This window comes from Sturnira hondurensis, unplaced genomic scaffold (genome assembly GCF_014824575.4).
Source record: "Sturnira hondurensis isolate 20B ecotype Veracruz unplaced genomic scaffold, ASM1482457v3 Scaffold0022908, whole genome shotgun sequence".
Taxonomy (NCBI): Eukaryota; Metazoa; Chordata; class Mammalia; order Chiroptera; family Phyllostomidae; genus Sturnira; species Sturnira hondurensis.
In genome coordinates this window covers 8,573,806-8,846,070 of record NW_028095539.1, presented here as the reverse complement: position 1 = coordinate 8,846,070, position 272,265 = coordinate 8,573,806, and the positions used below count along the sequence as shown (strand labels likewise).

Below are 272,265 nucleotides of genomic sequence, written 5' to 3'. Positions count from 1 at the left end.
GGCAGCGCACTGCTGGGTGGGGAGGCGGTGGGACGCCTTTGCCCTCCGAGGGGCCGTCTCAGCTCCAGGACCAGCTCGCTGTCTCCTGTGGAATTGTGTAGCGTAGGAGAATGAGCCAGGGCCAGTCACTCACACTTTAGTGCAAACAAGCCTAGTGCTGGCCCTGGAAAGGCCCCATGGGAACGGGGAGGAAGGGAAGCTTCCTCTGATTGTGCAGATGAGGAAATGGAGGCCTGAGCTGCGTGGCAAGCGGGGCCCGGCTCGGTCTCCGAGTCTTAGGGTGGGGGGGTGCTCTTCTCCCAGACTACCCCGCCTGGAGTGGGCAAGCACAGGGGTAGGCCGGGGAGGGGAAGCGGGCAGAGAACCGGGTGGCAGGCGCCACTCAGGGCATCCTGCCGTGATGGGCGGGGGCGGCCAGGGGTCAGTCGCACCCTGTGGCCAATGAGGAAGCCCCAGCCCAGGGAGTGGGGTCAGCTCCTTGCCCGAGGTCACAGGGCTGGTGGTGGGTGCGGCTGGGTCGAACCCAGTCCTTGGATGCCTCTTCGAGGTACCTGCTGCCCTGGGCCCCAGGTGCGAGGTTGAGACCCTGGTGGCAGCTGGCATTGGGGGGGGGGGCGTTCCTTATCTGGGAGGGGCTGGAGATGCCTTGTTTCTACACAAACAACCGGGGGCTGGAGCAACTGTGTTTTTGTTTCCTATTTTGACTTCCTCGTTGGCTCTTTTTAGTAACTGTGGGCTAGATGGGCCCCCACCTGGCGATCTCCACCGGGCTTCCTGGCCTGGCCCTGGGCCTTTGGAGAACGCGCCCGCGTGGGCGTGCGTGTCTGTGTGTGAGACCCCCCTGGTGGGGGAGGGCCCAGCAGCTTGCCTTGCCTACACCTAGTGACGGGGAGCTCCCTCCCTCCCTCCCTCGATAGTTCTGCAGGGTGGCCCTTTCTCGAGGACGAGTTCTGGGGAGTGGGGGGGGGGCCTTAGTGGGTGACTCGGTTGCCTCACACCCTGGTCCTCGGCTGAGGGTGTAGGTCTGGGGTGGCCACAATGGAAGAGATAGGGTGACTGGTGGGGGGTGTGTGGTGGGGGGTGCTGCAGACACACAGGAGAATCAATACAGTGTCCCTGCCTCAGACATGGCTGGGCAGGGTATGGGGAAGGCTGGGCTCGGCTGCCCTCAGACTGTGTCCACCGTGGGCCCTGGTCTGACCCCCGGAGGGACTGGCCCCACTGTGGGGTCTGGGAAAACTGCTCGTCTGGCAAGCTGGGGCTGGGAGTGTGGAGACCCTAGTTTGGAGGGGCGTCTTCCCGAGGTCGCACGGCCCTGCCTTGGTGGGGGGACCCTCACCTGCCTGCATGAACCCCGGGGGGCCTCGCACCAGCATTGGGCAGATGGGGGTCCTGAACTGTGGGGGCTGCTGGGGGAGGTGCTGGCTATGGTGGTGCCCAGGCTTGAGTGGGGGGCCAGTCTGCGCCTGGCCCGCTACGTTCCCTTTATGGAGGCGGACCATCCTCCGAGAGGCCGGTCACGTCCTCGGGACCACACAGCCTGTGGGTGTGGGGTGGTGGGCGCCGTGCCCTTTCCCTGTGTTTCACAGACAAGGAGAGGGAGGCGCGGAGCTGGGGCGCCGCTGCCAGGCCCCCCAGGTGGCTGGGCCCCAGAGCCCAAGCCTGGGGCGCAGCATGGGGCTGCCGTTCCAGATTCCAGGGGGCCCAGGGGAGATGCCAAGCAGCCAGCGGCTCCTAAACCAGCTCCCACGCTCTGCCACCCCACAGGTGCCATGCGGGCTTCCGGGCACAGCCCATGGCCCCCCACTTCCGCAGGGCGCCAGGTTGGCCTCCAAGGCTGATGTGCTGTACCCAGCCCGCGTGGTGGGCTTGGGGGATTCTGGCCCACGGGGCAGCCTGCCTGGCTCCCTCCTGTCCCTTCTTTTCCTGGCGGCTCAGCCTGGAAGCGGGGCCTCGACCTGCCACCATGGCCTGTCTTCGGGCGTGAGCAGCGCGGGTGGCCAGGGCCTGGCACTGCCCGAGGGGGTGGCGCTGGGATGGCCGGTAATCCCTCGGCTAGAGGCCAGGACACCAGGTCCCACAGCCAGGCTGGGGCGGAGGCCCCCCTTGGAGAGGCCCAGAGATTATGGGCTTTGCTCCCCCACCCTTGGGAGGCAGCCCAGGCAGAGGGCATCGGGCTGCTGAGGCTGCCTGGTCACGGCCACAGCGGGGTTTCTCTGCAGAGCCCAGGAGGCTGGGGCGGCAGGACTCCTGGCCAGTGTGTGTCATCAGGCGGTGGCGAACCTCCTCCTCCCGGCCAGGACTTGGTCGTCTGTGAATTGGGGCGATGGCACTCGTTTCTGGGGTGGCCGTGAGGGAGGACGTAAGCAGGGCTGAACCTTCAGTGGGAGCTGGGTTGGCGGGGAGCCGTCGCTGGGCGCCCCTCGGGCCTCGGCGCCCGGCTCCGTTGCTGGGCCAGGAAGGACCTCCTGCCCGCACGTCGTGGGCATTGGCTGTGGGGAGCACTCTCCGGAGAACTCGGGGAGCCTGTGAGGCCCGGCCCCTGCTCCCCCGGGAGGGGGGGCACCCTGGGAGGCCGGCTTCGGGGCAGCTGGTGGCAGAACCATCCTGGGATGCAGGCATTTCCCCGGCGAGGAAGTGACACCTGCCACCAGGAGGGCCTTGGCGCCGTCCGGAGGGGTGGGCCGCTGTTCGGGTCCCCTCCTCTGACCGTTCGCTGCTTAGTTTCCCAGGCGGCCGCGCTCAGGGCCTCCCCGGTGGGGGGGCCTGTTGTGGACCCCAGGCCTCGGGGGCCTGTCTCCCGACCCCAGCGCGCGCGGCAGTGGGCCACGGGGCCGGGCCACTCTGGGTTCGCCTTCTTCCTTAGAGCGAAGAGGATCTTGCGTAACTGTGGGAAGCAGCAGTTCCTCCCAGAGTGGGTGGGGCCGGGGGCCCGGTCAGCACATGTGACACCCTGGCGCCCTCTTGCCCTCCTGCCCTCCTGCCGGCGACGCTCACGGGCCCGTGGCCAAGGCGGTGGGCATGCGGGGGCCGTCTCCTGTGGGGCCCCACTGGTCGTGTGGAGCCTGGGGTGGTGCTGGGGGCCCCTGTGCCCCTCTCCTCTTGGCCCGTGCAGCCTGACTCCAGGGCCAACGTCCCCTGGAGGCCGAGGGCCTGCATCCCTTCCCTCCAAGGCTCGCCGCCCTCCCACGTCCGCCCTGTGGCCCAGGACATGGACAAGCATGGACAAGTGCACCGTGTCCTTGCCTGGGCCTCTGTTTCCCCACCCCTGCGGCTGACGAGGGAGGACACTGTGGCGTCTGGGCCTGGGGAGGGGGTGCTGGGCGGGGAGCTGGTGCACTCAGCTCGGGTCTAGGCTGGCGTCGCATGGGGCTCGGCGGGGCCCCGGGGGCCAGCGGGCTGGGCTCTGGGCCTGCGCTGCAGGGAGGGGCTGAGATTCGGGTCCCCCATCCCCGGTGCTCCTGACTCAGCAGCCACAGGGTGGGGAAGCCAGAGGGTTCTTGACGGAAGCCGCAGCCAGGGGCGCCTGCCGCGTGGCCTGGGTTTTTCTCGTGAAGTTCCCGGGAAGTGGAGCTCTCAGTTCCTGCCTCTGGGTTCCCCACAGGAGTGTGGGGTGGTGGGCCCCCCTTTCCGGGCTGTGCTGTTGGACTGCGTGCTCCCCAGTGCCCTTGGGGTGCCATGTTCCCTGCTCCCGGGGCCGAGCTGCACCTGCCACCATGCTGGTGCCCCTCAGTCCTCCTGCCTCTGGGTCTCTCAACCGCCAGCCCTGCTCTGTCAGGTGTCCCCTATAAGCAACCTCCTCCAGGCAGCCCCCCTGGGTGAGGCCCTTCCGCCCCATGACTAATACTTTCTTTCCCATTTCTCTGGTGGCAGCAATGGGACAGGACTCAGAGTCCTCATTGGCCTCAGGTTTGGGCCTGACAGTCCAGTGGACGTGGAGCTGCAGGGACAGGAGTGGTGACAGCCACCCAGCTGGGGCCCGTCTCCTGGGGCTCTGGGCCTAGGTGTTTGGTAGAGAGTTGGGGTCGGCATTCAGGGGCTCATTGCTGGAGCTGCTTGAACAGGTGCCCTGGGGCCTCCCGGGCTCCAGCTGTCCCTGTGCACCTCGAGGCGTGGCCCCCGGCCCGGCCCTGGGACGGTGGATGGCATGGAGGTGGGTGTGCCCAGAGGCTGCCCACGAGCACCTGCGTCTTGGGCCAGGGCCTCAGCCTCCCCCCTGCCAAGCGGGGATGAGGGAGCTGAGGTTTGCATAGCCCGAGGCTGGGCCTGGGGAGGGCAGTGTGAGTTCGGGCTGAGTCAGGCGCCGAGCCTGGTGGCGGTCGGCAGCGGGGGTGCCCCGTTGGCCCCCAGCCCCTCCAGCCCGTCCTGGGGCCGGCACTGAGGCAGCTGACCTGCCAGGGCTTTGGAGGCTGGGCTGAGAAGCGTGGCCTTGGTGGCCTTTGGCAAGCAGGGCCTGTGGCGGAGGGCTGCGCTCTGGCCGAGTGCCCCCCAGCCCACAGTGCCACCGGTGTCTGCCACCGTCTGCCACATGCTTGATTCCCTCAAAGCGTTCCTGGAGCGCGGAGCTAAAAAAGGCTCTTCCCCGGTGGGACGCCGGGCGGGAGCGACAGTCGAGGCCGAAATTAATTGAGCTCCACGCTCTCCTCCCCGACTGGCGTGGGTGCGTGATGCTCGAGGAGGTGAGAAGTAATTAGAATCCCGCCTCTCAGCCGGGTGCATTCACGAGTGGATCTGGGTCAACAGATACGCACAAGTGGGCACCACCTGGTGGGGCCGGGCCAGGCTGCTGTGCCTGGACGCCCCCCTCCTACGGGAAGCCCTCCTTGATGCTCCCACTTGGGAGGACCTTGCCCGCGCCCTGTCCCCAGTGCCTTTTGCATCTGATGACGTCTTTCCCTTGTTTCCCTACAGGGACTGTGCTGGAGTAGGGGTGGCAGCATGTGGGGTTTGGGCACATGAGGGGTGACAGCTGGAGCCATGTGCTCTCAAGGACCACCAGGGCCGCCTCCCAGCGAGTGCTCCCATGTTCTAGCTTGCTCCCCTCCCACGCCGCCATGGCCCTGGCCCTCGGCCCGCAGCCCCACTCGTGGGGACCGGCTGTGCTGGTCTGCTTCCTGTTGCTGGAATGTCCCCAGCTCTCGCCCTGCTCGGGGCCTTTGCACGTGCGCTTCCTGCCTGCGTGCCCCCTTCCTGTGGCTCCCGTGGCTCCTGCACCTCTCCTTCCGGGCTCTTTGGGTGTCGCCCCCAGGGACCCCTGGGCATTGTGGCATCGCCCGACCACCGCCCTGGGCCACCTCAGCCTGGCCGCTTCCTTCTGAGGCCCTGCACATCCTGCCAGTGGTGGTTGGCAGGGCTCCCGTCTGGCTCCTGCTGACTGGGCACGTGCTCCGGACCGAGGGCTTGCAGGTCCCCCCCACTACTTGTCAACACAGCGGGTGTAGGAAGGGCACAGCTGGGAGCCAGTGTGGGGCTCCCCGGGGGCGTCCATCCCCTCCCTGGGCCCACTGCTGCCTTCTCCCAGCCTGTAGGAGGGGTGACGGGTCCCCCTCCCGGGGCACAGTCCCTGCTCAGCGTTGCTGGCTTCTGGGTAGCGAGGGCTCTCAGGGCCTCAGGGGGCTGTGCAGAGGCCGAGCTGGGATGGTGACAGGTGGAGTGGTGACAGCTGGGGCCAAGCTGAGATCCTGCCAGTCACTGACTATTTCCATTTTGTAGAAGGGGAAACTGAGGCCCAGAGGAAGGAGCTTTCCCTGACTGGAGGCCACAGGGGGGTCTTGGGGGGCCGCTGCCAGACCCGGGGCTGTGGGCGGGGGGCAGCCTGTGGGGGGGACCCCGGTGGTCATGGTGGCGGTGACGTGCAGGCAGCTGTGGGGGGAGTCTGGACGTTGTCCCTGGGTGGATGGCTTGGACGGCTGCGTGCAGGGCAGGGGAAGGGTTAAAAACAGGGAAGCAGTAAGGTTTCTAATTTTCCTGTGTGATTTAATAAAAATGTAGATCGCAGGGCGGGGGACGACCCGCCCTGCCGTGGTGTTGACCGAGATGAGCCGCGGGCGCCCGGTGGTCAGCCTGCCTTTGTCTCCACGCCCCCAGCAGAGGCTGGCACGGGGCCCGGGCAGCGAGGGTCAGACACTGCGTCCCCCGCCAGTGAACGGGCAGCCGGGTGCTGGGGTACCTGCTGAGGAGGGGTCCCTGGTGAGGCCTTCCGTAGCCTGGCCATTTGGGGCCAGCACCCCTCGGAGCCCCGCGCACCCAGCTCCAGGGATCGTAGGGGACTGGGGCTTGCCGTGACCATGGGCGTGTGCCAGGTGTGTGGGGGTGACGCTTGAGGGGAGGTACTGGGTGAGGAGAGGCAGCCAGGTGGAGGCCTGGAGGAGCGTGTGGGAAGGCCCTAGGTGGGCCAGCCCTGGGGGTCTGTGTGGAGGTGGGTGCTGTTCCCAGCAGTGGGGGGGTCTGGTAGCCCTGGCCGCTGGTGAGGATGGGCCTGGGTGCGGGTGCATGGCGAGGCCGTGCGGCCGTGCAGGGAGACAGGAGGATCGGGGCGCCAATCTTGGTCTTGGAGGGAGATGTGGAGCTCAGGCGTCTGGGCGGGCCCTGCAGAACCCTCTAAGGTGCCGCGTTGTCAGCAGGGCCGGTTGGAGGGTGATGATGGGGCAGCGGGCTTGGAGTGGCCTTGGCAGGGGCGGGCGCCCGGCAGCTGGCTCCTGGGGCCTCTCAGCCCCAGGCTGTCGTCGCAGGCGGGTCCCACTCAGGTCAGGGAGGTCCTGACTGGGGAAGCCGCGTGCCCTTGAGCTGACCTTGGGGACTGTTTGGATGGATCCTGGCTGCGTTTAGCAGCTCTGGGGCCCTTCCTGGGGAGTCACTGCCTTCCCGGAGGGGCCACTCTTCCTGGTCCTGGGGTCCTGGGGCTTCATCATGTTGGCCGATTCACCCAGTGTCTGGGCCCCGGGAGCCCACCAGGGTGCCTCCGGGGATGCTGGACACTGAGGTGAAGGTCGCTGGGCCTTGGAGGGGGGCCCCCTCGTCCCCAAGCAAGAGTAGATTTCTGAGTGGGGTGACAAGTTCCTGGCCCTGGCGTTGGGCAGCACAGAGCGGCCTGCCTGTGGTGCCCCAACCTCGGAGGTACCTGTCTCCCACTCGGGCTCTGCCCGGCATAGGGGGGTCTCTGGTGCGGCGCCGGTGGGCAGAGGGGTGCTGGGGCAGGGGCAGGTGTGCTGAGACCAGCTGTGCCACGAGGAGTGAAGGGAGTGTTCTCACCAAGGAAGTGGGTGAAGCCAGGCAGGGCGCTACCTGGGCAGGGACCTGCACTGCTCTTGGACTCCCAAGGGCGCGGGCCCCTGAGCACTGCCCCCACCTCTAGGGTGCCCCCAGGCCTGCAGACCCAAGTTCCCTGCCCCAGCTGGGCCCAGAGCTACGGCCTCCTCTGGGCAAGGACATGAGGGGTCCCTCTCCCCCAGACTGTGCCTGGACCCCTGCTTAGGGCAGCCCTGGGGGGCGGGCACTGGGCCTGGGCACGAGTGGGCAGCAAGAGGGAGCATCTTGAGATGGCAGGAGGGAGGGGACAGGGGACAAGCCTCTGGGCGCTCTGAACGAGAGGCTGGCACCTGGGAGTGGGTGGTGCCTGGTGCGGGCTGTACGTGTGGGGGCCCCGGTGGGCAACCTGGAGCTGCCCTGGAGCTGCGGGGGCACCAGCGGGCCCGAGAAGGTGCCGTCTCAGTGTCTCCAGGAGACCCACAGGGTCAGCCCTCGGGGCAGAGCCGCCGCGCCCAGAAGTGGCAACCACAGGGGCTGGGGTGTCTGAGTCCCTGGGTCCCCGAAGCTCCTGTGTGCAGGGCCAGTGCCAGCAGGGGACCCGGTGTGGGCAGAGTCCCTGTGAACCTGTCACGTGTTTTCTGGGGCTGCCTGGGGCAGGAGCCCCAGATTCATGGCTCCGTGCCTGCAGGCCCGGCCCCTCTGGAAGGCCGCTCAGAGGGGGCTGGCTTGTGAGACAGAGCGGCAGCCAGCACACGCCACCCTTTCTGCCTTTCACAGCGTCCCCTTCTCCCGGCTGGGTCAGCTCCTACTGCCTGAAGTCCCTGGCACTGCCCAGCCCCTCCCCCATGGCTGGACCCCTGACCAGCCAGAGCACGCACAGGCCCAGGGTCAGAAGAGCAGGCCCACCAGATGGCCAGGCGGGCACATCTGCCCTGCGTTTCGTGTGCCGTGATTAAACGGCCTGTCCGGGCTGACCAGGCAGCTGGTCAGCGTCAGGCTCTTGGCAGGATTCGCAGAGGTCGCCTGGAAGCCGACTAGTGTGGTGGGGGGTGGGGGGCTGGTGCTGCAGGGTGCACTGGCGTCAGAGACACGTGGCCCTGCCCTGGTCCCCGCCCCCCCCCCCCCCCGCCGGCCGGGCCCCGCTGAGCCTTAGTTTCTCATCTGTGAGGAAGGAGGCCTGTCCCTGGGTCAGGGCTGGTGGTGCAGAGCCAGGGGACCCGTGTTCTGTGCGCACACATGTGTGCATGTGCATGCCTGTGTGTGCATGTGGCGTGGTATGTGTATGCATGTGTGTGAGATGTGAGGGTGCGTGTGCAGATGCCCATGTGTTGCATGTGTATGTGCTGGGGCGAGGCCCTTGGTTCCCTTCACGCCCCCTCCTCGGTGGGCACCTGGCTGAGGCGGCGGGGAGGCCTGGGCCAGACCCGCAGCCATGCTCTCCGGCTCCTGCTCTCTGGCTCCTGCTCACCGAGTGTGCTGGCCTGGGAAGTCGAAGGCACCTCCACGCGGGTCCCCGCCTGCGGTGCCTGGCCCGGTGCTGGGGCAGCTGACTCAGCCTTCCCAGGGAGCGTCTGCAGTCTTGGGGTGTGGCCGCCTGATGGGGCGTGGGGCATCGGGCCTAGAGGACGTCACTGGTGACCTCGGGCCACAGCGACCGCCTCCAGGGGATCCGCCTGCAGTGAGGTTCTCGGTGTGTCCGGCGCAGCGGTGTGCCCGGCACAGCGGTGGGGCAGTGTGCTGGCCGCGGGGCAGCCGGGTTCTGAGCAACCTCATCACCTTGTCACCTGGGAGGTGTCCCCGGCTCGGGAACCCCTGGAGTGGTGGGGACGTGCACCAGGGAAATGCGATCCCCTCGCTGGCCCCTGAATATTTCATCAGCAGATTAAATATTGACGCCGTGCCGTCCCCGTCCCCTGCTCCGGGAGGGTGAGGGGGGGCCAGGGTCGTTCAGGCGCGGTGGGGTGTTGTTCCTGACCGCGGAGCCCTGTCCTTGGAAATGACACCTTGTTTAAGACGCCGTCCCCTGGCCCTCCTTCCTGAAGGCGTGAGGGCACAGCCAGTCTGTCGCCGTGAATGGACCTTTAATGGTCAAACAGGAGAGGTGGATGGTGCGGGGCAGGGCTTGGTGGTGGGCGTGTGGGGCCCCAGGGAGGTGGGAGGGGCCCTGGCCCCGTGCGGGGTGCTTGTGGCTGGCATGGGTTGGGGGGGTCATCTTGGTCCATGTGTCTGGGGGCTGGGGCAGAGTCTGGTTGCCGAGTGCACGTGAGTGTGCAGGTCGGGTGGGGACAGCCCTGGAGGCCAAGGTCAGCTTCCTGCAGGTGAGGCCGGCCGCTACGTTTGCACAGCCCGGCAGGGGGCTCGAGGGTCCTGATTCCTGACTGTCTCCCACTCGAGGGAGTGGGGGGCCCGGCACTGATGTGTGGAGGGGAAGCAGAGCTTGGGTGCAGCCAGGGGACGGTGTTCTGGGTGTGAGGGCTGAGGGGGGCCGGCCTGGTCCAAGGGCAGCTGTGGACTTCTGGTCTGCCCAGGTGGGTGATGGGCGCCTGGTGAGATGAGGGGGCTTGGCCAGGTGGGCGTGTGGGAGACCCTGGGCGGGTGCGCTGGGCCCGGTGGGGACAGGAAGTGGTGGCATCCAGCGGACTCTGGTGGCTGCTTACCAGGGCCCTCAGGATCTTAAGGGTTAGATCAGGGTCCCTGGGTGTGTCTTGGGCATGAGGCGGGGGTGCCAGGTCCCCATTCAGGCCCCAGACGATGGCACTGCCCTGCCCCTCCCTGCCTCACCCCTGCCCAGCGGCGGGCAGAAGTCGGCCAGGCAGCCGACCGTGGGAGACTCAGTGTCTGGACCACCCAGCTTCCAGCCACTCTCTCCCCCAGCCTCTTGTTTTCCCTTTTTGGCGGAGCCCATCCCCAGCTGCCTACGGTGCAGGGCACAGCTCTCCCTGGCCGCGTCCTGCGCCTCCCTGAAGTGCGGGACGGACTGGTGTCCATTTCTCCAGAGGAGCACAGCCGCGGCCTGTCCGTGCCGTGGGGCTCTTGGAGGGGCGGGCCGTGAGCAGGGACGGCTCTGGCAGCCACCCCATGCCAGCACCTCCCGTCTGGTGTGGGTCCTGTTGGGGTTGCCGGAGAGTCCTGCCCGCCGTCTGCGCCATCAGCCGGGGGCCGTCCGCCGGGGGAGCAGGGATGCCCGGTCGCTTTGGGGACGGCTCCCCTGGCCTCCCCTGGGGGAGGGGGCATGGGAGCTGAAGCGTCCAGGCTGCTGGCTCTCCAGGCCCCCACGAGCCCTCCCTCTGGTCCTCCCTGTCCACTCTTTCCAAGGGGACTTGGCAGCCTTCCTGGTGGGCAGTGGTGCCTGTTCGGAAAGGTGGGAGGGCGCCGCACTCCTGGTCGCTGTCTGTGGCCTGGCCTGTTGGGCACCAGTCCTGGCCCCGTCCACCGGGGCCGGCCCCTGGGCTGTGGGCTGGGAGGTCGAGCCGCCCAGGGCTCTCTCCGTGCCTGCTGAGCTGAGGTGCAGGGGCCCGCTGTGGCACGGGCTAGGTTCTGGGGGCTGAGCAAGTGAGAGCCCACGCTGGTCTTGAGGTGGCCCTGTTGAGCAGGAGGCATTTACTTTCTGGAATGGATTCGAAGGGCTGCCGGAGTCTCGCTTGCAAACATCCTTTGGTGGCTGATGGCCCTCAGTTGTGAGAGGCCTGGGCCGGCGTGGAGGAGGCAGAGGGGGCCACCCCAGGTGGCTTGGGCTCCGAGTGCAGCTGTGGGCACAGGCATGCAGGTGGGCTGCTATCCCCTCACGTGGCCTCGCCATGGGCCCTCCTTGCTTGAAGCAAACCTTCACCGGCCTCCAGAGGAGCCTCAGGTTGATGGGAAGACTCACCGAGCCCCTCTCGGGACCTGCGTGTCCCCAGTGTCTGCAGCTGGGCTCTCCTGTCCTTCGCTGGCCACCGGCCCAGAACCCTGCTCCCTCCTCCCTCCTGAGTGGTAGTGGTCCAGCGTGGGGAGGCTGCGCGTCTGCCAGGTGCTGGGGGGGGGGGCAGCCCGCCTGGGCTGGCAGTGGCTCTGGGCTGATGCAGTTGGCAGCCTTGTGCACTGCAGGTGCCCAGGCAGCAGCGTCCCCGGGGTTCTGCCCACCATGCTGTCCGTTCCCCTGAGGCCACGGTCGTCTGAGTCCCCGATCTGTGGTCTCTGTCCCCCACGGCCCTGTGCTCTGGCGTCTGGGCCGGTGTCCGCGGGTCTTCCAGGTGACATAGGGGCCGAAGGGCTGCCAGGAAGTCTGGGTTGGGGGTTGGGTGGCTTGCCCCAGAGTTCTGGGGTGTTTGGGCCAAAGGGACCCCCCAAGACAGTCTCCTCTCTTAGGAGGCTGCCTGGGACCCATGATTCCAGGAAGGACGTGTGTCCCTCTGTCCCCTGCTGGTCTGGGCCTTTGGCTTGCGGGCTGACGCTGGGGCCCGGCCATCCCACCCTGCGGGCAGGAGCCAGGCCTCCCTGAGGCCTCCTCTGCCTGGCGCCCCTCTGCCTTCCCTGCCCTTGGCCCTCCGCACCTGGGCACGAGGGGCACGGGGCTTGTGGGGGAGGCTGTGCTGTGGCCTCCTCCTCCCTGGGCCCTGTCCTCGAGCTGGGGAAGTGCAGGCGGAGTGTCTTCCAGGGTCGCTGTGGGCAGTGCCCAGCGGGCCAGCGTGTCTGAGCCCCCCAGCCAGGCCTGCAGCCTCGTGGGATGTGGAGGGACAGGGAGCTCTGAGAACCGAGTGGCCTCGCTGGGGGTCAGGGCGGTGTCGGGCAACATCCCCATCCCACCCTGGCCTCAGTTTCTTGCTCTGCCCTTGGTGGGGGCGGGAGGGGGAGCTGCCACCTGGTGGTGGTCCCCGTGCACTCTCGAGGCTTTGGCTGTGCCTCACACATGGGTCGGCGCCAGTTGAGGTCACAGGCCCAGAAGGAGGATCGCGGACCCCGAGAGAAGGGCTGGGGGGTGGCAGAAGGGTTTTCAACATGCCTGAGAGCCCAGAGGCTGGGGAGCCCAGACCCCTGCCCCCCACCCCACAGTGTTCTCCTTCCTGGAAGCTGGGCTCTTGCAACACCTGGGAGGCAGGTAGGGACCTGGCCAGTTGTGCAAGCCCCACAGCTGCTGTGCAGGGGAATTCCTCCTGGGCTCCGGGCCAGGCCCCGCCCCGGAGCCCGCACTGTCGGGAAAGCTCTGCGCCCCGAGGCCCCCGGGGGTGGGGTCAGAGGCTTTGAGGCTGGTCTGCTCCCAGGGGAACAGCCTGGGGGAGTGGAGCTGGTGGGTGCCGCCCGCCCTCCGGGATGGCTGCTGGGCCTGGTTGCCCTTCACCCCCAACCCCCAGAGAGGCGGGGCTGTGCCCCCCCAGGACCCAGTGAGGCCCACCCTGAGGTCGCCTGCACCCCTACCGGGAAGGTGTGGCCCCTGCTGGTTTTCGCTCCTCCTCCTGCCGCCGGTGTCTGGCCGGAGCAGGTCAGGGCCTCCTTGGGAAACCACCTCACCTTTGCCCGGCTCCCCACCCCCCACCTGGTGGGGCAGGGCAGACTGCTAGAGGGGTGGCCCCTGGCTTTTGTGGGTGACCCCAATGCAAAGCAGGGCCTGTGGGCAAGTCACTTAACCACCCAGGGCCCTGATTTCCTCAGCCCGCCTCGTGGGCCTCGTGCTGTGGGAGAGAGCTGGCTGGCTCGAGCAAGACCCCAGGCTCGCCCGCCTCCCGGGCATCGTGTTCCGAGTGCCCCGTGTGTTGTGTGCGTGGGAGAAGGCCCCATCTGGCAGCTCCGGGAATAGACACGGGGGCCTTGGGTTGGGAAGGGTGGGTTTCCTCTTAAGGCCCTTCTGCTAGGGATGGTCACAGCCTGGCTGGTGGCACGAGCACTTTTTCGATCCGGACAGGGTGGCTTTCTCGGGTGGGGAGGGGTGAAGAGCATGCCCCACAATCCTTGCCCTGCCTGCGGGCCTGCTCTCCCCCACCCTGTGGCCGAGGGTCCCTCCCTGCCTCCCTCCCGCCAGAGCCCCAGCGCCCAGCCCCCTGCACGGCGCCCCCGGAAGCCTCTAGCCCAGCAGGGCCGGGAGCGGAGGCCTGGTGGGGGCGGAAACAAAACAAAACAAAGACACAAAGATCCCCCCCACAGCCGCACCCGGCCCACACCCGAGCTTCCTTATCGCTCTCTCGGGCTGTTGCAATGGCTGCTGGCTGCTGGGTTGAGAAACTCGATGGGCAGATAGTCTCCAGGCGCTGAGGTCTGGGCAGTTGGACAGGTTCAGTTCCCGGGTGGAGGGCCGGCTCCGGAGGAGAAACCTGGCCGGAGTTCACGCCGCGAGGCAGGGCCGCAGTGTCCTGCCACTCCCAGGCTCTGCTCGGGTTCCTGGGCGGGGGGTGGGGGGGGTGGGGGGGGCGTGCAGGCCCGGCAGGGGCTGGGGACAGAGTGGGGCCAGCCGAGGTCCCTCTCCGGTATCCTGGGTTTCCTCGCCTGCCCTGGGGGTGAAAGGTCTGCCTCCAGAAATGTCCACACCGGTTACCGACAGGCTCCCTCGGCTGTGTCAGCGGGGAGGAGGGAGCCCCTGAGCCCACCCCCTGGCCTGGCCTGGGTGCGAGGCCCTGCGAGCCCCCGGGGACCGGCTGTGGCAGACGCTGTCCCCAGCAGATTTTAGGTGGGGAATGCCCCGCCCGGCCCGACCAGAAGCGCGGTGCCTGGTAACCAGCACTTTCCGCAGCACAGACGCCCCAGAAGTTGGCACAGAGGATGGTCTCTGGTCAGAGCCGCTGTTCTTAGGAAGCTGTAAATTGGGGCTTTTTTGTAGCTTCGCTGTTGGTTTTGCCTGGCGACCTCTGGCCTGCTTCGTTGTAGGCCGGGACCCTGGGGGCGGTTTGCAGTGGAGCCAGAGTGGCCTGGCCACTCAGCAGAGGCCCAGGGACCCCGCAGTTGTCCATGGTGCCTGGGGACACTGCCATGGGCGGGGATGTGGACCCTGGTTGCCGGGGCTCCTTTGGACATGTTGAGGTGTGGCTGGTGGGGGAGTGGCATGCAGGTATTTTCATGGACAGAACCTAGTGACCTGGGCACCCAGGGCCCTCATTCACAGAGGGTGCTGTGGGAGGCTGTGTTCCCGTTTTAAGAGGGCCACCCCCAGGTACACTGGCCCTGGCCCCCAGCCAAGGAGGGCGCCATGGGGAGCGCCTCGCCCAGGTCAGAGTGGAACAGCCAAGTTCTGCCCAGCCAGCCTGGTCTGCGTGCGAGTGTGGCCTGAGGAGCTGTGAGCGGGGCTCGAGTCCGGGCAGGCTGTCTGCGGTCAGTTTCAGGCCGGGTGTCGGTGAGGGTGCAGGGTAGGGTCTAGGGGAGGGGCAGGGCACAGGCAGTGACGGTCCAGGCCGAAAGGGCCTCCATTAACCTGCGCTGTGGTGGAGCTTGAGGGAAGGCTTCCTGGAGGAGGTGACAACCTACAGGTCTGGATAAAGGAATGGATGGGGGAACAGCAGATGCAAAGGCTCAGAGGTAAGAGGGGAGTTCTGGGTTCGCAGCAGGAGGTCAAGAGCTGAGGTGGGGCAGGCCTCGGAGGCGCTGTATGTGGTCTGGACTTGACCCTGTGGGGCTTGGAAGCATTGTGTGTGGGAAGCAACAAGTCCCAGTTCCAGAAAGTTCTCCAGGAATCCGGCTTTCCAGGCTTCTGTTGGGTGCTGTCCTGGCAGAGCCACTCTGCCCCGGGTTCCCCCTCGCCCGCCTTCCTGGCCCTGGCTGGGGCGGGACCGGGCAGGGCCGCTCAGCCTGCGGGAGACCAGCTGTGCCCAGGGCAGGCCCGGGCCATGGCTGGGTCTTGGCGAGCCTGTGGTGGCGGCCGTGGGAATGTTGGCAGGTCTGAGCCCGGCTGCGTGCAGAAGCGTGCTGTGTGTGCGGGCAGAGGGCTGGGGGAGGGGGAGGAGCCAGGAAGAGGGAAAGAGGAGGCTTAGTGGCGAGTTTAAGTGAACCTGGGGCCCCCCTCACCCCTGGCCCTGGCACAGGGGCCCAGGCAGGTCAGGGAGCACGTATTAAGCGCCTCTTGGGTACAGAAGTCTAGGCTGAGGCCGGGAGGAGGCACGGGTCTGCAGCCAGAGGCAGGGGGCTGGGGGAAGCCTGCATAGCGTGGGGTGCAGGCGTGGCTGTGGGCAGCACTCTCAGGCCACCTGTGGGTGACAGCCAGGAAGGCGAGGGGTTCCTGGTGGCCTGGGGCCTGGGGCATCCCCATGATCGTCACAGGGTGCTCCAGGCTATTTGAAAGCCACCGGCCCCACGGTGCCACTGGGAAGACTGAGGCCCGGCAGATGAGGCTGAGAGCCCCAGGCCCCTGGCACGTTGGAGCAGCTTGTAGTGGTTATGGGGCGGGAACAAGCTGATTGGTCACTGGGGGTGTGCCCCCCTGCTTCTTCACTCTCTGGCCCTTCTGCCTGCCCGCCCTGCCTGGGTCCTCTCCCCGCTCTCGGGCCCTCGGGCCCTGTGGAAAATGAATACCGTGAATCCCCCCTCGCTCTCCCCTGGCCCCAGCCCTCTCCCTGGACGTGCAGTCCGGCTTCAAGTGCAGCTTTCTCCAGGGGGGTGCTGGGCTTCAGAGGGCGGGACCCGGGGGGGTAACCCTGCTCCCCACCGTCAGTGGGTCTGCATCCAATTTTCCAGAAGAGTGGTAATGAAAGGCCCCTTACTCATTCTGCTGAGTGAAGAAGGAAGACCCGGTCTATGGTCATCTGTGGCCCTGGGGTCCTGACCGGCTGTGGTCAGCCTTGGTCTGGGCGGGTGACAGGCCTGTGTGCCCCAGCCCCGGCCCCAGGTGGTTTGCTGGCTGTGTTCCCGGTGGGCTGGCCCAGGTCGTGTGTCCAGTGGGCAGGGCAGCCTGGGGCGGGGCCCTGCATGGGTGTGTCCATGAGGGGACAGGGCTGCTAGAGCCCGGGGTCCTCATCCCCCAGAGGGGCAGGTGGAAGGAGCCGGCAGCCAGGCCGGGTGCTGGGGCAGAGACGCAGTCGGCCGTGCCAAGTGTTGCTGTGTCTGTCTGCCCCACGGTCCAGGCTGGGTTCCTCACGGCCACTTTGCCCTGGAGGTGGGTGACCCCCCGGGCCCTCACCTACAGCTGCCCCTCGGCCTTGGCTGGGGCCCTGGGGCACTGGGGTGGCGTCTGGCCTCCCCTGGTCCCCCAAGAGGCTGCCGTTCTGCTTGTCCTCTGGGGTGGGGCCAGGGTTTCAGGAAGCGGCTGCTCCTTCCCACTCTGACCCCTGGTCACAGGGTCACGCAGTGACAAGGGGCCTGGGTTTGCCCGTGTGTAGTGGGAGTTGGTGATCCAGGGTGCGAGACGGCCTCCCCGAGCCATTTCCTGTTCCCGGGGATGGGGGTGGGCTCCCTTGTCCGAATGCCAGGGCTGCCCGCTCTCAGGTCGGCGAGGGTCTCTTCCGGAGAGGAGAAGGAGCTGCCCCAGACCTCCAGGACCACGGGCCTGCCCGGTGTGGTGGCTGAGCCCAGTATACACGGCTGCCATGGGAGGCACCCAGGTCCAGATCTCCTGGGGGGAATAGGCCACCTGAGTCCTGGGGTCCTTGTGAGTGGAGGGCCGCGGTCCGGGAGCTCCACCTGGGCTGATGGGTGGGCGTGCGGGACCAGGAAGTCAGGGTGCCCAGGGCTGCCTGCCTGCGGAGAGAAAGCTGTGGGTCCGTGCCTGTCAGGACCCAGGTGAGCCCTGTCTTCCCTCCGGTCTGGGTGGTCGGGGCCCAGGAGGCCTGGCAGGGTTTGTGCAGGGCCCCTGCGGAGGGCTGGCCTCTGGGGTCAGACTGGACTTTTCCATGTGCCCTGCTGTCTGACCCACAAATTAATGCAGTGACTATTTTGCTAATTGATTCATCAAGGAATTGATTCTGGAACTTTCTCTTGGTCAGGCACCTGGTCTCGGAGCAGAAGGGCACTTGGAGAGCCCGTTCCCATTTCCCAGGTGGGGAGACTGAACCTCCCTCAGGGTGGCTGCGGCCACGCGGGCCTGCCCCCACTGGTGTGGGCCAGAGTGCTCCTGTGTGCAGAGACCGGCCGAGAACCCCGCTGTCCCCTCCCTGCTCGATTTAGTGGGGCCCGGGCCAGCAGGGGTGGCCAGCGGGGGCGTGGCAGTGGGAGCCGGCAGGTGCAGGTGGCCCCTGAGGTGCTGTGGCTCCGGCAGACTGACCCCCCGCCCAGGCTCACGCTGTGTTGGGCCCAAGTGCCGTCACCTGTCCTTAATGAGGTTTTCTGTTCCGTAGTCTGTGTCCTAATTGCCACGCAAGCGGGTGACGGCTCTGATTAAAAGCAGGGGGACTCAAGGGGACTCTGGGGGGAACTCGTTTGGGAGCAGGTCTGTGGCTCTGGGGGCTGCCCACTGCCTGCCCGAGTGACCTGGTGGCGGCTGGAGGTTCTGGAGCGACCTGGGGCCTCCCCACGACCGACCCGGTCCCGGACCCCCCGCCAGTCTGCAGCCTGGGGCCAGCGGTCGGCCCCCCTGCAGCCGGCCCCGCAGCCTCAGCCCCCGGGGACCCCCCTGCGGGGTATTGACTGGCTTGGCAGCCCCCACCCCCAGTGGCAGGAGGAGCCCCCGCCCCGGGAGGGGCTGCTGCTCACCCAACGAGTCTCCGGTCGCAGGTCTCCGCCCGCGGTGGGGCCTCGCCGGTGTCCCTTGTGTGAGCTGGGGTCTCCCGTGGGGGGTCCTGGGCCCCCGGCATTTCTCTCTCCTGCCATAGCTCTGTGCGTCAGTGGCTTGTCCCAGGCCTGCCTCTTCCAGCACCGCCGGAATGTGGGTCAGAGGGCTGGAGCTGGGCGGGCTCAGGTCCCTGCTGCGACCCAGCGCCCAGACGGGGATGACAGGGGCATGGAGTGAGTCCCCGGTGGCATGTGTGGAGGAGAGTCACCTCCAGCAGTGGGGCGCCCTCTCTCCCCTCGGTGGGCCTGTGGCTTCCCAAGCATTTCTGCCAAGCCAGGCGCCGGGCCGGCGAGGGGGGCTCACACAGTCATTTCCTCTGAGCGGAGAGAGACAGACAGGCCCTGCTGGGGTGGGCCTCGGGTCTGCGCTCAAGCTGAGCCCATTGCCACAGTCCCATTGGCTGGGCCGGGAGGGGACTTGTCCTTGGTCAGGGCCCCACCTGCTCACCTCACCCCTCAGCCTGCCCCCGCCTGGCTCCCAGGCCACTGTCCTCCCAACCCAAAGCGTCCACTGTCCGGACCACCCGCCCCCGCCGCCCCCAGCCCCGCCCTGGGGTGCGCGTCCTTGCTGGCATGAATTAGAGTGAGGCTGGCACGCCTGCCTCCCCTGTCCCAGGGGGCCGGGTGCTCGTCTCTGCAGACAGGGACCTTCTGGGGTCATCGTGTCTGCTGCTGGACGGAACCTGCGTGATGGCCAGGCGAGTGGCTGCGGCCCCCTTGCCCTGTCTCTGCACGGCCCGCGGTGGTGGCAGGCTGCCCTGGGGATTCTCCCTGGGGAGCCAGAGGTGCAGCCCCCACCCACCCCCTTCTTGACCCTGTGGAGTGGTGGAGACGCCCATGGAGAGAACTGGCCAGTGTCATGGCTGCCTGGGTCCCAGGGAAGTGCCCGGCCCTGGCTGCTCGCTCTGCACCCCGCCTTGCCCCCTGCAGGGAGGCCCACCTCCGTGGTTTGGTTTCGGTGACCGGGTCCTCCTGGGAGGCCCGGAACGGTGGGCGTGGGCTGACGCCTTGGGCGCACCGTCCCCACCTGAACACACGGATGGCGGGCTGGGAGAGGAGCCGGTCTGGGCGGCCGAGAGGTAGGGGTCAGGGGTCAGCGGAGCAACTGCCAGGAGTGTCCTTCTGTTTTGGTCTAAGCCTTAAGACTGGCGCTTTGGTGCCTGCCTGCCACGGTCCTGGGGTGGGTCGGTCCTGCTTCAACCCCTCTCAGGCCCTACCCGTGTGGTGGCGGCAGCAGCAGCCCCGAGAGAGGTGTGGGCAAGTCACGGGGCGACGAGGCTCGCTGACGCCAGGGCCTGGCGGGGAGGGACGGGGGAGGGACTGCGGTCCTGGGGTGTCGCGGCGTCGGTGCTGCCTGGGTGGTCCCCATGCACGCAGGGGTGGGGGAGCGGCCCGTGCTCCCGGGCCCATGGGCCTTGGCACAGGCTCAGGAATTCCACATTATCTCCAGCCCTTCCAGCTTCCCCAGCAGGGCACAGGGCCTCTCTGGTTGCCCACCGGCCACATCTGGAACCAGTTACTCTGGGGTGTCAGTGGCAGACGCTTGGGGAGTGGAGGAAGCGGCTCTTGCCCCGCCCCCCCCCCCCGCCACCTCCAGCTGCCCCTCCAGCCCCCTTGGGCAGGGTGAGGCCGGCCTGGGGCTGGTGTGGCTGAGCCTGGTGGTGGGAGGGTAGAGAGCAGAGCTGACGGGAGCTGTGGGATCCATCTCTGGCCGGTCTAGTCTTCCTGTCTCCAGAAACTGCCCCTGAAAACAAGGTGTCAGGGTGTGGAGGGCCAGAGCGACTGTCTGTCCACACAACCCTGAGAGGTGTCTGTGGCCAGAGGCCATGCAGTGCTGTGGGGCCCAGGACTGACCTTCGTCTCCCGTGGGGCGGCCTCTCCCTGGAGGGGCACAGAGCGCCTGGCTAGGCCGGGAGGTCCACCCCCAGCCCTCCCTCGGCCTGGCTGTGGGGAGGCCATGCAGGCTCCCGTGGTCCTCGTGGCCTCTGACCTCCACCCAGGTTGTTGGTTTGCCAGGAGTGCCGCCTCCTGGGCCTCAACTTACGTGCCTGTGCATCGGGCAGGTGGGAGCAGAGGCCCCTCGGGGACCTGAGCCGTCCTTCCTGCCCGCTGCTGGAGAGCTGTGAGGGGTCACGCCCAGGCGGTCTCGGGCCCCTCGCTCGCACCTCCAGGTTCCTGACCCTCCCCAGCCAGTCCCCCGGGACCCGCTCTGCTGTCTCCTGTGGCCCCGCTGCCTCCGGGCCCCTCACCCTGCAGCCCTTGCTGACCCTGCAGCCCTTGCTGACCCTGCGGGAACTGCTCACTAAGCTGAGAGTCCCCAGAGCTCCTTGCTGTCGGCCGGGGGTCTCGGCGTTGCCAGAGCGTCCTCGTTGATAGCACGCTGCCCGCCGGCCTGGGTGACTCCTTATTAAACAGGTTCGCTGCAGAGCCGCTCCCGACGCGTCGCGGGCGCCGGCCTGTGCGGCCCTTTCCCACCATCAGAGAGGCCCTGGCCCTCAGCGGGGACAGCAGCCCACTGGCCACTTCTTTCTTGCTGTGGAGTTTTGGGACGCTTGTCCCCTCCCTGGTCCCCTGCATGAGACCACAGCACAGGGCTGGTGGCCGCAAAACGCAGTCTCCTCCTGGGCCCTGTCTGCGTGAGCTCCTGTTCCCCTGGAGGTCTCCCTGGGCCCCCGAAGGGGGACACGGCCAGTGTTGGGCCCTGCCCGCTCCTGGCCTTGTGCCCTGCCCCCTGCCCCCCAGACCCCGGCCCTGGTTCCCTGGGCTTAGCAGACTCCTCCCCTTTCCTGGCCACAGTGTCCAGACTGGCTTTCCTGCTTGGCGACCTCCAGTCCCCTGCCTCGTTTCTGTCCCAGTTCACTCTCCGTCCACCTGGTCCCCAGGCCTGGACCCTCGCCTGGTGCACTGAGACCGCCGGTCCTTCTCTGACAAAGGCCAGGCGGTGGGCCTCCTGTGGGCATTCCAGGTGGTTGCAGGTGGGGCCTGGCTGCAGAGGATGTGTTGGGATGTTGCGCCCACTGTGCTGCGATGGTCCTAGTCCCCCTTCTCTGTCCCCCCGAGCTGCTGTCCCCCAGGGTCAGCTGGGCCTTGTGCTGGGCCATAGGGGTGGGGGCCCTGGGTAGGAACGTCAGCCCCCCGGGGAGCCTGTGGTGGGCTGGAGCGCCCGAGAGTCCTCGGGCCCATCCCTCTGGGGTGCGGGGCCCTGGGTGGTGGCCGCTGCCCACCCCATGTTCGTTTTCACTTGGGATCCTGCACAGATGTTCAGGCCTTAGGCCTGGCTGGACGTGTGGGCCCCCCTCGCAGGGACAGCGAGCCCGGGAGGGGCCACCAGGGCCTGGGCTGGCAGGGCAGCCGGGTACCCTTGCTGACGTGGCCACACCCCCCAGGGCTGGTGATGAGGCGGCTTCAGATGCCCCTGCTGGTCCGAAGAGAACTCTCGTTCCTGTTCACTGCTCTGAGGCTCTGAGCAGAGCCTGGGGACCTGTTTCCAGCCTGGAACCCCAGGCTCGCTGCCTGTAGCGGGTCCGTGGGGCCCGGGAAGCAGGCTGTGGGGGGCCCTCGCACCCTTGAAGTGGCCCCACCCTTGTCCTGTGTGTCCCTGCGGGTGAGGGCCATCCCCTGAGCTGGGGGTGGCTCCGGGAGCTGGGAGCAGGGCGGGTGGACGGACAAGACTGCAGCGACCCTGTCCTGGGCCGCCGCGTGTGGAAAGCCGTCGGCGAACGTGGGTGGCGGTGTTGAAACGAGTGCTCGTGGGTTTCCCAACTTCCTGCCAGCCTGTCACGGGACCGGGTGGGGGCCCTGGCTGCGGGGCCTGGCCCAGCCATCCTCTCGGGGTGCCTGGCTCCCCGTTTCCTGCCCACTGCCACCCAGGGCAGTGGCAAGGGTGTGACGTGAGGGCAGGATGGCATTACTCAGACCCACGGAACCCTTGTGACCTGCTGTTTTTAGGCAGGTCAGGTGGCTGTGCAGTGGAGGGTGGAATTTGAATCCAGGCCTTGGAGCCTGGAACGTTGTGGCCCTGAAACCAAGGACTGCCCACCAGCCCGGCAGGCAGAGACCAGTCCGGTGGCAGAGGGTGGCAGTCAGGCGTGCCGGCCCCCCGTGCCCTCTGAGGGGCCACTCTAGACGGGGGGTGTGGGCCTCTTCCCGGGCCAACTCCCCATCCAGAAAATGGTGGGAAGTGGGGAGCCTTGGGCAACACGTGGGGGCTAAGGCGGGGCCCGTCCTGGCCGGCAGTGGGCAGAGGTGCTCACCCTCCGTGTCGGGGCACGCGCCTTCTGGGGAGCGCAGCCACTCTCTGTGGCCTCCTGGGTGGGTGCTCTCATGCCGAGGGTTTAGAGGGGGGGGGACCCTGAGAGGCAGAGCGGGGCACGCAGCCAGGGGGCGGGGGGACCAGCATCCGGGCTGCTGGGTGGCGAGGGCCACTCTCTAGGCTCCGGCTGGGTGCCCCCGGAGGAGACGGACAGCGGGGAAGTGCGCTCTGGGCGTGTGTCTGGCAGGTCTGAGCTCTGGGACTCTAGGCCAGCAGCCGAGGGGACCCAGGCAGCCGGGAGCGGGGCCAGCGGAGGGCGCTTCTGGACTCAGGCTGTGTGGGCGAGCGGAGGAACGGGGTGCTGCTGCAGACCCCAGCCTGGTCCCCGGCTGGGTGGGGCCTGGGGTTCTCGGAACTTGTGGTCATGCCTGCCTAAGGCGCCTGTCTGTCGCTTGTCAGCAGGGGAGGGGCCTGGAGCTGAGTCTGATGGATGAGGAAGCAGGAGCCCAGAAAGGGTGAGGGGCTGGGCCAGGGTGACAGCGGGGCGGCTGTGCCAGAGGTGGTGGCGAGGGGCGTCGGGAAGAGGTGCTCTGGTGAGGCGGAGGTCCTGCGGTTGGGCGGGAAGGACATGGTGGGCTCCAGCTGGTGTCCCCCATCGCCTTCCCTGGGACTGGGGGTGGCCGTCAAGGGAGGAGCAGTGACCCCCAACGTGGTGCTCGGTCACCCCACACTCCCTGCACCATTGTGGTTGTGGCCAGCCTCCGCGGCAGCTGTGCACCTTCTGTGTGCCAGGCGCAGTGTGGCCTACGCCGTGATGTCCTCATGCGCCGTCCAGGCGAGAGCGCTGCAGCCCAGACAGCCCTCAGTGTTTGCTGTGGCTCCTGGCCAGGCGGAGGCGGGACTGGGCCCCAGTGCCTCCTGCCCCCTGGGGTGCCCGTGTCCGCAGACCCCCCCTCCCTGGGGCTGGGCCGGGGCGGCTGTGCTCACGGTAGACGTGTTGTAGGTGTGACCGGTCCATCCCCCAGCTGTGTACGGAGACCCCAGGACTGGCTTCGGGGGGTGCAGGAGTCCGGTGTGTTATAGCTGGAGGGGGGCAAGTGCTGCCTCCTGGGGAAGCCCTCCTCGATATCTGCGCCTAGACAGGCTGCTGCTTGCTCCGCCTTCTTTTGCTGCATCCGTAACTGGGCCCTTCGGGTTCCTGGGGAAGGCTGGCTGTCTGCCTGCCTCTGGACTGGGTGTCCCTGGGCAGGGCCAGGCCTTGTTTACCTGCCGGTCCCTGGTGGAGAGGGCACTGGGGGTATAGGTGCCCCGCCAACAAGCACTCGGTGACGCGGGAGGGGAGCTCAAGCTGAGGCAGTGCCCGTTCCTGGGGACGAGGACGAAGGCCCAGTGGGGTTGAGTTGGGTGCCGGCGGCCCCACCTGGCTGTGAGTCACAGCCAGGACTCACACCCAGGTCTGCTGGCCAAGGGCCACCCTGTGCTCCTCACCGTGGGGACAGAGAAGGAAAAGCCAGCCTCGTGGTCACTTGTGCACTGCCTCCCAGTCACTTCCTTCGCACATGACATCCTCTAGAAGAGGAAATGCTGGCTCAGAGAGGTCGTTCGACCTGCTGGGGTTGCACAGCCTGTCTGTGCCATGGGGTCTCTTTGGGGCCTGGTGCTTGTTCTGCCGGTTCCTAAGGACTGTGGTGAACCCGCAGCCTGTACGGGGCCATTCCCAGCTCTCCTGCCCCCACCCCATCCACCCATCCATCGATAAGATTTGGTTTGGCCCCTGTGGTGCGCCAGGCCCCAGGGATGCCGAGGACCCAGTGTGACCCCTCCCCCTGGGACGTCAGGCCTTGGTGGCCTCAGACAGGGAGACTGGAGGCTCTCAGAGGGTGTGTGGCAGAAGAAGTCTCTGTCCTGGCTGGGAGGGTCCGGAGGGCTTCCAGGAGGAGGTGTTGTTTAAACTGGGTTGGAAGGAGCCAGGAAACGCGTGGGGAGTTTCTGGCCCAGAGAACAGCCTGTTGAAGCCTTGAGGCGCGATAGCCGGTATGTTTCTGGAGACGACCTGGTTCCCAGGGCTGGTGTTGGAGACCAGGCACCGTGGGCGGGCGGGTGAGGTGGTGGGCGGGCAGTGGCCTGGCCACTGCAGGAGACCTTCCTGCCTACAGAGTTGCAGCAGCTTCTGGGTGTGGGGTGGGGGCCGTCGGGGTCTGGGGGGCAGGTGAGCTCCCTCAGGAGGTGGAGGGGTCCCCGCTGGGCCTTGGTCTCCCTGGAGTCCGGGGTGGGGCTGCTGCGGGAAGCTGGTCCTGGGCGCTGGCAGAGGCTGCGGGCAGGCCCTGGCCCAGAGCAAACCCAGTTCACAGTGGGGTCAGCCCAGGACCCTGTGGATGGGCTGTTGGGTCAGCCGGCTCATCTTACAGCCGGGAGGACACAGGCTGCTGCCCCCCCCCCCCCACCTGCCGGGGCTCCTTCCCACTCATGTTTGGGGAGGATGCGAAGGGCTCGGGGGCAGGTGGGGTTTTAGAGAGAATCAAGTCTGCCTTTGACTTGGCTCGAGCTGTCAATGGGGGCGGCTGTGCACGTGGCTGAGCTTCTGAAAACACCCGCCCAGCGGAGAAACCAGAAGGCCAGTCACCCACAGCTCGGTTCCCAGAGCCCTGCGCCCCACCCCCAGCCCTGGTTATGGAGCTGGGCTCCCGCAGCGCCGGCCTCTGCCCTCCCGTAGCTCGGGCGCTCTGCAAACCCGGGGTATGGACTTCCCGTTTCCGTGGGGTTGGCATCTCCAGTAGGAAGGACGCCCCCCCCCCCCCGGGTGTGGGAAGGATCAGGTTGGCCCCTGGGTGGGACTAGGACGCAGGTCCCATGTGCGTCACAGCTCACCCCTCCAGCAGCGCTCGCCACCCCGGGAGTGTTTCGGCCTTGGGCTTCTTGGGGCTGGTGTGTGTGCCGATGTCCATCTGTCTGCAGGGCCCTGAGCGGTCCTCATCCCCCTGAGGGGGCAGAGGCCTCAGCAGTATCATGCACTGCACCGTTCCCTCACTCCCCTTGCACCGTGCCAGGCAGCCGTGGCCGCAGTCTGGCCCAGCCCTGACCTGCGGTGTGGCCTTTTGCATACTGGACTTGGTGTCTCAGCCCCATCCCCATGAGGGGACAGCAGTGCTTGTGGAGGTTTTGGAAGAGCTGGTCAAGGTGCGTGTTCCCAAAGGCCCTGCCCCGGGGACAGTCCCTCCAGGGGGCCCAGCATCCCTGGCTGGGGAGGGGAGCCAGTGAGGGGCTACCCTGGGAGCAGGGACCCTAGTCTGGGGCAGACCCCCAGCCCTATGCTCCTGAGCTGTGGGACCGAGGGAGCCTGCCATCTGTCCGTCCGTCCTGGGGGCCCCAGGCCGAGCTGCCCTCAACCAGACTGGCTGGCCCTGGGTTGCTGGTGGGCTGAGCTGGCTGCCGTCCCACGCTGCCCTGTGCTGACCCCCAGTGCCAGGGGTCATGGCTTGTCCACATGCGCACCTGACTGAGGGGCAAGGGGATGGGGGCTCTGCCTGGGGCACCCCAGCTGGGCCTCCACTCAGTCCAGGGCGGTGGGCTGAGGTCTGGAGGGGGCGTGTTCAGAGATGCTGCCCCAGGGTGCGCTGCACGCCCAGCAAATGCCCCCCTGCCCGCACCCCTGCCTGGGTTCTGTCATGTGGGTTGGCACGGGCTTGCGGAGTTTGCCCTCAAGCATCTGGGGCTCACGCAGCCCACCTGCAGGTCGTCTGTGTTGTCGTTTCCTCCTGTAAGGAGGCAGGACCCCACTCATTGTCAAGGCCACCGCAAACGGGCCTCATTAACCTGTCGTGCGGGTCGCTGGCCTTGGCAGCCGGACGCGGCCACGGCTGCTCTAGCCACAGGTGTGGGGCCACCACGCTGTGGGGCATGTTTGGGGATGACGGCTGTTCCTGGGGTGTCCGGGCTTCACCCCCAAGCACGGCCCTTCACAGCTGCTTGTTAAATGTGTGGGGAGCAGGCCCCCCATTGGGGACAGCGGGCAGCCTGGGTCTCGGCCGCCGTCCACTCGGGCCATGTCCCCTGTGTCGGATTTCCGGGCAGCAGGAGCACCTGTTCCTCTGGAGACGTGAGATTTCACTTTGGGATTCGGTTTCTTTTCTTTTCGATTCCGTGTCTGTGTTTTCGAGGGTCAAGGCCGCTGCTGTCCAGACAGACTTGGGTCCTGCTGCCCTCGGGCCTGGGAGGCGACTGGGTGCCGAGTGAGGCCCTGCTGGTCCCTGCTGAGGGCTGAGCAGACTCGGGGGGGGTGGGGCAGTGTGGGGCTGGGGGGCCCTGCGGCCCTGCCAGTGCGAGGCCCTCCTGGATGGCTGGCCAATGGCCGTATCCGAGGGCGGTCTGTGGGCTGGACCCGGCTGCCCTGGGGTCAGGAGCGCGCTCTGCAGGGGGCTGGCGGCCGCTGCTCCTCCAGGCAAGGGGGGGGCAGAGAGTGCCGGCGTGGCCTGGAGCTCGGGGTGCCCCTGGTGCCAGGCCCTTTGCGAGTATCGCTGTGCGATGCTTGGGTGTGGGCCTGGGAGGCTGCAGCACTCGCCTCCTGAGCCCGAGACAGAAGCAGTGGCCACCCCCTGGGGGATGCATGCAGCCTGGCGGAAGGGGGTACCTGCCAGTTCATGTGGGCTCCAGGGTGCCCGGGCAGCAGGCCGTCATCTCCATCCCTGGGGAGCTGTCCTCTCGGGGGACAGTGCGGGGCAGGCACTGGGTGGGGCTCTCTTCCCCCCGCCCCCCCAGCTCAGGGCCACGGTTCTCTGGGGAAGGTGCAGGGCACACTCCGGCGAGGTTAGGGGTGGGTGCCACTGACCCTGCCCGGCCACTCTGCTCCTGAGCAAGTTCGGTTCCCTGTTCGCCGAGGGCACTGGGTCCCGGAGGTGTCTGTCCTCTTGCCTCCAGGAGTCCAGCGGGGGTCCTGCTGGCAGGTACCCCCCAGCCCCCGCCGCACAGTGCTTGTGTGAGTCCCTCAAGCTGAGCGCAGGGCGAAAGCCAGGCCGCCCTTGGCTGTGACTCTGTTGTGTTTCCTCGAGTCGGATTGTCCTGCTCCATCCTGTGCCCGGAAGGGTGGCCTGCCTCTGTCCTCGGGAGGGGCCCTGCGCCCCTCGTCTTCCTGCTGGAGGGGCGGTGGTGGGGGCGGGGCCTGTGCTGAGTCTCTGTCGGTCAGCAGATGCTGTCCCTGCAGGTCCCTGCTGACACAGCTCCTGGGATGGGGCCAGGCTCCGGGCCGTTCCCCCACGTCACTGCTGTTCCCTGTCCTGCCTGCTTGTCCTCGCAGTGTTCTTCCCAGTCTCGTCCCTGGCCCTGGGGGGACGCTGCTTTCCAGGCCCTCCCATTCCCTGGACACCTGTGGGGACCATGCCTGGGCCCGTGGCCGGAGGTCCCTGCCCCCAGGGTGGTGAGCTGGGAAGTGGCTATCGCTGCCCAGTGGCCAGGTGGCCCTCCTGTGTCCCAGGCCTGCTCTGGCATCTTGGGGTGAGGTGGGGCTGCTCCTCGGAGGCATCTGCCACACTCTTCTGACCGGTGGCAGGGCCCCTCCCTCCTGTCCGCGCCCTCTGGGCCGCCTCGTTCCTCAGAGTCGACAGGCCTGACTGACAGCTAGGACCTGGGGCCGGCCCTGAGAGAGGCCTTGGCCGAGCCCCTCCTTGGGGTGGGCGTCTCCAGGTGGCCCTGGCCACAGCCTGAGACCCAGATGCCTGCAGCCTGTAGGGGACTGGGGCCCATGGACCTCTGCGGCACGCCGTGGGGTGAAGCTCAGCCTCGTGGGAGCGGGCAGCGGCCCAGCGTGGATTTGGAGGGCCCAGCGCCCTCCTCGGTCCACCAGGGGCCAATCTCTGGGTCGGGCGACTCCAGGAGGGGCATCCCTGCTGGCCCAGCCCTGCAGGGACCACGTGTCCTTGGCCACTTGCCAAGCACGCCCTTTCTGCCCCCCCCCCCCCCCGACCCTGAGCCACTCTGTGGTGCTGGGCCAGCTCCCCACGGCCCCACAGGGCCGGGGACGTACAGTTCCCAGGCCTGTCCTGCCGTCCACTGGTGTCAAGTCTGGACAGGTGTGTGTGTTTGGGGCAGCATGCCGGCCCCGTGAGTCACCCCAATCCTGGCAGCGGGGGTGGCAGGGCTTGCCTGCAGCTGACATGCCAAGGCGTGCTGCTGGCCTGGCGAGGGGACCAGCTGTGGCAAGGGAGAGTGGTCCGAGGGGCGTGTGTGAGCCGCCTGGAGAAGCTGGGGTGGGGACAGCCCCCCGAGACCCCACCCCCCACCATCTGTGCAATGGGGACAGGCCGGGGCCTGGCCGTGAGGAGCTGGAGCCTCCCAGGCCAGAGCTGCCCAAGGAGGGGATGCCACCCTAGCGCCCAGCCCACTGAGAGGGGAAGGTGGGCAGGCGGCTGGAGTCAGGGTCCAGGCGCCTGAGGGTTGATGTGCCTAGGTTCCCAGAGCAGATATGGCCCTGCAGGGGGCGGCCTGGTGCGGCTGCCCCAGTGCCTGTTGTCCCCAGGCCTCCTGGGACCGACCGGCCTCTGGGGGCCCACTCCTGACCTCGGAGGGCCGGTGTGGACACCGCTCTGAGGAAGGCCAGGCATGTGGGCTGGCTGGACTCAGAGAGTGCTGGAGGAGGTGGGGGCTGCTGGGAGTCACTGGGACAGTCAGAGGCTGAGAGGGTTTGGAGAGGGCTGGGGCTGGGGGCTCCTGTTTCCTTGCTTGTCTGCTGGGATGGTGGGCTCAGACTTACATCAGCGCCTACAGGGTCTCGGTCTTGTGCTCTGAGGGGGTTTGGGGGACTGTATCTGGTCTGGATTCTTCTATTCTGTCAGGCAGGGGCAGGGAAGGCTCCCTGGAGGAGGTGTCTCTTGCAGGAAGACACAGAGGCAAGGACTGTGCCTGCTGTGAGGGCCAGGGCTGGGGCCAAGAGCCCTGGGAAACCAGGGGCAGGGCAGGGTGGGGCACCAAGGTGTTTGCATGGGGCAGCATGGCCCCTTGGGCACCCTGTGGCCACAGGGTCCATCGGGGAGAGGGAGGCAGGGCTGGCCCTGGGGAGTGACCGAAGGAGACACCTGGGCTTCTTCTGGGTTTTTCCAAACTGATGGTCAGTAGTCTGGGGGCTGGGGCCCTCTGCCTCCGCCCACCCGCACGTCCCTCAGCAGGAGCTCCCGGGCGGCTTCAGCTGGGGTTAGCTCTGGCCTGCCTGGGGCTCTCTGTCTGTCCAGTGATGAGCAGCAGGGGCTCGGCGGGCTTGGCGCACAGTAGGTGCTCTTGAAGAGGCTAGTCCTGTGTCCATGGGTGCCCTGGGGAGCAGGGTCCTGGCCCTCGAGTGTCCCTCCCGGTGGGAGTTGCTGAGGTGGACCCGAAACGTCCCTAGTGCCGGCTGCCAGGTGTCAATGTCGGGGACCTCCTCACCCCACCCCCGTCCCCAGACCAGGCGTGTGTGGCACGCCTGCTGGTGTCTGGTGTCGGTGAGAGCCCTTGGTCTCTGTCTCCACCAGGCTGGGGACAGAGGGGAGGGCAGCTGGCCAGCATACCCCTCCCCCCACGTGGCACCCGCACCTCCCACCCGCCCCCTCTCCCCCTGAGGCTGCTCACTTGCTGCTGGCCGGCTTTCGGAGGAAGGAAGCTGAGGTTTGGGGCGGGGGGTGTATGTGTTTGCTTTTGACTGGGCTCCAGGGGCACTGGCCAGGGCCAGGGCACCAGCCTCTACACCTTTGTGGAGTGGAGGGGGCCTCGGCAGGGCCCGAGGCTTCCTGGGGTCCAGAAGCTGGGTGCTGGGGCAGGCAGGTCCCAGATAGCGGGCGGGAGTGACAGGGAGGCCCAAGGGCCGCCCGTGCCCCAGACGTCACTGGACGGGTGAGGTGGGTGGTGTCAGAGGGCGCAGGAAGGGCCCCTTGCGCTTGGAAGGAGCAGCAGGTCTGCGGGGTGCAGGGTGCAGTGGGGGAGGGGAGGGGCCCTTTGGGTCCCCGAGCAGCCGCTATGGGGTGTGGGGAAGCTGAGCCTGGGAGTGTGCGTCCAGGCAGCCGGCGCAGGGCTCTGCCTCTGGCCTGCACTGCTCTCAGTCTTCCGCGGTGAGAGCCCCTGCCACAGCCCCCTCAGCCCTGACTCCAGGCTGCGTGACCGACAGGTGTGTGGCATCTGTGTGGGCACAGGTGGGCATGGCCGTCTGAGCCCGAGGCCTTGTAGCAGCCTCCCAGGTGCCAGCATGCAGGTGGACTGTGGCGGGGACGTGTGTCTAGGCTTCGCCACCCAGACAGTGGGACAGCCCTGTGGCTGGTCTCCTAGACCGGTTCTGCAGCCCTTCTGGTCTCTGGCAGGCAAGTGGGGGGTGGCGAGAGGGCCCAGAGAGGGGGTCTTCCCGTCAGTGACCAGCCATGGTGAGGTGGGACAGCGTGGTGTGGGACCTTTGGGGTCAGGATGGTGTTTGGGGACCCCGGAAGTGTTGTGAGCTGAGAGCTGGGCAGCTGGTTGGGATGAGCCCCGTGTTGGCAGATGGTGGCCCCTCAATTCTGGACCTGGCTGCCGCCTGCGTGGCCCAGGACACACACCCTCCTCTTGGACGGCTGCTGATGGCAGGAGTCGGCCTCCATTAGACGGCCCTGATCCCGGGGTGAGGGCCTCAAGAGTCCCGCAGGAAGCTCCCCTCCCAGGGTGCGCTGGGCCTGGGGGAAGCTGAGGGTGGCCTGGGGGTCATGTTGACCACCAGCCACAGCTGAGTCGGCGTGGCCTGCCTCTTGGGAGCAAAGCTGGGACCTGATCCCGGTGAGGGTACAGTGGGCTCCCCTCCAGGTGGGACCTGAGTGAGGGGCGGTGGTAGCCCCAGGGACTGCCTGGCCAGAGTCTGGCTAAAATGAGGCCACCATGGGGTGGGGGTGGGGTAGGTGTCGTCACAGAAACAGTACCTGCCCAAGGCACGAACCCCACCAGATAACTCAGGAGGTGGCGTACCACCTGCCCCCGAGCTCTGGGCGAGTCCCAATCTCTTCAGCACAGCGTCGCCCGGAGTCTCTCTGAATCCTCCTCGAACCATACACTCACCCACTCTCCAGAGAGTAGGGGCCTTCACGGGTGCGGGGGGGTGCTGCGGGGCAGGGGACCCTGCAGAAGAGGGGTTCCAGGTGTCAGTGTGAGCAGACGGGGGTCTGCTACGCCCTGGGGTGGCCTGGGGCTGGGGCCGTTGCCAGGGAGGCCGGGGCAGGGCTGCCGCTGGGCTATCAGCGTGGTCAGCCCTGGCGTGAAGTCGCTGGACCTGGTCTTGGGGTCCTGCAGGAGGAGCCCCCACCTCCCAGCCTCGCTGGTGCCCGTGGCTGGCGCCAGGGCTGTCGTGGGCAGCAGGGTTTCCAGGTGCTGGGGTGGCCGTCCCGGCATCAGCTGTGTGTGGTAGGTGTCTGTATGCGGCCTCAGCCTTTGGGGCCGGGGCAGGGAGCCCGGGGATGGGGACAGAGGGGGCCCCACGGGCCTGCCTGGGGCAGGCAGGGCTGAAGGCTGCGTGCGCAGCCCTGGCGCCTGCTCCCTGGGAGCAGCCATTGGCTGACGGGCCACAAAAAGCATCGGTGCCCCCGAAGAATGACCCCATTGTGTGGCTGGAGGGCGGCCAGGAGCCAGGACGGCCCCCTCTCTCCACGCTTCCTGCAGAGCCCATCCGAGGCACAGGCCCGCCCTGGGGACCCGTCTCCCGTCCCCGGGGTCCCAGCCGCCCAGCCTGCACCTTGGCAGTCTCCCCTGCGGGTGCTGGCCGCTGTGCTGGGGCTCTATGCAAGGAGGGGACCTGTGGGTGGGTGACGGCAACTGAGCCCCCGCCAGTGCTGCTTGGGCTCCTCCCAGGGCCACCACCCGCCCCCCGGCCAGGCTGAGCTGAGCACAGTGTGTCTCGTGACTGAGTGGTCCCGGGGCGCCAGTCAGCAGGCACTGTTGGGGCTGGGGGTGAGCCCGCCACCCCACCTTCACCCCAGCACAAAGAGAGGCCGAGGGCCCAGCCAGGCAGCTGTCCGGTGGTGGAGAGAATTTGGACACAGGTCTGCCCGCTGTCCCGGCCTCGCCCTTCCCACCTGCCCCAGGCCCCGGCGGGTGGCGCTGCACCATCTGTAGGCCAGGGCTGTTGTGCACAGATTGAGGAAACGAGCCGGGGTCCCTGTCCTCTTCCAAGAAGCTCTTGGCTTTGGCCAATGGGAGCTGCCCGTGGTCACAGGTGTCTGGGTGAGGGTGGCGGGCCGGGCGGACCCTGGGAAAGGGGAACTCAGCCGCCGGGCCAGCCAGAGCGCCACTCGTGCCCAGCGGGCTCCCAGCCGCCTCCAGGAGACACCCGCCCTCCTGGGCCTCCTTCCTCCCAGCCGGCTCTTGCCGCTCACCCGGCCACCATGCTGCATCGCCGGAGGCTGAGGGACCCCGAGCCTGGGGGCCGGGGACTGGTGGCACCATCGCCGTGGTGGGACCTCTCTCCTGCCCTGGCCATGAGGCTGCACCTCCTGGCCTCTCTTTCAGGAGGTGGCCTGGGCTGGCGGGCGGCAGACCGTAGGTGGCTGGCAGGTGAGGGCCAGGTTTGCTGGGCACCGGGAGCAGCGTGGCCTGGGAGGGAGCCCAAGACTGGCCCATGGGGTGTGGAGCTCACGGCGGGTGCTGGGCGCTGGACGTCTCCATGGAGTGCGCCCTCCTGACGCCCCATCACTGCTGCCAAGCGCGCTGGGCGCCCGGCTGTGCGTCCCCTGTGTACACTAATGGAGGCGGAGGCCGGAACTGCGGGGCTCTGGGCTGCCTTGGGCACCCAGGGGGAGGGGCAGCAGCTGGCTCTCCTCTTTTCGCCTTGATGCTCTGCTGGGCCCCTCTGGGTCCGGCTCATTCCCGTTTGCAGAGGTGGACACTGAGGCTGGGGCAGTGGGCCGAGTCTAGCCGGAGGGGTGGCGGATGGGCCACCCTGGGGGCCGGCGCCTGTAGCCTCTGTGAGGGAGCCGCAGGGGGGCCTGGACTTCCTAGGGGTGGCCTGGGCCAGGGGGACGGGTGGCCAGCTCGGAGCCAGTGGCAGGGCGGGAGTGTGTGGGAGAGGCACCCTCCCAGGTGGCCCTGGGGAGGACATGCTCTTATCAGCCCAGGGCCTGGGGCGCACGGGGCTCAGAGGTGTGAAGTGGCTTCCCCAGGGCCACACCGCCACTCGGAGGGAGTCACACAAGGCCTGGCCGGCCGGGTGGCAGCTCGAGCCCCCTTGCTATTCCAGGGCCTGCATAGCTCCTTCGCAGGTTGCGAGTGGTTGGCCCTTCACATCCAGGGCTCCTGGCTGGGGTCTCTGTGGAGGGGGGCCGTGGCCGGCCTCCTGTGTGCTGCGTGGACCGTGGTGGACAGGGCAGCCTCTGGGACGCCAGGTTTGGGCTGAAATAAGAGAGCAGCTGCTGGTCACCATGCTGTCTCGATGGCCGTGACGTGCCCTTCCTGCCGGGCCGGAGTTCAGGGGACAGGCGCCCAGGGTGTGTGGCTCTGCACACTGTCTCTCGGCCAGCCCTGGTGGGCAGTGACCTGGAGCCCATGCTGGGCTTCTTGGGGGGGCTCCGCTGTCCTTCCTACGTGCTTGGGAGGCCGGCCACCCGCCCCTGCAGCAGGGAACTCAGACCTAGGTTGGGACGGGGCCTCGTCCTGTTGTGGAGGTGTCGGCGGGGGGCTCGGTCCCTGCGGCGTCCCTGTCTCCCCACCACGAGACCCTGACGGGCCTCTTCAGCTCCCCCTCGGATTTCTTTTCCTGTGAAATGGGTGGGGAAGGGAAGTTTCCAGACCAGATTCTCGATGTGACCGAAGGTCATGGTCCCGTGTGACTCCTTGTACACAGAGTGAGCCCTGGGCTGCAGGCCCCACCGAGTGCCCTGCGGGGGTCGTCGCGGGCTGTGCGGGGCTGGGCTGAGTGCGCTCATGCCCTGCAGGTGTGCCGAGCGCTGCCCAGCGGGTGGCCAGGGAGCGCTGCCCCGGCTGCATGCAGGGCGTGAGTGCCGGCCTTTGGTCCTCTTGCCTGGAGCGTGCACGTGGCTGCTGGCCGTTGGACTCCGGTCTGTTCCCGGCGGTCGCCCAGGGCAGCACGCTAGCTCTGCGTGGGTGCTCCCTTCACGGGCCGTGAGCGGGACGTCCGGAGGGTCCTGCCTGTGAGGCTGGGTGCCCGGCGCTCCTACCACCTGCCAGGGCCTCCCCGAGCTCCAGCTCGCCTCTGTCCTGGGTCCCGGTCGGCGAGGGCATTGTGCTCCGTGGAGTGAGGCTGTTGGTCCGTCCTTTTATGTGTCCCCAAGCTGACAACTGAGTGCCCCTGGGGTGTCCAGTGGGACCATGTATCCCTACTCGGGGGGCTGCTGCTCCTCAGAAGGTGTGGGTGCTGGGGACTGGGTGGATTTGACGCTGTGGAGGCAGGTTTCTGGGTCCCCCCGCCCTGCTGTCCCATGCCAGAGGGCCTCCCTATTCTGTCTGGAGGGCGAGAGAGCTGGAGACTGTGGCCTGCCTGGCTTGTTCCCTGGGCTTCTGTGCTGCCCCCCTCCCTAGCCTAGGAGGTGGCCTTGTCACGGGGGGGCATTGGTCACTTGACTGGCTTGTGGTGGGCACCCAGCTCCCCCAACCCACGCCCTGGATGTTGAAATAGGCCCACTGCACACCCCTCATGGAAGCAATCCGCACCCAACCCTGAGGCCGGCAGTGGAGACATGCTTCTCCCCTCCCACGTTGACCCTGGCCTCGGCCACCCCGGGGGGTGCTCTGGGACCCACAGACGTGGACAGTGGCAGGGCCGAGAGGGCCAGGAAGGGGCGCTGTGGGCGCAGGGCCCGGTGTGCGGGCGTGGGGCCGATGCTTTGGAGTTGGTGGTGCAGTGGGAGGTTCTGGCAGCGGACAGTGGCCATCCTGCCAAGTGACCAGTGGAGGGGATGGCCGTGGGCAGGGTGTGCTGAGCTGGCTGTGGCCATTTGAGGTGTTCCGGGTGGCAGTGCCGCGTGGATCTCTGGGGATCTCCAGCAGCTTGACTGCCCCCTTCTGCCTGGAGGCCCTGCAGGCTGAGTGGTCGGCCTGGGCTGCTGTGGTGCTCGCCGCAGCCCTTCCCAGGCTCTCGGGCACCTGTCAGGGCACCTGTCAGGGCCCTCGTGTCCGCAGGGTCGGCAGTGGGTCCCATGGCAGCCTGGCTGCCGCCTCCAGCTGTGTTAGGACTGCGGTCTTGGGCCGGAGACTCGGGGACACGGCTCGATGCTGCGTGAGGCCGGAGTGGAGCCTCTGGGTCTGCACACGCACCCCGGACCCGGGGCCTCCCTCTGCCTGTCCTTGCCCTCACCGGCCACCTGGAGGGGGAAGTGGAGGGCAGAGCCTGGCCCGTCACGGGTCCCCAGGGTTTCCCGAGGGCTCAGAAACTGCCCTGTGGGGGTGGGGGTCTCCCCGGAGCACCAAGAGCGGGCAGGGCCTTCAGCAGGGTGGGGCGGTGTGTGGGGTTGAGCTGGGAGAAGGCAGGTCTGGGTGTAGTGGGGCTGGCTGGCTGGGAGGGGGCTTGGCTGCCGGCTGGTCTGGATGTGCACCACTGGGGCCAGGCCCTGTGAGGGGTGGTGCCCACGCCAGGTGGTGGCGGGCGGATGTCCCGTTCTCAGTCTGTCTCACAGGTGAGGCCCTGTCTCCGGTCTGCAGAGGCCCTGCCAGCCCGGCCCCCACACACGACAGGCACCAGGCTGGTGCTGCGGCTGAGTCAGAGCGTGTGGGCGAGCCCGTCTCTGCCAAGGGGCGGTCCAGGCTCATGCGCCCGGCGGCAGCGGGGCGTCCAGAAAGCCCCCCCCCGTGCACCCCCGGGAGCCCAGCAGAGGTTCTGTCCCACCCCCTGTGAGGCCCGTGGCGACCACACCTGGAGGCTCTGCGCATCCACGCTCCTGCTTGGGATGGCCATGCTCAGCGGGCAGTGGGAGGACTCAGGGACGTCTCCAGAAGTCCACCCGTGGGGGCCCCTCTCCCTCATCTGTCTGAGTGCTCCGCCTGGCCGGCCGCCTGGCACAGAGCCCCCTGCCCCACTGCAGCGGGGTCGCCGCTGAACCTCGGCCTCCCAGTCTGCAAGGTCGCACCCGGAGCCCGGGGGGGGGACGCACTGAGAACCACAGAGAGAAACAGCTGGAGGGGCGGAGGGCACTGGCGTTCCGCGACAGAGTGGCGGGTGGCGGCGCGCCTCCCCGCCCGCGAGAGCTGCACAGCTCAGAGTGAAAGGAGAATCGCTTCCTTTCCTGTTGGGGAGCAGCGCCTGAGCCGGCCTGCAGGCTTCTGCGACAGGTCGGGGTTTCACCGGGAATTCCCCGCCCCGCCCCCGCTCCCGCGCTGTCTGGGCGGGCACCCAGGAGGCGCCGGGGCCGTTTGGGGGGCTGCCTGCAGGGGAGGCTGCTGTGCCTGGGAGCCCCTGCCTGGCCTCGGAGAGGTGAGCGTGCTCTCGGCCCCTGCACCCCCGTCGTCCCGTGGTGGTCACTGCTGCTGGGCCCTGGGTGTCCGTGCCTGGCCACTCTGGCTGGCCGTAGTGGGGATTCTTTGTCGGGGTGAAGCGTGGGGTGGCAAAGGGGCAGGAAGCCAGGCTGGGGAATCGCCCTCCCTCCCCGAGCCCCTGTCTTTACTCTTGGGCCCTACCTACAGGGACGATGGGACAGAGCTCCTGTGACACATGCCAGCAGGGTGTGCAGGGTGCATACGTGTCCCCGGTGCCACCACACCTTCGTGTGTGGCACCTGTGTCCTGGGGAGCCCTCCTACCCACCGCGGCTGAGGTGCGGGGCGGCCCCGCCTACTAGGACCCACGGGCAGAGTGGAGGCCGCGCTGTGCGCAGGTTGATGTCAGCTGGGGCCCTTCCCTTTTGTTGCCTCCTCCCCAGGGACCCGCGCAGGCAGGGGAGGTGGGATTGGCAATTGTCCCCCACCCCACTGCAGCTCCTGTTAGGCCACTGAGCAGGGGGTGTGGCCTGGCTGTCCAGCAGCAGTGGGGGTGGTCTGCCTGCTGCCCCCGGTGGACAGGACGGCTGTGTGGGGCCTCTCCCAGGCCCCTTGGCATCTTTCTGGGTGGGTGTCCCTCTGCCTTGCTCCCCCCACCTGGCGGCACCCCCGTTGGGGGCTCCTTTCTGGAAACCAGCTACGTGGGCGCACTGCTGGATGGGGAAACCAGCAGCTGGGCACTGCCGGTCACTGTGCTCCCCTGGTGCTGGCCCTGTGGCTCATCGTCACCTCCAGGTCCCCGGGATGGGTGGATGGCCCCTCAACGAGGCCACATGAACGCTCGTTTCCCCCCGGCTATCTCTGGGGTGGGGGCCTGCCTTGGAGCCATCCTGAAAGGTCTGGCCTCAGGTTTGGGGGCCCCAGGCGAGGGCCATGACCCCTGCCTGTGCCCCGAGGACAGGCCTCCCGGGAGGTTTCTGCCCCCCCGGGTGGATGGAGAAGTGACACGCAGAGTGGGAGCTGGGCCTCGGGCCAAGCTCTGGAGATGAGCCTGAGTCCCGTGGACCCGGCCCAGTCACTGGGGGTTCCGCCCGCCCCCTCTCTCCTGCCAAGGCCTCTGGGGACAGGCCAGCCTGCTGGTCCTCGTCAGGGGGCTCTGCCTGTGGTCACCTGGCTTCTCCTGACAGATAGGCCCTGCCCTGAGGTCTGGGAATCCCTGGAGTCACAGGGGAGAGGGCGGGGAGGGAGGGGTCTGGTGCTTCCCGGGCGGCACGCAGGACGGGGCTGGGGGCGGCATCTGTGGCAGGCTGTGGGGGCCGTGCTCCTGCATCCAGGAGAGCCGAGTGTGCCCCCCTGGCAGCACAGGGCGCCTGGGGAAGGGGCGTGACACAGCCAGGGGGCTGGGCCGGGGCCCGGGGAGCAGGTCTCTGGTGGGAGCCCGGCCCCAGCCTCCATGGTGGCTGGTCGGTGTGCATCCTCGCCCCGCGCCTCTGTCCCCCAGCACGGCTCTCTGAGCTGTGGAGAGCTTCAGGACCTGCCCCGGGTCTGTCCCGTGGTGGCTGGAGCATGCCCCCAGGTTAAGTGTGCAGCTCAGCCCCCAGGTGCCCCAGGGGTAGTGCAGACAGTTGGGTGTCCTGACAGCGCCCACTGCAGGCCGTGGAGGGGAAGGCAGTGCAGCTGCATTCGGTAGACTGTGGTTCCAGCCCTCAAGGCCTGGGGGGTTGGGGGGAGGGTGGGCCTGGCGTGGGACTGCCTCCTGCAGAGGCGCCGGCCACAGCCCTCTGTGAGTCGGTGCCAGGCCTCCCAACTCTTTCCTGAACAGCTCTCGGGCCCCAGCCTGACTGGTGATAGGGAGCTGCTGCCAGCCACCCCTGCCTCCCAGCTGCGCCCCAACTTCCCCCACCATGGCTGGGCTCCAGCCCCACCTGCCGCTGCTGGGCTCGACCACAGGGCCCCTGGGTTGTGTGAGTGGGCTGGGCGAGGGTAGCTGTCGTCCTGGGCAGTGCTTTCTCTTCCTCCCCTGGTGCCTCACAGCCCTGGCCTGCGCGCGGTTTGGCCAGCAGGTCCCAGAGCTGTTCCTGTGCCACTGTGGCCGAAACCCGCTTCGTGTTGCCATCGGTCCCCCTGGGCCTCGGTGTTTGGTCCGTGCTGTGGGGGCAGGGTGAGGGTTGCCAGGCGGTGGTGATGATGGTGGTGATGGTGGTGACCACAGTGCAGGTGTGTTTGTCACTGAAGGCTCACACGGGTGCCGGTGCAGACACCTGCCTCCCCTGACTTCCGTGGAGAGCCGTTTCCCTGGTTAGACCCTTGGGTGCTGCCGGGCGGGCCCATCTCCGTGAGAGGCATTGGTGAAGGGCTCGCCCTCTGCCCTGGAGAGTTTGAGGTGGGTCAGGACTGAAGGCCTTTGGGTTGGTGTCTTGGGCTGGCACCAGGAGGTCCAGCTGTGTGGGTCCCTGTGTCCCCCACACACACAGGTCACGGGGGTCCTCAGATGAGGGCCCGGGCAGGAGCCCCGAGGATCTGGGTTGGAGACCCTGTTCCTTTGCCTTTTTGTCTGTTTTCCTCGTGGGCGGGGGAGGGCCAGCTCCTGGTCCGTCCTCTCTGCTGTGTGCCCTCCAGTGTCGGGGGCCACAGGCCTCAGGTAGCACCCCAGCCCCTCGCCTCCCTCCGTTTCCCAGGTTCCTGCTCTGAGCCGCCCCTGGTCCTTCATTAGGGGATGTGGGGGTTTCCAGGGGGAGCTGGACGGGTCCCCGCCATTGAGTCCTCCTGGTTTGGTGGGGCAGGGCCGAGGGGCGAGTTCAGGGGAGCGTTCCTGATGCCGGCCGTCCTTGAGTTGGCTGGGGATTGGTGAGGGGGGCGGGGGCCTTGGCATTCCCCGAGGTCTTGTGCTTGGAATGACCCCGGGGCCCTGGGCTTACAGGATGGTGGCCATGGGGGAGGGCAGGGCCTGAACTGGTCCCACTCGCCTGGAGTCCCTCAGAAGCCCGGACACCAGGGGCTCTCCGGGGGTCACCTGACCCTTCTCAAGCCCTGGGCAGAGCCTCGGTCTGCCTGCGTCTGCAGCCCCTGGTCATTCCAGGCCCCCGTGTGACCTCGGAGCTGGCCTGGGAGTGGCAACTGTACCTCACTCAGCAAAGCACCCTGCATGTCCTTTGGCCTTAGGTGGCTGGGCCCCTGGCCATCCCTGTCTGGGTCCCAGGACCCAGGTGGGCGGTGGTAGAGAGTGGCCCTTGGAGAGGCCAGCCAGTGGTCTCTGTGGGGCTGGTGGCAGGGGGGGCCCGTGGGGCGTCTGGGGGCTGAAATTCCTTAGAGCCACTTCCCGTGGGCACGCGGGGGCGGGGAGGAAAGAGGGGTGGGTCTTGGTTCACCGTACCCCCCCAAGTCTCTCCGCTGGGACCAGAGTGGGTCTGGGCCACCCTGGACTCCCATGGGGCCCTGGCTCTGCCGACTGCCTGACTGCCCCCAGCTGACCTTGCTTGAGGGCCCCGGGCTCTTGGGGGCAGGCCAGGGCCATCGATGGGGCAAAGGGCAGGGTGACCCCAGAGGAGCTGAAATTTCAGCTGAGCCACCTGAGCCGCAGCCTGACACTGGGCTGGAGGCAGTGGGTGAGCCGGGCTTCGGGGCTGGAGAGGACCGGCCCCGGGCTGGCCTCCCTTCGTGGGCATTTGGAGGCAGGTACATGGCACAGGTGGAAGTTCACCTGCTGGGTGGGGGGGGGCGGGGGGGGCTCCTGGGCCAGTACATGGCTCGGGGACCAGGGCCGGCATGGTGCATCGGGGCACGTCGGCCCCCACCCCAGTTCTGAAGGCGCCTTGGGGCGGTGGGGCTGCGGGGCCCCCCTCTGCTCCAACCGCCCTCAGCTTCCCCCGAACCCTGACGTGCTGTGGTCCCGCCGCAGTCCCCGCCGGCTGCCACTTCTCCCTCCTCTGGGCGGCAGGGGAAGCAGTCCTTCCGGAAGGTGGGGGCTGCGGTGGGGTCCTGGGAAGTGCCTCACAGCAGGGTTTCCGTGCGGGGGGGGGGGGGCAGGGGGTGGCACCGGGAGGGTGCCGCGTGCAGGGGTGCGGGGACGGGCCTTGTGTTCGGGGTCTGCCCTCGTCTCTTGGGTGCCGGCTCACTGAGGGGGTCTCCTGACCCCCGTGTGCCCATCCCTGCCTGGGCACCCCTTTCCACCTCTGTGCCCTCCCTCATGCCCTCTTCGAAGGCTCACGGGAGCCCCACCCTGCTCCTGGATTTGGACCCCCATCCCGCCCTTGTGCCGGGGCCCCTGCTCTGAGGCCCCGTGCCCTCTTCTGCCCCGCCGTGACTGTTTGGACCCCACTGCCCTCCCGCTCCTGCCCAACGAGAAGGGCCTGGGGGAGTGCTGAGAGCCCCTTTCCAAGAACGGGGGTTCCCTGCCTGCCGGGAGGGGCTGAGTCTGGGGCTTGCCCCCACCGCCTTGGGCTGCGTGAGGCTGGCATTTCCTGCCACTCCTCCCCCGCTTGCCAGGCAGAGGCCGGAAGGGAGCGGGTGGGGGTTCCCCGGCTTCCTGCCATGGGGTCTGGGAGGGTCTGGGGGCCCGGGGGGGGGGCATTCTGGAGGGAGCCACATGGCTCAGGCGATCCGGTCAGTGGGCACATCCCTTCCTTTTCAAAGGAACCTCGGGGGCCACCTGCTCCGCCGGTCCGGAGAGGCGGCTGTAGTTGCTGCGTGCATGCCCCTGCCACGGGGAACTCACCACCTGGAAAACGGCCGTGCCGTTCTCTGGCCAGGAGAGCGTTCTGCGCTTCAGCTCCAGTGAGGGCAGGGCTTGCCCTCCAGCTGGGGAGTGCCCCCGCCCCTGCTCAGGGCGCTGAGCGTTCCAGGCCTTTCTGTCTTTGCCTCATGGCTTCCGTTTCCGGCCTCCAGGTATTTTGCATCTTAGAAGCAATTTCATGGTCTGAGATACTTTTAGTGCCAAGAGAGACTGGCCTGCCGCCTCTTCCATGTTGCCTTCGTGGAACGAGTCCGGCAGCTCAGGGAGGCCCTGTTGCCATGTTGGGGTGGCCAGGGCCCTCCTCTGCCTGGACAGGGCCCATCTCGGGCCTCCCAGCCCCAAGTCCCACCAATGGCCGACAGTCTCGAGGGTGTGGCGGGTGTGCAGGGTGTGAGGTGCTGGGGCTCCGGGCCCAGTGAGGCCCAGGCTCTGAGGGGCCTGGGTTTGGCAGGTGAGTCGTGCCCCTGCCCAGAGGTCCTTCTGCCCATCCTGGGTGGGGAGGGCTGGGTGTCAGCTGGTCCTGGCGTTGGGTCTGGGGCCCTGCAGCCTCACCAAGCCGAGGGGCAGACGAGTGTGTGGTGAGCAGCCCCACGCCAGGCCCCGTATGACTGGTCCCATGTGGCTGGCCTTCCTGCCAGGCCTGCTTGTCCACAGCAGGGTGAGGGGAGGGCGGGGCGGGGTCTGGGGCGCGTGGACACTGGACCTGGCTGTCCAGGCACTTCCGCTTTTCCAACATTCCCTCCTGAGCTCAAGTGTCTCGCTCCAGAAGACTCCAGAAAACACATCCTGCCTATTGTCACCCAGGCTGGGGAGAATGTCTGTGTGACCCGTCTGCATAAACAGGAAGCCCCCGGGCGGGACTGGGGGCAGCAGGGCCCTGCAGGGCAGGCCCTGGGGGGTCGGCTGTCCAGTCCGGACTCCAGGGCCCCCAGGGGCTCACAGGCGGCCTGTTTGGAGCAATTTCTGCACCCTTGACCCTGGGATGTGAAGGGTGGGGGTGCACCCGAAGAGCTGGTCCCCTGTGCAGGGGATGGGCAGCCCCCGAGTCCCCTCTTCCTCCCAGAGCCCCTCCCTGAGCTGGCTCTCCTCCCCTGCCCAGCCTCCCCTCCGTCTCATCCGCTCTCCCCTCATGTCTGAGACTTGAATTGGGCGTGGACTGTGCCTTGGAGGGTGCTGGGGGAGACTTGGGGTGCAGCCTGGCCGCTGGCAGTCGCATCCCTCTGTGCCTCCCTTCCTCCTTCCTTCTGGCCAAGCTTTCTCCTGCTCCCCCGCCCCTTCCTGCCCTGGAGCAGCAAACAGGCCACCGGGCAGCTCAGGCCCCTGCACTGTGTCTGGAAGTCCCCTTCCCCGGTGGACACTCCCTGTCAGGTGTGTCTGGCCAGCAGCAGAGGCCCCCCCCTGTGGCTGGGCCCTCCTGGGGGCACTGCAGCCCTGAGCTCTGCTGCAGACCCACCCGCCCTGACCCGGGTTCCCCCCTCAGAGGGTGGAGAGAGGTGGGCAGCTGTGAGAACTGGGACTGACTGCTCCCTCTTGGCCTGTCTCAATCCCACAGGCTGGGAAGGGGCCCACGGGGGCAGCCAGGCCCTCGGGCTTCCAGATGTGCTCCTGGGGTGGGGGCACCATCCTCACTTTGCAACACCCACTTTGCCAGGTCCAGCCTCTTCCCAGAAACCCCTGCGGTTGCCTCCGCCGCTCTCAGCTTGGGATCTGCTGACGTCTGCAGAGTGGGTGTTTTGCCAAGTCCATCTTGTCGCCCCCTCTTGCCCCCCGACATATGCAGGGCGCTCTGGAGCCCGTGGTAGGGAGGGTCAGCCCTGGCCAGCCCGGCCTGTGCCTGCAGAGCGGGCCTGCCTGTCTGTGCAGGCAGGAAGCGGGCACTCGGCAGGGACGGGGCTGGCTCGGGGGCTTCAGGCCCTCGGGGGTGAGGTGGGCACTCCAGGTGTCCGGTGGCACGGGCCTGGGACAAGGCAGTGGTGGCCTGACCTGGAGGCAGCTGCAGGTTTCTAGGTGCGAGCCTTTCCCTGCCTGTCACGGTGAGATATGCGGGCGCTTCACAGACCCCTTCGGCAGCCGTCCTGGGTGCCGGTCCCTGCCTGTCCCTGCCTGTCCCGGGTGCTCCGTGACTAACGGGGCTGATCCATGCTGCCTGCCGGTCTTTGCCGCCAAGTGCTGCTGATGCCCGGCTCCAGAGCTCCTTCAGCTTCTGTTTCCCAGGTCCATGACTCGGTTTACAGGCAGTTTTGTGGATGGCGAGGGTTTTGGACAGATTGGATGAGGCTTGTGTGCTGGTGGGTCAGTCGGGCACCGTGGCAGGCAGGCCCCAGCCCTGGCCTGAAGGTGGCGTTCCGGGGGGCTGCTGCAGGCTGGGGTGTGGCCAGGGTGGCAGAGCCTCGTGTGTTCCTGGGGGGCCGCCCCACGGAGAGGGGTCCCCTGGAGGAGAGCTGGGGCTTTGGCTGGAGGGGGACCCGCTGGTCGGGAGTGGGGTCTGGAAGCGGGATGCTGTGTGTCCCCCGCGCCTCGGTGTGCACAGGTGCCCGGTGCCAAGGAGACAGCGTGGGGATGAGGCTGGAGGAGGGTCCTTCCTGCTCTGGGCCTGGAGCTCAGGCCTCGCCCGCACGGCTGCTCTGAGGTTTGGGGAGTTGCGTCAGCATCTTCCCAGGGCCGCCCGCCGACTGGCTGTGTGCCTGTGAGGGGGCAGCAGGGGGTGTGTGCCCTGACCCGGAGTGTCTGTGTGTCCCCCACCTGGGGTACGTGTGGGCTGGGGCCCCACTAGAAGCCTCAGAATCAGGTGTGGCCGCTACAGGCCCAGCTGAGGGGCCGGAGAGACCCTCCGAGGGTGGGAAGGCTGAGGCCTGGGGAGGACGCGCTTGTCCAGAGTGCCCCCCCAGGCTCCCGCCCAGCGGCCTGCATGGGCCCACAGGCCACCGGTTCACTGGTTGAGGGCGCTCTGCTGGGGGAGCTCTGCCTGCTGAGCCCTCAGGGGTGCAGGGGAAGGCTAACGGTTGCTGTCTGGCTTGTGGGGGCTTTGAAATCCCGAAGATGAAAGGCTGGGGTGGGGGAGGACCCAGCCCCTCCCCACAGCCTCTGCAGGCTGCCTGGCACAGCTGGGTGGGCCCCTCCACGAGGCCCACCCGGAAGCCCCCTACCCCCGGCTGTAGGCCTCCCGGCCTGGACACACCAGAAGCACGCGCCTCTCCTGGGCTCGAGAGTCCGAGGGTCTGGGGGTCCGAAGGCTCGAACAGTGTGCCCGATGGTCTAGGCCACAGACCTGGGAGAGGGAATGCCCACCTCCCTGCGGTGCTGACCACGCCCTGCCAGGGCAGGTGTGGGAGAGAACACGGGTCCTCAGTCCCCTTGCTGTGAATTGCGGTGACAGCCGCCCTCCACGTCTCTCCAGCGTCCCCGCGTCTGCGCTGGGAACAGGGACTCAGTTGTGCTCTGGAAACATCGGCCTGCCTTCATTTGTGACGTCCCCACTCCTTCACTTCGAGCCCCTGAGTCCATAGGCAGAGGGGCCGGGACTCTGGGCTGCTGGGCTTCCTGGGCGGCCAGGCCTGGGGCCTCGGAGGGGGCTGGGGCCGCTGCCGGCCTGGCCTGCGTCACAGGAGCCACCGGGGCTGCTGGCCCCATTCTGTGGCCTCCTGAGGTTTCTGGCCCTGGGGCGGGGGTGTGGCAGGCGGGCCTTGGTGCGGGCTCCTGACCGCCCCTCCCTGCTTTCTTGTCTTGCAGACTTCTCCACCCAGGTGAACTCCTCGTCCCTCAGCCCCCCCACGGGACGTGGGTCCATGGCCGCCCCGTCACTGCACCCCTCCCTGGGGCCCAGCATCGGCTCCTCGCTTGGCTCCCCGGGGCAGCTGCACTCTCCCATCGGCACCCTGAGCTCCCCCATCAACGGCATGGGCCCCCCCTTCTCAGTCATCAGCTCCCCCATGGGCCCCCACTCCATGTCTGTGCCCACCACACCCGCCCTGGGCTTTGGCACCAGCAGCCCCCAGGTAAGTAGGGGCCGGGGCGGGGCCTTGGCGTCATCTGCAGGGTGTCTGTGTCGCCACGAGGACCCCCGGAGGCAGGCGTTGTCATGTCCTCCCCTTGTCTCTGGAAGCAGAGCCTCGAGAGGTGGCTGTGGCTTGAGTGTGAGCCGGGCTCTGGCTGAGTCTGCGCTCGGCGGCCGGGAGACCACTGGCCTTCTCCCCGGCAGGCACGCCCTCTTGGGGGGCCTGTTGTCCTTCCTGACGGGGGTGGCACCCCAGTCCCGGTTCAGCCTTCAGACCCCCATAGGGGACGATCCAGTGGTGGAGTTTCAGTGCCCGGCCACCATGGGGCCTCTGGGCCAGCTTGCCAGGGGTGGGCACAGAGTGTGGCTCCCCTGCGCAGCGGTGCTGGCTGTGCCGCCCTGTGGACCCGTCACTTCCAGGGTGGTCACCTCCATCCTGGCCCAGGAGGGCGGGGGCACCGTTGGGCTGTGGAGCCAGCCCACTGCCCGTCTGCAGGTCCTCTGTAGGCCGGGTGGAGAGTCTCACCGGCTCTTCCAGGGTGACCTTGTCGGGGCCCCTGCCCCTGGCAGTGGGGTGCCGAGGGCTCCGGCATCAGTGCAGGCCTCCGGGCCCCTCTCGTCCCCTGGCCTTTCAGCAGTAGGCAGAGGGCCCAAGGTGCTGGCGTGAGGGAGGCCCGGCCACCTCCCGGGCCTGGCTATTTTTAGCGTGGCCGCCCCACCCCCTCCTGCTGGCTGCACAGTGTGTGCAGCGAAAGGGCAGATGAAGACCGGGACCCGGGCAGAGGTGGGCACCTGCCGGCTCTCCGAGCCCTGTGAGCTTCTCGCTGGTCCCAGATTGCCATCTGCACTGGGTGGCCTGAGCAGAGACCACAGCGGGGCTGCAGGGGAACTGGGCCCTAGGGTGCCTGCCTGAGGGTGGTAGGGATGTCCTCGGACCCTGGGTGCCTGGTGCCCTGGCATTGGTAGGTCACCTAAGGTCAGGGGCAGGTCAGGGGCAGGGGTGGGGTGGCGCCAGGTCGGGGAGACTCAGGCCCGGCCGCTCCCCGCTGCTCTCTGCACCCGGCGGGGCCCTGGCTCGTGTGCTGAGTGCAGGCGGCCGGAGTGCGGAGGGCCAGGGCCCCTTCAGCTGGGCACTGGGTGGGGTTGGGCTGGAGGCGGTGGGGCGGGGCCTCGCGGCTGTGCCCGGATGCTCACTGCGGCTGAGCCGCCGGGCCGTCGTGCCCTGGGGCCGCACTCAGTCTGTGTGGTCTGCGCCTGTGCTCGCCCTCTGCCCTCTGGCCTGTGCCAGCCCCCTGCCCCCATTGCCCCTTCCCTGCCAGCGGAGTTTGACTTCCTGGCTTTTGCAGCCCGCAGCCCGTCTTGGAAACCTGGGGTTCCCCATCTTCACGGGGGTGGGGGAGGAGATCCAGGAGGGCGTGTTTCCCCCCACCCCCGACCCCACCCCTGGCTGCAAAGCCACCACCTTGAAGTCAGAGCTGCTGTCAGAGCCGCGAAGTCCCCCGTCTTCTGCTGTTGTCGGGAGGGTCTGGTGCCCTGCGGAGCTCTGCTGTGCCAGGAGGGCCACCCCGCCTCTGTGTCCGACCTGCGGGACCCTGCCTTGCAGGGTGGGTGGCGTGGGGGCATCTGGGCAGATCCAGACCCTGCCTCCGGCACTGTGGCTGCCCCACACCTCTCCCTTGGTCTGGGAACCTTACCCATGCAGGGCCCAGGGAGTGTCCCCGCCAAACCGCGGAGCTCGCCCTCGCCCTGGGCCTGCTTGCGCGCCTCAGTGTCCAGACTGGTCAGCCAGCAGAGCCTCCCTGGTGCTGGGCCCGCGCAGGCCCAGCGGGGCGGCCGGACCTGCCTGCTCCCTGCTCTGGGCACCGTTGCCGCGAGGCCGCAGCGACTTGGCGTCCACAGGTGGCCGAGTGTGCCTCACAGCAGCCCATGGCCTGCCTGCTCTCGGGGCCTGGAGCCTCCCCGTCCAGTTGGCCACGGGTGAGGCCCACTTCCACGTGGGCTGGCGGTGGGGCCTGCCGTGCCCTTGGAAGGAAGGGTGTGGTGGGTGTGGACGAGAGGCTGAGAGAGACGGGCAGGGGACTGGGGTGGGGGCGCTGGGCGGAGGGTGGTGGTTTTAGTAAGTGCCCTAGGCTCTGGCGGGAACCGAAATCAGTGCCAAGGATATGAAAGGGGAAACGGAGCGGGCCACCCTGGGTCTCCCAGGAGACGGGGTGCAGGGCCGCATCCCTGTAGGTGGTCGGGCCCGCCCTGCTCTATTCCAGGGGTCGTGGACAGGCACAAGGTCAGCAGCTGAGGAGGGGGTTAGGGTGGCCAGCTGGCCCAGGTAGCCTTGCCCTGCTGGCCGTGTGGGGACTTGAGCAGTTGAGAAGCAGAGTGGCCCAGCTCTCGTCTCCCACAAGGCACAGGCAGCCGGGAGGGCGGCGTCGGCCTGGGAGTCAGCGAGGCCCTGGGGCTGACGGGGCTGAGGGGGCTGACCTTCCTCTTTGTCCTTCTTGCTGCAGCTCTGCCTCAGTTTACCTGGAGCAGGCTCCAGTCCCCAGGCCTGTGCCTGGGAGCCCGGGAGACAGGGTGGGCTTCCCACCCGGCACGGTTTGGGCAGACAAAGAGGGAACGCTCCTGTTCTGGCCTGTGGAGCCGCCAGGCTGATGCAGCCTTGCCAGGTGGCAGCAGGTCCCACCCAACACCCAGATTTGCACACCAGGGACCTCAGGCTCAGAACGATGGCTCCCCTAGGTCACACAGGGGATGGAGGCGGCAGGTCCAGAGGCTGCGCTGTGCCCCTGCCCTCCCGTCTCTGCACCTGGTGGCCAGCTGTGCAGATGTGTGGGCGGGCTCCCAGGGGCTCCCAGCTCTCTCAGGGCCTCCGTTTCCCTTCTGCAGCGAACTGGCCACCACCCACTGGCTCTGAGGCCGCAGCTCCTGCCCCGCCCTGCTGCTGGGCGCTGTATGCCCGCGGCAACCCCGGCCTCCCCGAGTCTCCATGTCCATGTCTAGGGCACGGCGGAGGGTTTCCCCCGCCCATGCGCCAAAGGCTGGAGCATGCAGCCCGGATGCAGGAGCAGTGGGCGGGCAGTGGGTGCCTTCCCTCAGCTGTACCCCCTTCTTAGTCCCCTGTCCCCTGGGACTCACCCTTGCCCCCTGCAGACAGTGCTCAGTGGGGCCTCAGATCACACGAGGCTGACCTGCTCTGCAGGGGGTCCCGGGACACCTCGCCCCCACTGGTCTCCCTGCAGCCCACCCGAGTCCCGCAGGGGTTAGGCATCCTCACAGAGCCACCAGCCCCCCAGGGAGCGGACGGGCCTGGAGCGGCTGGGGCTGGCAGAAGGGCTCCAGGTGGGAGGCCTATGCAAGGCTGTTGGTGGGGTGGGGGGTTTCTGCTGCTCGTGCGTGGCGCTCTGGGCTCCAAGCTGGTCCTGTCCCGTGAGAAAGGGGCTGGGAGTGAGGCCGAGGGGCAGGAAGGGGGCAGGTTCCTGTGTGCGGGGGGGGGGGGGGGCAGGGCTACCAGGGGGCAGCAGCTGCAGCCTGTCCCCAGAGACATCTGCACCATCCGGCTTCCGCCTTTGCTGGGGGTTTGCAGAAGTGGGGTTGCTGGGGGAGCCACGAGTCGCCTGGCCGGGCTCCCAGCCCCAGGGAGACAGGCTGGCCGGCGGGGAGCAGTGGGAAGCCACCTCTGGCCCTTGGCGCTGACGGCAGAGCTGGGGGCGGACACAGCGGAACCAGAACTGCTGTGTCATTGCAGCCTCGCAGCTGTTGCCAGGGTGACCGGTGAGTTTCCCACGCTGCCTCTGGTGCGGCATCAGGCCGCCGTGTGGCCAGGGGATGGTGTCCCTCTCAGCGGATGCCCGAGGGGCATCTCTGGGTCCCTCTCCCTGGAGACACATGATCGGAGATCGTGCCTGGCCCGCACCCCGAGGCTCGGGCAGTGTGGCCTCTGCGTGGGCCCAGCCCTCCTCTCTCCACGCTGTGACCAGGCCTTCATGTCCCTCGGCGTGCCGGGGGTCCCCAAGGCACCTGCTCGCTGGGCGGACCATGGGGCTCGCACGGTCCTGTGGAAGGGGCGCCCGGTGAGGGAAGGCGGCTCTTCTGGGGGTGGGCGAGGGCAGGCCTTCGTGGGCCCCTCCCAAAGCCTGGGCTGGCTGTGGGATGGCGGGGTCCTGAGGGCAAGGCAGCTCTCGCCAGCCAGGTCCAGCATGGGGGCGGGGGCTCCCAGCCGCACCGCACGGGGGTGGGCCCTGCTCTTCCCCGGCCTGACCTGGGGCAGGCAGGCCTCAGTTTCCGTCTCTGCCAAGCGGGGGCATGGGCGTGGCAGTGCCTTCCTCGCCCGGGGCTGTGGGGGGTGCTGGCACGTGCTCCTGGGTCCGTAGCACCTGCTGGGGCTGAGCCCGCTGTCCCCTCTGTAGCTCAACTCGCCCATGAACCCCGTCAGCAGCAGCGAGGACATCAAGCCCCCGCTGGGCATCAATGGCGTCCTCAAAGTCCCCGCCCACCCCTCGGGGAACATGGCGTCCTTCACCAAGCACATCTGTGCCATCTGTGGGGACCGCTCCTCAGGTAGGCCGCGGGGGGCAGGCCTTCCCACGTTCTCGCATGGGGCCCCCACGGGGTGGGGTGGGCCGGTGCCTGTCTGCGGGTTGGGCGGTGGGCGAGGGGCCCGGCGGGGGGGTGGGGCCCGGAGCTCACGGCCCCGCCCCCGCCCCGCCCCCGCAGGCAAGCACTACGGCGTGTACAGCTGCGAGGGCTGCAAGGGCTTCTTCAAGCGGACGGTGCGCAAGGACCTGACCTACACCTGCCGCGACAACAAGGACTGCCTCATCGACAAGCGCCAGCGCAACCGCTGCCAGTACTGCCGCTACCAGAAGTGCCTGGCCATGGGCATGAAGCGCGAAGGTGGGCGCGGGGGCGCGGCCCTCGGGTACCTCTGGCGACCGGCGCTCGCTCCCCGGTGCTGCGCTGTGGGCCGGCGATCTCACTGGGGCAGCCCTTCCCTGAGGGCCTGCCGCACACCAGGCCCTGGGACCCGGCACGGCACAGCCTTGGCCCTGCGCACCGGCAGCCGCCAGCCCCAGGGGACAGGTGTTTTTCCAACCCTCCTCCTGGTCCTAGCAACTGGGTCCAGCTCGCGGCTCCAGGGAGCCAGGCAGAGGCAGGAGGCGAGGGCTGGAGGTCGGTGGTGGGGGCGGGGGGCCATGTTCCCGCCATCCTGTAAGGGCACAGCCGAGGAGGCCCGAGTGCAGATGGCGCTGACCAGGGGGCAGGGGACTGCAGAGCCATCCGATGTCCCCAGGCCTGCTGGACAACCGGGGTCCAGCTGCACTCCGATCCCCCTGCACAGCCAGGCCCCCGGGAGCAGTGGGACCCCCACCGCGGGGCTCCGGCCTGGGCCCGTCTCATGACGGCGTTCGTCAGGGGTGGGTGGGGGCCAGGCAGCGCGAAGGCCTCTCCCTGGAGGGCACGGAGTTGTCCAGTGGTGCAGCCAGACCCGGGTCCCAGCTCTCACTCCTGGCTTGCCGGGGGGCCTCCTCCCAGCTCTCTCCTGCCCTGGCCTCAGTTTCCCCGTCTGTAGGTTTGGCGACCCCAGCACTCCGAGTGGACTCTTTCCGGGGTGTCAGCATGCGTGCTGGCGTGGGGGGTGGGCCCGGGCAGTAGGGGTCTCGTGGTCTGTTCCCTTCACCATGGCTGCTCTGGTGGCCCATGCCTGGCTGGCCTGTGTCCCATCTCCTCCCCAGCGGCTCCTGACTGCCCTCTAGTGGTGGCTGCAGTTATTACCCAAGTTCATTTTCTTTTCTTTTCTTTTTTTGCTCCTTCTCCACCCCAGTTGTTTCTTGTTTAGAAACTGAAACCTCTGCAGGGCTTCCTCCCCGAGGCTGCAGGGAGAGGGTGACGCCGGTGGAGGCTCCGCTCCCAGCGAGGGACAGTGGGTGCGCACACCCCTTGGAGCTCGGGGGCCCGAGCCAGGGGCTGGCCGGGACCATGCAGTGTGTGCCCGAGGGCTTCCCGATGGGGTGCGAGTTCCATGTCACGTTCAGCTCCCCTTTCTCACGCAGTAGAGGGCCTCAGGCCCGGGTTTCCAGGGCTCGTCGGGTCTCATGCGGGGCCGAGCCTGGGCCTCAGGCTTCCATTGCTGAGCTCGTTTCTTAAAGCCACTGAGGAGTGCATGCCTGACCCCCATTCCCCTGCGTGGCCCGTGCAGTCAGGGAGGGCTTTCTGGAGGTGGTGAACACAGTATTGTTCTGAAGGCTAGAACCTTGGGCGAGGTGCAGGCGAGTAGTGGGCAGTGTGTCTGGTTGGAGCCTCGCCAGAGGGCTGGGCGCCAGCGGGCCGCCCCAGGCTTGAGGCTCCCACACTGCAGCCCAGAGCAGGCTTGGGTCATGGGCTCGCTGAGCTCAGCTGTCCGGCGCTGGGCGCCTGGCAAGTTGTGGGCATCCCCCCACTGAACATGAACACTGCATAACCAGGCAGGGCTGCCCTGTGGGGCCTGGAGGTGCTGGGCCCCCTGCCTGGCCTCGGGCCCCAGGTGGCCAGCCGACACCTGAGGAACAGGGAGGGGTCAGGCAGGGGCTTGGCCGGCAGCGGGTGGCATGTGCAGAGGACGAGGGCATCAGTGACGTAGCCTGCTTCAGAGACAGCTGCTGTCCTGCGCCGCAGGGGCGACCCTACCCTGGTCCCCGGCTTGTCCAGCAAGCACTGACCCCTTCCTGAGGTCCCCTCAGCCTGATTACCTGAGAACCTGGCTGTCATTGACTCCAGCTTCCTGTCCCCTGAAGCCCGGGGGGAGAGTGGAGGATGCCCCATTTCATCTCAGGGGCTGTGGAGGGGTCAGGGAGACCTGCCCTGGATGGAACCCCCCTGACGCCCATCAGTGAGGGAGTCTGGTCACAAGCAGCTGTTAGGAGTGCCTTCTGAGGACAGAATCTTGTGGGGCCCAACCCCCTCTGCACACACACTGTCCTGCTCACCGCGGTGCTATGCCATGGCGGGAGGGCTTGGGGACACTGTGGCCAGCGCCAGGGGCGGCGTCCCTCCAGCCTCTGCCCACAGGTCTGATGGATGAGGCTGATGCTGCGAGCACGTTTGCAGGCGCAGCGTGGGCCCTGGGGACCTAGGAAAATCCCCCGATCCCGCAGGACCTGGCCTCCACCTGGGTTTGTGCCGCACGCGTGCAGGAAAGCTCTCTCGTGCATGGCTCCCGTGTGGCCTTGGGAGCCATGCTGACTCTGTCCCTGGGTATGCGGCTCCCGGCAAGGTGGTGGCTTTTCATGTCTCTTGGAGCCTGAGAGGCAGAGTCCATGGCCGTCCTTCGGAGGCACAGCCCGTGGCCCCGGGGAGGCCTGAGCACTGTGCCTGCAGGGAGCTGCACGGCCTCCAGAGCCGGTGGCCCAGCGGGGCCGGGAGGCATGGGTCCCCTGCTCCCACACCGAACGTGCCGCCCATAGCTGGGTGCTAGGCACCCAGCCCCGGAAAGGAGACAGCTCCTCTGGTCTCTGTTGCTCTGGGTGAACCTGGCCGTGGTGGTGCTGTTAGCCCCGACTGGGGCGGCGTAGCGGCCCAGGAGAGTGGGGGCCAGCTGTGCCCACCCATAGTACCCTGGGCCAGGAGCATGCGGGATGTGAGCGAAGGCTCCCAGGGCCGGTCCTGGGCAGGACACTGCTGACTGGTCTTGATGCTCATGACTCCTCGGCGCGGCAGGCGGTCACACCCCTGTTGCAGGTGGGGAAACTAAGGCTCACACGCAGGCACAGAGCCCAGTGAATGGTGGGAGGGGTAGCTGGGGGCTGGCACTGGGTTGGCCAAGCACAGGGGAGCCTGGGGGTTCTGGCTGGGGCTGACGGGATGCCCCCCCTCCTTGGGCTAACGGCAGGCTGACGGCCGCAGGCTGACGGCCCTTCTGCTGGGCAGCGGCAGGGCCTGCGGGTGCAGACCGCCACCAGAGACTCGCTGCACAGCATTCTGGAGGGAGGTGGGAGACCAAGGCCCAGCTAGGAAGTGTCACTAGGCCAGCCGTGCGCCAGGCTGAGCCCAGGCCTGTCGGCTGGAGCTCAAGACCCCCAGTGCTTGGGGGCCTCCCGGGCCAAAGGGGAGACAGGCCCTGGCTGGGGGTTCCTGGCCCCCAACTGGGGTGCCCCTGGCCCTGCAGCTGCCCCGCCTCTCTGCTTCCTCCCCCAGGAAGGCCCCTCCCCGTTTCCTCCCTCCCTCCCTCCCTCCCTCTGCTTCCTGTGCCCTGGCTCCAGACTCGGAGGGACTGGGGTGCAGGAGTGGCAGCGTCTGGCGAGGACGTGCATGTGGGTGTGCGAGCCTGACCTCAGGGCCCAGCCTCAGGGCCATTGCTCTCAGCTGAGGACGCTGGGGACCAGAGAGGCTAGGGACCTGCAGGGACCACCTTGCGGTTAGAGGCAGAGCAGGGTGTGGGGCCCTGTCGGACCAGAGCCTGCCGCCCAGAGCTGTCCACAGTCGAGAGAGCTCAGCCACGCCCTGTTGGCTGGCTGAGCCTCAGTTTCCCCACCTGGTGAAATGAAGTGGTCAGGCTAAGCCGCATGCGTCTTAGCTGTGTACTGCCTCTGGGGGTTGAGGATTCTGTCCAGGGGACAGACCTTGGGGACCTCCTCCTCAGGGTCTCCAGGACACGGCCTGCCTGGGTTCTGGGTCCCTGTCACCCTGGACACTGGCCCAATTAGTTAATGTAGCTGCCTCCTACCTGGTTGGCTCTGCTGGCTTGTGACCTGTTTGTTGTGGCTGAGAGGGTGACCTGGCACCCTCCACGTCCCCAGCTTCTTGCCACCTGCCTGCCAGGGTGAGCTCCCCGCCCAGCCCGCCTGCTGTCAGATTTTCTGAAAGAGCCAGGCTCGCAAACACTCGGATGTGAGGCTGGCTCCTCAGCCCAGTGGCGTCCAGCCGGTCTTTGAGTCTCCCCCGGCCTGGGGGCAGCTCTGCACATCCGTGTGTCGGTGCCAGGAGGACCCAGGGCCTGGCCTCGGAGCCCCATGGCCCCGGAGAGGGGCACAGATGGGTCCCAGCTGTCGCTGGGGGACGGGTGGGAAGCCCTCGGCTCTGGGTGGTGGGGACGTGTTAACGGGCCTATAACAGCCCTGGGCTCTGTGGCGGGACCCCCACCAGGCCTGGGGGACCCACAGCAGGAGCAGGGAACCCTCTTGCCCCAGAGCAGAGGGGTGGGCAAGCGTCCTGTCCCCAAGGGCAGCAGCGACAGCACTCCCCCTACCCCCAGCCCTGGCATTTCCTGCCGGGGTGAACTGCCCTGATTGCTGCTGGGCTGCCGTGGGGGGCCCTGCAGCTCAGGAATCTCCCCCTCTCCTACCAGGAGCCCCGTCAGTGGGGGCGTGGCCCCCAGGAGCAACACGGGGGCCTATGCAAAGAAGTTTCGCCCAGCGCTCTGCAAGTTGCCTTGCCCAAGCTGCCACAGCGGGGTTCGGGCTGAGGAGCCCCGGAGCCTGGGGGGTGGAGCTCTTGCTCAGCAGGACCAGACCACAGGAGGGAGGGCTCGGGTGGGCCCTGGGGGGACCCCCATCCAGGTGCCTCGCCTGCCTTACACGGTATCTGGGGCGCCCTGGAAGCCTCCGCCGGCCCCACAGGTGGCTCCCGATATCACTGTTCCCTGTGCGGAGCCCCTCCCACCCTGTATCAGTCTTCTCCTCTGCCTGCTCCTCTCCTGGCCATTTCAGATCCTTGGGGTCCCACTCCAGAGAGGAGTGGGGAAGTGTGGGAGCCAGCCCAGGCGGCCGTGGGAATCCCGGGAGCCCCCTGGGGGCTCTCGGTGGAGTGGACGGCCCGGCTCTGGGTCCTTGTGCTTGTTTGGGGCCTGCAGGTGACTTTCGGGGAGTCTTGGCCCCTCTTGGGCAGCTTGAGTTGCACGTGCTCGCAGGCTGAGGTCTTCGCACCCCCAGTGCGGCTTCTCTGTGTGTGGGTCTTTGGGGCAACAGAGTTGGAGTGAACCCCTATTCTCTGCCTCTTCCAATTGGTTTCTCTTTCTGGGCCCCGGGCCCCTGGCCACCTGCGGGCTCCCCGCCTGTCCAGTCCCTGCTCTGGCCTCAGTGCGTGATGCTTCTGTCTGATCCCATGTCCCTGGTTTTCCCACTCCTCCGGTCTCATTGCCCCTTCCTCCGGGAAGCCTTCCTGGCTTTGCCCGTGTCCATGGCCCATCCCATCCCTTCTCAGTCCATGTCGGGATCCCTGCTGAGCCGCCCACTTCATGAGAGCTGGGGCCCGGTCTGCCCTGGGTGTACCCGGCCTGGGGGGTTGCTGGCATGCACACCTGTTGACCAGGTCGGTGAGCGGCGGTCGCCCTCTGTGTCTCAGCTGTGCAGGAGGAGCGTCAGCGGGGCAAGGACCGGAGCGAGAACGAGGTGGAGTCCACGAGCAGCGCCAGCGAGGACATGCCGGTGGAGAAGATCCTGGAGGCCGAGCTGGCCGTCGAGCCCAAGACGGAGACGTACGTGGAGGCCAACGTGGGGCTAAACCCCAACTCGGTGAGTGCCGCCCGCCCACTCGGCCCCCAGTGGTGGCAGGACCCGTGCGGCTTTGGGGAGTGTGGGCCCCATGAGCCCCTGGGCCCGCCGAAGAGGTGCATGGCTCTCGGATCCCTGGGGTCAAAGGCAGGACTTGCCACTTCATGCCTCGAGTTGTCTCCTGCCCACTGTCGGGGGTGGTGGTGCCGGGGTCTCACGCCTGCTGCAGGTTTGGGGACAGCTTCGTGTCTAGGCTTCCTCTTGTCTCCCACGTGGGTCCGGGGCTGGGACCACAGCTCTGCACCACCCTGAGGTCTGCCCTGAACTCACCCTGCCTGGCTCCGTGGCCCAGCACAGCCTGCACCTCCCCTGCCCCCGCCCCAAGCCCCGGGGCTTTGCATGCACTGTCCCTGCCGACTCCTCAGGCTTCCAGGGAGCCCCTTTTTTGGGGGGGTCCCCTCAGGCCCCTGACAAGGTGGGCCTGGCCCTGTGAAGTGGGCTCGGCCCTTATTGCCCCCTTCACAGCCCCGAGCACGTGGCCAGTGGGTCCTCCCCCGCCGACGGACCTGCCGGCCTTGAGTCAGGGGCAGCGACCCCTCCCTGTGGGCAGGTGCTCGCACGTGGCCCTCACCCCCGTCTGAGAGTGGGGTTCCCCTCCCATCTGCTCATGAGGCTCTGGCAGGCTGGGGCTCCCACCTCCTGCGCTCTGGGATGGGGCACCGGCTGTGACCCCGTGACCCTGGGCCCCCCTCTCCAGTCCTGGTGGTGGGTGGGGGGCCAGCTGTGAGGATTTCATGATCGAGCAGAATCTAAAAAAAAAGGGAGACAGAGAGAGGGCTGCCAGCCTGTAGTTTTGCCAAGGAAGGACGTCACGAGGAAAACCATCTGGCCCCTGCCCTCCCGGGGGCTTCAGCGGAAGGTGGTGGAGGCGCAGGGAGGTGGGGGGGCCGGGCCTGGCGTGTGGGGGAGCTCCTGGGCTCCCACTGTCTCCGTCTGACCTGGCGCTGCAGCCCCCGGTGGGTCCCCCTGCCAGGCGCTCACTGGGCCCCTTCCCTCGGGCAGCAGCCTCCGGCCTCTGCCTCGGGTCCTGCTATCCACCCCCCGGGCAGGGATGGTCCTTTGCGTTTGGGCACTGGGAGGCCCGTTTGTTCGAGTGACAGTGGAGGCTCAGAGGAGTTTGGCGCGTGCTGGAGGCCACACAGCCCATGAAGCTGGAACCCCTCCTGGCCCTTCCCCCACGGGAGCCCCACCAGGCCCAGCCTGTTCTCGCGCCCCCGCCGCCCGTCCTCACCCGCCCTCACCCGCCCCAGGTGCACAGGCACCTGTGCACCCACCTGTGAGGCCCAGCCTGCTCCCTGGGGCTGGGCCTGTCTGGGCCACTCGAGGGCCCTGGGAGGGGGGCTGTTGGCTGGAGCCCTCTGGCAGGGCCTCTCCTTCCATCTCTCTGTGCCACCTCTGAGCCTGGGAGGAAGGGACGGGGCTGGGGGAGCCAGAAGCGCCCTCGGCCCATACACAGCACCTCGGAGTCCTGCCCCCACCCCGCTCCCGGCCGTGACACAGGTTTTACTGTCTCACCTTCCCGAGGCCAGTGTCTGAACGCAGCCCCACGGAGTCGAGCGGGTCTGTCAGCCGGCCTGGTTCCTGCTGGGGGCTGGTTCCCACCGGGGCATTGCCCGCCCCCCGCCTTCCCCAGGACTATAGGCCTCACACTCCGCCTCGGCCCCTCCTCCAGCTTCGCCAAAAGCCCCGACTTCTCCCCTCCGACCTCTGCTCCATCCCCACATGTCCTCCTGCCTCCCTCTCTGAGGACCCTGTGATGACACAGGGCCCCCCATCATGCAGGGTCACCTGCCACCTCAACCCCTTGACCTCGATCACGTCCCCCGTGTCCCCTTGGCCCCCTGGTCATGGGCCCGGAGACCGGGACGTGGGCGTCTGCGGGGTCACACTCGGCCCACACGGCAGAGCGGGGCCTGGTCTGGGCAGAGTGTGTCCTCACCCAGCCCCCCCCCCCCGCTCCCCCAGCCCAATGACCCTGTCACCAACATCTGCCACGCGGCAGACAAGCAGCTCTTCACGCTGGTGGAGTGGGCCAAGCGCATCCCGCGCTTCTCGGAGCTGCCGCTGGACGACCAGGTCATCCTGCTGCGGGCGGGTGAGTGGCCGGCCTCCCCAGGGCCCCGTCTACCCCTCTGCGGAACGGGGTGCGTTCCTGCTCAGTGGGCCGGCGGTCAGGGTCGCGTGGGGTCATCCGTGAGATGGCCTGCCAGGAGCCTTCTGAATGCCTGTGACGGGGTGGCCGGGGCACATACTGTGACTGCGGTGGCTCCGTGTCACCCGGTGACAGGAGTGTGGAAACAGCAGGCTCGGAGCTGCCTTGTCTTTCTGAAGCCCGCTCCGGCTTCTCGGCTCGCCTGACCCGGGGGCCGAGGTGGCCTGGGTCTCTCGCTGCCTTGTTCCCGACCAGAGGCTTGTTTACTGGTGTGGGGTTTCCACGCGGCACACACCGACCTCGAGAGTTTGCCGTTGGGCCCAGACTGGCGGCCGCTGTCACAGCTGCCCCAGAGCAGGGGAGCTGTCCCAGGGCCCCGAGGCACCAGGAGGCAGCTCTGGGAGGGAGACTCCCCTGGGCTGCTGAGTCTGGGAGCGCCGGGTGCTCGGCCACAGCAGGCAGTTGGTGCGGGGCCTTCACTGTACTGTGTGCACGGTGGAAGCACCGTCCCCAGGTGTGGGGGCCCAGGAGCCTCCCTTCTGGGGCACGTTCGTGGGGTCAGGGTTCCACGGAGTCCACTTCCAGGGTCCTGGCTTGAGTCCCCACGGGGTGGCTCTGTGCTGACGTGTGCTGACTTTTCAGGGGTGATGGGGGGCGTGCTGGGGGGGCCGGCCGTGGGCCTGTGGGGCCGGGGGGCAGCCACTGAGCGCCTGTGCCCCTCCAGGCTGGAACGAGCTGCTCATCGCCTCCTTCTCCCACCGGTCCATCGCCGTGAAGGACGGGATCCTGCTGGCCACCGGGCTGCACGTGCACCGGAACAGCGCCCACAGCGCAGGGGTGGGCGCCATCTTCGACAGGTGGGGTGGCCGCTCAGCCCGGGCACCCACCCGCACGGCGTGGGCCGCAGGGGGCAGCACCAGGCGGAGTGAAGCCCCCCTGAGCCTGGCTCCTGGGGTCCTCGCAGCCACCGCTGCGCTGCGGTTCCTTTTGGAGCCCGGTGCGAGGGAGGGAAAGCAGAGGCGGCTCGCCCTGTAGACTTGGCCGCACCGCGCCTGCGGGGTTGGGCGCGTCCTCATCCTCTCAGCCTGGGCCCCAATGCCTCCCGCCGCCTGTGTGGGCCACACCTGCATCCACCTGCTGGAGTGGGCGGGGCTGGGAGGGCGCCTACAGGGCCCCCTCTTGCTCGGGGTCCGCGTCCCCGGCTCTCCTTGGCTGTCACAAGCTGCCTTAGTCGGCAGGTTTCGGGATGAAGTCCCAGGTGCAGAGGAGAGCGCCGCCTGGGGGCCCTGTCGGGGTGGTTCTGTGGGTCGGCCTGGCCCTTCTCAGCTGCCCTCCGGGGCCACGCCGGCTTCCCTGAGTTCTGCACGGATTTCCGGGGGCCCAGCGAGGGGCGCAGCCTGGCATGGCCCTGAGTGTTCACCCGCTCCCTCCACAGGGTCCTGACGGAGCTTGTGTCCAAGATGCGGGACATGCACATGGACAAGACAGAGCTGGGCTGCCTGCGGGCGATCGTCCTCTTCAACCCGGGTACGGCCCGCCTGCTTACTCGCTGCCCTGGGGGGGCCCTGCCGTCTCCTCCCTTGCGAGGGTCCCCTATGAGTGGGGCTCCACGAGCCACCCTCGCCCTCAGTGGTCTGGCGAGGCCTCCACTGGCACCTCTTTGCCCCGGAATCCTGGGCTCCAGGGGGGCCGGCTTCCTGGGAGCTTGCAGTGCCGAGGGCCCGGAATCCAGACAGTCCCCACTGGGTCACTGACGGCTGGACCTGCCCTCCATCCCGTGGGACCAGCCTGTCCCCAGCGTAGGTGCTGCGTGGAGGGGCACTTCTCAGGGCCACACAGGTCCCCGCAGCTTCCCGGGGGCGGGGCACTGACCTTCGGCCCTTCTTCCTTGCAGACTCCAAGGGGCTCTCGAACCCCGCTGAGGTGGAGGCCTTGCGGGAGAAGGTCTACGCGTCCCTGGAGGCGTACTGCAAACACAAATACCCGGAGCAGCCGGGGAGGTGAGCTGGGCCGCCCTCCTGCCTGGCCTGGGCCTCACGATCTCGTGTGCAGCGCCCCCGCCCTGGGCCAGCAGGCCACCGGCCCGCCCTTCAGACCCTTCTGTGTGCTGAGAAGGTGGTGCCCCCCTGGCGTGCCCAAGCGAGGATGGGCGCTCTCCCGGCCCCAGTGCGAACACACTTGTGCGCTTTCCTGTTGCCCCACTGGAAAGAAGGGCCCCTGTTGGCACACAGTAGGTGCTTGTCTTTGTAGAGGAGGCAGAGAAGGTCGTGCTCCCCCCACCCCTGAGGGGACCACTGGAGGCAGGGCCTTGATGCTCACGCCCAGCAGGGATGGGCGCAGTGCATAGTAGGTACTTTGTAAGCACATGCAGAGCAGAGAGACAGGCGGGCCCAGAGCAGGGCTTGCCTCTCCCCGCCTGACTGGACCGGGCCCCGTGCGTGTCAGGAGAAGGGAGTCGGCTCAATGACTGCACCCCGTCCCTGGAAAGGGCACCTCCTGGCGGGGGTCCAGGTCAGCAGCCTCCCCTGCCGGCCCGCCGGCTGGCGTGCACAGAGCGGCGCACACACGGTTAACGGTGGCCAGCTGCTGGGCGCTCATCTGGTTTGGTTTACAGGGAAACTTCCCGGATGGAGCGCGGCGCTGGGCTGGAGTGGCAGGCCGGCTTGTTTTTCCTGGCTCCCCGCCGCAGCCCGCTCAGCAGAAACGGCTCACGCTCTGGCCCCCGTCCAGGCTGGCGGCTGCGTCTTGGCTTAGCAAATGCGGGTTGCGTGGCAGCCAACCACCAGGCTTCCGCCCCCCAAGTGCAGGCATTGTTAGCAAACTGTGAGGCCCCACAGCCCCTCGAGAGTCCCAGTGGAGTGGTCAGGACAGCACGTGGAGGGTCCTGGGGCAACGGGGTGTCCCTAGAAGGGACGTTGGCCAGCTGGTAGAGCCAACATCTGCCCCTCTCGGGCAGGGCCTGAGGGGCGTCAGGATGCGGGCCCGGCTCCGGCAGAGCTGTCCCGGGGGCAGGGCTGGCCTGGCGTGGGGGCACGGGGTGGGGCTTGCCTGGGCCCAGGCCCTCCCCAGCTCTCGGCCAGCTCCGCCTTCGGTCTCCCCGCTGCAGCCAGTGGTCCCGCTGACCGCCAGCTCTCTCCCACGCCTGCAGCCCTGCTGTGGCTCCCTGTCATCCATGGAGACGGCCCATGCATGTCAGCTTCCCCACGGAGCCCTTGGCAGTCTGCCCCTGCCTGGCCACCGCCTCACCACCGGCCCTTCGTGCCAGAGGGCCACCCTTGGGCCTTCTCTCCGGGTCTCCGTGCCCACCCTGGGCCCGTCTCCAGGCCCTGCCCTGCTCTGATTCTGCTGCCTGAGGGGCCCTCCTTTCTCTTCTAAGGCTCGGCACAGGCAGGGCTGGTACAGGTGTGGGGGGTCGGGGGAGACTCGGTCTGGTGTCCAGGAGGCAGCTGGGCCGGGGGAAGGGCCAGGGGAGGGCCGCTGCCCCGCTCATGTCTGGCGCCCCCCGCAGGTTCGCCAAGCTGCTGCTGCGTCTGCCCGCCCTGCGCTCCATCGGCCTCAAGTGCCTGGAGCATCTGTTCTTCTTCAAGCTCATCGGGGACACGCCCATCGACACCTTCCTCATGGAGATGCTGGAGGCCCCGCACCAAATGACTTAGGCCCTCGGCGCCCGGCCGCCAGCTGCTCTCCTCCGCGAGCCCGTCCCTGCCCCTCCTCTGCCTGGCCTGTTTGGACTTGGGGCGCAGCCTGTCACTGCTAAGCCTAAGAGATGTGTTGCCACCCTCGTTATTTTCAATACTGCTTGTCTTTGGACCCAGCAGGGAGTGGCTTCCCAGGGCAGCAGCCCGAGTAGCAAGGACTGGTGTGACCCCAGCCAGGCCTGTCCGGTCCCCGGGCCTCGCGGGGTGGCCCACGGGGCCGCAGGCCCCGTCCCCGGAGCTGCAGTGGGGGCATCTAGCTCCCAGGGCTTTGGAGCCGCAGGCAGATGGGTGGCTTCGTGTGGGTCACTTAGGTCCCTGGTTTCCCATCCTTTCATCAGGGGCGATACCCCACCCCCCGCCAGCTCGGCCCCATCCACGATCGGGGTTTGCGGGATGGGTGAGGGGTTGGTGTTTTGTCCCAGAGGACCACCCCCCCACTCCCTGGGAAGCCGAGGGGCTCCGGGGCCAGCAGGCTTCCCTTCCCTCAGCGGGGGGCCAGGAGCCCACTTCTGTGTGGGGTTCGGGGGTCCCCCCGAGGCTACAGGGACGATGATCGCCCCCCACCTCAGTGTCTTTGTTTCCGCTTCTCCTGACACCCCTGCCTTCCCCTCCCCGGGGTTCCATCCGACCGAGGGGGACTGCCCCACTGCGCTGGCCTGGCCTCTGCTGGCCTCGGATCCTCCCTCCCAGGCCCCGGGCACCCAGGCTAGCCCCTGCCCCGGAAGCCCTGACCCGGAGGCTCTGCTGCCCTCTCCTGGCAGAGACGGCCCCCGGGAGGCCCACAGGCACCAGGGGAGGTGGACTGCTTTCCCAGACTGGGTCCCACCTGCTGTGCCCACTTGCAGAGGCCCTGCTGGGCCACAGCCTGGGGCTCTTGGGGGGCTGCTCTGTCTACCAGGCTCTGGGAACCAGGAACTGCTGAGTGCCACCCTCCTGTGCCCGGGCTCGATGCCCCTCAGAAACAGCCAGCTGGCTGTGGTCGGGGTGGAGCCTTTGGCAGGAGCCCCATCGCATGCCCGCTCTGGTTGGAGGTGCCCTGTTCAACCCAGCACCCCCTCTGCGGGTGAAACTGGCCTCTGGCACCGCAGTCCCCGTCCCTCCCTTTGGTCTGTCTCCTCGACTCACACCCACTAGCCCAGTGGGGGCCTGAACAGGGGGCAGGATGTGGGGGGCGGTGTCCTGTCTTCTGAGTCCCAGAGGCATGCTCCGTACTGGTGGCTTCCCCCTGCCACCCCCACCAGCAGCTCTGGACGGGGGTGTTGCGGGGTTGCTACTCCCAAAGTCTGTCTCCAGAGGGCACGGGGTGCCCCTGGCAGGAAAGAGGTGGGCCTCCACAGGGGAGGCGGCCCCTTCTCGGGCATGCTCCTCTGCGCACTGTCTGAGGTGCGACAGGGCCTGCCCTGCCGCCCTCCCACACTGTCCCCGAAGTCTTGGCAGCCTCTGGGGTGTGGTGGTGACAGGCAGTGATGCAGGCATTCTCGAGCTGTTCCCTTCGAGGCCCCCCGGCAGAGGGGATGTTGAACTACCCCCCCAACAACCCCCCCTCCCCTGGGCCTTTGGGTGGCTCCAGAGAAAACCCAGATGGGGGTCCTTGGTTGGGGGTCGGCTTCTCGGGAACATCACCGTCACCCACCCTGCTGGCAGTCCACAAAGGAGGGGGGCCCCCATCTGCTTCTGCCCCTCCCCCACCGGCGTCCGGGCTCCTGGGAGCTGTCCTTCCCTGCCCACCGGCTGTCACCAGCCCCCCCCACCCTCCGCAGTCCCGTTTGGACTAATGAGACCTGGGAAGCGGCACGTGACTCAGTTCCGACTTCACCAGAACTTCTGCAGTGTCACCAATCTGGTTCTGTTGAGGCGATTTTTTGTAACTATTGTTGTATCAGTGGGACAATCTTTAATTTTCTAAAGATAGCACCAACATCAGCTCGTTAGCCACCCTGTGCCAGTCCCACCCTGGCCTGGCTGGACAGATCCTGGGCCTTGCTGACCCCGGACGGGGTTTCCGTGGCTGTGGCTGGGGATCAGTGGCTGAGTCCTGTGTTTGGAAGGTGTTGGCAAAGCCAGCTTGCCTCACCCCTCACCCCTTGGAAGCGGCCTGCTGGGACATTCACCAGCGTGGCCCCATGTCAGCCCTTAGTCACCTGCAACAGGCATCTCCGCGAAAACCCAGCCCCTGGGTTTCCCAAGTCATGGCACACCCTCCGGATTTGGGCTGGTGCGGGGGCCGTGTCGGGCTGCTCCTGTGCGGTGCCCGTGGGTAGCCCACTGATGACCCCACCGTGGAGCTCGGGCTCGGGGCCTGGGCCCTGCCCACACGGGAGTGCGGTGCAGGGAGTGCGGTGCAAGGCGTGCGTGCCGCACGGAGGGTCTGCACGGGGCCGCGCACCGCCCGCAGGCCACACGTGCGGCTCCCGGCGTGTCCTGCTCATTTTTAGTCGAGACTCCCCCGTTTTCCTATAAATTTGCTTCACGTGAGCAAGTGCGTAAGGCCCTCCTCTGGTGAGTCGGGTTGGAAGGACTGATCCGAGGTGAGGGGCTGCATCTATTCTCAGATGTTTTGGAGCGAACAGCCTCAGGCGGTCCCCACCCTCAGCCTTGGCAGGGATGCGTAGCTGGCGCCCCAGAGGTGACAAATACAGAGAGTAAAGATAAGAGAAATGTCTAAAGCATCGGGAAAGGTAAAAAAAAAAATCTATTTTTGTACAAATGTAATTTTATCCGTCATGTATACTTGGATGAGACGGTGGGGTGGGGGGGTGCTCCTTCTGTTTCTGCTTCAGCACGAGGCGAGTGTTTTCTGACCTGCTGGGACTGGAGACGGAGCAGGGCCCAGGCTCCCCAACACGGCACAGGCCTGGTGGCGCTGCTGCGAGCACAGGGAGCTCGCCTTCGGGCCGCGTCCCTGCCGCCGCCACCTCCCGAAACGCCCACTGTAAATGCCACCCCAGTGTGACTGGTCCAGGGCGCTGGCTACGGGCCGGGGTGGTGAGCAGCAGTCTGGGAGTCGGGGACAGGAAACGGAAAACCGTGAAAGGAGAAACAAAATACGAGCGTTTAAAAATACAGCATCACCTTTCAGGCCTCGTTTGTTCTGCTGACGTTTCGTGTTCAGGTGTGGAAGTTGACAGCGCAAGGGGGCTCGGGGGGCTGCTTGCTGTCCCCAGCCCCACAATGGGCCACCTGGGGCTGCTTCCGGTCTGCTCCGCTGTGGCCCGCAGCTCTCCGGCCAGCCCCTCTCTGAGCTCCAGGGCCGATGCAGCGGCCTCTGGAGAGGGCCCCCGGGCATCTGCCGGCCCTGGCACAGCCCTCACGTGGCTGCCTGCCTGGCCTCGGCGTCCACGCTGGCCAGATGGGTGGGCAGCTCCCAGTGGCACAAAGTGAGCAGTGTCCCCTAACTGCCCCACAGGTAACCTGCGCGGCGCCCATCTGTACCCACACTGTCCCCACCCACGGGGAAGGCCCCGAGCAGCTGGGGTGGGGTGGTTGAGGGTGGGGGTCTCAGACGGCACTGAGTGTGAAGGCCACTCCCAGCTGGGGGCGGGTAACAGCCCATCAGGCAGGCCGCTCCCACGCACCTCCCTGCCCCGGTTCCCAGCCGGAGCTGGGTTTGGGAGTGGTGGGGACAGAGGGGCCCTCGGGCCTCCTGTGGTAGAGCTGGACACCCACGGCCTCCCCACCCCGGGTGGTGGCTGCTCTTTGAGCCCCAACAGCTGGGTGACAAGTGCCAGCAGGGCTCTGGAGCCGCAGGAGCGACTGCTGCCACTGTAGGACCCGCAGCTGAGCCCAGTGCTGATGGCTGGGCCTCGGAGGCCTGGTGTCCCCCCGTCCCCCATCCGGGCTCTGCACCCACCCAGCAGGACCCAGCCGGGACCTCCTGGACCAGGCTGGCCATGGGAGCCACGGGGGCCAGGAGGGAGCCTTCCAGGGTGCCAGCCCTGCTCCCCCCACGGGCCTCTGGGCCTTGCTGGGCATTCTTGTCATAGGGTCTCACACATACCAGCCCTGGGTACCTTCCCGGGGGTCCTGGAGGATTGGGGGTTGCCTCCTGGTCGAGGGGCTTCATTCTACCTCCCACATGCTTGAGCCCTCTGCGGGGCGCACCGCACGGGACCCTGGACCCCTGGTGGCCCTGCTTCCTGAGCAGGCCCCCACCAGCACTGGGCGTGGCTGCCACGGAGTGAGCCGGCGAGCCCAGTGGGGAGACAGCGGGCAGGGCTGGGGGGGCCAGGGACAGGAGGGCACTTGAGCCCTCTGCACCCCCTACACACCCGTGCGGGGAAGACGGGGTCCTGACCTCCTGACAAGTCCTGTGGAGAGCCCTGGACGAGTGACGCCTGACCATTAGGGACGGCGCACTGACCCAGACCCCCAGGGAGCACACCTGGGTGGTGCACTTGCCCAGGGAGGTCAGGGAAAGGGAGGGCTGTGCTGAGCTTCCCCAGGGTAGCAAAGGCTCTGCCGCCTCCAGTTGCCATGGCGACGCCCACCCAGGACAGCCTCCCTGGACTGGAGGTGCTGAGCTTGGCGAGTTTCTCAGCAGCAGGAGCAGAGGCTGATGGCGGAGTCAGTGGGGCGTGAGGTCCATAACCTTCGAGCAGGGGTGGGAGGGGGCTTCCAGTGGGAGGCTGCTGAGCGCCCACCCGGACCAGGCCCTGCGCCGGGGCCAGGCGCCTGGTGCTGGGGAAGGGCCTGCCCTGCCGTCCAGCAGGCGGGAGGGGTGTGTGTGGCCCGTGGGGGCATCTTGGGGAGAGGCCCTGGGACCGGGCAGCGGACGAAAAGGTCAGAGGAGGGGACGCCACTGCTGGGCCCAAGGGGCAGTAGCACCTACAGGGACAGAGACCCTGTGGAAGTAGGGGATTCGTGGGGACCTCAGGTGGGAGGGGCCCCTAATGCCCAAACGGTCCCATCTGCCCCCAAACTCGGGGCTCCCCAGTGGCGTTAAGGACTGACCCTGGCTAGGACACGGGCGAGGCCAGTGTGGCACACTACCGGGGGCCCAAGACAGAGCCCAAGGATAGTGGCCGGGACTGTGTCCCTAGGGGGCGTCCAGCCGCTGGTGACCTCTCAGACTTCGTCCAATGTCAGAGTGGAGCGTCCGTTTAACATCTCCATCCACCCTGCCTCCGCAGAACCTTGTGTGAAGGTGCCCAGAGGAGGCTGGGAGCGGCCACAGCCCCAGGACTCCTCCTGGGGCCCAAGGTGGGGCCCAGGGGCAGGACCAGCCCGGCCCCCGACCCCTTGGCTTTGACAGACACCCATGGGAACCCCAGGCCGTCGAGGCTGCCCTGGGTCCCTCAGCACGGAAGCCCTGGCCCCAGGTGCCCCAGGTGCTAGGCGGCACTGCCCCCTTCTGGTGCCGCTGAGGCAAAGCCCACCCAGATCCTGTCCAGTCCCTTCCCACCTGTGCTGTTTCCTGCAGCAGGGGCACCAACTCCCTGGATGTGAGACTCCCCTGCAGCTTTAGGGGACCCTGACCCCCGGGCCGCCCCCTGGCCCATTAAGTCAGAAGGTGTGAGAAGGGATGGCCGGACCCAGGCTTTATGAAAACGCCGGGAGTGGGCCTTGCAGTCCTACTGTGGGCTTGGCCTTTCGTCTTGGTACGAGTTCTGTTCTTGCTGGGCCTGTTTCCCCGTCCCCACAAGGACAGAAATCGCATGTCCCAGGGCCCTTCTGAGGAAGGCGTACAAGGCTTTGATCAACCAGAAAATGCTCTGCAGTCACCACTTCCTGGGTCATTCTGGCCTGAAGGGGCTTCACGCAGGGACGTGGGCCAGGGGTGGGTCCAGGGCGTGGGGCCCCGGGGCGGGGGCGGGAAGGTGGTTGTGCCCTCGAAGGTGCAAACCCAAGGGCAGGTCGGAGCTGCCCACGGGGCGAACGGGAATCATGGAGAGGAGACTTAGTCCGTTTACTCCTTCATTCATTCACTGGACAAACTTACCAGGCCCAGCCCCCACCGAGGGACTGGCTACCCCACTAGGGCAGGAAGGCGGGGGACAGCTGTCCCTGACCCTGAGCCTCAGGCCCAGTCTCACTCCCTGGTGGCCCTGACCTAACTCGAGGGGCTGGCTCTGGAGGCTGTGACCCAAGGCCTGCGCAGTGTGGCACTTGCACACAGTGGGGCCGAAAACGCCTTCCACCCATGGGGCCAGTGTTCACAAGGCTGGACATTGTCCAGCGACCGGGGATGGAGAGCGGGCGACGGGATGCGCTGCGCGACCCGGGGGAAGCAGCTGCTGAGCCACAGACGGAGGCGGATGAGCCGTAAAGGCCCGTGGCTGGGTGAGAGAGGCTCGCTCAGGAAGAGGGAAGGCCTCGAACCGCCACGTCCATTGCGGGTCGTTCTAGAAGAGGCAGAGCACAGTGGCGGTGGCGTGGGTTCCTGTTTGGAAGCCCGAGTGGCAAAGCCAGTCGCTGTGTGTGCGACACCATCCTGGCGGATCAGAACACCGTGCACACGCCAGAAGCCTCCGCACCCTCCAGCACGAAGCGCGCTTCGTGTGTGCCCATGTGACGGTGACTCAGGAGGCAGCAGAACCCCAGGACAGAGTGTGGGCTGTGGAACGAAACGGCCTGCCTGTGGCACAGAGGGATGGAGGGGATGGGCGCTGGCCCGGTGGCTTTGGGGTCCGTGCGCCGGGACGGGGCAGACCTTCTGTATGCGGTGGGTGTGGCTGTTTCCCAGGGCAGAAGGTTCATGGCTGAGATGCTGCTGTCCCGGGGCCCTGGAAAGGTGACCATGGAGGCAGCCAAGCTTGTTGGAGTGTGAGTGACAAGATGATTGGGGGGCGGAGACGGGGGCAGCTAGAATAATTTGGGTGGTGAAGGGTCCGAGCTGCAGACACTGTGTTAAGTGTCACACAGGAGGCTGCAAATAGAAATCTCTGTCTGTCCTCAAATGTCATGTGGGTTAGGGTGCACACGCCTCCTCATGCCGTAGCCCAGGGCCTGGACGTGGCGCCCCCAGGGCCTTGCCCGCTACCGCCACCTGCCATCGGAGGCCCAGGGCTCCTGGGGACACGGCCACTCTGGCACCAGGCAGGCAAAGCTCCTTGCAGGACCAGACGGTGAAGGGAAACGCAGGAGCACGACAGTGGGGACGTGGAAGGGACACGGGGCGCAGCCAGCCCAAGCTGGAACAAAGGAAATGAAGGCGCTTTGGATTGTAACTCGAAGCACAGCGTGAATGCTCACGAGTCCTCACTTGTGGAAATGGGCGGCTGGACACGTGAGCGGTGGTGGGGAGAGCAGGTCCCCTCGCTGTAGGGAGGTGCTCCACGCTCTGGGGCCCCTGACACCCCACTCCTCCCGGCCCAGGGCGTGGTGACGTCCCTGTAAAGTGAACAGTGTCGGGAGGGACAGGACACCTGGCTAACATGCCTCAGAAAGTGACCGAGGTCAACACCACCGTGACGAGGCACGTGACAGCACAGGCCCCTGACTGGAGGCGGTGACTGGGTCCCCATTCTCTGTGATCTTGCCCCCAACCCCCCCCACCCCGTGTAACCACACGAAACACACCAGGCCAGTCCCCACTGAGGGCCTTCTACAAGGACTTGACCGTGACTGTGACCGGTCCCTCTCAAAGCTGTCAGGAACATGGCAAGTCTGAGCCGGGGGCCCATCCAGAGAAGCCCGAGGAGAGGGCGCATCCGGGGGCCCTGGGAGGGGCCCTGGGAGGGGCCCCGGGACAGGAAAACCCCAAGGGGGCTGGCGCAGGAGTCACGACGCCCAGTGGGTTCATCAGCTCCTGGTTGAGCTAACCTAGGACGTGGGCACCGGAGGGTGGGAGGGGAGAAGGGGGTGGAGCCTATGGGGTTGGGGGCGGGGCGGGATGGGGACTCACCTCCCTTATGATTCTGAAATGAAAAGTTTCCTTAGAAAACAAAAGCAGTGTGTGTACATTTAACAAAAAAGCCCCATACTGTTGCCTACGTACGTGTGGAGACCGACTGTTTACCGAGGACCGGGTGAGAGAGAGCAGCTGTTGAGAGTGCGGACTTGGCTTTCGCAGAGGGAGCCGCGTACGGCCTTTATCTCCATCCCGTGTCCTGGAGAGCTGGGGGAAGCAGGAGAGGGAGGGCACGAGGCGGTGCTGGGCGGGACTGGGGTCCCGTGGGTGCTGGGCGGGGACTGACGGGCCCCCCTGCTAGGCTCTCCTCCATCCCTACCTCTTCTCCGCGCAACGCCGGCCCCCCCCCCCCCGCAAGGTTGGAATCCCTAGCTAGGTCCTCGTGGCCTGTGTGGAGCCTCAGTTTCCCCAGCAATGAGAGCCGTTCCGGGATGGAGACGATCCCAGTGGAGGGACCGCCTCTGTCAAGGTTGCACGCGGTAGCTCATGCTGCAAGGCCCCAAGGTTCCCTGGGCGGGCGGGCGAGCGGGCGGGAGCAGCTTGGAGAGGCAGGCGCGAGTAGGATGGCAGCCTAGCTCGGCGGGTGGCACCCAATCCCGCCACCAGGGGGCAGCATCGCCTCGCGCAACGCGCCCTGCGAAGAGCTGGGTGGTACCTGCTGATTGGCTAAGTCCTGCTCGTCTCTCGGGCAACCGCCCGCCTCTCTCCCAGTGCCCCGCCCTCCGCCTGATGGGCGGAACCCAGTGAGGGCCCTGGGCCCTGGACCCAGGACCTCGAACCGTGCAGCGGGGCTACGGCAGCCAGGGGCCCCCTGCCAGCATCTCTAGTTTCACCTTGGCTGAGGGGTCCCCCTTGTCCTCCAGCTTCCGTCTTTCCCACATCCTGCTCTGGAAACAGCGGAAAGAGAGGGAGCTCTCAGAGCCCTGGGGGAAGGCTCAGGAGCCTGGTCCTGAAAACTCCAGGTCCCCGGCCCCAGGGCCCCTGTGTTTCCCTCCTAGCTGGTGTCTCACACCCAGAGGTGGGGAGTGGGCAGGCGGGTGCACCTGCTGCCGGAGGCCGAGGAGGTGCGGAACGCAGGGAGGCGGGGTGGGGAAATGGACTGCCTGGGACACCCCCACCCCCCATGCTGGTCCTGGGCAAGGTTCTTTGGGAGGCCCCTCCAAGGCCAGACCTTCTCAGGGGTGAAGAAGAGATGATGCATTTTGGCCACTTTGGACCCCAGTGTGACACCCCAGCTGTCCGCAATCCCTGAGGGGGCCCCCTCCCTGTTCTGAGAGAAAGGCAGCTGGGGATTCGGGGGAAGCCTGCGCCTGGGGGTGCAGGTGGGGAGTGAGAGGAGGGGGCTGGGCGACCAAGTGCACAGTGTGGTCAGGGCGGCCTCCCCAGGGCCCAGCCAGGCCAGGAAGTAGGGAAGGACATCCCAGCAGGAACAGCGCATGCAAAGGCTCAGAGGAGGGAGGAGGGGCCCACGGGGCAGGTGAAGTAAGGGCGGGAAGGCCCACACCACGTAGCATCTCCAGCCCTTGGAGCGAGCTGGTCACCGCCGCTCAACCCCACTTGCCATGTACACCTGGCGCGCGCTCCCGCCTGCCCTCAGTCTAGAGCCCGCCGCCAACTCTGCGGCTGCTCGCCAGGCGCTGGGGCCTGCGCCGCCCACCCACTCACTCATTCACTCATTCATTCATTCGTCCATCAAACACTGCCTGGAAACTGCATAGGCCAGGCCCTGGGCCGGCTCTGGAGAGAGCAGAGTCAGCGCAGAGTCGGCCCCGTGAAAATAGAATCCGGAATAGAAATAGCCCTCCGTGTGACTAAAATTTTCCTGGTAGCCATGTTAACAGCCATGTGAATTTTAATAATCTGTTTTATTTAACCCAATATATCAGACCATGCTTGTTTCACCACGCAGGCAATACTGGCATGACCACCAAGCTGTTTTACATTCCCGCTGTGGGTGCCGTGTCTACGAGATCGGGTATATTTCACACCAACGGCCCCTCTCCACTCCTGCTCGCCACGTCTCAAGGTCTCAAAAGCCACCTATGGCTTGTGGCTGGTGTTTTGTGCAGTGAAAGTCTAGAACATTCTCATGGAGCTGCTTGCAGGCTGATCTGTACCAGGGGGAGGCCATGTTCAAGGTGCTGTGGGAGCACAGAGGAGAAGCGGCCAGTGGGGAGGGAGTCTGGAAGGCTTCCTGGAAGAGGCGGGACTTGAACTGGGCACTGAAGGATGAATAGGAGTTCTTTGGGTACAAACCAGGGAAAGGAAAATCTTCCCATTTTATTTCCAGAACCTTGAGGAGGACTCATGAGGACCAAGGACCTTCAGGGGCCTCCCCCAGGGCCTCCTGAGGACCCGCTGGCTTAAATCTCATTCTTCCCGCCCCGGGCCAGTGTGGTGGGCATTTTCCATCTCTGAGTTACACGCCCTCGGGGCTAGACGTTGGGCCACTAACAAGCAGGCCACAAATCGTGCACTGCACCATCCAGGCCGCTGGGTGGTGTTTCCTGGCCCTGCCGCAGTTTCCTGAGGCCACTGTGCACCCCTGTGACCCTTCCAGAACCATCGAGTATGTGTTACAGGGAGAAGGTGCAGGCGTGGTCTCCGGGCTCCTTCTGTGCGGTCTTCCTCCTCTAACTGAGATCTCTCTTGCTGCTGCTAGGACCGCAGGCAAGGCTGCTTCACGGGGCAGCTCAAAAGCCTCCTGCACAGGGGCCGTCCCCAGGGCGGAGCCTGGAAAGCTGCTCGGTTCCCCAAACCTTAGGCACGAATGCTCCAGAACATTTCCACAAAGACTCAAAGCTTAAACCCACATCAGGAGCGTCTCAAGGGAGGCACCAGTGGGGGGTGGCCGAGGGCGGGCACCGCTCTGAGTGAAGAGGCTCCCGCCCACCCTCTGGGGGTGCTGGCCGCCCCTTCTGTAGAAAGAGGGGGTTGTCCTGTGTCTCCGGGTGAGGAGGCAGCAAGGCCCCCCATGCAAATCTCCCTCCTCTGCTGTCCGGAATCCAAGTGTCAGGCCCTAGCTGGAGGCTCGGTGCCGCCCATTCCACGGACAGACACGTGCTGCCCACGGTCCCGCCTCGTCTGTCTCGGGGTCCTGGGGGTGGGAGCAGGGCCCAGCAGTGGGGCCACCAGGAAGGGTGCTCTGCCTAAAGCTGAGGGGAGAAAGCCCATAGTGACTGGGGGTGCTGGGCTGCAGTGCCATGCCCGCCCCCCCCCCCATGTCAGAGTGGTGCAGGCCCCTGGGCGCTCCGTGACCAGGGTGTGGGCTGCAGCAAGGGGTGGGGTTTGGATTCAGGCTCTGTGACCCCCACTCAGCCTCCACCCATCACCTGTAAGGTGGAGGGGACAGCAGTGCCATCCTTGCCTGACACTTTGGTCCCCTCCCTCTCCCACCTGGGCTCATCTGGGCCGACTGCCTCCCAGTGTGGTGCCTGGCGGGTGTAAAGGGTTAACTCAGCAGATCTGGGATGTCCACGCCCCACAGGCGCGTCCAAGAAAGGTCGGGGCCCAGCCCAGATCCCAGGAGGGAGCATTCCTCTGGGCCCTGGGGACATCCTGCCCGATAGAGTCTGTGTCACTGGGGCCTCGGGCCCAGCCGGAGGGTCTCTGCTAGAGAAGCATTCGGGGCCCTGGGCCACACGGAACAGCCCCCGCTCTGGAGGGGCCAGAGACCAAGGTCAACCATGTGGGGGGTCCAGTGGTATCCCTGGGATAGACTCTCTGTGAGAACTGGACGCCAAAACTTGGGGGACAGGGCTCCCCTGGTTGGCAACACGCCACTCAGGTTGTCACACACTGGCTGGGAGGACTGTCACCCCCATGGCCCCACTGGGAAGGGAGAGCCAGGGGCTGGAGCCCGGCCTCCCCAGTCCCTACCCCCCCTCACCGAAATGAGCCGTGACAGTGACAGTGAGGACTGCGGCCTCCTGGCTGTGTGTCCTTCCTGCAGACACAGAGCTGAGGGGGGTCTTGGGTGACCTAGACCCTCAGGGTCAGAGTCAGGCAAGGGGAGCGGTGCCAGTTGGGCCTGACAGCACCGATCCCACAGCCCCCTTCCAGGAGCCCTACGGTGCATTTTGGACCCTTTGGCCGTTGGGCCAACGGCCTCTGACACCCTTCTGCACCTGTCTTCCTTCCCGGGTCTGCCCGCCCAGGTATCTGCTGGCACTCCAGAGGCCCCAGGGACAGCCGAACCATGGGAGGTGGGGGACCTGCTGGCTAAGGTGGGGGACATGGGAGGTATGGGGGGCATGGGCTGCCCCTCCTGCCAGGCACAGGGAGGCAGACAGGCTGTGTGGTCTCAGAGGCCGGGCGCTGGGGCCCGGGGGCCATGTTGCCCTCACCGAGGCATTGCTGGCTTCCTGGAGAGCCTGCACGGCCAGGGCCCCCCTTGCCGCCTCCCCAAGGCCCCACGCCAACCTCCTGGCAGGAAGGGCCTCTGGGCCCAGCGGTGGGTCTGTCTGCCCCAGGCCTTTGCTCGAAGTACCTCCCCTGCCTGGCAGGCCTCTGCCTGGGGAAGCCGGGCCTCCTGCGGGGCACAGGTGCCCATTCCGCCAGGAGCCCAGGGGAACCTGCCCTCCGTGCTCAGACCACACCTGCGTCCAGGTGAGCAGGTCTCGGCGAGGCACTCCCCGCCACCTGCCCCAGGTGGGGCTGCTTTAACGAAAGCTCGTGTGGAGACGTGGCTTCCCCACGGCCACAGTGTGAGCAGGCAGCCGGGAGCCACACAGGGCTCGGTCCGAACCCTGGGGCCGACCTCGGGGCCACGGCCTCTGCTCGGCCTGCAGCTCGGGCCTGGGTGTCCAGGGCGACAGCCCACGGCCACGTGGCCGCGTCCTCTGGCACCCAGACCAGGGCATGGGGGTGGCCGAGCACTGGGAGCTGGCTGCAGCCGGACGCCGCCCCGGCCTGCAGACGTGGCCGGCCGCCCCCACCCTGCCACGTGGCAAGCTCCAGGCCGGCAGGCAGGAAGCTGGGAGCGCTCGCTCTCTACTGGGGAAGTTTTGGAGGATTGTGAGGAGGAAACATCTGGCCGTGGTCCAAGGAACATAATAGAAAAAAGAGAGCGAGCGAGGGGGTGGGAGGGAGGCGGGCGGGCGGTTCGGAAAAGCCATCTGATTCCACTTTGCGGAGACGAGGGCGCTGGGGCCGCAGAGACCCTCCTGCTGACTTCAGATTCCAGCGGCGCGGTGACGTCAGTGGGAAACTATGGAGCTTGGGCTGCTTCTGCGGCGCACGGAGAGCGAAGGGCCGCAGGCCGGCTCGGCCGGGGCGGGACAGCCCAGGAACTGTGTGGTCTTCCAGAGGGGGGCTCGATTCGCACTTACGGGGTTGTTGGGTCTCCAAGGCCAGGCCCGGCCCCACCCCTGGTGGGAGGGAAGCCCTCTGACTCCCCCCAAAGGTTCAGTGTTTCTCAGCCCCTCCCTGGGCCCCAGTGCTGGGAACGGGGGAGCCCCCGGCTTCCCCGAGCCTGTTCTGCTTTGCAAGCCTTGGGCGTGGGTGGGGCTCCCAGGCCTGGGAAGGTCCCCGGGGCTTGCTCAGACCTCAGGGCTCTCTGCTGTCTGCGGGCCCCAGTGCCGGTGGTTCCTCGATTTGCCCTCACCGGGTCCCCGGGTCCCCGGGTCCCCGGCTCCTGGCTCCCGCGGGGGTGAGGATGGAGGCCTGTGTCAGTCCCTGCTGCCCCGGAAAGGTTCTGGTCCCTGGGTCAAGACCTGGCCCGTCCCAGCACCTCCTGCCAGAGTCCCCAGTGTGTGTGTCCCCGAGCCAGGGTCCTGGAACATGACAGGAGCTGCCCAGGGAAGAGTGCCCTTTCCTGTCCCCAAGATTCCGGGACTTTCTACCCCGATGGCACCAGCCTCACCTGTGGACGCCCCTCCTCAGACCCTGCCTGCTCTTACCACCCGGGGCCACCAAGGCAGGAAGGGCCTCGAGCAGACCCTGCCTGCTCACACTGTGGCCTTGGAAAGCTGTCACAGCCTGCCGTCTCCGGGATGTCTCAGCCAGGGGGCGAGCAAGGATGGCCTAGCTGAGTGTCACCTCGGTGGTTCACCTTGGAAGTCATCTGAGTCCCATAGGACGTGTGACAGGCGGCAGGCTGGTGCCTGCGGGACCGGGAGTGGGGGCCTGGTGGCAGGGGCCAGGCAGGAGCGGGCTCTGGCTGTGCCAGGCCCCGAAGGCAAGGCCGCAGCCGGCTGAGGACCCAGGCTTTCCATCCAGGAAGCTTCAGCGTCGGCAGCAGAACCTGGAGTCATGGGCTGGGGCCTCTTGGCCCTGGGGGTCTGAAGACATTTTTTCTGTGGAAAGCAGACTCTGGCTGTCTGCTAGCAGGAGCTCGGGGCCCTGGCCGCCGCGGGGCCCTCGCTGTGACTGTCCTCTGCCGGTTCTCTTCGCCTGACTTTCTGCGGCCGAGGAGGGGCAGGGGTGGTGGGCCAGGGTCAGCCTCCAGCCAGTGCCTGTCCTCGGAGCCTGTGGTTTGCTTTCTGTCTGCATCTGACTTCGGAGCGAGATGGGACAGGGAGCAGCAAGGCCCTGGCTGTAAGGAGACAGACCTGACTCCCTCGTTAACTCTCCAAGGGGAAGCTGGGGGGTGGTTCAGGGAGTTCGGTGTGGGGGTGGGGGTCACGCTCCTGGGCACTGCGGAGCGGAGGGCCGGGAGAGGAGGTCTTTGGGAGCGGCTGCCGGAGCCCTGCTGGGAGGCACCAACCAGCCTCGTGTGGCACCCCTGGGGGTCCGTTCCCTGAGGGGGTCCCTGGCTGTGAGCACGTTGGTCAGAAGTCTGCCCTGGAGCCCCTTGAAAGCCTCATCCCCGACGGACACCCCAGGGACCCAGGGTGTGCGTGACACCGGGCCTGGAGCAGTGGGGCAGCGAGTCTCCGTGTCACCCAAAAGAGCTGCAGCACCCGCGTGGGAGGGGCAGGGAGGGCCGGCCGACCTCAGGCAGTGGCCTGGGTCCCAGCCGGGGGGGGCCTCCTGGCTGGGTGTGGGCCGGGAAAGAACCATGTGCATTCTCCCCAGGTGGTCTTGGCAACACGGTCCTGGGGCTCCTAAAGGGGGAGCTCTGGGACCATCCCAGACCCTGCCCCCTCCTCCAGGAAGCCCTCCTGAGCCACCCCTGCCTGCCTGAGCTTGTTTCTCCTTTGGATTCTGCTGGGTTCTGCGCGTGGATCACACGGTCCGACCTTCGGGTCTTCTCCCCAGAGAGCACAGGCAGCGCCAGGCCCCAGACTCGGCTCAGCGAGGGCTCCCCGCAAACACCGGCGGTGCTTCCCGATGGGAGAGCGGCACCAGGCACGTGGCGCCAGGCGTCCCAGGCAGACAGGCCTGCGTGCGACCCCCAGCTCTGCCACCCACCATCCGCATGGCCTTGGGCAAGGTGTCCCTTGCTCTGAGCCTCAGTTTCCTCTTCTGTGCAATGGGCTCATAGTGGACTGGTAGGGTTTCAGGGGATGACGGGCGCTAACCCCAGGCCCAGCGGGGGAAGGCGGGGTTTCAGAGGTGCGGCCGCCGAGCCAGGCAGCATGGATCTCCGCCCCTTGGTGTTCGCAGGGACCCTGAAGGGTGTTTCAGTCGCCTGAAGAGCTGCGTCCGGGGAGATGTGACCCATTCACCGGAGGTGGCGTTGGTGAGTTGGGCCAGGGGGCTGTAGGGAAGGGCTTCGGGGGAGCCAGGGGGGCCCGGCGCCTCCTCACGTGCAGACCCGCTGCCTCTGCCAGACCTGCGTCATTTTCTGCCTCGGGGTGGATGATGGCAGCCCGAGGAGCGAGGGCATCGGTTTCGCTGGAGCGAGGGAGAAAGTAAACCCGAAAACAGCCGGGCCGTCGAGCCCCAGGCCGGCCAACGCCCAGCCTGGCAGATGTGTCCCTGCAGGAGCAGGAGGCGCTGGTGGCTGTGGCAGGACAGCCTCTGGTCATCCTGGGCTGTCCGTCTGGCTTCCATCCACGGGTGTGTCTCCCCGGCCTGCCCCATGTTCCAGAAGGTTCCATGTTTGTGCAGGTCACTGGTCTGGAGTCGGTCCCACGTGTCACCGCAGCGACAGCCTCCTTCCTGGTTCCTCCATGCTTCTCGTTATTAAAAACGAATAGAAAGTCGTAGAAGGACAGCAGGCGCCCCCCAGCCCCTGCGACTGCTGACCCCCGCAGTGGAAGGCCCGTTCTGTGGGGGAAACTGGGGTCCTGGTAGAGGGTGTCGGGTGAGACAGGGGGGCCCCTGACGCTCGGCATCCCCCGCCAGAGGCAGAGGACGCAGGTGGGGAACTTGCGAGGCCACGTTTTGCGCTGGTGAGGCCCTGCCACCCCTGGGCCGGCCCGTGGGGCAGACGCTGGGGCCTGAGGCCTGGGGCCCCACAGGCCACCTTGGAGCTTCGTGGGCAGGAAGGGAGCCCAGTGGTCTCTTGGGGGTGGAGCTGGGCAGCCAGAGCTGTGGCCAGTCTTGAGACCCCTCTGCTTGTCCTGCCACTCCGCTGCGTCCCACCCCTGGTCTCCATTCCCACCCCTGACCTGTGACTCTGGCTTCAGTCCCAGTGAGCCCGCTGGCCTCGGCTCATGGGCCTCTTTCAGGTGAGATGGTGGGAGAGGTCACCTGAGGCCAGATGGCAGCCGGGACCCTGCAAAGGAGCTGAGCTGGGTGGGGGTGGGTGGGGAGCGGAGCTGAGGGCAGGGGCCTTGCTGCCTTGCTGGGTCGGGCTGCCTGCCACACATCAGGCTGAGGGCTAGGCAGTCCAGGTACAAGGAGGCCCTGGTGTTTAGGGTTCCCTAAACAGCGGGCGAGGAAGGGGGGCTCAGAGGGCCCCTCGGGCTGAGGCCTGAGCTGTGCTGCCCAGGCCACCTTTGGAGACAACACCTGGGACCCGCCCGGCTTGGTCACATGCTCTGAGGTCCAGGCACAGCTCCGCCGCCTCTCTGGGCCCCGCCCTGCCCCGGGCACCACGGGCTTCACACGGTCAGCCTGAGAAGTCGGAGTGGGGTCTGAGCCCGTCCGCGCCGACGGGGCGGTGCTGTCGAGCAGAAGCCAGTCATCAAGAAGCAGGTTTTGGCCCTAAAAAGAGGCCATTTGAAGAGGGCAGGCGTCCCCCCAGCCACCCCCCGCCCAGTGTGTCCGGCGGCCAGGAACCCAGGCAGGCTGAAGAGGGCCGGGCCAGACACTGGCCAAGCTTGTTCCATGTCAGGGTGACTCTGGCTGAGGAGGAGCCGCGATGCTGCCAAAACAATGTTTAAAACATCTCGGAAAATGTGCGGCCACTTCTTTCCACGGGATTTGCGCCGAGTCCCCCTGCTCCTTGGGTGAGGGTGGGGCCCTGGGCCAGGAGGAAGGAAAGGAGGGTGGACGCCCCCTCAAAAGAGGGGGAGCCTGCGGACCCAGCTGGGCCCACCTGCCCTGCACCTGCTCTCCCTGGCCCACCCCACCCCCTCCCCCTCCCCCCTGCCCTCCCTCCCTGCTCTGTTTTCTGCCCCTCCCCATGCTGCCCTGGGAACTGGGCATCGACCCGCTTCTCGGAGGGATGGCAGCCAGGGCCCGGTGGGGCCTGGCTGACTGCAACCTGCAGCGTGAGAGCCGGGAGCTGGGCCGGCTCCTCGCTGAGAGGGAGTGAGGGTTCGAGGGCAGCAGCCGCAGAGCAGTGCCCGCGTGCAGGTCCGAGGGGCCGTGGGGCCGCGGCTGGGACGCACGCAGTGGGGCGAGCCTTCCACCCCACTCCCATGTGGCTGCTCAGAGCGCGGGCCTGAGGGGCTCACAAGGAGCCCTCTCACAAGCCCAGACCTTCTGCTGCCTGGCTGACCCCGTGGATGGGGGGCAAGTGCCTGTGACCCCTGCTAACTGCCCGGGTCCCCAACACTACAGGGTAGAAGAGGCCACCCAAGCAGCGGCCTGGCCACAGGCAGCCCAGGGGGTTGGGGGGCCCGGGCTGGGTTGGGGATCCTTTTTCTGATAGGGCCGGGGCCATGGATTTGGAGGGGCTGCCTGGAGGTTCCTGGAAATGGGGGTCCGGCCTGGCCCTGTATCGTTGGAGGAAGGTGCTTGGGCAGATTAGTCAGCCCCTCCCCAGACACCAGAGGCCCAGGCAGGGTCGCAGCCATACCACTGCTCCTGAGTGTCCGTCTCGTCGCAGACCCACCATCCCACCTGCCGCCTGCCAGGCCCTGTGCCCCCGAGGCCGAGCGGCTGGAATAGGGTCTGGATGGGCCCCTCCCCAGTGGGGCCATAGGGCAGCCATGTGGTGTGGCCAAGGACCTTGGGGCCCTCTCAGACCCCTGAATCCACCAGGCTGGGGAGGGGCCTTGGGCCCCCACCAGGGTCCACTTGGGAGACGTTCCTATGGACGTAGAAGAGGCCAGGGTGGGAGTGAGGGAAACCCCTCAGGTTTCCTTCCCTGTCCACTCCTCCTCCTCTTGCAGCTGGGTACCTCACACCTCCTCGAGGGAGCCTGCCCTGATAACCCCATGGTGAGTCTCTGTGTTCCACGATAGGTCTCAGTGAGGCCGGGGGGCGCTGGGGCGGGGCTACCTTTGAGGAGAAGCTCTGAGGTGCCCTGACGTGGGCTGACTTGCTGTGGCCTTGGTACCATCAGGTGCTGACGCGGCTCACTCTCCACCGGGCTCACAGCACTGGCTGAGCCGGGTGGTGCTGTGTGACCGAGGAGGGTCACTCCCCACAGAGTGGCTGTGTCCCTGGCTTTGGGTTGTTGTTAGGTCTCATGCATTTGGTGCCTGGGAACTGGAGCCAGCTGCCGCCAAAGCCGCCGTATGACTTTGGTACCTCCTTTGGCCCGTCCTTGCGGAAGCTGGGGCTGAAACCTGGGCTGGGGGGGAGCAGTGAGTGGGGTAAGCCTGCCCACCAGTGAGAGCCCCCGCACTGGGCCTTGCAGACCCCTCGGGCCTCTCCAGGTCCCCTCGTGGCTCTGTCCTCGCGGGACCCCAGAGCGGCTCAGGTCTGAGGTGGGGGAGCAGCAGCACCTGGAGGGGGCCCCTGCAGGTGCCTGGCTGAGACCCTGAGCTGCTGAAGGAGAGCCCCCCGCAGGGCCAGGCACCCCGCCAGCCAGCACTCCATGTGTGTGCAGGAGAGGGCGTGCGAGAGCGAGGAGCCTGGAGGGGGCAGCCCTCCCTCCTCCCTCCCTCCATCCCTCCCACGGGCCTCCTGCCCCAGGGCCCATGCACCTGCCCGGGCTCCGCCCCGAGCACTTCCGCAGGCCTCCACACCCTGCTCTGGTGGCCAAGTCGGGGCAGGGCCTCGTCCTGGGGTCCTCAGCACGCCTGCTCTCCTGTCCCCTCCGGGGGCTCCCTTGCTCAGGCTGGGGGGCACTGGGTCAGTCACTGTCTTCACCGGACCCCAAAGCCGAGACGCATGCTTTGCTCTCAGGCTGTGTCCCGTGGGCGCTGGGCGGGCCTAGCGTGGAGCCGTGGGTTCGGGCCCCAGGGCCGGGCCTCAGGATGTTGCTGCTGCTGCTCACTCAGCCATGGGCGGGCCCCCCACCCAGACCCACACGGGGTCTGGGTCCCTGCTGGCCACGTCTCAGCTGCAGCCCCAAGCCTCCGTGTCCCTGCCTGTGACACAGGCGCCCAGCAAGGGCTTCATCACAGGGAGGACTTGCAGCTTGGAGCCTGCTGGCTGGGCCCTGCGGGGAAGGAGCTGGCGTCAGGCCGAGGGAACCAGTGGGCGCCCAGTGCGGCCAGAACCCTGGAAGGAGGAGGCGTGGGGGGCACTGCGTCCCCACCGCTGCCCGCCCCACTTCTTGGGAGTCAACCCCGAGATGAGCTGTGCTCAGCAAGTCTAGGAGGAGCGGTGGCCAGGAAGCCACCCCTCCTCCTGCGCGGAGTGACTCAGCCTGGGGGCCTGAGGGCTGGGGCAGCCGGGCAGACTGTGGGCTGGGCTTCGGGCCGGGCAGCCGGGAGCTGGGAGCCGGGGCCCGATGGAGTCAGATCGGAGTGTGGGCCACTGTCCTGTCCGACTCTTGGAGCTGGACGCACGTCCCCATTGTCTCTGCCCACTCTCCCCGCCCCATTCCCCACTGGCACCCTGGGATTCCCCCCACCTGCCCACCCCGCTCTTGCACTCGGGCTCTGGAGCACGCTTTGGGACAGGACAACATGTTAGGTCTTTGTGAAGCTTTGTTTAGGAAAGACAGAAACCAGGTGGACAGAATCAGCCGCCTTTTGGCCTCAGAGCCCCTGTGACCGAGGTGAAGAAGGCTGTGAGGGCAGTTTTTGGAAGTCCCTTTGGGGGAGACAGGAGCACCCTTTTCTCTTCAGTATTTGGGGACAGTCCAAGCTGGTCCCCGAGGCCTGGTCCCCTGCGCTCTCATGCTTTCCTAGGTCAGTGAAGGAGGTGTGGGGGCCGCCTCACCGGGTGGGGCCAGCCAGGAGGGGCAAGGCTTCCTGCTGTCCCCGAGGCCAGGCCTGCCGAGGCTGAGGTGGACTCGCTGTCCCTCCTACCGAGCTGACTCACTCTGCACCCAGCCGGCAGTGGGGGAGGGGCCGCGCCACTGCGGAGGGGGCCGGGGGCCAGGCACGCACCACTCAGGCCAGCTCGCTCAGGTCCGGGGTGCTGCTCCCCAGTGTTGCCTCAGGCTCGCGGTCCGGCCCTCAGCCTGTGCCAGGCCCTGGTGTGCGAGGCGACCTTTCGGAGGGCGCTAGGTCCTCCCTGCGGGTGGCCCGTGCAGCCTGGGGCACTCCTTTGCTTGTCCCTCTCGCCAGCATCGGCCCTGCCCTCCCCAGGGTCCGCCTGTTCCCTGGACAGTGCTGTGACCCAGCCCCCTCGCACTCAGATCCACACGGGCCCGTCCCTCCTGGCACCTGCCGCCGGTCTCTCCGCCCCTGGGCACTGTCCCCTTTTCCAAATCAGGCCGTGATGTGACTTAACTTGGGTAGAGGCCCCACATCCAGTGGGGAGGGGGCACAGCTTGTCCTGTCTCTCGCCGGGGTGGTCTCAGGGCTGGGTGGGCTCCGACCCAGGGGTGGGTTGGAGTGGGCCAGGGTGGGCAGCCTGTGGGGTCCAGTGCTCTGACCAGCCCCCACCCCTACCACCCTGAGGGCCCCGACGCGACTGCCTGTCCCTCGTCTTTCTCTAGATGGCCAGCGTGCTTCATGGTCACTGTCCAGCCACTTGGCCCTCTCGGTGTACCCTTCACCTCTTCCTGGTGAGGGCGCCTCGCCAGCGGGTGTAGCACTCCCACACCCCACCGAGGGGCTGGCTGCCTTCCTCGGCACTGGGTACCACGGTGTCAGATGCAGAGCCGAACTTGGGGGACAGGCGTGTGTGTGGGGGGCCACACTGCAGGGTGGGGGTGGGGAAGGGGGCTGCAGGCGCAGCGAGAGACTTCCTGGCCCTGTGGGTGCTGGCTGCCCGTCACAGTGCTCGGGTTCATGACACTCACTGGCTGTTCCTGGGCGCCCTCCAAGTTTGGGCAGAGCTGACCTCGTAGCTGACGAGGGTGCCGGCTGGAGGCTGAGCACCGCCACTGGCCAGGACCCTGAGGGAGGACCTGTCCCGTCCACCCACCTCCCGCCCCTACAGAGACCACTTGTTCCGTCCAGCTCCCGCAGGCCTGCTGCCCCCACCCACAGGCACTGAAACCCGGTGCATGGGTGATGAGTGTGTCCGCAGGCCGGCTGGTGGATGGAGAGCGGAGTTCATGGTCCCTCCTCCCGGTGGCTGGCGTCTCCGGGCGGCAGGGGCGGCCTCTGTGGTTGGCTGCTGTCTGGGTGTCGCCGGGCTGTCTCTGTGTGGAGGGCCGACTGTGTGCTGGGTTCTGATCACTTCCCCAAAGATGCTGAGTGAGCTGCCTCGTGGCTGCCATGCCTCCTGCTGGGTCCCCCACACCGGCAGGGCTCCTCCGAGCCCCTAGGGCAAGGGGGTGAGGAGGGGCCATGTCTGACCCTGGGGGTGAGGGCTGCTCCTTGGGCTCCACCCACGAGCCCAGTGCCGGGAGGGCAGGGCCTGAGTGGGGAGCTGCAGCAGGAACAGGCCTGTGGGCCGTTTTTCAAATATGGGAGGGGGGGAAGCTTCGGGTTTTAGTTGGCTCATGGGTCGTTAGGACAAGTGGCCTTTCAGACTGCAGACCCGGGATGGGAATGGCTTCAGGAAGTGCTGAGATGTGGTGCCTGACCTGGACGGGCTCCCGGGGCTCCCCTGTCTGCTGGAGTCCGTGGGACTCTGCCCCACACGCTGACTCCCTCAGGGGACGGTGTGGCCCAGTTCGGTGTTGGGGGCCAGAGGACCTTCCGGAAGCCACTCCTCCAAGGTGCCTCTGCCCACCAGCCAGGTGCTCCGCTCACACCTGACAAAGCCCTGGAGAGGACATTCCCCACCCCGTTGTAACCCCCGCCCCCAAACCTGCTTCCCTGTGCGGTCCTTTCCTGTTCAGGTGCCTGTGATCCCGTGTGACCTGCGGTTTGATCCGGCAGCGGTCTTTACTGTCCACGGAAATAGAGGAAGTCCGGAGTGGACGTGGCGGGAGAGACATCCGACCCCCCAGTTCCCACGCGGATGCCTGGACCCCATGCCTGTTAGGAGGAAGAGCACCTCGGGGCTGGGGATTGCAGCACAGTCCCTGTACAGACCCCCGCCCCCCGCCCACTCTATAGATGAGCAGACTGAGGCTCGGGAAGTCAGGGCCCACGCTCCCAGCATGGGATTGGGACCCGGGAGGTCCCGGCGCTGGGCCCTGCTCTGGCCTCGCCTGCGGGGCTCCCTGCTCCGAGGGGCCCCAGACTCATAGCCGCGCCTCCAGCTCCAGCAATCACGGCGGGGCTGGCCGGGGCCTGGGCTCCTTCCACGTGAGAGGCGCGCCGTGGCTTCAGGCACAGAGTGACTGGCCTGAGACTTCATCAAACTCCACTCAGACACAGGGCCCAGAGCCTAATGTGTCCCAGATGCCCGGGAGCTCTGGATGGGATTTTCTGTGTCAGGCCCCGGGGTTTCGGTGCCGTGCCAAAGGGGGGCTGGCACAGTGGGTGTGAGGTCACGTCCCCCACGGCTCCTCGGCTCTGCAAAGAAGCCTCCACGCATGGGACTGTGGGCTGCAGAGTTTATTCCAGGATTGTGGCCATGGACTCATGAAATCACAGGGTTCTGGGGGCCGGGCAAGGCCTCGGGCCCACCGCTCCGTCTCCTCGTTGGACACACGGAGCACGGGGCCCCGGGAAGGCAGGGCATGCTCAGTCTTGGAGTGACTTTGGGGTGGGGTTGAGACTTATTCCAACAGGTGCCCTGTCCAGAGCCTCTCCCCCAGCCGGGTCACACTGGGGACAGTGTGGCCCCAAGTCTGGCCACCAGGCAGCCCCACAGGGACCCCAGTCCCAGAGCCAGCTGGGCAGGTGGCCTCCCCGGGGCTGGGCGGGCAGGCAGAGCCCGGCGTTCCTGCCAGGCCGTCCTCCCCGGTGTCCCCGGGGCCAGTGCCTCTGCTTCTGCTCACCTTCCCGAGCTGAGAACAAGTCACGTGGTCCTGCCAGCTGCAAGGGAGGCTGGGGAGTGTCCTTGGGGGGCAGCAGCTTCCCGGCAATGACACCACACCTTGGAAAGGGCTTCAGACCCTGCCTGGCCGGCCGGCCGCTGTGGCCTCGGGCTCAGCCCTCTGCCTCTTGGCCGGCAGCCCTTCCTCGGAGGGACTCGAACCATCCATGATCTCATCCATGTTGTGTCGATTTAGGGTCCAGCGATCGTACTGTGGGGACATCTGTGGTCTGCCTTCCGAACTTCTGGGTCTCACGTTTCACTCCGTGGCAGCGGGAGGGGGGGTGGTGGGAAATCAGCCAAGTGCCGGGCTGCGCTCCGAGCCCCACCGTGTGGGTGAGCCAGCTCTCCCGTCTCCCCCACGCCCGCCCGGCCTCCTGCCTGCAGTTCCACCCGCATGGGGCCCAGTGAGCAGGAGGGCCCGTCTTCCTGGCTGAGGCTGGGGGCCCACGGGCTAAGGGGGATGGGTTCCGAGCGTCTCTGCCCCTCCTCCAGGCAGCGGCTTTGGCTCGAGTTGCTCATGGACCCCTGAGTGCGGAAGCAGCCTCGACTCTCTGTTCACAGAGCACACTGGGCAAGACCGCGCAGGAGCCCAGCCCAGGGAGCAAAGCGAAGTCTGCTCCTTCAGCGCTGGCTCCAGCCGGAGACGTAGGTGTCGCGACTGTCACTTAGGAAGGGACGCAGAGGCAGGCAGAGGGGCAGGCAAGCACGAGAGCAGGAGACAGGGAGACTTTCGGGGTGGGGGGGGAGGCTGTGGAAGCGGCAGACGGGCTAGCTAGGGGAGGGGTGTCTGGTGTGAGGGTGGGGGCGCGTGGGGTCTGCTCTGGTGTGTCCCCGATGAGGCAGGCCCGTTAGGAGCTGACGGTCACAGGGGTGTTGATGGGTTTCCTGGGCTGCTGTCCTGCGTGTCTGTCTGTGGCCCGCTGCCGCCTGGGCTCATTCCCGGGGACAGCGGGGGGGTCTTCCCAGCTGGGTGCGGCAGGCCGGGGGTCTGCGGGGCCCTCTCGCCCTCTGCCTGTGCGCGTAGGGGACGCAACATCCAAGCTGTTTGCCATCCCTCCTGCATGAGGCTGCCCACGCCTCCGGTCCCCCCAACCCCGCCACGAGGCCCCCCCACCCAACCCCACCCGACCACTGTGGAGTGTGGTCCTCGCCAGCCTCGGGGCGTCTCCAGGGCTGCGGTGGGTCTAGGGACAAAGCTGACACAAGGCCGAGGTCTTGCTTTGGACGAGCTCGCCGTCCGGCAGACAGAGGGGGCTGACGCAGACCCACGCCCTCCTGGGCGGCCCTCCCACGAGGGAATGCGCTATGGATGTGACACCCCAAGGTGACGGGGGAACACAAAGAGCAGACTGCAGTCTTTGGAGGCCCCCGCCTGGGTTTGCACCTGAGTTGTGCTGCCCGAAGTCAGGTCCCTGCTTGCAGCCTGTGTCCCTGCGCCAGGGACGTAAGACGGGGCACGGCCCCCAGCTCACAGTGTCCAGGGTGAAAGGGAATCCGCCACTCAAATGAGCAGGCCCGTGGAAGGTGCTGGGTCAGTTCCTTCCCTTTGGCGACTGGTTCCCTCTCCACCCCTGATCTGGGCAGTCGCGGTGAAGGAGGCTGCTCGCTGTGCACCCGAGACCTGGGCCCTTGCCCAGCAGTGAAGGGGTCCCTCGCTTGGGACCTCAGGGGGCCATGGACTCGCAAATGGCTGAGCCCACACTTCAGTGAGAACACTATGGGGAAGACACTCTGGAGTCCACACAGACACGTCACCGAGGCACCAGAAGGGACAGGCCACGGGCACCTTGCTGGTGGTTGCTGGTCCTTGCCCAGAGATGGGCCTGCAGACAGGTCACGGTGAACCGGGGCAGAACCCTGTCCTGGCCCCACAGTCGGGGCCGTGGGTGTCCCGGGGGGCCTGGCCCCATCGGAGGTGCTCCTGGCTCCGGAGGCCGGCAGCCTAGGGGAGGGGTGGACCCCTGCCGAAGCCCCAGGTGGCCAGAGGAACGGGGCGGGCCCCAGCCCTCCGGTGGGGCCTGTGCCGCCAGCGAGCCCAGAGCAGCTCCTGCGGGACATCAGCACCGGCCTGGGGAGGCAGTCCCTGCGTTCCAGGGCGGCCGCCAGCACCCGCCCCGCATCTGCTGCGGATTAGGGATCAGGGAGTTTGCCCCGAGGCCCGGCGGTGCCGGTTCGCCTGCTGTCCAGACGGCCAGTCGGGATGAAAGCGAGTTCCAGGGCCCTGGGCCGTCCTCTCAGAGAAGACGTCCGGTCGGGCTTGCAGCGGGACTCTCGGGGCCGCCAGGGCATTCCTGAGGGCCGAGGGCCAGGGGACCGCGCTGCCGCCGCCCGCGGCCCATGGGGAGCCGACGGAGGGCTCGGAGCCCACCTGGGGGGCAGCTTGCCCACCCCTCGTTCACTCAACCACTTCTTCACTCATTCATTCAGACACTCATTCACTCCCTCACCTACTCACCTACTCACTCACTCGTCCATTCACATATTCACTCACTCATTTACGCACTCACCCATTCAATCATCCATTCCCTCCCCCATTCATCCACTCATGCCTTCATTCTCACATTCACCACTCACTGCATCTGGTGGACGGCCACGTCCAGCGGCCACCATCATCTCTGGGCTGTGGTGCCCGAGGCAAAAATGCAGCGGTCGGGTCGCCACTCCGCCGTGGGGCTGACACCGAGAGCTGAGCCGTGGGGACCCGGCGGCCTTCCCTCTCCCTTTGAGACGTAGTGGACAACTTCCTGCCCTGAGCAGCCTGCAGGGTCCTCGGTCTGGTGTAGGAGGGCTTTTCCCCGGAGAAGACCCGAAACGGAGACTCAGGGACAGGGCCTGACCCTACGGACGTAGGCTTTAGCGTGAAGGAGCCTTTTCATGTTCCAGCTGGTAGGTTCTGGGTCAGGAGGTGTAAGACAGGTCCTGGGGTCCTGGTCCCTTTGGGGGGTCCCTTGGTCCGAGACTGCATCGCCCCCTGATCCTGTGTCGGTCAGTGAGATGCCACGGGAGTGCTTGGCGGGGCCGTTGGCAGAGACCACGTGGATGGGAAAGGCCAGCCCACGCCTGGGACCCCAGTCGATGCGGAGGGCAGAGTGCCTCCAGGGTGGGAGGTCTGACTGGTTCCGACGTGCTCCCCTTGTCACGGGGCGGGGGAGCTGCGTGGGTGGGGGGAGGAATGACAGCTCATCTGATCTCTGCTGCTCATGGCGACACACTCCACCGCAGTGTTGGAAGCTACGGTGGCTTTGGTGGGAGGGACCCCAGGTGGTGAATGAACCCCAAGGTCACTGTGCAGACCCCAAGGTCACTGAGTCTGCATGCACGGAACCTCGGGCTCCACCAGCCTTCATGCAGAGCGGAGGGCTCGGGCCCCAGGTGGGGAGAGAGGCCGGCTGGCCGCTGCCAGGCCTGCGCCTTGTCCTGGCTGCACTCACACCACTGCCCCCCCAGGGCCCACCGCCTGAGGAGGAGCCCATGAACTTGGCCTGCGCCTGGGGAGCCCACCTGCCCCAAGCCCCTGGTCTCCCACCCCTGACCCTGCCCGTCCCAGGATGACTTAATCCCCATCTGCTGCCACCTCTCCCTCCACACAGAGTTGGGGACAAGTGTCCTGCTGGAAGCTCCTCCTCTCAGGGCTGCCCCCAAGAGACGGGGCTGAAGCCTGGCAGGTACCCTTGGCACGCGTGAGTCACCAGGCCACGGTGGGGGGGCCGGTGGGAAATGACACGTGAGGAGACAGAGGTGTGACCTCTGCGTGGGACCGAGCCAGACCATCCCGACACAGACAGGGGTCGGCTGAGCTTCGCTGAGCTGAGGGCTTGTCATTTCCCAAGTGGGGCCAACCCGCCGCTGTCCCCGCACTGCTGGGGACGCTTTAAAAATGTGGCGATGGACCCTGTCAGTGGCCCCGAGCGGGAACGAGCAGCACCTTCCTTAATCAAAGTGTTGAGTTTCGACTTCCTGTTCTCAAGAGAGTCCCTGAGGAACCCATGGCCCGGATACAACGGTGCTGAACCCCAGCTCGGGCGGCAGTGACCGGGCTGAGGGCCCGAGGCCCAGCGGCGCCAGCCGGGGCGCAGGGGAGGGAGGTGCGTTTGGTTCAGAGCCAGCCTCCATTCTTCAAAATTAACGCTGCTCCTTGTTTGCGCCCCGTCCCCTAGGGCGCCACGCCCGAACTTCGCCCCCTGCCGTGCAGCGCCAGCCGGGCGTCGGCGGGCGCTAAAGTGGGAGATCAGCCCCGCGGACTCCCAAGGCCTTAGTGTTTCCTGCCCCGTCGCTGGTCCAGGTGACCCATCGGGGGGCGGCTCCCTCTTCCCGACACCCGGACTGCGGTCAGGCTGGCTGTGAATTCTGTGAGGAAAAAACAGAAGAAGAGAAGAAGGAGCCTCCAACACTGAAATTGAGTTTGATTCCATGGCGATAACAGGAAGACAGTCCTGGAGAAGAGCCACCTCCCGGCGGCAAACTACCCTCTGGTTCACTGAGCAAAGAGCCCTCGGCACTGGGGCCTGGGTGCGGTCCACGGGACACGCCTGATTGCGAGTAAACGGCCCCCAGGCCAGAAGGTGCATGCGCTTTTATTCACGTGCAGAAAGTCTGGTTCTACGGTGCAAGGGTCAAAGAGAAAGCCCTGCAGCTCAGGCCCCGGCCCTCTGTCCACAGTCATCTGGGCCCCCCAGGCCCCCCTGCCCCGAGACCGTGTGGCACGGTTTGGAATTCCGGTCTTGTTTTACTTCGATTCACTGGGGGAGGTTTAATCGAACAATTTGACATCGAGCAAGCCCTGGAACTCTTGACTCCTCAACAATTCTAAGACTGGAAACGGAGCCCGCCAAGGTCAAGCCCAGTGCCTGCTCCCCCCGCCCCGGGCTGAACTTCGAAAGCTCTCCTCCTGCTTTGGAACGGCCGCGCTGCGGGAAGGGCGTTCTGACGGCGCTTTGAGGTGTTGGCGGACACGTTTATGTTCCAAAACAAAACGGAACACAAACGGAGACAGCCGTCCCGAGGCATTCGGTGAGGGAGGACCTATTTGGGTTTCACCTTAGCAGCAGATTTGCCAAACGAGGACGCTCTCAGACCTGATCCGGCACCGGGGAGGACGTTTGTGCTGCAACATCGAAGCAAAACAACCACCACCAAACAACAACAACAAAAAACCCTCCAAAGAAAGATGTTAGGGTTGTGAACAAGCCCCGCTCGGCAGAAACTGCTCCCAGCTCCGGTTCCATCCGCACCCACCAGGAACGCGCGTTCTTGCATCGGGCCCTGGTTTCCAGAGAGAGAGAGAGCTATCTAGGGTCTCCGAAATTCAAGTGGGTCAACGTAAATCTGAACAGTCGCCCAGCAACTTCATAAAAGAAATAAAACACAGGTTCGCGTCGAAATCAACACCGGCGACAAGCGTTGGGCCCCGGGGCTGCGGGGCCGGTGGCGTGGCCAGGGGACGTGTGTGCGAGTGTGGTTGTCTCCTTAACGTGCACAGATACGGGGCGCACTGGCACCCATGTTCCTTCTGAAAGTGGTTTCGAGCCGAGCGGCTTCACGGGGCCGCGGTAACAGAACCACAGGCGTGCAGAGGGAGGGGGCACGTTCACCCTTCATAACCTTGGTTATTGCCGGTGCCCGGGTTTAGCCGTACCCACTCTGGGGACGACACCTGGGCAGGTTGCCTTGCTGGGGGCTGGGGGCTGGGGGCTGCGGGGAGGGACCCACGTGCCACCCTCCCTGGTGGATCATCTCGGGAACGCCCGCCCCTCGGCCCCCTTTCCTTCTTTCTCGATGGTGCCCTGTCTCTGGACTGTGGCCCCCCAAGAACTGGTGCCTTCAGGTCAGACTGCTCCTCACTGTGTCCCTACAGCCAGGACCTGGTGGCCCGGTGTCCACCCTGCAGATGCCCTTTGGGAGTGAACGAGCGGATGAACGAACAATGAAGGAGTGAATGAGTGAATGAATGAAAAGCCATCGGGTTGCGGCCCTCCCGCCTCAGGCTGCCATCGTGCCCTGGGACACCCCCTCCTCTGTCCCTCCCTGCCTCCTGACTCGGCCCAACCACCCCCAGGAAACCAAGCCTCAGGCTGCTTACTGCGGTTTTGTGAGCGGGCCTGTCAGCCCCTTGTCCCTGCTGAGTCCCCTCCCAGTGCCTGGGGGACAATGAGAGGGTCCCTTGGGCTTCGGGGCATGTCCAGTGCTGCGCAGGCTTGCCCGGGTATTTAGGAGTCTTGCCCATTGAAATCAAAACTTTCCTTTCTCCCTTCATCAATGTTCACTTCTGTGCCCTGCCCTGGCCTGTCTGGTCGGGTATCAGTCCCACAGGCCCGGGGGCAACAGGGCCCTGCCCAGCCCTCCTGGCCCACTCCTCCTGCTTTCCCCGCCCGTGCCACTGGACCCCAGGTGCACAGGGCAGGGCAGGGGACAGGAAGGGCCACGGGGTCAGGAAGAGCCCGCACACCCAGGCAGGCAGGTCAGCCTGCTCTGGCCCGCCACCTTCCTGTCAGGAGCAGGCTTGGGGCTTCTGCGTTGCGCTGACGGTGGGGCAGGCGGCATGTGAGCCTCAGGTTGTGGGGGACACAGGGCTGGCTGCTCCTGGTCAGCTTCGTGACCGCTCTGAGCTTCCGGTGACAGGTGTGCTGGAGGGGTCTTGGGGGTGGGGGGAGACACAGGGATTGGGCAGCCAGGCCTGAGTGGCCCACCTTCGACTGTCTCCTGTGGGGATGCCGGTGGGACTTGACTCCCAGGAAGAGCCTGGGCACCAGACTAGCCCACCAGACCTGAGAGGGTGGGTGAGGGGCGTGGTCAGGGCGCAGCCAGAGGCCTGGCCCCGAGCAGGTTGTCCCCTGCCTTTCCGACCCCAGAGCTCACCGAGGTTCCCGCCTCGGCCGGAGGTGGCAGAGCCCTGGCTGGGGAGGCCCTGGACCCTCGGTGCAGAGCTGCCTGGCAGAGGCGGGAGGTGGGGACGTGGCCTGGCCCGTGGGAGGCCTGTGGGGCTGACTCATCGGGAGCTGAGCAGAAAGGGGCCCAGCTGTTCACAGGGCCCTGGAGACCTCCCGGCACTATTGCGAACTGGACGGAACGGGGAGTGGACGGAAGGGGAGGGTTAGTCACAGCGACATTCCTGCCTGCTGACCTCCCTGGGAAAGGCCGTCTCCGGCCTCGGGCTGGGGCGGTAGGAGGCGGCCGGGTGCAGACACGGCCCTCCCCACTTCCAGCCTGCGCTGCCGGGGACACGGGAGTTTCTGGGGACACGGGCCTTCGGTGCTAAAGCCAGGAGTGTCCTGAGCACATGGGACTGTTGGTCCCCGGGTTGAACTGCACGGTGCCTCCCAACGCAATGGCCCGAGATGGGGAAACTGAGGTTCACAGGAATGGAGTGACAGACTCAAAGGTCCTGAAGTCACGGGGGCAGGAACCGAAGTTTTCTGAGTGTAGACGCTGCCGTCTGTACTGGGGGCTGCAGCCCACCCTGGGCGCAGGTGCCTGGCTGTGAGCCAGTGCTACACGCGCTTGCACGCGCACACACACGCACACACATGTGTCATATTTATTGGCTTCTTCTTCCATTTCATTCATTAATCTCAAGAAATTATTTACAGCTTGAGAATCAGGAAAACGAGCACCGTTCTTGCGAGGCGGCCGGGTGCTGGCCCGTGAGCAGAAAGGCCGCCGGCTCGGAGCCTGGTCAGGGCACAGGCCCCGCCTTCCCGAGCAGCAGGAAGGACAGCAGACCCGCACCAGTTCCGACCCCTCGGGCGCCTTCCCTACCAAAGGCTTTCCGAAGTCCTCTCTCTACCCCAACACCTGGGCGGAGATGACCTCGCACTGATTCCCGTGCGTGGGCCGAGGAGGGTGCCCCAGACCACATCCACCCGGAGCCTCAGGGCAGGGCCTTACGGGGAAATGGGCCTTTGCAGCCACAGCTACTCAGGGGTCTCGAGATGGACTAGCCCTGTGTGCGTGAGGCCCTGACTTGGGTGCCTGGTGGCCTTATAAGACAAGAAGAGAAGGGAGACACAAAGCCGGTCGGGTGTGGACGGAGGCGGAGAATAGAGTGATGTGGCCTCAGGCCAAGCAGCAGGGGGTCTGCCAGAGGGGTCTGGAGAGGCAGAAAGGACCCCCCCTTCCCGAGTCTGGAGGACGCAGGGCCCACAACACCTTGGTCTTGGGCTTCTGGCCTCCAGGGCTGGGGGAGAATGATGCCCACGGTTTTAAGTCCCAGACGTGGCCAACTGCCACCGCAGCCAGGACCTGGACACCCAAGTCGACCAACTTGCGGAGGGGAGGCTGCTTTGCCACCTTCTATGTGCAGCCCATCCGGCCTCTGCCGTCGGGGCTCTCAGCAAGCCGGTTGCAGAGAGCAGCAAACAGGGGCTCAACGACATGGGGTGACCTGCCCAGGGCGCGCAGCCCGCAAGAGGGGTGCCAGGTGCAGGTCGGCCTGACCCCTGGGCGAGGCTGCCAGCCGATCCATCTGCTTGTGGGTTCCACTGTGGGTGCAGGGGGTGGGGGGCAATGTTGGTCCCTCCTGCTCGATGCATCTCTGTTTCCTCCCCCCACTTGAGGGAGGGCGCCTCCTGCCAGCCCGTCCCTCAGCCCCTCCTGTCCTTCCACGTGGAGGCCCCAGAGCAGGGGCTGTGTCCTCTCTCTGAGCCGATGAGGTAACGAGGTAGCGGCCCTGGGCGCTAGGCAACCAAGACACAAACTGGAGCCGCCAGCCTGCCCTTGTGGGCGGACGGCGTGGGCCGGCCTGCACTGAGAGCCTGGGGGCCCGGGCACGCCTGGAGGACCCGCGGCAGCACTGGGGACACTCCAGCTCCTGTCTGGGCCTCGGGTTGGCCTGTCCTTGTATCTGTGTGGCCGCCACTGGGCCAGCCCGATCTCTGGGGTTCCGTCGGGGCTGACCTGCGGGTTTGCCGAGTGTCCCCAGCACTGCTCGGTGCTGCCGGTGGGAGGGCCTGGCAGGGTCAGCCTCCCCTCACCCACGGAATTCAAAATAAAGCGTGTGCTGAGCTGTACAATAAGACGGAGCACATCTAAGGCAGTTTGGTTCTGCCCCAAACGCCATCCTTTTCTCCATTGCTCACACCTCCCCGGTTGGTTTGGGCAGACCAGGCGCATGCCGGCTCTGCCTGGGGGGGGGGGGGGCGTGTCTCTTTCCGAGCCGAGGCCTGTGACGCCCCCAACCCCGCCGCGCCCACCCGTCTGTCCTCACCCCTCTCCTTTCTGGATTTCCATCCCCCTCCTGCCCATTTTTTATTATGAAAGTTTCGAACGTCCAACATTTCAAACAGAAATTTAAATGGAATGGAGCCACAGTCGCCCTCGCAGGCAGCACACAGACTCAACAGGGTGCCAGGGCACCTCCCCCGGCCTCCTGGTGGGAGCGTGGGGTAGGTGGCGGCCCCTGTCCACGCGGCCACCGCCCTGGGACCTGCCCTGCAGACCTGGGGACAGGGCAGCGGCTGCCCTAGGCCACCCCCCCCCCCCACAGCCTGGCCAGACTTTCTGTGATAAGTCCCTTCATAAGGTCCTCTGTCCCCCACCTGACGGTGCCTCTGCCGAGACCCTGGCTGACAGCTGTGCCTGGCGCCCGGCTCCCCCTCTTGCCCGCTGCTTCTCCGGCCTCGTTGCTGATTGAAGGACGTTGCAGACTTCGGGATGCTTCACCCCCAAACCTGCTGGCACCCCTCCTCGGAGGGAGGGCATTCTTTCCCACAGGCACAGCACCTCCCTGGCACCCCAGAAACCCGGTGGTCGCCTCACATCTGCTGCCCAGCCTGTGTTTCACCCCTCAGTTGCCCAAAACTGTACCCACAGCTTTTTGAGGTGGGGGCATGGGCTGTACTTTCTCCCCGACCCCCACCTGGTTTCACGGCAGAACACACCCGCCCCTTTGAGTTCCCACCGCAGTGACCTCTGGGGACCGCGCGGGTCGCCCAGAGCGCCCCAGCCTGGGTTTCCTTGGGTGTCGCGCTCCTGGTTCCCCGGCGCCAAGGCCCAGACACGGCTCAGACGGAGGCGTCTGCCGCGAGCACCCCCTGCCCGACCAGGAGCTGCGCGCCGAGCCTCGCCCCCTGCACAGGGACACGCTGCTTCCCTAGCCGCAGCGTCCTCCCCGAACGCTCGCCCCTGTGGCGGCCAGGCCAGGAACAGGCTGCACGGAGGGCTGCACGGCCATGGATGAGGCGCGGGGCGTCCCCGCCCACGGGCCCCAGACAGCAGCCACTCAGGGTCCGCATCGCGGCTCGGGGCGGGGTTTGGAGAGGGGAGCACTGGCTCCCACCTCCCAGGCACCCAGAGCCCAGGCCGCCCTGTCGTGGTGGCGCTGCAGGCACCCCAGCAGCGCAGCCAGCGCCCCAGTGGGCTCAGTGCCACGCCAGCCATGCTGGGCCATTGCAGAGGGGCCTCACTGCCTTCCCGACACCCCCCAGCAGTGGAGGGGCCTGACCTAGGGCGGGGGCGGGGCAGTGCACTGCGGGGGTTCCCCTTGTTTTCTGCTTCCTGTGCCCCCCCCACTGGGCGGGGTTTGGCTTTGATGGTCTCCAAGGCCCCTCCTATTTACTCCCACCCCCTTCGCCTCCTCCTCCAGGGAGCCCACTGGGTTCAGACATGTGACCGAGAAGGCAGGGCTGGGCCTCTCCTTCCAGACCTCGTTTCTCTCTCGGAGCTGCACTGGAGGATGGCCCCAGAGGTGCCAACCAGAAGGCCACCCTGAGCTGTACACAAGGACAAATCACTGTGTTCTAATCGCTGCCCCTAGACGCATCCAGGGCGTCTTGGCTGTTTCCACTCAGGGTTTGGCAGAGGCGCAGAGTGGGAACAATACCATGAAGGTGGGGCCTCCACTAGGGCCCAGTGCCGGGGGCTCTGCCCCTCTCGGGCGCTGCATTGGGGGATACCGGTGCCCTCCCAGCAGCCCTGGGCGTGACTGCGGGCAGCAGGCTGCAGCGGACCCTCAGACCCACCCAGGGTGCCGGCTGTGGCCTCTGACCTTGGCGGCGGTCCGAGTGTATTACACTGAGCCCACGTGCAGAGCCAAGGAAAGTGCGGGTCTGCGGCAGCTCGGGGGAAGCCGGCCCCGCCCAGGGCCGTCCACCGAAAGAGACCGGGGTTGCGGAGCCCCGCGGCGGGCCGCGTCCACCCAGAGGGCCTGGGCTCACCCGCCCAGCAGCCGCACGGCCTCAAGGCTGTGCCGAGGCTGCAGGAGCCCACGGGTAGTGCTCGCGGCTCGGGTGCGCTCCTACAGGAGGCCTTGCCGTGTTCCGTGAGGGTCCGAGCCAGCCCCCAGGAAACAGTGCTCGAAACGCCAGGGTGCGCGTGCGCGGGGCAGCTTCGGGCGCGCCCCCTGGACCGCGCGCCCGGAACCGGGCCGTGGGAGCGTGCACGATGCTGAGAACACTCAGCTCCCCTGAGCTGCACCCCTCACAGGGGCCGAGGTGGCCAAGGTTGTGTGTATTCCGCCACAATGAAAAAAAGTGGAAACGGAACAAAACTCAGGGCCTGGGAAACTTGGGTTGGAAGGGGCAGAAATGGAGGCAGGTTTCTACCCAATAGCCCTGTCGGTTGCAGGGACAGAGCGTGGTTCGCCTCCCCCTCCCCCACCCCGGGGTGGCAGAGGGGAAGATGTCGGCAATCTGCATTCTGAGGGTGTCACCTGAGCCCCTACTGTGCGTCGGGCCCTGCACAGTAGGGGGAAACACAATGGTAAAGAGACCAAACTTGTCCCAGCCCTTGGGGGTCTGCCCCACCTCCAGAGGAAGCAGACGGGGGCAGGGGGAGGGGCGTCATTGTCCCCGTCCACCAGGACGGCCTCCTGAGTTCCACGGGGTGGGGAGAGGACCCCGTTTCCGGGCAGTGGGCTTTCCAAGAGATTTCACACAGAGGGACAGGGGCCACGGACTATGTGGGGCCCAGACCTGGGCACCAGGATTTGTTGGTGAATCAAGAAACTCAAGCGAGATGTTGGAAATGACAAACTGCAAAGAGCGAGGCCTGACAGAGGGCAAGGAGCCCGGAGGTAGGAGAAATCACAAGGCTGCCGAGGTTCCAGAAACTTCCTGGGGAAGACAGAATGGGAGCAGGCGTCAGGGCTAAGGCAGATCTGCGTTGGGGGGGCTGTTTTGCAGATACGGGAGCCATGGCTCAGAGGGACAGACAGTCGCCACTGGCCTGACAGGCTGGGCGGCTGAGCAGCCTGCTGCCTGGGTCTTCGTCTTTGAGTGTCCCCTGCCTCGGCCAGCGACATGCGGGTGTCCTGGGCGAGCTCGGCCACAAGGTCCTTTTGAGTGCCCAGGAGAAACCCTAGGGAAGCCGACGTTTCTGCGTGGGGCCTGGGGGACTCAGGCACGGAGGATGTGGCTGAGCTGATCGGGGACCCCAGGGGTCCCCTGGACAGGCTGGGCCGCCGTGGAAGAGTCAGGTTTCAGGCGGGCGGAAGAGCTGAGATGTACCCATTCATTGCATGCTCACCGAACTGTCCTCGTGGGCGGTTGTCAGCATGTTCACAGGGCCCTGTGACTGTGACCACCACGTGGCTCCAGAACATTTTCATCCCCACCCCCCCACCAGGGAAGCCCGGTGCACACCACTCCCCTCCCCGTGCCCTCCCCCACCCCCTACCCTTGGCAACTGCGATGCGAATCCCAGGAGCCACTCCCAAGACAGGGGGCTGCTCTGTGGGGCCGCTGGGTGTCTTCCCAGGGGGCAGGGGGCCTCCTCGATGGGGTCCTGGCCAAGAGTACCTGCAAAGGACAAAGGACAGGTGTCTTTAATTTCAGGCGCTCAGTGAGGGCTGTTGAAAGTTGAAAGTGAGCCATGGGGACACAGGATGGCAAACCCGGCTGAGGGTGAATAGAGGCCCCATTTGGGGGGGCCAGGGAGCCTGACAGGGGCAGCTTTGCTGACGGCAGGCTGTCGGCAACCGCGGAGGACCAAACATGCTCCGAGAATCACTGTCACCCCCACTCAATTGCGGTTAAGTGTCACTTAAATGCTGCTGGGGGGCTACGGGTTTGGACAGGCAAGCTGAGACGTCACGTCCCCGAAGACCCTTTCTGGAAGAACTCGGGGAAAATAGGACTCGGAGGAGAGCAGGAGAGGCTGGGAGGCCCGGTGGGCAAAGGTAGTGTCCAGCATGTATGTTCGGTGTGCAGCGTGGAGCGTGCAGCGTGGGGCGTGGAGTGTTCGGTGTGCGGCCTGCAGCGTCGAGTTAGCCACACGTGTTTCTGCTTTCACCGTGCTGGGGGTCGAGTCAGTGCCAGAGGGCCAGCCCCCGATGGAGGCTGGCTCCCCCTGGGGGGCATCGCTCCCCTGCCTCCCCAGGACTGTGGCCCTCACGGCCCTCCAAGGGGCCCCGTAGGAATCGTCCCCACTGCCACCCTCTGGGGGGATGGTCCTCACACTCACTTTCCTTTCTTTTTTTTTAAAAAAAACATTGTATTTATTTATGTTTAGAGAGAGGAGAAGGAGGGAGAAAGAGAGAGAGAGAAACATCACTGTGTGGTTGCCTCTCACGACCCCCCCCGACAGGGTACCTGGCCCACAACCCAGGCATGTGCCCTGACTGGGAATTGAACCAGCGACACTGGCTCACAGGCCCGGGCTCAATCCACTGAGCCACACCAGCCAGGACCACGCACTTTTCTTCTGAGGTGAGAGTCACAAAGCGTGAAGTGAACCGTCTGGAGTATCAATGACTGTAGCACAGCCCCGACATAGTGCCAACGGCCCCTCTGCCCCTGGCTCCAGAACCTTCCCATCGTCCCCCGTAACCCGCCCCCGTCGGCCGTCACTCTCCCTTCCCCCTCCCCGAAGCCCCCGCCACCGCGAAGGCGCTGTACTTCCTGTCTCTGCAGGTTTGCCTGCTCTGTCATTTCACATGGCTGCAGCCGACCACGTGTGTGTGACCGCGGACATGGACACCGTGTGTGTGTGCGCGCGTGTGTGCGCGGCCCCTCCGCACTGTCCTGGGCACCAGTACTTCACCCCGTTCCGTGGCCGAATGGTGTCCCGCTGCGTGGCCGGGCCACACTGGGTCTGTCACCCGTCGGCGGTGAGTGGGCTCTCGGGCTGCTTCCGCCTCCTGGCTGATGAGGCTTGCGCCACTGGGTTGCCTGGTGACCGTGAACTCGTTCTGGTGCTGCCTTCGGCTCTTCAGGCACATATGGACCGCCACTGACCCGGGGCCTTCCCCTGCCTGTGCCCCCCGCCCCCGATATCTCGACTTCCAGACGAACGTGATCTCTAACCCCTGTCTCAGGCTCTGTTTCTGGGAACGTCGGAACTCCCCAGGGCTGGAGACGTGCGCTGCCTGAGTCACCCTCTGGGCCTGCGCCGTCCCGTGTGGCAGCCCCACTCTGTGTGGCTGTGTCATCGGGCGGGAGGGAAGGCAGGGCTCAGCTTCGGGGGCGGGACCTCAGGCACGCTGGCCACACTGCACGGGTGCCGCCCGGTGGCCCTCACACCGGCCTGGGCGGGTGCACAGCCACCGTCCACACAGGGCATGTGGTTGGATGGGGCTGCTGTGACTGTTGGGCTGGCGGATGCCGTCGGCCCGGCGTGGGCGGAGCTGACCCGTGGCTTCTGAGGTTGGAACTCGGCCTCTCAGCCTGGAGCAGGGCCGGCGGAGCTGGGTGCGGCTGGGGACGTGGACGGCCGTCCTGGGCGGGGTTGGCACACGCACTGCCCTAACCCGCTGTGTCTCGGGACAGGGACCTCATCAGAGATCAGAGCCAGGATGTCACTGGGCCGTTGGTGGCTGCTGATGCCCCAAGCTGAGGAGGGGAGGCAGAACAGGGCTGCCACCCGGGGGCGGTGGGCTCTGTGCCTGCTTCCGCCTCACCCCGGGGGCGCTGGTGCCCGGAGCAGGGGCTGTGTGCCTTCCACGGGGGGTCCAGTCCACGGTGGCCTCTTACCACGCTCCTGCCCACCAACTGGGCCACCGGGCAGGCCCTGGAGGCCGGAGCTTCCCGCTCCTGGACCCCTGTCTATCAAACAAGCGGCCCCTCCAGTCACCCACAGGGCTGGGGGGGCTCCTCCCCCTCCCCCGTGCACTCCCGTAATTTAACCAACACTCTGAGGAACCAGCCTCGTGCCCCCACTGCTTTAAAACGCTGCGGACTTCAGCTCCTTTGATGCATGAGGTTCCCATGACCCGTGCTCTTGTGAGTCTCACGGTACAGACCAGGGAACCGAGGCAGACGAGGCCACAGGTCACATGGTCTGTGGTGGGGTGGGGCGACTTTCTGGCTCAAGTCCGTATGTGTTACTGCTGTGCTGTCTGATCTAGCATCTTCTAATGTTTTTGACCTGCTGGAGGGAGGGCACAACCCTGGCCTTGCACGGCCCACGTTGGCCAGTCTGCAAGTGAGCCAGAGGCGGCGTCCAAAGGCAGAGGGAGCCCTGTCTGCCAGTGGGGTGCTTGCACGGGCCGCTCCCGGGCGGGGCGCGGTGTCTGGGATCCCAGCAGCCCCGGCACGTGACTTCATCCTGCCCACGCCCCGGCTTCACCCTGAGCCGCCCCTTGCTAGGGTTCGCTGGAAGCCTGGGGACACGGCCCCCACGCTCGCATCTGGACCGTCCGCTCAGACGGCGTTCTTCCGCCGCTTGAGGTTCAACCTCCTGGGCCTCAGGGACCATGGCAGTCTGGTCCCTGCGACGGGCACTTGGGAAAGGCTCAAAACAGTGATGTGACTTCCAGCCCTCAAAAGGTCCTCGCTGTCCTTTGTGGGGTCTCCAGGCCCCCTGAAAAAGTGACTGTGACTTTTTCATCTGCTTGCTCCCATCCTCTGAGGCCGGAACTGCAGGTTGGTGACGGTCCCACAAACCACGAGGGGACAATCACGGAGAAGGTGCCAGGTCCTGCCGGGGGAGAGGGCCAGCGCTGCACTCGACCCCCCGCCCCCACCCCAGCTCTCCTGGGACCTGTCACGTGGAAATCAGAGTGCCGAGTGCCAGGGAATTAATGCAAACCGCCTTTCCGAGGCAGCTGTTCTCGGGCGTGAGAGCCTCGTTTGGGGGCGGGCGTCCAGGGGTGAGCTGGAGAGGCCCTGCCCCGTCCGTCTTCCCTCGTACGAGAACCTGGGGACTGTGCCCCTGGGGGGGCAGCCACAGGGTTAATCCTTCGAGGAGACAGACACCCAAAGGGGTGGTCCATTGCTAGATTTGAGGCACGATGCCAGCCCAGCACGCCGACGTGTGCACCAGCAGCCCCTCCTGCAACCGGTAGCTGACCACGTGCTTTGGACACACCACTTCCCCATCCGCAAGCTGACATTTAGACTCAGCTTCTAGAACCCCCGATTTCTAGCTGCTCCTGGGGTAGCAGCCTGAGTCCTGGGCTCTGCGTGTTACGGGCCTCACTGTACTCGGTGCTGGCAACCGTTTTCAGGGTGGGCCCCTCTCTTGCCTCCAGCCTAGAGAAGGGGGGACCAGGATCAGAGTGGGGAAGCACCCCCCAAGCCCCCTAGCTGGGCACTGGGTCCCCACGTGTGGCCTGATAACCCCCGCGCTCCACGTGGGGGTGGGGTTTGGGAGCGGCCCGCACCCTGGGCCAGACGGGACCGAAACGAATGCCGGAACGTGGCTCCTGCTTCCACCCCATGACGTCAGCTCCCGGCCCCAGAGCCGGCCCGGAGGGGCAGGCGGCCAGCCAAGCCCTTGGTTTATCGGGATCCAGATGGGGGCGGACCGTTCCGCCAGCAGCTCGCTCTCCGGCTGCACGGCCAGCTCATCTCCCGGACTCCGAGCTGAGCTGAGTTGGGGGGAAGGCGTTTTCCATGTGTGTGGGAGCCTCGCGGATGGAAATAAACTATTTACCATTTGGAACGAAACTCCAACTGGAGTGAAAAGCACTCGAAGCAAAGGATGCGGGGGGAAGCTGTGGGGGTTTCAGGAGACAGCAGCTGCTGCCCAGCTGTGGCCGGGGGAGAAGGGACCCTGGCCGGGGCCACAGTGTCCTCCTCCCGCCACGCTGGGCTTCTCGGCCTCACCCAGGGGTGCGGGGCCTGCCGAAGTGCTGTCCCTGGCTGCCACCCAAGCCCCGCCACGGGTGTGCCCTGCTCCCTCCCAGCCCACAGCTGCCCTTTCATCTGCCTCCTCCCGGTCCCTCGGGGCCCCGTCACCAGCTCTCCCCTTGTCCCCATGTGTCCTGCCACCCCACGGAGATGTCCAAGGAGACCACGGGGGCCCGGAGGTCCAGCCGAAAGGACCTATGTGGGCCCTGGTGCAGGCAAGCCCTCGTCTGGGGAAACTGAGGCCTGAGTGGGAAGGGAGCAAGCCAAGGTCACTCCTGAGGGAAGGGCTGGGGCCAGGCCCCACCCCTCCACCTCTCCCTGTCCTTGGCTTCATTTATCTGAAGGGAGGTTGATGCAGGCTCGCAGGGTGGTCACGGCCAAAGCACACGTGGCCCTGGATGGTCACCTCCCTGTCCATGGAGCAGAGGCTTGTTATCTGCTTCGAGTTTCCCAGCGGTCTGTGCACTCCATGCCTCCCTGGAGCACACCATCCCGGCCCAGCAGAGCGGGGCGCTGGCCTCGACTTGGGAGGAGATTCCCAGCTGGGAGCAAGCCCCTGTCTCATGCGCGGCGGGAGGGGTAGACCGGTTGTCTGGACCGTGAGCCCTTGCCATTGAACTGTGTCACTCCCCCTGGGCCCCGAAAGTGGTTCTTGGTGACCACCCCTTCCCACTGGTGCGGACCCTGGCCATGGTCTAGGCATGGCTCTGGGGAAGGGTCCTGGAGCCTCCCTGGTAAAAGGGCCCCTGGCCTGTGGGCACAGGGGGCGTTCGTTAATGCCTCAGTGCCAGCTGCCCACCCCTGATCCCCTCAGTGACTTCCACGCTGTCCTTCAGTGACCCAGAGACCCACCGCCTCATCTGAGGGACAAACCCCCCATCGATTCCCTGGTTCAGCGAGTGGGAACGACCCCCTGAACCTCTGCCAAGGGTGTGGGTGTGAAGGGCCTCTGGAGCTGGGACCTGGGTCAGGGGAACACTCCCAACAGCCTCCACTCGCTTCAAACACCTTCCTAGGAATGGCTGAGCAGGGCTCCCAGCCCCGTGGGCTCTGGGAGCAGCAACCCCACAGGGGAGAAGTTTCCCGCCTACGTGCGGGCCTCTCGGCCAGAAGTCCAGACTCCTCGGAGCCCTGGGCGCTGGACTCCAGGCTCCTGTCCAGGACCCCGCAGCCTCCCCGTGGTCTCCGGGGTGGTGACGTTCTGCTCGCACACACCGGAGTCACCAAATCGGCCTGTTTGACAGTGCTGTGCACCCACGTCCGGCCCACCCTGCAATTTGCCGTTAGTCAGAGTGCTTCGGTAAGCAGAATTAGCCCCAAACATTTGGGAAGGATGAGGCGAACCGTTCTGATAAATAAGCCATTACCCAGAAACCTCTGTGCCCCCGGCGCCTGGCCAAAGCTCTGTCGTGTGTGGCCTGTCGCCTGGACGATCGGTGGGCTGCATGCAGCCTCCTGCGTGGGGCTCGGCCACTTCCCTAGAAACACCCTACTTCCCCGAGGAATCTGGAGCGTCGTCGGTGGACGTGGCCCGAGTGCCCCGCCAGCAGGTACAGGAGTTGGCACCTGGCCCTGGCACCAGGCGTGCCTGTCACCGCCCCCCGCCTCCGCCCCCTCGCCCGCACTGGGTGTTGAAACTAATTTTTTTTCCCAGGTAATAGGTTGAAAAAAGTGTGTTGGGTTGCGAATCTGTTTACACACTTGTAGGCTGTGAGCTGCCTCTTCCTGTGTCGGTTTGGCTCAGGGATTTGGGGAATCTCCGGGTCCATCACGGAACGGAACCTTGGTCCCATAGCGAGTTTCGTTTTTGATTTTGCCCAGTTCCCTTCGTGTTTGGATATACACGGGCTGTATTTGCCCACATGCACATGTGCACACACGCGCTCCCGTGCTTGCACACGCACGCAGGTTACACAGCTCCATGTGCTGGTACAGGTGTGTGCGTGTCATGCAGGATTTCCACACTGTGTGCACCTGCATCACCGATGTTTCCCGGCGTGACTTCTCCCGGCACAGCCCTCCGCCAAGACTGTGCCGTAAACCCGTGTGTCGTCCCCTGCTCTCTCACGGGCTGCTCTTCGTGGTTAAACTCTCCCCTCCTGGGATTCCTGTCGGTGGAAGGAGGGAGGGGGACGTTGATTCTGTGACCGCTGCACCCCGATTCTGTGATCGGGCCCAGGGCCAGCGCTCCCACCCCGCCCGCACGGCCCCGCAGCCCCTGACCCTGTGTCCCGTCCTGTCTTCGAGGACGGTGCTTGGCCCCTGCTCTCGAAGAAGGGAGAGCAGGTGGGGGGAGACAGGAGAGTGGACCGCTGATCTTTTGAGCCCTAGGCCAGCGCCTCCCCCAGGTCATCGAGAGAGGAGCCGACACCAAGCGAAGGGAAAGGAAACGCTCGCTCCCGTCGCTCAGTCCCCCACCTCGGCCAGCAGCAGGGGGGCGCTTGTCCTGAGCCTTGAGAACCCCTCCCCCCAGCTCACTGGAGGCCCTGAAACAAATCAGCGGCATGAGTCACACATCAGCGGGTGTCACTCGGGGGGACCAGCTGGAAGAGCATGTGGAGGCCACCCCACCCAGAGGGCCACCGCCGCCTCTCCTTCCAACCAGCAGCTGAGTTTCTTTTCCTTTCCTTCTGTGAAAGGCCTCGGTGCCGGCGGACCGCGTCGGCACACCCGGCGAGTGCCGGGCCTCACCCACGGGGAGCAGCCGGGGTCCCCACCGCAGGGCTCCTTCCGTCTATGGCAGCAGCAGACTGCACGGCAGTGGTCGCTGTGGGGACAGGCGAGGGGCAGTGGATGGAGGGGCGGCCAGGAGTCGGCCCCGCAGGAATCCTCGCCTGGGCACACGCTCTGTGGTCGTTCACTGAGCGACTCGGGGATTTGTGCAGGTTGCCCTAGCATGCGTCCTTTTAAAAAAAAGAGTGAAAAAAGTCAACGTGCACTGTAGCAAAATTCATTTTCTGAGTTGCAACGTCTACACGGGGGGACATCTGGATTTCCGAGTCGCAGGAAATTACAGGCCACGTCGGGAACACCAACGGCACGACCGCGGCGTCCATCAAAGCCGAGGGAGGGCCAGGAGGAAGCCATCCTCCCCCGAAGCCCCGCCCGCGGTGGGCGGGCTCCCTGCCCATCCTTCAAAGTCCCAGAAGATTATCTTTAGCATCTGAAACTCATCTCTCCCTCCTCAGTTTGAACTCTGTGTCGCAAGAGGCTGTGCGTGTGTGTGTGTGTGCATGCGCGCGTGTCCCCTCCCCCAGAGAACCAGAGACTCGCTGAAGCCACACAGGGATGTTTGTGGCTTCTCCCAGCGAGACCAGAAAGCGCCCCCAGGCTCCCATCTGGGTGGAAATCTCCCTCTGACGAGCTAGTGCCAAGGCAGTTTGGCTGGATGACAGCCTCCGGACCCGGGGCTGGCAGGGCCCAATGCCCCTTCTGTCTGAGGGGGCTTCTGGTGGGCGGGGCGACCCCTCGGTTCGACCCATGGGGACCTGCTCTGGGCGGTGGCCCCAGGCCGGGGCTGACGAGCGGGGAAGAGTGCCGGTCGGCGGCGAGGAGAGCGGCCTGTGCTCCTCCTCGTGGCTTCTGCATTCTTTCCTGGTGAAGTGTTGTGCACGGAAAACCAGAATATATGGTCAGCATTCTTCCTATAAACAGAGCGATTGTGCATTGTGGGAGAGTCGCTGTGCGAAGGCTGGGGGGAGGTTGCCTCGGCTACCCGCCTCCCACACCCACGTGGCCCGGCGAGCTGCCTGCGTGGAGCTCGGCAGAGCAGGGCCCAGCGGGCCAGCGGCTGCAGAGACGTCCCTGCCTCGCTTCTCTGCTTCTGGCCGGGACCTTGCTGCCATGGCAGGAGAGTGTGCCTCTGGGCTCTTGGCCACGGGGCCTCTGCCCCTCAAAGTCCTGTGAGGGGGCTCAGGATGCGACCACGACGGGATGGGGAGCCCCCCAGCTGACACCTCCCAGGGCAGCCTCCAAGACCCCTCAGTGGGTCCCTTAGGGCCCCAGATAACACGGTTTGGAAACTGCCAAACTTGCGTGTGCTCACCCCAGAGGGCCTGCCTCACTCCGCCCGGCGGCACGTGAGGAGATGCTCCGGTGGCCCGGATGCGCCCAGGCAGGCCTGGCTCCCCGCATGGAGCCACTTTGGCAGGAGGGCTGCCTGATGCGGGGATCACAACCGCCTTTACGCCGGTCACCAGTGGCCGGTCACCAGCGGCCGGTCACCAGCGGCCGCCCCGGGTGATTTCCTAGAGGAGGAGTGGGCTGGCTCCCGGAGGCGCTGAGAACCCCGGCAAGTTCCCGCAGGCAATCGGGGCAGCGCTTCGCCTTTCTCCACAGCTGGTTTACCTGCAGCCAGCCCCCTCCAGTCCCCGCGGAAAGCAGTCCGTGAGCAGCCGGGCCCGGCACCACTAACTGAGCCACTAACTGAGCCACTAATTGAAAGCACGCTCGCCACACATCACCAAAGGCCTCGCAGATGAGCCTCGCCCCCTGGGAGTGGGGGCGGCAGCAGCCCCACCCTGAGGGTGAGGCTCTGGGTGCCCCTGCCCTGGCTGCTGGCAGATTGGGGGTGAGGACAGAGCCCTGCCCCCTCACCCTGCAAGGCTGTGCTCATCACCCCACCTTCCTCTCCCCCAGCTCCCTGCCTTCACCCTGGACCCTCAGCTCCGAAGGCCCAGGGTTCAGTCTGAGAGGTCCAGGCCCTCAGCCAGGGGCTCAGGGCTCCAGCTGCTGCCGCGCCTTCTCACCTGTAGCCGCGGTGTTTGCCGGATGCCAAGACAGGAGGTCAGGGGAGCGCCCAGACTGGCCTCCCTCTGGGTGACAGTGCCCCCCTCCCCCCGCCATGAGCAGGGCAGTGACCCTGCTGAAGGGATCGTCTCCCCCTCCATTTGTTGGCCGTAGGAGCCTGAAGTTACGTGGATGGGGAACCAGGTGCCCAGGAAGACGGGCTCCCCAGTCAATTCCTGGGGCTGCTGGTGGGCCGGCCCCTGCCTCCAGCCCTGGGCTCCGAGACCCTTGAGCTGACCACCCCCCCGCCCCTCCCTGGGCCCAGGCGCATTCCAGGCGGCCATTTCCCCCAGCGCACTGCGGGCCGTCTGAAAGAGGCAGCAATGCCCACTGAGCCGGGGCACCAACCTCCTTCCCTTGGATGGCCATGTAGAAAGTGACCACAGCCAACACAGCAATAGCCACCTGGCGTGAATGAGTCAACATCATGCCTGTTTTTTGTCATGTCGGCCCCAAACCCGCATTTGCGGGTCTCGGAAGCACAGCAGTGAGACCGTGTGCCCGAGATGAAAAGGGCTGAGGGTTGCCCAGTTGGGGTGCAGACTGCATCCTGGAGGGTGGCCCTGTGTCGCCCTCACGGGGCGTCCCCTGCAAGCCTGCGCCTCAGCCACACCCTCGGAAGGCCCTTCCGAGGCTCCCCCAGGCCATGGCCGGGGGTGGGGAGCCTTGAGCCTCAGCTGGGTGAGAGTGTTCACACCACAGAAACTGGCAAAGGCTGCGAGGTGCGCAAGTGTCCCTGTTTCTCACCCTCATCACAGCCCCACAACGCAGGCACCGTCTTGGCTTCACTGACGAGGACGGCCGGGCAAAGAGCCGTCCAGCATCTCCCGGGTCACCCCTGCGGGCCTCTGTGTCTCGGGTGTGTCTGGCGGCAGCCCCGCCCTCCTGGCCACCCCATCTGTGCACACTGAGGGCTCCCCTCTGCGCTGACCCCGGGGGAGGTCGGTAGAAGCTGTTCTTCCAGGCGTCCTTCCTCTTCCTGACAGTGTCAGGCGTCTGGGGGTGGGGATGGGCGACGAGCCGTGGAGAGTACAGAGATGTCTTGGGGTCTCGTGGAGCTTCCTGGCAGCCTGGGGCCTTGAAACCCCCACCTGTCACATAGCCCAGCAGGAGGGAGCCCTGCAGCTTGGGGAGTGGTTTTCTGGGCATTCCACCTTGCCAGGTGCGCCGCTCTGGGCCGGGGTGTGGTTGGCGGCGGGGAGTGGAGGCACAGGTGCTGGCCCTGGGCGGGGCTGTGTGGCTGCCACAGTGCCCTGGCCCCCAGAGCCTTGGGGGCCGTTCGTAGGAGACAGCCAGCCCCTGGCCCCAGCCCCGTGCCAGGCTGAGATGTGGAAGCCCACCAGGCACACACCTAGCCAGCCCCAGGCCCCGGAACTACAGTTTTCAAGCAGGAACTTTCAGTAACATCAAGTTAAGTCCCAGGCATCCATTGCGGTTCGACGTCTGCGTGCTCCACTGTGTGCCCAGCGCTCAAGTCTGCTTTCCGTTCGTCACCCCTCCCCCCCAGTGCAGCTGGGCGGCAAAGGAGCGCCTGTCTTGCACTGGGGGTAGCCTCGCGGGCCGTGTGGAGACAGGTTCTGGGCCCCGGGTCTGCAGGGGGGCCGGTGTTGGGGTCCCAGGGCTGCTGTGGGGCGGAGAAGGGAGCAGGGACTGGCGGGTGCCACCCTCTGCTGCTTTGGCGGGGACAGGCCCTCCTTCGTCGGCTGTGGCGTTTCCAGTCTGCCCGTTGTACTTCCTTGTGAGTGGGCCCGCCCCCCGGGCGTGGGCGGCCGCCTCCAGGTCCGACTGGGTGTGGAGGGGAAGTTAGGGGGGTCCTGGAAGTTGGAAAGGCCCGGTTCCCCGGCTGTCGGGTCCCGGCTTCCCTGCCCCTCACCCCACGTGGAGCCTTCAGAGTTCCCAGGGCCACCATGCAGAAGCCACCTCATCCTACACGGCAGGGAAGGTGACTCCTGCTGAGAAGGGGCTGGGGCTCGGTGGCATCGCCTGCCCGCCGGCCTGCCTGGGAGCTGTTGCCTTTAGGCATTGACGGCTGTGTGGCCTCAGGAGCCCCTCAGAGGTGTTCAAACTTTTGGAATCTCCGCACCACATTGGAAGAAGGAGAGTTGTCTTGGGCCGCACATTAAATACACTGCGACACGTAATCACAAAAAAATCTCACCACGTTTTAAGTACAGTTACGATTTTGTGTTGGGAGGCGTTCACAGCCCCGCTGGGCTGCACTCGGCCCACGGCCTGCAGGCTGGACGTCCCTGCCGGAAACAGAGACCGTCTGGTCCTCCAGGCCCCGCCCCACCCGGGTCCCCGCGCTGCAGCCTCGATGGAGCACCCCCACCCTGAGTGGGACCTGGAATGTGGGCGGGAAAGGGCCGCATGGGAAACCTGACCAGCTCGGGGGAGGCCTGCGTGGGGCCTCGCACACTTGGACAGCAGGCAGCCACGCGGGATGGTCTGACCTGGAACTTTCTAGCTGAGAGCGAGCCGTGGCGGGCAGCCCTGTCCTACCGTCCCCTAACTGAGCCTGAGTGTCGGCCCTTTGCATCTGTGACAACGTCCTGCGGAACTTCCGGGCAGTTTCCGGTCACCGGGCCCTTCGGGGCTCAGTCCCTGCATCGAGCGGCAGAGACCGCACACCTCTCGCTGCTGTTGCTTTGTGCGTCCACGGTCACTGCTGACTGTCCCGCGCCCACTCGTGGGAGGGACGTGCGTGTCTGTCGTTTGCTTTGTTTCTGATGCCAGAGGCTCCCCTGCTTCACTCCCTCCCGCCGCCCTCGTCGGCCTCCCAAGGGTTTCACGGAGTCCCTCAGGTTTCCCCCTGGAGTCTCGGGCACAAAATAAGCTGCAAGACGGCCATTTTTGGAGCATTTCCGCAGTCCGTGGAGATTTTGCTTCCTGGCAATGGTCGTCAGTTTGGCTCAGATAAACTTGTAAAAGTTCTCCGCAGGTTAAAACGTTTATGTTGACTTGAAGTTTCATTTTCACACGTTGCCGTCTCTGCTTTGTCTCAACCCCCCTCTGTCCCGGGGGGCTTGGCGCGGGCGGGGGGGCGCAGAGCAGCAGGCACCACGGGCTGTTCGGTGTCTGTGGGACACGGAGCCCAAGTGGGAGTGACAGAGCCCGAGCCGGAGCCGGTCGCGGCCCTGGCGCGAGGTCTGGCCAGAGGGACGGCCAAGTCCTCCTTGCGTCTCGGGAGCCCCCGCTCCTGGCAGGGATGGAGGGCGAGGCTAGGGCCCACCGTGCCCGCGCCCTGCCCCCAAGCGCCTGTGAGAGCCCCTCCCTCCCGCCTCTGCCGCAGAGAGAGGAGCCGAAAGACAGCGTCCTGCGTGCGGGGCAGTAGTCTGATCGCCACTAACCGTGGACTCACAGTCCACAGATGTGCACCTGGCAGAGCGGTGGCTGCCAAGCCTGGGGAGCGGGACGGCCATGGGCTTGCTGGGCCGGGCCTCCTGCAGAGGGCTGCCCTGCCCCGCACACACGGCCGCCAGTGCCCTCCCTCCCTCCCGCCTGCCACCCTCGGCGGCTCCTTCCCGGTCTTTGGCTGTGGGGTTTGGCCGGGACCCAGGGGAGGGGGTCGAGGGGAGAAGCCATCTGGAGCGGAATCTGTGTCAGACAAGAAAGGAAATTGCCTGAGATGACTAAACAGAAGGAACGCTGGACAGCCCAGGGAAGCGGAGGCGGGCGGGGGCAGGGGGTCGTGACCCAGCTCTGTCCCCACCTCGGCCATGCAGTGCCCCTTCTGCTGACCCTGGGGGCCGGTGCACAGGGATTGTGGGGGACACCAGCAGCCTGGCCCGTCCATGGACATCCTGGGTCCCCTGGGCGGGGCACGCACAGATGGGACCCCTGTCACGTGGAGGTCCTTCAAGAGCAAGTAGAGGGGTCAAGGCAGGCGGACCAGGGTGCTTGCTCTCCCATGGGACCGGCTCGTGAGGACCTGAGACGGTGCACGTGACCCTGGGCTGACCAGTTCACTCCCTTGGGGGCCCGGAGAAGGCGGGCCTGGGTGCCCAGGGAGACGCAGAGGGAGCTGATCCTGCAGGCCTGGTAGAGAGCCGGGCGTGGGAGTGGGCAGGCGCTCCGGGTGGCTCAGGTGGCGGACGGAGAGAGGGATGTGGCAGGAGGCGATGTCAGGGGTCAAGGAGAAGGGAGTGGTGGCCCAGGCTGGGCCCTGATGAGGCTGGCGGAGGGCTGTGGACCTCTTCTTAGGCCCAAGAACGGCTTGGGTTGGTGGGTGCTTTGACTGTCTGTCCCTGGGCCCGGGAGTTAGGTTCCCGGCTGCTCTGCTCTGTGGTCCGTGGCGAGGATGGAGGGGCAGTTTGGGTGACGGTGCTCAGCAGGGCCCTCAAGGGTGCGGGGCCGCCTGGCAGCTGCCTGCGTTCGAGGAGTGTCCCCAGGAGAAGCCCCGAGGCGGCCCAGCAAGGACCCCGCTCTGCCCCGGGCAAACCCCGGAGGGGAGGAGGACAAATGCCTCCCAGGCCGGGTGTCGCCTCAGCCTCTGACAGGTGAGCCTGGCGGACATCCCCCATCCGCACTGGCACGTTCTTGCCCTGTGGGAGGCTGACCTGTCAGCCCCCAGCGGCAGACCAGGGGACACTCACCGGCCATCCAAGCTGGCCACGGTGCAGACGGTGCCGCATGCCTGATTGATGTGCGGCCTCTGTCCTCTGAAGCTGCGTCCAGGAGCGAGTGCTCCGGGGCAGGATCAGCGCCGTCCGTCTGTCCGTCTGGGCATCTGAAGAGCAGATGTGGAGGCTGAGTGCGCCACCACGCGGGCCCAGCAGCCCCCGCCAGGCCTCGAGGGATTGGGGTGGGGCCCGAATGCTCCAGAGACGCCTGGGGTGGCGGTGGCTGTGGCCTGTGGCCGTCTCACTAGCCATGGTCCACTGTGTGACCTGGACAGGTCGCTTGCTGTCTCTGGGCCATTGTCTCCCTGTTGTGAGTCTGTCCTGTGGTGGCCTCTGTCACGTGGACACTGCTTTCTGGGCCAGCGGCTGTTGCAACGGCCCAGAGAGGAGGGGATGGCGGCTGGAACGTGGCAGGGCGGTGTGGAGACCTGTTGGAAGGTTCGGGAGGCGGTGGCGGGAGGCGCACAGGAACTGTCTCGACCCCAGGCCTGCTCGTGGAGGGGACGTTCTGAGCCCCTTTGATGAGCCACCACCTGTTCTGGAAGGAGGTGCCGAGAGCCACCGGGCCACCAGCGCAGGTCGACCCCTTTGCTTCCAGAGGGACAGTGAGCCCTTGAGCAGAGCCAAGCACGCAGGCCTTCCCGGGGCCCAGGACTCTGAATCTAAAGGGAAGCCAGGCTTCGCTCACACTGGGCCTGCTTGCTGGGCAGCGGCCCGGCCCTGGGATCCCGGGGGCGTTCAAGCCGCTCATCTTGGCCGCACCGCGGGTGGGGGCGGAGCCTGGGCATTAGCCCCCGCCTCCCTCTCCCGTGAGCCACTGGCTGCACGGTGCCTGCCGGCCCTTGGCGGAGAGGGCCTCGAGCCTGTCTCCTGTGGACCTCGGACCCTCTTTGTCTTGTTAGTTTAGTGGAGACGTGCGTTGTTCACCCCACTCCCCACCCCCGCGATGGCCAAGCATCGTGGCGGCGACTGTTGACACGACCGTACTCCCTTCACTGAACGGCGTCCACCGCGTTGTCAAAATCAGGTGATGGCACCAACATGGAGTGGCTCAAGCACGCATCTAACAGAACATGCGCAGGACCTGCACGCGGGGGTCTCGCTGCACAGAGGGGGCGGGGAGAACACTGACAGGCCCGCCACTGGCAGTGAAGGACTGGTGTCTACAGCCTATTAAGAGCTCTCACAACCCAGAGATAAGACAACAACCCCATCGGAATGGGCAAAGATGGGAGCGCGCCCTTCCCAAGGAAGGTTCCGGCAAACAGACCTGGGAGAAGGTGCCTAGCAGCCCGGTGGGAGGAGGAACCCGGAGGGAGACCCCGGGAGGTCGCCCGCCCTCAGGCCTGCCGGGGGGCTGAAAGCTGAGGCGCTGACACCATCCAGTGCGGGGGGTGGGGGTGTGTGCAGGGGCGGCAGGAGCCCCCGTCACTGCTGGTGGGGGCACTCGACGACACAGCCACCGAGGGGGACAGTTCAGAGTGAGGGCAGACCGATCGTCCGACCCAGAATCGCACGCCTGTGCAGGCACCTCGGAACCTCTCTCCCACCCAACGCTCTCGGGCGAACGGGGCGCAGCCATGATGTCACTGGCTGGCGGGCGCAGGGACGAGCCGCAGTTGGTCCAGACGAGGAGGCGTCCCTGAGCGTCCACCACGAGGGGTGCAGTGTGACTCCACGGGCCATCACGGGCGGGTCCCAGACGCACTTTACTCAGGGAAGGAGGCCCCCCTCACCCCAAAACCCTTTGTGCTGCGGGACCCATGGGCATGGCGTCCTGCAAAAGGCCGCACTGAGCTGGGGACAGATGGGGACAGAAGGACAGGCTTGGTGGGGGGTTCTCTGGGTGGCGGGTGCACAACACTGAGTGTGTGCGTGTCAGAACCCCCACGACGCCACAGCCCAAGGAGTGGACCTCAAAGCACGAAGTTTTAAAAAGTCGACCAAAAGGCGAGGGGACCCCTGGGTGAGGAACAGATGGTGACCGATGGCTGTCATTGCATTGCACACGTGTGACATGTCATCAAACTGAGGGGACCTTGGGGAAAGATGCTGACCCACAGAACTGCAGGGACAGGGGCTTTGATGGGAGACGGGAGACAACAGGAGCCGGGCGCCCGTGCGGGCTTGGTGAAGTGGCTCCGTATGGGGGCTGGGCTCTCTGTCCCGAAGCTGCTGTTCTTGGACAACTGAGGACAGATGTGGGGACGGTGGCCTCCAGAAGGCTCCCTGTCGTGTGGAGAGGGAAACCCTGTGGGAGGCGAAAAGCAGGAGGCGTGAGCTCACTGCAGGTGGGGTGGTGGGTCCCAAACACAGGTGTGTGCACACCGACGGGTGTGCAGGCCTCCGGGTCCTGGCCCCATCGGCCCGGGGGTGGGGGGGGCTCCATCAGCTCACAGCCTTGAGCGCCCCCAGGGCCTGGCCTTGCTCTCTCACGCCCCCTCCAGTGAGGGGAGCTGGGGCTCCTGCTGCGAGGGCAGGGACAGCAAGTGCAGGCAATGGGTCTGGAGTGTGTAAGGGGACGCCCCCCAAAATACAAGGATGGGGGTGCATCAAAGGAACTCAGGAGCCAACCGGAAAGAGCTCCCGATGGCCAGTGGCCGGAGCCAGGACAATTGGAGCAACCAAGGAAACGAGGCAGAACCGGAGCATAAACCCAGAGTATAAAGTGAACATTGAGACCTTCGTGCGGATGCAAACAAATGATTGAATGGATACATAAATGAGGGGAAGGGACAGATTTTCGGCACAGAATCCCAAACGGTTTGATTGGCGGCCCCTCCCTGCGGCGCCCACCCCGTAGTGTGGCCGGGGCTCAGCAGTTGCACCCTCCCCAGGGGGACAGAACAGAAAAGGAAAAAGTCACTTAACAGAGGAGAAACCCAGCAAACACGACCTCAGCTAGGTGACTGGGGGAAACCCCGGCAGCGGGATGTCTCAGAGACGACAGGGACCCTGGCCATGCACAGTGCGACGGGAAGGGCCCTCCCCTTTGTGGCCTGCTGCCACCCGGATGCCCCTCCCCCACTCCGTCTCCCCAGGAGAAACCCGCCAGACACATCCCAGTTCGGGGGCGTTCTCTGAAATCCCAGACCAGTCCTCCTCTGAAACAGCCAAGTTCATCAAACACGAGGAAAGTGTGAGGAACCGTCGCGGCCCGGAGGAAGTCAAGGAGACGGGGCGACTGAATGTCAAGTGCTGTCCTGGGAGGGATCCAGGCACAGCAGCCGGCCATGGAGGGCGGGGGGGGGGGGTGGTGAGCTCAGAGCGAGGTATGGAATCCACCCAGCCACCCTGCCGCTGGTTTAATCTGCCGTGTCCTGTGTTCTGATGTCGCTTCCGCGGCCTGACCAGAGCTCCCCGGTGGCAACAGGAGAGGCTCATGGCGGGGTGACGGGGGGGGGGGGCTCGGGCTTGTGGGGGGCCTGTGGGAGCCCTCTGCACCATCTGTGCCGCTTTTCTGTGATGTCAACACTGCCCTGCAGTTCAAAGTGCGTGTTACGGAGCGGTGGGGAAGCGTCTCCCCATGTGGCTCTGTTTCTGGGTCTCAGTCTTGTCCCATTGTTCTCTGAGTCTGTCCTTTTGGGAGCACGTGGTCTGAAGCTGCCCAGTGTGCACCGAAACAGGCATCATGGGTCCCTCAGGAGGATGGGGACAGGGACGGTCTCCAGGTGGCCCAAGCGCACGATGCTGGGAGAGCCGGGCCCAGAGCCTCTGCGCGCTCTGAGGGCTGAGAGCCGTATGAGCTGGGCTGGTGCGCTTCGCAGCTCTGCGTCCTGGTGCTTCCCCCGTCCGACTGGCAAACGGTGTCTCCTGAGAGGGGCTGCGTGAGGGTGAGACGTGGCAGGGCTGCGGCCACCGAGGGCAGCACCTGGCACCCAGGAGCCACTGCTGCAGGCCGGCCGGCGGCATGCTGGCCTTTGCAGCTGGCCGTGACAATGGCCGCGGGGGAACGAAGGCGGGGATGGCAGTGACGCTTCATCCCATTAGGCCACAGGCTGGGGCCGGTGTGCCAGCTGGGTGCCTGTGAACTGTGGCTCTCGTTCCTGAGCCGGTGCGTGGACAGTGTGGCCATGGTCATCCAGGCCAGCTCACAGCACTGTGGAAGGCGGGGCAGGGGTCGAAGCCCTCGGGCGTTGCCGGGTGAAGCGCTCAGGGCGCTCCCCCCCCCACTCTGCAGCCTCATCAGAAAAGCAAGACAGATGTTATCGCCTCCCCCACGGCTGTGATCATGAAAAGTAACAGGACCGAAAGGAGAATAAGATAGGACTGGAGCCCTGAGGAAGACGGGTCAGTGTGCGGTGCCGCCGACTCATTAATCCTGCCCTTGAGAATCAGCTTTCGGGTGCCACAGAGCAGAAAATCGGGCCCAGCAGGTGGATGGAAAGGAGAAGGTGTGGGTTGGTGAGGACGCAGTTCCCTGGGAGCAGGGGCTCCGTCCCCAGAGGTGTGCCCTGCGGCGCCCGCCTTTTGTGGGCCAGGAGACAGGTCCCGGGGCCCAGGGCAGCCTGACCGGGACCCAGCGCCCATGGAGAGCAGACAGTCGGTAGCGTGCGGTGCATTCGTGCCATGAGACAGCATACAGCAAACCTCCCACACATGCACACGCACACGTACAGGAACTGTGAACCCCATGACACGGCACGGCACACATGAGAGAACTCTCCCTGCATGACTCCACTTCTGTGGCGTGAAGACAGAGGGCGTGCAGTTCTGCGCTGTCGGGCTGTGTAATTAGACGGCGTGACTGACGAGGGAAAGAAGGTCGCGGTTAGCATGAAGGGCAGGTGGTGGTTATCAACCAGGGTCGGCTGGGGGTCAACGGTGGGGTGGGGTGGGCCACGGGCTGTGTCGGGCTCTGTCTGCACGCCCGGTGGTGGGTACACGGGTGTCAGCTTCAGAACAAGGCACACACTCTTTTCTGTGTCATATTTGAGAACCGGAAGAACACAAACGTCAGAGGCGAAGGGCTGGGCCTTGGCCAGCTGTCCTGGGCGTCCCGAGAGGAGGCCCTGGCCCTGAAGCACCAGGGTGTGGAGATGGAGGAGATCTCTGGGACGAGGTGGGGGAGGCGTTGAACACACCCTCGAGGGACTCGGCTGAGCACCCCAGTCCCCTGCGAGGTCAGCCACGGTGCGGGTGTGTGTTGAGGGGCATCTGCTCTCCCTGGTGTGGGCATTCCTTGTCCTGAGAGCAGGTGGCAGCCCCTGAGTACCAGGTTCCAGCCTTGTGACAGGTGCCACGCCACGTTCAGGCACCTGTCAGGTGGAGCTCCTTTGGACGCTCGAGAGCTTGAAATGGTTGGCAGAGAACCCCCTCGAGTCCACGTGAGGTGGCCGTGAGTGCGGATTCCACAGCGTCTAGCTGGGCCCTCTGCCTGTGTCCCGGGCGGGGAGCCAGGGGCCGCCCCTCCCCATCTGACCCCACAGCTGTTCTCCGAGCCCAGATCGAGGTGGGCCGGAGGACCGGCTCCCCCTGGAGGCCCGGGGGCAGTCTCCCGGCCTTTCCGGCATTGAGCAGCCCCTGTGTGCCCTGACTCGGGGCCCTGCTCCGTTTCCAAAACACATCACCGAGACACTTTGCTCTGACATCACACCCGTCCATCCTCTGACTCTGACCACTTGCCTCCTTCTCATGGGGACTCTGGTTCCCACCTGGGACTCTGACACTGGGCCCGCCTGGGCCACGCAGGGCAACCCCATCTCAGAACCCTGCACCAACCCTGCCCGGTGTGGCCCACTGAAGCATGTCCCGGGACATCTCCAAGGGCACCTCAAGGGAAGGAGAAGCCACCCGGACGAGGTCCGGAGGAATGTCCGAGGAGGAGACCCCCAGGGAGAAAGCGCCCTGGAGACCCTCAGAGGCGCCTCCCAGGACCAGCAGCGCCAGGCCAGAGACCGGCCCTTTGCCCGTATCAGTCACGGTCTTTACCTTCTTTACCTTTACCTTTGCCTTCTGCTGCTCTGACATCTTGGGGACCTTGCTGGCTGGGAAGACATGGTCCCTGCCGAATGGGAGCGAATCTCTAGGGATGGCAACCACTCACTTCCAAACCCTCCTCCTCTGTGCAGACCCCCTGACCCAGAGCCCCCAGCCCCACCGCCTCTCCCTCTCTCCCACACAGGAGCCAGCACTCTGTTGCCCAACCTCGGGGTCAGGACCCGGACATCTCGAGACGGCCCCCGGAGCTCTGCTCTGCGACGCTGAGCTCTCCATCACCCGCCTCCCCTGCCTCGCTGGTTCCTCGGCGAAGACTCGGGCCGTGTCCACCCCCACTCCACCCGCCTCCTGGCCCACCCTGGCACTTCCCCGTGTGGCCCTGCGCGGTGTGGCCGCTGCTCCTGAAAACCGTTAGTAATGGACTCTGTTTCAACATCACGGGTCTCTCAGAGACATTGGTCGGCCACCTGTATAAATTAAATCCCCGGCACGATCAGGAACCACAGCCCCCTGGGGTGTCCAAGCCCTGCCTCCTGCTGGCTTAGTTCTCACGGATGCGCAGCCTGGGACCACCCGGCCCGGCCAGCGAGTAGGCCGGGCCGACCCCACCCGACAGGCGCTGTCCTTGGGGAGATCCCGCCACGCTTGCCAGCCTCCTGTGGCTGGGCTGGGGGCCTGCGGGAGCCGGACACTTACTGACTCTTTCCTGGTTTTTTTCCCTGAGTCCTTTGGCCAAAAACATGCCCACGATAATGAGGAAATCTATTTACGGTAGCGATATTCCGTCTGGTGCCTTCTGGAACGAATTAGCCGCGAGAGAATTTCTGAGCGTTTTTTTCCTCTGGGTGACACAGTGCAGCCGAGGTGGGAGCAAGCTGTCGGCAGGGCCTTTCGGGGTCCCCGATGCTCTGGACCCACTATCTTGAACCCAGAGGCCGTGAGAGTCCTGCCCAGCCAGCCGGCTGAACCAGCTCGGAGCTCGACACATAGCTACCCGCTGATCCCGAGATCACAGGGGGCCCGGCCTGGGGGGCAGCTACTGGGGTCTTTCATGGTGACCGTCCTCTGCCTGCCGAACATCCACACCCTGAAACGAGTTATTTTTATCTGCTCCTCCTGGCCAGCCGGGCAAGACGCCGGGCTGGCGGCACCCTCGGCGCCGAGCTGCGGCCGGCGGTTCGAACTGACTTGGGTTCTTAGAACAAAACAAAACTTCCTTCATTTCAGATGTTCACTCGCCCGCACTGGCCTGCAGCCACGGGCCGTGCATTTCCAAAGGCTTTGTCTGCGGGGCCGTCCCCGCCCCTCCCGGGGCCCGGCTTTGGCCGGCAGAGAGGCAGAGGTATTGGGGGTGAGGCCCGGCCGGCCTGGTCTCCCAAACGGGGGACGGTGGGTGTAGGGAGCCCCACATTTGCTGTGACTCACTGTGCAAACACCCGCCCCTCCCCAAGCCTCACCGCCCCCTCCCGGAGCAGCCAGAGACGCCTGGGGCTCCCGACCCCACACCACACTTGGGCGACGTGGGGTCGTGGATGGGCCGCCCCACAGCTGGCACAGTTGGTGTCCCGGTTCTGGAAGCTGCTCCTGGTCGGTTGGACGTCCACCTCTGGCCGCCTCTGTTGGGGCCCGGGGCCCTCCTGGGAGAAATGGGTTCCTTACATCCGTGACTGGGGCCGGCACAGGGTGGCTGGTGTGGATGTCCACGTTCAGGCCATGGTCCACCTGCCATCCTGGAGATGTGCCCGCCCAGCCCTGCCTGGCGGGCCCCTTCTCACCGGGCCCCCGGGACCCCACCGCTTCTCCCTGCGGTCCTGTGAGACGAGCACCTGTCCTTAAAGCGGCCGGGCTGCAGTGTCTCGTTGCGCAGCCTGAGCCAGCTAAGGCAAGCCGGTCACGGTTGGCCCTGGTGCAGCCCGCTGCTGGCCATGTCCACCTCGGGGCCTGACTGGGAGCTGCGCGCTTGTGCTAAGATTTAAGGGGAAAGCCATGGGCTAAGAATCAGGGGACTGGACAGAACTGGAGCCTTGTACAAGTCGTTCCCCACGCGTGCCTCAGTTTCTCCGTCTGTAAAACGGGACTAGGCGGCGTCTGTGGTCTCTCCTGCTGCTGAAGCCCTGTGGCTGTGACCTTGGAGTTGAGCGTGAGCTGTGGCTTGCCGCTGGTGAGGATTTCGCTCTGTGTCTCCCAGGATGTGCCTGCCCCTCGGCCTCTCCCGCTCAGGGTCTCTCTGGGGGCTCAGACCCTCCCTGGCTCAGCCTGGCTTCCGGTGAGCGAGTCGCCCCCCTCTCTCTTTTTCTCACCCCGCTGGAGGGGGGACCCTGCGCTGGACATGTTTGTGTCTTCGTGGAAAACCTGGATTCGCGTTCCCTCTGTTTTCATGCTTTCCCGCCTTAAACACCTGGGATCAGCAGGAATACACGTTTCTCTAGTCCTCGGTCCCATCTGAGTCCAGCCTCCCCGAGCCATCTTCCCCTGACGTGCATGTCCTGCCCACCCCCACCCCCCCCATCCCCCGTCTGGGTCTGCAGCCACATTCAGCGGTGGAAGTGCACGTCAGGCCCCTCCCGCCCCAGCGCCTCCGTCAGGGGGACACAGGTGCGTCCTGCTTCTCTGTGCAGGGGCGGCCGGTGGGCTTGGTGGCTGTGAGATCCTGGCCATGGCCGCTCTGTGTGAGGGACAGCCCCCGAGGGCGGTGACGCCCCACCACGTGTCTCCCCGGCAGACAGAACAGCGCAGCAAACATGACCACCTGGAAGGGGGACCTTGTTCTCTCAGCGCTTGGCAGACCCAGCGGCATCTGCAATGGTCATCAGCTCCGACTCCCGCCGACGCTGCCAGCTCGTCTCCGGGGCTGTTGGGCCCAGACGCCAGCAGCCTCGGGAGGCCCTTCTCCGCAAGCAAGGAGGACTCGGGGCTCCCAGGGGCTCCCAGCTGGGGTTTCAGGGGTCTGGGTGCTCTGTTCCACGGAGAGGGGAACCCCCAGATGTGGCTGCTTCTCTCCTGTTCCCCTGAGAAAGAGGGGGTCGTTCTTTCCTTAAAACACCCCAACAGCGTGGATTCTTCAGACGCGCAATCATGCTGTTGTGGTGTGGTGTGCTTTAGAGAGGGAGGGAGGGAGGGAGGGAGGGAGAGAGAGCGAGCGAGCGAGCCAGAGACTACGAGTGGGAAGGGGAGCTCCGGCCCCTTGGACGGCCTGGCTGAGGTGTGCACCCCACTCCCTGGGGCTTTTCCCTGGAATCCAAACTCTTCAACCCAAGTCCTCCACATCTTGAGCTTGAGATAAAAACAAGTTGCTTTCTAAAGATCCCGAAGGCCCCAGGGGTTTAGCTACTCAGACCATCTGTTTGCCTTCTTCCTTCATAGAGGGGTGTCTGTGGAGGCGATAACTGGGCGGAGGAAGGCCTGGGGTACACGGGGCAAAGGGAGAGAGGAGGTGATTCGCTCCAGCGGCTGCGGAGTCCGAGGCAGCTCCGCCTGTTCTCAGGCCCTGCCCGGGGGGCCTTGGTGTCCAGCCCCCCATCTCCTTCTGAAACGTGCCTGCCCCCAGGCGCCCCCAGGGACCCCCAGGTGCTCCCAGGCACCGCGGCCCCCATGCCCCACCTGGGGCTCCCACAGGGAACAGACACTCATCGCTCCACATTCTGGAGTCTGCAGCTTCCCACCAAAGTTGGGTTCCACAGGGAGCCCGCCTGGCTGTCACTCAGTGCGGTGGGTACACTGGGCGCTCTGGACTGTCCCCCCGGCGTCTCCTGGCTCCTCATGCCCCCTCGGGGAGGGGTGTGCTCCCCCACTCCTGGGCAGTGGGTGGCACCTCCCCCGCTTTGAAGTGAGGGTGGCCATGTGACTTGATCTAGCAAAGAAAACACGAGTGGGAAAGACATCTTGAGAGAGGGGACCAGTCATTTCCCCACCGAGGAAACAGTGACGTTCAGCGACCGGGACGACGGGTCGCAGGTGTCGGGTGCAACAGTCAGTGGGAGTGAGAAATGCTGCCTGTTCCAGGCCACGGAGGCCTCGGGGACATTTGCTCCCGTCCGCGTGCTGATGGGCACGGGAGGGGCACGTTCCCTCCTTGCTCTACGGGGGCGACGTGTGCCTCTCAAAGGTGAAGCGACTGCTCCAGGTCACCAGCCAGTTGGTGGCAAAGTCGGCCTGGGCTGGCCCACCCTGACCTTGACTCAAAGCAGGACCCTGGGAGCTAAGGGCGGGGGTGGGGGCCTGGTCTGGTTTGCTCTGAGTTTCTCTGGGGGAAAAGCGAGTGCGGGTCTTGTGGTTTGGCCCCCATGGGATGGAGAAGGGGTTTTTCTACAAAGAGGGGAAATCAGGGCGGTCTCAAGGTCTCTCTGCAGCAGGAAATGCCGAGGGGGCTGCATCCTGGTGACCTGAAAGATGAAGGTCACGCCCCCAAATTCCGTGCCGGCCTGTTATTGACCTTCAGCTTCGGGGGCAGAGATGCACCTTCCTGCAGGCAGCACACCGTCCCAGAGAAACACCCCTGAGGGGCATGGACGGCCAGGGTGGCAGGGGCGTGCCCAGTCCCTGTGAACCCTCATGCCTCTGGGCACAAAACTGGAAAGTGCGCCTGTGTCTACACAGTGTCCTTAAGGAGAAAGCCTACCAGTGGAAATTTCTGGAGCAGATGGCTGTTCTGTGCTGTGGGAGACTCTGGGAGCCGGCTGGGAGGGGGAGGGTCCTTTTCCCGGCTCGGGCCTCGGTGTCACCATTTCTGAGAGGAAGACTCGGTCCTCCATCTCCTGGGGGCCGCGCTGACCGCAGCCAGATCCGTGGGCGCTATCCGACTGCGTGGCGGAGAGACTCGCCTGCCTCCCCTGCCTCCCCACCCCCGTCTCCCACCAACACTCAGGATGTTCTGTGTCCTGAGTCACTGCTGGGTTTCGTGTGCCTGCCCGAGGGCCAGTCTTGTTCTGGGAATGTCGGGACAGCCCTAGGAATCGTTCAAGACTCTTCAGAGAATTGCAGAACTTAGAGGCAAGGCGCACTTGTGGTCTGAGACGGGAGCTGGATGAGTCCATGTTTCTGGGAAAGTTGGCTGTGACTAAGTCCTATCTGTAGGCTGACAGTACCTGCCCCCACTGCCACCCCCACCCCCAGACAGAGCAGAGAGGATGCCGCTTGGCCGGCTTCCAGTGCTGCACCCCCACACCGCGCCCCGTCACCGCGTCTGGGTGGGCCCCCAGCCGTCGGCTTTGATTCTGCAACTTTTTCCAAACCCAAAGCGTGATTCACATCCCAGACCAGAATGTGGAATTTCTGAAAGCCGAGAGCTGAGGAATGAATCCGTCTGCACTTCTGAGAGGCCCCCGGCCCCCGTCTGTGGGGGCCTGAAAAGGGGGCTGGGGCCTGTCCCCACCGGGCGGGGTGAGGGGGAGACAGTCCCAGTGGCTCCCAAGTCTCAGCCAGCTCTGTGCGTGGGCTCCCACTGATTCTGTCTGCGAGCCCTGCAGTGACCTGCGCTCACAGGCGGATCACAGTTCGTGCTGTGGCCCCTCGTGACAAAGGTCAGGAATGACCTCCTGTCTCCACCACTGTTGCTCTTCTTCTCAGAGGAAGAGAGAGCTGGCCAGTACGCAGGTGCCCCAGTGCCACCCTTGTCCTACCTGTGGGCGCCGTCCCAACCCCCGGGAGGACTCCCTGTTCCAGCAGAGCCCCGTTAATGGCGGTTTGGTTGCCCCCTGAGCCTTTCATCCGGAGCCACATCACCCCCCCCCACGCCTGGGGGCAAAGTGATCCCAGATAAAGCCACACGGAGGTGGCGGGCTCCTTGGGCCCGGATCTGTCAGGGGCGCAACAAGGCGGCCGTTGTGTGGCCTCAAAGGGCCAGCCTCCACTCCCACACGGAGGCCACGGGAGAGGGCGGGCCATGGGGGCTGGCAGGGGGAGCTGCCCGTGGGAACCAAGCATGGCTGGCATTCTGCCGACCACAGCAGAAGGGAATGGGCACCGCAGGGTAAGGGCTGTCTCCCCAAGACACAAACGTTCCTTGAGACCAGACTCCAAGCCTTGCTCATTTTTATGTCTGGTAGACACTAGACGGACCCTCGATGGGTGAGCAAACGAGAGGTGGGGGGAGGGGAGCGGGGGAGGGGAGAGAGCTTCCGGAGGAACCCCTCGCTCTCCTCTGTCCTGGGACTCCTCTGCCTGGTGACGTCCCTCCCCGGCCTCCCCCCGCCTGGCCCCACTCCAGGCCCCAGGCCCTCTCCGGGTCCCGGTGGCCGTGGAGGTTTGTGCGATGTGGACATCCTCTGTGTGTGTTCACTGCGTACTGGACTTTTTTTTGGCATGCGAGAGGACCGGAACTGACCATTCTCTTCGATGAGTAAACAGTTATGCAGCCGCTGGTTATTTGCTGGAGAATTCTCTCTGGCCCCACTGGTTTGAAAAGCTGCTACCACAGCGTCCGTTTCTAGGCCCATTACTCATTTTTACTGATCTCCAGTCGTGAGGTGAGCCGACGCCGTTCACTTAAAAGTATCGCAGCTTTAATGGAGGGATCTTCAGACACGTGGGAGCCCTGGGACAGCCTGATGGATGGGTAGGCAGGTGGGCCAAAGCGTGCAGGGACTGGCTCACAGCCCGGGGCGGGGGGCTCAGCTGGTTGGAGCGTCTTCCACTCACCAACAGGTGGCGAGTTCCGTCCCTGGTCAGGGCACACACCTAGGGGGCGGGTTCGATCCCCGGTTGGAGTGGGCACAGAGGCAACCGATCAATGTTTCTCTCTCATGTAGATATTTCTTTCTCTCCTTTCTTCTCTCTCCTAAATCAATTAAAACTATACTTGGGCAAGGATTAAAAAATTACTCTGAACCTAGAGGCATAAACATGAAAATGCAGAGCCCCAAAGCCTGAGAGAAGATCTTAAAAGCACCAAAGAGAAAAGACACATTTCCCACAACAGATGGTCGGTCAGACTGACACCTACCTTGTCAGCGTCAACGGCGGGGCCAGGGGAGGGAGTCATTTACCTCTCGGCGAAATGTAAGGATCTGCCCCGAAAGTGTCTGTCCGCGGGAAATGTCTTTCCAGCACAAGGGAAAAATAAAAATGTCTCTACCAGCACATGTTCCCGGGAGGACGCTCTGGAGGATGTGTGCCAGGCAAAAGCCAGTGACCCCGGGCGGGAGATGAGGTGCAAGGAGAAGTTACGAGCGAAGGGAGTGTCAGGTGCCATCCGACGTGGTCTTTGCAAGGACAACGCCTCACGGAGTTTTTAGAGCCGCAGTGACAGAAAGGTCAGAAAGAAACGGTCTGAGTTAGCGTGCTTGACACCTTTAAACTGGGTGTGACTGTAAAGACTGACTTCGTATTTGATGAACTCAACACACACCCAGGTGTTTCCGGCGCCCTGAACCGTAGCGAGTGTGTTTGTAACTGTCAAGGGGAAGCCGGAGTAAAAACGCCCTTGATCAGAAGGACGTCAAGAAGAGAAGAGAAAGAAACAAAAGAGGCGAGATAAAGTTCACGTGGCGAAATCAATCATGTAAATAAATCCACATATAAGTGATGAAAACGAATATAAGGAGACTAAAAACTCCAATGAAAGATAAAAATTGCCAAACCGTATTTTTAAAAATCTAATTATAATCTGTCTATAAGGTATCTATCTATCTATCTATCTATCTATCTATCTATCTATCTGTCTACAGAGGTTGAAAGGAAAGGACGAAAGTTAATAGACCAAGTTAACAAAGCAATAGTTCTATGAACATCGGATAGATACGGTTCCACCCAAAAACACTGGCGAGCGCACTCTGCCCCCAAGTGCGAGCATCCGCGCCCTCCATGCGCTTTTCCTCCCCGATATCACGGTGCTACTGACGCCGTCCCAAAGGATCAATATTCGTTGCTGTGTGCCCACCTTTGACCTCGGGATCTCTTTGTTCCTTCCTGCGGTTCCCTGGTTTCATCGGGGACGAACTCACATCACTCTCCCTGACAGTGCACGCGCACTGGTGACAAATGCCTGCAGTTTCCCTCTGACGGTATGGAGACCCCTGTACGCACCGCAGTCTGTGACAGGCGTGTTAGAATTCTAAGTCGGCACTTTGTCCCTCAAACACCTGGAAGCCGTTCCATCGCCCTTTGGTCCCCGCGGTTTGGGGGAGACGTCTGTCGTCACACTTCCTGCCCCTCTCAGGGTGACGTGCCTCCCTGCTCTGCACCCCGCGCCATCTTTAAGGTTTTGTTTATGACTTGGCACGATGAGGCGCCCACATACTTTAATAAACAGAGGGTCCGTGTGACAATTTCTAGAGTCTCCATTTAGCTGAAAAGTTGATGCGGGAGGAAAATGGACTAACACAAGAGGTTTTTATGGAGATTTACACGTTGATTCTGAAATTTAAACAGAAACGCAAAGGGCCGGGAATAAATGGCTGAAATTGTTTTCGAGAGGAGAAAGTGTCGGAGAACGCACACCCCCAGATGTTCGAGACTCACTGCGAGGTAACAGTCCTGAGGATGGGGTGGTTTGGGTGTGAGAGCCGACCGTCGGGGGGCGAGGCGGAGGAGCTGGGAAGAGACTAATGCAGCCGCCAGCGGGATTCAGAGGGGAAACGACATTCTTCTCGATAAACGGTGTGGAGTAACCGGCTCTGATACCACAGAAACAACCTGGACCCCGAGGGGACCGCGTGAACAAAAAGTGATTTGAGAGGCTCATAAAATCCAGAGTCTCCACAGGTACCACCAGAGACCGACTCCATGGTTCAGGAGAGGGCAGAGGTTGTAAGCAGGAAAGGCACCGGCTGTGAAAATGACAGCTGACACATGTGGCTTAGTCACAGTTTAAAATCTCTGCTGTTCCAATGACGCCCTTAAGAATATGAGAAGGCGATAAGGAGAAAAAATCTACCCCCCTGTCTATCTGTCTATATTCCTACCCGTATCTATTTCTGCCAAGAATTTGGACCAGAACATGTAAAGAACTCCTACGACCCATTAATAAAAAGGTAGACGGCCTCAGTCTAAAACCTGGCAAAATAATGAATACCTTCCTAACCGGAGTTGCTGCGTGTGCCGACAGACACGTGAAGAGACAGACGTCATCCCCATCCGTCCCCAGAGGAGCTCGGACGGCAGCCGCAAGGAGGTGCAGAAGCGCGCCGGCCACTCTAGTCCGAAGCGCCCAGCCGTCCTGCTGGGTAACTGCTGGGGAAAAAAGGTACAGCTTATGGAGGCTTTGCTCATGGTCGCCTCTGGCTGGAAGCAAGTCATGGGGACCCATTGGCGAACGCTTTCCAGGGATGCGAAAGGCCAAACTGTGGGTACACGCTGTGACGTGGGTGCGTTTCCGGTGTCACCGTGAGCGGAAGAAGTGGGACGGAGGGGAGCGCGGACTGTGGTTGAATGTCCTTCATTAGAGATTTGGGAACAGGCGGACCTCGTCTCGGGGTCAGACTGAGGACAGCCGTCGGCTCTGGGCCTGTGGGCTGGAAAGGGCGCGGCGGAACCTGCTGGAGTGACAGGGACCCGTGTCCGGTCTGCGTGGGAGTGGGGTGCGGTCACTGAGGTGCGCGCTAAAGACTTGCTTTTTTCACGATTTAATTATAGTTTAATAAAAATGCTGTTAAAACACCACGAATAATAACACTTAAAAATATAAAGTACTTAGAAACGGATCTAATAAAGCATGGGCAACAACACCTTTTGTGGAGAAAATTGTGAATTTCTTAAAGAGACTTGGAGGAAAATCTGACCGGGTATTTACTCATGCTTGGGAGAGAGAGAGTCACCACAGTTCTTCCCACATTTGTTTACTGACAACCGGACTCCAACCAAACTCCCAGTGTGCGTGTGCGTGCGTGTGTGCATGCGTGCATGTGTGTGCATGTCCGTGTGTGTGCAGAGCTTCCCCCCTCCGCCCCCAGAGCTCATCTCCAGTTCCCGGCTGCTGGGGACGGCTCTCGGGAGACACGGAAGAGAGCAGACCCTCGGATCCCTGTCCCCGAGGTCACTGGAGACCCCGGTGGGGTGCCCCGGGAAAGGTCGCTGTCCTCGCCTGCCTCACTCTGGCCCGTTCCTGCTCTGCTTTCCCATTAGAACCTGAGGCTTCCAGGAGCCTCCTGGGTCTGCACGTGAGGGTCTGTGTGCCTGACCAGGACGCCGAGTGCTGGCTCCCATCCCTTCCACCCTCCCCACTTTCGCCAGCTGCTGCACGGCCCGGTTGGGGCCGGACCCTGCTTGGATCTGCTCAGCTCCTGTTCTGCTCCAGAGAGAGGGTTTCATGGTTTTTGCTTCCTCCAGGTCAGCGGCATCCATCCGTCCTAAGCCGCCCTCCCTTCCCTCCCCAGGCAATCAGGTGGGTGACAGACCCATAACCTCAGGAGCTGGACACCTGTGTGTGGAGCTGGGGCTGGGTCAGGTTGGGGGAGGACTGGAGCCCCAGGCCGCATGAGGCTGGGGCCCTGCAGGGACCCACAGAGGGACACGAATGTCATAGTGTTTGCAGCCCCTGTGTCAGCACAGAGACTCGAAGGCACAACACAGGGCAACATCGGGGCCCCCAGCCCGCGTGGCTGCGCGTCTGGCCACCTTCCGGGAAGATGACCAGTCGGTGTTGGGACTGCAACCTGGACCTTGTCACGGTCACCCCTGACACTTTCGGGCTAGGGGAGCACTGCCTCACGAGTTCCACGGGGGGCCTGGCCCTCCCTGGGGTAGCACAGGGAGGGCGGTGGTGGGGAAGGCTCACTGGGAGGCAGGTCCCAGCCAGCTCAGCGGCCTTGGCTGGCACTGGGCTCACCTTTGGTCACAGGCTCCTGAAGGAGCTGGGTCCTGCAGCAGCCAGGGTTTGAACCCACAGCCATCCAGAGCCGAGCCCCATTTGTGCCCCAGCGTCCAGGGGGAGCCTCTCAGATCTGCAGGGCCCAGCAGGAGAGGGAGCAGGGGGAGAGGGCGCTGCGGGCTGGATGGGAATGGAACCCCACGGCCATCTAGCACCAGGGCCCCCTCCGTGACCGAGGGAAGGAGGCCCGAGCAGCTGCCCGACGTGGCCCAGTTCCCAGCCAGCTGGTGGCTGGGCTGACCCCAGGAGCCCAGCCTGCATTTGGTGCCTCTCGCCTGTCCCCCCTGCCCCCGGTTTCTCTGGTGTGACAGACAGGCAAGTGACCGTCCGGCTCCTCCTGCCACCAGAGGCCCTCTGGACCCTGCGTCCCGTCCGTGGAGTACAGTGGCCGGTGCGGTCCAGACCGGCGATGTTTTTCTTGACCCCTTTGGCACTCGGGTGGGCGCGGTCCGCCTATGTCCGTCTCTGTGATGGGGGCAGGGGCGGAGGGCCGGGAACACCCCGGAGCTCCGTCAGGGCCTGTCATCCCGAGTCCCTGCGCCCGGCCTGGGCTTGGGCCAGGGGAGCTCACCCCGGCTGGCTGGGGTCCTCCCTGGGGCCACCCCCACACACACCCCACGACCTCCCGGCTCCACCCTCCCCCACAGCCTACGTGTCCTGCTCTGGGGCGAAGGCTGCTGCCTGCCCGGGATCCTAATTGTGTCCCGGCCTTGGCAGCCCCAGAGGGGCGTCCAGCAATTGTGGTTCTTGGCCCTTCTCCGCTGCCCTGCAAATACCGGTTTGCAGAGTTACGGGCGGGCACGAAATTGCCGTGTGGACCAGGCGCCGGCCGAGCTATAGATAGGGCAGCCTGTCCCCGGAGGGCGAACCTGTTGGGGGGTGGGCGTCTCAGGCCGGCACTGTGCTTTGGGGTGCCGCAGCACCGTGTGGAGACCGGCCCCGGTGGACGCCCGTGCCTGAGGAGGGGCCACTTCCCTCCCCAGACAGGTGAGTGGCCCGGGTTCTGATAAGCCCACCACCCACCGCCTGCCGGTGTTCCTGACACTGTGGTCACATCAGATGACTTTGCCTGATGAGTGGGATTAACCCCGGGCAGTAATTAATCCAGCCTTTTCCTGTTCTTGTCCATCCTTCCCTACTCGAGACGCCCCTCCCTTCCCCCCCTTCCCCGCCTGGAGAATGGTTTCTCCCCCTTCGAGTGCATCCAGGGCAGAAGCCAGCTGGGTGGGGACCCTCCCAGGACGGGGGCCTGCGCTCTGAGCGGGGGGTGGGGCCCGCTGCGTGGAGGGTCAGGGTGTTGGGCTGTGTTCCCTGGGGCGTCACTCTGGTTTCACAACTGTTGCCCGCTGTCACGTCTGCCCCACAGTGTGCTTGGCCTCGGGCAGGGTCAGCGAAGCCCGGCCCCCGGGCCAGCAGCAGCGGCCGCACAGCCCACGGGCTGACGATGGCGTTCCAGCTCCAGAAGCTTGGTGCCAACAGAACAGGACTGTTTCGTGACATGTGAAAGTGAGACGAAACACGAATGTCAAGGCCCCTAAATATGGTTGAGTGGGAACCCACCGTTCATTCAGCTTCCCCCACAGCCCCAGAGCCTCGCCGAGGGCTCGGGTCGGAACCTCCACGGGCTGCGAGCGCCTCCCCGGAGGGAAGCTGGATGCCCCAACCTGTGTACACAGCCCGAGGGGCCTGCCAGGGACCCCAACCCACGCATTTCAGAGCTTGTCAGCTCCGGGCAGGGATGCCCCGGGGACATGGGTAATGTCTGCAGATGCGGAGGGGAGGCTGCGGGGGGCGTGCAGTGGGGGAGGCCGGGGAGGCTGCCACACAGCCCCCAACCGAGAAGGGTCTGCCCCAAATGTCGGCCTGCGAGGCTGAGAACGCTGGGGGGTGGGGAGAGCAAGGGCTGGCTCATGCTTCTGGTTCATTTCCATGACAACGGGGGGGCAACGGTCACCTGGTTCTCGGCAGATAGGCCCCGCCCCCCACAGCCTCCCACACCCCTGCATCCTCGAAGCTTCGGTGCCCGCCCTGGCCCGAGGAGGGTGGAACTCGCTCCGTTTGCAGTCGGAGTCTCCCCGGCCCAGAGTGCTTCTCATCGCTCATTCAGTGCAGGGGCTTCTTCCTCTAAATCCCTCCCTCCACCCCCAGAACAGGGTGGCCTCTTGGGGTGCACACCCCATGTTGTAGGAGCTTCTAAGATGGTGCTTCTCAGCGTGCTGGGCGGTGGCTGCAGACGGAGCCCCCAGAGGCCCCCATCTGTGGCTGCCGTGCAAAGCGCTGCCCCAGCCGGGCTAGGGGCTCAGCTCTCTGAGGGCTGGACCGGGGCCACCACACTCTGCCCTCCGACATCGTGTGGGGTCAGCGTAGGGGCGGATGAAAGACGCTGGCGTTGGCCGGGGGCCGCCGCGGGCTCCAGTGAGCTGGGAAGGTTCCTTGACGCTGGTCACAGCTGTGGGAGGAAGGGCAGAGCCAACCTGGGCCGGGGGGGCCTCAACACGCCTTTGGAGCTCTCCTTCGGGTCCCACTGATGAATTTTCCAGAACTCAGGAGAATCCAGAGCAGACTTTACAAGCTCTGAATGGACAGAGCAGAGAGCAAAGCTTGGCTGGAGCAAAGCCCCATGATTCGTTTTCAAGAGACCTGGTTCTTGGCTCCCTCCCTGTTCTCTCTCCGACCGAAAGTCATTTCCATGAACACATTCTGGAGGCCAGGGATGTTTTCCAGCGGACTGGGCTCTAGGACAGTGGCCGTCTTGCTGGGCCACTGGTTTTAACGGTGAAGCGACTGGTTCTCTCGTGCTGGGGCCCCCAAGTGCAGTGACGGCAGTGTGGGGCCTGGACTGCTGAACCCCTGATGGGTGCGGGCGAGGGTGACCCTGCAGCAAAAGCTGAGGCGTGGTCAGTGCCCTCAGCCCCCCACCCCGGGGGCGTGGCCTCTGTGCCTCCCCTACACAGTGTCTGTCACCTTGGGGAGCTGCTCATGAGAGTCCGATGGCGGCTTCTGAAACGTGCAGATCTCAGGCTCCAGGATCTGGGCTCCTCTGGGCGGAATCTCCGGGGGCAGAGCACAGGGTCCTGGCTGACGTGTGTCCAGGCTGACGGCAGGCCTGTCGCTGTTCGGGACCGACGCGGTCCGGTCCCTGGGACCCTGCATGGATGGAGCTGGCCCACGTCCGTGCCGTGCACCTGGGAGCCCCCAGCCCTCTGCGGCCGATGGACATCTGAAACATGGCCTGCGTGACCGAGGAATGGCTTTGTAAAGTGCATTTAATTGTCATGAGTTTTCAATTGATGTTCTAATAGCCATGCGTGGCCAGTGGCCAGGACGCTGGGCAGCGCAGTGGCAGACGCCCCCGGCTGCTGGCCCACGGTCTCCGCGGCTCACACACGGAAGCCAGGTGTGGCTTTGCTGGCCGAGACGCGCGGGTCTGGGTGTGGAGCTGCGGCAGCTCACCCTGGGGACCTTCCCATTTGTCCTCATCAACCCAAGAGGTAGGACTTTGAAGTTCAGAGGGGATAACCCAAGCTCAAGGTCAGCGGACTGGCCAGGGTCTACACATGGGAGTTGGTCTGTCTCTACAGCCACCCAAAGATGCCCATCGTCTTGTAGGAGGAATACTCGGTTATTTTCTACTTGGGCCTCCATATGCTCTCAGAACTGAAAAAGTAGGAAAACGTTCTTCAGACCATGAAACAGGGGGACCCCAACATTCACCTGGCCCCCTGGTCTGCCCGAGAGGGCATCCATGCTGCCCGGGCGCTGCCACGACCCTCCAGAAGCCCCGTGGCAGCCACGGCCTGGCTTCCGAAAGGCCGCCGCTGCCCACGCTGGCCCTCTGGCAGGCCGCCCGGTGTTGGGCAGCCTGTCTGTGCCCTTGTGTCACCCTGAACTAGCCCGTCCCGGCTCAGGGCCGACCTAGGTCTACATCAGCAGGAGGGCAGGCAGCGCCGTGACCAGCCGGCCCAGCACTGGGGCCCGGCGGCCATCGAGGATGGTGTCGTCTCAGGGCTCCAGACACAGGTCCCCGGTGGCACTGCCCTTGTGAAGGGTGACGGAGACTTTCCCTGACTCACGCCGCCCGGGGGTGCCAGCAGACTGGGCTGTCTCTCCGGAGCAGCAAGTCGCGTCCCAGAGAGGCGGAAAGTAGGTCGGCTGCGTGGATCAGGCAACAGGGTGGCCCCACAGGCCCTCCTGCCTCGACCCCTTTCCCGAACAGACCCAGCGGCCTCGGGTCTGCACCTGCGTGGGCACCTAAACACCAGCCTTGAGCTTCGGTCTGAGCAAGGGCTACGGTTTGGCCAGAGCCTGGCTCAAGCCACTGGTGGTCGGGGCACAAGAGGGAGCTAGTTCAGGGGACCCGAGCCACAAGGGCGTGAGGGCATAAGGACTGAGACCCGCAGTCTGAGACGCAGCCGCGGAGATGGGACATTTCCCTCCCACCTGTGTGGGTCTCACCCGTGAAGCAGACATGACCCTCCGTGTGCCAGGGGGGCTGTAGGGACTCCACACACTTTGTGCGCCAAGCAGGTGTGCAGCCGGGTGGGCACCCGACCCTCGGAGCGCAGGGTCCGGGGTTTGCCTCTCGCGTCGTTTCTGTGTCTCCGAAGGAGCCGTCCTACGCGGTGGCGGCGGGCAGGGGCCTCCGGCACTTGCCACAGCTTGGCTCCCGTGGCTGTGGGATGAGGAGCAAGGCTCGGCTTCCTTGTGTTTTCCTTCTTATTCTGGAGAGTTCCTTGTGAAATAGCACAAGAAATGATGTATTTGAAGCCGTACGTAAACTGTCAACCATGAGCAAATCGGACAAGCACACGCAGTCCCTGAGTGATCCCCATCCTTGCGACGTGAACTGAAAAGACCTTGAGGCAAATGCAATCACCGGCCCCCCAGTGGCCACACAGCACCCCGATTCTAGATCAGCCGTTAATTGTTCTGTTTCGAAGGCGAACCCCAGCATGCATTGTGTCCAGGACACCCGGGTGCTGGTCTGAGCAGAAGCCGGCACTCTGCTCGTAAATGCAGCCCAGCCAGGCCAGGGCCGCCTCGTGGTCCCGGTGCCTCGCGTGGGGCTGTGACGGACACTGTCCCCTGGGTGTTTGCCGAGCTCTGCCGTGACAGTGCTGGCACTCCGCCCACCCTCGTGGACAGGGCTGGAGGTCGCCACGCAGACTTGTCGCCATGGGCCTGTGCGTGTCACGAGTTCCCGGGGACCACCGGCTGGCGCAGACTGGAGGACGCAGGTGCGCCCAGCATTGGGCACAGCGGGGGGCTCATTCACAGTAAGTCGATCCCCTTGCTCTGAAAATGCTCTGCGTTTCATGGAGTCCCCAGACTCGCAGGACCCTGGGCGGGGCCCCGTGTCTCTGAGACCCTCGTGGAAGAAAAGTGCTGCTTCCCCACACGTCTAGCCAGCAGGCTCTTCTCCCCTCCGGGCCCGCGGGGAGTCACCCTTTCCCCACGATGATTTTTCTGGTGACAGCTGTGGGGGAAAGATGGCTCCTGAGGGAAGAGGGGGCCGCCCCGCTGAAAATCCGGGCTTGAACCCAGGTGAGGGTTCACCCTCCTTTCTCATCCTCTCTCAGCACCACTGGAGGGCGGCCGCCCCCGGCCTCAAGGAGTACGCCAAGGTCAGGTCCGCTTGGGGCAGACCCGTGGGCTCTTGTCCCATGCAGTGACCAGCTGTTTAAGGGCACAGGCCCAGACTGAGCGTTTGCCGGTGCCCGTGGTATAAATACTCCCCTCGAAGCTGATTTCAAGCCCCCAGCATGAGGGCCCTGAACACAGGGCTCATGGCCGGAGGCTCTGAGCCGGCACAAGCCAGCCCCAGCCCTGCACTGGGCCTGCCCTAGCAGCTGGCAAGGGGGCAGACCTCTGGCGAAGCAGCTAGGTCATGGTTAGAGCCAGGGGGTAGCCTGGCCCCTGGGACAGCGGGGCAGGGCCCCCATTAGCTCTGTGATGGCCACCTGTCTAGACCTCTGAGTGTCTGAGGTCTGCATGACTCAGGTTCAGGAGTGAACTCGCCCCCATCCAGGCCTCAGGGCCCCCACGAGGCTGCCTGCCTCCCCAGACAAGGAAACTGAGGCCCAGTGAGGCTGAGTGTCTTGGCCTAGGAGCGAGGTCAGCTCGGAGGAGACCCTCTGTTCTCAGTGCCTCCCTCTCCCAGTCCAGGAAAGGGGTCAGGCTCTGTCTCCAAGACCACCTCAGCGACAGGAGCGTCGGAGGGGACGGTAACATTGGTGCCCACAGCTGAGGGCCAGTGAGTAGAGGGCGAAGGCCGGGTGGCCCTGGTGGCCAGGAGAAAGACACCCATTCCTCGACCCCCACCCTGTCTTCCTCCATCCAGGTGCAGAAACCTCTAGAAACCCCGCAGCCATTTCGCTTGGGGAGGGGGCAGGGCATGGGCGCTGCTGTCAGGACCTGCAGGCGCGGGAGGTCTGCGAGCTCGGTTCCGCTGGTTCCCGTCAAAACTCATCTCCCTGTTGAGGAAAACGCAGACAACTTGATCGGTGCCAGCGTTGGCCACGGCACAGTGCCGACTCTCCCTCGGGGAGCCAAGGCCTGGGCTCCAAACTGGCCCAGACCCTCGGGCTTTGGGAGGGAAATGCCTCGCCAGGTGGGGCTTTGGCAAGGTGCCTGGGAAACGTGCCCCTGGGAGTGCCCTGGAGGTGCCCACAGAGGAGGCCTTGGTAGGGCAGTGCCACCCACGTTCTCTCTCCCGCTCCCTGGCTCAGAGTCTGGGTGGCACGCAGTCTCCCCAGGCTGGGAGGTGGGACGTGACGCCGAGCAAGGGCCATGGCAGCCTGCCGCCCAGCCAGAACTCTCTGAGCACCAACAGGTTGGCGAGGCTGAGATGCCACCGCTGGGAGGTGGGCTCCCGGTGCCGGGCACCGGGGTGGGTGGGTCCCCACGTGGGAAGGCCTCTCACCCTTCTGAGGGCGGGGCCCCTGGGGGAAGGCGGGGGCCCGCCTTGGGCAGCAGTGGGCCTGTGTCCTGCAGCTGCCCTAATGAAGGGCCCCGGACTGGGTGGTTTAAGGCCACCGGAACTTAATCTCTCTGGGTTCTGGAGGCCTGAAGTCTGACATTAAGGGCTGCTCTCCCCCGCGACGCTCCAGGGCAGGGTCCTTCCTGCCTCCCCAGCTCCTTTAGGCCCAGGGGCTCCTTGGCTGAGGCTGCATCACGCCAGCCTCTGCCTCTGCGGCCACCAAGCCTCTCCCCCCCCCCCCAGGTCTCTCCTCCACGCCGCTCTTGGAAGGAGTCTTGTCATCCGATTTAGGACCCTGCCTGGCATCAAGGAGCCTGTCCTCTCCCGCCAGTCAAGCCTGGAGTGGCAGCAGGCTCCGGGGGGGACGCCGAATCCCGAGCCTGTTGAGGGCTGGCCCAGGCCTGGTGCCTTCACCCAGCTGCAACCCCGCCGGCCAAGGAAGGGGGCAGGTGCCCCAGGGGCTGAGTCGCTGCACCAGGTCAGCTAAGGGCCGTGGGACCAAGCCAGACCTGCCACCTTGTAGGCTCCACCGTCCTCAGTCTCCCTCCAGGTGCCCCTGCTCCGGGCCTGCCCACCAGGCCTGGAGGCCTCAGAAGGCCTGTGTATTAGGGTCCAGTGGCTGCCACGACATATGACCGCAAATCACGTGGCTTGGAACATAGAGACTCATTCTGTCCCAGCTCTGGAGGCCAGAAGTCCCAGATCCAGGAGTCATGGGGCCATGCTCCCTCCCGAGTCCCCACAGGGGGTCCTGCCTGTCCCCTGCTCCTGGGCCCGGGGGCCCCTGAGCTGTGGCTGTGTCCCGCTAGCCTCTGCCTCGGCCGTCTCAGCGCCCCCTCTCCTGGCTGTCTGTGCCGTAATCTCGCCTGTCTTCCTCTTCGAAGGACATCTGGGACGGTGCTCGGGGCCAAACTCTGGCTAAACAAGGGGATCTCTCTATCTCCAGGCCCTTAACTCAAGCACATCTCTCTGCACTGACCCTTTTCCCAAATAAGGTCACGGTCCCCAGTTCTGGGGATTAGAGCCTGGGCCTGATCTGGGAGCCGCTGATAACCTCCCACAGCCTGGGTCGCCACCCTTCCTGGCGTCCCCCCACTGTCCCTTCAGGCTCTGAGTGTCCACATGGCTCCGATAGGTTTCTGCCAGACGCCTGCACCCTGGGTGGACAGTCTTGGAACCCACCCTGGCCCCTCCGCCGGGGACGCTGCGGCCCGGGTCCATCCTTAAATGCCCTGAGCCTGACGTCTCTCCTGCACACTGGGGGTGGCCTTTGTGCCCTGCCTAAGGGAGGAGTGGGGGTCATGCGTGTTAAGGCTGCTGCCTCGCCCCCTCCCACCCCCCACCGTGGCACCCTGAGTCACGCACATCCTCAGGGGCTCAGCGCAGGGGCCGGCACTCGAAGACTTTGAGGGACGAATGAATTTGATTTCTGGGTTTGGCCTGAACTCAGCAAACTCATTTTAAATTCTATATCCCCTTTCATTTCCTCTTATGGAAGAAAATCTAATCGGGGACCTAGTTCCATTAAAAACATTAGTTTAATGCTAACAACGAAAACAAATAAAACCGACCCTGCTGGAAAAAACAGCAATCCCAGTGGGTGTGGGCACTCCCGGGCAGAGTGCCGGGGCTCCCCGCGCCCGCCGAGCCCCCCGAGCCCCCGCCCCCTGCAGCCGCAGCCGGCCACCGGGACCAGCACTCGGGATGCAGCTGCTCGGCAGGTGCCACCAGCCCCCGCTGCGAACCTCGGCTGGCTCGCATCCCCTCGGTCTCAGACGCGGGGCGTGCCAGGCACGGAGGCCTGTCTGTGGTGTCCAGGACTGTGGCGGGTTGGACGGTGAACGTGACCTGATCTGGACAAAGGGCCCTCGCAGGTGCACTCAGCGTAGGGTCTGGAGATGGAGAGGCCGTTCCCGAGCCAAATGCCATCGCAAGGGCCCTTCCCAGGGAAAGGGGGCAAAGCAAAGGCACCGGGCGGGGGGCTGTGTGAGCACGTGGCAGAGGCTGGAGTGGTGCGGCCACCAGCAAGGCCACTGAGGGTCCCCGGGAGCTGTGAGAGGCAGGAAGGACCCCCCTCCAGGGCCTCTGGAGGGAGTGGCCTGGTACACACACCCGGATTTCAGACTTCCTGCCCCAGAATGGATTTCTGACACTTCAATCGCGCCGTTTGTGGCCACTTGTTCTGGGACACTAACAGAAGGACCAAGAAGATGTGCTGACGGCCACAGGACTGGAGCTTTGATGAAACCAAACGGGGTGTTTCAGCGAACGGGCTGCGGTGTCCAGGGGCGGCCCTGACAGGGCGGGGGTGGGGGGGAGCCGCCAGGGCTTCAGCAGCCGACACTCCCTCAGGGACCCGGGAGATCGGGACCCTGGAGGTGGCCTGGGGGACACCCCAACACCCACTGCGGGTGGGAGCAGGGCCCTCTCTCCTTTACAAGCAGCTCCTGTGCACACATATGTCACCTCTCTGTGCTCACAGACCAGAGGGGAGGCCCATGACCAGCGGCACACGATGCTCAGATGTGAGCCGGGGGCTCCCGCTGGACCCCCACTCACTGGCAACCTGTGAATCCCAGCCATGAGGCTGGGGGGAGCCAATGGGTGGAGACTTCCCTGAAGCAGGTGCGGTGCCCGGAACCACCCGCGCACCGTGAGGGGTGGGACTGCCCCGGCCTCGATTACGAGATGCTGTGGTCCGAAGGCCCTTTGCCCCGGGCTCCATAGACACGGCCTCTCACAGTGGGGTGATCCCATGGGGAGGACCCAGTGGAGTCCCAGTGTGGGGCGTCGTCACGGGCCTGGTGGCTCCTCCTTCCTGGAAAGGTAAGGGCCGGTCTCCATGGGCAGGGCAGGCAAGCAGAGCCTCTACCGGAGGCGCCCATGTGTCCCCTGCATGCCTCGCCCATGCTCATGGCCGGCGTGGACATGTCACCGGCACAGACTGGGGTTGCCAAGGCGCTACGGGCTGTGGGCCCCCCGAATCTCTGGGCTGAAGCCCTAACACCCAGCGCCTCTGAACGCGGCTGCGTCCAGACCCAGGTGCTAGAGGTGAAATCAAGTCACGTCCATTTCAGGGTGGATTCATCCAACGTCCTGGCTTATTTATAAGGGGAGGTGAGGACACAGACACGCACCGAGGGTCGGCCGCGTGAGGACACAGGGAGGAGATGGCCATCCACAAGCCCAGGAGGGAGCCCTCAGGAGGAACCAGCCCTGCCCGCCCCAGCCCTGTGGGGTCCAGCCCCTGTCCCCACCCACCCCCACTCACCCTCCTCCACTCTATGGAAGTTGGGTGAAGAAGGCTTCCCAAACAGGGTGATGGGTAGCGTGCTCTGCGCTAGGCCTTCACAGGGGGAGGTTTTTGCCAGTAATTGCCTGGGTGTCCACTGGGAGCACTGGGCCCCCGCCCCCACTCCCCGTCCCAGCCCGGAGAGAGCCCGGCTAGCTCTGCGGGCAGCAGTGGTGTCTGTGTGGACACCAGGGCCACCACCCACACGGGCAGGTCTAAGGCCAGGCCCGGCTTGGCCACAGGCCGCCCTTGGGCCGGAGCAAGCGGTGCCTCCTCCCAGGGTCGCCGTACCCTCCTGCCCCGAGGGAGGCCCGTCGCTCCACTGAGTGAAGAGACTGGTACAGGGCCGAGGCTTGGAGGGGGAGGAAGGCCGCCCAGCTTTGGAGCGCAGGGGGACCCCTTCTCCTGGTGCCCCGTGGGGGCCAGGCCTTCCCGGCCTAACCTCACTCCCAGCTGCGCAGGGACCCTGAGGCTGGCTTCCTCGTCCCCACCTCTCAGACGACAAAACTGAGGACCGGAGGTGAGAACTCCCTCGTCCATCATCCCCGGCTGCCGAGCTGGCCAGTTTCAGGTCACCAAACGTGGGTGCCAGATGCAGGTTTGGAGCACCCCCCGGGGCAGCTGAAGGGGACGCAGCCCAAGGTGACCTGCTCCTGTGGGCAGGTGGTGGGGCAGCACCAGCCACTTGCTCCCTGGTGGCCTGTGACCTAGAGGGCAAGCGGACCCCTGGGTCCCCCCAACCCGTTTGGCTGGCTGCGCACTCCCGCCAGTGGGATGGGGAGGGAGGAGGGAAATCTGAAGGGCGCCCTGGGACATCCCGCCCTCTCCCAGCCGGGCAAGGACCCCAGGAGCTTGTGGCGCCTTCAGGCGGGGGCAGGAAAAATCATGTCATGTTCGTTTTAGGGTGGACTCTAACCCTAATGAAAGACCAACCACAGGTGGGCAACACTCGGCGCTGGTCTGGACGCTCTGTCGAGAACCACGACGCTGCTGCTTGGAGAGGAAGCGGGAAGGCCGCACGCACTGGAGCTGGACAGTCAGGGCGCAGGCACCCAGCGCAGGCACACCAGGCCCGACCCGCCGTCCAGCGAAACGGGCAGCAATGAAACAGCCCCTCCGGGCCGGGGCCACGGAGGTCAGCCGGGCTGTGCAGAGCCCCAGGGGAACGCCATGTGCGTGCACGGGGCAGGGCAGTCCCGCCCCCGGCATCAGTTCTGGGCAAGGAGGACAGCACACCTGCCCACACAGGTGTCCGTGTTGCTGGGGCTCGTCAGGCCCAGGCGGACGGGAAGGGGTGTTGTGTGGACCGTGACTCCCAGGAGCGATGTTTGAAACAGACCCCCTGTTTTAACGAGTTACAGGAGGGCAGGTTGACTGGCCAACCTCCACCAGTCATCTGGGGCAAGGTGGTCAGCGTCTTTTTTTCTGCCCGAAGGCAAACCTGGGCTCAGCCCCGGGCTCACCTCGGAGAAGCTGGTGCTTCGGGCACGTCCCCGGCCCCCTCTGCTCCCCGGTCTCCTCAGCTTCGAAGGGAGCAGTGCTGGTGTTCTCTGCTGCCGCTGCGGCCCTGGCTCAGCAGGGACTCGGGGGCCAAGCACCCCCCCAGCCCTGCAGGTGCTCCTGTTGTCCCCGCAGCGGCCGGAAGGCCATCCCCCCCTGCAGGCCTGGTCCACGGGTCGGGCTGCCCACGTGGGACTTCTCCCTGAGCTTCCCCATGGGTTAGAAGTGGCCTCCCCACTCACACCAGGCTGGATGACACAGGCACCCACATCTGTCGGCGTGGACAAGCCGTCACGTCTCTGCTCCCCACAGGAGGGTATGAGGCATGTGTCCTGTCTGCCTGCTGCCACGATCACCCGATCTTCTTCTTGTTACGGGGGTCAGCTCCCTGGGTGATGCCTCTGGGGGGCCCGGGGGGTGGCCTTGCTTTCAGCTCCTCGTAGAGGTCGAAGTTCAGACACCCAATCTGCGTTCCAAGGGTTGAAAGGGCAGGTGACAGGCACAGTCGATTGTCAGAGGAGACCTACGCGTCCCCGGGGAAGGCTGGAACCTCGAAGGATGGTACTCTCGTCTTTAAAATTTGTTTTATTGATTTTAGAGAAGGAGGAGGGAAGAGGCGGGGGGTGGGGGGACGTGTTGCCCACTTGTCTCATTGGTTGATTGCCACCTGTACCCTGACTGGGGACTGAACCTGCGCCCTCGGCGCATCAGGATGATGCTGCAACCAAGTGAGCCACCGGCCGGGGCTGTCCTCGCTTCTGACAACCAGGCTACTGACGCGCCAGAGCCCCCAAGTCCGCAGGGGACACGCGGCCTCCCCACAGGCAGCGGGAGGCAGTGGGGCTTGGGGAGGGTTGGGGGGGTTCTCTCATGAAGTGCACAGGTGGGTGAAGAGCCACACATGCAGCTTAAGGGTCCCCGACACACACACTCCCCCCACACACATGCAACTCAAACACAGGTTTCTGATCACGTACACGACTTGTACAAGTTGTAAAAACGAAAAAGTCAAAAATAGCAAAGAGATAGGAAAACCGGAGGAAACACTTTCGCTTGACTGGATGTATATCAAACTGCATCCCCTCCGGGTCCCACCGCCCCCACCCCTATTCTGGCAACACTGGGCACCTGAGAGCATGTGGCACAGACGGACGGACGGCAGCCTGCCTGGCTGGGTAGCNCACACACTCCCCCCACACACATGCAACTCAAACACAGGTTTCTGATCACGTACACGACTTGTACAAGTTGTAAAAACGAAAAAGTCAAAAATAGCAAAGAGATAGGAAAACCGGAGGAAACACTTTCGCTTGACTGGATGTATATCAAACTGCATCCCCTCCGGGTCCCACCGCCCCCACCCCTATTCTGGCAACACTGGGCACCTGAGAGCACGTGGCACAGACGGACGGACGGCAGCCTGCCTGGCCGGGTAGCACCCGCCGCCCGCCATCCAGCCTGAGGCAGCAGGTGGCCCCCAGCACCCCCGTCTGGCCCTGTGTCCAGAGTGTCGGGAATTCGGGGGCACTCGAGGAATTTCACGCCCAGCATGCAGCGTAACTGGAGCCGGGGAGCCGGGGTCCCAGTCCTGCTCCAGTGCCGGGGGCCGGACTGTTCGAGAGACGGGAAAGGGATGGTCCAGGGTCTGAAAGTCCCTCTTCCTTCACCTCATGCCTCCTTGTTTTGAAAGCCAGTGTCTGGCCCTGACCAGTGTGGCTTAGTTGGCTGGGTGTCACACTGCAAAGTCTCAGCTGACCCAGAAGGGCTGTGACCAGCCTCGCCTCTGTGCCAGGAGGCCCTCTGGCCGGGCAGTCCAATGGGTGGGTGGGTGGGGGGCCTTCTACGTGCAGCCAGCAGCCTGGCAGGCCTCGACAGGGAGTCCCCACTGGGCACAGAGGAGTGAGGGCAGAGAGGCAGTGCCCAGGGGTGGCCGTCCCTTGCTGTCACTCCGGGAAGGCCTGCTGTCAGCTCCAGAGGGGTCTAGGGAGTCCCCCGAGGGAGCAGGGCAAAGTGGGGGTGTGGACCCAACTCCAGGATGAATGTCCCAGGTGTGCCTCTCACAGTCTCCCTGGGGCACCTAGTGGGAAGTTAGACCCGACTTGACGTGGAAGCCCAGTCTGCAGGGAGGGGTAAGCCAGGGCGGGCCCTCTGGTCCTGGCTGCAGTCTTGGGCGCCCCATCTGGCTGGATGGGAAGTTCAGCCTCCACCCAGAAGAGGAGCCTGAACTCCACGTAAAAGAAAAGTTAGGCGGGGTGAGCTGTAACTTTTTTTTTTTTAAAGCGACGTGATCAAACCCGGGGCCCCTCCGCAATGGTTCCTGGAACTCGGCCAGGTGTGGGCACCTGGGGCAGGGAAGGGAAGCTGGAGGGGCCCTCGGACTCCGAGGCCGGGGCCCTGCTCTTCGGCGCGCGCTCGCCGAGGGCTGGGGGCGCCGCGCGCGCCCGCCCCACGTCCGCTCCCGCCCGGGCCAGCCCCTTCCTCGCCGCGACTCGCCGGCTGTTCCCACCCCCTCGCCCGCGGCGCCCAGTGGGAGGCGGGGGCCGGCCTGGCCTAGCCCAGCGCCGGGCTCTGATTTGCTGCGGGCGCCCTGGATCGACAGCCAGCGCGGGTGCCTTCCAAGAGAGAGGGAGGGAGGAACTCGGGGAAAAAGTGCGGGGCGCCCCAGGCGAGGTCGGCACTCCTGGTCCCCGCGGCTCGCGCAGGACTTCACTCGAGCGCAGCGCCCAGGGAGAGCGGGTCGCGGGGCGGCGGTGGCCAGGGGGGACGAGCAGGAGTCGGAGGGGCTGCAGGAGGCGAGGACAAGCAAGCCGAACGGGGTCCCGGCCGCCCCGCGGGCCAAGGTCGAGCCCTCCCGCCCGTAGGCGAGCGCTCCCGCCGACCCGTGCCGGAGAGCCACCTCCACAAAGAGGACGGGCGGGCGCCTGCTCCCCATGACTTCCTGAGGTCCTGACTGCCCCGCCGAGTCCGCTGCCCGGGCCGAGCCCCCGCGCCCCCGAGCGTCCCCGCGCGCCCCAACCCGCGCCCGTCGGCATGGATGTCCACACCCGCTGGAAAGCGCGCAGCCCGCTCCGTCCGGGAGCCCAGCTGCTGTCCCCGCTACTGCCGCCGGCGTGGCTGCTGCTGCTGCTGTTGTGGGCGTCGCCTCCGAGCAGCGCAGGTAAGGGCGGTCGGGCCCTGGGGGGCGCCCGCGCGACCGCAGGATGCGGTGTGGGCGGGCGCGGCTGTCACTGGGCGCTGGCCGCTGGCTTCTCCCGCGCTTGCCCAGCGTGCACCCCTTGGCTGTGGAATGCACGGGCCGGCATTCCGAATGCCATCAGCCCGGGAGGGGGCCTGGAGAGGGAGACGCGCCAGCACAATGCCGGGTGCGCCAAACACTCAGGCCGGGTGGGGCTGGCGTGAGGGCTGGCGGCTGCGCGTGGGGTAAACCAGAGGGTTGTCTGCGAGGCCGGCAAACTTTTGTTCCGAAACTTTGCATTCCCTGTCCTACATCCCAGCTCTGGCCCGCAGAGCCCTGCAGAACTTCCTCTCCTGAAAACCAGGAAGCGTCGCCCCCTAGAGTCACAGCCTGTCCATTCTTGGGGTGGGGGCTGCTGTGGGGAACCCCAGTAGCCTGAGCCCCCAACCCTGTCCTCCACCCCCATGTGCAGTCTCCTGCCTCTAGACCCTGCCGGCTCTTTGCTTCCCCTGGGATCTGGGCCTCTCTGGGTCCTGGCCACCTAGGAGCTCAGGGGTCCTGGGAGCCCTGGAAGGGGGTTGACCAGCAGCCCAGCTCCTCATCCCACCCTGAAACCCCCGACTCGCTGGGAGGTGGGTTGATGGAGCAAAGCCAGGAGATGGTCTTGGAGCCCGACTGTGAGCAGCTCAGATGATGGACAGACGCGGGCGCTTTCTGCGCTTTCTGCGCGGGCGCTCCTCCTGTAGAGGAGCCTTCTCCCTGGGGATCGGGCGCTGCCCGAGTGCCACCTGTGAGGCACCTGTGACCCAGCTCCCTGATGGGACCGTGTCCTTCCAAGCATCGCCTTCGGTGGTTACCTGTGGGATGGCTCTCCACACACCCTCAAACATTGGCGCCCCAGGCTCCGGAAAGTCCCCCAGGTCCCTATCGACAGGCGGGAGATGAAGCTAAGGGCTGCTGGGAGAAGCACAGGCAGGGGGTGGGGCCGTGGGAGAAGGGATCGCCTCCCAGCCTCCCCTTCTCCCCCCCTGTAGTGTGGAGATGTGTGGGAGAATGAGTTTCCGTGTTTCACCGGCCAGTGACCTCTGCTTCCCCCTTTTCCCGGCACAGAGAGTGCAGGCCGGGCCAAGGAGGGCCGGCGGGGTCGGGCACCCAGCCCACGCCAGCGCTGGGGCCTGGGGTCTTTCCCCTGGGCGGCCACCATCCTGCCCGTGGGCCTGGGCCGGCTGGCTCTGCATTTCTGCCCGGGTCTCCAAGAAGGTGGTGTGCAGCAGGGTGGGGACGTGGTCAGGGGACCCTGTGGTGGCCCAGGGACTCAGCCCTGTCCCACCTCCTCTGATGGGCTTTCTCCTAGGAACTCAGGAGGAAGCCCTTCAGGGGAGTCACCAACCCCAAAAGCTGGGGTTGGGTGTGGCCTGGGATTGGGGTTGGCTGTTGGCTCCCCATCTCTGTCCCCCTGCCTGCCTCCCCTGCTTCCTTTCTGACCCCCCTTTCCAACGGAGGGGCGGCCATGGAGGCTGAAGCCCAGACCCTGGCCGTGGAGCTGGGCGTTTTGTCCAAAGGACGTTAGGAGCATGTGAAGAAGCCACTTTGCTGATGGCTCCCACAGACCTCCCCCCACCGCCCAGGGTGGGACCGTTTGGGAGCCGTCGTCAGTGCGTGGCCAGAGAGGGCGGCTGTCCCCTGGAGATGGCGGGAGGCGGGAACGGGTCAGCAGCCAGTCTTCCCCTTCCCTCCATCGTGGGGTGGGCCAGATGCTCTCTGAGTTTTCCCTGAACACGGCTCTTTCTCTACCTTCTTCTTGGCCAAGCATGTGTAGGAAGGAAAAGTAAGACCGCATTTGGGGCCGGTTAACATTGTAACGGGCAAAACGCGAGTATGTGAAATGAAACATGACCCCAATATTTGGAAATTGAGGTCATCTCCTCCTCACGCCATTGGCTGGCCCCAGTCACGTGGCTGCTTTTTGCAATAATTTGGGGGGAGAATCGTCCAAGTTTGGTGGGACTTGACCGAGATTAAATGGTTAAGTTTTCTCTGACTCAGTCGAGTTGGCTAGGCGGACACCCTTTCCATCCTCCCCTCCTCCTCCCCCCCATGGAAGAACATCGGGTGGGAGGAGCGGAGAAGCCCGGCCGGGCAGCCCGCTCCTGCACATCGGCCCCAGATTTCGGAGGCCGGGAGGGAGGCCGGGAGGCCTCGGAGCTGCGGTCCCTGCCCAGTGGCGCTGACCACGCAGCAGTGGGCCTGGCGGGTGTTTCCCCCTGGCCTAGAAGCGGCTTCTCCTCTGATGTTCCTGCCTCAGGGCTGTTCTTGGGGTGCTGGCCAGAGCCTGCCCGCCACCCCACCCTTCAGATATTTCTGGATCCTCACCACGGCCATGCCCTTTGCAGAGCACAGCTGAGGCCACCCGCCCCTGCCTTCCGGCTGTCTGGACCGGTCTCCCATTATCCCTGCCCCCTGTCCCCTCCCCGGGTCACAGGCTTTTCGGGGTGGAGCGGAGCCACGTGGGGAACAGCCACCCACTGCTGCCATCCCCACTTAAGAACAGCGACAGAGGGGACAGGGCAGGGTTCCTGCCCCCTGTAGGACCCACAGTTGTGAGGGTTCTCGGGCACTCGTCTGGCTGCGCAGGGGCCTGCGCCCCCATCATCTCGTTGGGTCCTCACGCACGCAGGCTCCAGTATGGGCAGAGCTGGCTGGTACTCAGAGGCCCGGGAAGCGGGGTCCGGGGCATGGGGACCCCAGACCCTGGGTCTGTGTGACCTCTGTGCCTGGGCCTGAGGGAGCTTCTCCCTCCTTCCTGCCCTGCAAGGCCAGGCCTCGGTGCCTCAACTTGCCGGGGTCCCACCTCCTCATCCCACAGCCGGCAGTGCGGCCTCGCCCTGAGCCTGCTGAGCAAGGCGCTCCGTTCGGCCAGCACAGGGTTTTGGTTCCTTCCCTCCCTTTCTCCCTCCACCCTCCACGCTCCCTCCCTCCCTTCCCTCCTTCCCTCTCTCCCCCTCCCTCTCCTCCCTCCCTCCCTCCCTCCTTTTTTACTGGAATGCCTTCCAGGGGACCAGCTGCCTGCAGTCCCCATTTCTTGTCTTTAGCCGGGCCCTTCTCCCAGCCACACGGCCTGCTAGTTCCTGAAGGCTTTTACCTTTGCACCCCGCCTGGAGGGTGTCGCCAAGATGGCGGTGAAGGTGGCAGGTCCCCTGGCCAGGAGCTCGCAGTCTGATGAGGGGGGTACACTTGCGGGCATGGCTCATCTCACTGTTCGTGTTCATGCCCAGGGCCGTTTAAAGCAGTCTGGGAGGGTTGGCCCCATTGGGGAGATCTGGGGGAGCTTCCTGGAGGTGACGCTAAACTTGGCTTTGCCCTTCCTCACCGTCCCCTTCCTTTTATCTCAGAAATGCACCACAGTGTCTCCTTGTCGGGTGCCTGCACCCTCCTCTGGGACATGCGTCTCGCCCTGCAGAGCACGCCGGCCCCTCAGCAGGGCTCCCCTGGGCCTGGCTGCTTCCTCGGGCTGGAAAGCCCCCTCATTAACTCAGTTGGCGGGGCGCCCCAGTGCCACATGTGTCCCGGGAACGCTGTGCAAACAGAAGTGGCAGTTGGGAGACAGAGGGAGTCTCTGAGGGGGACCGTGTGGGGTCTGGGGGGTCCTTAACCCTTTCTCCGCCCCTGCACATGAGGCCGGGCCATTCTGCAGCCAGGCTGACAGATGTTGACAGCTTTGGCTGGGAGCGTGAGGGCCCCTGTGCCCGGTGACAGACCATTGGGTATGGGAGGGGACAGTCCTTGGCAATCGGATGTGGAACCCCATGGCAGTGTGGCAGTTGCGAAGTCCTTGGAGTCGGCGCAGACTGCTCGTCTTTCTCTGAGAGAACTTGCCGGTCGGCTGGGCTGGGGCCAGGCCCTGCCTCAGCCTTCCCCTCCAGAAAAGGGAGAGAACCGCGTTCACGTGCTCCGAGGGGAGGTGGTGAAGACCGACTGCGGAGGGACGCCCGGAGAGCGGGGTGAAGTGCTTGGCGTGTTGTGAGCACCAGACCGCTCTTTTGGGCGGCCTTTTTGCAAAAGGAGACGGCACCGGCCCTCTTTCCCTGCAATTGTCCTGGAGGCTCGGGTCGCTGTCCAGACCTGGGGGCCCCACCGTCCACCAGCCGCATGGGGCTGGCCGCTCCCTGGAGGCTGTGGCCCCTCGCCTGCTTGGCAGGCCTGCTTCCTCTGGGGTCCCGGACTGGTCCCCGAGGCCACACACATGGAAGTGCTGTACAAGCCCATTCCAGGTCGTACATGCGTGCGTGTATGTGAGCACCTGCAGTGTGGATGTGCGGGTTTGCGGGCACACATGCGTGCACACGCAGGCACACATGTGTGCTTCTGCAGGCAGGGCCTGCTGTTTGGGGAGCGCGTGGCAGGATGGCCTTTCTCTGCTTACCAGGCCCCACCCTGCCTGATGGGCGGCACAGACTTGAGACGTGGCCACCGAGCCTGCTGGGCCACCAGGGGGCCGCGGGTCCCGCCCCGCTGGGCCCGCTGGATCCGCTAATTTGCCGAGTCTTTTTTTACTCACAGGAGGGCGGTGTTATATTATGGCTCCCGCCTGCCCCGCTATTTATATTCTCCATATAACCCACTTCGCCGGTGTCAGCACTGGGCCACGTGTTCGCCTGAAGGTTTCTGGCCCAGCTGGAGACAGTGGGGTGTGAAGGCGGGCCGGGCTCTGGCCCTTCTTGCGGGCAGGGCTGCCACCACCACGGGACGCGGCATGAAGGCGAGGGCGTGGGGCGGCGGGCAGGGCCAGGGGGCCGGTCCTGGCGCCTCTCCCACTGGCCGCGCCTTCGTCCTCCCGTGTCCCGGTTTCTCCGCCTGTGAGAAGGGGGTGATGACTGTCACTTCTGAAGGATGTTGTGAGGGTTCAGTACATAATGTGTGTGGCGCACAGTCAACCCATTGTCACCGTCACGCCCTTCCCGGGCCCCAAGGCAGCACACCCCCTAGCACCCGGGGCCCGGCTCCGCGCTCCTGGCTCCGCTCACTGGCTGGCTGGGGGAGTCACCCCCGTCTCATGAACGGTCCTGCCAGTGCCCCGCTCACGGGGTGAGTGTGAGAAGAGGTGCCACAGACAGTGTCCCCTGGTGAGTTTATCGGGTCCCTCTCTGCAACTGCCACGGTTTTGAGCTCAGGCATGGGGCATGTCCTTGGACAATTGTGGGCACATCACGTTGTCCATGCCCCTCCCCACCCTGAGGCCACCCCCACTTCGTCAGGAGGAACTGGGGTCCAGATTTGGCCACGTTCCAGCCCCCGGACCCGACCAGGGCGATGGCCGATGCCTCGGAGGGGTGCGTTCCAGGGTGGGCACAGGCGGGGGCGTTGCTGTCTCCAACGCTGCTTCTGAGCCAGCCCAGCCCCAGGTGGCTCGGGAGAAGTCTGTAGGACCAATGAGTGGATGGATGGATGGATGGATGGCGTCGGCGATGGGGTCACTCAATGTCACGTATGCCCTGCCGCCTGAGCCATCATTTCATCAGCTTCGACTCACCCACTGGTTTTCCTGGCAGGCTCCCAAGTCAGTAATGACCCTGCACTTGGAGGGCATGTTGCTGCTCTCTGGTGACTCAGACCTAAGGAATGGAACCGCAGACTGACCCACTTTTCTCCAGATTTCATTCTCCAGACGCCCAGCCCACTTCCCTCCGTGTCTCCGTGCGGGAAGCGGGGCTTCCCCTGCGCTGTTTCCTAGATGTGTGTCGTCGGGGGAGACCCACTCCTTTGTTCTGGGTCTTCCTGCCGGCACCTTGGCCGTGGGGCCCCAGCAACCGCTCTGTTTTTTAAAAAAGAAACACCAGCAGATGGCATCAAGATGTGTGTAGGGCAGCAGCAACCTTGAAGACTCTGCCCTCGGGCTGGGAGGGTCGTCTCTCCTGCGGCAGGGGTCGGGGGGCACGGGGAGTACTGGAGAGGGGTGCTCGGCCTGGGGCGGTGAGCTTCGCTTCCAGGAGTTTCTTCCTGCAGGAGGTTCCAGAGGGAATACCACAGGGGCCGGCCTTGGTGTGGAGAACCCGGGAGGTGCGGGGGCTGTGCCTGAAGTGTCTGTGGCCCTCTAACGAAGCCAGGCCGGTGCTGGGCATGGGGTGGCCAGGGCACAGGCGAGCTAGGGGCACCGCCTGCCCCCCAGGAGCTTCTGGGGCAGAGGGGGAGTCAGACTCCTGAGCAGGCGGTTGTCCCCAGTGAAGTGCATTCGGGACGAGAGATACACCAGCAGGTAGGGGGTGCCACTGGCCAATCTGAGGGAGCCCCCTGTGAGCCCCTGGGCCACCAGACATTCACGAGGAGGCACCTGCCAGCCCAAAGGGTTGCTGGCCAATCAGGGAGGCAACAGCCAGCATCAAGGGGACACTGGCCAATTGAGATGAGCTTACCTGTGGCCCTTGGGGTCCACTGCGGTGAGTTGGAAGTCAGGCATTTCTCCTCACTTCCCCGTGTTTTTACTCTGGCTCCTGTGCGCGTTTAGTTTTCCTGCTCTGGGGTGTTACCTGTGGAGTGCGCGTGGTCCTCACACCAGCCCTGGGCCAGGTGGGGTTGGCCCCATTCTGCCCGTGTGCCAGTGGAGGCTCTGAGAGCCCCGCTGGCGGGGATGAAAGTCGCCTTCTCTGAGCCGGGGGCGGGGCTTCCGTAGCGGCTTCACCTTTCCCTCCTTTGTGGAGACGCGGCCCCCCCCCCCCCCCCCCCCCGCCCCTGGCTCCCACTTGGCTGCCAGGGTCCAGTGCTTCAGGGTCCGGTGCGCCACGGCCGACAGCGGTGAGAACGATCTCAGCGCTCGCCTTTTCGGCTGTGGCTGTGTCTAGTAAATGTAGTAAATGTCAAGGCCTACTTCTTTGGGGGGACAGTGGGACACCTGCGGCCCTGGCCCACGTGGGTCAGTGACATGGGGCGAGCTGGCCTGGAGCCCTGCCCAGAGGGCTCAGTGAGATGGGCGGGCCGGGAAAGACGCCCACCACACAGCCCTGCACCCCGAGTTCAGTCCGGTCTGGGCAGCTGGAGCCAGCTTTGGGGGGTTGTTCCCGCCTGTCCTCGTGGGCTCCCTGCGGGGTGAAGCGACCGGGATCCGTGTTTATTTTAGTCTTCTTCTTTTGCTCCCCGCTTTCCTGTGTCCCTTGGGGAGAATCTGAGATGAGGCAGGCCTCCGGTTCCCCTTTCTGAGCTGTTTTCTGGGTTTTCCTCCTGGGACGGGGGACACAGTCTCCGTGTCAGCGCGTCCTGTCGAGGCTGCTCTTCTTTCTGAGCAGACTTGCCGTTTGGCACAGAAAGTACCGCTCTGGGCACTCAGGGTGGTGGTGCCCGCATCCAGGAAGGGCGGGAGCATGGTGAGTGTGGGCGGAGCGATGGGCGGGACCGTGAGTGTGTGGGCGGGGCCGCGAGTGTGGGTGGGCGGGGCGGTGGTGAGGGCGGAGCGATGGGCGGAGCAGTGAGCGGGGTGGGCGGGGCGGTGAGTGCGGGTGGGCCGGTGGGTGGAGAGGTGGGCCGGCCCTGCTGAGCAAGGCCACTGTGCCCAAGAAAGGACCCGGAGATCAAGACCAAAGAGAGGGGATGGCGAGTGGGAGGGAGGCCGGTGTCCCCTCAGGACGACCCTCCCTCACTTGAAACAGGTGGACTGCAGGTTTCGGTGTACAGGATGGGAGGTGGGAGGGCGCTGCCTGGAGGAAAGCGGGTGCCCCCCCTCCTTCAAGAAGCGGTGAGGCTGTGGTTTTCCTTTCCTGCCTGGGGGCCGAGGTTCCTCTTCTCCAAAGGGGAGACTCCGTTACTGCGATAGGGTCCCGGGAGGTGGGGAAAGAGCTTCAAGAGGAGGCCCTCACTGGGGCGGGGCAAGCCAGGCCTGGACACGCCCCCTGCTCTTCCAATCAGCTTGTCCTCACGCGCCCTGCAGCACCATGGGCCCCAGGGCCCCTCCATGTGGACGGGCTCCCACCTCCCCTTCCTGGGGCAGGGCCTGGCCGATTACAAACAGCTGCTTGGCCTGGGAGCAGGGCTTACAAACATTGGGAAGGCTGTTCTCCAAGGGCTGGAAGGCACATGGGAGCTTCTTCTGCAGCCTGCAGAGCTGGGAGAGGGGGACAGGAGTCCACGTGACTGTCCCACAAGCCACCGGGCCCACTTACCACCGTGCGGTGAGGTGGAGACCCCCTGAGGGGTGGTCAGGCTCTGGGCCTGGGGTGAGGGTCGGTTGGCTGGTCTCCGGGTGGGCCCTCCGATGGGCCCAGCACCCTCTGCTGAGCTGACAAGGGGACGTGCGTTAGGGCAGAAAGAGCTCGTGACGTGTGAGCGGGACTGTTGGCTCGGAGGTGAAGAATGAGAGTCTCTGGCAGTCTGTGTTTTTAAAAATTTATCCTTAGTGCTTTCATTTCACACACAGTTGTATCCTGATGACACCTTTCCAGGGTCAGAGGCATCATCGCCCACCTTGTGCAGGCACGGAGGCCGAGGCCCACAGGGGCCGCGCCGCTGGTGTGTGCAGCCCGGAGCATCTGAGTCCCAGACGGAATGTGGCTTTGGGAGCAGGGGTGAGGCTTAGAGTCTGTGTGAGGCACTTTCTCCTTACTCCCTGGGGTCTTTGTCCGGGCAGCAGCAGGGGGCTGAGAGAGGAGGGACAGAGTGCCACCTAGGGGGCACCCCTGGTGACCTCCCTGCCCTCACCTGTCTCCTCAGGCTGGTCGGTGGTGTGTGCTGGGGCCTGTCTTGTGGGGAAGCGGTGCTCTTGGTCCCTGTCGCTTGGTGCCCACTTCCCAAAGCCTCCTGAGTCATGGGCCCCCCAGCGTCCCCCTCACACGTCTTAGCTGACATGTATGGAATTGAGCCCTGTGTGCAGCTGTGTGCAGAGTGTGCGCGAGGGGCGAGCCGCTCGGGGCTGAGTCAGTTTTTCCACTTCAGTGGGAAGGAAAGAGTGATAGGAGAGGGGTCATAGCCAGGCAGGTCTTTCCTGTTTAATGTCGGTGGACACACGATGAGAGGGGTGTGTGTGGGTCGGTGCCAGCAAGCCACATGCAGCAGACAGGGCGGGGGCAGGTGGGGGGGCCCTGCTCTGCAGGCAGGGTGGGGCCGAGGCATCTGCCAGTTGCCCCGGGAGCTAAACCGGTGGAGGGGGAGGCTGGACCACGACATGAACCGCATCTTTAAGCCATCAGCACTTCATAAAAGAAAAAGAAAAAGACCCAAGAGAAGCAGAACCGAGACCCGACTTTGGAGCCTGCCCTTCACGGGACTGGCAAGACCCTGCGATGCATCGGAAAGCCACGGGCGGGCTCGCAGGCCTCCCGCCCTTTTTTTTTTCCCCCCTCAGAAGGGGTCATGAGTCTGGGAGAACTGGCAACTCCCTCCGAAAGTTCGCTGCTTTGGGGGCCCCCACTGCACGGCCCAGATGGATTCTACTGGGAAAAGTTAGGGAATTCCAATTCATTCAGCGTCACACGTCAAGGGCGTAGGGCTTACTCTGCACCAGGAGTCCTGGGCATTTTGGGCTGTAGGTCCCGTCAGTGCGCGGAATTCACAGTGAACGGTGGGGAATTCTGTTCCTTGTAATGATGTTGCTGCCTCCAAGTTCAAGACCAGCAGTGGGCGTGGTTCACCCAGACGCCAGGGGCGGCATGGCGTCCCAGCTCTGCTGGACTTTGGGAAAACCTGCGCATGGCCCGAGGCCCTGGTGCCGCGGCACTCTCCCAGTGTGACCTCAAATGCATCACGCTTCCTCCGTGCCTCAGTTTCTCCATGGATCAGGCGGCGCTAATGACGTGTGCCTCGTCACTGTGGTGGGAATCGAAGGAGGCGGGGTTCCAACCTCCCCAGTAACGGGTCTGCCTGGGTCGACGATGTTGGGTCTCATGTGCCCAAGGTGGAGGAGCAGCCCCATAAAGACCTGTGGATTTGAGTGGAACCTGCCTTTTAGATGCTGGTGTCAGCCGACTCGATGTGAGTTGGCTCACGGAGGCCGGGTGGGCAGGTGTGAGGAGGCCCCGGCCACTCCCAAGGAGGAGGCAGGGACCTCGGTGCCGGGCAGAGGTGGGGAGGCACACGGCTGCGGGTCCGAGTGCTCGATCTGGGGCATGTGGCCGGCAGGTTTTGCTGGATTGGACTCTGGGCCTGGGGCGCTGCTGGTTGTCCCACAAGACCCCAGTCTGGACTCGGTGACATGCCTCTAGTCTTCACCCAGCAATGCGAACCACCCGCTCTCTAGAGGGACCCCAGGCAGATTGCCAGTTTGTGGCTGGGGGTGTGCATGCGAGAGAGACGTGTGTTCCTGAGCGGGCGTGAGCCCCCATCTGCTTTCCAGTGTCCCCAGTGCCATGGGCACACAGCCGGCTGGGACACCAGAGCTCCCTGGTGTGCCAGCTGCTTAGATGCAAGACTCCCTGCTCCACACCACAACCCCGAGAGGTCAGGGGAGGTTTGCCCAGGCACCTCGGCCGACAGGGCTGCGGACCTGAGGGTTGGATGTGGCTCCCTGTGGCTCTCAAGTCAGCCCCCCTGCGGCATCCGGGTCACCCCCGCCTGCCACCCTTCTGCCCCCTGCCTGCCCCCTGCATCTTCCAGACAGTCCTCCCAGCTGTCACCCTGCTCCTCAGCTGTAATGTCTCCAGATGACTCTGTCCAGGCCCTTTCACCTCAGGCTCCTTCAGTTCGGGGATTCATCCTCTTACCCTGTAGATGACTTCCAGAAACCCTCTCCGCCCTGTTTTGGAATTCCTCAAATACCGCCGGTTCGCCTGCTCTTCTTCAGCCCCGCTTCACCCTGGGCCCTTACCTTGAACCGCTCTGTCCTTCCCAGGGGGTGACGGATTCCTCCAGGCTGCGGCCCCTGTTCTCCCACCCTGCACGCAGCTGCTGGGACCCCCAGCGTCACCACCCTCCCTGGGGTGGCCGCAGAATCCAGGCTGACTCCTCCACCCCAGGGTTCGCACGACCTAGCAGTCCCTGTGTCGAATCCGAGCCCCAGTAACAGGCATGTGCCGTTTTCCATGAACTTGATGCCTGGTCAATATCTTGGCAAAAAAAAAAAAAAAAGCCATCCTCTGAGTTGGGGCAGTCTGGGCTCTTCCCAGCCACTCGTCAGAATAGTTCCTGGTGGGAGTGCTGCTGTGGGAAAGCAGCCGTGGTCATGGCGCCCAAGACGGGCCCGACATCTGCTTTTCGGAGCAGCCGCCACCTCTGGGGCATGTCAGGCTTGACAGCCGAGCACATTTTTCTCGGGTGACTCACTCCTTTCCGTGTCCGTCTGGCCGTCCAGATCTTCCCTGTGCAGTCTGTCTTCCCAGCGCCCTGGGAGGCCGCGGGCTGGCGCTTCCAGGCTGGATGGTGCCAGCTGGGCAGGCGCGGCTCTGGGAAGTCTCCCTGGCACGGGCTGGGTGCGCCGTGCTCTCTGCCCGGGGCCTGTGGGGCCTCCCCAACGGGGACATTCGCCGTCCTCGCACGGCTGATGTAGGACACAGCCCTGCTGGGAGAGCTTCCTGGGAGTCTCATGTCATCGTGGCCTCTGGCCCCCAGCGCTCCTCTGCCCTGTTCCTGGCTGGACTCGCCGGGAACAGGAGGCGGGTGGTGAGGCTGCCAGTTGGGTGGGAATGAGGTACTCCTGGGTGCCGCCTGGCTGGGAGAGGGAGCCCTGCCTCTGTTGGTCATTGTGTCTTCGCTGGGCCGCAAGTTCAGGCCCCAGTCTGTGACTCTGAACTCCGGAGCCGTGGGTGACGGGAGCAGCTCACGCTCCGAACCTCACGCCTGTGCTCGCACACCTGCGGCCCTGGGCGGCTCCTGGTGGGACATGTACCAGACGCCTGGAAACGGACCCCATCGACCTACCGAGTGTGAGCCCAGGGAATGCAGCCGGATGGGGGTGTGGACTGGTGGGCGACACTGTGGGAGGCGGCACCACGTTCCGCCCCCAGCGTGTGGCGCCTCCCCAGGGCTCTGTTGTGCCATCCCTCGGTTCATGTCCACGTGGCTGCTTTCGAGTCCCCGATCAGGGCGTCTGGCCACTTGTGTGGCTCTAGTAATCTAAACAGCCTTCTGGTCCGGCTGGAAGTGCTGCGACCCACTCCTCCCAGGGGCAGGCGGCCCGTGCGATGTTCTTGTACTTGAACCACATGAAGGAGTGAAGAAACTTCCCAGGCGCGTCCCTGGCACCAGCGCTGTCCCCCAGGGTCACCTTGGCCTGGGCTCTGAAGTCAGGTGCCCTGAGGCGGTAGGAGGAGCCCGGTATTTGGGCGGGTTTGGGAAGGATGGAGTAGACAGACTTTCATTTGTAACAGGAAATATTCCTGTAAACTTCGTCTATCGTGTTATTTGCTTTAGGACACATAATAGGCCCCGAACTGTTGTCTCCAGGGGCCAGTTCTCTTCTGCCCCGAAAGCTGTTTTTTCCAATGAGAATTTCCAGGCAAACACCAGCCAAAGCCAGTGCTGAGTCAGCAGATACATTGGCCTTGTGTCCGCATTTCAGTCCAAATGGGCAAGGGAGAGGGGGCATGGGCCCAGCCAAGGGGCTCCGGGAGCACCCCGGGCTCAGGGTGGCCCGCTTAATGTGTCAGGCTCTGGGAAACGTGGACGGGCCTGAGACGTGCACTGCAGTATGTTTCATTGAGAGTGCCCGCTTCCTGCCCTGGGTGCTGTGGCTCAGTGGATTGAGCACAGGCCTGTGCACCAAAGGATTTCGGGTTCAATTCCCAGTCAGGACACACGCCTGGGTTTTGGGCCAGGTCCCCAGTAGGGGGCACACGAGAGGCAACCACACATGGATGTTTCTGTCTGTTTCTTCCTCCCTCCTCTTCAATCTAAAAATAAATAAATAAATAAAATCTTTAAAAAAAATGCCCACTTCCAGGACAAGGACCAAAATCTCTAGGACTATCTCAGGGTTTCCAGTAGACAGGGAGAGGATGCTTGCTCTATTATTTAATGCTCTCTCCTGCTGACTTTAATCGGCATTTATTATTCCATTAATTTGTTGTCAAAGCAATGCATCCATCATAGAAATGTGCAAAGCGACAGAAAAAGCATGAAAAAGAGCATAAAAACAAATCATAAATCCTTTCCTCGAGTAACACATGACGCCACCGCGGGGGGTGCCTGTGGGTCCAGCCCCACGAACTCCTTGCAGGACATTGGGATTCACTCGCTCTCCAGCATCCGTCGAATGCCCGCATTCACACAGTCGGGACGCCATGCTCTTTTGAGATCGTTTGAAGCTTGAGATAGAGCGAGCAGGGCCCAGTGAAGGAGGAGTCGAAGGGAACGTCCTCGGGCCAGTGGAGGACCCCCGAGGTGCCAGGTCTGCCTGCCCAGACCTCCGCCCCAGGACCAGTGATGAGGCAGGTCGGCTGCTCTCACCACGCAGGTTCCCCTTCTCGGGCAGCTGGCCAGCTCGACGGGACGAGAAAGGGAAGTAGAGGCCTGTAGGCTGGCAAGAAGTCAGACTGTCTTTCTTTGCAGACCACGTGATTGTCTAGGTTAGCTATTTGGAAGGACTTACGGAAAAGCTTCACAGCTAAGAAGACAGTTTAGCATGGTCTCAGGTGTGAAATCAACACACACAAGTCAGCTGTATTTCTAGATGGTAGCACTGGTCAGCTGGAAAAAGAAAGTTGTGTCTAAAGACTTTATTTATTTATATTTTTAGAGAGAGAAGAAGGGAGGGAGAAAGAGAGGGAGGGAAATATGCAGGTGTGGGTGCCTCTCACACGCCCCCTACTGGGGGGATCGGCCTCCAACCCAGGCACGTGCCCTGACTGGGAATCAAACCTGCAACACTTTGGTTCACAAGCCGGTGCTCAACCCACTGAGCCACACCAGCCAGGGCTGGAAACAGAAATGTAAACAGCCATTATAACAGCATCAAAATATCTATGACTTAGAGATATATCTGACAAAACACCAGGCACTGAAGATTATAAAATATCAGTGCAGAAGACCCACCACAGTGGGGAGAGACACCATTCTGATGGACAAGAAGACAGTATCGTTAAGCCATCATTTTCTTCAGAACTGATCTATGGATTTGATGTAACGCCAGTGAAAACCCCAGCTGGCTTCTAAAGAATTAAATGTGGACAAAATGACTCCGACATTTATAGGAAAGTGCAAAGGGCCTAAAGTAACCAAAGCAGTTTTGGAAGGAACACGGGCGGTCTCGGGCTCTGCGATTTCAGGACGCCCTCTAACGCTGAACTGACCGAGGCTTTGGGGTACAGGCGCGGAGAGAGACGTGCAGACCGAAGCCACGGGGTGGCGCCCTCGAACAGAGGCGCACAGGTTCGGGCTGGTGCTGACACAACAACGAAAGGACGGTCTTTGTCAGTGAAAGGCGAGCCTGGATCCTTCCTTCATGTCGTGTATACACTCTAAGGGACTCTGCTGACCTCGAGAGAGAAGACACCCGTCGAGAGGGGCTCCTGGTGGACAACTGGGCTCCAGTTTGAAAAGAGAGAGATTTGTTGTTGCGCGTATCGACACACTCACTGGTTGATTCTTGCATGCGCCCTGACTGGGGATTGAACCCACAACCTTTGTGCACTGGGATGACGCTCTAACCAGCGGAGCCCGAGAGCCCACAGCAGACACTGGGTGGGGTCCAGCCCGGCCTCAGGCCCGGCTGCAGCTGGGTGGGACAGGCCGCAGAGCCCCAGGGTGGGGAGGCCTGGGGATCCCACCGTGGCCACCATGGCCCCGATGGAGGGGCCAGCATCATTCCGCTGGGGTGCTGGGACCCCAGCCGCCTGCCCCTCCTTACCCAGAGGCACCTCCTGGAACCTGGGTCTTGAGTGTCCTGTGGCTCCCAACCAACAAGTCATGGCTGTGCTTTTGTGGTGAAGGCAGGCCTGTGCTGATCTGGGCGGGGCCTGTATCTGGACGGCCCCGCCCAGATCAGCACAGGTCCCCAGAGATCCTGAGTCACTGGGGGCTCGGGGAACAGAGGGTGGAAACGACATTCTAGGAGATAAGAGCGGTGTTACGCCCTGCCCCCACCCCTCCCAGGGCCCGGGTCTGGGGCAGGCAGGGGAGGAGCAGCCCCCTGGGAGCCCCCTGAATTGCAGGGCAGCAGGCGCCACTGCTCCGGCTTGGGGGCCACCAGGACCGGGGGTCCTGAGGGGAAGGTCACCTCCCGCTGGGACAAGTGGGGTCTGGAGGAATGTTACAGGTTCCAAGGCCCAGAGAGCAGCTTCAGAGGAACCACAGCCCCCTAACCAGGCCTCAGGGGAGGGGACGTGTCCCCTGACAGACCGTCCCGCACAGCAGGACAGGTGGCCTGCGTGTCACAGGCATCCTCCCCAACAGCAGGTGTTTTCGAGCATGTGTCGTTCACTTAGAGGGGAGCAGGAATCGGAGGAGAGTTCAAGTCCGAGGCCCCAGGCAGGCCCTGGTGAGCTTTCAGGGTCCTGGCCTCTCTCCAGCTCCCCCCACAGGGGGCGTGGCCGTTTCCTTGCTGGCAGTGCCTAGGGCAGGTGGGGCTCTTAGGACAAGTTGAAGTGCCACTCACGTCGTCATCATCCCCTCACACCTGCCTGTCTTGGCCCTGCTGTGCCCACATGTGATGTTGGATGACAGCCCCGCCCACAGGGCAAGCCCCGCCAACCCAGCAGGCTCCGCCCCCTCACCTGCTGCTGCTGGGGTCCCCTGAACATCAGTTCCTGCTGGGACCTGAGGGGTGAATAAGTAAACCCTGGAAGTACAGCCTGGTTGTCGCTTTGTTCTGAAGGCCTTCGTGCCCCGACTGGCTCCGGGCTCCAGGGCTGGGGGTGTGAGGCATTGAGGTCAGCATGTGCCCAGGGTCCCCGGTCCCCAAGTGTCCCCGGGCCCTGGGGCCAGCGGTGAGCTGGCAGCATCGGCTGGAGGGCCGGTGGGAGCACTTAGATCTCATTTCGGCCACACTCATTTGCAGCTCAAGGTGGAGACCCTAGGCCCTCATCCCGTGTGTCCTGCTTTACTCCTTTGTCCCCTCCTGAGTGCAGGCCCTGACCGTGTGCAGAGGAGCCTCTGCCCGGGGCTGGGGGTTCCACTTGCAAAGGAAGGGGCTGCTCGGCCTGAGAGGGTCCCGGTCGCTGTCATCTGTCCTGTTCGGAGCACTGAGGAGGGGTGGGCAGAGGCCAGCCGACCTCGGAACTGCTTTACAGTCCTGCCGACAGAGCCCCCCCCTCTACCTGCGGCCCGGTGCCCACGCCCCGGCCAGTCCCCCACAGCAAGCCTGTTCCCCAGCAACCCGCTGTGTCCAGGGCTGGCCGGCCGCGGGGTCCGTCCTCCTCTGCAGGGCTCTGCCTATGCACACCGGGCCGCAGAAGCCGGCTGGTGGCCGTGTCAGCGTTTCCTGTCCTGCAGCCTTGCGGTGAGGGGGTGGCAGGCCCTGGGGTGGTGCAGCACCCCGTTCCCCCGGCATTAGCTCTGGAGGAGCCGGCACAGCTGGCGTTCAGACGTGATCATGGCAACAGCTGTCGGCGAGGCGTAGAGGTCCTCCCCTGGGTGGTCAGGGGCAGGCCCGGCCCTCCGTCCCTCCATTGTCTGTCCTGCACCTATCTGTTGGAGGTGCTCCCGGGTGTCACCGTGGTTGTCCCTGCGCCTCTTTCCAGGGTCTTCATGCTGCCTTTTGGGCCCGTGGCTGTGGGACCTCAACTGCGAGCCCCCAGATCGCTCCCCCCACCTGCCTAAAGCTGGCCTCCGAGCCCACTCTGTCCCGGCTCCACAGCAGGCCCTGCTGCCCAGGGTGTCAAGGCCAAGTCCAGCTCATCCGGCTCTGTGCAGCTGGGAGTGGGGCTAGGGGCCTTCCCTGGCCTGTCCCCAAAGACTGGTCTCCTCCATGCCACAGGCAGGCTCCTGACTCTGGGGGGGGTGGGGTGGGGGGTGGAGATTATGAGATTCTCTAATTCTGTCTGCGCTGAGCTGGCCTTTCCCCTGGAGGGCGGCTCCCTGTCACTGGGGCGGGAGTGGCTGGTTTGGGGAAGTGAGGGAATGCCGGGAGCCTGGAGCTTGCTGGAGAGGCGGGGTCACAGGCCACCCAGACGTCAGAAGTCTCCCTGCAGAGGCCTCTGGGACCCGTGCTGCGGCTCCCAGCCCTGGCACGGAGCCCGGACCCTGCAGCAAGGCGCCCGGGACCCCCCCTCACACACCAGCTCCCTGGGACTCTGCCTGGTGCAGACTCACTTGCCCCCTGACCCTCATTGCAAAGGGGTCTGGGACACGTAGTTTCAGCTCCCAGGCCCTGCAGAGCAGGAAGGCCTGGGCAGACTGGAAAGGGGCCTGCTCCCCAACGTGGGTGACCCCACCACGGCCGGCTTCGCAGCAGCATGGAGCTCGCTGCAGGGCACCCTGGGTGCACTGCGCGTCTCAGGCAGAAATTGCCAGGCCGAGTGTGTGTGTGGGGGGCTGCACCATCGGTCAGTTGCTCTCCTGTTTTCACTGACCACCCAGGACGCACGGGGTTCCCCGAGGGAGGGGACCAACTGACGCCCTGCCTGGGCCACCGAGCGGGAGAGAACACGGAGAAGGCACTGCCAGCCGAGCTCCAGGCACTGGGGCCATGCTGGGGGCTCCAAGTGCAGCCCCTCTTACTGGCCTCAGGCAGGACGTGCCCGCCATCACTGTGGGGGTGATGCTGGGCTCGGCACACGAGTCCCAAAGCTGGGACTGTTTCCCAGTGGGGCTGTCACCCTGAGGGCAGAGCCAGGGCTCCTGGTTTCTTGAGAGACCACCACCCTTGAAGGGGACAAGGTGCTGGTGGGCGGGAGGCCCCCCATCCAGGGCAGGACGGCCCAGGGAGGACCCGCGCTGCCGGCTCTCCCTCGGCGCCTGCCGTGCCTTTTCGAAAACGTAAACACGCTCTTTCAGCTGCAGCCCAGGGAGGCCCTGGCGGCAGGCGGGGTGGCACTGCGCCTGGAACGGTCTGGTGGCCTTTTCAACTTGTTGCAACAGCGGCCTGTAAACAGGTTCCGTGAGCTCCTGCGGAACAGCTTTGCCGCCAGCAATCGGGAAAACAGGGCCTCGGGCCTGCGCGTCTGGGAAGAGCATCACGGGCAGGATCTTCCGTCTCTCCCCTGGCCACCGCCGGTCTTGGCACCGCCTCTCAGAGATGAGCCAGCTCTCGGCACGGTGTCACGGCGGCAGGTGAGCCAGGGGCTGGCACGGCCGTCTCTTCCCACGGCCGAGTCCAGGCCTGGGGCTGTGCCATGTGCCGGCGCCGGCCTGTGCCTCTCAGGTCAAGGGGACCCGCTTCGGCAGGGGCTGCGCCTTTTGCCGGGCCTGCCCATGTGCCCAGGGCTGGCCACACTTCCTCGGGGTTGGGCTCTGGGTGGGAGCCCGGCCCCGCCCAGGGCGGTCAGAGGGGCGGCCCGAGGCAGGGACGCCATGCGTGTGTGGGGCCGGCCCAGCCCACGAGTGCTGGGCCCTCGCTGCCCCTGCCTCCATCCCACCTGGCAGTTTCCGCATCGAAGTGGGAAATCCTTGTCCCCAGGGGTGTGGTCTCTTGATTAAAGTGACAGAGGATGGCCGCATGGCTGAGCTGGAGTGATGATACTTCTGAGGCAGGGGACTCAGGACTCTGAGGCCTGGGGACACTGCGGACGGGGCTGTGCTTCGAGACAGGCAAGAGTGGCCTCCCTTTCCCTCCAGCCAGTCTCCGTACGCCCCCTCCCCAGCCTGGGTGCTCCCCTCCCAGCTTGTCATGGCTGGCAGGGGGGCAGTGGGGCTACAGGGTGCCCTCTGTACCACCCTCTGGCACCGTCCACAGTGCCACTGCCCACCCAGGCCAGCCCTCTCGGGCCCGGGGCCTCCGTCTGTCTTGTCTGCATGGGCAGTGAGGCCGTGTGGCCACCTGGGCCCCCACCCGCTTGACCCTGTGCCAAGTCCCAAGGACAGCAGCGGCTGCAGGGTTCCTAGGGAACCGGTGAAGGGGGAGCTGGCCCCGGGGGTCCTTTCTCACCTGAATCTTCCACACTCATCAAAGAAGTGGGCCTTTGCTCTGAGTGAGTCCCAGGCACACAGGAAGGCTGGTGAGCTGGTCAGCTGAACAGTTAAGGGGGGCAGGGACCCAAGGGGCAAGCTGACTTTCTGGTAGCAGGTGTCGGACTCAGATGCAGCTTGGGGTAAGCATTATTGGCTTGGGTAGGTGATCACTCCTCCTTCAGGTACAGCTTGATCCAGGAGCCCAGGTGACGTGGTGGGAGTCTCTCTGTCTGAGTTCTGAGACACGTCCGCTCTCATCATGGAGACCACCGCCTGCAGCTGTGGGCTCGGGGTCCATGAGTGGCCACAGCAGGGCTCAGAGACACCCTCCTTCCCAGAGGGCAAGTGTAGGATAGAGCTGCCTTGGTCTGGCACAGTCTTCTGCCCACCGGGAACAAACCACCTGGGACTGGGTGGTGCTGTGCTCTGATTGGCTGGGTGAAGCTCAGGTGCCCTGGTGGAGGGTGCTTGCCTAGCCCCACCACATCCACGTGAGTGCCCCCTGCTGGGTTCCCCAAATATCTAGCATTGCTCCCTAGCTGCATGTGTGCTCTGTCACTCTGAGTTCTAGTGTGGATGCGTGTACTCCGCCTGTACCCCCAGGGGGCCTCTTGTTCGTGGCGTCATCAGCTGATCGTTCCTTGTGAAACCGGCTTTGTTTAGGGCAGGCACTCGGAGGCCATTTTTGGGCAGAGAGGCAGTTGTGCTCCGTGGTCCGTGTCTTCCGTGGGACACCAGGGTCTCCCCTGCCCTGCTCGGAGGAGGAGCCTTGGAGGAGGGTCGGGAAATTTCTGGAAGGGGTGCAGGGACCGGCTCCTCCCTCAGCCCGGTCCGCAGTCCGGCATGGTCTCCCGGGGGGCGGGAAGAGGACAGTGCTGTAAGCCTGCGCCACCCGTGCGCGCCTCGCCTTTTGAAACACGCAGCACCTGAGCACTTAGTTCGGGGCGCTGCCCGCCTTTCCCTCAGACTGTCAGGTAGAGAGTGTCGACAGCCCACACAACAGTGGCCGTCGGCACGATGCCCTGTCTCGAACCACAAATACACGGGCCACGGAATAGTCGCAGCTTCCGGGCCCATAATAAGGTTGCATCTGATTGGTTGATTCTTGGTTCCAGAAATCCTTACATATACAAGTAAGGCACCCAAGTTTTCAAAAAGTCACTTTGGAGGAAAAGGGGTAGGTAATTACTATTGTTATTTTTCGTAGTCGATCAAAGTTACATCTTTTTTTGTGAGACTGGCAAAAAACCACGTCTTTTGGTGGGCTGCGGAATTTTAGTGAGTTTTAGTCTGTATGCGGTCAGAGGAACAGGGTTGGAGCCCCCGACGGTTGCTGTGGGGACTGCGTCCCCCCCCCCCATCACGGTGGGGGTGCACTGCGCCGCCCCTTCCCCGCCCCCAGCCTGGCCTGCCTTGCTCCTTCTCAGCGGCCGGGAGGCACCGGACAGATTTTGTGAGCTGTCGGACTGTCCCAGGCCCAAGCTGGCCCTCTGCACGCCGCCGCCCTCCAGCCTCCGCAGCCGGATCCCCCCGGCCTTCCAGCCGCAGTTAGGGGTGGGTTTCCTGAGGCTGCGGGAAGAGGTGTCTGGAACCGGGGTGATGGGGGGATCGCGTGTGGGGCACTTGCCCCCTGAGCGCTCCGGGGGAGAAGCGGTGTCCGCTCCGGGTGGCCCGCGGGGGCGCGCAAGGTCTGCTTCCGGCGGGTGGGCCTGCGGCGGAACCCGGGCTGCCCACCCGGACATGCGCGTTTCTCCCAAGTGGGGTCCCTGCCCGCACCGGCTTCTGGGGCGGCTCCCAGCTGGTTTCCGGGGTGCCTAGCACCGCCCACCCGCGCTCCTGCACGAGCTGTGGCTAACCCCCACCTCCCCTTTGTCCTTTCAGCCCAGCCAGCAGATCTCCTGAAGGTTCTAGATTTTCAAAACCTGCCCGACGGAATAACCAAGACAACAGGCTTTTGCGCAACGCGGCGATCTTCCAAAGGCCCGGATGTTGCTTACAGGGTCACGAAAGATGCGCAGCTCAGCGCGCCCACCAAGCAGCTGTACCCTGGTAAGAGGTGCAAGGCGGTGTGGGCTGGGGGCGGGGCCGTTGCGGGCGATGGGTGCGTCTCCTCCTCCCGCCACTGGCCGGAGCCCAGCTGGAGCCTGCATCTGGTGGTGGACACTCTTGCTCCCCCAGGACGCCCCTCTCGTGCGCCCCGCTTGATCTCATGACCGGGAAAGCCCAGCCCGGGCCGCCATCACCGTCCACCAGCCAACGGGGGTGTAGGTGGTGTGGGGGGGCGCCCGTTGTCCCCGCCCCTCCCCCAAGCAGGCGTAAGTCCAGTGCAAATAGGCTGCTGGCACCCCTGATGCATCGAGGGGATGAGGGTCCCGGGATGAGGGTAGGGGAGCCCTCGGGGTCATGGGAAAGTGCTGCTTCCAGACCCAACCTGATGGGGGGGTAGCGACGCGGGACACCGGCCACACGCCGCCCCTCCCAGCGACCCTGCGGGCTTTGCACGGGAGTTGATTGCCAAGTGCCCGAGCTCTGCTTCTCATTACCAACCTGGAACGGGAGCGGCAGTGGCGCTAGCTGCTGAGATGTGGCAGGCAGGACGTCCCTGCCACCCTCCCAGGCACTTGGTTGTGAGGGCACTGTGTGACACCCAGAGTTAATTACACACTGGGGGCTTGTCCGGACGAGTGTGGACAGGCCAGCGATTGATAACCTCTCCCCACGGCTTCAAGGAGCCCATCTCTCCGATTCAGATGAGAAAGAGCCCCGGGGTCCGGGGGCAGCACACCCACCTCGGGATCCAGCCCTGGTTGTCAGAAGCCTGTGCCGCACCGTGCCTCTCTCTGGTGCCTTGACCGTGACCCGGCTGTGCTCAGGCTCTCCTTTGACAAGTCATGCTCCCTCTTCATCCCATGTCCCCACAGGGCCCTGGAGGACACCCCCCCACTGCCAGTACCACGGGGGCCTCCTCTGGCCCCTTCTCCCACCAGTCAGTGCTGCACCCCCTGTCCTCTCCATCATCAGCCCTTTCCAAGGACATCAGTCCGGATTGGTGAGATTGCTCAGGGGCACCGAGTCCCTTCAAGGTCTCTTAGGGAGCCCACCTTTGGGCGCCCAAGACACCTTGGGGTTAGCTGTCCGGCCTCGAGACTGTCTCCCCATTGCAGATGGAGGTCACTGCCAGGTCTCTGGGTCACTCCCCACGAGGACAGTGGGGTCTCAGTTCTTATATGTTTAGAGACTCGCTTCTTGACCTTTTAGGGCTTGTTCGTGGCTTTGGCCGGAGTCCCGGGGAGATAGAGGGTGCGGATGGCCCGGGACTGTGGTGGTGGCTGCGTGGTGGGACCAGGGCTCGTGGTGCCATGCCTCCCCAGAGCTGTCACAGTAAAAGGCCCGGGGGCACAGACAAGGCGTCTTACCTTGGCACTGACCTGTGGTCCGTTGCTGACGGTTCCTTTCATCTGACCCCTGTCTCCCAGGGCAGGGGCAGGGGCAGGGGCAAGACACACCCACTGGACTTTGGGTCCGCACACCCGGCTCCTCCTGTATCATACTGTGGCAGGAGGGCCCTGGGGCTCTCAGACGGAGGCTGGTGGTTGGAGGCCTGGGAGGGATTCCCGGGCAGTGCGGCACGGAAGTTTTTAAGCCCTCTCTTCCCTGAGTTCTCAGATGAGGGCCCGGAGAGACTCCTGCAGGGCCCTCTAGCCTTCGCTAGCATACATGGGGGGCGGGTTTACAAGTAGCGGTCTCTCGGCACAGCCTTGTGCGTCGAGCCGGGTCCGGCCTGTGGATGTGGGAGTGTTGGTGGGCCTTTCTGCGGGTTCCCAGGCACCGAGTCGGGAACCTCTGGGAGGACGTCCTCAGAGGTCCACACAGTGTGACTCTGTGTATCCCGACCTGATGGAACCACACAGCTTCTCTGCTGCTTGGAGCCTCGGAATAACACGCCACTTGTCACCTGTTGGCTTTGCTGCCTGTTCCCCAGAGGGTGGCTGAGTCTGGTGGCATCTGAGATGCCTGTGTCTGATGGGCAGGGAGAAGACCATGTGGTCCAGTGGCCACAGCGCAGGGTGGGCACGGCCCTTCCTCTGTTCCCGTGTCGAGGGTGGAGGTCCTCCCTCTATTTTGTCCTCCCCCTGCTAATTGTGGGCGCTGAGACTCCCTGTCCAGGATCCGAGGCTGGGCTGGACGTGGTGACGTCCCCCGGCCCCTTTGGCGGTTGCCCCAGGCTTCCCTCCACGGCGGGCCGGGGGCTGCAGCGTCAGCTGCCCTCCAGCAGGACGCCCTGGCTCGGTAGGACTCCATTTAATAGCACGTGCACACAGGGAACGCCCGCTGCATACCGCTGCTGCACCAGGGCCCGAGGGCCTCAGCCCATGTGAACAGGGCGCCACGTGTGGGAGCGGTGACGGCCTCTTGCCCAGCCCTTCCCCACTGCGACGTTTCTCTGAGAAATAAAGTCCGCAGTGACGGTGGCAGCTCCATGCATGGTGCCAGCCCACGTGGTGGCGAAGGGTGTCAGGAACTGGAGGGGACCCTGTCTCGAGTGACAGTAGGCCCGTTGACACAGGTGCCCGTACCTTTCCTTACTGACCCCTCAGCCTGCCTCCGTCTCGGCCTCAGGGCCTCACCCCGCTCTCCCAGCTGGCCTGTAGGGGACACTGGGTTTCACAGCCGTTTTGTCCCCTTCCACCCTCCCCCACCCCCGCCCTGGCCAGATCTCGCCACCCTGGTCCTTCTGGTGCTCCACCGACCAGAAGCAGAGGCCTGCTGCCAGGTCACTTGGTCATTCTGCCAGCAGAGGGCATCCATGGGCAGCTTCCTCGCTGAGCCCCGTGCTGGGCCATCTGGTTGACCTCTTACCTTCCGAAAGGAACAGCTGGTGATGGAGTCTTTCCTGCTCTGGGCTCCGAGCCAGCTCCCCTGCCCTCGCTCACGCCACTGAGTGTGAGTGGCAGCCTCGCAGGCCCTGCCCCTTCCTGGCTTGGTGGGCTAGCCTGACCCCTGTGGACGCTGCTCCTTCTGGCCGGTGCCGAGAAACCGTCCCCGGCGGCACTGCACGCCGAGCAGCACGCGTGCCCTGGGTGCCCTGTCGGCCAGGAGAGTCCAGGGGCTGCCTGGCGGGGCGCAGGGGTCTGGAGCCCCTCCCATCACCACAACGGGCTTCTTCCTTTGCTCGTTTCTCCCTTTGTTCTCTGTTTGTTTCTTTCCACTTCTTTTCCATTTTGCGCGTCAACCGGGAAACGGAAAAACGCGTGATTCTAGTCGATCCCCTGCCTCTCGTCCCCACGGCCCTCAGAGGGCGCCAAGTGAGACACACCCTGCCAGGCACGGCTTTGGGCACTAACTACACGGGGTCAGAGATGCACCTGAGACAGCCCGCCCCCAGAAGCTTGAGTTCTGGGAGGTTCTCACCAGGACTTACACACAAATGTCTTCAGGTGTCACGACTGAGAAGACGGCATGGGAGGCTCACAGCTAGAAGGACCAGTTAGCTTTGCATTTGACCTGAGCCTCCACGGGGTCAGGCTTGGCTATGTGGGGGTAGATGGGGCTACAGGAACTGTTTGATCAAGGGGCAGCTGAGGGCCGAGTGCGCTGGCATGCAGCAGGTGGGTGTGTTGAGTGTGGCAGTGGGGCGTGGCAGGGGGCTCCCTGGCGGCTTCTCACCTGCGTCCTCCCGTGCAGCGTCCGCATTTCCTGAGGACTTCTCCATCCTCACCACCGTGAAAGCCAAGAAGGGCAGCCAGGCCTTCCTGGTCTCCATCTACAACGAGCAGGGCATCCAGCAGATCGGCCTGGAGATGGGCCGCTCCCCAGTCTTCCTCTACGAGGACCACACGGGCAAACCGGGGCCGGATGATTACCCCCTCTTCAGGGGCATCAACCTGTCCGACGGCAAGTAAGTGGGCACCCCTCTGTGGCCCGGTCCTGCTGGGGGTCTGGGCTGGCCCCCCAGAGCCCGCGGGCGGGTGGGGCCTTTCCAGCAGGCCGTGCTCCGCAGCAGCAGGTGCCGACACGGAGTGCCCCGGGTGCGCCCCAGGCAGAGTTGGGGTGCTGGGTCCCACTCTGCCTTCTCCCTGGGTCCCCATTTCCCTGGCACGGTGCATGGGAGCGCGCCAGGCGCCAGCCTCTGAGCTCGGAGGGGACTCGGGAGGTGGTGGGGTTGTACCCGACTGGTTCTGCGGAGGACTTGAGGAGTCCTGCCATCCACAGACCCATTAGGTGTGGGAAGGACTGATGGAAAGCAGGCGGGCCTTCCCAGGAGGTGCTGGGCACGTACCTAAACCCCGTCTGGTTGGGAGTCGCCTCAGTGGGGGCCCGCGGGCCGGGGGCCACAGGCCGGGAAGACCTTCAGGACCCGGTGGGTGGGTTTCGCGTAGAGGCCTGGGTCCCACCCTTTCCTGTCAAACTCAGTTGCTCCATTTGCTGTCGGGGTTCAGATGGTCCGCGTAAGACCACACCCCTGCGTGTCCCTGCCCGGGCCCCACTCACCAGCACTCTGTGGGCTTCAGGGCCTGTGGCTTCAGACTGCAGACCTGGGCTGGGAGACAGGGTGTTGGGGGCTCCCAGAGGGTGGGTGGGGCTGGGCTCTGCCCCCTCGACAGTGCGGGTCTCCTTCCCTGGGGTCCCCAGTCATGGGCCACAGGGTTGCCTGTGCTGGCACTCCCTGACGGCCCCCTCCACCCACCCCGGCTGCCTGTTTCTCCACAGGTGGCACCGAGTCGCACTCAGCGTCCACAGGAAAAACGTCACTTTGATCCTGGACTGCAGAAAGAAGGTCACCCAGTTCCTTGACCGCAGCGACCACCCCATCATAGACACCAACGGCATCGTCGTGTTCGGCACCCGGATCCTGGACGAGGACGTGTTTGAGGTGAGCAGGGCGGCCGGCTGCCCCCCGTGCCGCCCGGACAGATGCTGCCGAGCGGCCACTGCCCGGAGGGAGCCTCTGCGGCTGCTGCCGGCAGGCCTGTCTCCTGCGTCGGGGACGGCTGCCGTGCTGCCGTGGCTGTGGCTGCTGCTGGTCTGAGGTCTCCGCTGCCATCCTCAGGGGTGTTTGTGGCCTGTGGGGATGGAGTGGCCCCGTGAGGACAGTGGGGGCCACCCTCATCCACGGGGACCGATATCCGTGTCTTCTGGGGCCCACTTGGGCAGGACTCTGGCCTTCGACATCCGAGGGCCATTGGGGTGGATGGGGGGGCGGAGCTCAGCCATCGAGTGAGTGTCAGGAGGGCAGGCGCGGCTGGGATTCAGGGCTCTTCTAAGTCAGTGGTGCGCGCCATGCCCAGCCCGGAGCCTGGCTCTTCTAGAAAAGCCTAAGGAGCTGGGCAGTGTAGGGGGGCCCCACTGCAGAGACCCCCGGAAGGCCCACGCTCCTCTCCTTCGCCCACTCAGGCTCAGCATCAGACAGCATGGGGGACTCCCTCCTGCTGCCAGGGGAGGTGGCTGCCACCGGTGCCCAGTGCTCCCTGGTGTTGGGGCGCATCGGACGGGGGTGCCTGCGAACAGTCAGACCCCTCAGGCGCACCTCTTGAGGGGCTGGGGCAGGCCCTGGGACCTGCATTCCGGGAGGCACGTCGGTAACTCCTCTGCTGGCCTCTGACTGTTACACGCCGTGCTGCGGAGGGACTGGAGTGTTTGGAGACCACCAGGTGGGGTGGGCTCTGAGGCCCCCCAGCTCTCGGGTCCCAGAGACCAGACAGGATGGGCAGCGTTTGCTCCCCAAGTCTTTGAGGGCTCACACACTCGGCCACGTTCGAGTGGCCACGGTCCAGTGGCCCAGCCGGGGACTCTGGGTGGGAGAGGACGCAGGCCGACCCCCGCCCCGTCTTGCTTTAGCGGTGCTAACGGCCGTGTGGACTCGTGTCGCTGGAGGCCCAGGTTTCTCCACGTCACAATGGGGCCAGGGGGCCGGCTGAGACCTAGGGGGGTGCCCGGGCCCGCGTGCGGTCCCCGGGGCCCCAGCCCCCTCTCCCACGGGCTGGGGTGTCTCTGCGCCTCCTCTGTCCCGCCCGGAAGGTGGGTTCGCAGACACAGCAGCTTCGTAGAGCTGGGGCCAAAATGCAGGAGGGCAGACACGGTCTGCCCGGCGCTGCCTTCTTCAGATAGACAAAGCGCCCGAGAGCGTTAGCAGGCTGTTCTTGCTACCAACCCAGCATGGAGTGGGTGGTGCAGGGGCTGGAGCCCGGCGTGGGTCACCAGGAGCGGTCGGAGCCTCCGTCTGCGCGCGTGGAGCCGGCTGAAGGCTGGGGGCGGGTCTGCGGGTCTTCGGCTCCTGCTGAGCCCAGCGGCTCTCGAGTGGAGCGGGCTTCCCGGAACGCCCAAGCCCGTGGGGCGGCAGGGTGGGCTGCGCCCGGATCCCACTGGCTCCACCAAATTTTGCCAGTGTGGCACCACAGCCCTGACCACGTGCCTGACCAGAGACTCGTACGAGCTGCAGGCGGCAGGGCCCTCCTCAAGCGGGGCGGCTTTGCGGCTCTCTGGGAAGCCCGGGGGTCGCACAGGGTGGGTGGAGCTTTGCTGGTGGAGGTAAAGCAGGTGGTGTTGGTGAGCTTGGGGATGGATGCTCGTTTGTAAAGTGTGGAGACTAGTGACGGCGCCCCAGAGATGGCGGGGTGCTCACCCAGGAAGCTTGGGCACCTGCTCAGTGACCGGGCCCCTGCACCACTGCCCGTCCTGCTGTCTGCGGAGGTCCTGCGGTGGCGGAGGTGGGAGGGCGCGCTGAGGTCGGGGGCGCGAGGCAGGTGTGACTGAATCGGCTGTGCGGTAGCTTTTCCGTGCTGTGCAGACCTCGGCGACTCCTAGGCCTCATGGGCTTGCCCCGTGACTTTTATTGGGAAGAGTCAGGAGAGAGCTTCATAGGTCTTTACAAATTTAGGATCCTAAAAAAATTCTGCTTCCTCGATGTTCTCAGCGAGCCAGAAAGGCCGTTTCCCCTGGGCCCGGAAGCACAGGGGACCCACCGTGTCAGGCAGCGCCCAGGGGCATGGGCCGGTGGCGCCCGGCGTTGCCACTCGCCGGCCTGTCTGAGAGGCAGCCCCATCTGCCCGGTGGGGACTGTCACAGTGCCCCTTCCGACTGGGGAGTGTGCGGCCTGTAGCTGGCGTCCTGTGGCCATCCCCACTGTTACCGTTACGGAAGGGACGCCCTTCATCGTTTCTGGAAAGAAGTGGGTCAACAACTGAACTGCCGCTCTACTGCCCTCTCCCTCGGAGGCCGGGGGCCGCCGGGCAGGGGTCCGTCCCAAATGCTGGGGGGCCACACTGTCCGGTCGCGGCGTCGGTTTGCACGAGACTGGCGGCCCTGCCAGGGAGAGGTGTTTGCAGGCCACAGGCTGTTCGCGCTCCAAGGGACAGTGTCCGCGGCCCCGAACCCCCTGGCCGTCCTTCGACCCGCCTCTGCCCATGCGGACCGGCGGAACCCAGGATGCCGGGTGGCCTTAGCCCGTTCCTTTCTCAATCTTTTCTCCTTCACGCGGCAACGTGGTCAAGTTGGGTGGGGCGGCCTCATATTCCCAGTTGTCCTTCACCTGGCGGCAAGCGACAGAGTTTTTATTTCTGCTGAAATGAGAGAGGGTTAGCTCCCTTCCCGCCTTACCCACGTCGCTTCTAGAGGGGACTCTCCGAAAGGAGGGACTGGCACTCCGGAAACTGCTTCTCCAGCAGCCACACTCTCCCCCTGGAAGGGGGCTCCCCCGTTAAGAGCCGGCTGGTCCCACAGCCCATCCTCCAGGGGGAGCCTGAGGATTCCGGGAGATGCCGGTGGAGGGCCATCACCCGGGCCCCTGACACTGCGCTTTGTGCTTGGCGCTGTCCCAGACAGGAATTGCCGCACTCTGGAGTCTGTCGGGGGCCCCGGGGTGGTCCCCGGGGTGTGTGGGGCCGCACAGAGGCGACCTTTGTTGGGAGTGAGGCACTGTTGAGGGGGGAAGCTGGGAGGGAGGCCAGCAAGGCCCACAGTGCCTTCCTCTGGTCAGCGCCGAGGTTTAGCCGGATGGCACCGGGGCCTCCTGGGCGCAGGCGCCGGCCTGGGTGTGGGGCCGAAGCAGCATCAGCATCCTTTGCTTGCTCGGTCTCCCCAGACCTGGTGTGACCCTGGTGTGACCCTGGCTCTGACCGGGTCGCCCTGCGGTGCGGGGGACATTGGACATTCGACATTCCAGTCCCTTCCAAAGCCACCACCTCGCCGTTCCGGGGATTTGTGTGTCCCGTGTCCTGCCCCTCCTCCTGGGTGTGGCTGTGCTCTGGCCTGGCAAGCTGCAGGGGTCCTGGGGGGGCCCCAACCCGACGGGGCAGGTGCTGGGCTGGCTGCCGGACCAGGTCAGGAGCCCTCCCTCAGACCCCTGGTCAGAGGGGCCTCTGGCCGCCCAGGCAGGGCAGGCCTTGTTTCCGTCGGGTTCCGGAACGAGTGCCACGTCCCTGGAGACAGCCGGCCTGCCAGGGAGTGAGTGCGTGCCCGGCGTGAGGGGTCAGGGGTGCGTTTCCTCAGTGGCCGAGCCGGGTGGGAGGCTGGTCCGGGTCAGCGCTGGCCAGCGGGGTCCACGACAGCACGCCACCCATGCGCTCAGCCCCTCGCCCGTCCTGCACACGAGGGAGGGCGAGTAACGCGCCGGAGGTCACCCAGCAAAACTGCAGCGAGGCGGGGGGCTGGACCCCAGACCTGCGACTGCCTGAGCCAGATGGTCCTGCCGGGACGTCATGATGGACTTCGGGTATGATGGTCACAGCAGCCCCTGGTCTCTGTCCACCTTACCATGGGAACCAGGTCCTCAGAAACCCGGTCAGACCTTCCCCGGCCAGTGTGCATCCTGGGGGGCCGCTCTGTTGCCGTAGCGTTGATGGTGTCCTGGCCTTCGGGGTGTGTGGGAACAGGAGTCTTCTAGGAACAGCCAGCACCAGCTGTCTGCAGGGACAGTGGCCTTCCCTGCGTGACCAGTGACCTCGCCGTCCCTCAGCCTGGACTCCTGCCTGGTGCAGGTGGCGGGCAGCCTGCTGGCTGCGGGCCCAGGACCAGCTGGGCATCGGGAGGGTGTGGCTGCTCAGCAGGGGCCGGTGGGAGCTGGTGACACAGGGACACAGTGCCGTCTCCTGTGGATGTTGGTGCCAAGGGCACATTGCCCTGGACTCACGCCTCGGGGGGCCGGGTGGGTGGCCAGCTCTGAGGACACGCCAGTGCCAGCCTGGGTGGCGTTGGGCGTTCACGGTCCATGCACAGCCCAGCAGCTGGGGTGGCTGTTTCTATGTGGGGGGCCCGGCGAGGAGGGGGCCAGAGACACGTCACGAAGTCCCCAGGCCCTGCTTCTCTTGTGGCCTGGCCCAGACGGGCTGACGGGATGCTGCAAGCCCAGTTCTGTGGAATGAGATCACCGTGGACCGGGGTGAGTGGGTCTCTTGGGAGGATCAGTGCCCGGGGCTGCAGGAGGGGAGTGTCCCTGTGTGGGGACCTGAAATGCTGCAGTGGTTCCGGAGGGAGGGGCAGACGTGAGGACCGCTGGGTCCTGTCAGGAGGGGTGGAGGGTGGGCAGCTGCCCTGGAGGAGTGGCCTCACCGGCAGGAGGGGCAGGGGGAGGGGAGTCCACCCAGCGGAGCCTGGGGGCTGCGCCAGGTGCCACCGGAGGGCCCATCACCCCGGGGGAGGGGGGGGGCTGTGGGCAGCTCTGGCAGTGCCCGGCTCCCGCTCACCATGCGCAGGGCCTTGGTCAGCCCAGGAAAACGGGGCTGCTGGCTGGTGGTGAGGACGACCGTGGGCACCTGACCGAGCCCTCAGCTCTGGCCTGCACTGCGGCACGTGGGTCGCCTGACCACACTGTGAGGGTGGGGTTATTATTAGAGTCACAGTGACAGTCCCGGTGACCCTTCCTGTCACTGGTTCCTCCGCCTCCCAGCGGGGGAGATTTGGGAGGTCAGAGCCCGGTCGGGAGGGGAGCAGCTGGAGTTCAGCCTCCCCTGCAAAGGGCCTGCTCACAGGTCGCAGCCCTAGTGTGTTGGGGGGGGCTGAGACCCCTCCGAGGAGGGGCCGTCCCAGGCTGTGGGGTTTGCGCCATCCCGGGAGCCCTCTGGTGGCCTTGGGAGAAAGTCTGAGATGGGCCCGGGGTGCCCCCCAGCCTGTGTCCCCGGCTGGAGGGCGGCCCAGCCGAGTCGGGCAATGTGCTCCCTGGCGGCTTTCACTGCCCTGCTGGGAGTCTTGCTGTGAGAACGTGGAAAACCCTCCTCACATGCACGCTCCTGCCCACGCCGTGCTGGCTCGTGTGGAAGTTCTCGGCCCTGGGAAGGCCAGGCGCCTAGGGCCTTCCGCAGGCCACGGAGCCTGCCCGGCCTGGCCGCTGCTGGCTCAGACACCCGAGGCCTGGGGGCGGGGGCAGGAGACGGGCCGTGAGGACCCCTCTGGTGGCTGTGGGTTGGCAGAAAGACCCAAGTCAGGCCCGACTGTCAGGGACACCGAGTGCCAGCCCTGGCTGGCAGGAGGGACACAGGATGGTCTCCTGGCTGAGGCCGTGTTCCGGAACCGCGGAAGTGGAATGTAGTGGGGGCAGATGTGAGTGTCCGCACGGGATCCCCCACCAATCAGCTGTGTGAGAACGGGACAGGGGAGCACAGCATTTCCTACTGGAAAGACACGGGGGGGCAGCAGGGGGAGTCAGCCTGTGAGTGACCATGGGGTGGCGCAGTGCCGCATTCAGGACAGATGACCGAGGGTCTGGACCGTGCCCCGCTGAGGCTGAGTGTCGGCCCTGGGTCTGAGCCTCAGACATGGTGGGCAGGATGGCGGCTTGGTGCCCAAGGCTGCAGGGTCTCGCCCAGCGGGCAGGATGAGGAGGCAGCAGAATGAACATGATGAACGGAACGTTCGTGGGGGTGCACGTGCAGCACCCCCCCCCCCACCTGGGCCCAGCTCTGAGGCCACCCCCTCCGGAATCCCCTCCCAGGCCCCCCAGGCAGTTAGTGGCTCACTTGGGCTGCCTCCGGAGGAAGCACTGGGAGGCTGAGACTTGGGCTTGGGAACACGGGTCATTTGTCTTTGTGTCCTTCAGCCTTGTTGTAGACGGGCTACAAATGCTGGCGGAGTGGGGGAGGGGACGAATGGTCAAAGCCGACCGCCTCGATGTGGGGGAAGCTGCTGAGTCCACGTCAGAGATCGGGGGCTGTTGATGGTGATGGTGGACGTGGTGGTGGTGGTGGTGACGGTGATGGTGGTGATGGAGGTGATGGTGATGGAGGTGGTGATGGGGATGAAGGTGATGGTGGTGATGGAGGTGATGGTGATGGAGGTGGTGATGGTGGTGGTGACAGTGATGTAATGGTGATAGTATAGAGGTGATGGTGACAGTGATGATGGTGATGGAGGTGGTGGTGGTGATGGTGGAGGTGGAGGTGGTATTGGTGATGGAGGTGGTGGTGGTGATGGAGGTGGTGGTGGAGGTGGTATTGGTGATGCAGGTGGAGGTGGTATTGGTGATGGAGGTGGTGATGGAGGTGGAGGTGGTGATGGAGGTGGTGATGGTGATGGTGGTGATGGAGGTGGTGGTGGTGATGAAGATGGTGATGGTGATGGAGGTGGAGGTGGTGATGGAGGTGGAGGTGGTGATGGAGGTGGTGGTGGAGGTGGTATTGGTGATGGAGGTGGTGATGGAGGTGGAGGTGGTGATGGAGGTGGAGGTGGTGATGGAGGTGGAGGTGGTGATGGAGGTGGTGGTGGAGGTGGAGGTGGTATTGGTGGTGGAGGTGGTATTGGTGATGGAGGTGGTGATGGAGGTGGAGGTGGTGATGGAGGTGGTGGTGGTGATGAAGATGGATGGAGGTGGAGGTGGAGGTGGTGATGGAGGTGGTGGTGGTGATGGAGGTGGTGATGGAGGTGGTGATGGTGATGGAGGTGATGGTGGTGGTGACAGTGGTTGCTGTTCCTTTTGCCCCACTGTGTTTGGGGCCTGCGGGGCCTGCTGCATGGACCCTTGTCCTCGGTCTTCGGGATGCTGCCATGAGGCGGATCTTGTCGTCGTCGTCCTCCTGTGCGAGTGAGCCAGGGGAGGCCTGGACAGACGAGGCGACACACTGAGGCCCCCGCGGTGGGCAGGGGAGGCCCCTAGCACCCAGGCCACTGGTGGTCTGTGCCTTGCCTCTCTCTGTGCTTGTGCAGAGGTCCCTGTTCTTTCCTCCGAGGAGCTTGTCGGGGAGCTTGTCACAAAGCGTGTGTCCCCACGGGTCTGCTCTGAGAGTTCAGGGGAGAAAGGGGACAGCTTTACTCTTGTGCTGCCTGGGCGACAGGCCGGGCCTCTGTGTGTCTGTGTGGGTGGGTCAGCCACACTTCCAGGGCCACACGGCTGACAGGGAGGGGACCAAGAGCCTTGCTCTTCACAGAGCCCTGGGGGCTTCTGGGGAGGAGGGGCTGCCTCCGGGCCTCTGACCCTGCTTCTGCTGCCCTGTCCCTCGCTCTGGGGGCGACGTGTCCCCTCTCAGTTCACTCACAGCAGCCAGCTTCAGGGTAGTGAGGCTGGGGCTTGCCCGCCCCTGCCCAGTCCCTGTGCCCTTGGCCCCACCCCCACCCCCACCCCAGCAGTCAGCCTTGGGTGAGCTTCTACAGCCCGAACCTGCACGGGTGTGAGTAGCTGAGCCCCAAACAGCCTGGAGCAGCAGCGGGCTGGCGGCACAGGTGAGAACAGGGTGAGGACCCAGGCTGCCGTGTGTGGGGGGGAGCCACAGACAGAGGCTGGGGAGGAGGGACCCGAGCGGGGGACCACGCCTGCAGCCTCCATGGGGCCGCTCGTCTCCTCAATTACGTGTGTTTCCCTTTGCGAGTGTGAAGTGCTTCGGCAAAAATTAGGCCCTGAAGTCACAGGGAGAGCCGAGCACGGGACCCGGGCAGGGCCTGTGAGCTGGGACGGGCTGCGGCGTGGGGCTGGCGTCCGCCGAGAGGAGGGGCGCAGATGAAACGGCTCGGGAGGGAAGCCAAGGCTGGAGGCACACACATGCCCTGAAGCGGGTGAACCGGATGTCCTCTGTCCCCACAGTCCCCAAGGTCACAGGGCTCTCCCACAGGAACCCTGCATCTCCCTCTGCTCCCATGGCCTCGACTAAATCTTGTTATCGGAAAGGGCAGATCTGACCCCTTCAGCAGAGCGCTCCCTGCTCAGCGCAGACCAAGGACGCCGTGCGTCCTGCTGCGTCCAGCTGCCGACGGCCTCTCGGGCTGCCCAGGGTCTGCGGCAGGAAGCCGGACTGCTGATGGCTGCCCCCCGGGTGTCGAGGCCAGGCCTCCAAGTGGAGGGGCTGTAATGATGCCAGGCATGGTGGCAGAAGCTTCTAGGGACTGGGCAGAGCCTACTGACCTGGCAGGGGCAGAAATAGGTGTAAAAAGGGAGAAAACTGGAGGCTGTCAGAGTGAGGGGTGGTGTGAGCAGAGCGGCCCCTGCTTCTCCGGGCAGGTGACTTGACTCGGGCAGCCACGCCTGGGGTTGGCATCAGCCCACCCTGGGAATGAATGGGCTTGGCCCGGGCATCCGAGGTGGGACCAGGTGTACCCTCACTCCCCAGGCTCGTTGGGCTGGTGCCACCTCTCCGCCAAGGGCTGCCAGGGTGACGTGATAGTGTCATTTATGGGAACTTGGAGCGGAATGTGCAGGACACAGTACTTGAACTCCAGGGGACCAGGCAGCTCTGGGTTGTGAGCTGAGGGACGGCAGGCGGTGTCCTTGGAAGCACCCCCCGCCCCGCTGTGTCCTTCCAAGAGGGCTCTTCACTGAGCCCTGGCTTGTGCGTCTGTGACATGGGACCAGGGGAAGCTGGCCCTGGCTCTGTCCTGGAGTGGCTGTGGGGACGAACAGGACTTGTCTGTGTGGCACACAGAAGGGGACAAGGGCAGGAGATGAGGGACAGTGAGGCTGCGCTGGGCAGCATCCCTGAGAAAGCCCCCCTCCGGTCTGGGCTGCTGGGGGCTGGGGTCTGTCCCGACAGCTCCAGCACTGGGCAGACTGCGGATGTGGGCGGGGACCCTGTCCTGAGCCCCTGGTGTCACCCCAGCACCTCCAAGGGCAGCAGCCCGACTGGCCAGAGGTGGAGTCGCCCACCAGTGTCCTGCAGACGCCCAGGGACAGGGATCCCCTTCTGTTCCCACTCAGGAGCGGGTCACCTGGAGCAGAGGCATGCACCAGTCCTGTGCACATGACACTGCACGCACACACATGGATGGGCATGTGCGCACACACGTGCATGTGTCACCACACACATGCACAAGCGCGCAGATATATAACACGTACATGCGCACACTGGCACATGTAAACATGCACAGGCACACACAGGCACACACCCGCACATGTGCACACAGCACCACACACATGCACACACACATGTTCACATAAATGCAAACCAAACACCCTCAGACCCTGCAAGTGGGTGATGGGCTTGCAAGTTGGGGTGCAAGTCTGCCTCGGGTGTGGGGGCAACAGTCCTTCCAAGGTCGAGGCCAGGCTGCTGGAGGGCTTGGGGGGCCCACCTGAGAGGCCACCTGGAACAGAGAAGCCCTGGGGCGCCCTCAGGAAGGTCCAGGACCGAGTCCACCAGAAACGCCAACCTGTGGCCAGTCTCACAGAGCTGGCAGCAGAGGCCACAGGCCCAGGCAGCCCACCCTCGCTGGGCACTTGGGGCCACGTCACGGGAGGCAACCTGGGTGTGCTTGGCAGTGTCACAGAGCTGCAGGTGGCTTTCTAGGTGAAGGCGGCACGTGCCAGGCCAGGGCCAGCAAGGGGCGTGCTGGCTCCAGGCTGCTGGGTGGTGGCCGCAGCCCCGAGTGCAGAGAGCTGGGCTCGGGAGAAGTCGAGTCCAGGGAACTGGAGCAGTGCACAGTCAGGGTTCGAAGCGTTGCCAGGCCAGGGTGTGTCTCTCTGCCTGGCCCCCGCGAGCATGGGGGGCACGGTGGGGCCGAGGCCCCCAGAAGCTGCCTCGGTGGCTCCAGACTCGGGGACGGTGGGACGGACAGTCTGGCACGTGCCCCCTTGCTTCAGACAGAAATCTGTTGGCTCTGATTTGACGTTTCTGGAGGAACTGAAGGGTTTCCTGAGGTCTCCCAGGGGATGGAAGGAGGGGCACTTTCCAGGGGGCTGCCTGGGGCTCATCTCGGGCGAGGACTGCAAGGGGCCTGTCAGTCTGCCCGCTCGTTCAAATGGCCAGAACGTTTGGCTCCTGAGCACTGTGCCTCGGTTTCCCCCTCTCCACAGTGGAGCGGGGCAGTGGCCAGATCCCCACCCTCTGAGAGAAGCATTCACAAAAAAAGTGGGTGCCTTTTTTCAGTGTGAAAACCCACTGGAGATTTGAGGGAAGAAGGGTTTTAAACACACGCCAACGTTTGCAGGGAAGGTGGACACCGGAAGTGAAGGGGCTTCTCGCTCCTGGGGAGCCGCAGCCCCCAGAGCTGTCCGTGTGGAGCCAGGGCTGCCTGCGGAGTTCGGGGCTCTGGGTTCCTCACTCGAGGCTTTCAAACCCGAGAGTCGGGGGGCACATACGTGGAACCCTGCCTCGGGGGTCAGGGGTCAGTGGGTCTATGCTGGATTTGAGGACAGTCACCCGCTCTGCCGACGAGTCACCCCCACTTCACCCTGTCTCTGGGCCAGATTTCCCACAGAGCCTTTGGGGAGTGGGGGACAATGACGGATCCCCTCCCAGAACTGTGTGCCCGTTGGTACCTGCTTCACACACCCCAGGGGGCTGTCTGGGGACCCACGCTTTGTGACTTTGGGGGGCAGGCCACTCTGCTCCTTCCTGCATCTCTCTCTGCTTTCCAGGCACAGGGTGGGTGGGTGGGCACAACACCCCGGCTTCACTGGTTTTGGGGGCCAGCGGCTCCCGAGGGGAAGGCTGGCTGAAAACAGGTTTCCCCTCTGAGACACCAGGCTACTCACCTGGGCCCCTCGTGGGTCCCCGCGTGCGGCCTGTTCACGGGCTCTTGTCCTTTCCCAGGGTGACATCCAGCAGCTGCTCTTTGTCTCGGACCACCGGGCGGCTTACGACCAGTGTGAGCACTACAGCCCCGACTGCGACACGGCTGCCCCCGACACCCCGCAGTCCCAGGACCCCGGCCCGGACGAATATGTGAGTTGGCGCCGCTGGGCTCCCAGGGCCCTGGGCCCGGCAGGGCGGGGGTGGGAGGACACAGCAACCATGGCAACACCATGTTAAATACCCTGTGGGCCAGAATCTGGGCCGAGCCACAGAGGACATCTGTCAGGAAGCCTTCCCTCCGAGCTGCAAGTGACTTCTAGGTGAGGACACCAGGTGTCTCTGGGCCCCTGGCCTGTGACCAGACGGAGCGGAGAGGCTACAGACACCCCGGGGCTAAGTCTGGGGGGCTGCCCGCAGCCTGCCACGTAGGGGGGCGCTGAGGGCCACCTGCGCAGAATGGCGGGCCCTCTGACTCCCGCGTCCACAGGAGGTGCCGCCTGACCCGCGTGCCCCAGGAACACGTCCTGGGCTTTGCCCCCTGGCCGCGGCCCGCTGTGGTCTGGGGTCGGCCGTTCTCGCCCTCTTGCCCGCACAGAGTGGCACCTGGGTTCCTGAGCTGCCGTCCTCTCTGGTCCCTGTCGCCCTGCGTCCTCACCTGCCGTTTCCCCCCAGTACCCAGAAGGAGAGGGCGAGGGCGAGACTTACTACTACGAGTACCCCTACTACGAGGACCCAGACAGCCCCGGCAAGGAGCCCACCGCCACCCGGAAGCCAGTGGAAGCTGCCAAGGAGACCACGGAGATCCCTGAGGTCCGGGCGGGACCCCGGGCGGGACACGGGGGATGGGGGGGGAGCTGTGGGGGACAGCAGGCTTCTGCAACACCGCCCCTCTCCGCCCGGCTCACAGGAGCTGACCCCGCCCCCCACGGCGGCCCTTCCGGTGCCCGCTGCCAGTGAGGGGGCCGGGAAGGAGGAGGACCCTGGCATTGGGGACTATGACTACGGGCCCATCGAGGACTACTACACGCCACCCCCTTACGAGGACATTGGCTATGCCGAGGGCATCGATGACCCCGACCAGCCCCCTGACCATGGCGTAGGGGTGGAGGTCCCCACCAGCACCACGGTTGGCGCCTCCAACGCCTCCAACGTAATTGCTCTCCCTCTGAGTGGGTGGGTTGGGGGAGGACCACCAGGTGGGGGCGCTCCTCCGTTCTCTGCCTCTGCCCTTGGGTGTCCTGGGGGGCCCTGTGCCCAGGGCTGCCGAGCAGGACTGGGGTCTCTAACTCACCGAGCGGGTCTGTGCGCTGCCCAGCATGGCCAGGTGGCGATGGGCGAGGATGGTGCCCGCAGCCCGTGCCCCTGTGTGTGGCCCGGTCAGGGTGGGGTGGGGTCCAGTGGGAGGTGCAAGGCCAGCCCTTCGGGGAGCGACGCGGACTTTCGCATCAGGCGGACCTGGCCTGATGTCTCTGCCAGTGACCGTGATGTTGTCACTTACTGCAAGGCAATGATGTGCCCGCCCCTGGGCTTGTCACCCAGTTTCCAGATTAGGAAGGAGTTCGGCGACACAGAGCAGAAGCTTAAAGACAGCCAAATTCTCGTTGGCCACAGAGCGGACCTGTGGGCTTCTGCCAGTGGGCATGGGACAAGGGACACTGGTACCCCCAGATCCTGAGGTCCGTGGTGGAGGCCTGATGTCCCTGACATCCCCGGGCATAGCCCTAGTCAGCTGAGGTGTCTCGGTGGATAGGTGGGTGACAGTTCCCTCGTGGTGACAGTGAGAATGTGCGAACAGACTGCCAGGGACCCCAGAAGCTCGCTGTCCCAACAAGTTAGACTCCAGGCTCCTGGGAGGCCGCCATCGCCAGAGCCCTGAGGCTGTGGGCCCTGGAGCTGACCCGGCGCCCTCCGCCCCTGGTGACCCTGTTCCTTCTTTCTCTTAGCCGGCTCCACCGCCCGGGGAGGGGAAGGACGACGTGGAGGGGGAGTTCACCGAGGAAACCATCAGGAACCTGGATGAGAGCTACTATGACTCTTACTACGACCCCACCGGCTCCCCGTCCGAGATCGGGCCGGGCATGCCCGCCAACCAGGACACCATCTTCGAAGGGGTGAGGGGAGGGGCGCGCAGGACGAGGGGCTCCTTCCAAGGCGGCGAGCCACCCTGCTGCGTAAGCAGAGCCACCGGCTCGCCGCCCGCTCCCCTCCCCTCTCATCCTTTCTCCATCCGCATTTCTCACCCCCAGATTGAAGGGCCGCGGGGCGAGAAGGGGCAAAAGGGAGAACCCGCCATCATTGAACCGGTGAGGACGCTTCTTCTCTCTGGGAAGTGGGTGAGGGTGGGTCGCCACCATGCAGGGGGTGTAGCCAGACCCGTGGGACTCCTGTGCCCTGGCCCTGGGTGGCTTCAAGGAGCCCCGTGACCCTGGGGACCGCACCCACGCACGCAGGGCTCATTGCTGAGACGGGCAGGGAGTGTTCCCCACGTGGGTGCAGGCCGTGGCTGGTGGGTTTCGAGTTGTTGGGATTCTGTCCTGAGGGAGGCAGAGCCCCTCCGAAGGGCACAGAGGGCTGGGCTTTGGGCACCACAGGAACAGGGTGCAGTGGGGGGGGGGGCGGTCCATCACACACTGTGCCCCCAAGGCCTGCGGTGCACCCAGAGCTGTGTATGCAACCTGTGCAGGGAATCCCTTAAAGCGTGGTGCACTGAAATCCTGGTTGAGTAAAACCCAGCCGTACCTGGTAGCGGGGTCACCACGACTCCACGTGTGGGGCCTTGGGGAGGGGGCAGTCCTGATGCCCCTCATGGGGCAGGGGGTGTTGGTAGGGGCCCCCTCGGCCCTGGGGTGTCCTCTGACCTCAGGGAGCTGGGCCTGGCTGGTGGCAGCCCGGTGCCCCTTTGGCCTGAGAGTGGCCCGGTTGGGGCCTCCACCCCCCAGGCCTATGGCAAGGGGCCTGTGATCATCTGGGTGGGCGGGTCCCCTGTGCTGCACGTGCTGACGTGCTGGGCGTGGGGGTGGGCTGGGAGGGGAGTGGGAGGGGCTGGTGGCCGAGGTCCACCCAGCCACGTCCTCCGAGGGCCAAAGGGAGTGTGCCAGGTTCCACCACGAGGCCGGTCAGGAGGCTGGGGTTGGGCAAGNTGGCCTGAGAGTGGCCCGGTTGGGGCCTCCACCCCCCAGGCCTATGGCAAGGGGCCTGTGATCATCTGGGTGGGCGGGTCCCCTGTGCTGCACGTGCTGACGTGCTGGGCGTGGGGGTGGGCTGGGAGGGGAGTGGGAGGGGCTGGTGGCCGAGGTCCACCCCGCCACGTCCTCCGAGGGCCGAAGGGAGTGTGCCGGGTTCCACCACGAGGCCGGTCAGGAGGCTGGGGTTGGGCAAGACAGTACCCAGCGCCCAGTTCCTGCCAGCCGGGCTCCCAGGGCGCGTCCGGCCGTGGGCTTCTGGGCAGGGGGACCCAGTGGCCTCTACCCTCCTGGGGAGCTGGGGGCTCTTTCAGAATCTTGACCGATGGCCCCCCAGGGAGGCCTGGAGCCCGTGACCAGGTACCGGGATGCTGCCCATCTCAGGGTGGAACCCCCCGCGGGAAGAGGACCCTCACTGGGCCTGTTCCCAGCTAAGGAAGCGCCCGAGGGGCCGGCGCCATCTTGTATGGCTCTGCAGCCCCCACCCCCAGGCCTGTCCCGGGTCGGGGACCGCCACACCCGCGGGGTTGTGGGGCCCTGGACATGCATCTCTTCCTCAGGCTGGGAAGCCTCCTTTCTGGTGCTTTCTCTGGCCCTGAAGAAGATGGGGTTCGTTTGGGGGGTTGGGTGCAGGGGTGCCTGGGGGCCCCAGGCTGGGTGGCCCCTTGCTCAGCCATGAGGAAAGTCCTGACACCAAGTGTCAACCGCCCACGGGGTGTAGCCCAGCCTGGGGACCATCAGAGCAGAACGGGGTGTCGGGAACCACCCTTGCTGCTCCTCCACGGTCGGAGGCGGGCTTGTCTCACTGGGGCCCAGGGCCCAGCAGTGACAACCTGGGGTGACTTGGGGTGCCTTGTGGGGCGCTCCAGGGAAAGGGGCGTCTCGCCTGGGGAGGCCGGGGGTGTGCCTGGCTGTGGGGTCTGGGTCTGGGCCTCTCTCTCTGGGGGAGCTGGGCTGCACCTCTGTCTGGGTAAGCTTCCTGTTTGCTCACAGGGCCTGTAAGGAGAGCCCTGCATCCTCGCACCCGGGCAGGGCGGAGGATCAGCTCCCCACCCGCAGGTGGGGGCGGGCCGAGACAGCCCTCCCCTCGGGCTCGAGCTCTGTCCCACCCAGCCCAGTTGGAGTGCCTGTGGGCTCGTGGCCGTGTCCCTGGAGGGACCATGTAAACAGTTGGAGTTTCTCAACCTGGAGCATCGCCAGCTGTCCTCAGAGTCTCAGCTGTCATAAACAGATGGCCAGGTCCTGGGACAGGCTGACGTGGCCTCGCCGCTGGCTGCGCAGGCCTCCCAGCTCGTCGAGGTTGGAGTGGCTGTTTCCTGTGCCCCCACCTGCCCCAACGACCTCCCTCTGGGGGACATGACTCACGGTTGACAGATCTCCTAGAACCAGCGCCTCCTCCCTGTCATCTCAGGGACTTGCCACCGTCCCCACTCGGATCCGGCACTTCTGTGACTTGTCAGCAACACCAGGGGCACCTTTAAAGGCAGGAATCCCCCGGCCCAGAGCGTTCTGGGCCATCAGTCAGCACTGGGGCTTCTGGCCGCCCTAGGACCTCGGGGACCAGGATGCCCCGGATTGGTGGCTCTTTCCCCGGGCGCATCTGTTGGAGGCACATGAATCCCCGAGTCTGCCTTCCCCTGTGTTTGGAGACACGGTGGTTTTCCTGTGTGTGCCTTCCCCACGGGGGCGGACCTCCGTGAAGAGGTGGGCTGGCTGCTCTCCCCAGCGGACCTCTGAATCACGGTCTGCACCCTGGTGGCCTGTGGACAGGGCTGGCACGCCGCAGCAGGGCCCCCCCTCTGTCGTCCTCACTGCTCTGGTCAGGTACCAGCTGCTGTGCTTGGGGCACCGGGGCTCTCCCGGGTGGCCCTGGGGGCGCACCCCTGGCTGGCTTTGCCTGGGAGGGTGCGGGCACCGGCTGCTGGGCTCGCTGATGCCGTGGTATCCAGCATCCCTCCCAGGAGACCGCCTCCCGGGAGAGCCCTGGCCCCCTGAGCACGGCAGCTGGCACGTGTGGGCAGACAGCTGCGCCCCGGACCCCGCAGGCCCGTGTTTTCTCTCCTAATCCCAGCTCGAGCTCTGAGCCTGCCCAGCTGCCTGCGTCCCGGGAGGAGCTGGCGGAGTTGTTTGCACAAGCCCTGTGTATATCTCGTGTACAAATATTTCTCCCAGTGCGCATCTGTGTAAACACAGCGTCCATCCTCGCAGTGACTGTGGAGCCCTGGTGGGGAGGGGTGGGGTGTGGAGGGGCCCCCGCCGGGCCAGCTCTGGGGCTGACCCTGTGCCCAGCTGGGCCCGACCCCTTGCTCCCAGGAAGTCACACCAGGTTGCTCAGGGGACAGACCCTTTCGCAGACAAGTCCAGGGCACGATGGTGGCACGAGCCCCAGGAGAAGCTGCTGCGCTTCCCGGGGTGGGGGCGGGGCAGCAGGTGGGCTCAGGGCCAGGATGTCCGGCACTCCCACGCCATCTCGGCCGCCACAAGGACCAGCAGGGAGGAGGGCATCACCGTGCCACCGGGTCCCGGGATCCCCAGACGCCACCCTGGCTGCGTCTGCGGCCAGCAGGTCCGGAGGAGGCAAGGGCCCTTTCTCTGGTACGAGGTTGTGTGTTGGCTCGGACCCCCTTGGAGTGGGGATGAGATCCAGAGGACGTGGAGGGGCCCAGCCTGGCGGTGCCTGGGCAGGGGAGGAGGCCAGCCTGGGAGGGGGCGGAAGTAGAGGCTCAAGAGTGGGCAGCCAGCCGGACTCCCTCTGTGACCTCTTCAGTGGGGAGCTGACGCCCACGGTCCCCTCTGCTGCCCACACTCCCTCTTGGGGACAGGTGACTTTGTCCTCATTTTGGGATAAAGATGGCGAGGCCTGGTGGGGCCAGGGCAGGGTGGGTGGCTGGAGGCAGAGGCGGCTGCTGTGGCCCTGGGCTGCTGCTGGGTGGCAGGGCAGCATTTGCCACCTGGACGGAGGCCAGGGCTGGAGGCTGCAGAGTGGCCTGTCTGAGCAGTGACAGTCCCCCGGGCCAGGCCTGGGGTCCCTCCTCCCTCAGGCAGCCATTGCCCAGGGAGATGGGGGACCCTGCCCAGGCCCAGGCTCTGGGTCCCTGCTCTGCTCTCTGCTTCGTAAGGGGCTCATGGAGCTGCTTCTGAGGGGCCCCCGGGTTACTGTCCTGGGCCTGCTGCTGCTCCTGGAGTGCTTGGAGGACGGTCACGTGGCTGCACCCCACCCTCCTTGTGCCCCTCATCCTGGCCCGGAGCCTGCAGACCCCTGCCGGGATGGTGGGCGCTGACCTGGGCCTGGGAGGGGGGCCTGGACTTAGATGCTGTCTCCCTCTCTTGCAGGGCATGCTCTTGGAGGGGCCCCCCGGCCCCGAAGGCCCCGCAGTGAGTGTCCCCTTCTGGTTCCATGGTGTGCGGGGGACCCTTAGGGATGGGCTTTCAGGGACACCCCCAGACGCCTGTGGGTGGAAGGAGGGGTGCCCCTGTTCTTCGCAGATACCCCGGGGTGCAGCCGGGCGGGAAGGGCTCTTGCCTGCGGCTGCATCTTTAACGCTGTTCTGATTTTACTTTTCATTGTAGGGTCTCCCAGGGCCTCCAGGAACGATGGGTCCCACTGGCCAAGTGGGTGACCCCGGAGAAAGGGTAAGGCACCCCGTGCTCTGCAGGCTCGTCTGTGTGCCCCCCACTCGGGTGGGCACTGTCCTCACATGTGGGGACCTCAGCCGCGCTGCCACCTCCTTCTGCAGGCGGCCGGGCCCCGTACGCGCTCCCACCGCCCCTCACCGCGTCCGGCCCGTCGGATGTTCAGGGAGGCGGACTGCGGCCTGCCCTGCTCTGGGGGCAGGTGATGCCGTACGAGTTAGACCAGCGGGGCTGGGTCCCTCAGGGGCTGCCAGCGGCCGGCTCCCAGCGCAGGCCCCGCAGCCCTGTGTCCAAGTGACAGTGACAGTGGCAACAGCCTCGTCTGCTTTCAGAGCTTGGTTCTGAGTGTGCGTCCCACAGAATCTGCTCAGACCCTCCCTCCATCCAGTGCCCCCTCCGTCCCCTTCCTTCTTGTCAGTTGAACGACCACACAGGGGAGCTCGCTCTGCAGCAGATGGCACACCCCAGCGTCTCCCTGGCCCGAGGGACGCCCCTCAGGGTCCCTGCAGCAGAGATGAGGGCTGGACCCAGCACGTGGCAATTTCATTCTGACCCCTAGTGGGCTTGTGGAGTACTGCAGCCTGGCGGTACCTGTCCAGTGGGACTTTTTCCTTTTTCTTTCATTCTGCACTTCCTGTTGTCTGATGAATATCGGGGACTGCGGCTCCGATGAGAGCAGATTGTTGGCGAGGCTGTGGACCAGGGGTACTGGGCGTACATGTGTCCCAGTGGGCAGGCACACGGCCCGGGGCATAGCGGCCTTGGGGCCGTCGATGGCTGGGTCTGGTGGTGTGGAAGGGCCAGTGGCAGGGGGTGGGTCTTGGGGTGTCTGGGTGACGTGGCCGGGGCCTGCGGATGGAGCAGCTGGGTCCTGGGTGAGCAGTGGGGCAGGGGCCGGTTCCCCTCGTTCTGTGTGGATGGGGGACCTCAGCCCGGGCGGGGCCTCGAACAGGATTCCCTGCCACTCTGTCTCCCTATGCCCAGAGGCTTTGGGGGCCCAGCGTAGTGGGTCTCGCTTTGTGGCGGGGACTCAGCTGGCCGCTAGGACCTTGGCCCCTGTAGACGTCCCCCGGCACCGTGGACGTTCCAGACAAGCCAGTGGGGGCCTCTGGCCTCCCCGTCTCGTGACGTGAACTGTGCCGTGGAGACTACAGTCTCAAACCCAGTGTGCTCCGAAGGTCTGCGTGCGGTGGGGCGACGGCCACGTCCTCCCCCAGAGTGTCACCAGGTGGACCCAGGAGTGTGGCCGAGCACACACGTCAGGGAGAGGGGACCACACGGCACAGCACATGACACTCGTCCCTTTGGAGTGGGCCGCGGCACCATGCCGTGTCCGCGTGCGTGGGTGTCGACTGACCTCTCTCGGCTCAGCCTTGCTCCAGGTGTCCCCCTGTCCATCCGTCTGTCCACCAGCACAGATGTCCCCTAGGTGTCCGCAGGGCGGGGCACAGGTCTGGGACTGAAGCTGTGGGTGCTCGTGCCCCGAGGGCCGCTCCCACCCCCTTGGTCCTGGCTTTTCGACTGAACTGGCTCAGGCCGGTGGCGGTGGCCCTGCGGGTGCCTGGCGCCCCGCGGCCCGACCTGCCTCTCCGTGTGTGGGCGCCCGAGTGCTCGGGGCGTCTCGGCAGAGCGAGCGGGAGGAAGAGGCGGCGTGAGGGCCCCTGAGGATGGACTCCGGGGACCCGGGGCCGCCCAGGTGTCCCTCCCAGCTCCCGGTGCCCCCGCAGGCCAGCGGGAGTGCGCCCTCCACAGATGCCACGTGGACGGCGCCCCGTCCCCAGGAGACACCGACCTGTAGTTTTAAGTTGGGGGTTTCATTCGGGGTTGACCCTGAGGCAGAAAGCTCAGCGGTGAGCGGTCGTCTGTGTAGGTTTCCAAGACGACAGCTGAGTGGCAGGACGCGTTCCAGATTTTTTTAAAAACAAGTTTAAAAAAGAAAAATCTGAGAGCTTTTTCTGAGATGGCGGACAAGGACCATGGACATGGACCAATCAGCAGTGAAGACAGTAGTGACCCTTTGACACCCCAGCCCACTTCTGGGCCCTCCCTGAGAAGGGGCCTGAACCCCGGGGCAGCCACCAGCCCCTGGTGTGCACCGGTGCAGGGTGGGTCACACCGAAGATGACCCATCCTGCGAGGGAAACTGGACAGCCACGCACAGAGTAAGACCAAGCTCGGGTGGGCCAAGGCTCACAAGTCCACACTCGGGCACTGGTCTCATGCAAAGGGGGACCACCTCCCAAGCCACATCCTGTCCCCCATGGGTCAGGTGTGTGGGCTCCCAGCTTCCTCTGCACGGACAGGCCAAGACCTCCGGGGACCCTCACTGTGTCAGCCCGTGTGAGGTGGCACTGCATTAGGGCAGGGGTCGCACCCCTCCAGGAAAGAGCAGGCGCGCGGGAGTGCGGGCCCAGACGGCTCCATTCCCGGGAGTTCCAGGACAGCCACCCCGGTTCTCGTTCTCCTTGTCTGGGAATCGGTTTCCTGGCTCCGGGGCGGCGAGCACCCACTGTCCTCTGTGCGGAGGACGGGGACCCACCCCCCCGAGTTCTCCTGGAGGGTGGCGGACGGGACTGCGTATTGGGTCGGCGTGGTGAGCTCTGGTCTGGATGCGAAACAAACCCCCCCAGCCTCAGATTTGTGGGGCATCTGCCTGCGGGAGCGAGAAGTTGAGCGAGGAGCCCTTTGCCGGAAGCACTGTCTCACGGGGAAGCCGTGTGTTCCTTCCGTCCTGGGCTGACCGGACTCGGCTGGAGAGCCCACCCAGGAGGGGTGTCTGTCTGGGACCCGCCTCGGAGACCGGGCAGCTGGATGTGCAGAGGCTACCACATGGTCCCTTTGCTCCGATTCCCTGCGTCTGTCTGAGCAGGGGACGCTTCGCGTCCTCGTCCATCTGTGGGGCCGGATGAGGGGCCCGGACTGACAGTGCGCAGGAGCCCGGGGGGCATGTGGCCCTGGAAGGGGTGTCCTGGAGGGGTGGGCGCCCCGGCGCTCCATCCCTGCTCTCTCCCTGGGTGTCGACCCTGCCCCTGGATGGCAACCCCTGCCTTTCCTTCTGTTTGGGCTCCTCTGGATCCGCCTGGACCCCCCTCCTTCCTCACCCCTCCCCTCGGGAGCCTTTCCTTAATCATGATCCCTCAGTGATGCCGTCCTCTTCTGGGGTGGGGTTCTGGAACATTCTAGGCCACGAGGTCTTGCACTCCTTTGTGTGTGTCCGGTGTATTCCTGGCTGGGCCATGGCTCCCAAGCCTCTCCTCCTGGCCCAGCTGGGTCTGTCCCTCTGCGCTCTGACCAGGCTCTCTGGCCCCTCTGTCCACAGGGTCCCCCCGGACGCCCAGGTCTCCCGGGGGCTGATGGGCTGCCTGGCCCCCCCGGAACCATGCTCATGCTCCCCGTGAGTACCCCTGTGTGGGGGGCAGGTGGCCACTGGGTGGCGGGGCCCTGGGCTATTGCCAAGGGGAACAATCTCCTGGCCACAGACTCACCCCAACCTGGGCCCAAGTGGGCGTGCCTACCGGCAGGGCCCTCCCTGAGCCTGACCTGCCCGTGACCTTGTGGGTGAAGGTCACAGGCCGACTCCTTCACGGGAAGCCCCAGCCCTGGAGAGAGAATGCGTGGTCGCTCTGGATGTCAGTCGTCTGACTGATGTCTGTCGCCTGTGATCCCGTGCTATCTGTCTGTCTGTCTGTCTGTCTGATGCCCAGGGCACTGGGCAGGGAACCTGGGCTGCCCTTGCCAGGCCTCCTCAACACAGGCGCGGGCACAGGCCCTCAGCCTCTCCCTGCGGTAACTAGTGGCTGTGGGGGCTCAGGACGAGAGACCGCAGACGCCAGGAAGGGGTCCCCAGGCAGGGAGGGTCCCCTGAGGCCCCAGGGCTGAAATCGGAGGGCGGGGCTGGGGTAGCCTGTGTGGCACAGTAGGCGGCATGCGCCGCAGGGATGGGGGTAGAAGCTGCCCAATCAGGCCCTCCCAGGCTCCGCTGTCGCCCAGGAGGCCAGGGGGCATGCCTTAACCCTGGGGTCCAGTGTGGGCACCCACGTCGGTGCGCCCATGATGACCCCCCCGTCTCACACCCACAGTTCCGGTTCGGAGGGGGCGGCGATGCTGGCTCCAAAGGTCCCATGGTCTCGGCCCAGGAGTCCCAAGCTCAAGCCATTCTGCAGCAGGCGCGGGTGAGTGGTCCCCGAGGTGGGCTGGGCTGACCTAGACACCCCCGACAGCCCCCATGGGCCCCATGAAACCTCCGTCCTCTTACTGTTCTGCTCTGCGCATCAGCTGATGAGTGAGCCGAGCCCCTAACTGACGTGACCTGGAGTGTCAATGGCCCTCGATGCGTGAGATGCCCGCCCTGGGCTGGGGCACGTCAGTGACTTTGGTGGAGCGCCCGTAATGGGGCTTTGTAAGAAGTCACTAAATCGGCCTCCGTTTAGCAATATCTGTGTGGCTTGCAGCCAGCCGAGCTGCACCAATGATGGACTGTGGAGTAACTGCAGGCCACTTAGAGCAGCGAGTTGTCACAACGGGACAAACTGCCGCGAGGTGCCATGTAGCGTGTAACAGACCCCACCACCAAGATGTGTCGACTGGGCCTGCCCGCTGGCCTGTTAGTCTGAGTGCATTTTAATAGAAGCCAGGTGGACAACGGCTTGGAAGGTTTTATAGCCCAGGTTTCCAAAGGGAAGTGGCTTCTTGCAGTGGGATGACACAGCCACATGCAGAGACCACAGCAGGTGCTTTAGGAATGCAGGTGGACTGTGCTGTGGCAGGTGCAGTCGCCCTGGGGATGGGAAGGTGGGACAGGGCCTCGCAGGTGGGCAAGGGCGCCCCGCAGGTGTCAGGTGGCTGCAGCTCCCAGGGCTGCCGCTTCTGGGACCAGTTTAGTTCACCCGCAGCAGGGCTCCCTGGCCACTAGGGGGCGCTAGATGCGCCTCTCAGGATACACTGTTACTCTGGATACAATGTTACTCAGGGTACAGTGTTACTCAGGATACAATGTTACACAGTTGTATGGTCCTGTGAAACATCTGCCCCACCCCGCCCAGCCGTCAGGGAGGCTGCTTTGCAAGCTCACTGTGCGAAGGGTTGGGGGGCCAGTGGAAAGGTCAGCACAAGGCTCTGAGCACCCTCAGAGGGGCACTCCTCTCCAAAGCAGGAAGTGTCACTGGCCTGTTTGCCACCTCCGCCTCCGCTCCCCTCCTGGTTGGCACTGAGAGCCCCAGAGGAGCAGAGGGGTGGGCTCTGGGCTGTGTGGGACCCCCTGCAGCGGCCACCCCTGGCTGGGCTCCCCTCCCGTCTCTCAGCCTGTCCTGTGTTTCTTGCAGCTGGCGTTGAGGGGCCCGGCTGGCCCGATGGGTCTGACTGGGAGACCCGGCCCCATGGTGAGTCACTGGCAGCGGGAGAGGGGCACATGTGGTGAGGGACAGGGCCCCCCGATTTCCTACCCTTTAGTGTCCCCACTCCATTCAGAGAGGAGAGGACTCGCTGTAAGCTGCCATCCACTCTCATTCCATCACTGGCACTGGGTGTGGGGGGGGCCCTGGGCAGGCGAGGCCTGCCTTGGCCTGGGGGTGGGGAAGCCCCCCACTCCTGCACTGGCTGCGATTGTGCCTTGTGACGCAGGGACTGGGAGACTTCCTTTCTGGGTGTCGGTCAGACCCCGTGGGGGTCAGACCAGGCTGCCAGCCCTCCTGCCCGGCCCTGCCACAAAGCTGGGTGCATGGTGTGCTGGGCACAGGGCCCACAGATGGGACCCTTGGGGACTGGGGGAGGCCCTTGCAGCTTACAAGAGGACGAAGGATCTAATCGCCCGGTGTCCCCACCGCCGTCCCCTAGGAGGGAGGACTTGGCCGTCCGCCCCGGGGCTGCAGTCAGTGCCCTGACCCCTCGCTGCTTGCCCGCCCCACCCAGTATGGCTCAGGGCTGCCCTCCTCCTCTGGCCTCTTGCCTTGTGACAGGCCCAGAGGATATCCACTCACTGTCCCGTGCCACGGGCTGTGACCCCATGGTCACATTCATCTTGGAGAGGGAGACATATGTCACCGTGAGCTTTGTGGCTCGTGTCCCCGACTGTCCAGAATTTTGTTTGAAAGTAGGAAGGGATGCAAACAATGAACCTTTCCCCATCTCGAGGGTCCCATCCAAGGCGGGCGGGGCTGAGCGTCCCTCTGGGGAGCCCGGCCAGCGCTCCCCAGCAGTCTCCTTGTCCCCTGCCCCGGCCGCCCGCAGCCTCGCCCCACAAGCGGCCCTTAACCAGCCGTGTCTCCCCAGGGCCCTCCCGGCACCGGAGGCTTGAAGGGCGAGTCAGGAGACATGGGTCCTCAGGTATGTGGGGGCCTGGCCTCCCTCTTTGCAGGGGCATCTCTGTGCTCCGGAGGTTGTAACTGGGGGGAGGGGGTGGTGCCCCAAATGCTGCATTTCTCCGGGGCCATCAGAGGGAACTGTCGCTCCATGCGAAGCTGGAGCAGAACAGAAATGATGGGGGTCCAGGGTGGGAACCTGGGGCCCGGCTCCAGGCCCAGCCCTCGCTCCGGGCAGCCGGTCTCAGGCTCTGTCCTGGGGACGCCCTGGAGCCGGCAGCCAGGAGGACGAGCCACGGGCTGGGTGGACAGGCGTGGGACAAGATTTTGCTTTTGTCTGAGATTCGGACACGCATTGACCCTTTGCCCTCTGACCCCGGACAGGGCCCGAGAGGTGTGCAGGGCCCGCCCGGGCCGGCGGGAAAGCCTGGGAGAAGGGTGAGTGTTTCTCGGGGCAGCGAGCAGTTGGGGCGCCGACGGGGCCGGGCAGGAAGGCCAGCTGCTGCTCCTGTCAAAGGCACATCTGTGTCCAAGGCCGGGCGCCCTTGTGTGGGGTGGCGAGCTGAGCCCGTGGGCGTTGTCTCCTGGGACTCAGCAGCCTCTGCCGCCCCAGCCTCCCTAATTTAGTTTAATAAACCGTTTTAATCAAAGCAATTCCCCCGGCCCTTCGGGAGCAAGCGCCGGGAAGGCAGCACTATTGGTGGGCTGTGTTTCAGCCTCGTTTCTGGGAAGTGGCCTGGGTGAGGGAGCGTGGTTGGCGCCTAGCTCTCCCGTCGTGCTGGCCACCCGGGTTCTGTTTGCGGCTCAGTGGACGGGCCCAGGTGGCTTCTGTGGACCACGGCAGCCCAGAGAGGGCCCGCATTTGTCCATGAGTCAAGTTCATGAACAGCGTCCAGACAAGCTAGGGGAGCCCCAGCTAACCACAGGGTGCTCTAACCCACGTGTCTTTTCACCAGTGGGCATTCCTAGTGCTCAGAAAGAATTTATTCTTGTTTGTGTTTGTTCAGCGTTGAACCTCTTCAGAATGTGGTGTCCACGTAAGCCGCGAGTCCTTTCTGCTTTCAGGGCACCCACGGCGAGAAGGAGGGGTTCCTGAGCAGTGAGGGACCCTCCCGTCCTGGAGCTAATTGTCGATAGTGAGGGGGCTGACCGGACCACCCTAAACGGGCCAGCGAGGCCGGAATCGGGGGTCCTTGGTAGAGAATGAGGTGGTTCACTTTGGATCCGGTTCTGCAGTGTTTTTATTCCATTGTGCTTTTCTGTGTGTCCCTAGGCACTTACCCATGTTGTGCCGTGTGTAACGTGCAGCTTTTTGCCCAAAATTTTGAGGGTGCGCATTAGAGGTGGGCAGCACTAAATCTCGGTGGCGCCGCCGTTCACTGGCCCAGGTTTCCCAGTCCAGGCGCAGCTGAGAAGGGACGGTGGGGGGATGGCTCGCCCTGGGACGGCTGCAGGGCTGTCCTGCGGCGTCAGTGCGTGGGTCCCCCAGTGTGGGAGCATGGCGTGTCCCAGAGACCCACCAGAGGAGAAGAGATAGTGGGGGCTGGGAGCCGGGGGTCCCCAGTGTCCCTGCTTCTGTGGGCGATGGGGGCGTCTGGACATTCTGCCGACGCTGTGGCATCGTGAGAACTTTCCGGATCAGTGTCCCTTGGTGTCTGAGTGGGCAGTTTGGAGGGGCAGCTCCCCACTGGCGCCCCCCCCCGGCCTGGCGTCCCGTCTGTGCCACCCCCAGCGCTGTGTGGCTCAGGCCCCTCTCCTGTGGTGACTGTTCTTCCCGGCAGCCCCCAGGAGCTTTAAGACCGGGGAGGGGGGAGCACGGCCCAGCTCCTGTGGTCCACATGGGTCCCCGGCCCCTTTCCCTCCCGGTGCTGCCCATCCCGTCTCCGCTGTGCTTTGAGACACACAGTGGCTTCTCTGCAGACCCTGTCTCTGCTGGTCACGTGTCCCAGGTGACACCTCCTTTGCTCAGTGCACACGGGCCACCGGGGAGTGGGAAGCCACTGATCCAGGCCGGCCATGGCACTCCGCTGGCTGCCAGTTGTCATCGGCAAGTGGCCTCCCGGCTGAGTCCTTGGCCCTGTCAAGGTGACCTTGAGCCTGCCCTCCGGTGCTTGTGGGATGGTTACAGCGGACTCCAGTGGGTCCATGTCCTATCCCGAAGCCCCGTGGCCAGGCAGGAGGGACCAGGGGCTTGACCTTGGCTGTGTCCCCAGCGGGAAGCAGCAGCTGTAGGAGTGGCCGTGGACAGAGTGTCTTGCTTGCGGCCCGGACCTGCCTTTGGGTGGCCGCGTGGCCTCAGTGAGACAAGCCAGCCCTTGGCCTCAGTTTCCCCTTAGTGACTCGGGCCGACGGTAGGCGCTCGCTTGCCCTCACCTGTAACTTGAGTTCCGTTCCTCGAGGTGGAAGGAGCCGTGGCCGCCTGTTGGGCCACCCTCCCTCCTGGGCCACCAGGCTGTGGGCCCCTCAGTCTCTCTCCTCCAGCGAGGTCACCTGCCACCCCACGCCACCGTCACAGACACAGAGGGGCAGGTGGCATGCCCCCCCACCCCTCCTGGTGGTTTGGGGCGGCGAGGCCCAGAAAGGCCGGAGTCACGTGGGAGGTGCCCGCAGCCCCGGACACCAGACCCCAGCCGCACGGGCCTGGCACCACCCCCGTCTCCCGGGAGGGAGGCTGCCGCTTTGCGCTGACACAGTGCCCCGTGTTCCAGGGCCGGCCCGGCAGTGACGGAGCGCGAGGGATGCCTGGGCAGACGGGCCCCAAGGTAGGCAGCTGCTGTGGCCCCCGGGGGTCCCAGCCACTCTCACCACTGTCCTCACGTCGGCGGCGTGGCGACACAGTCCAATGAGGAATGTGGCTGCGATGACAAGTCCCAACGTCACCACACTTGCCCCCACCTGGGGGTGGGTCTGTTGGGGTCGCTCTGGCGTGCTGGCAGGAAGCAGGGGAGTGGGGCAAATGTCATGGGCCCACGCGACAGCTTCAGGTAGTGGAGTGGGGCGCACGAGGGGACGACTTGGGGATGAGAGCCTGCTCTTCTTCTGCCCCTTTGCTGGTGTCTGGGGAGGGGAGGCAGGGATGTGGGCCGCAGGCGTGAGGAGGGAAGGGGAGGGGTGGCTGGTGCCACTCTGGGCAGGGTCCTGGGGCCCAGGGCGCACAGACACTGTCTGGACGGCGTAGGGAGGAGGGTGGCCGGCGCTGTGTGCAGCCTGGTCCCTGAGCCACCCTCTGTCCTCCTCACAGGGTGACCGTGGCTTTGATGGCCTGGCGGGACTGCCAGGAGAGAAGGGACACAGGGTAAGTGCCACCCTTGGGAGAGGCCCCAGTGGACCTTGGGACCCCAGCACAGGGTTTTCGGGGAGACCCTTCCGACAGCCTCAGGCTTCCTGGGTGGCCACAGGAGAGCCCCTCGGGGTGGGCGTGGGGGTGGGGCTGGAAGTAAATCAAGGGACGGCGTGGGAGGGGAGTCAGCCCGAAGGAAAAGGCTCCCTCCCCAGCTGAGGACGGAGAGGCCGTGGGGCCTGTGGCTGGAGGCCGGGCACGGGGCAGGGAGCGAGCCTTCTGGAAATCCAAGTCTGAAGCGGCCTTTATCAGGGCCCTGCGGCTGCCATGGTGGAAGGCGCCGCCCGGCCAGTGGCCGCAGCTGCTGAAGAGGGTGGGGGCGTGGCCACCCGCCCATGGCCAGCCTCGCTCTCCCCCACGTTGGAGTGTCTCCACGTGACGGGTGCAGGCGCCTCACGGGGCATTTTCCTTCCTTTGGCACAGATGACGCCTCTTTTGTGTTTAAACATGTTCTGGATGTAAAGGCACACATGTGCATGCTCACACATTGCACACATGTGTGCACAGGCACACACCAGGCACACCACCCACACGTGCACACACACACGAAGTGCATGCATGTGCTTGTGCCTGCACACGTCCTCTCACGGTGCATGCACACGTGTGTTTGTGTGCACTTGTCCGTGACATTTAGTGGTCATGTTCTGTGCTGTATTTGAAAACGGTTGTTGTGACTTAGCCAAAGCTGTGTGGCCTACGCCGCCCCCACCCATGGGGGACATGCAGGGAGATGGCGCTGAGGCCGCCCGTCCGCCTCTCTGCCGACGAGCTCAAGTTGAGCAGCAGCCGTGGGGGAGGCCCGAGGCAGCAGTGGCGGAGGGGCCGGTGCCAGCCCCCTCTGCCTGGGGGGGTGCCCACAGGCCAGGGCGGTGGTCTTCTCTGGGGAGCGGTGTGGGGCGGGCGGTGGGTGTGGCTCAGCTCCTGCTGCGGTGACGGGGGGGTGGGGGGGGGGCTATGTGCCTGTNTGTTCTGTGCTGTATTTGAAAACGGTTGTTGTGACTTAGCCAAAGCTGTGTGGCCTACGCCGCCCCCACCCATGGGGGACATGCAGGGAGATGGCGCTGAGGCCGCCCGTCCGCCTCTCTGCCGACGAGCTCAAGTTGAGCAGCAGCTGTTGGGGAGGCCCGAGGCAGCAGTGGCAGAGGGGCCGGTGCCAGCCCCCTCCGTCTGGGGGGGTGCCCACAGGCCAGGGCGGTGGTCTTCTCTGGGGAGCGGTGTGGGGCAGGCGGTGGGGTGTGGCTCAGCTCCTGCTGCGGTGACGGGGGGAGGGGGGGCCTATGTGCCTGTGGCCCTGCCGGGTGCCTGGTCTGGCACAGCCTCCCGGACACCGTTTCTCCCTGTGACTGTCCTTACCGCCGGCGCGCTCCCAGGGAGTCGCCTGTGGATCCGGGAAAGCCTGCGGTGGGTCCGGGTTAGAGAAAGACCACGGGGGCACTTGGGACAGGCACACGGGACTGGCTCCAGGGTCACTAATTCTGCTCTGGTCTCTGGGGATTTCCTAGGGTGACCCTGGCCCTTCTGGCCCACCGGGACCTCCAGGAGACGATGGAGAAAGGGTACGTATCCCGTGCGCCCGGCTGCATCTGCCTGTCTGCCCTTCGGAGTTTGGCAGGAAAACCGAGTGTGGCCTGCTGGTGGCCATGACATTGGCGTGTGGAGGGCGGGGCTGCTAGGCATGTGTAGAGGGGCCGCCTGAGCCCCAAGATAACAGCAAAGTGCTGAGTGGCAGTGACCGCCTGTCCCGGGTCGCAGAAAGAGCACCTTTCGCTCCCCGGGTGGGTGCCCCTGGGGCCGCTGGGGGGAGGAGCGTCAGTGAGGTGGCGAGGGACGGTGGCACCTGGGGCCCCGGGGTTGGGTGGGCCCAGAAGGGGACTGAGCAGCTCTGGAGGTAGGAGGACAACGAGCCTGGGGCAGGGCAGGCGCTGCTGCCTGAGGCTGGGGGCCTGGGGGTGGGGCAGCTGAGGGATGGGCTCCGTGCCCCGGGGCCTCTCTCTGGGGCTGCCAGCCCATGCAGCAGGGACTTGAACCCCCGCCCCCGCCACGCCTGCTCATTCAGGGGTCTAGTAGTTGTCCGCGCATTTGCAGGAAAAGGTGTGGCGGCCCCGGCACACGGGCAGGAGCGCTGCATCCAGGCCCGGCCATGACTCTGTCCTCACCAGCTCTCGGGCCGGCGCTGTCAGGGCCCCTCCTGGCCTGTGTGTGTGTGTGTGGGGGGGCCTCCTCTGGGTGTCCGTGCTGCCTGGTGCAGGGTGTGTGCTGTGTGTGCGTGCATGTTCGAGTGCACACACACGTGTGGTGAAGGGCAGAGGAGGGCATAGCACGGTGACCACCGGGGGAGGGGAGGCCAGTGTCCACCAGTGTCCACCAGTCAGCCACTGCTGACTGTGCACCAGGCCCACCGGGGCGGTGCCCACTTCCGGAGCCGGCCTGGACTTGGGTGGCTGTGCAGCCGTGTCCAGGACCCCGGTGGAGACATTTGGGTTCCCACGGGGCTGGGCCAGGGGGCCAGTGATTCGCCCCAGGTCCCTCCCCACCCAGTTTCTGCCATTCATGTTCCTGCCTACCACCTGCAGGCCGGCCTGTTCATCTGTCCGTCTGTGTATCTGTCATCCATCTCTGTCTCGTTTCTATCACTCGCTCCACTGTGCGTGTCTGTCATTGGACTTACAGCCCCATGGTCCTTCCCGTCTGCTGTCCCCTCCTTGGAGCTGTGGTCTGTGACGCGCAGCCCCCGGGCAGAGGCCTTCCGAGCCACGGGAGGAAACGTCCCCTGGCACCCAGGCATCAGAGCCTGTCCCTAAAATCCTACTCTTTCCCCTCCACAGGGTGATGACGGAGAAGTTGGGCCTAGAGGGCTGCCCGGGGAACCCGTAAGTCCACTGACTGGGGGCGTGGGGGACTTTGTCTCTTCACTGTGGGGACAGTGAGGGGCTGCCTCCGGGCAGAATTGGGGATCGGCTTAGAGCAGCGAGAGCGAGGGGCTCAGCCAGGACACAGAAACAAATCTGGGGATGCCCCTGGGGGGACAAGGAAGAGCCAGGGGAAGCTGGGGGGACAACTTTAAGATGTCCATCTGAGCCTTGCAGGGGAGGCAGCTCAGGACCCCGTGGGCGGTGGTGGGTGTCCAGGGTCCTGAATTACCCAGAGTTTGCTGCCTTTTCTAATGGCCGTGTTTTCTGAAAAGGCACCCCCTTCGCCTGCCCTTGGCCGGACACCGGAAAGCTCTGCTCCCAGAGCTGATTTCCATTTCTGGCCCAAGCCACCAATGTCCTGAACAACAAAGGGACGTTAATTACTTTCCCCTCGCCGGTACTTTGGAGGTCTGGCTTCTTTTGTCGACGTCCATGGGGCCGTCAGCCTCTGGCAGCGCTAATTGAGGAGAAATACTGCCAGTGCCGTGCGGAGGAGGGTGGGGGTGGCACTCGCACGCTCGTTTGGGACTAAATTACACCCTCGCTGTCTGATTAGCCATGAAGGAGAACTCATCAGCTCTGCGCGCTCTCTAACACATGTCTGAGTCCTACCTTCTAGGTCATTAACTTCCAAAAAACGCTCACAGGACTAGGCATTAAAGTGGCGAAGGCACCACTGAGGTGCAGGGCACCTGGGCAGGGTTCTCACCCGCTGCGCCTGAGAACGTTCGTCCCTCGAAGTCCCTGAGCCTCGGGGACAGGCTCCCTGCCTCCCCAGTAGCAGGGGTGGGGGCAAGCGCCAGGGTGGGCTCCTGTGGCCAGCAGACACCCTGCAGTGTCACTGCTGGGATCTCAGGTCTGTCCTGGGGCTTGTTCCCACATGCACACCCCGCCACCCAGGCGAGGGGCTGCGTTCAGGCACAGCGGCCACCCCCGAGAGGCCCGAGCCCAGGCTTCCTCTCGTGTGTGTGGTCACGACGTCCCCGCAGGGCCCTAGTTTCTCTGTTCGTCCCGACCCTGTGGGGTCTTATGTCAGACACAGTCACGTGGCATTGCCGAGGGAGGGCGGAGAGCGCAGGAAAGAACTGGAGCCCAGCGCCCCAGGCCATGCGGAATAGCCGTGCCCTGGTGGGGAGCATGCGGGCCGCCTGCCCTGGGCAAGTGTGGAAGGCCCCCTCCGGGTGCCTCCTGATCTCTTGTCTGAGCCCCCAGCCATTCCAGGGACCCCCATGGACAGGTGGGCTGGGGGCGTGGAGCCGGGTGGGAGGGTCTGTTGGCCACACTCCTGGGACAGCATGGAGACCCGTGTGGCACCAGGGACCCCAGACACAATGGGGGCTGAGTGTGGCCTCAGGACCTCACTCTTCCTTGCTCTTTTCTCTTTCAGGGACCACGTGGTCTGCTGGGGCCAAAAGGTCCCCCGGGCCCTCCCGGACCTCCTGTAAGTCCTGTTACCTATTTTCTCGTCTGTCCCTGTTGCTGCCCTTGAGACCCGGGTCCACCTGTGGCTCACGGCACTGACTGACCACTGGGTACACTCGCCCAGTGCCCCTGGGAGGGGCCCGAGGGGGCTAAGGCTCCCAAGAGAAAGCGGCCTTGCAGCCCGTGTGGGTTTGGAGGTGGAGGCCCAGGGCCCACGGGCTCTCCTGCTCTCCCCTCTCACGCACAGCACAGGTGCTACAGGGAGTGACCCAGACACCACATTGCCTCCCTGCTTGAAAGCACTTCCAGCAGCTTCTGGAAAGTTCTGGAAGGAAGTAGAAGTCCGTGGTTCTCGTGGGGCTCTGTCTGGGTGGGTGTCTTCCCGGAGCCAGGCATGGCCCGTGCACAGTTCTCAGCCCCTGGGCCCTGCTTCCTCAGAACTCGGGCCTGCCCTCGCACAGCGAGGGGCCTGGCAGCTCCCTTAACCCCTCGCTCACCACGGCTTTGGGATTTATTTGGGGTCAAGCCCCTCCCCTTCCCCAAAGGTTGTGACACATTGTGGGCAGGGACCCGGCCGTGCCGAGCGGGGTTTCCTTCCGAGCATCAATTCTTCAGCATTTAGTCCCTTCTCTGACCTCACACAGGGCGTAACGGGGATGGACGGCCAGCCGGGCCCGAAAGGGAACGTGGTGAGTCTTGGGGTCCCCACTACCCGGCCTCACAGTAGGGGTGCTCCCAGCCGGGCCAGGGAGATCTGTCATTGTGGAAACCAGGGGGCACATGGGAGGAGATGCGGCCCTGAGTTCCAGGCCCCAGGTGGGGCGCCTGCTGGCACGTCAGCCACCGAGGAGGGCCGGTGCCCTTCCTCAGCGTGCGGGGCTGTGATGGGCACGCAGCCCCCACGAGCCCCACGTTGGTTTTGAGGGCGCCGGCCGACTGAGCATGGCAGGGTGGGTGGTTGAGGGTTTTCTGTCCTGTGGAGTATCTCCCACTCAGTGTCTTCACGAGCTTTCCTGGTGGCTGTTGGGGTGCGTTTGCAGAAATGGGTGCTCAGGGCCAAGGGCAAGAGCCCTGTGGGTGGTGGTCTGGTTCTGCGCTGGGCCGCGGGCAGCCTACCTGCTCCCGCTGGGCAGCCTCCGTGTGTGGTGCGTGCATCGGGCAGCAGAGCAGTTTCAGAAGACGGGAGGCCAGGACGGGGGGCCCGGGCCCCAGTGATGGAGGCACAGCCACCCCTGCCCGCTTTCCAGAGCCTCATCGGTGCCTTCGCTTTCATTTCCCGTAGGGCCCCCAGGGGGAGCCCGGCCCCCCAGGACAGCAGGGCAATCCCGGTGCCCAGGTGAGCGAGCCGGGGGTGGGCTTCTGGGCAGCGGGCCTCCAAGCCGGTGTCTGGGGCCCGAGCAGCCGCTGAGTACTGCCCGTGCAGCTGGCCTGGCCCAAAGCAGCCTCAGCCTGCAGGTGGCCTAGGCTGTGGGGGCGGTGTCCAGATGGGAGTGCGGGAACGGTGGGTGAGGGCAGGGAGAGGTTCGGAGGCAACCGGTTCCTGACCTCTCCGCTGTGCCCTTCCCCGCTAGGGTCTTCCCGGCCCCCAGGGAGCCATTGGTCCTCCGGGAGAGAAGGTAGGTGGCCTGAGCTGGGTGTAGGGGCACCACTGCCCGCCTGCGGGGTGCGCTGCAGGCCAGGAGGGGCGCTGGGCATTGGCGGCTTGGGGTGTGAGCCGTTACCCTCTGAAGACTGGGGGAGCGCTGAGCACAGGGGCCAAGCAGAGAGGTCTGGACTTTTGTCATTCACTGATTGACAAATTTACTCACTCGCTCACTCATTCATTCACCCATTCGTTTACTTATTCATTCACTCATTCACTCACTCACTCATTCACTCACTCATTCACACACTTATTCACTCATTCATTTGCTCTCATTGACTCACTCATTCATTCATGTGCTCTCATTTACTCACTCACTCACTCATTGTCTAGCCATGGCAGGGTTGCCAGACTTGGGGAGAAGAGCGCACAGGTGCCTGGTCCCGTTTGAACTACTTGTGCTTGTCCGAAAGCAGATTTCACTGGGCATCTTGTCGTCCTTTGATCTGCTCTGGCTGAATGTGGCAGCTCTGAACATACCCTTGGCCCCTGAGTTGGGTGCTGGGGGCAGAACACCTGGGTGGGGTGAGCAGACTGCTCAGGGGTGGTCCTCAGTGCGGCATGACCCCCGGGGGGCTTGTTCAAACAGCTTGATGGGCCAGGGGTCCCCTCTTCACCTGGCCCATCCTCACTTCACCTGCCCAGGACATTTGTCCCCATCGCAAACCCGAAGGCCCGGGAAACTGCACCTCGCTGGTGCGCCGGGTGCTGCTGGCAGCTTCCGTGCCGTGTGGGCGGAGCGCCTCTGAGCATCCTTTTTGCAAATGTTCCTTGAGGAAAAACTTTGACAAGGGACCCCGGGGACGTGCAGAGTAGCTGGGCAGCCCAGGGAGCCCGGGGCACCTGCTCATGGAGTCTGGTTTGTTCTAGGGCCCCCTGGGAAAACCAGGCCTCCCAGGAATGCCCGGTGCTGACGGACCCCCGGTGAGTACCCCTTCACCCGGCCCTGGGGCCACCCCAGGGAAGGGGCTGGAATCCGGGTTTTGGGGCCAGCGACCTGTGTGTGGCCCTGCTGTGGCGAAGACCCCTGAGAGCTGGGACCGGATTGCTCGGGGACGGTTCTAGAAGGTGCTTCCACGGAAGCTGGCGATGGCACCAGCGGGAGCGTCAGTCGCTTTGTAGGGTGTGCGGGCTGGGCTGCAGTGTGGCCACGTGTGCCGGTGTGTGCAGGGAAGGCTGTGTGGGCCGGGTGTATTTTTAGGGCTCGCAGCCGAGAAGGGAGGGGAGAACAAACGCGTTTGCCGTGTGGGGGCGCACAGCTGCAGAGCCAAATTGGGCGCCTTCTAGAAATAGCGAGTTAGTGGCAGATCCGATCTTTGCGGGGGCGCGGATGGGGGGGCAGCGCCCAGAGCCTGGGCGGCCGGGCATTGGTCCCTCTGCCCCCGCCTCGCTCTTTCTCACTTGTGGGCGGGTTTGGGGTGTTGGGTTTTTTTTGGAGTATTCAGTCGGTGGTGCATGGAGAACCTGCTTCCGAGAATAATACTTGCCAAACTAATTATTTCAGACACAGGGCACTTTATTGTTTTAATAATGCCGTTAAAAACCAAGCAAGGAAGTTGAACCACGTCGATAATTCCCCAGTGACTGTGGAGTGCGTGGCCACTGGCTTCCGTGTGCACGGTGCAGCGTCACTGGGCCCCGCAGGTCCCAGCTTGTCCCATCCGGACCTGGACCGGCAGGTCCCAACCACCTCCGTCACCGTGGGAGCCACCACAGGGGCTTCTGGGAGTTTGTATATAAAGTCACGAATATTTTGCAATGTGTCATTTATGTCCTTTCCATTGACACTTAATTGCATTTTCTAATTATAAAGTAGCACATTTTGTGCGGGGAAATTAAGGAAATAAATTAAATGACAACCAAGCGGAAGCACCCCCTGATCCCGTGTCCCTGGGGGCTGGATGGTGGAGGTCGGTGGAGGTGCAGCCTGCCAGCCTCGTCTGCTCACTGCCTGGGGCGTCCACGTCAGTGGGGCGGTTTCTGCGCTGTGTCCACTCAGCGGCCGGCCTGTGGCTCTGCAGGAAGGACATCCGAACCCACGCGCCCGGCCTTACTACGCCGTGAGACCCCTGCCCACATGGAAACCTCCCACACACTGGGGTCCCCGGAGGTCGCCGTGCCCTCTCAGACCCTGCGGGGAAGCGGGGCCTTCAGGACGCCCCTTTCCGGGGTGGGGGGCAGCAGGCCGCCCCTCGTGGACTCCACGTCTCTTCCCAAAACAGCAGCATGGCGTTATTTTTTATTTTTCATTTTTTGGCTTTTCGACCACAGTCGACATTCAACGTTGTGCCGGTTCCCGGCAACAGCACGGGCGCCCCCAGCCCAGGTGTAGTCGCCACAGCACCGGTCCCCGGCTGGACGGTCGGTCTCTGGCTGTCCTGTCACGGCCCGTCTGCCCTTCCCACTCCCGGTACCTTTTCCGCCCAGCCCCCTGGCCCCCAACCCTCCGGCCACCATCAGTCTGCGTCTCTTTCTGTGTCGTGTGTCAGCTTATTTTGTTACTCGGATTCCACGCACAGGTGCGCTCACTCGGTGCTTGTCTTTCTCTGGCCGATTCCGCTGAGCACCTTGCCCTCCGGGACCGTCCGAGGGCAGGTAGACTTTGAAATGCGGGCGCCTGCTGGCTGTGGGAGCCCTGCACTGGCTCAGTGGCCGGAGGTGCTTAATGCAAAGGACAAGGGGACCTCCGCAGGCAGCCCGGGCACAGCCGGCGGGGGGTGCGGACTCAGAGGAAAGTATTTAAAATACTCTCCTTCCCAGAGTAGTGCATAGCCGCTTGGCTCAGAGAGGTTCTGCCCCACCCTGCCCCCAGCCCAGGTCGGTTGCATTTTGTCTTTGGCTTCGGCTTAGGGAAGAGAGGAAGGTTGGTTAACCCCTGCGCGTGGTCCGCCTGAGGCACGGGGGCAGTACGGTCAGCCGAGGGCCCTGGCCGGCTGGTGCAGGGGACCGGGAGGGGGCTGTCCTCGAAGGGGCCTTCCAGAGACAGTGCGGTGGAGTCCCTGCGGCGCCCAGGGCAGGAGAAAAGGGCGGCCGTGCGACGTTACGGGGGAAACTCTGCCAGGAGGGCCCCCTGTTGGCGTGCGTGCAGCGAGGGGTCCGGGGTCCGCCCCCAGCAAGCCTCTGCATTGAGGGGGGTGCTTCGGAAGGACTTTAATTTTCTTTTGCGTTCACCTAATCGCGTATAAAGAGCCTGTGTCGCTTTTTTAATCGGAAAAGCATCCAATAGGAATACTCAGCTTTATTAGCTTTCCGTGATAAAGGTGATGCTCTTTGCGGAAGGAATAGTGGAGCAGGCACCGCAGTACGGGGGGCGGGGGGTGCCTCCGGGCTTTCGTTGCGGGAAGTCGCCCCCCCTCCTTCCGGCAGGTTTCTTTCCAGTCCTTTCTGTTCTACCCTTTGTGATAAGTGAGTTGGTGCCCCGCCCCCCCGAGTCCCCCACTGTGTGTGAGGAAGTTGGGCCTCCAATGGGACCACGGCCGTTGTTCGGAAGCTGCCCCTTGCTGGCCCCTGCGGCCTGCGGTCCCGGTGCCGAGTGGGCCTCACCACCACGCTCTTCCGTTAGCTCTACCCCCGAAGTGAGGACCCCGCCATGTGGAGGGGCCGAGATAGGGGGTCTGTGCCCGAGTGTCGCTGGGACCCTGGGGTGTGACCACCGCTGCCCACTCAGTTCTGGAACAGAAAAGTGTCTGCGGTTGGTGAGAACTGGAGTAAACGCCCCCAAAACCCACGAGGCAGAGCGGGGGCAGGACTCCACTCCCTCCCAGCCACTCCCAAGTGGGACCCCCTCTCCTGGGCACTGCGGGGTCTAGCCCGCCACCTTGAGGTGCTGGCGCCATGACCTTGTTTTTGGAGGATGGGGCGGCCGGTGGTGTCCCCTCTGGGCTGGAGGAGCAGGTGTGGCCCTGCCTGCGTCCCGTTGCCCCCACAGGCCAGTGCCACCGGGCCCCCCAGGCACCCCCCAGCACACACAAAGGACCTCGGTGCCCTCCCACGTGCTGTGACATCAGTGTCAGCTGTGCCCAGTGGCATCGAGTCTGGGCACACGGAAAACAGGAAGTAGAAAGAGCCCATGCACTGGCCTCTCTCCACCGCCCCAGCATGGGCACCGGGTCTGCAGACGGCAAGCACCCCGCCCACTGGGCCAGAAGCAGGGTGCCCAGGGGTCTGGCCCTGCCTCGTGATCTTGCTCAGCCTCAGATTCGTGTTGCGGGTGACCGTGAGCCAGTGCCTTTGTCATACTGTCCGTGCTGACCCGCAGTTCAGGGCAGCTCGGACCCACAGACACAGTCCCCTCCACGGTCGACTTCGGCCATCACCAGGGCCTGGCATGATACCCCTGGTCCAAGAGAGGCAGCTGAGGGTCGGGGGCTGTGGGACTCACTTGGGCCACGTGGCTGGGAGGGACCGAGCCGGGCTCAGTGGCCGTCGTTCTGACTTTGAGCGCTGTCTGCTTTGTTGGGGGCAGGAAGGGGCCAGGCGGCCCCCCGGCTGCCGATGGGGCCGCTGCAGGGGAGACGCACGTCCACGGGGCACCGACTGACGCAGGCCTCTCTTTCCCGACAGGGCCACCCCGGCAAAGAAGGTCCCCCCGGAGAGAAAGGAACCCAGGTGGGTGCAGCTGCGGTCCGGCCCCTCCAGCCCTTCCCGCAGGACAGACCTCGGGGCTGTCAGCCCCCTTTGCTCCAGGACGCCCCCTGAAGACGTGATGAGCTGGTGCAGCTGTGCCCTGTCCCTGATGGCTATGACGTGGGGACATTCCCCACAGAGCCAGGTCCTCCTGTTTCTTTAAGTCCTGGGCCCTGCCCCACCCTCGGTTTCTGCACAGGGGGGTGTGGGTGCAGCCTGGCCTTGACCAGGCAGAAACTGTCGACCATGCAGGCTCTGGGCCAGGGCTCCTCCTGACGCATTGACGTGCATATTTGGGTCCCAAGACGGAAGGCGGAGGGGGAGGGGTTCAAGCCATTGGGGTTTCCCGGCATCCGGAGCAGCCGGCAGCCCGCCCACTGCGCTGTTTGTGGCAAAGGTCACGGCTGCCCCCGCCCTTCTCCTGGCCACTCAGGCCTGCACCTGCCCCGGGGGCCGTGCACAGTCATCAGCAAGGCCCTTCCCTGGGTGGCCAGTCCTGTCCCCGCTCCCAGCCGGGAGCTGACTCGTCCTGCCCCAAGGTCCCTTGCTCAAAGAGCGTTTCTTTAATGGCAACTCAGTCCTTCCGAGTCTCAGCACTTGCCCGGCCGGGCCTGCCCGGGGCTTGGTCACACCGTCCTCCCCTGGGAAGGGGCAGGACCCCCTGCTGCAGCTTGGGGCTGGGTGCAGATGCCTGTGGGGCCCGCCCTGCATCTTCTCTGGGGGCCTGTCTGTGCGTGGCAAGAGGGGGCTTTGCTGGTGGAAGGCAAGCTTCCCACTGGTGGGTGAGGACCTGGAAGGGACTGGACGTAACAGGCCCGCCCAAACTGATAGGCAGCTAATGGAGTTTACCCTTTGGTTTCAGGGTCCGCCTGGCCCCCAGGGTCCCATCGGCTACCCCGGGCCTCGAGGAGTTAAGGTGAGGCTCCTGCCGCTGCGAGTCTGTCTGGAGGTCGGGGTTGGGACCGTGTGGCGGGGCGCTTCCGGGCGCTTCCGGACTGGAGCCTCTGGTCCTCCAGGAGCAGGACCTGGTCCTCCCAGGCTGCCGGACGGACACTGGGTCCCAGTCCCTGGGCCTGAGCAGGGCAGGCAGTGGGCAGCTGGAGCCAGGAAGGGCGGAACTCGGACGGCAGGATGGCGCCTCCCGCTGGTTTTCTTTTTTAAGATTTTGTTTATTTTTAGAGAGAGGTAGAGGGAGTGAGAAGGAGGGAGAGAAACGTCAACGTGTGGCTGCCTCCCCCACAGCCCCTCACTGGGGACCTGGCCCGAAACCCAGGCGTGTGTCCTGACTGGGAATTGAACCGGCAACCTTTTGGATCGCAGGCTGGCGCTCAGTCCGCTGAGCCACCGAGCCAGGGCCCTGCTGCTTTTATTGTCTTCCTTGGCCCGGCTTCCTGCTGCCCCTGCAGCCCCTGCAGCCCCCCACCGACCCCAGGGCTTCGGGGCAGAGCCCGGCATGCTCTCCTGGGGGAGGGTCTGTCCGGGCGGGGCGTTCCCTCGGCCACATCTGGCAGGCCCAGGTGGGGGGTGCATCCGTGGGAGATGTCTGTTCATTCACGCCCGTGTTTCTGCCACTGAGAGGCTCCAGGAACTGTGTTACTTGTGCGCACGGCTCCGACGATGTCCTGAGCGCACATCCTGCCGGGCCCAGGGGCTCTGTGTCTGCTCAGAGCCGCGGCTGCAGCCTCCACTTGGGGGCTCTTGGGACCCGCTGGGCACGTGCGGCCGGAGAGGCAGGTGTCCGGGAATGCGCTCCGCCTCTGCGGTTTTGAGAAAGCTGGTGGGGAATCTTCCCTTCAAAACGGCTTAGCCTGATAGGAAGGCAAGTACATAAGGATGTACGTTTAAAAAGACGGTTTAGCGAGAGGGGTTGGCACACCGTGCGCTCCTCGGCACCCCCACTGCAGAGTGCAGGTGCTCTGTCCTTTTCTTTTTTGACATTTTATTCATTTATTTTTAGAGAGAGGGGAAGGGAGGGAGAAAGGGAAAGAAACATCAACGTGTGGTTGCCTCTTGCGCGCCCCCTACTGGGGACCTGGCTGCAACCCAGGCCTGAGCCCTGACTGGGAACCGAACCTGCGACCCTTTTGATTGGCAGGCTGTCACTCACCCACTGAGCCACACCAGCCAGGGCCAGGGGCTGTGGCCTTTCAAGCCCTTGTGCTTGGCTGCCCGGTGGGGTAGAGGACCTCAGTTTTCTGTGACTTGCCCCCAGTGAGCCTAAAATCAATGCCACCCTCAGCACCCAGACCCAGGCTTGCTTACTCCAACCCCGTGTCCATCCCGAGTCCAGGTGGCCTGACTTCCGTTTCCCAGGAAGCGAGCCGCCACAGAGCCCCTGCCTCCATGGGAGCCGGTGGGGGTGGGGCACGGGGGCAGCCAGGCCCCTCTGTGCCCGGGTGTCGCCCCACGCCCAGGGCACTCCGTGAGGTGGTGACCCGGAAGAAATGCCCCCTGTGTAAGTTCCGTGTGTGTTCACCTCACACATGCTCATGGCAGGGCGGACCCTCTGCCGGTCGCCCACGTGGCTGACCGCCCGGAGCTGCTTCTGCCCACTGCACGGTGTCTGCAGGGCTCCCGTGAAGGGCGCTCTTGGCCTTGTCTGTTGGATTCAGGCGCTCTCCCGGCGTGAGCAGTCGGGCAGGCTTGGAGGCGCAGGGCGTGGAAGGGAAGGGGCTCTGGATGGTGCGTGGACTGGAGACACAGACTCCCGCCCTCCTGTGCACTTGGGACGTGGCGAGCGGGCAGCTGGCCTGGGCAGGCGTGGGGGCAGAGTGGTCGCCCTGAGACTCACGGCNCACACATGCTCATGGCAGGGCGGACCCTCTGCCGGTCGCCCACGTGGCTGACCGCCCGGAGCTGCTTCTGACCACTGCACGGTGTCTGCAGGGCTCCCGTGAAGGGCGCTCTTGGCCTTGTCTGTTGGATTCAGGCGCTCTCCCGGCGTGAGCAGTCGGGCAGGCTTGGAGGCGCAGGGCGTGGAAGGGAAGGGGCGCTGGATGGTGCGTGGACTGGAGACACAGACTCCCGCCCTCCTGTGCACTCGGGACGTGGCGAGCGGGCAGCTGGCCTGGGCAGGCGTGGGGGCAGAGTGGTCGCCCTGAGACTCACGGCCCTTGGGCGGGGGTGGGGAGGGGCGCGCTGCACAGAGTCCCGCCTTGTTCCTGAGGAAGGAGCCCCTCCTGTCCTGTGACACCTGCCCCTGTCTTGCCTTTGTCCTAGGGGCGTCCGTCTGGGCTTGAGGGGCTGCAGAGTCCCAGCCACCCTGCACTGAGCCCGCAGTGTGGGGGGGGGGCTGCCGGGAGACCATGGCTGTGCACTTGTCCCCTCCTCAGGCGAGGAGACCATCCCCCTGGCTGTCACATCCACTAGGTGGTGCTGGCGCCCCAGCATGGGCCCCTGGTTGTGCTGGTCCAGGGGTTCTCAGCCTGGGGGACACCTGGGGGCACGTCTGACTCTTACGGTTTGGGGGGTTCTATCATCGAACAGGCAGAGGCCAGGGACACTCACTGCACTGCACCCCTTGTCGGGGGACAGGGCACAGGGCAGCTGCTGATGAGGAACGCCCCAGCCCTGGCATCAGCTGGCGCCAAGGGACCCCACCTGGCCGGCCCCCCCCCCCGCTGGCCTCTGACGTGGGTCAGAAAGCGGCAGAACTTTGGGTCTGGGAGGGCTCTAGGGAGGGACTCTCCGTCCTGTGCTGTTGTTTTCGAAAGGGCGTGGGCAGGGGGAGCCCTCCCTGCAAGAAGGTGGGAGCAGGTGCCGGAGGCCCCACAGTCTAGGGTCTCAGGGTGGCTGCACACCTCTCCTCCTTCCGGAAGCTTTTGTTGCCAGGGCTGATAGAGCCCAGGGCGCTGGTGGGGTCCGCAGGGGCCCCCTGTCTGTCCCTCTGGGTCCATCCCTCTCTGTGGAAAGAGGCTCAGAACTGCGCAGTCGCTCACGGTTCTGGCCACTAGAGGGCGACCGGCAGCCTGAGCGTCCAGGAGGTGGCCCACCTCCCGCTGCAGCGTCAGCTGGAGGACGGAATCCCGAGGCCGGCCTCTCTCTGGGGCCCTGTGACCCATGGGCAGGCGGCTGTCGGCATCTGTCCCCTGCTGGGAGGTCGGAGTGGGGCGGCTGGGGAACCCCACCGGGGGCTGAGCCTCCAGGCCCAGGGGAGGCGCTGGCACCCTGAGTCGGAGGAAGGAGGGTGCGTCTCGCCCTCACGGTCCCGGTTCAGCACGGAGCCCGTGTGTGCCCTGAGCTGATCACACTAACAGTGATCGTTGTCGGGGTGACTTGTAATTACGAACGTTGCACCGGGTTGCCACGCGTCAACGATGACGAGGGTGAAAGTGATCGGAGGGCCTGTCACTACTGGTTCCCGAGTCCTACGCCTGCCACGCAGTCCCAGAGCTTCGGAGGGGTCTCCTCCCACCAGCACTCATGGGGCACGGTTGTCGGCACCCCGACTTGCCTGCTGAGGGAGCTGGGAGGTTGTCCGAGGCTGCTGAGTGAGGGCCCAGGGGTGGGGGGGCCAGGGCTCAGGCCTCACATCCGTGCTCCACAAGCCCCGGAGAGACGGGCGGCCCACAGAGGCCGGTCCAGCATCCCCGGCCCGTGGGTGTGGGGCTGGGAGGCCGCCCGCCGAGCCTTTCCTACTGAGGTCGGAGCACAGGGGCTCCCAAGTCAGCGGCTGGGCACGCAGCTCACCTTGCCATTGGGGGCTGGGACCCAGGCTCTGGAGGGCTCCTCATCGTGCGCGCTCACCCCCCTTTTGTCTGTGTAGGGGGCGGACGGCATCCGGGGTCTGAAGGGCACCAAGGGCGAGAAGGTGAGTGTCCCTCCCTCCCCCCTCCCTCCCCACCCCACCCCTCGGGGGCCCCGCCCAGCCCGGCACTGGACTCCTAGGCATCAGCTCTCCAGCACCAGCTGGTGTGGGCATTGCCCCCGAGTACTGAGGGGACTGGTGCCACCCTGGGAGACACACCATTTGCAAAGGGACGACAGCAAGTCGAGGACAGGCCCTTGGAGGCATGGGTGTGCCCCAGGCTGGCCGAGGTCTGGTGCTTTTCACCCCCTGCCCAAGGCCACGTCCCTGGCTGGGGGCAGCCCACAGCCCCGCCTCTGTCTTCTGCAGGGGCCAGCAGACACCCCACGCTCCCCTTCTGGGTGGGTGGCCTCTCAGGGCAGCCGGCAGGCGGGTCCACTTAGCTGTTAGGCCTTCTTCCCGGGCAGCGTCCGGCCACAGCAGAGCGGGGGAGGGGGCAGGACGCCAGGCCCTCGCTGCGTCAGGCCGGCTCCCTGCCCGCGGCATCCGCCATTCTTGTTCCCTAGGGGCTGGTCCAGTGCCACACCGGGCTGGTCTGTACACCGGGGCAGCCACCCTGCCCAGTCTCTGTTCTCAGGGGGCTGCTCTGTGGACGAAGCCCGCCCCCGCTCTCCCAACACACACAGTCTCTCAGCTCCCCCCCCCCCCCCCCCCCCCCCCCCCCCCCCNCCCCCCCCCCCCCCCCCCCCCCCCCCCCCGAGCCTGCCAAAACCCTGAGCACAGCTTCCAAACAAGTCGCCCTCGTCCCAGCAGACGTGGGAAGTGGGGAACCGGGGCGGCACCCACCCCATGGATCCTGCTTTCCCCACAGAGTCCGCTGGCTGCCATCGAGCACGTTCCCTACCGGCAGGCACCGTCCCTGCTACTGTCCCAGGACTGTTCACGGGCTCCGGTCCCTGAATCCCCCTGCCATTGGTCCCAGGACCTGTGTCCCATGGCAGGTGGCTTCCCAGAGCCCTGGCTTGGCCACGTCTGTCCTGTGACATTTGTCCCTTAGCTAGAGACAGGGCTGCTTGAGAGACTTCCGCTCCAGTGGTGTGGGGACACTTCTTGGCCAGGACAGCTAGTGCTCTGTCCCCAGGGGCCCTGGAAGGAGGGGGTGGGGAGAGGCCACATCTCAGGGCTTTGGCGTCCTTGTGGCCGCTGCCGCACCGGGCTGGGCACTGAGGGTGAGGCCCGCAGGCCTGGTGGCTGGCTGGGCACCACGGGCTCGTCCCATCTCAGAAAGCTGCCCCGGGCCCTCTCCCCAGCGTGTCCTACGCGGCCGGGAGGCTCTGGGCTGGGGGATGGGAGCCACGTGGGCAGTGGGAAAACCACCGGGAGGCAGGGCGGGTTCTCCGTCTTGACCGAGGCCCTCCTCTCTTTCCCACCCGTGTCCAGGGGGAAGACGGCTTTCCTGGCTTTAAAGGAGACATGGGCATCAAGGGGGACCGGGTGAGTGTTTCGGGCAGGGGGGCCAGGGCATTCGGGGCCACAGGGCGGGGACCACCGGGAGCCCAGAGGCCAGGCTCTCCGTCCCCTCCTCACCTGGCACTAACCTCCTAATCACTTGGGGGCAACGTTTGGTCACCTCCTTTCTGCCCTGAGTCTCGACCCCACCCTGGTGGTCAGTGGGGACCAGTACTCTGGGTTGTAGAGCAATTGGCAAGGCGCCGGGGAGAGAGGAAGCTGTGGAAGTGACCCTGTCCGACCCGGGGCGTGGCGGCCTGCCCGTGGCCACGGCTGCCGCCACGAGGTTGGAGGTCCCCGTCTAGCCCTGGGAGCACCGTGGCCCCCAAACGTGTCCTAGTGATGTTTTAGGGTAAGGGCCCCACGCAGCCCCGTGTTCTGCGGCCTTGCGCTGGGCTCGGAGCACTGGCGACAGACCAGGGTTCCTACGAACGAGCCGTCTGGGCCCCAGAGGAAGCGCATGGAGCTGGAGGGCAGGGCGCTCTGGTGACAGGTGCCAGCAGACCGCCGCTGGCTGTGTCACCCCTCGGACAAGTGCAGGGCGATGATGTGGTGACCCCAAGGAGGTCTCGGGGAGCCGGCCACCGCCTGCCCGAGGGAGCGCTTTGCGGTTTCCCTCCCGACTTCGGACTGAGCAGGAGGGAAGGAGGTGCCACGGTGCCCAGGTGGCGGCAGGCGCACATGCACCTGGCCCGGTGGCCGCCATGCCAGCCGGCTCCCCCACGGAACACTCCAGAACCAGAGCCGTGCCCTCGGCGCTCCGTCCGGGACCTGAAAGCACCGGCGATCCGACCCTCCCTCCACAGGACGGCAGACGAGAGAGGGGTCCATTGCCCAGTCCCATCCCAGTTGTGTAGCCACTGAGGACAGCTGTTCTAGAACATTCTCTGTGGGGCAGGACCCTGACTCCCCCTATCTAAGGGGATCTCTGTCTCTCTGGCAACTCAACGCGTGTGTTTGGGGTCCGTACTAGGAGGGTCCCACTTTCAAAAGCCTGCCGCCCCATGAGCCGGCCTCTTGTTGGGAAGGATGGGGACGGGCCCCCGGAGCTGGGACAACAGGGACGAGCGTTGTCAGGTCGGCTTCTCCCACGGAGGACTGTCTGCCCAGGGCTGGGCACCCCCTCGCGTTCAGGGAACATGCGATGGTGTCTTTGTCCAACGAGGAAACAAGGGAGGCTTCCGCGGGGCGGGGCGTTCTCGGCCCACCGGCAGGTCTAGGCCCGTGTTCGCTGCCCTGTAGCTGGGCCTGGAGACTGGCAGCCAGAGGCGGGGCCCGCAGGGCTAGAGGTTGGGCTGGGCCCTCAGGCCGGGCCGGGGCTCTGCTGGGGGCCTCGCCAGGCCCGAGGCTGCCCCGCCTGTAACCTGGGGCAGCGGGACGAGACCCCATTTTCTCTGGGAGGCCTCGTGGGGTTTGCTGTGGGCCGATCCACACAGGGAGCTGCCCGGCCTGGGTCACCGTCCACTGTGGTGCCTCCTGGGTTTCAGGAAGGGAAGGTTCCTTCCCCCCCGAATGGGGGAGGTAGCATTTCAGGGCTCTTGCTGCTAAACGAAGTTATTTTGGCCAAGAGGCATTCTTTTTCCAGAAGGTGGGAGGGTACTTGGGGAGTGGCAGTGTGTGGTCTGGACCGGGGACCAGTGGCCGGCCAGCACCGTGTGGACGGGGTGCAGCGTGGCCCTCCAGCAGAGCCCTGTGGTCACTGTACGAAGAGGCTGCATCGGCTCGCCGGGGCCGAGGGCTGAGCCGGCCACGTGGCCCTTAAAGGAGGCCTGGGATCCTGCCCTCACTCCCCGAGCAGCGGTGACCGTAGACATGCCGGGGTCTCCCTCACCTTCTCTTCTCTGCCTTACAGGGGGAGATCGGCCCACCTGGTCCCAGAGGGGAAGATGGCCCCGAAGGCCCGAAGGGTCGTGGAGGTCCGAATGGCGACCCCGGTCCTCTGGGACCCTCTGGGGAGAAGGTACGTGGCCCAGGGCACTCGGTCCCTTCCTGGGGACGGACCTTTCCCAGTGGCCCTGGGCGTCCAGGCCGGCGACCTGGTCAGGCTGAGCCCCTGTGCCTGGGGCGCAGTTGTTCCTGACGTGGCCACCTGTCCCCTGTGCTTCATCCTGACACTCACTCCTGCCACCACCAGCCCCGCCCCCGCCATTTGTTGACAGATGAGCCCCTTTCTTGTCCTGAGTGTGGCCCACCGGAGAACCTTGCCGTCCCCCTGGGAGGGCTCCTCCTCTGGGCACTGCAGGGCCCGGGGTCTGAGCCCCTCAGCTGCCCTGCGGGCGTGCTCTCCAGGTGCAGAGCCCTGTGCCTGGGCTCCTCCTGCGCCCCCTCCCACCCCTGCCCCAACGCGATGGGCCCCTGAGCGGCCCCGTCCTGCCCCGTCTTGCCCCAGGACCAGAATTGCTTCTTGGCAGGGCAAACCCTCCACTTGATTCGGCCTGTGCCTTGGGGCCACTTTGGCTTCAGAGGTGGGGGGGGTGGGAGGGACTACCGAGAAGGGCAGGCAGGGCCTCGGGGCGTGACCACCGAGAAATGCTGCAGCCAGGTCACGCGGCTACTCTTCTCTCCCCAGGGGAAACTCGGAGTCCCGGGGCTGCCCGGCTACCCAGGAAGACAAGGGCCAAAGGTAACTTTTGACCCCACACTCCGGCCCCTCCCCGCCTGTGCCCTGTCCCCTGTCCCCCACCCGTCTCTCAGGTCTGTCCTCCGAGAGACTTCCTCCATTCACGGGGCCACTAGTTGAGCCTCTCAGAGGGAGGGTCCGCTCGCTGTTGGGGCCACGGGCCGCCCCAGGGTTCTCAGGGCCTGCGGCCTGTTCAGGGCCGTGTTCGAGGGGTTCCCCACCTGCAAGACTCATGGCCGAACCCGCCCCGGCTCTGCCCTCCCGGAGATTTGAAGGCCGTTTGCTGTAACTGGGGGAGGAAGCCTTTCTCACGCAGAGTTCGCTTTGGAGAAACTGTCCCATCAGGCTTTGGGAGACTCTTTAAACACTCCTCTCTTTTTAAAACCTCCCCTTTTATTGTCCGTGATTCTTCCTTAAAAGTGGCCGCACCAGCCGTGTAAGTGACCTTGAAGGACGGTTGTGCCCTGTCTCAGGCCTGTCCCTGTGGCTCAGCTCAGTCCTGGCTGTGGGGGCGGGGCCGGCGACCTTGAGGTGTTTCCGTTCTGGTCTCGGACGTGCCCACCTCAGTCCCCTGTGGAAGCCCATGTCCCTGCTCGGGGTGCAGATCGCCCCCACGGTGCAGGGGACAGTTCGCCAAGAGGCAGGAGCTTGTTTAGTGTCTGATGGTGGGACGTTGACCACTACCATGCTGTGGCTGCCCACAGCGGTGGCAGTGCCGTGTCCCGATGCAAGGGGTGAGGGACACGCTTTCTCTTTGGGGAGGGGAGGAGGAGAGTCTGGGAGAGGAGGGGCCATAGAGGTCAAGTTCAGGCAGTGTTTTAGACAGGCAGGGCAGGCCTTGGCAGCCAAGGGGCCAGGGATAAGACGCAGCCTGGCCCTCGTGCACGGCAACCTGGCTCCAGGTCGCCGTGCACGATGTGGAGCCTGCACCCCACGTTTCCTCGCGTGTCTCCCGTCTGATGGCAGGAGGGTGCGTGTTCGGGTCAGGGTTTTAAGCCACTGGGAGGGGCAAGACCCCTGGGGCAGGGAGCACCCCCACAGGCAGGCGTGGCACCGTGCATGGCCGGTGCCGAGCTGTTGGCGGGGTGACAGGCCTTAGATCCCCCGTCTGGCCACGTGCACCATGGGGGGTCCTGGAATCACACGGTGAGTGCTAGTCGGTGCCCGAGTTCACGGTCACTTCCGACTGTACCAGCTGCCAGGCTGTGCCAGGCACGCCGCCAGACGTGCCAGCAGCCCTGGGACAGTGCGCTCTCCGTGTGAGAGTCACGCCTCGTCTCCAGTCAGTCTCCACGTGAACGTTCCCTCCTGACCCCCAGCCCCAGCCCCTCGGAGACGTGGCTGTGTGGGGGAGAGGGGGAGGGGGGAGAGAGGGGGATGTGGTCGGGGCTCCCTTTCGGTTTTTAGATCTGGGGTCTCTGAGAGGCTGAGGGTCTGTTCGTGAAGTGGGTGGTGGATGGATGGGGGGTGGATGGGGGTTAAGGAGGCCACATCGGAGGCCGTGCCCTGTATCAGGCCCCCAGCCCCCCAACAGAACCCCCCCCCGCCCAGTGCTCATGCTTCTCCCCCCATCTCCTCTTGCAGGGCTCTGTTGGATTTCCCGGATTTCCCGGCGCCAACGGCGAAAAGGGTGGCAGGGTAAGGACAGCCCGGCCTCGGTGGTGGTGGCTCTGCCGCTGCCCTGGGGGTCCGCGGGCACTTTCCTGGACCTTGGGATTTGTCCCTCCTGGGCTGCCAGCCCTGCCCTCTCTCCAGGGCACCTACCTCAGGAGGGTTGTGGGCGGCACTCTAAGCAGGATGACTCCGCCCAGCCTGGGGGTGGGGCGGGGGCGGGGCAGCAGGCCAGGGCGGGCACAGGGCTAGCCCACCGGCTGCTGCTTTCCCCTCGGGTGCCGTGGCCTCCAGGCTAATTTTAGAAGGAAGGAGAAGGGAGCTCTCTGTTGCTCACTGTGCGGCCCACCAGTGCCGCCGTCCAAATTCTAGGGGCTTCCCTTGGGTCCCTCGTGAGCTGCCCCTGCCGAGCACCCTCGAGATGTGACGCCCTCGGTTCCCTTTGTTATCACCCTGAGTGAGGAGGGGTGAGGCGCAGCGACAGAGGGTCAGTCCCAGGGCGGGGCCTGCGGCAGCAGGGCGGGGCCCTGGACTCTGCATCGCTGCCGAGAAGCTGGGTGAGGTCTTGCCCTGGATGGAAGGTGCCAGGCCGAGTTTAAAGTGCCCTCCTGAGGGGCCAGAGGGGCCTCCCTGGAGTTTGGGTGGGGACCGTGGGGAAGGCAATGAGGAACAGGAGCCTGGGTGCTGAGGCCCAACTGTCCCTACAGCTCGGTCTCCAGGGGATAGCTGGGCGGTGGCCAGGGGCCAAACAGAAGTCCTGGGTCATGCAGACCTGCCACCCCTCCCAGCACCAGACGCCCCACGGACGGAGCCAGCAGGCTGCTGCTGCATTGGGGACACGTGTTGGCCCCATCCTGGCTTCGAGGCACAGGTCCTGGGATGACTGACAGTGGGTTCAACAGGAAAAACACCAGGGGCCTGAGTGTCCCCACCCAGCTGGCGTGGCGTGAGCCATGTGGCTGCCCGTCGCTGTGCGGGCCCCAGCAGCCCTGCCTAGGAAGAGTCACCCCATCGAGTCCCCTCCAGCCACCAGGAGGCTCCTCTCACCTGCGTGTGGCTTCTCGCCCGGAGCAAGGCCACCTCTGGGACCCTGTAAGGACGGGGGCGGGCGCCCCCAGGGAGAGCGTGGAGGCAGCTATGGATCCTGGCGCCCTGTCCAACGGCGTCAGTCGCTGGGACTGAAACTCTTTGGTTTGGGTTTGTTTACAGAGAGGACAGGGAGCAGGGTGCCACCGGGGAGCATGGGTGGGGTCGTGGCTTAGATCCTCTGGTGCCCGAGCCCACGGGCAGGGGGTGCAGGTCGGAACCGAGGGCCGTTCATGCTGCCTCATCACACCGTGCTGGGCCACGGTGGTGCCGGCCAAGGGCCAAGGGTGCAAGCTGTGCACCGGCAGACGCCAGGGAGTCGCGGCCGGTCACGGGGTCCTGGCTGATGGAGCCCACCTGGGGGACGCGGCTGCCTTGTCAACTTTCTGTGCAGATGTTTGTTTGAAGCCGAGGCTCTGGTGTCGTTAAAAAGCAGCATAATCTCCTCGTAATCACAAACGGTTTTATTCCGTTTCTTTTAAAAGTTTTCTAAAGACTATTTTTAGAGAGGGGAAGGAAGGAGAGAGAGAAGGAGAGAGAAACATCAGTGTGTGGTTGCTTCTCACACGCTCCCACTGGGAACCTGGCCCACAACCCAAGCACATGGCCTGACTGGGGATTGAACCGGCGACCCACTGGTTCGCAGGCCAACACTCAATCCACTGAGCCACCCCAGCCGGGGCTCAATGCTTTCCAAAGTGCAAGACTAGTGAGCGGGTTGGTTCCAGATGCAAGCGGATGGGAGGGGCTGGGAGGCAGTGAGCGGAGACAGCAGCCCCTCCTCCAGCTCGGCCGTCAGAAACCGAGAACGATCCCAGAGAAGGACCCGGGAAGCTTCGGAGATCAGGCCCGTCAGCCCGCCGCCTCCCCGGGCCGCGGGTCTGTGGCCGACCCGCCCTTGTGTCGTTTCGGAAGAGGCTGAAGCCTCTGTTGGGTTCTGTGGTCGGAGACGCGAGTGGACCGCAGAGGAGCCTCAGGTCTAGGAGGAGGGAAGCAGCCGCCCCTGGGTACAGGGTTCACGCACCGAATTGCCAGGCGCGCCGGTCCGCACGCAGGGCCTGTTGAAAATTTAATGGCTAATATTCTCACTGTAGCAAAAGTAAATTATGTATGAAGCGGTTGACTTTCCTCTCTGTTCTTGCAATGACGACTCCCCACCCGCTGGCGGGAGAGCAGCAAGCAGGGAGGTGGGGGGCGGGGACAGGCGCTTCCAGGGGAGAAACCAGATAGGGGCGGTAAGCGCCCGTCAGACCACAGGGAGAAAACTGGGTTTCAGCAAGCCTCGCGCATGCTGAGGGCGCCCTGAATCCTCCTCCCCGAAACCCCCCAATTGAAACAAAGGTGGAGTGGGGGGTCCTTCCTGGTTTCTGATTTCAAAGTGTCTCTCCACGAACCAGGAGAGGCCACCGTGCAGGCAGTGACAGGCAGTGACTGACCGACCTTCTCCTTTTCTGACTCTAGGGCACGCCAGGGAAGCCGGGACCGCGGGGGCAGCGAGGCCCAACGGTAACCTCCCTTTGGGTTCAGGGCCAGTCCCGAAACGCGGGCACGCCGCAGGGAGCGGCCCCTGGCTCGGGAAGGCGGTCTCCGGGAATCCGGGAGGTGTGCGCTGACCTTCCTCTTTCCCTCTGTCCAGGGCCCGAGGGGTGAAAGAGGCCCCCGGGGCATCACCGGGAAGCCTGGCCCCAAGGTATGTTTCCACCGCCCCTGCTACCCACAGGGCCTGACCGAGGGCCATCGGGGCCTTTCGCCTATGAGACAAGGGAAGACGGAAGCGGTCTTGGGGGATTTAAGGGGGAGCCGGTCACCTCCAGTGGCCTGTGGGAGGGCTGGGTCAGACCGAGTGGTGGGGCCGAGGAGAGGCCGGGGCAGGACAGGGCCCCAGGAGGCCAGGCCAGCCCGGACAGATGTCCCATCCAGCTCTGGTGGGGAGGCCTCAGTCCTTCCCTTGAAAATGGGTTTGCAGGCTGCTAGACCTTTGCCAGCAGTCTAGAAGCTCCTGCCACGGTGGGCGAGCACCTGAGCCACACCTGCCCCCACCGAGGGGCCGGACACCAACCCCCGATTGTCAGTGTGGAAGGGACCTCGGCCATGCGGGGGCCCGCCCTGCCCTGGACCTCGTCCCAGAGCACATTCCCGCCACGGAGATGGGCCTCCCGTTTGGCTGAGGTCCTGGCCTGGCCCCTTGCTACCCAGATGTACGCACCCGGAGGCCACAGTGCATCCGTCCGTGCCAAGCGCGGGGACTGACAGCAGGGCGCGGGACACTGGCCAGAGTCTCCATCCGAAAGAGTGACAGTGACAACAAGCAGCTTTCCTCCCTCTCTCCCTCCATCTAGGGCAACTCTGGAGGGGACGGCCCGGCCGGCCCTCCGGGTGAGCGGGTAAGCGCCACGGCCCTCCCTGGGGGAAGGGTCGGGGAGAGGGACCGTGCCCGAGGGGGGAGGTCTCCCCAAGTCTGGAGGGGGCAGCGGTGCTGGGGTCAGGTCTTGTCTTGGGGGACGGCCCCTGGCCTGAGAATGTGGGGGTGGCCGGGACATTGGGAACCCAGGTCCTCCACGCCATTTGGCCCAAGGGCCTGTGCCCTGCGACCTGGCCCTCCTGCGCTCTGGTGGGGGAGGCGCTGACGTCAGGGGCCTGGGCCTGTGCTCAGAGGAGGACTCTGGTGGATGTGGCGGGGGCTGTCCTCAGACTGGCTATTCTCTGTCCCCAGGGACCCAACGGACCCCAAGGACCCACCGGGTTTCCTGGACCCAAGGGCCCCCCTGTAAGTAACGCATTTTCCTGGTTTGGCTCCCCTGGTATCCGGCTTTCTGGAGATGCCCATGTGCCCCCAGGGCCGGTGCTGCCTGACCCTCCCGCACTGGGGAGCCAGTGCGCTCTGGGGAGCCGGACCCCCCTCCCCTTCGGACGGCCGCGTTCTCCAGCTGGGTCCCTTGTTGCCATCGAAAAGCACCACAGCCGATCACTCGGCACGATGAAGGGTCCCCTCTCACAGTCGGAGGGCAGAGTACCGCCACGCAGGCCGGGCAGGGCTGGCTTCTCCCGGGGCACCGTGGGACTCCGTGCTGCGCCCCTGGCCCTGTCCTGGCGTGCTGGCCGTCCTCAGCCTGTAGACACACCTCCCTGACCTCTGCCTCTGTGGCCTCATGTGGCCTCTTGGGGTCAAGTCCCACCTTCTTATGAAGACACAGGCACTGGACGTAGGGCCCCCCATCTTGACTGGATGACACAAGCAAACACCCTCTTTCCAAGTGAGGCTGCCCCTGCTGGCCCCGGGGTCAGGGACAGCAGTCTCCGTAGGCGTGGCCTGTGTCTCTAACACCCCTGTGGAAGGAGGGGATGTCAACCAAGGGACGGTTTTGCCAGTGGGGCGCACCTGAGGGCAGTGGCTCGGAGGGAGCTGACACCCGCCTTGGGTGGACCCGGGACCCCGTCCGCCGGCGCCCCCTGCTGACTGGACCTGAGGGAGCAGTGACAGCTCCCTGCCTCAGTTTGAGGGAGATGAGGGTGGCCGCAGGGCGGCCCTCTGGCAGGTGGGAGGCTCCTACTGGTACTTGGTCGCCAGGAATGATGTGCTGGTTACCCTAGAAACAAAGCGGTGGTTTGGCTCCCTGGGCAGCATTCAGTCTCCAGGGCACGCGCTTCTCAGAATGGAGGGAGACTCTGTCCCTTTGCTTCCTCCTCAGGGCCCCCCAGGCAAGGACGGGCTCCCAGGACACCCTGGACAGAGAGGCGAGACCGTGAGTACTGGTGGTGTGGGGGGGCACGGGCCGGCCTGCTGCGGGGCACCTGTCTGGGGGGAGCCCTGCAGGCCCCAGCCAGCACACATGATGTCTCCGTGTGGACGGCAGGTGCCGGCTTCCGGGGTCACATGGGAACAGGTCACAACACGCGCACAGAACGCCAGGGGCACCTGGGCCGCCTGTGGCCACCTCCCCTCCTTCCAAATGACCCGGGGATGACCCAGGGCACAGCAGCTGCTGGAGTGGCACATTTCCAACCGGGGGGGGGCGCCCCCATTTCTGGCCCAGTCGTGCGGTGACTTCAGGCTGTAAAAGTGTCCAGGAAGGGCTGGGGGCCCGGCACCGGTCCCGGCTGCGTGTGGCCAGCTCCTTGCGCCTCGAGGCTGGCGGTGGGCATCCGGCTCGCTCCTCCTCCTGCCTGTTGTAGTGAGGACAGGCGGGCCAGACGGGGGCGCCAGACATGCTCCTGCCCGGCGTCTTGGCCGTTGCAGCTGACCTCTGACCTCGCCCTCGCCTTTAGCCGTGGCCATGGCGGGCTTCGGCACCTGGACATTAGAGGAGTCTGACACCCCTAGTTTTAAGGTGGAGCGTTGGTTGGAAGTGTGGTCCTCTCCTTGCTCTTGAGCAGCCTGGCATTTGGTCCAGCCTCATGCTGTTGTAGACGCGTCCCAGGGGTGGGGGCGGGCACGCCTGTGACCCGGAGGCTCCAGGCTGAGGCCGTTCTGGACTCACGGGGCCTGGCGACCTCCTCGTAGCTGCGTCACCGGCGATTGGGCCTCCACAGCCACGGCCCGTGGGTCAGAGGTCTCTGAGGTTTCTCACAGAAGCAGCAACCCCCGAGACCCGTGAGATTTCAATGGCGTATGTAGTATATTCTTTGGTGCTGGCTTACAAAAATCCCTTTGTCTCTTCGGTTCATTGTGATGGAAGGTCATTTAATTGCACCTTCCCCGTGTCCTGCCGTGTGGCACGTGGTGGCTGACTCACGGAGATTACTTTGCTCTATTGTTTGTTTGCAGAGAAAAATTAAAGCATTGGCCTGTGCTGTGCCCAGGCTTCTCCAAAGCCGTTCAGGGGAGATAGAGGGAGGTTGGCACGGCCCTGGCGTTTCTCTGACTTACTCGGAGGGAGGCTGGCAGGGCGGCTGAGCGGCAGGTCCTTGTGGGGAAGTAGTAAGGCGCTTCCGGCTGCCTCTGCCGCGCCGGCCACCCCACAGACGGAGGACAGCCCTCTTCAAAGCCAGCCTGGACGGACCTCTTCTCCTCGGAGTCCAGCCCCGCTGTCCAGAAAGGCCCTCCAGGGTGCTGGCTCTGTCCACCCTCTAGAACGGAAGCAGTCCGGCTTGTCCCTTCTGAGCCCAGAGCCCTACCCTCAGCAGCCGCAGGTGGTCCCACGCCACGGCCCACTCAGAGGGGCCTTTCTCCCCTTCCCCCAGGCTCCTGCCTCCGCGCAGGCACCTCCCAGAGGCATTGAGCCTCCCCATCCCCCCTCCCAGTTTCCGTCCCAGTAAATGCAGAGGACACTGCTCCAGAAATGGCCCTTCTCACCCCTGCATGCAGCCCGGGGGGCCCAGCGCGGAGAGCCCCCCAGAAGTGGCTCTCCGAGCCGCCTGGAGTGGCCAGGGCCTGCACGCTGGGCCTCGTCTCCCGCCGCCCGCGCCCACCCTCGGGTCTGGCGAGGTCCGTAGAGCAGCCGCCTCCCTCTGAAGACTCCAACTGGCGCCTGGGTGTCCCTGCGGCGGCACGAGGCCCTTTCTCCGCCGAGGCGGGTGGGTGGGCACAGCCGGCGCCAGAAGTGGCGTGGCAGTTACGTGGGCCCTGTGCACAGAGCAGTGAGGAAACCATGGAGTCGCGCGGACAGCGCAGCCCCCGCCCGGGGTCCTGACCCAGGCACGTGCTCAGGCGCCTGCTGTGAAACCGCCAGCCCCACCAGTGGCGCTGGCCACAGGCAGGGCAGTCTCCTCTGAGTCACCTCTCTGCATGAAAGCGCGGCCGTGGGATGTGGCCGGTGGGGCCGACGAGCTGGCCAGTTCCCTCTGGGGCTGGACGCAGATGTGGTGGAACGAGGGAAACCGCCCCCCCCCCATGAAGTCTGGGACGCCGGGGGGATGCTACAGCGGCAGCTCAGCGTGCCCCCCTCTCTTCACAGGGTTTCCAAGGCAAGACCGGCCCCCCAGGCCCGCCCGGCGTGGTGGGCCCTCAGGTGAGATGCAGCTTCGCCGCGTCTCTTGGGTGCACACACGGGGGGGGGCCTGGGGGGCGCAGCTCAGGTGTCCCCAGGTGCCCCCAGGTGCGGGTGCAGGTCGTGGAGACAGAAGCCTTTGCAGTGCCCGTCCACGTTAGCCCTGTGGGTGGGGGGCAGGGCCAGGACAGGTCTGCCCACGCCTTTGCTGTTGGCGGCCCCTCAGTGCCCACGCGCCTGCAGCTCTCACTGCCCTAGGATCCTTCAGGGGTGGCTTGCAGCCGGGACTGGCCGCTTAGACCAAGGGGCGGGGCCCGTCACCCTGTTTCCTGGAGCTCACAGCTCACCTCCCTGGCCGCCCTCGTTTCCCTGTGACACCCGGGAAATGCTGGACCACGGCATGGTACCGCCTCCTCCCGTCGGTCGGCTCTGAGCTCTTCTTCCTGGACCAGAATGGGAAGACTGGCAAAGCCACGTGAGGGTGTGGGCCTGCCATGGGCCCCCGGCCTCCTCTACCACGGCTGTCCCCCAGGTTCGGGAACAGAAGGTGACTGCCCCATCCGTCCCCTGCAACGTGGGGCTGACGCCGCTTTCCCCTGCAGGGCCCCACGGGAGAAACTGGTCCGATGGGCGAGCGTGGCCACCCCGGGCCCCCGGGGCCCCCAGGTGAACAGGGGCTCCCGGGCCTTACTGGGAAAGAAGGGACAAAGGTGAGTCACTCGGACCGTCCACGCCAGGCCAGACGTTCCCTAGGGGAACGGCAAGGCCTGGGAAGGGGCCTTTTGTCTGTTTCCTGCTGCTCTTTGCTGGTGGACGTGCAGTTTCTCAGGCAGGCGCTCCTTACGCCAGCCTGCTGCCCGGGCCATGAACTTGGCTCTACTTCTGCCTCATTTGAAAGAGGCCTCGAGCGGACCCACTGCAGGGGTGGGCGTGAAGGGTCTGGGGGTCAAACCCTCCTTGGCCTTCTGCCCCAGGGCCATGTCCTGTCCCCAGCTGTCCCACCTGCTCCCAGAAATGCATGAAATGCTCCGACACCTCATGCATCTGTGTTGACTAGAAAGTGACCTTTTAAAAATCTGCCCACCATTACAGGCAAAAAATAAACAGTAAAAACGGAGGAGGGATGCGTTTCTGTTCTGCCTCCTGGCACCAGCTCGGGTCCCACCGCCTCCGACCCCCAGGGGGCTGCTTCTCCAGCCTGGGTCCTGTGGGTGGTCCCGATTCCTGTGCCTCAGGATGGAAATGAGCCCCCTCCCTCGCAGTCTCTCGGTGAGAGACACAGGCGCACACACTCTCCGGCCTCTTATTGGGCCACACGCAGGGGAGTGAACTGAACAGGGAAAGAGGTGGGGCCAATAAAGACGGTGGAAATGTTAACGCATACACGTGTGTGTGTTTATATGTATACATGAATGCACACATGCTTGAACAATAGACGTGTGTGTGTAGCGTGTTACAGACACAGGTAGAGGTGCGGGTCCCAGGCACGAGGAGGCCCCTCCAATTCGGAAAGGGGCCCCGGGCCACTTTGGGCCCCAGAGGAAACACTAGAAGGGACCCCGACTTTTATGCACCTTCACGAAGGCACAGGCTCGGGTGGTACACCCACAGAAACGTGGTCTGGGGCCTGCATCGGGAGTCCCCAGTGACTTGTGGGTTCGGGGCAGGGCTTCCGGCCCTGTGGCTGCGGGTTCCCCTTCCGGGGACCCCAAACCCCTGGGAAGGCAGATGCGGGTGGAGCAGCCGCCTGGCCCTCCACCCCACTCCGCCCACGTGGTCCCGAAGGACTGGGGGAGGCACAGGCGGAGTCCCCAGGACCCCACACAGCAGCCTGACAGCCGGCCTCCCAGGCCTGCGTGTGGGGGGCGTTCAGGGCACAGCACTGCCCACCACGAGTGAAGTCAGAGGTCAGACTCCCGTCAAGCCGAGCACCCAGGAAGCCCCATGCGGGCCCCATAGTCCTGGTCCCGGGCACTGTTCAGAAACCAGCCTGTGGCTCTGATTTCAGGGGGACCCAGGCCCCGTCGGCCTCCCTGGGAAAGACGGCCCACCGGGACTGCGCGGCTTCCCTGGGGACCGAGGGCTCCCTGGCCCAGTGGTGAGTAAGGGGCCAGGCGGGGGTGGGGTGGACACTGCCCGCCCGGGGCCTCTCCTCGTGGTGCCCTGACCACACTCTTATTGCTTTGCAGGGAGCGGTCGGACTGAAAGGCAGCGAGGGGCCCCCCGGCCCGCCGGGCCCCGCGGTGAGTGGCGCTGTTCTCCGGCTCAGAACGTGCTGGGCTGGGGGTGGGGGTCCCACTGTGGGTCCTCGGAAGGCCGTGGTGGAGGGGTGGGCTTGGGCTTGGAGGGGTATGGACAGTGGGTCCTGAGCCGGCAGTGGGGTGAGGAGGGGCCTGGGAGCAGGCTGTGAGAGGGGCAGTGCGGGGCGGGGCTGAGGGCCCCGCTGTGGCTTCGAGGGGCACGGAGCGGCTGACCCACTTTGTGAGGCTGGGCTGGGGGTGGCCAGGGAGTGGACGTGACCCCCGTTGCCTCTAAGGGCGGGCTCAGAGGTGGGCTCTCCCCATGCCCAGGGCTACCAGGGGCGGGGTGCGTAGGTGGGCCTGCCCAGGTGGGAGGTCAGAGTCTGCCTGCCTGCTGCCTGTGGAACTAAACGGTCCCTCTGACATTACGGCTCCGTACCCTTTGCTGTGGTCTCCCGGGCCGGGGCCATCAGGGGGGACACGCCTGCCCTCAGCAGGTGCGCCCCGGGCCCCATCATCGGCTGATGCTTTAGCCCCGCTCAGCTGCACAGACGAGGGGCTTCAGGGGCACCCCTGGCGCCCAGCTGGGACTGAGGGGGGCCCCACGAAATAGTACCCACCTTCCCCTACGGAGTCAAGGGACATTTCAGAGAGGTGATGACCAGGAAGGCAGGTGGGAATGAAAAGGTCCCCTCTCTTTTCGATAAAGGCTGAGTGCAGGATGACACCCTAGAACTAGGCCCAGTGCCCCCCGTCAGCAGTGCTCCCGGGGCCGCACCCCCATAAAACATGGAGGAGCAAGGTGGAAAGGATGCCAGCGGGCAGGCAAACCCCACGTGGGGGGCGGGGGGTGGCCCCAGGAAGAATGCGCTCCAGGGCTGTCTTAGGGAGGAGCGCTCTCCGTCACCTGGGGGTCAGAAACGCAGACCCTCTGATGCTGATGGGCAGGGGGCCTGAGGGGCCGCCATGGGCTCCAGGCTGAGAGGGCAGGGGCCGTGGCCCATGGGAACCCTGTCCCTGCTGCTTTGACATGAACCTCTCTCTCTCTCTCGCCCCTCTCCAGGGGTCTCCAGGGGAGCGAGGTCCAGCCGGCGCTGCGGGGCCCATTGGAATTCCAGGGAGACCCGGGCCCCAGGGACCTCCGGGGCCCGCTGGGGAGAAAGGAGCGCCTGTGAGTACCTCAGGGGATGGGGGCTCCCCGACCCCCACCCCGGGTGTTTCCCTGAGGCTTTGTAGGAGGTGGGAGGGGTAAAGTTTGAGGAAGCGCCCCAGGAATGAGTGTGTGTTCCCAGGGTCCCCCAGGTGGGCCAGGGGCTCTCCTTGAGTGTCTGGAGCTGGGGAGCATTCTGGGCGAGGGTCTGCCTATCACCTCTGCCGAGTGCGCCCTGGCACGTGCAGACACGGGGAGGGGCTGGGGACATGTGTCTAGACATGGCCTCAGCCTCCATCTGGTCCAGGCTCCAGTGCCACTCCTGCTGGGCCACAGCCGGCTGCTGCATGCACCACCCCTCCCTGCTGTCCCTGTGCGACAAAGCTGGACCTTTGGGACAGGGACTTCCTTGTTGGACCGGGGGCAGGTGTGGAGGAAAGAAGGGGCGGGAGACGTGTGACGGGAAGACGAGAAGCTTCTTTCTGGGCCGCTCATACCCCCGTCTCCGCCAACCCCAACACTGTGGAGGCTTTGCGAGACCTCAAGGGGTGCTCTGGAGTCTTGGTTCCCATGGGGGGACCTCCTGGGCCGCCCGCTGCCAGCCCCTCCTTCCCCGACCCCATTTCCCTGCGCCAGTGACTTGCGCTCACCTCCACGTTCGACTCTGCCACACGATTTTGCAGATGCCATTTGCCCCACGTTCAGTCAGCTGCAGGGACAAATTCCAGCTCAGACGTCCCTTCCGAATTCAGAATGTCAGGGTTACCGAGTTCTGGGGCAACAGGCAGAGGTCAGCGTAGCTGGTCTGCAACGGAGTGAGGGCGTGCGTGGGGATCGGTTTGGGTTAGGAAAGTGGGGTTTCCTTGCACGGTTTGCTCTCAGAGGCTCATGGGTGGAGAGGGGGCCCAGTTGCCTCTCCCGGTGAGAACTGCCCGCTGAAACCACGTGGGGACCCCTGGGCCATCGGGGATCTGCTCCTGAGGGGTTGGCAGTTGGAGGCCCCTGATCATTTCTGGTGAGGCCCCAGGGGCCCCTGGTCCGGCCGACTCTGTCGGAAGCCCGGCGCCTGGCGGGCCTTTGGCACCCACGGAGCTCACACAGTGCGGTTGGAAATGGTTTGGCTCACTGTCTGAAGAGAGTGAGTATTTGAGCCGGAAGCCCTTGAGAAGGACAGTGTGCACAGAAAGCTCATCATTCCCCAGAGCAGCTGCAGAGAGGGGAAGGGTCGGGGAAAGGTCAGGTGTCTCCCAGGGTGGAGGGCCTGGCATTGCGGGCTCCGTGAGGGTGGGAGCCAGTTGGTGGGAGCGGAGTGTGCAGAGCGGGACGTGCGGGGGGCGGGGGCAGGGCCCCCAGGGGGGGGCAGTGCCGTGCCATAAAGGCCAGATGGCGTTGAGTCCTGACCCTGCGTGAGGGGCTCCTGTCCCATTCCGTGCGCCCGCTGGAGGGGAGGGGTGGCTGGCCCAGGTGGGAGCATTGCAGCCACGGAGTGTGACCTGCTGAGTGGCAGGAGGGGGAGACACGCCGTGAGGGGCTTGTCAAGGAGCCGCCTCCAGGAGGGCGAGTCAGGGCTGCGAGGGAAGGAAGGCAGGGTGCGCGGCGGGCCTGTGTGGGACGCGTGGGTGTGCACGTGAGAATGCATGTGCACGCATGAGTGGGTGAGCGTGGCTGAATGTGCACACGGGTGTGTGTGGATGTGTGTGCACGAGGGCGTGTGCATGAGCCTGCATGTGCATGAGTGCACACACAACTGTGCAGTGTATGTGTGAGAAACTGCATGCATGTGTGTGTGATGTACGTGGGCCAGCATATGCATGTGCGAGGTGTGTGTTTGCGGTGTTTGGCAGGGCAGTTTCTGCAGAGGGTGGTGATGGTGAGGAGGCTGGGACTCCGCCCTCCTGGTCTCCAGGCTTGGGGGCCCCCGAACACGGCTCAGGGATCTGCTTGCCAGGGGTGAATCCGGGCCCTTCTGCCTGGGCCTTGGCTTCCCCTCTGTAAATGCAGCGCTTCCGTGGGTGGGCATAGGTGGGACGCATTGATGGAGGGAAATGAGGGGTGGGGTGGTCTCAGAGGGTCTGGCTCGTGTCCTCAGGACAGTGGACACAGCCACTCCCTGGAAACTGCCGGCCGCCTGCCAAGGGCCCCTCTCTGGGGGGTGCTCTGTGTCTGACCACAGGTCTCCTCTGTAGGGCGAGAAAGGGCCACAAGGCCCAGCTGGCCGAGATGGTCTCCAAGGCCCCGTGGGGCTCCCCGGTCCGGCCGGCCCTGTGGGCCCCCCTGGAGAAGATGGAGACAAGGTAAGGAGAGCCAGGCGGCCACTTTGAACAAGGGGCGTGGGCGTGGGCTGCCCCGGGAGCCCCTGCACAGGCTGATTGGGGAACACGTCCGGCATAAGCGGTGACACATGGGCCTCTGCTGCTTGCGAGACGCTGTAACAAATCTGTAACAAATGCTGCAGTGGCCGATGGTGAGCCCCGGAGAGCTCGGGAACTGCTTCTCTCTTGTGTGGGGTTTGTGCTGGGGGAGGCAGAGCCAGGGAGAAGCTACTGCTTCCCCGAATCCGCCCGCACCCTGAACCCGCCTCAGTGAGTTTGGCTCATCATCTGCTTTTAAGCGTCTCCACGGCCATCTCCCTGGGGACCCCGCACAGGCCCTGTGGCCGCTGCTCTCTAGGGCTTCGCTTGGTGAAGACACTGGACCCAGCTCTGCGGTTAACCTTACGATGAGGGCAAGCCGCGTGCTCGCTGGCCTCGCCGGTGGCGTTTCCGACACTGTCGCTTTGGAGCAGACAGCGCCAGGCCTCTGAGGTGGAAGCCAGCCCTGCGCCAAAGGGGCTGTGGGAGGCTGCGGTCGCTCCTCTGGACGCGCAGTAATCGCCGTGTTTGGTACTGTCGGCCAGCCGGACAGGCCAGGCAAATAGCTTCACTGTGACTTCCACTCGAGTTCTGTGACGTGTCTGGTGGAGGCACCGCCCCCTTTAGCTGTCGCATTAAAAAGGCGATGGACCTGATGGAAGTGTTTCCTCCTGGGGAATCTGCAGAGCTCCCTGGAGAGGCCGGCCCACTTACTCGAAAAACGAATTTCGGGGAGCAGGCGGTCCAGGTGGTGTGGTGGGGGCTGACAGTCTCCCACCTCTTCCCGCAGGGAGAGATCGGGGAGCCGGGGCAGAAGGGCAGCAAAGGGGACAAAGGAGAACAGGTAAGGACCATGCGGGGCTGCCGGTGGTGGGGCGGCCGCGGCACAGGGCCACGTGCGAGGCACGACAGGCAGTCTGCCGACCTCCGTCACCATGGCTGGCGGAGCGACGCTTGCAGCGGAGAGCGGATAGGATAGCTGACATCTTCCATTCCTGTCATGACCCTGTGTGTGCATGTGCACAGATGTGACACGCTGTGTGCACGAGAGCACACAGCTGTGTGTGCACATCCATCTGGGCGTGGACCCCTCGTGGACCCAGGGACAGGGAGCGATGGTGGGTTCTGGGAAGTGGAGGAAACCGAGCGCTTTAGTGCATGAGCTGGGGCTCCGCCCAGAGGTGGCAGCGTGACCCGACGCCTCCCCTCACCCCGTTTTCTCATCTGTTAAATGCTGGTGTGTTTTCGCACAAACCCTGTCCCTCGGCCACCAGCTCCTTCTGGGGTTGCAGAGCAGGTCCTGCCTGCTACGGTCTCGGCCTCCCACCGGGTGCCGCCGTCCCCGGGCAGCAGGCGGTCCTACCCGTGCTGGGGCCTCCGCCTGCACTAGGTGGCTCCCGAGGACAGCCGTGCTCTGCCTGCTTGCCCCCTGCCCCCCGCGCTCCCTGTGCTGGCAGTGAGGGTGTTTGGGGACACGCCCAGGGACAGGGAGTCACAGTGTCAGGCCCCGGCTCGGCCGCAGGTGAGCTGCATGCTCCTGGTCTGTGTTGGTAGCACAGGGCCCAGGTCGTGGGTGTGTGGTGGGAGCTGTGCTGAGGCCCAGCGGCCTCCGGCAGGACTTCCGTGGGTGGACTTCTGAACACCACCAGCTCCAGAGCTGCAGGACGGCCACCTGTGGGGACTGAGCCGATGACCCAGGATGCCGGCCCCCTGTACTGCCCAGCCCCTCTCCCTGGGCCTCCGCTGGGATTCAGTGAGCAACTGTGCCTGCCTCTCCCCGCAGGGTCCGCCTGGGCCAACAGGTCCTCAAGGCCCCATTGGACAGCCAGGCCCCTCCGTGAGTATCTTTGGCTGGGGACACGCATACAGCTCCCCCACCCACCCCCGAAGCTGGTGGGCACTGGGGACTGTTCCTCACCCCCAGTGCCATGATCTCCCTGCAGGGAGCTGACGGAGAGCCAGGACCCCGGGGCCAGCAGGGCCTTTTTGGACAGAAAGGTGACGAGGGTCCCAGAGGTTTTCCTGGGCCCCCTGGACCCGTGGGGCTGCAGGTAAGTGCAGAGTCTGTGCGGCGGCTGGTGTCCGCTTCAGGTGGTCCCCACATCCTTGCCATGCCCCTCATCTGTCCGAGAGTGAGGACATTCGGGCCGGGCTGCAGGCCCCCAGCTCCCCACACATTGGCAGCGCCGCCAATTCCCAGTCCCAGGTGCACCCACGCTGGCTTCTCACCTGTGGCGTTTGTTTCCATGGTCACAGGAGAAACATGGGAAACTACTGGTAAATTGTAGGAAAGAAGACAAAAACGGCTTCTGCACGAACCGCCTAGAAACGGCGGCTGTGCGCACTTGGGCACATTCCGTGTCCCTCCTTGCCAGTGCGTGAAGTCACGTGCCCGTGTGTGCCCGCACACGTATGCCCACACATGGCTGTTGGGTTTTTGCAGATTCTCATCCTGTCCTGTGGGTGGGGGGTTCAGACTCTGCTTTTCCCACCTCCCTGCCCGTTGTGCGTTGTGTCGAATGTCACGGAATGTTCTTTGCCCGCAGCACTTTGTGTTTCTCTTTGGAGGTGTGATTTTTGGTCAGTGCACAGCCCTGCAGCGTGTGGTGGCCGCGGTGGGCCCTCGGGCCGTGGTCCTGTGGGGCGCTGCAGAGGCATCTTTGCCCTCCGTCTTCCCACATCTTCTCCGGCCAATTCTGAGACCCGGGGTCCCAGGGTGCCGTCCTAGTTAGCGGTGGGCTTAGAGGCACCTTTAAGAGCCTCCTGACGGCTACGGCGGGTGGTGCCAGGAGCCCCAGGGACAGCCTTGCGTGCTGGGCGGGGCCGTGCTGCCCTGCTCACCCCACCCCTCCTGTCCTCAGGGCCTGCCAGGACCCCCGGGAGAGAAGGGCGAGACCGGGGACGTGGGTCAGATGGTAAGTGCACCGGGGCCTGGCCATGGCGGCCGATGTCTGTTTCCATGAAGATCTGTATTTCTCTGTGTTCAACGGTGCCCCTTCTCCTAGGGCCCGCCAGGTCCCCCTGGCCCCCGCGGACCCTCTGGAGCGCCAGGTGCAGACGGGCCACAAGGTCCCCCCGGTGGAATAGGCAATCCTGGCGCAGTGGGAGAGAAGGTGACTTGCACCCCATAACCATCATCATGTCTGATGCGTGTGTGTGTGTGCGTGTATGCATGAGAGAGAGAGAGAAGAACCCAGGGCTGGGGTGCTGTGCGTCCAGGTGGTCCGCGGAGACATGCAGGTGCGCTGCCTGGCTGTCCCTGGTGTGGTTTGACGGTTAGAAGGTCCGGGCAGTGGGCCCAGGGCTGTGACCTCCTGCTTGCGGCAGCTTCTCGAACGATGACCCACAGCAGAGGCCACGGCTGCAGGGTTCGCCCGAGAGGGGCCCTGTGCGTCCCGTGGAGTCCGTGGCCCAGGTCCACATTGCTGGCCCTGGGGCTGATGAGCGCGCCTGCTCGTGTGTGCACGCCTGTGTATGCACACCTCTGCACATGTGCGGACAACAGGCGTAACAGCACCCACGTCCAGCTCCCTGCACTCAGGAGGTCTCGAGGCTCCTAAAGCACTCACCCTCATTCCTGGGGCCAAAAGAAAAAATGGTGCTTCCATCCATTTGCGTTCCCTGGACACCATTTCCAGAACTTTCTTTCAGACAGCCATTCCAATGACAAAAGTGCTCCATTTCCTATGACTGCAAACCAGCCACCGGGCTGCCTCTGCTCACACCGTCTTTCTCTCAGTGCCCCTGCTCCCTGCATAGGGCCCAACCCTGGGACACCTGCCACCCCCCACCTCGCCCGGCTGCCCCCACCTCTGCCCAGCTGTGCCCCCACGGGCAGTGTCCCCTGCCCCATGGCCCAGCCTCTCCTCGCTCTTCTGCAAAGCTCACTCGGGGGCCACCAGGTGCCCCCATGCACGGCCTTGCCCCTGACTGTGACCACCGGGTTCTGCGCGGGCCTCCCCTCCCCTCCGGGGGCCCTCACACAACAGCGATCGTGGTCTCAGCCCCGGCCTCTCCCTGGGGCCAGACATCTGGGAGGCTGTGACTCGCTCTTGTCCTTCCCTGACCACTGTGCTTCCTCCTCAGGGTGAGCCCGGCGAGGCTGGTGAGCCAGGTCTTCCCGGGGAAGGCGGCCCCCTGGTGAGTACGGGGCTCGGGGACCGGACTGCCAGGCAAGGGCTGGTGGGGGGCCCATCCAAGAACGGGAGCCACGCATGCTCTGGTGGCTGCTGCATGGGGCGCTACAGAGGGAGCACGTGTGTGCGTGCACATGTGTGCTTGTGTGTGCCCCTGGTGTGTGCATGTTTTATGTGTGAGTGTGTATGTGTGTTTGCATGTGCATGTGTGCACACAAAAATGTTAGTGGTGGACAGCTGCGGCCACAGCTACAGGTGGCTCTGCCGTCTGTGGGGTCCAGGCCCTTCTGCAGACCCCATCATGTGGGGTGGCTGTCCCCTCACCAGCCCAGACCTAGGTCATCCCGACCCCTGCGGGTCACACAGAGTCCTCCAGGCCTGCCTGTGCAGGTTCTGGGAGGTGGATGGTGGATGAAGGTCTCCTGGTGGTCAGGCGACTCCCCCCACCTGTGAACCCCAGGGCGGGCATCCCTACAGAGTCCACAGTGCCCACTGCCCCGTCCCAGGGCCCGTCCGTCCCATCTAGAGGCAGTCTAGGTCTCAGAGGGCCCTGGGAAGCCAGGGGGTCTCCCAGCTGCCCAGCGGCGCCCGTGGAGCCGGTCTGTCATGGGGAGCCCAGGCAGCTGCTGAGATCCACCCTCCCAGCACCTGCCCGCCTCTGGGCCCCGATGACCCGGGAGAGGGCTGCAGTCCTTCCTGCGATGCCACCCAGGGGCACCTGTCGGGGCAGCCCCCCAGGAAGCTGCGCGGTCAGCCCTGGGAACACGGGCACTGATCTTCCCCACAGGGACCCAAAGGAGAAAGGGGAGAGAAGGGTGAGGCGGGCCCTTCTGGTGCTGCCGGACCCCCCGGACCCAAAGGCCCCCCTGGAGACGATGGTCCCAAGGGCAGTCCTGTGAGTAGCCCCTCTCGGCACCTGGCCCTGGGTGGGGGCCCGCACTTAGTCTGCCCTCACTCCCCGGAGGGCACAGAGCTTCCCAACCACCCTGCGCCCCGGGGAGGCGCCCAGCTGCGCAGCGGGGACAGGTGGCCCACGGGGTGGGCTCTGTTCCCACCCCCTTCCTGCAGCTGTCACGGCCCCGAGCCCCAGAACGGGAGGTGCGGCCTCCGGAGCTCAAGAGGCCAGGTCCCGCCTGCCCGCTTCCGGGTGCGCCGCCTGGCTCAGTGGGGCGCTGTCCCGGCAGGGGCTCCCGGGCTGCTGAGGGTCCCGTGGGCTCAGCGCTCTCAGAACCTGTGGGGAGCGGTTGTCGGGAAGGCGGCCTTGGCACAGCGGCAGCTGGGCCAGGTGCTGAGGGCTGGACGGCTTCTCTCTTGGTTTTAGGGCCCCGTCGGTTTTCCCGGAGATCCCGGCCCCCCTGGAGAGCCCGGCCCCGCGGTAGGTGCTGACCTGCCTTCGCCAGCCCCGTTGCTTTCTCCTCTGGGGTGCGGCGCTCTCCCACACGGCACCAGGTTCCGGCAGTCAGCTGGAAAAATGCGCCCCACTCTGGAGCGTGCCGTGTCCCCAACACACTGGGCGGGGCTGGGGGTTAGCGCACGGACTGGGTGCCGTCCAGGAGACTGAAGGGACTTGTATTTGTCCCCACAGGGCCAGGATGGTCCCCCTGGTGACAAAGGGGACGACGGCGAGCCCGGGCAGACGGTGAGTCGGGCCTGGACTCGGGTCAGGGCAGGGTGGTGGTGCGCTCTGGGGGGCTGCCCCGCTTTGCTCATGTCTGAGGAGACCCCAGACCTCATCCTTGGTGACATCAGTCCTGGACTGAGACGGGGCCCGGGCTCCCTCTGAGGGTCTGTCAAAGGCAGGGGCCCTGTTCCCAGCGGGAAAATCGAGTGTCCGCCAGTCCTGCTGGGCACGGATATCGAAGCAGAGACCTGCAAGGCCAGGTCACCTGGGACCTGGTGTGCCAGCTCCTGGGGGCAAGGGGTCACGGTCGGGGCTGCAGGGTGGAGTTGACCGAAACTCAGCGTGTGGCGGTCCCAGCCTCCAACTGGCGCAGATCTGCCCGCCTCCGCCCCTCAGACCCGGCCCCTAAACCCGGCCTTCTTCCTCTGCCTCCAGGGCTCCCCGGGCCCCACTGGTGAACCCGGCCCATCGGGGCCTCCAGGAAAGAGGGTAAATGACCGCACACCTGGCCTCTCCTGCTGACTTGCTGCATGACGCCTGCTCCCCACCCCCGCCCCTGGCGCGGGAAATGCCTCCGTGTGACGTGCAGGCCCCCTCTGCCCCTGCCCCGTCAGCAAGGTTCCGACCTGCTGGGTCGATGCACCCACACCTTTCCGGGGAAGCCGAGTGCTGACCTCACTGGAGTGGCCACCGTGGGGGGGAACACCCACAGAGCTGGCAGTGCCTTTCCCGCCCCTGGGGCCAGGACTTCCGGAAAGTCGGAACACACCGCAGGGCGTTTCTTTGCCCGTTGAGTCGATTAGTCTTTGCTGGTGTCAGAAAGCCCCGAGCTGCTGGGTGAGGGACCAAGTAGAGACGGCTCCCCCAAGCCTCACAGCCGCCAGGCGCCTCCACCCACACACCGACCACAGGCCTTTGCCAGCCCAGAGTCCTTCTGGCTCGTTCTCAGGGCACGACCCGGGTGCAACCTCCACGCGGCTCCCCGCCCAGGCCTGTCCCCGCAGACCCTGTGCTCCCCGCGCGGCTTCCACGGCCAACTCACCACATGCGTTTCCTCCCCTACCCAGGGTCCCCCCGGGCCCGCCGGCCCCGAAGGCAGACAGGGGGAGAAAGGAGCCAAGGTAATGTGCCCTCAGCCCGGCCGTGACGGCGTGCGCGGAGCTTCCTCGGAGAGCCGCTGCCTGTCGGGGACTTGGGTGGGAGGTGGGGACGGGGTTGACCGCAGGAAAGGCCGTGGGCAGCAGCCCGGGAGGCCTGGCTGTCCCTGCAAACCTGGGCCAGACCATCAGTCTTTTCCAGATTGGAACTGGCTCATGGGTGGCTTTGGGTACTAGGGTGCTAGTCTGTCCCCCACCAGCCCACGAGAAGGGGAGTGGGTATTTCTGTCAGGAAGACTGGGGTGCCGTGTGACCTCGGGCTGGTGTTTGCCCCCCACACGTCTGCTGCCTCACCTGTGGGACAAGGAGACGACAGTGCCCACAGCAGGGGGGTTCTGAGAGGGCGGGATGCCGGGACCCCCGTGCAGTGAGCTTGCGGCCAGGCACCAGGAGGAGTCGTGGGCTGTCCGCCGGGGGGGCTGGGGCGTCAGCACGTGGGACCCACTCTGCTTGTTCGCCTCGCCACCCTGCAGGGGGAAGCTGGCTTGGAAGGCCCTCCTGGGAAGACTGGCCCCATCGGCCCCCAGGGGGCCCCTGGGAAACCCGGGCCTGACGGCCTTCGAGGGATTCCCGGCCCTGTGGTGAGTGAGCGGGGCAGCCGGGGAGGGAAGCACGGGGACACGGGTCGAGGCATGGGGACAGTGGGGCTCATGCGCAGGGCTGGCTGTGTTTCAGGGTGAACAAGGCCTCCCGGGATCCCCAGGCCCCGACGGCCCCCCTGGTCCCATGGTGAGTGACGCCCCGAGGAACCCTGGAGGGGGTGGGGGGGCTGGGCAAGAGTCTGACCCCACCCCTCCCCCCACAGGGTCCTCCAGGACTCCCCGGACTCAAGGGGGACTCTGGCCCCAAAGGGGAGAAGGTGAGTAGCACGCGGAGACCACTGCTTCGTGACTCGGCTCCTTCACGCCCCGTGGCCTCAGGCGTCCCCATGTTTGTCGGGGCCCAGGCTGCACAGCAGTGCCAGCCGAAGGGCATCCAGGCCCCGAGAGGAGCTGCTGCTCTGTCGTGGGGTCTCCCATCCTGCCCACGGGGACCGGGAGCTCGATGGGGCCAGGGGAGGGTCTCATCTCTCACGGGGCAGGGCGCGATTGTCCCGTGCCAGCGCCGATCTATTGGGAAGCGCAAGGCTTGCCAACAAGCCCAGTAACTGTGCAGAGGGAAGGCGCTGCGGGGCATTTCTCTTTCCACTCTGACGCCCAGCCCCGGTGCCCCGAGAGCGGGGGCACCTCCCAGAACTGTCTGGGGGCTCCCGGGAAGCAGACCTGCTCGTGGGACCACGTACGGAGGGCTTTTGTTTGGAACAGACCGGGACAACGATAATCCCTGCTGTGTCTGGGACCCTCCCCTGGGACCCACCCGTGCTGGTGCTAGCTCACCGCAGAAAGGACAGAAAGCGCGTCTCAGGGACAGTTGTCACTCAGGAGCCCTTGTCCCCATGGTCTGTGTCTGCGATTGCTTCTCAGGGTTGTTTCATATCAGACCAGCTGAGTATCCGCCAACCTGCCCTTTCCGTTCCAGGAGAACGCTGGTGCCTTGGTGGCACCGTGATGTGGCGTGCTGCCCTGCATGGCGGGATTCGAGGTTCTGCCATGGCCGCCGCCCTTCACGCTTTGTTTCCCACAGGGTCACCCCGGCCTGATCGGACTCATTGGCCCCCCCGGGGAGCAGGGCGAAAAGGGGGACCGCGGCCTCCCCGGCCCACAGGGCTCCTCCGGCCCAAAGGGCGAACAGGTATGTGGCGTGGTGGTTCCAGAGAAGCTCCGCATGGGCGGCCCTCTACGCCCACAGGCCAGGCACTAGAGCCAGGACGGGGGGACATTCCAGGTCCCTCCAGTCCCAATGGAAAATGCCAGCTTCCCCGGTGGCAGGGAGCCGGCCGGCCTGCAGTGCAGCCCGGCCCCAACTGTGGCGAGGTTCTCTGCCCGTGGCCGCAGCAGTCAGAGGTGCAACGTTTCACGCCACCGACACTCGGGAGCCCTGACACAGCTCCTAGCCTGGGAGGCCAGTGGCCTTCCTCATCCCTGTTTGCCAGGGGCGTGAGGCGGGCTTGCACCTGACCCCAGGTGTGCACACTTGTCCCGCACTCCCCTGGGAGCTCTGCAGCTGACTGGAGTTAGCAGCTCCAGCACAGCCTGGGAAGAGGACGTGGCCCGAGAGTTCTGTCCTGCCTGGCACCTGGGAGCCGCCGAGGGAGGCCCGGCCCGGAGTGGGGGGTGCAGGAGGACGCAAGCCTCGAGGCCCCAGAGGGGCAACGTGAGCACAGGAGGCCAAGCCGCTGTCTTCGCCCTTCCCCACCGGAGGACTGCAGGCCTCGTCCCTGCCAACCACAGGGCACACACACATGCACCTGAGCTAGTCCCAGCCTGACCGGGACGGGGATGGACAGGAGGGGGTGGAGACCGCAGGGCAGGGAACGGAGTGGAACTGTCCTCGGGCCGAGTGAGGTTATGGGTAGCACCCTCGGGACCCCCGGCTCATCTGCCACCATTCTCCCCGGGGCCTTGACCATCTTCCCACTGTCCCGTATCCGAGGCCATGATGGCCTCTCAGACGAGGGCCACCTAGAGACCATGAGAATGAGAAAGGTGTCCAGGGCACTCACCACCTAAGGGAAGCCCGGCCTCTGCACTTCTCCTGGTTACCCATGACCTTTCTCCCCCAAACCCCCACGTCCGTCTCCATCTCCGACCCCCACTCCCGCTGCCCAGTCCTCAGACATAGAGAGGGGAGGCCCGGGGCTTCGCCTCAGGGTGGCTCTCCAGACGGCTCTGTCTCAAACTGGGACACCAGAAGAGACGTCTTCAAGCGCCCTCACCATCCCACGGCCCTGTCGAGGCCGGGGGTCCCTTCCAGCCAGCCTGGGCGGCAGTGCCTGGGAACGGTCAGCCTCCTAGCCGAGTTTGGGCCCCACATGGCGGGCGTCTCCCCATACAGGGCGGCCAGCCTTGCATTGGAGGGCAGCTGTTAGGGGGGACGTGGCTGGGGACTGCGAGGTGGCCGTGTGGACGGGAACGCGCATCCCTCCCTGTACGATAGTAACTGTTTTCTGCTCCTTCCCAGGGCATCTCTGGTCCCTCCGGTCCGCTTGGCCCCCCAGGCCCTCCTGGCATGCCGGTGTGTATCTGGGGGGGGGGGGTGGGCCCTGGAGCAGCGTGAGACCCAGGGGACAGGGCCCCGAGAGGGTTTACCTGTTTGCTCTGCATGGGGCTCTGACGTCAGAAGCCGGGAGGCGGGGTCCTGGGCCCTGGAGTTTTCAGACGAGGGAGGCTGGGCAGGGGCCCCCATCTCTGGGTGGTCAGCAAACATGGACTTTCCCCTGCGGGCCTGTTGGGGCAGTGAGCCTCCCATCACCCCAAGCAGGGCCAGCCTGGACCAGACACGAGGACTGGGGGCCCTGCCTCTAGCCCCCCGCCCAGCCCCCCACATTGTCGGGAGACCAGCGCTGTAACATCTTCCCACGGCCCGGGGTCCCCACCTGCCCACCTGGGCCAGGGCACCCCTGGGCGACCCGAAACTGCCTCCCGGCTGCCCCCGGGACTGGAGGGCTTCATGTCGGGGCCGGAGGCCAGCACAGCCTCTGCCCTCAGACTCCGGCTGCCGGAACGGGGTTCCCCAGCCGGGGAGGTTGTGGGGGTCGGGGGCCACCCTACGGTGGACAGGGCCCTCCCTGCCCCGTGTGGGCGAGTACTGGCCGAACCCCGGGCCCTCCCCCACCCCCCAGTTAAGCAAGTGCAAGTGTGGACTCCTGGGAAGAGGGACACGGGGGCGAGGAGGGGTGGTGACCAGGCCTGGCCGGTGTGGGATCCTGGGCCAAAGGCTGGCGCCCAAGCTGAGGGGCACCCGCCTGCTGACCCCCACCCTGCTCTCTGCAGGGTCCTCCTGGTCCGAAAGGTGCGAAAGGATCCTCGGTGAGTGGTGGGCCACCTGCTGCCTGGGGGAGGGGGTGCCCCTTGGATGATACCCACCCTGGACTCCCCTCCTTCCCGGATTCCTCTGGGTCAGCGGGTCCTTCCAGCACCCCCTCTCACTGAGCTCATCGTCCCCTGTCGTCTCGGACCCAGGGCTTGGGCTTTGCTCCCTGCCTCGCAGAAAGGGCCTTGTCCCCCTGAGTTCCCATCTCAGGGGTCTGTGAGGGTAGCCGGCACTGTCCCTGGCATGTTGGACTTGTCCCTCTGACTTCCTCAGACAGGCCGCCAGGGACCCTTCAGCACCCGAGGGGGACTGCGGTCGTGGCAGGCCCCGATGGTCAGAGTCCTTCTCTTTTCTCCCTCCACAGGGTCCCACCGGCCCGAAGGGTGAGGCTGGCCACCCCGGTCCCCCCGGCCCACCGGTGAGCAGCCTTGGAAGCCTCGGGAGTGGGGGTGGGGCCTTCCGACGCCGAGGGCATCGTGGGGGGACCCGTGTGTGGTTCCCTTTCCGAAGCCTGACAGAGCCCGTGGCCAGCGGTTTGGGGGGGCTGCCCTTGGGAGGAAGCGGAGGGACATGTCGCCCCTGGGAGTGCAGCCAGGAAGTGTGCTTGGCCAGAGAGGAGAGGGAGGGAGGAGACAGGGAGAAACACATCTGTATGTGCACATGTACCTGTGTGTGTGCATGAGTGTGCTTTGCACGTGTGTGGGGCAGGCCATGCTGGACGGAGCCCCCTGGGCAGTGGTGAGTGCTGGGGGCCACTGCCCTGCAGCAGGGCAGCTGGACTCCTGTCCTTGTCCTTGGCTGGGCCTCGTGACGCAGCCTCAGGACGTGGGGCTTCACCGGCATTAATGCCGTCCCACTGCGTGCAGCCCGAGTTGGTGGCGGAGGCAGGAGGAGGTATGGGGGCTGTGAGTCTGGCTGAGGGCAGACGTGAGGACATTGGGCCAGGCTGCCGTCTGCAGGTGCTAGGCCTCAGGTGCCCGGACGCAGTCGGGGCACGACACTCGGTGCAGACCAGGCCTGGCAGTGGGGGGTGGGTGCGAAACATTGTGGAGGTGGGGCAGGGAGAAGTGTGTTGAGAGGGACAGCTGTGTGCAGCAAGGGCCGCCCAACCCTCTTGCTCCCACAGGGCCCCCCGGGCGAGGTCATCCAGCCCCTGCCGATCCAGGCGTCCAGGACGCGGCGGAACATCGACGCCAGCCAGCTGATGGACGATGCGGACGGCGAGAGCTACGTGGACTATGCAGATGGCATGGAGGAGATCTTCGGCTCGCTCAACTCCCTGAAGCTGGAGATCGAGCAGATGAAGCGGCCCCTGGGCACGCAGGAGAACCCCGCCCGCACCTGCAAGGACCTGCAGCTCTGCCACCCCGACTTCCCTGACGGTAGGGGCGGCAGCACAGCCCCGCGGGCACACCGGGCCCCTGTGGCCCTCACCCAGCCTCAGTGTTCCCTTCCGCACAGTGGGGGTGCCCGGCATCTCCCCTGTAACCCGATGGGGGCCTCACACTGAGAGAGGAGACGCTCAGTCCTGGGAGGCGAGGCTGGGGGAGGGGCGAGGCCTGGGGGCCCCACGGCCGGTCCCGGTGTAGGCTTCAGCATCGCACACGGGCCCTGCCATGAGGCTGTGTCCCCATCTGTCCCATGGGAGTGTTTACACACCAGAGGACAGGGTGGAGATGGACAGGGCGTAACTGTGGTGGGCCTGGCACGGACCAGCCCCGAGGTCAGAGCTGGCTACTGCTGTGGCCGTCAGACTCAGGGTCAGCGCCGACACCAGCACCAGCGTTAGTGTGGGTACTAGGTGGGTACCTGGGGGGTGCCCTTAAGCTCCAGAGCATTGTAAACCATGAACCTCTCCTGTGCTCACTGTGGGAGACCACACGCTGCCACCCGCCAGAGAGAACGTGGCTTGGCCTGCCATCTCCCCCCGGGAAGCTGGGCGGCCCTCCCATAGACCTGGCAGCCCCGAGGTCTTGGCGGCTCTGACCCCTGGGCTCTGACCCCAGCTGCGTGAACTCCCGAGTTCACAGGAGCACCTCTGTGTTTCTGTCCACCACTGGGGGGCCCCGCCTCCCCTGCTAACGAGCATGTGCCCCACGGACCCACATCCAGCTGTGTTCTTGGGGCTGGGGCTGCCCACGCGTCTTTGGGGGCCCAGCTGGAAGAGTGGATGCACCCCACAAGGCCCAGGAAGGCTGTGCTGGCGGCACATGAGCCTGGCATGCGTCAGCCGCTGCCCTGAAAAGGCAGCTGCTTCTGGAGCCACCGGGGCACGGGCCTCACGCCCCCCTCCCTCATGGCGCAGGTGAATACTGGGTGGACCCGAACCAGGGCTGCTCCCGGGACTCCTTCAAAGTCTACTGCAACCTCACGGCCGGAGGCGCCACGTGTGTGTTCCCAGACAAGAAGTCCGAGGGGGTGAGTGCCCGCCAGCACCGCCTGCGGAGAGGGGCCTGCTGCAAACCCGAGGCTCTTCCTGTGCAGGGAGCCCGAGGGCCTCGCCCCAGGGGAGTTGTCAGCGGTGGGGCGGGACGGCACAGCCCAGGCTACGTCGTGCGCGGGCACTGGTTGTCCCCTCCACCCCAGTGCTGGGCTTCCAACCACAGTGGGCCAGCTCCCTCCTAAAGCGAGGCCCTTGCTCTGACCTCAGACCCCCTGGAGCCCAGGAGAGGACTTGGGGGCAGAAGTGGCCCCAAGGCATCCCTGCGTGGCTGTTTGCCTGAATCCTCCTGTCGTTTACTTTTTTGGCTTGTGTCACTCTCCCTCCCCGCCCAGCCCCCTGCCCTGGGTGCCATCAGAATTCAGAACTTGACTCAGCAGAGAACTCCCATTAGCAAGGTTTCAACCCCCTGCAGCTTTGTGGGTGTCAATTTAAGTGACCTCTGGTCTTCCAAAAGCTTCCCCTCGGTGGTGGGAGTCCATGTGTGTGGGCAGTATGAACGTGTGTGTGTCAGTGCCTGTGCACAGATGGTGTGTGTGCATAGGCAGGCATGTGGGTGGTGTGCATGCTCAGACACGTGTGTGGGTGGCGTGTGTACACGCACAGGCATGTGGCTGGTATGCATGTGCAGATGGTGGGCATGGCAGACACGTGGTGCTTTCTGTCAGGTGTGAGTCGGAGGCAGGGCCCACCAAGCCCAGGACAGGTGAAGGGGACACGCTTCCTAACGGGGAAGGCTAGGGAGTCGTTGACCACAGTGCCCTCTGTGTCCACCTGGACAAACCCTGTTCTGTCAGTCCCTCTCGGATGGATGGCTGTCCTGAGCGAGGGTGGCCGGGCCCCGGAGCCTGTGTCTGCCGTGAGCACACAGGCTCCCGCCAGCAGAGCAGGCAGCCTGCCGTCCTGGCCTCCCAGCGGCCTCAGCACCCAGGCAGTGTCCTCAGCAGAGGGAGCAGCCTGTCCCCTGGGCCTGGGCCCATCCCTAAATCCCCCCGTAGCCAGGGGCGCCCCCTGGAGCGGAGGCTCCGCAGGGACAGGGATGGCCTGAGGGCCTGGTTCGTGTGCGCGCTGGGCCGGAACCCCTGGGTCCTCTGCCTCCCAGCAGAAGAGCCCTGGGGCTCAAAAGGATCTGAGCTCAGGACCTTCCACCGACCGAAGGCCCAGAGGAGGGGCGGGTGCAAAGGACGCTGTTTCTCGTCTATTTTGTCACTGTCCTCTGCAGACGGCCTCGCTGCCAGACACCAGCAGGCCACCCTGACTGGGAGCCCTAGCTGGGCGTGCAGCAGGCAGATGGTGGGCGGGGAGCTGAGTGACCCCACAGCCCCGCCCCCTCCCCTGCACACGCACCCACCGGCCGGGTGTCTGCGGGCTGGGAGCCTGGGCTCAGGCCACGGCTACGGCCTTGTGCCGGTAGATGCCCTCTGCCCAGGTGACTGGGCGGCGGGAGGAGTGGGACTTGTAGGCAGAAGCTGGGGACAGGCAAGCAGCTGTCCGCTCTTCACAAGGCCGCCTTCTGAGCCTGTCCCCATAGCCACAGATTTGGAAACCAAAGCCAGAGGGCCGCACACCCTCCTTCTCTGGGGGCACCCCTTTCCCAGCTCCTGCCCAGGGCCAGCTCAGAGGAGAGGCAGGGAATGGGGACAAGAACACTGACCTGGGGCCCAGGCAGGGCCCTGTGGGACCCGGTGACGGGCTGGCCCAGCCTCTGTCCTGCAGCAGGTGGGCCCACAGCAGCCGAGCCTCTGCCCCTCTGCTCTGGGCCCACCGCACAGCCCCTTCCGGGGTGTCCCTCCCTCCCACTCACAGCAGAACTGGGGCCCCTGCGGAGAGTAGATGGGTCCCCCCACCAACAGGCCTGGCGACATCCCTCCTGAGGTCACCTTTGTGTGCCAGCTCGTCGGGGGCACTCGGGAGGCGCCCAGGGCGAGGCTGCTGCTGCAGACACTGTCCCAGTGGGAGCCCCCCACACACGCACGGTCCGTGCACACGCACACGCACGCCCGCACTGCACACCCGCTGGTCCACGTCTGGCCCTCTCAGGGTTGCCCGCCGACTGTGCCCGGGCGGGGCCGAGCAGGTGGGGCCACAGCCTTTGGGGCCAGGGCTCACTCGTCCTTCCTGAGCCCGTCCGGAGATGGTGGCCCCTGTATCGTGGTCATCGTCCCCCTGGCCTGGGACTGCCCACTCGGTCACTGGGTCCACGAGCTCGGTCCAGCAGCCATGTCTCGGGTGCTGGCCCAGCTGACAGGCAGGGGAGGGGCGTGTGTGCAGGGCCGGGCGGGTCTCCGAAGCCAGAAGTAACCCTGTCCTTCTGTTTCTCTCCTTCCGCACCTGCCTGCTCCACGCTCAGGCCAGAATCACTTCCTGGCCCAAAGAAAACCCAGGCTCCTGGTTCAGTGAATTCAAGCGCGGTAAACTGGTAAGGCGGCCCCGGCCCCGCGGGTGTGCTTCACACGCGCCCCTTTCCTATCTTGCAGAGTAGGATGGCCCGCTGGCCCAAAGAGCAGCCCTCCACCTGGTATAGTCAGTACAAGCGAGGGTCCCTGGTAAGTGCGCCGGCCCTGCCTGCTGGGCTTGCCGCACGGCCTGGGTCCGGGCTCTGCATGGGGCTCGTGGCCGCCATGGCCGGGCCCGCTCTCACCACTCTGGCCCACCCCGCCCCGCACAGCGGCTCCTCCCAGCCTTTCCGTTCAGTCCAGGGCACAGGCTGGCCGGTGTCCGGGTCCCCCAGCTGCTGGGGACCGGGACCAAACACATCGGGGAGGGACAGCTTTGTCCCGCTCGGGCCTGGGGACAGATCCCAGGTCCTCGAACCACGGGGTTCTCTCCGGGACCCCTCCCGCCAGCCCACGGGGCTGTCTGGACTGCCGAGCTGCCTCTGGGCATCTCAACGGTGTCCCAAATGGCTACATCGGTCCCCATTTGAGCTTCTGTTTTAAGTGCCTCGCCCCTGAAATGAGAAGGGCCACACCCTTTGCAAGAACAGAGGAAGACTCCTCTGGTCCGTAGAGGGACAGGGAGCTGGGCCAGCTCACTCTGGCCAGCGGCTGCTCCCAGCAGCGGAGCCCTTCCCCCTGCGCCCTCGGGCTGCCGAAGCCCTGGTTTGGAACCAAGTGCCGAGTCCTGTGTCCTCTTTCTAGCGAGTCAAGTGCCCGAGCTTCCAGAATGTGACCTGTTGCCAGGCCACTACAGCCCCCCGTGGCCTCTGGTGGTCACTCCCTTAGGACGGGCCAACTGGCCCTTCCTAAGCCTCCATGAAGGAGATTATTGTCACCTGGACGCCAGCTCTCGGGCCTCACACCTGACTGTTGCCACAGCCTGTCTGCAGGGCCCAGAGGTCCAGGCCCCCCTGCAGACTCACGGAGAGGTGGCTTCCAGGCGGCCTCTGCCCTGTCGCATGTCGGAACGCCCTTTGCCCCTAAACCTCGAGGCACCATGTGGCTGATCATTAACATCTCACTGCCCAGTGTCCCTATTCCTGAGACACCTCATGTCCTGGCGGGCACTGCAGGTGGGCGCTCACTTCGGGCATCTGCAGAGACCTCTTCTCTGGCTGCCTGCCTGTCTTCTGCGCTGTCCCCACCCCCCACCCCCTAGTGCTTCCCCAGAAAGGGCGCTGCGCGCAGAGGACCGGAAGTGAGTGCCCCCACAGGGCAGCACCCAGTGCCCGGGGCTGGAGCTGGGGGGCCAGAGGGTCGGGGGGAGCCACCTGAGCCAGGGCGCGTCCCTTCTCAGCTGGTTGGCTCAGCCTTCCACAGGCATCACAGACGGAGCCTTCGTTCCCACCCCCACCCACGAGCCCCCTTGACTCCTCCCTGTTCCACAGACAGCTGGGCGAGGGTGGGGGGAAGGGACAGTGCCAGGAGACCTCAGCTTGCCTTTCGTATTTCCCCATCCTGATTTCTGGCCATCCGTGACATCGCGGGTGGGCAGGAGAGAAACACGGGTCCCCCTCAAAGGAACAGGGGCCCTGTCTGGGCCAGGTGGCCCCGGACTTGCCACCTGAAGACAGAGCAGGGGCCGGGCCCATGTGGGGCGGCAGGATTGGCTCCCGCACGGGGTCCCCCTCAGCGCCTCAGGTCCTCTGCGTCCAGCCTGCCCCTGCCTCCCCTGCATGCGTCTGCCCTCGAGTCAGTCGCGGGTCTTCCCGAGGAGCACCTGACGGCCCAGGCTGCGGTTGGTATTCCCTCCTCTTCCTGGAGGCCCTCACAGGGGGCCGGGGGCCACGTGAACAGGCGGCATGGGCCGGCGGCTCAGCACGGCCCACGCGCTGTGGAAAGGAGCCCATCCAGCCGGCCCGCCGCCTCCAGTCCTCCGATGACACGTGCGGAGGAAGCAGGTGGGGCCGGAGAAACTCCCCTCCCAGCAGAGAGGGGAGGAGAGGCAGCTGCAGTCCCCCGCAGCATCCGGCGTTCAGAGAGCTGGAGTTCACGGGGACCAGGGACACCCCACACCAGCCCCAGGCCCCCCTGAGCTGGAGAGCCCAGTTTGGGAGGCCTCTTGAGAACAAGCGCACACGTGCTCCCTGACGCTCTGCCCTGGGGTTGTGGGCAGAGACGGTGCCCAGCTGCAGGAAGGCCTCTCCGCACGCCCCTGGGCGTCGTCCCAGGGCTCCCCTGTGGCTCCAAGAGGGTGTCGGTCGCCCCAGCCTTGTTCATGGCTGGGTGGCCCCTGACTGCCCCTCGGGTCAGCCTTCCTGCCTGCCGGCCCGAGTTACTCCCTGGGCCCCCCGCCCTCGGTGTGTCCACTCCCCCAGGCCTGGCTCGGGCCTTGCAGGTCGCTGGCCCTCAGCCGTGGTTTCCCTTTATTAATACAGTGTAACGAGTCCTTCTGCGGGCCTCAGGGCACCGTGACAGGGACGCCTTGCCCTCAGGTGCTCATAGTCCAGGCATCTGTGACACATGCCCCTGATTCCAGTGCTGGCACCCAGAGCTTCCCATCCCGGCAGGGAGGGTGGTCGCCGAGACCAGCCCAGGTTGGGAGTGAGGGCACCTAACCCAGAGGGGCTTCCTGGAGAGGGAGGCGCAGGCGTCGAACCCTGACGGATGAGTAGGACTCAGCCAGGCCCAGAGGGGAGGGCAAGTTACTTGAGTTCCTGAAAGAAGCAAGGCCCAGGGACCCCCACCCCCAGCCAGTGTGTGCTGGCCTCAGAGCTGGCTGTGTGGCGCTTGCAGGCGGTGCCCCGGTGGCTGGCCGTCTCTCACTCTGCAGAGGGGTGAGTTCGTGGGCGAAGCTTGGGAAATGCCAGCCAGAGCCTTTGTCAGAGCAGCGTGCCCCTCCCGGCTGAGCCGCCCCCTCCCTGCCCCCTCCCCGCAGCTCTCCTACGTGGACGCCGAGGGCAACCCCGTGGGCGTGGTGCAGATGACCTTCCTGCGTCTGCTGAGCGCCTCTGCCAACCAGAACGTCACCTACAACTGCTACCAGTCGGTCGCCTGGCAGGACGCCGCCACAGGCAGCTATGACAAGGCCATCCGCTTTCTGGGCTCCAACGATGAGGAGATGTCCCACGACAACAGCCCCTACATCCGTGCCCCGGTGGACGGCTGTGCGGTTAGTGTCTGCCCTCCCCCCACTGGGCAGTCCCACCCCAGAGGCAGGGGCCCTCAAAGCCAGGCATGTGTGGGATTTGAACTTTTCCCTGCTGTCCCCGGAGGAGGTCCAGTACGTGCTGGCCAGGCCGGTGTCCTGGGGCGGGTCTGCAGGGGCCGGGGGGCGGGGCTGACCCAGGGGGCTGGACGACAGGGTGGGTGCCAAGAGCTGTGCCCTTCAGCCAGAGAAACTCCTGTGAAAGCGTCTGGTTACGGCCCCCAGGCCCCTCTGGGGATGAAAGAGGTAGGCGTGTACAGGGCGCGAGCGGGAGGCCAGGGCGCAGAGAGAGAAGATGGTCAGAGCGCCTGCCTCCCCGTGGCTCTTGGGGCACAGCCATCAAGCGCAAAAGGAGCCGAGAGTCACACCGGGCCCACGATGAGCAACAGCAGAGTCCCCTCCCCTGGGATTGTTGTTAGGCAGCAGGGCCGCTCGCAAAAGGCAGCAGTGTGGCAGGAAGTGGGGAGTCCCAGCAAGGAGAGGCAGCCCGGGGGACTGAGTGGGCCTTGGAGCTCCCCAGGGCGACCCTCGGTGTGGCCCAGTCCCCGCCACCTGGTGAGGGGGCGGAGTCTCTCTGAAAACCTGGAGAGTTGACGACTCCAAATAATAGAATCCCTGCCCCCCAAGGAGACTGGGCCCTGCAGACGGCTGCAGAGGGCGCTCCGGGCGGCCTGGGCCGGGCAGAGGTGGACGAGGGGTGCCGTGACGGGGCCCTGAGTGGCCAGTGCTCTGCTCACCCCCACCCAAAGCTTCAGCCACAATTTGGAGAGTGAGGCACCCGCCCCCCACCACCATGTGATTAGCGAGGGGCCTGCCGACTCCTGTTGCCATTATGGCCAACAAAGTTGGTTCCCTACTAACTTCACCAGTTGCTGGGGGCGGCTGCCAGCGTCCCTGCCCCTGGAGAGGCGCCCGTCGCTGGGTGGCAGGCCTGGGAGCCGCGTCACCCCATCCAGTGTCTGTGCAGCTCCTCACCCTCGGGGACCAGCCAGGGGTGCGACTTCGCCTCAGGAGCAGCAGCAAACACACTCCGCCTGCCTCTGGGCGAGCAGGGAGGGCAAGGGGTCGGCAGCCTCCCGGGGCGTCGCCCCAGAAAGGGCACACGTGGCCGTGGTTTGGGGGTTCACAGTGTCCTGCCTGGCTGCGGCCATGCAGCTTGAAGCTGATGGCACTTGCACGGCTGAGTCCCTGTGACAGGTCCCACAGGACACAGTGGCTGCAAACCACACGGGTCCTGTTGACTGGGACGCCAGAGGCCCCAGTGCAGGCTCTGGACTCACCCCGACCCCTGAGCCCAGACATGGGCTGTGCCCCCTTCAAGTTGTGCTAACGAGTCCCCAGGGGCTCCCGGCTCCGAAAGGCCCAGCCCACTTCCAAAGAAACCCCAGTGGCCGAGCATCTAAGTGAGGCAGGGGCGTCGGGGGCAGAGTCTGGGGTGAGGGCGTGTGACCCGGGAGGGCTCCAGATGCCTGGGTGACAGAGCCTCCTGGGAGCCTGGGCGGGCAAGGGTGCCTGCCACCCTCACCGCCCCTCCGAGGGGCGTGGGCCGTGTCCAGGCCAGAAGCCCGAGCCGCGGAGTGTGTTCATCACCAGTTGCCGGAAGCCAGTCACCCCCCGAATCCACTCCTTCCAACAACAAACCTCTGTTGTCGGACCCCATTTCTGAGGGACGGGCCTGGGCGGGCTCTGCTGGGGGGCCGCGCGCCAACCCCGCAGCGTGGCCCCCGAGACCAGGCCCGTTGCTCCCAGCCCAGGGGTGGCCGCCTTCTGGCGGGGCGCGCACCTCGGGGAGAGAACGAGCGGCTTCCAGGCCGCCTCCTCGAGGGCGTGGATCCCATCCCCAGGGCTCCACCCCCTCACAGTCCGGACTTGGGGGGCACAGCGCTCAGCCCCTAACAGGGTGCCACGAGGAGAGGCTGGCCTGGGCGGGTCAGCCGTGCCTCCCCCTGGAGGAGCGGCCAGAGGGAGAGGTGGGGGCCGGGACCCTGGCTTCGGGGCGGTCGAGGCGGGAGCCTCCCCTGAAGTGACCCCGCCCCCGTGCCCCCCAGACCAGGAAAGGCTACCAGAAGACGGTGCTGGAGATCGACACGCCCAAGGTGGAGCAGCTGCCCATTGCGGACATCATGTTCAACGACTTCGGAGACGCGTCGCAGAAATTCGGATTCGAAGTGGGGCCGGCTTGCTTCCTGGGCTAGGAGCCGCCGCCCTGGCCCGAGACCAACCTCGTGACCTCAGCCCGCCGCCGCCCGTGGGTGTCCTGGACAGCGAAGACCCCTCGTCCTGCCCCCGACCTCGTCTGCACCTCGGCACCCCGCGGGCCGCACCCCGAACCCGAGAGAGCAAAGGGAAGGAGCCGCGTCCACACCCCGGAGCCGAATCACATGACCTAGAAGTCCCGCAGCGCCCTGGGCCCGAAGGCCACTCTCCCCAGCCCGGTTTCGTCTGCGCTGCAGCCCACGGGGACGGGAAACCGGCCACAGGTCTTGCCACCGGACTCGCCGACCACGCTGGTGGAGGGCTCGCAGGACTGCGGCTGCGGTATTTGAAGATGACGTTTTTTTAAATTCAACTTGAAGATGTGTGCTCCCCCTGACCTTCAAAACGCGTTCTGAGGCAGGTCGCGTCGAGGCCACCCGCCCCTCGCCCGAGCCTCCGGTCCCAGACACAAACAGCCCCGTCACAGGCCAGATGCCCTCCTCGCGTGCCTTTCTGATGGATCAAAGGTGCTTCTGTGTTTGTGAGTTGTGAGTAGATATTTGTACTGTGCTGTCCTAAATGTTCCATGCCCCTGACTTTCAATCACACAGGTGGCCCCAGCCCTGTCCCGGTGGGAGCAGGGACGGGCCGGTGTCCCCTCTGGCTCCCCTCCGGTCTGGTCAGGCCGGAGCCCCACGTCCGCCCTGGGCGAGCGGCGCCATCCATCGGAAATCGGCCCAGAGCCGTGGGAATTCACGCCACCGTTGGAAAAGCAGGCGCCAGGGCTCTTTTTCCGACAGTTTTTTCATGAGCGCTGGATTTTTGTAATGGGGAGGGGAAGACCGTCACACTCGGCCTTCTGTGCGAGCTCTCAGACGGAGACACGCGAGTTCTCCGCGATTAAGTGAAAATTGGTGCTTATTTCACACTCTGTGGTGCTACCTGTCCTGACGCTTTGAAGGCGGCCCTGGCGCCGGCCAGGCCTCCGTCTCCCTCCCTCCTCCACAGTCCGGTGTGTGCCCAGGCCGCCGAGGCACGTACGTGTCCCCTCCCCTCCCGCCGGGCCCCCAGATCGCGTGTTGACGCCAGTCACCAGTTCCCGGTGGTGCTTCTGTGATTTGAAACCCCACACACGCCACACAGGACACTCTCACGCTGTCCACGGTGTCACGACAGCAGCCTGTGTCCGGCTGCCAAACGTCTGTGGTGCTAATTCCTGCATTTGTCCCGAGAACGGCCCTGAAGCCGCTTGGTGGTCCCCGTGCAGTGCGGGGGCTGTTCCGGCGCGGCCTCAGGCAGAGACACGTGTGCTGAACTCTGTGAGCCTCGGCGGGGCCGCTGGCGGGGTCCCGGCTCTCGGACACCGCCTGGATTTCCACCGGCAACACCCTGGTGCCACCCTCGGTGCCCAGGAGCTCGTCTCGTTGGGCGAGCGCCAGGGGCTGCCTTGTGTGGCTGAGGTGGGATGTCCTGTCAACTGTGAGAAGCCACCCACCTTCCAGGATGGGAGGGCCCCGGGAGGGGGCTGTCCCGCCCCCTACCCTACTGCGGAGACCCCTGCACGGCCACCCAGGACACACAGACCGCTGCCCATGAGGATTTTCCCAGGGCCCGTGGAAACCCAGCCCCGCTCTTGCCCAGGGGAAGTCTGGCGTGGAGAGACTTCCGAACCCAGCACCCCCCCACCGCTGCCTCGGCCCCGCCTTCGAGAGGAAAGCCGTGCCCACTGCGGGTCCCTCTAGGTCATGTGATTCCGGTTTGATTTCTCAGCTGTCCCTCTTTTCCCCCTGTCACTTCCTCCCTCTGTCGGTCCCTTCCAAGCTGTTGTGATGTGTACTGAAGTCAAAGACGTGTCTCGTCCCCCCGGACCACTTAGCTGCGGTATATTGCAATAAAGTTACTTCTATATTTGCAGAAATTCTCTTGGCGTAATTTTATTTCATTGTCTCCTAATCTACATCATTGGAGGCACGTTGACAAACAGAACCCCTCCGGTCACAGTTCGAGGTCATTAGCCCTTTCAAGTGCAATGCCGAACGGCACAGAGCACATTTCCTGAGAGTCCAATGGATGGTGGTCCGTAGGTTTTAACTGTAATGCCCGGGAAAGGGCATTTGAGAGTATTTCAAACCTGTGTGAGAGAAGGCTGTTGTAACTGTTGTTCAATAAATCACGTTTGCTGTTTCCACCGTAAACGCATGTGATTGGCTGTCTTCTTAAGTGTGAGCAGGGCCTCCTGGCCTCTGGCCTGTGTGTGGCTCTGGGCACAGCCCAGGCCAGCTGCCCACGGGCTGGTCCCCCCGAGTGGCTTGCCGAGACACTGTCAGCCTGTGGCTGGGTCCCGGCACAAGGCTTCCTGGGGACGCCCCATGATCCTGGAGGCGTGGTAGTCAGTGTCCTGTGGCAGCATGTCCCCAGGGCAGGGCGGTCCTGCCCCGCCGTCCGGCAACGTGGCAGGGTTTTACTTCCCAGCCAGTGGGCTGCGTGGGACGTGTGGCTGCCCAGGCCCTGGTCCCGAGTGGAAGCGACGCGTGGCTTTTTCTGGACTAGTGGCCCCCACTCGTGCGCCACCAGCCGGGTTCTCCAGAGTGGCTGCCCCCCACTGGGTTGCTGGAGGGGCCCTGGCCCCCCGTCACGGATAAACTAGCCGAGAAGGGTCCTCATGCGGCACCTGTTTGGATGGTAAATGGACGTGGGGACCCTGCCTACCTCAGCCAACCAGGGGCCCTACCGGCCTCCAGGGCCAGGAGAGGCTGGTGGCTGCACGGCGGCCAAACTGGGAGCAGACAGGTGTCCTGCTGGGGGAGCCACAGGGTCTCACCTCCTGGGGGGTCGGGGGAGGGGCGGTGTCAGCTCCCGGCCGCTCCCTCGGGGTGGGACTCCTGCAGGGGCCCGCTCCCCATTCATCTGTGCAATAACATTGACGGACGGCCTGCTCGGTGTCGGGCGCTGCACCCCCCCAAGAACAGGGTGATGGGGGCCTCCAGGGGCACAACTTGGAAGTGCTGGTGTGCAAACATGGACATGTAGAATGAGGACACGTGTCAGGGCTCCCAGCTTCACTGCACGCCGGCCCCCCCCCAACAGGCCCCCTGGCCCCAGCAGCCACATCATCACTAGCCCACAGTGTGAAAGGGGACATTGACCCTGCGATGTAAGTCCTCCAGGTGGATACGTTCAGGAAACACGGCCTGAGGCCCAGCCTGGCCCAGCTTCCGGCAGCTCCTGAGGCCTGGATGGCGCCCAGTTGTGAAGTCGCTCCTCCGTCCGAAGGAACTGACAGGGCTTGGGGCCCCCCCTCCGTCCGCTCACCACAGCTGGGAGGGGCCTACGGCCCATGGCCCTGTGCCTGAGGCGCGGTGCAGGTCCACCAGCCAGTCCGGGCACAGGGGCCCGTGTTCGTGCCCTTTCCAGTGACCCCCAGAGCAGACACTTCAACAAAAGCCACACGCACAAAACATCCTGTTTTTTCTTGTCTTTCCTTTTTTCATTGACAAATGGGTACCACATAGACTTTGGAGGAGTCAAGTGGTTTTCCAGCACATGTGGGATGTGGGAGCAGTGTGTTTGATGGTGCCGGGCGTCGCTGCCCTCTGGGGTGCCCTCAGACCTGCTGGGAACGAGACACCCCTGGGCCGAGGGGCCTTGGTGGTCGGGGGCCACGTCAGCCTCGTGGTGACCTTCCAAGGGGTGAATGTAACTTTGGGACTGTGTCAATGTAGCTACCCCTTAACTAGGGGCGAGGAGCTGGGCGCTGCCGCCGAGGGGTAGAAACCAGGTGAGGAGACCAGGTGGAGGGCCTGATTCGGCCACGGGCTGTGTGCTTGCCACCCGTGCCCTAAGAGACTCATTAAGGCAGCAGACTGAGCGAAAACACCTGCTATGTCTGTGTTATTTGTTGCTGCGTAACGAGTTGCTCCAAAACAAGGCTCGGGATGACACACACCTGTCATCTCACGTGGCCGGGGGCGGGGCACCAGGACACACATCACCTGGGCCCTCGTGCAGGGCAGCTCCCCGAACTCCCAGCACGGGCCACGCAGCACGCCTGGGATGGAAAGTGCACGGGGAAGCGTGTCGGCGTGGCCGGGGGCTGGGAGCCCGAGAATGGGGAACACCTGGGACTCCAGGCGCAGCTCCTGACAGCGCCCTCTCCTGGAGCCTGGGCCGCAGGGCTCTGCAGCACCGCCGCCCTCCCCCGTCACCAGCAGGCCACCTTCCCCAGGGTCCTGGGGTCAATGGGGCTGAGTGCAGGGCTGGCCAAAGGGAAGTGGGGGAAGGCAGGGCAGGGCAGTGACTGCCAGCCCCAGCTGCCCCTGCAGGTCTCCAGGCCCTGGGCATGCAGCTGGCCCTCAGGACAGGAGCCGGGAGCCCCCACCCGGGACCCCACACCGGGACCCAGGCATTCACACGAGAAGTCACAGAGTGGGTTTCAGGTTCCAGCCTCACAGACCTGGGGCTTTCTCAGTGGGCCACACCACGCTGTGTTTGCAGAGGGCTTTCTTCCCGCCTTCCCCCCAGGAGTCAGTCCGCGGGCTCAGGGACCTGTCTGCTCCTTCCCCCACGGGTCACCCGGCACTGACCCATGCTGGGCACACAGCAGGTGCTCAGCAAACACCCTCCCCTCTTGCTGGTGAGGCTGGTGTGTTAGGAAGCCCGGTCTCCGTCCCTCAGCCCTGGGGATGCTTTCAGAGTGCCTGGGAGGAAGGAACCCCCAAATCCAGGAGCAGGGGCACCCCCATGTGCAAGGCAGCTGAGCATATCCCTTTCCTTTGTGATTGCTGTCCCCGAGGAGGCCCTTCACCTACTCCGGGAGCAGCCTTTCGGCTCTAGGGCACCCTCCCGAGGGCCGGCCCCTTAGAGATGATGTCGTGGACTGGGCCCCCAAGCTCTAGCTTTCAATCCCATCTCCACGGGTGGGGGGTGGGGGGTGGCCAGCAGGCAGATGAGGGGCAACTCAGCAGAGGGAGGGAGGGAGGGGCCGGAAGGTGGCCCAAGCGCCCCGTGGGGCTGGGCTCCAGTCCTGCTCCCCGAGTCCAGACTGTGAGGCCCCAGCAGCCTCTCTCCTTCTTGGTCCCCCATGTCCCCATCTGTAACCTGTAATGTCCCCTGGGACACCCGAGCTGAGCGGCCCGATCCTGGTTTCTCCCCCAGGGTGTCCCGCCCCTGAGTCTTGCTCTGTCCCCGGCTCAGAGAGGACCACGCTGCACGTCATCATCTTTCTGAAGGAATTCAAATGCAGCCCACTTGGTTTATTAAAACATTAACTTCAAAAGTCCAGAGGTCCCTTCCTAAGCTTTTAAGTCTGACTTGTAAACCTCATTCCACACATAACAGGCAGACTTTAATAGCCCCCTTCAAGAGGCCTGTGAATAATTCCTGTTTCATTCACTGACATAGTCTATTTAACAGCTACAAGCATTTTAATTGCATTTACAAAACGAACAGATTGAGACCGGTGTCCTGGTGTCCCAGGTGCGTCCCTTTCTCAGACGATCCTGCGTGTAAGCAAATTTCTAGAAACTGAAGAACACAAGCCTGGGATGAACTTAAGTGGGGGTCCCCCAAACAATTGATGCCGTGAGACCCGCACATAAGCCACTCCCCTGTTCTGTGACTCACGCTCACATTTCCCCCTGGGTGACCCTGCGGCCGCTCCCAGAGGCCCTCTGAAGCATCGCCAGCCCTCGAAATACCAAACCCAACCCCTGGCACAGGTGGGCCTGCCCGTCGCCGGGCAGGGGGGGCGGTTAGTCCCTGAGAGACGGGGGGCTCTCGCCCCCTAAGATCGTCTTAACCGCTGGAGCGAGGGCGGCACTTGTGAGCAGGAAGGAGGAAGGAAAAAGCACAGAGCGAAGGGCCAGGGCGTTGGCACCCTCGTTCATATCACCGGGCGGGGCCGAGCGAACACCTCAAAGCCGGGGTGTCCGAAGGTCGGAGTCGGCCTCTTCAGAAGTGACTGATGCTTGAGCAAACAGGTGGTCAGTTAGCAGGACCCTGGGGGTTCCTGGGCCCCCTAAGCGTGTCCCATGGGCACACAAGCCAGGTGTGCTAATGAGCTTCTTAGTTTTCTCTGTTAGTCTCAGGCGACCGGGTCTCTGCCAAGCACTCGGCGGGGACAGGAAACTGCTTGCCCTCTCTCCGATGTCCAGCTGTCCCCTCCCCAGGCCCCCAGCCCCTGGGGACCCTGACACGGAACCACTGAGACCTTCATCCCATGGGGTTTGTCGGACCTGGGGTCAGAATTCCGATTCGGACTGGGATGGGGCCGCACACCTGACACCTCTGTCTCTAGCTGGACTGGCCACCAGGTGAGAGCTTCTAGAATTAGCCATTGTCTCTGGGGTGTGGAGGGGCCCCAGCAGCTGGGTCACTGCTGCGGGAAATCCAATGCCACCTCCCCAGCCGCCCCCGCCCCAGGACAAAGCTGCCTCTGCCTGGTTCCCAGCCCGGCCCCTCTGCAGCGCTGGCTGGGTAGGCAGGCCTCAGCATCCCGGGGCCGCCCCCTTCGCCTGCCCCTGGCCTGGCTGCAGTCTGAAGTCCCCCTGCCCCTCCCCACTGACCACCTAGACCCCAGGGGATGTTTCCAACCCTCTGTGGACTTGAAGCCCACTGTGTGCTGATGGTGTCCCCCAGTCTCGCCAACCCTGCCGTCCCAAGACATCCATGCAGAACCTTCTCAAGACACCGGGGGGCGGGTGGGCCCTGCCGCTCCTCACTGGGAAGGGGTGTTTCTGTCAAGGGCAAGCCCCAAGGAAGCTCGTTACGTGGGGCGTGGCCACTCAGGGTCCTCTGAGGCCACGTCTCCTCCAGTAGACACCACAGGCGGGGGAGGAAGTGCCCTGCCCCCAGGGGTGACAGACAGAGCTGGGGGCAGGGCTCCATGCCACCCATAAAGGCGGGAGCTGCTGGCTGCAGCCAGGACCCAAGATGCAGGTGAGCCCAGCAGCTGTGGCCTTGGGGCCCGTTGTTCTGGTCATGGCCTTCCTGTGCCCTGTGGCCTCGACGACGGACACCTGTCCAGGTGAGTGAAACTGCAGGTGAGTAGGACCCGACAGGGGTGGGTCTGAGAGCCGACAGCCTCCACTCACCGCACGGCACCACGTGCCCTCGCGGATATTCTTCTCTAGACCGAGTTTAAGCACCGTCTGTGGGGGCCCGGCCTCAGGGCCCGGGGGGGGGGCAGCGGCACCCCGTCCCAGCACACGGGTGAGTGAGGGGGTGGGGAGGGCAACCCCCGCCCCAGGGCCGGCTTTGCGTTATCACCAGCCCTGGGAGACGGCCCAAGAACACACACACAGCCCTGTGGGACTCCCGGGTGGAGGCCTTTGGGGACAGGCAGACCGCACTGTGTCCTGGAGGCGGCACAGAGTGAGGGGATCGTCATCCCCATGGGCTCCCGACCTCCTTCCCACACCCAGCAGTGCCCTGAAGCCTGGTGCTGCCTCAGGGGGTCCCAGGTGTCCTGCGGTGACATGCCTGGGTAAGGTGGGAATGGGAGAAAGAATTCCCACCATGTGAGTAGACAAAGGCCCGGAAAGAGCCGGGGGTGCAAGCGTGGGACCCCTCCCTGGGTAACAGCACAGGGGGTTCTCTAATGGGTCTGCCTTCTCTAATGGGTCTCATTTTCGGACTTCCACAATGACCGACTGTTTGCTTTGATGAACAAAACGTAAGCGCGTGTAAATGTGGGGTCTACACTGGCTCTGGCTGGCGAGGCCCAGGGGAGGACAGGCCGCCCTGCGGGGTGAGGCCCTGCGTCGCCCTGAGTCCCCAGGTTGTCTCTTCTGAGGCAGACTCAGTTTGGGGACCCACACACTTAAACTCTAAGGGGCAGACGGACCTCTGGCTCCAGTTTCTGGCCCTGTGTCCTTGGAACTCAGGGTCCTACGCGGACCCCTTCCAGCTCAGGCAGGCCGAGGCCACAGGCCCAGAAATGGGGTGACCCAATCCCCCAACTTCCTTATAAATATTTGCTAGTTACTGAAAGTACCCGTCCCTGATGAACCTCTGTCTAAAGGTCGGGAGTGATGCTAACACCTGGGAAGTTTTCACGCCTAGCCCACTCCTCCCCGAAGCCTGGTCTCTGTTCTCACACTGCAGCTCAGGCCCGAAGCCCAGGGGCCGTGGTGACATGAGCAACGACGGGAGGGGAGCTGGGTTGCCCTCGGGCAGGGAGGGCCCCAAGGCCAGGCCCCACCCTGAACCGCCACCCTGCCTGCCTGCACCCCAGGGCGGGAGGGACGAGGGCAGACGGGCCCTCCGCAGAGGCAGGTGGCAGCAGCCACGGTGTCTGCTAGGGCCCTAGGTCGCCACAGTGGCAGGGCCTTCGGGCGGGGCGCGCACCCTGACGGCAGGTGTGCTTCTCTGCAGAGGTGAAGCTGCTGGGACTGGAAGGCTCCGACAAGCTCAGCATCCTCCGGGGCTGCCCGGGGCCGCCCGGGGCCGCAGGGCCCAAGGGAGAGGCGGGCGCCGCTGGAGGGAGAGGTGTGTGCTCCGGTGGGGGGGGGGGGCAGGGCGCGGAGCTCCCACCCTCGCCCGGTTAGGCCTCCAGCTGGCCTGTGTCCTTGCGGGTCTCAGGTGGGGCTGTGGGGCTGGCCCTGCCCGGTGCCAGTGTCCACCTGAGCCTGGGAGTGAGAGCCAGGCTCTCAAGAATTTTATGAGCTCACAACTGGGCCTAGTTTCATGGAACATCCGACCCAGTGCTGGTTCACCAGGCCTGGGGTGTGTAAGTGAAAAGCAGCTGTGGGGGGACATCGCCTGGGGGGCAGGATGCACATCCCACGGGTGTCCAGGCTCAGGGGCCTCCGGTGGGTGACCTGGGAGGCCAGTGGCCCTACCTCTCTGGAGACAGAGCCCTCATGGAGGCCCAGCCCGGGGGCTGGGACACAATGCACAGTGGGCGACCATGGCGTGGCGGACTCACCGTGACCTGTGGAGACCTGGTGACAGGGTCTCCGAGGACGTGGTCCCTGTCCCAGGTCCATGACTAGGTAGTGGAACTCCCGGCAGGGAGATGGACCTGGCCGGGTACCCAGAGTCGAAGGCTGGGACCCTGGCGGTGCCCCAAGGAGCTGGCCGACCACCCTGGGCCGAGTTCCAGGCACCACCCCACCCTGCACCAGGCAGCTGGCTGAGGGGTCACCACCAGCCACGGTCACCAGCGGGCTGTCCAGGGCAGCAATGCTGAGGACCACTGGGGCTGGAAGGGACAGGTCCAGACCGCACCCTGGGAGATCCCCACTGAGAAGTGTTGGGGTGCACTTTCCTCAGTGCCGTGTGTTTGGACTTTGCAGGAGAACGGGGTTCCCCTGGAGCACCTGGAAAGGTGGGGCCAGAGGGGCCCAAAGGTAACCACGTGACAGAGAGCACAGACCCCTGGGCGGGGCTCCGGGTCTGTCTGCAGGGAAATGAGAGAGACAGACAGAGTGTCAGAGAGAGAGACAGGGAGAGTCGGCGGAGGGAGGGAGGGAGGGAGGGAGGGAGGGAGGAGGGGGACCCAGGGGGAGCCTGCTGCGTTTTCCACTTCCAAGGCGCCTGGGAATGGGGTGGGGGAGGGGCTCGAACTGAGTCCTGGGCCCAGGGAGTGGGTGCTGAGCTGGCTCCCTTCACCCAGGCAGGACCCCGGGCCCCAGGGTGCTCCCCCCTGCAGGGGGTCCCCGCACATTCCCGCATTTGTGAGCCCACAACAGAGCGCTGAGTAGAGAGCAGCAGGCTCGGGGGCCCTCCCACGCACCCGCGTGAGAGCAGAGTTGGGTGGTTTCACAGCAGATGGTCTGCGTCCCCCGACCCGGCGTCCCAGCACCAGGGTCCCGTTGTCCTGTCTTCTCCAGGAGACCGTGGGGAGACCGGTGCGCGTGGAGAGAAGGGTGATCGTGGAGAGAAAGGTGGGCCCCTCCCGCCGTCCTGGGGGCTCCCCCGCAGGCTTTGTGCTGGGAGGTCTCCGAAGAGGCCTCAGTGAAGCCCGGCACGGTCCCCGGGGAGGGTCTCATGTCCCTGCCCCTCCAGGCAGCAGGTGCGGGTGTGGTTGCAGTCGGTGAGGGCTCCCAGCCCCATGGGGACCCGCATGGTCGGCACGCTGCTTTGCTGCGTGAATGTGGACAGTGACTTGTTTTCTGATTGACGTTCACTCATAAACATATCTATAAAGAATCCAAAAAGGCAACAGATCTGCCCACAAGTAAAAAGTGCACGGTTGGGGGGGGCAGACCCACAGGCCCACCCCGGTACTGCCCCACCACAGACTGCTGGAGACAAGACTGAGCTCGGGTGGGCCGGGACAGCCCCGATGAGACGGCCGCACCGAGGTCCGGTCCCTGCCTTGAGGGGCAGGGCTGACTGTCAGCCCCAGGCCACCTGGGACTTGGTGGCACTGAGCTCATGCGGGTGCAGCCTGACGCCCCAGAGACAGAGTCTGGGGCCTGCCCATTAGGATGGGGGCTGTGTGTCCCGGGGAGATCTTTGTCCATTTGGGGTCCGTGGAACCAGGAGGGTGGAGGAGGATGAGGACCCTGATTTCTAGACATGTGACGTGTGTGTCCTCTCACAACCCACAGGAGACTCTGCAGAGTCCCAGTCCTGTGCCACAGGTGACTGACCGTGCCGTCAGCCGGTACCTGAGCTGGATCTGCTCCCAGCTGGGGGCGGTCAACCAGGAGGCCAGCCTCGTAGGCTGGCGGGGCAGGACCTGGAGGGCCCACACCCATGTCCACTGCTCAGCCACTCGAGGGGCAGGCAGCTGGTGCTTAGAGAGCCTCGTGTAGCCCAGGGAGTGTTCCTGGGGGCGGGGACACTGTTCCCTGCAAGGCCCAGACCCTGGGGACCAAGATGGGGGCGCTGGGCTACGTCAGTACCCGCAGAGCCCCCCCTGCCCCTCCAGACACCCGCTGCCCCTGCTTCTCCCTCCCGGTCCCCAGCCCCACCCTGCCCCGCGCCCTGCCCCAGCACCCACCTCCCAGGCCCTTCCCAGGACCTCGGGACTGCAAGGAGCTGCTCACCAGGGGGCACCTGCTGAGCGGCTGGCACACCATCTACCTGCCCGACTGCCGGCCCCTGGTCGTGCTGTGCGACATGGACACAGATGGCGGCGGCTGGACCGTGAGTGCCGGGGGGTCAGAGTGGCTGTGTAGGCCGGAGGGGGGGGGCCGCTGCGGCCTTTGTCCCACTGTCCAGCTCCCTGCTGTCTCGGCGGCCACCCCCTGTTCACCAAGGACAGAGAACCAGACAGTGGGGTGAGGCCTGGGGGCGGCTGGAGCTGTGTAGTTTTGAGCATGTCCCCACCCTCTCTGAGCCTCCACTTCCTCCTGTGTCACCGGCGGGCACCGTCTGAGCGCCCCCAGGCCTGTGCTGAGGCCCAGGTGGCTGCGCGGTGGCACTGGGCAGTGCTGGCTGACTGCGGGGCTGTCCCCCCGCCTCTCGCCCCACAGGTGTTCCAGCGAAGGAGCGACGGCTCCGTGGACTTTTACCGGGACTGGGCCGCGTACAAGCAGGGCTTCGGCAGCCAGCTGGGGGAGTTCTGGCTGGGCAACGACAATATTCACGCCCTGACTGCCCAGGGTAGGCCCAGGGCCGGCCCTGGGCAGGCCTGGGGCCCCGAGACCCACCCAACCCTGACCTTAGCCCTGGGCCTCCTGGGCTCAGACAGCCGCCCCTCCAACACACATGCTGTCGGGGACCCACTGGGACCCGCATTCTCTTCGATGCTGAGCATCCAAGTCAGAGTGGTGGGTTGTCAGGGTCCCCCAGCCCGACGCCCAGCCCTGACCGTGCCCCCCACCGCATCATGTCCCCTGAAGTCGGGGCTTAGGTGCAGGAAGGGTGCCCTGTCCTGTCCTGCCAGCCCCCGCGGGGACCCACCTGGCCGGTCTGGAGCCAGGACAGCCTCTGTCTCCCAGCTTACCTGCCAGGGTCACCCTGTCGCCGGGCCCACCCTCTGCTCCCTCCCTGCTGCCCACGGCCCTGTCCCAAGTTGGCGGGCCCAGACGAAGGACCTCGCAGTTTCCCATCCTGGGTTGTGAGCGACGTCACTGCCCGTGCTGGGTCACCTTCTCCTGGGAGCACAAGTAGCGGTTTGGGGCTCGGAGAAGGACCTGTGGAAAGGGCATTCCCATCCCCCTCACTAGCCCAGGACTTTCTCTACGACCCCGAGCAGCTTCCCTTGGATGCCGAGTCCCCAAATTCCCTAAAAACGTAGCCAAGTCCCAGAGGCAGAGGGTCCCTGCCGCTGACGCCTGATTGCCTCTGTCCACAGGAACCAGCGAGCTCCGCGTCGACCTCGTGGACTTCCAGGGTGGCTACCACTTTGCCAAGTACCAGTCATTCAAGCTGGGGAGCGAAGCCGAGAACTACAAGCTGGTGCTGGGCGCCTTCGTTGGGGGCAGCGCCGGTGAGCACCCAGCCGGGCGGGGTGGGGGCGCCGGGGCGAGCCTGCTCACTCTCCTGACTCTGCGTCCTCTGGGCGATGCGGGCCGGTGGCCTCTCCTCACCCCCGTTCGTTCATCCACGCGTTGGCACAACGCGGCCCCCCTTACATGTCCCCATGAGGGCGACACGGATAAGAAGCCCAGTGCGTGGGGGTGTCATGCCTAACCACCATCGGGACGACAGTGGGACCGGACGATGTGTCGCCCGTTCTGTGGCGCCCATGCAGTCCCGGGCGTCTCTGGCAGTGTGGCCTCCCCTCTAAGTGGCAGGGTGTCCGCCAGCCGGTGGGCACAGACCAGGTGACAGGGTGCAGAGGCCGCCGTGTCGGCAGAGTGGGGGTTCCCTGGGGTCACGTCAGCGGCCCCCTTGGACTGTGCGGCGGGGCTCGGCGCACACAGCCGGGCAGCCCTGGCCGGGGCCTGGCCCCGAGGACCCCGCGGCGCGGCATGTGAGTGTCCACTCCTCCTTCCGGGCAGGCGACTCCCTCACGGCCCACAACGGCCTCGCCTTCTCCACCAAAGACCAGGACCACGACCAGGGCTCTTCGAACTGCGCCGAGCAGTACCAAGGAGCCTGGTGGTACAATAACTGCCACGTGTCCAACCTGAACGGCCGCTACCTCGGGGGCTCGCACAACAGCTTCGCCAACGGCATCAACTGGCATTCGGGGAAAGGGTACAATTACAGCTACAAGGTGTCGGAGATGAAGCTGCGGCGAACCTAGGGCCTGCGGGCCGCCCGCGCGGCTCCCCCCGGTCCCACACCCGCACAAGGAAGGGGACGCGCGTCCCTGGTCCTCATTCCCACCGAAACGGAGAGCTCTGTCCCCAGGCCCTCCTCGGGGACCCTCAGCTTCGCGCCCTTGACCGGCAGCCAGTCCTTTCTCTCCCACCTGCCCAGATCAGAGTGGCGGATACCCCCGGCCTCGCCCACAGCATGAGTCCTCAATAAAGGCAACAGCTGGCTGCGCAGGTCCCTGGTCAGGGGCCCCTTTTCTGCGTGCCTACCCGCGCCCCTCTGTGGGGTGGCCTAAGGCATCAAGAAGCAGGGGCCGTGGTACTTACGTGCCAAGGAAGTTCAAGGACACACAGCCACGGTTGCCCCCTGTGGCCTGCAGCTGTGGTCTGCCCTCCCCTGCAGCCTTCCAGCTGCAGGCAGAGCAGAGCCTCGGAGACGGGGATGAGGGGACCGCGGGCCGGCAGTCCCTACCAGCCAGGCGTCCAGTCCCGGTTCCGGCCTCCAGCTCTTCCCACGAACCTGTGCGCCCAGGCCCTGGTTTCTGGGAGTTGGGGGGGGACCTGGTTTGAAGGAAACCATGTGCCTGCACACCCCTCCTTAAATCCAAACGAACGCGCAGCAAGGAGGGGGCTGGTCTGGCTTCGGGTCCGGGCGGAGCTGCCCGGGCCGAATGCGGGAATGAGGGCCCTTTCTGCTGGGCAGGACAGCCCTGCAGGGGCCTGGTCGCTGCTTGCGCGGCAGCCGCCCCCCACCCCGTTGGCAACAAAGAACACCCCGCACCTGCGCCCCCTTTCCTCCGGGCCAAGGAAGGCCCCTTGGCAGCACAGGGGAATCCGGGTGCACTCGGGAGGGACCCCAGTCTCACAGGGGGAACGAGGTGCCCCCCGTAGCCCAGGACAGGCGGTCTGTGGGCGCCCACGGAGGGGCACCGCCTCGCGGCCGGTCCGGCTGGGCCTGGAGGTGGGGGCTTCCACACTGCAGGGTGCGTGCGGGGGGGTGGTGGAGCCCGTGCAGACCCCCTGCAGGACGGGCCCGTGGCGCCCGTGCAGGGTCCCAGTGGGGCCAGCCGGCGGCCTCTCAGGGCCACTGCGGACGCGGTGCCAGAAGCCGTAGAGGAACAGCACTGCCTGACCCGTGGGGGTCTGTGGCGGGGGCCCCCCCGCAGCCCGAGGGTGGGCGGAGAGCGAGGGAGCTTTATCGGGTGAAAGTGTTGCCCCCAGCCCTGGCCCGTGTGGCTCGGTGGGTTGGTGCATCACCCCATAAACCTAAAGGTTGGGGGTGTGATTCCCTGTCCAGGCACATGACCAGGCAGTGGGTTCGATCCCCAGTTGGGGCACCTATGAGAGGCAACCAATCGATGTTTCTCTCTCTAAGAGCCATGGAAATGTACTCAGGGGAGGGGTTTTTAAAGATGTTGCCTCCGATGACTCGATGACTCGATGAGTCGATGACTCGATGACTCGATGACTCGATGACTCGATGACTCGGCAGGAAGTTCTATGGAGCATCTTTNCTGGTCTGGCTTCGGGTCCGGGCGGAGCTGCCCGGGCCGAATGCGGGAATGAGGGCCCTTTCTGCTGGGCAGGACAGCCCTGCAGGGGCCTGGTCGCTGCTTGCGCGGCAGCCGCCCCCCACCCCGTTGGCCACAAAGAACACCCCGCACCTGCGCCCCCTTTCCTCCGGGCCAAGGAAGGCCCCTTGGCAGCACAGGGGAATCCGGGTGCACTCGGGAGGGACCCCAGTCTCACAGGGGGAACGAGGTGCCCCCCGTAGCCCAGGACAGGCGGTCTGTGGGCCCCCACGGAGGGGCACCGCCTCGTGGCCGGCCTGGAGGTGGGGGCTTCCACACTGCAGGGTGCGTGCGGGGGGGGGGGGTGTTGGTGGAGCCCGTGCAGACCCCCCGCAGGACGGGCCCGTGGCGCCCGTGCAGGGTCCCAGTGGGGCCAGCCGGCGGCCTCTCAGGGCCACTGCGGACGCGGTGCCGGCAGCGGCAGCCGTAGAGGAACAGCACTGCCTGACACGTGGGGGTCTGTGGCGGGGGCCCCCGCAGCCCGAGGGTGGGCGGAGAGCGAGGGAGCTTTATCCGGTGAAAGTGTTGCCCCCCAGCCCTGGCCCGTGTGGCTCGGTGGGTTGGTGCGTCACCCCGTAAACCTAAAGGTTGGGGGTGTGATTCCCTGTCCAGGCACATGACCAGGCAGTGGGTTCGATCCCCAGTTGGGGCACGTACGAGAAGGCAACCAATTGATGTTTCTCTCTCTAAGAGCCATGGAAATGTACTCAGGGGAGGGGTTTTTAAAGATGTTGCCTCCGATGACTCGATGACTCGATGACTCGGCAGGAAGTTCTATGGAGCATCTTTTGGGCTCCGAGGAAGAGCCGGGGACCCGGAGCTCTGGGGACATTCGGATCTGCCCCGTCTGACCACGAGTTCCCAGGAGAAGCAGCGCTGGGAGAGCGGAGCCCTCCACAGGCCCGAAGGGGGCCCGAGGTCTTCAGAGGGCGAGCGTTCCTGGGCGGTCCTAGGGCCTAGCCTGCAAGAGGGGGGGCTTCTCAAAGTCCGCCCCCCCCCCAAGGCCCTGGAGTGTTGAGGACTTGCCTGTTGGTAACGGTCCTTCCTGCCCCACCCCAAGGGCTCCCAGCCAGCCTTCCTGTGGGGAGGTGACAGGCGGGCGGGGGTCGGGATGGGGGGGGAAAGAGTCCGAAGTCCAGTGTGAGGTGTCTTCAGGGAGAGGGTAGGAGGAGCCAAATGACAGATGGGTCTGGTTTCCAGGGCCGAGGCAGCGTGGCCAGCCCCCACCCAGGCCCCGCCCAGGCCCCGCCCAGCCCCCACCCAGGCCCCGCCCAGGCCCCGCCTGGCCCCGCCCAGGCCCCCTGCAGGGAACCTAGACCCCGCAAGCACGCAGGCCTGTGGTGCATTGCGGCCCTGACATGTGAGGGTTGCTTGTTAAAATCGCTGGCTGTCACTGACCTCTACAAAGGGCGGCCTAGGTGAGGGCCGGGATGTGGGGAGGACAGCTAGGACAACTAGGCTTCCGTCCTGGTCCCGAAACCTCTAGGCTTGGGGCCAGCTCCGCCCCCGATCAACTTCCTTAGCGGCACTTGAGCTATTTAATTTGGTTGTCACTGTCAAGGTGATTAACCGGGCATGTGGGCAGGGATGGCCAGCGATCTGGTCCCTGGAGCCCCCAGGACTCCCACGCCAGTGTGGGGCAGAAGTCCCAGCCACGAAGGCGAGAGCCAGGACCACCTGGCAGTGTCCATCGCGCCGAAGTGTCCATCCGCACCGAAGCCGGAAACACAGCCCCCCCCCCGCCCCCCCCCGCGCCATCCACGACACGAGGGCAGCTTTCCATTTTAACGGGGTTGAAACATAAGTCAGCCCATCTGAGACTCGGAAAGCAAGGGGCAGCGGCTCCAGGTCCTGGCCTCCTGCAGGGCAGGGGTCCATGCCTCCGAAGATCCCGACATCCCGGGGCCCCCTTTCTTAAAGCCCTGAGGGCATGAGAAGCCCACCGCCATCCTGGACAGCGTGCAGGGTGGCCTGGGACACTGTAGGTGCCATCAGAAGCTCTTCCTCTTGTCATGTCTGCGGGGGGCCCTGCTTCCTGGCAGTGCTGACCTGTCTGGCAAGAAGCCCAGAGTCACTCCCATGTCCTCAAAACGAGCCCCCGCTGGACCTGTGGCCAGGACCTGGTGGCCAAGGATGGAAGGCACACACAGAAACAGGACAGAACCGAGGAAGCCACCGCTGGGTGTGGGGCGGGCAGGCAGGACGGCATACCTCGGACACTGCATAACCCAGTGTCCGAAGCCTGGCTGTCCCCGGGGGCCCGACGTTGCCCAGGTGCCCGATCTGAGAGCAGCGCCGGGCCCACAGCCCCGCGTCTCCCGGCGACGCCGGTGGTGAGCCTGGTTTGCGCTGCCAGCCTGGCTGCCTCTTCCCTCCCGGCACCCTGTCATCTTCAAGAAAGTGTGGCTCTGTGGCCAGAGGGCCCCAGCCTGTCCCGGGCTCACCCTGAAACCAGCCCACCGTGGTTCCCAAGCCCAACCGCCGATCAGAGCCGCCTGGGGGGTCTGGAAAACAGCACACTCGGGGGAGCCCACCCCAGACCCACGGATCCTACGTCTCACAGCGATTCCCGGGATCTCTTTGGGGAAGGCTCCCTGTGACGCTCGTGATGAGTGGAAGGAGGAACAGATGGAGGGGACGGCCACGCCCATCCCCAGCCCCATGTCCAGGCTTCCATGGGCCCCTCCGCCCCCAGTTCCTCCAGCCATTCCTCAGAGGGCCGGGCACGGACCATCCAAATGGAAAGTTGATTCAAGGATTAACGAAACGCTGAATCAGCACCGAGTTGATTACAGCGCCAGTCTTCATGCCTTAAAGAAACAGTTGCTTGGAACTTCAGCCAAGATGGAGGCGTAGGTGGATACACTGTGCCTCCTCCCACAACCAAAAGAAGGACAACAACACATTTAAAAACAAAAAAACAACCAGAACTGCCAGAAAATCGACCTGTATGGAAGTCCCACAACCAAGGAGTTAAAGAAGAAACATTCATCCAGACAGGTGGGAGGGGTGGAGACGGGCAGCCGGGCAGAGAGGACTCTCAGCAAGGTGTCGGCTGGAGGACCCGGTCAGGGTGGCAGCTGGTAGCCCACGCAGTCCCGCATTTGTGTGCAGATAAACCGGGAGGAACACCTGGAGAGCGAGACAGACCTCACACTCAGGGTTCCAGGTGGGGAAATAAAGCCTCAAAACTCTGACTGGGAAACACCTGTGGGTTTGTGGCACTGGGAAAAACTCCCAGCCTCACAGGAAAGTTCATTGGAGAGACCCACAGGGTCCCAGAACGTACACAAGCCCCCCCACCTGGGAATCAGCACCAGAAGGGCCCAGTTTGCTTGTGGGTAGCGGGGGAGTGACTGAAAGCCACAGAGAGCAGAGCAAGTGCCACTGTTCCCTCTCAGACCCCTCCCCACATAGAGCGTCACAACGCAGCCACGTGGGTTACCCCGCCCTGGGAAACACCTGAGGCTCTGTCCCTTATACATAACTGGGGAGCTGAGACAAAAAAAATGGCCCAAAAGAAAGAACAGGTCAAAGCTCAAGAAAAAATACAACTAAGCGATGAAGAGATAACCAACCTACCAGGTGCAGAGTTCAAAACACTGGTCATCGGGATGCTCACGGAAATGGGTGAGTATAGTCACAAAATGGAGGAAAGAACGAAGGCTATAAAAAGCGAACTAAAGAAAAATGTACAGGGAACCAACAGTGAAGGGAAGGAAAGCAGGGCTCAAATCAACAGTTTGGACCAGAAGGAAGAAATAAACATTGAACCAGAACAGAATGAAGGAACAAGAATGCAAAAAAAATATGAGGACAGGCTTAGGAACCTGCAGGACAACTTTAAACGTTCCAACATCCGAATCATAGGGGTGCCAGAAGGAGATGAAGAAGAGCAAGAAATTGAAAACTTATTTGAACAAATAATGAAGGAGAACTTCCCCAATCTGGCAAAGGCAATAGACTTCCAGGAAATCCAGGAAGCTCAGAGAGTCCCAGAGAAGTTGGACTCTCTGGGTCCAAGGAGGAACACACCAAGGCACATCATAATTACATTAGCCAAGATTAAAGATAAGGAGAGAATCTTAAAAGCAGCAAGAGAAAAGGAGACAGTTACCTACAAAGGAGTTCCCATAAGACTGTCAGCTGATTTCTCAAAAGAGACCTTACAGGCAAGAAGGGGCTGCAAAGAATTATTCCAAGTCATGAAATCCAAAGACCTACATCCAAGATGGCTCTATCCAGTGAAGCTTTCATTTAGAATGGAAGGGCAGATAAAGCGCTTCTCAGATAAGGTCAAGTTCATCTTCATCAAGCCCTTATTATATGGAATGTTAAAGGAACTTATCTAAGAAACAGAAAAAGATAAAAAATATGAACAGTAAAATGACAACAAACAATTATCAACAACCGAACCGAAACAAAAAACAAACAAACAAAAATGAACTAAGGGAACAACGGGAACAGAACAGAATCACAGAAACGGAGATCACATGGAGGGTTATCAGCAGGGAAGGGGAGGGACGGGGAAAAGGAACAGGGAATAAGAAGCATAAACGGTAGGTAGAAAATAGACAGGGAGAGATTAAGAATAGTATGGGAAATGGAGAAGCCAAAGAACTTATATGTAGGACCCATGGACATGAACTAAAGGGGGGGGTGCTGGAGGGTGGGGTGCAGGGCAGAGGGGAATAAGGGGGGGAAATGGGACAACTATAATAGCATAATCAATACAATATGCTTTTAAAAAAGAAAAGAAATTGCTGCTTGGTGATGGCGGTTCCCCAAACGGCGTGCCTGTCCGAGGGACGTCCCCTCCCGTGCCGCCGGCCGGCTCCCCGCAGAGCTGACTCCTAGTGGGAATGCCACAGGCGGGGAAAGCTCTGCACAGAAAAGCGCTCCTCGCCAAACCGCAGACACGAGTCTTCGGGCGCATCCAACCCCAGGAGCACGACCGCTTCCCCAAACAGACACGAAGTGACCATTTTAAAAATGCCAGCTGTGCAGGCTCTGGGACGTGGGGACTCGCATCTCGAGAGACAAACCCGAAGTGTGGCCTTCCACTGCTGGTCACAACCCCACCGGACGTCCCTGTGAAAACAAATAAAAAGGGACAAGGCTCAGAGGCCCTCTAGGTCAGCCCTCGTGGCGAGCAAAAGACGGAGGAATGCCCAGGGTCAGACGCCTCGGACACAGAAACCCGGAGATTCACTGTGGGCCGGCCAGGAGCCGGGGTAGCCTCGCGGGGACAGAGCTTCAACAGCGACCTGTGTCTCAGGTGCACAGATGGCGTCCAGGGGGCTGTGGAGCAGAGACAAAGAACGAAGACGCAGAAAAGGGCCTGGGAGGCACGGGATGTGGTGACCACAGCAAGCAAAGCGCCCACGTGGATGGAGTACCTGGGGGAGGGCCAAGAATCGCCGCTCGCAGGTGGCCTCCCGCCCGTCCCAGCAGAACCCCAAGGCCAGAAGAAAGCCTAGAAACAGACACATAACAGGACAAGACCGAGTCCGTCAGGTACGCGTCTAAAATCAGACTTACGAGACTTTACCTACAACCGGCCAAGTCCTGAACCACCACAAGGCTGTGAAGTACCAAACGCGTCCAGACTCCTTCCTACGAAAGCCCTGATGCTACGGCCTTTATCGCGCAAACTAGGCCAACTTCTGAGTCTTCCTGCTGTTATGAGACGCCCATCTGCTGAGGAAGGGAAGTGCCATCCCAGGACCTGGGCAGATGGGGTCAGCCCTGGGGGGGTGGGTGGCGCTGCAGGGCCCCCTTCTCAGGGATCCCGAGTCAGGGACCCCAGATGTCACATGAGATGCCCTGTAGCCCATCTCCCCAGCTCTGTTCCCTTTAAAAGTCGTTTTTATTCATGAACATAACATGCACATGAAAGTGTATAATAGGAAAGGGCCCCCATAAGGTTTCTATCGTCATGTGGCCCCTACTCAGGAGGAGGAGGAGCACAGCGCCAGCCCCCAAGTCCTGCCATGCCCCCCCACGCCCCCCCCATCTGTTCCCAAACACAGTTGTTGCTTTCCCGACTAGCTATGCACTAAAACATCACAGGCTATTTGAAAGCTGCTCTGTTGAAGGGGGGCCGGCATCACGTGCCCTTGACTCTCGCTCCTTTGGTGCCCCAGCCCTGCGTGTGGCTGCCCACAGGGCGCACGGGGGACAGAGGGGTGGCCACTAGAGTGCGTGGGTTTCTTCTGAGGTGGTGAAAACAACTGGGATGTGGGGGTGGGTGAGAGCTCTGTGCGC

The 272,265-nt window shown here is 65.1% G+C and overlaps 3 protein-coding genes and 2 long non-coding RNA genes across 8 annotated transcripts in view; 3 read left to right on the top strand and 2 right to left on the bottom strand.

Moving 5' to 3' along the window:
- The window catches only part of RXRA (retinoid X receptor alpha), a 74,112-nt gene extending 12,375 nt beyond the window's left edge, over positions 1–61,737 (top strand). For 2 of the 3 annotated variants that reach the window (XM_037036980.1, XM_037036979.1), the window contains exons 2-10: positions 45,011–45,276; positions 49,676–49,826; positions 49,983–50,162; positions 55,584–55,753; positions 57,758–57,887; positions 58,669–58,801; positions 59,380–59,471; positions 59,839–59,944; positions 61,453–61,737. In XM_037036980.1, coding sequence (XP_036892875.1) covers positions 45,011–45,276; positions 49,676–49,826; positions 49,983–50,162; positions 55,584–55,753; positions 57,758–57,887; positions 58,669–58,801; positions 59,380–59,471; positions 59,839–59,944; positions 61,453–61,600 — 1,376 coding nt within the window. In that variant the 3' untranslated portion in view covers positions 61,601–61,737. Of the gene's footprint in view, positions 1–45,010; positions 45,277–48,942; positions 49,041–49,675; positions 49,827–49,982; positions 50,163–55,583; positions 55,754–57,757; positions 57,888–58,668; positions 58,802–59,379; positions 59,472–59,838; positions 59,945–61,452 lie in introns of those variants that run through there. The other variant, XM_037036981.1, reaches the window with a different exon arrangement.
- On the bottom strand, positions 49,655–63,234 carry LOC118980370 (uncharacterized). Its single transcript, XR_005065086.1, has 3 exons — positions 63,181–63,234; positions 55,053–55,059; positions 49,655–49,667 (listed from the first exon to the last, which is right to left on the bottom strand). It is a non-coding gene; the product is annotated as an uncharacterized LOC118980370 (long non-coding RNA).
- Positions 63,235–142,468: 79,234 nt separating this feature from the next.
- Positions 142,469–253,185, top strand: COL5A1 (collagen type V alpha 1 chain). Of its 2 annotated transcripts, none has more exons than XM_037036454.1 (66): positions 142,469–143,023; positions 163,880–164,047; positions 167,684–167,897; positions 168,710–168,872; positions 179,944–180,075; positions 180,598–180,735; positions 180,833–181,075; positions 181,869–182,036; positions 182,172–182,228; positions 186,441–186,482; positions 186,678–186,740; positions 190,060–190,134; positions 190,820–190,912; positions 192,062–192,118; positions 193,008–193,061; positions 193,421–193,474; positions 195,745–195,798; positions 196,278–196,331; positions 197,879–197,932; positions 199,202–199,246; positions 200,676–200,729; positions 201,355–201,399; positions 201,993–202,046; positions 202,282–202,326; positions 203,223–203,276; positions 206,916–206,960; positions 207,841–207,894; positions 211,744–211,788; positions 213,166–213,219; positions 215,087–215,194; positions 215,804–215,857; positions 217,439–217,492; positions 220,013–220,057; positions 220,188–220,241; positions 220,891–220,935; positions 221,265–221,318; positions 222,241–222,294; positions 224,446–224,499; positions 225,081–225,188; positions 226,487–226,576; positions 226,668–226,721; positions 227,782–227,889; positions 230,055–230,162; positions 231,010–231,063; positions 232,003–232,056; positions 232,163–232,270; positions 233,081–233,134; positions 233,225–233,332; positions 234,306–234,359; positions 235,143–235,250; positions 235,677–235,730; positions 235,941–235,994; positions 236,412–236,465; positions 237,044–237,097; positions 237,607–237,714; positions 237,809–237,862; positions 237,939–237,992; positions 238,757–238,864; positions 240,194–240,247; positions 241,006–241,041; positions 241,410–241,463; positions 242,172–242,427; positions 243,351–243,463; positions 245,963–246,031; positions 248,802–249,035; positions 251,120–253,185. In XM_037036454.1, the coding sequence occupies exons 1-66, from the start codon at positions 142,897–142,899 to the stop codon at positions 251,264–251,266; spliced, it is 5,538 nt and encodes a 1,845-aa protein (XP_036892349.1). In that variant the 5' UTR covers positions 142,469–142,896; the 3' UTR covers positions 251,267–253,185. The 2 variants fall into 2 exon arrangements, with proteins under 2 accessions (XP_036892349.1, XP_036892348.1); XM_037036453.1 differs by lacking the exon at positions 245,963–246,031 and adding an exon at positions 245,836–245,904 and having other exon boundaries at positions 142,470–143,023.
- A 5,002-nt stretch (positions 253,186–258,187) lies between these two features.
- On the top strand, positions 258,188–264,791 carry LOC118980239 (ficolin-2-like). The gene is made up of 9 exons (XM_037036745.1): positions 258,188–258,291; positions 259,641–259,754; positions 260,564–260,617; positions 261,101–261,154; positions 261,824–261,856; positions 262,237–262,364; positions 262,694–262,823; positions 263,518–263,652; positions 264,167–264,791. The coding sequence occupies exons 1-9, from the start codon at positions 258,198–258,200 to the stop codon at positions 264,412–264,414; spliced, it is 990 nt and encodes a 329-aa protein (XP_036892640.1). The 5' UTR covers positions 258,188–258,197; the 3' UTR covers positions 264,415–264,791.
- On the bottom strand, positions 259,671–265,106 carry LOC118980240 (uncharacterized). Its single transcript, XR_005065072.1, has 4 exons — positions 264,755–265,106; positions 262,265–262,465; positions 261,004–262,082; positions 259,671–260,667 (listed from the first exon to the last, which is right to left on the bottom strand). It is a non-coding gene; the product is annotated as an uncharacterized LOC118980240 (long non-coding RNA).
- Positions 265,107–272,265: the final 7,159 nt, after the last annotated feature.

Bases quoted from the DNA above. Each gene is read 5' to 3' on its own strand.
- COL5A1 (XM_037036454.1), top strand. From the start codon at position 142,897: ATGGATGTCCACACCCGCTGGAAAGCGCGCAGCCCGCTCCGTCCGGGA. The intron at 190,135-190,819 runs GTGAGTACCCCT...TCACACCCACAG, and splicing joins GAACCATGCTCATGCTCCCC to TTCCGGTTCGGAGGGGGCGG. The intron at 221,319-222,240 runs GTAAGTAACGCA...CTTCCTCCTCAG, and splicing joins CTGGACCCAAGGGCCCCCCT to GGCCCCCCAGGCAAGGACGG.
- LOC118980239 (XM_037036745.1), top strand. From the start codon at position 258,198: ATGCAGGTGAGCCCAGCAGCTGTGGCCTTGGGGCCCGTTGTTCTGGTC. The intron at 261,155-261,823 runs GTGGGCCCCTCC...CACAACCCACAG, and splicing joins GGGTGATCGTGGAGAGAAAG to GAGACTCTGCAGAGTCCCAG. The intron at 261,857-262,236 runs GTGACTGACCGT...GGCCCTTCCCAG, and splicing joins GTCCCAGTCCTGTGCCACAG to GACCTCGGGACTGCAAGGAG.